General features: G+C 33.8%; 11 protein-coding genes across 18 annotated transcripts; 5 read left to right on the top strand and 6 right to left on the bottom strand.

The window, feature by feature from the left end:
• Positions 1-3,007: 3,007 nt before the first annotated feature.
• Positions 3,008-47,008, bottom strand: LOC111058841 (N-acetylglucosamine-1-phosphotransferase subunits alpha/beta). Its single transcript, XM_039433451.1, is given in 14 exon segments — positions 3,008-3,268; positions 5,986-6,247; positions 10,417-10,604; positions 13,426-13,597; positions 16,311-16,463; positions 20,712-20,921; positions 23,253-23,761; positions 23,764-24,660; positions 26,862-26,964; positions 29,009-29,208; positions 33,268-33,396; positions 42,424-42,614; positions 45,397-45,814; positions 46,711-47,008. Coding segments are annotated over 14 exon segments (3,639 nt in total). The 5' UTR covers positions 46,831-47,008; the 3' UTR covers positions 3,008-3,181.
• Positions 47,005-66,823, bottom strand: LOC111058880 (retinol dehydrogenase 12). Of its 2 annotated transcripts, XM_039433450.1 has the most exons (8): positions 66,484-66,823; positions 61,470-61,632; positions 59,638-59,742; positions 58,326-58,553; positions 55,688-55,849; positions 52,129-52,245; positions 49,341-49,548; positions 47,005-47,327 (listed from the first exon to the last, which is right to left on the bottom strand). In XM_039433450.1, exons 2-8 carry the CDS (start codon positions 61,525-61,527, stop codon positions 47,204-47,206), a joined length of 1,002 nt encoding a protein of 333 aa, XP_039289384.1. In that variant the 5' UTR covers positions 61,528-61,632; positions 66,484-66,823; the 3' UTR covers positions 47,005-47,203. The 2 variants fall into 2 exon arrangements, with proteins under 2 accessions (XP_039289384.1, XP_039289383.1); XM_039433449.1 differs by lacking the exon at positions 66,484-66,823 and having other exon boundaries at positions 61,470-62,034.
• A 3,375-nt stretch (positions 66,824-70,198) lies between these two features.
• LOC111058876 (BTB/POZ domain-containing protein 3) lies at positions 70,199-71,930 on the top strand. The gene has a single exon (XM_022346457.2). The coding sequence runs from the start codon at positions 70,505-70,507 to the stop codon at positions 71,765-71,767; it is 1,263 nt and encodes a 420-aa protein (XP_022202149.2). The 5' UTR covers positions 70,199-70,504; the 3' UTR covers positions 71,768-71,930.
• An 11,963-nt stretch (positions 71,931-83,893) lies between these two features.
• LOC111058879 (golgin-84-like) lies at positions 83,894-167,206 on the bottom strand. Its single transcript, XM_039433452.1, has 12 exons — positions 166,999-167,206; positions 165,655-165,810; positions 159,895-160,045; positions 158,102-158,306; positions 155,540-155,675; positions 152,871-152,999; positions 97,433-97,666; positions 95,776-95,968; positions 92,051-92,293; positions 89,676-89,751; positions 87,283-87,443; positions 83,894-84,078 (listed from the first exon to the last, which is right to left on the bottom strand). The coding sequence occupies exons 2-12, from the start codon at positions 165,804-165,806 to the stop codon at positions 84,007-84,009; spliced, it is 1,752 nt and encodes a 583-aa protein (XP_039289386.1). The 5' UTR covers positions 165,807-165,810; positions 166,999-167,206; the 3' UTR covers positions 83,894-84,006.
• On the top strand, positions 102,122-108,633 carry LOC111058874 (BTB/POZ domain-containing protein 3). 2 transcript variants are annotated; one of them, XM_039433459.1, is made up of 3 exons: positions 102,122-102,250; positions 105,670-106,966; positions 107,002-108,633. In XM_039433459.1, the coding sequence occupies exon 2, from the start codon at positions 105,680-105,682 to the stop codon at positions 106,931-106,933; it is 1,254 nt and encodes a 417-aa protein (XP_039289393.1). In that variant the 5' UTR covers positions 102,122-102,250; positions 105,670-105,679; the 3' UTR covers positions 106,934-106,966; positions 107,002-108,633. The 2 variants fall into 2 exon arrangements, with proteins under 2 accessions (XP_039289393.1, XP_022202147.2); XM_022346455.2 differs by having other exon boundaries at positions 105,670-108,633.
• LOC111046305 lies at positions 115,849-119,915 on the bottom strand. The gene is made up of 2 exons (XM_022331825.2): positions 118,811-119,915; positions 115,849-118,227 (listed from the first exon to the last, which is right to left on the bottom strand). The coding sequence occupies exons 1-2, from the start codon at positions 119,040-119,042 to the stop codon at positions 116,213-116,215; spliced, it is 2,247 nt and encodes a 748-aa protein (XP_022187517.2). The 5' UTR covers positions 119,043-119,915; the 3' UTR covers positions 115,849-116,212.
• LOC111058875 (BTB/POZ domain-containing protein 3-like) lies at positions 119,871-134,015 on the top strand. 2 transcript variants are annotated; one of them, XM_039433456.1, is made up of 3 exons: positions 120,100-121,028; positions 133,294-133,674; positions 133,801-134,015. In XM_039433456.1, the coding sequence occupies exons 1-3, from the start codon at positions 120,206-120,208 to the stop codon at positions 133,872-133,874; spliced, it is 1,278 nt and encodes a 425-aa protein (XP_039289390.1). In that variant the 5' UTR covers positions 120,100-120,205; the 3' UTR covers positions 133,875-134,015. The 2 variants fall into 2 exon arrangements, with proteins under 2 accessions (XP_039289391.1, XP_039289390.1); XM_039433457.1 differs by lacking the exon at positions 133,294-133,674 and having other exon boundaries at positions 119,871-121,406; positions 133,801-133,910.
• Positions 122,286-132,444, top strand: LOC111058878. 3 transcript variants are annotated; one of them, XM_039433455.1, is made up of 3 exons: positions 122,286-122,311; positions 124,071-124,149; positions 130,689-132,444. In XM_039433455.1, the coding sequence occupies exon 3, from the start codon at positions 130,699-130,701 to the stop codon at positions 131,962-131,964; it is 1,266 nt and encodes a 421-aa protein (XP_039289389.1). In that variant the 5' UTR covers positions 122,286-122,311; positions 124,071-124,149; positions 130,689-130,698; the 3' UTR covers positions 131,965-132,444. The 3 variants fall into 3 exon arrangements, with proteins under 3 accessions (XP_039289389.1, XP_039289387.1, XP_039289388.1); XM_039433453.1 differs by lacking the exon at positions 122,286-122,311 and having other exon boundaries at positions 124,023-124,295; positions 130,689-132,439; XM_039433454.1 differs by lacking the exon at positions 122,286-122,311 and having other exon boundaries at positions 124,056-124,149.
• Positions 140,490-143,325, top strand: LOC111062881 (BTB/POZ domain-containing protein 3). Its single transcript, XM_022350573.2, has 2 exons — positions 140,490-140,633; positions 141,388-143,325. Exon 2 carries the CDS (start codon positions 141,397-141,399, stop codon positions 142,684-142,686), a length of 1,290 nt encoding a protein of 429 aa, XP_022206265.2. The 5' UTR covers positions 140,490-140,633; positions 141,388-141,396; the 3' UTR covers positions 142,687-143,325.
• A 996-nt stretch (positions 167,207-168,202) lies between the features above and the next one.
• Positions 168,203-181,858, bottom strand: LOC111063598 (prostatic acid phosphatase). The gene is made up of 7 exons (XM_039433460.1): positions 181,187-181,858; positions 176,337-176,435; positions 175,259-175,501; positions 173,239-173,421; positions 170,982-171,108; positions 169,171-169,376; positions 168,203-168,397 (listed from the first exon to the last, which is right to left on the bottom strand). The coding sequence occupies exons 1-7, from the start codon at positions 181,340-181,342 to the stop codon at positions 168,272-168,274; spliced, it is 1,140 nt and encodes a 379-aa protein (XP_039289394.1). The 5' UTR covers positions 181,343-181,858; the 3' UTR covers positions 168,203-168,271.
• Positions 181,859-183,262: 1,404 nt separating this feature from the next.
• Positions 183,263-202,760, bottom strand: LOC111055954 (prostatic acid phosphatase). 3 transcript variants are annotated; one of them, XM_039433463.1, is made up of 8 exons: positions 202,688-202,760; positions 201,216-201,585; positions 199,957-200,043; positions 198,229-198,456; positions 193,437-193,613; positions 191,812-191,938; positions 188,138-188,340; positions 183,263-183,460 (listed from the first exon to the last, which is right to left on the bottom strand). In XM_039433463.1, the coding sequence occupies exons 2-8, from the start codon at positions 201,375-201,377 to the stop codon at positions 183,290-183,292; spliced, it is 1,155 nt and encodes a 384-aa protein (XP_039289397.1). In that variant the 5' UTR covers positions 201,378-201,585; positions 202,688-202,760; the 3' UTR covers positions 183,263-183,289. The 3 variants fall into 3 exon arrangements, with proteins under 3 accessions (XP_039289397.1, XP_039289395.1, XP_039289396.1); XM_039433461.1 differs by having other exon boundaries at positions 201,216-202,274; XM_039433462.1 differs by having other exon boundaries at positions 201,216-202,025; positions 202,688-202,749.
• Positions 202,761-218,153: the final 15,393 nt, after the last annotated feature.

Raw genomic sequence — 218,153 nt, forward strand, 5'->3', positions numbered from 1 at the left:
AGCTGAAATCAACAAATTTTTATTGGTGTACAAATTTATTGGTAGGCCTCCTACACCAATAAAAATTTGTTGATTTCAGCTGATCTATATCAGCTAGTGTTTTTATTGGTGTAGGAGTCCTACCTGTGCTGACGTCACAAGAATGCACTATGGCTTTCTTTACGGAGGTAGTGGCTCAGCACATATTGACCGAAGACAGTAAGTATTTCCAGCTTTCTGAACAGCGGGCGACAATGCTCCAAGTAAGGTGATTATGTTATAATTCGAACCACTTTCTTCTGTAGAAGGAGAATCCTCTGACACCAACTTGCATGGCCGCAAAGTGCAATCCCAAAGTTGATGTGGCAATGAAACAGACCATGGTATGCAGTAACCAGGTAATTCTTTGGAACATGTTCTCTCAATTTCCGCATCAGATAATATGTTACCTTGGAGAGTAAGTTATACATATCAATGTGTTGGTCCCATGTCAGTGATGAATCAAACATAAATCCAAGGAACTTAGTCTCAGGCCCACCAAAAGGTGGCAGACCATGCCTCAGGGTGCACAGAACATTCTCCGTCTTCTCTCCTTTCATACACGTATGTATGCTGTGATGACAGCAATGTATGACGACATGTGTGTACACATATGTATTTCATTTCATTTATTTATCGTCACATTACATAAATTTTTGAGTAACACTCATTTGACTGGTGATATGTCAATACTAGAACAAAATTATATTCAAAAGACTTTAAGTGGGAGAGAAATTACTTTTAACACGGCTCTTTCTCGAAGACGGAGAGGTCCGATGCTCTATCCTCCACTAATCACTCCCACTACCTAGCAGCATTCTCCTTCTTTTGTGTGAGAGAGCTTTGCAACGCGACACACCAACACTCCCCTTCCAGCGATTGCTAGCAATGTTCCAAGTCATATACTGGTCAGCAGGTATAATATTGTTATCATCACAAGAGCATGAAGCAAAATGACATGGCGCATCCAATTGTGCGCAGGTTGTCTGTCTGTGTCTACACTACAAACTGTGGAGGGAGAAATGAGTTTCTCCTCTTCATGTTAAAAGTAATATATCTCAGACTTTAGTTCTAACTTCTTAGAAGTAAAATAAATAAATACACTATGATGTATCTCATCAAATTCACATGGGAATGAAAGTCATTCAAATGAAAGTATGTTCTGTCGTTAGTAGCCATATTAAGCTTACAAACGTAAATAATTGTACCTATAAATGATTTTTTATATTATTGACATAACTCATATGTCAACCCAAGGACAAAGTCGGATCCATTTCCAGACAGTCAATCTGTAGTGAGGTCTACGTTATAATGGCAGTGGAGAAAGATAGCAGAACAACGTTGCCGATCCTCAGTCTCGTCAATGCCTTCTATAGACGGTAGCTAATACAGGTTCATTCTAGGTTAGTTCAGGTTAAGTTCATTCTAATTTAAAATAATTATATTTTATCAAGCAAGAACTTATATTTTTCAATAATTTCATAATGAATTTTCATACTTAAGATGGAATATTTTGTTAATTATACGTCGTTAGAAGACGATCTGGCAACAGAGCAAAGCGAGAAAGAGTTAGCGCTAAGTGCTTTGTTGAATAATATACAAGGATAGCAATACCATTGCTAATCAAACACTGCCATTATAACGTGGACCTCGCTATAGATATCTGGTCATGAGAGAAGTATGACCTATTAATTCTACAATTATTGTATAGATTATTACTGTCTTATTTATCTCTTTTCTGTATAGGGCTACTTGTGATATAAATATAAAGAAAAATAAAAATCTCAGTACCCTTTTTAAAATTATTTTCTATATCATTTTGTGATAAAATAATTTAAAAAGTACTTAGATTTTTATTTTTCTTTCTATTTAGATTAGTACTGTTCTGTCACGGTCTCACTAGTTGATCCATGGACCGATTTACCTCTAACACAGAATCAAGAAGACGCTACTATGCATAGTAGTAGTTAGCTAGTTGATCCATGGACCGATTTACCTCTAACACAGAATCAAGTAGACGCTACTATGCAAAATCAGTAGTCAGCTGGTTAATAGAATGGAAGATGACTAAAATATTAGCTTGTATTTTCTGAAACAATAGGGCCCAGCTGAGTTGTTGCCAGTTATTTGAGTCAACCAGCCTAGCTCGCCGTAGTTTTCTAATTAGGAATACAGCAATCAGACATGCGCATTTGAAGTCCTTAAACTTCCGCCCGCCCCTTCACCGATAAACTAGGGATCAACTTGGCAGTCCACAAATGTATGTGGACCTTTTGTATTTAAAGAACATAAACGTTTTTTGTAGTTGAGAAGTTGATATTGTGGTAATTATTCATATTGAATGAAAATAACTAAGAAATAGTCAAAAACCACAGATTTATTGAAAACCTAAGTTTATCAGAGATTGACAATGGTGTAATAACCGAAACCGGTCTTTCTAAGTATCAATAAATCTGTGGTTTTTTGACAATTTCTTACCGTAGTCTTCTTCATTCAACATAAACGTTATTATAACAGTTCTCCGTCTCGAGATGATTATTCTACTGAAGGCAATTCAATACAGATCAATAAATTTTAGAGACCGTGAGATTAGCAGTGGCCCCTTCCCCTTAATCAATGGAAGTGAAATCCTTGTAGAAATTGGGACATTTTGTAGAACATAGTTGACAACAAGTTAGGAAATCTTAGTAGAAGTGGCAACAACTTTCTCACTCGCACATATCATCAATTCTTCATCTGCACATTCACTGTCTAAAAACAAACATTGATTAGAAACATTTGGTCTTTGAGCCGAGAAGTAGACTGCTGAATTCCTCACCCAACTCTCTTCTCAAAATTTCAGTGTTTAGTCGCATATAGGAAAAGCTCAGAGGCCATAGTTCTTCACGCTGTCTCAAGTAGAATAATTTACTAACAAATATGACCTAAATTATTACAGGAAAAAGAGAGGTATGAGTTTACTTAATTAATTTGAGTTTAAAACCTGAAATATTAATTATATTATGATAATATTTATGAAAATAGTTCACACAATATTATTAAAATAACAGCTTCGACTTACACATTTATCAAGCATGACTAGTTCGTAGAAAACTCACTCAACTGGTAAAATAAATAGTAAAAAATATTCGAGTGACTGTTTTAAAACTTCGAAATGCGTTGTTCAAGTATAGAGAGCTTCACTACGTTTTCTTGAGATCATTTTTTCTCTTTTCCAAGTCTTATTCAGTTTCCTTAGCATCCAACGCAACTGAAACAGAATATCCATCAATATAAGTTAATACAATTTGTTTTACAAAATGTCAAAAAGGTTCCTATGTTATTTTATATACGGTAACTTACATTTATTAAATCTCTCAGAATCACAATAAGACAAGCTGCATAACAAATAAATCCTTCTTAGGGTACAAACATGGTGGAGGGGCGAAGGAAGCTTCAAATTTGAGTGTTGAACGTAATGCATGTATTTAAATGGTGGCGTACATAGTGGAGCTGTATAAAGCGGTCTATTTAAATACATGCAATATGAATAAATCCTTAGTGCAAACATGGCGGAGGAGCGAAGATTTCTTCAAGTCTGAGAGTGTTGAACGTAATGCATGCATTTAAATGGTGGCGTACATAGTGGAGCTGTATGAATCGGTCTATTTAAATACATGTAACACATATTCAACACTCGCAATCGTGAAGCCGACTTCACCCCTCTACCAAGTATCAACCCACAAGGGCCAAGCTACACGAAGCGTTTTCAGACGAGTCGGCACGGCAGGAAGCTCTCCGATTGGCTGATTTCCGAACGCCAACCCAATCAACCAATCGGAGAGCTTCCTCACCTGTCGACTCTTCTGAAAACGTGTAGAGAAACGCCAAGTGTGGGTTGCCCCTTAAGGTGCAAACAGAACCAGTAAGTCGTGGTCGATGCAGGATGTCACTTAACAGTTGACAATGATAAAAAAACAGTTGATATAGATATATAAAAATGTGTATAGAAGGTCGATAGCGAGCTGAAATCTACATATAATATCATTGACAAACTTTAAAACTTGATTAATTAGGGTATAGTTGACCGAGCGAAGTGAGGTCTAAGATTCAAGTCGACGGTTTGGCATTTCTCTTAATGTTTATATGTTGCGCATTTACGGCGAAACGCGGTAATAGATTTTCATGAAATTTTACAGATATGTTCCTTTTTAAATTGCGCGTCGACGTATATACAAGGTTTTTGGAAATTTTGCATTTCAAGGATATTATAAAAGGAAAAAGGAGCCTCCTTCATACGCCAATATTAGAGTAGAAATCAGACTATAGAATAATATTCATGATAAATCAGCTGTTTAGTGGACTATAATTCTACCGTTCAAAAACATCGAACATCTTGAAAATGTATCTTTCCATCAACGTTAGTAGACAGTTGACTATAATACTACCCGTTCAAAAACATCGAACATCTTGAAAATGTATCTTTCCATCAACGTTGTAGACAGTTGCAGCCAGACCTGATAACAGCGCTCACACTCACATTCCGGGACGACACGTCACGGTACGATAGGACAGAAAGCTCTATGTTTATTTAGGATTTTTTATATACGGTAACTTACATTTATTATATCTCTCAGAATCACAATAAGACAAGCTGCATAACAAATAAATCCTTCTTAGGGTACAAACATGGTGGAGGGGCGAAGGAAGCTTCAAATTTGAGTGTTGAACGTAATGCATGTATTTAAATGGTGGCGTACATAGTGGAGCTGTATAAAGCGGTCTATTTAAATACATGCAATATGAATAAATCCTTAGTGCAAACATGGCGGAGGAGCGAAGATTTCTTCAAGTCTGAGCGTGTTGAACGTAATGCATGCATTTAAATGGTGGCGTACATAGTGGTGGAGCTGTATGAATCGGTCTATTAAAATACATGCAATACATTCAACACTCGCAATCGTGAAGCTGACTTCACCCCTCCACCAAGTATCAACCCACCATTAAAGGGCCAAGCCACACGAAGCGTTTTCAGACGAGTCGGCACGGCAGGAAGCTCTCCGATTGGCTGATTTCCGAACGCCAACCCAATCAACCAATCGGAGAGCTTCCTCACCTGTCGACTCTTCTGAAAACGTGTAGAGAAACGCCAAGTGTGGGTTGCCCTTAAGGTGCAAACAGAACCAGTAAGTCGTGGTCGATGCCAGGATGTCACTAAACAGCTGACAATGATAACAGTTGATATAGATATATAAAAATGTGTATAGAAGGTCGATAGCGAGCTGAAATCTACATAATATCATTGACAAACTTTAAAACTTGATTAATTAGGGTATAGTTGACCGAGCGAAGTGAGGTCTAAGATTCAAGTCGACGGTTTGGCATTTCTCTTAATGTTTATATGTTGCGCATTTACGGCGAAACGCGGTAATAGATTTTCATGAAATTTTACAGATATGTTCCTTTTTAAATTGCGCGTCGACGTATATACAAGGTTTTTGGAAATTTTGCATTTCAAGGATATTATAAAAGGAAAAAGGAGCCTCCTTCATACGCCAATATTAGAGTAGAAATCAGACTATAGAATAATATTCATGATAAATCAGCTGTTTAGTGGACTATAATTCTACCGTTCAAAAACATCGTACATCTTGAAAATGTATCTTTCCATCAACGTTAGTAGACAGTTGACTATAATACTACCCGTTCAAAAACATCGAACATCTTGAAAATGTATCTTTCCATCAACGTTGTAGACAGTTGCAGCCAGACCTGATAACAGCGCTCACACTCACATTCCGGGACGACACGTCACGGTACGATAGGACAGAAAGCTCTATGTTTATTTAGGATTTTTTCTAGACGTTTAAAATTGATAAATTATTTATTATTTTTTGAGAAAAAATAACAACAGGTCAATGTAACTTACTGAGCGCGAGGTCCACTGTTCACAGAACTACTAATATAAGATATGATACAAACTCTTACCTCATGTTTAAAAATGACCACAAACGCCGCACCTCCTATTAGTATCAAAGTCATTGTGATACACTTCGATACGAAACTGTGATACTGTTTCCAGGCCACATAATCGTCGTAATACAGAAAGCGATTCACATATTGAGCAGGCAGTTCAAATTGAGATGGCTTTGGAAACAGGGAATGATAGAAATCAATCAAAGCTGCCCTTACTATCATATTGTCATCAGCTCGGTTTGGGTCCATATTGTCGTTCAGACAAATAAATTTCCTGAAAAAAAAAACAAATATTTCTGAATTAATGGAAATGGATTAGAGATTATATTTGTTGACAGCATTCAATTTGGATTTCTTTCAATAATAATTATTATCATCTACAGGGTGAGTCATATTGAACTTTCGGGTTTTGGAAGGGCGTTGCACGAAGAAGGGAAGGAGCAGAAGGGTGGGGATGGTGTCATTAGACGCGCCATGACATGCAGTTTAGGCAATGGCTTGGTCGGGACAACATCGTGCGTTCGTAGTTGGAAAGTTTATTAAAAATGGCGGCTCCGTGATCACAACACAGCGTGCGTTCCGTTTACATTTTGCTATTGGTCGACGTCATCCACACAGTCACTCGAGGGCTGTGGAGTGGTCGTTCGTGTAGGTTTCGTGGGTTATTCTCAGCCCAGTATCGAAAGTTCTGTTTGTTAACAGCTCCGGCGAGATGAAAATGTGCATCATCACTGAAGATCAAAACAGCAGTGCGGGGGATCTGCTGAATGTCGCGGCATGAATTTCTTCGTGTGTCCAAGTCTCTGGCCCGGTTGCACAAAAGCCGGTTAAATTTTAACCGTGATTAATTCCGCGAGAACCAATCAGAGAATCCGTTTTATCAAAAACGCATTCTCTGATTGGTTCTCGTGAAGTTGACCACGGTTAAAATTTAACCGGCTTTTGTGCAACCGGGTCTCTAACTGTTAATTCTTGCACTACCTGAATCTTGTATGGGTGAAATTTAAGGTCTCTATGCAGTATTCTGCGGAAACTACTGAAAGATAACCCTAGTGAAGCGGAATGTTTCTGAACAGAACGCCGAGGGGATCGTTGAATTGAAGCCCGCACTCTATCCACGTTCTCCGCTGACGTTGACGTCCTAATTCGGCTTTGTGGTCTTGTTTTTAATGCTGATGATGTTGCTCTACAATTTTATACCCAATTTCTAATTGTTGGTCCAATGTAAATAGCAAAATTTAAACCGAACGCACGCTGTGTTGTGATCACGGAACCGCCATTTTTAATAAACTCTTCAACTACGAACGCATGATGTTGTACCGACCAAGCCATTGCTCACACTAAAACTGCATGTCATGGCGCGACTAATGACACCATCCCCACACTTCTGCTCCTTTCCTTCTTCGTGCAACTCCCTTCCAAAACCCGAAAGTTCAATATGACTCACTCTGTATAATATAGTCAAGAATTGGCTTATACATGTGCGGTATAGGAAATTAACGAATGACGCATCATCACGTCTGAACTACTGGACTGATTAACTTGAAATTATGCATAGAGATTCTTAATTTACCGAGGATGTTTAGAGGCCTATTTGAAATTCTTCAAGATTTCAGTAGGAACACAGGTTATCTGCTATTACACAGTTATAAATATTTCGGAACTAATTTTCTTTTTGCAAGTATTCCAATTATGACAATAAACAAAAAACGTAACTAATTCAAGGTAAATTTTGTCCTATTGTGAGATTGATTTCAAACTGTCACATTTAGTTGATTGAATGCATTAATGCAATAATTTCAAGGAATGCTGATAGAAGTGAATCGCAGGTAGAAATTATCTCTTTGTCATTAAATCTATAGTGAGGTCCACGTTATAATAGTAGTGGAGAAAGATAGCACAACAACGTTGCCGATCCTCTGTCTTGTCAATGCCTTCTATAGACGGTAGCTGATACAGGTTTATTAATGTAATATTAACTGTTCATTCTCGTTTAAGATAATCAATTACATTTATTAAGCAAGAAATTATAATATTTTTCAATAATTTCATAATTAAGATGATCTATTTTGTTAATTAATTATTAATTCTACATTGTTAAAATATGATCTGGCAACAGAGAAAAGCGAGAAAGAGATAGCGCTATCCGCTTTGTTGAATGATAGACATGGATAGCAATACCATTGCTAATCAAACACTGCCATTATAACGTGGACCTCACTATAGAAACATTTGTAACGAATCTCACAATAGCAGTTCCCTTTAAACAGTCATATAGGTTTGAAAATGGTTGATATGAAATCACCAAAAGAAAAACAAATACATGTTTTGCTGAAGATGATGCCCACATTCAAATTTAATTACAGATGTTCAAAAATATAATAAACCTATGATATTGTGTCATTTATTTGGGTCCCATTGCACAGTTATATACAGTAAAGCCGCGTTTACACCAAAGTTAATAACAAAATGTTAATAACGTATTCCTTATTGATTCTATTAGATTGAACGAAACTTGACAAACATATATGTTCATCATGTGTATGATAAGTTATGTTCAATCTAATAGAATCTATAAGGATTAAGTTAACATTTTGTTATTAACTTTGGTGTAAACGCATCTCAAGTATACGATAATACTGTTTAAGATCATGTATCTGGTTAAATCTTTTAATCTATTGTTATCCATAGTAAAGCATTTCTATTTACTATTGAATATAAAGGGCTGCATAAGCTTTAAATACAAGACACAGAGTATTTACTGAGTATGTCTATTCATTTTTCTATTCACTATCTATATATATAAAAGCGAAATGGCACTCACTCACTGACTGACTGACTCACTCACTGACTGACTGACTCACTCACTTGCAGAAGTACAAATCTACCAGACCAAAAACGTTCAAATTTGGTAGGTATGTTCAGTTGGCCCTTTAGAGGCGCACTAAGAACGGATTTAGAAAAATTTCCAAAGATACGCCCAAAATCTGCGTTTTTCCAGCATTTTTTTTTGCTTTTTCTCAGATTTATCGAGAACAAATGAACAGAAATTGTTCAGATTTAGTACAGAAGCTAAGCTAGGGTGTAATAATGTTGTGTTAGAAGAAACTTGAAATAACGCCAAAGATACGCCCAAAATCTGCGCTTTTCCAGCATTTTTTTTTTGCTTTTTCTCAGATTTATCAAGAACAAATGAACAGAAATTGTTCAAATTTAGTACAGAAGCTAAGCTAGAGTGTAATAATGTTGTGTTAGAAGGAATTTGCAATAACGCCAAAGATACGCCCAAAATTAGCGGTTTTTTGCGTTTTCTCAGTTCTTTAATCAAATAATAGACAGAAAATGTTCAAATTTGGTACAGAGGTTTAGCTAGGGTCTAAAAATTTTGTGATGAGTTGACTTTAATATTTCATCAAAGATACGCTCAAAATCAGCGTTTTTCCAACGTTTTTCTCAACTTTTCTGCGTTTTCTCAGTACTTTGACTTTCTGAAGCATGCTCAAATGATAAATGCAGGCGAGCGAAGCGATCCTGCTGATCTCATTTCTGGACGATCCAGCCGGGGGTCCAGCGGGCGAATCCCCCTGGCTAGACGGATATGGCGAGCGAAGCGAGCCTGACGGCTAGTTGAATATAAAAGCTACAAGCTCTAGAAACAAGCCGTTTCAACCCTAGTATCAATAGCTGGTAAGCTGAGTTTAAAGGTTTCTCTAGTCTACGATGGAAACTATGGAAAACTATGGTTATAGTTGTGACAAGATATTTTCAAGCCGTTTTAACCCTAGTAAAATAGGGTACCAATAGCTGGTAGGCTGAGTTTAAAGGTTTCTCTAGTCTACGATGGAAACTATGGAAAACAAGATGTTGTAGTTGTGTAATAGTTATTTGTGCAACTAGTGCGCAAAGTGACAGTTTGCTGCACCGAAAGAAACGTTTACGCCCGAGCCGTAGGCAAGGCAGAATGGTTTCTTGAGTGCAGCAAACGAACTTTGCGCACGTATTTCACATTAAATTTTTCCTACAGTTAACATTGAGTATGAAAAGTGGGTAATTATGGGTAAAATTGCCTGAATAATGTATGTGTGTTTGAATGGCGGGGGGCAGCTGTGTGGTGTGTGCTGTGGTGGCACTGTGCTGTCGTTGTCCTTGGTTATAATATCTACTTAATAATTAGCGCGTTGTGCTTGGTTGCACCTCTGCTCACTATAGCAGCCACAGCAGTCACTGTTACCAACTTCATTTTGATTTTGCTGCACTGTTGCTCCATATAACCTACTAACTATTTTGCGTTGTCATGCTGCAAATCTGGAGTACGCAAAGTACTCACTTTGCGCACTAGTGCGGAAAAGTGATTCTTTGCGGCCTGCAATCAGTGCACAAATGGTCACTTTTCAAGGTATCTGTAGGAAAAGATATTTTCAATGATAAATATAACCAACTCACTTAGGTTTGCTTCGTATCGAATCCAGCGACAAGATAATGTCGCTAAGATTAGAGCCCACCATGTAGAAGCCGACTGTATCTTGGTGTTGCATCACAGCATGGGGAAATCGCTTCTTGTGCCCAAACTTCTTCTTCAGCACATGGCTTATCTCCTTGCAATCAACAACCAATGATTTGGGGATCAGGGGCTGCAAAAACCAATATCAAATCAAATTTATTGTTTCATTTCCATAAAATATACAACATGATATAAAATGAAAAAGACTGAGAAATTGTCAAAAAATCACAGATTGATTGATACTCAGAAAGACCGGTTTCGGTTATTACACCATTGTCAATCTCTGATAAACTGATAAGTTTGTACACCATAGTCAATCTCTGATGAGTTTATCAGAGATTGACAATGGTGTAATAACCGAAACCGGTCTTTCTAAGTATCAATAAATCTGTGGTTTTTTGACAATTTCTCAGTCTTTTTCATTCAATATGAATAATTACCACAATATCAACTTCTCAACTACACAAAAAGTGAACATGATATTACATAATAAACATAAACATTTACTATACAGAAATTAAACAGAATAATAATTTCAAAATAGTTACTGTTGAAGATCGATTCTCTAATTTTAAATATCCATAGAGCAGACTGGAGTTGGACGAAAGCATGATTTTCTGATTTATAAAAGTGTATGTTTAATTGCGACACATCGGCGTGTTAAGAACAAGTATTAATAATTTTGTAGTCAAATGTTTTGTTAAGGTCAATTACAGTTAAAGCTGGATAAGTGATAGATTTCTTTCGTTAAACATGAGCTTTTTCAATTCAAGTACTGTACATCGTGGTTAAGTGGTAGAGAGGACATTATTGTCCAAACTTCGCCACGTCAACATAAATAAAAAAGTCATTCTATTCTATTCTATCCAACTAGCGTTCTGAGAGATCATTTTCAAAATCGTCCAATTCAATTCGCAGAGCTTCCAGTTTGTTATACTATGTTAGAGTGGACATAGATAATAGAGCGTATTTAACGGTTTTATCTTCTTATTCTCCTTCTCTATCTATACACATTCTTCTTCTTCTTCTATATCTATACTATGTAATATGAAGGCAGGTTTATACATGTTCGGGATAGGAAATGCACGAATGACGAATCATAGCAACTGAACTACTGAACTGATTAACTTTAAATTTCGAATATAGATTCATAATTTGCCAAGGATGGTTATCTTATTTTCAGTTCTCCATTATTTTAGTACATCAAGTTTTCAGTTTGTCTAAATTCAACCTATTTGTGTTTTAAAGAGACCCTTGCGGGGCGCGGGTCACCTGCTAATCAGAAATAATTTTAAAAATTTGCAGCTTCATAATACTGTAAACTCACTTACCAATACAGATCCTAGATAGCGTTCGTACATAGGAGTTATGGGTTCAGCAACTGTAGTCTGTTTTTCAGCACAATTTATCAGAGCTTGTTCAAACCAAACAATGCTATTACGCTGCAGAGGAATCGGAAAGAGACGTGTGAGAATTGTTCGGATCTCTCTGTCTGACCAAGTACTGTAACAGATCAACATTAAAAATTAGAACTTTCTGTTCCAACTGTGAAAAATTATATCTATGTGTCAAGTATAGTGCATATCTATAGAGCAGAGTGAAATGGAGTAAAAACATGTTTTTCCGTATTTTCCTTTGCTTCCTTAAACCTAGCGCCGCAGTGCAGTATGGTTTCTCACAGCTTGGCGTTGTTGTCATTTGAGATGGGTGTCTGGCTTGCCGGAAGATCAACAGCTGGTTTTTTTTTCGTGATAGAGAAATTCTGATTGCAGATTCGTTCTCAGCGACCCCAAGTTTAGCCTGAAGGCTCAGAATGTTTTTAAATAATTAAAAATCATCATGAAAAGTCATTAATATGGTAGTACACCACGTTTCTGGAAACTTTTTACAGGTGACGAGTTATTATTGACACACAAAAATCAAAATAATCGTGAGAATGAAAACTGCAGATGAACGCGAATAAGACCGCCACTCCATTGTTCTATTGTCTCAGCTGCTTGGCTGAGCCTGGCTGGAGGGATCAAATAACCGACTGGTTTGATCTTTCGTTTGTCCGCTAGGCGGAACTACGCTGACCATTGCTGGGTGGAAGACGTTACTGCGGCCGCTCGTATTCTCACCAACGCTGCTATTATTTGCTGTCTCAGCGCCTAGTCCGATTCAGCTAAGCAACCAGCCTGCACTGCGGAGCTAGGTTAAAGGAAGCTCCCTATACACAGAGATTTTTCATGAATGATAGAGAGTTACAACGTATCACCAACAATGGAGAGCATTTTTTTATTGCGGATGATGCACACATTAGCTTTTTGCCTTGTGCGTGAGTAATGGGAAGTGCGAGGGTGATTTATGAGATGATCAAACGTCCATGCCTAATCGATGGGATTCGGCGGGATTCGAACCCGCGACCAGGTTGCACTAGCAGACTGAAGGGTGCAACGCCTTAGTCGACTCTGAGTTACCTCAGCAGTAATAAATGTGCCGGCGATTTATAACAGTGCATGTTTAATTGTTATGACACATTAGTTGTTATTAGAGGTAATTTATTATGAATAACAAGAGTTACTTTCGAAATTGTAACAATAAACAATACAATAGATAGATTAACAGAATTGGTAAAAGTTTTCAATTAGCAACAATCGGTACTGAGTTATAATAGTAACTTCATTGGTTACGATAGTTCACTGCGCAAAGTTGAATTGAATTGAATTGCAAATGAGCATACATTCAAAGGTTAAGAAAAAAAACCAATTTAATAACAAGAAGTTACTTTGAATGAAATCTCAACTAGTTTTTGCCACAAAAATCTAACTGAAATATGGATAAAATCAGTTTAGTGTGATTTGCTATAGAATTAATTAAATGCTATAGTGATGTTCACTTTGAACTATTTTAATTGGCATGGTAGCTATTTAGAAATCTTGCAGACTTTATATTACTGTAAACTCACTTACCAATACAGATCCTAGATAGCGTTCGTACATAGGAGTTATGGGTTCAGCAACTGTAGTCTGTTTTTCAGCACAATTTATCAGAGCTTGTTCAAACCAAACAATGCTATTACGCTGCAGAGGAATCGGAAAGAGACGTGTGAGAATTGTTCGGATCTCTCTGTCTGACCAAGTACTGTAACATATCAACATTAAAAATTATAACTTTCTGTTCCAACTGTGAAAAATTATATCTATGTGTCAAGTATAGTGCATATCTATAGAGCAGAGTGAAATGGAGTAAAAACATGTTTTTCCGTATTTTCCTTTGCTTCCTTAAACCTAGCGCCGCAGTGCAGGATGGTTTCTCACAGCTTGGCGTTGTTGTCATTTGAGATGGGTGTCTGGCTTGCCGGAAGATCAACAGCTGGGTTTTTTTTTCGTGATAGAGAAATTTTGATTGCAGATTCGTTCTCAGCGACCCCAAGTTTAGCCTGAAGGCTCAGAATGTTTTTAAATAATTAAAAATCATCATGAAAAGTCATTAATATGGTAGTACACCACGTTTCTGGAAACTTTTTACAGGTGACGAGTTATTATTGACACACAAAAATCATAATAATCGTGAGAAAGAAAACTGCAGATGAACGCGAATAAGACCGCCACTCCATTGTTCTATTGTCTCAGCTGCTTGGCTGAGCCTGGCTGGAGGGATCAAATAACCGACTGGTTTGATCTTTCGTTTGTCCGCTAGGCGGAACTACGCTGACCATTGCTGGGTGGAAGACGTTACTGCGGCCGCTCGTATTCTCACCAACGCTGCTATTATTTGCTGTCTCAGCGCCTAGTCCGATTCAGCTAAGCAACCAGCCTGCACTGCGGAGCTAGGTTAAAGGAAGCTCCCTATACACAGAGATTTTTCATGAATGATAGAGAGTTACAACGTATCACCAACAATGGAGAGCATTTTTTTTTTATTGCGGATGATGCACACATTAGCTTTTTGCTTGTGCGTGAGTAATGGGAAGTGCGAGGGTGATTGATGAGATGATCAAACGTCCATGCCTAATCGATGGGATTCGGCGGGATTCGAACCCGCGACCAGGTTGCACTAGCAGACTGAAGGGTGCAACGCCTTAGTCGACTCTGAGTTACCTCAGTAGTGATGAATGTGCAGGCGATTTATAACAGTGCATGTTTAATTATCATAACACATTAGTTATTATTAGAGGTAATTTATTATGAATAACAAGAGTTACTTTTGAAATTGTAACAATAAACAATACAATAGATAGATTAACAGAATTGGTAAAAGTTTTCAATTGGAAACAACCGGTACTGAGGTATAATAGTAACTTCATTGGTTATGATAGTTCACTGCGCAAAGTTGAATTGAATTGAATTACAATTGGGCATACATTCAAAGGTTAAAGATAAAAAACCAATTTAATAACAAGAAGTTTACTTTGAATAAAATCTCAACTAGTTTTTGCCACAAAAATCTAACTGAAATATGGATAAAATCAGTTTAGTGTGATTCGCTATAGAATTAATTAAATGCTATAGTGATGTTCACTTTGAACTATTTTAATTGGCATGGTAGCTATTTAGAAATCTTGCAGACAATATATGAGAGTGAATATCAATAACTATAGCATCTCATTCTATCACATTTTACACTGATTTTGTCAACACTTTCTCAACTTTTCTAAAATTCTATTCAACAAAACCTAACAGCTGTGTTGATGGCGTTCACACGGAACTCATATTAATTTTTACTTTCCTTGCCCTATTACCATAGGTAAGGAAAGTATTGCTTTCCGAAAAAAATTAAGGTACCCCAATTTCTAAATTTCTATACGTTTCAAGGTCCCTTGAGTCCAAAAAAGTGGTTTTTGGGTATTGGTCTGTGTGTGTGTGGTGTGTGTGTGTGTGTGTGTGTGTGTGTGTGTGTGTGTGTGTGTGTGTATGAGTGTATGTGCGTCTGTGTACACGATATCTCATCTCCCAATTAACGGAATGACTTGAAATTTGGAACGTAAGGCCCTTACAATATAAGGATCCGACACGAACAATTTCGATTAAATGCGATTCAAGATGGCGGCTAAAATGGCGAAAATGTTGTCAAAAACAGGGTTTTTCGCGATTTTCTCGAAAACGGCTGCAACGATTTTGATTAAAGTTATACCTGAAATAGTCATCGATAAGCTCTATCAACTGGCACCAGTCCCATATCTGTAAAAATTTCAGGAGCTCCGCCCCATCTATGCAAAGTTTAATTTTAGATTCTCAATTATCAGGCTTCAGATACAATTCAAACAAAAAATTTCGAGTGAAAAAGATTCAGCATGAGAATCTCTACAACTAATGTTCAGTAATATTTTCACCTAGAATTAAAAATAAGCTCGAAATTCGAGAAAATGTGATTATCGAATTGCGAACTGTTGATTCTATTAAATGATTCACTATGAAGAGATAGCAGACCTCGTGTGTCTCCAGCGTTATTGCCCTGTCACCAGTTGGCTCAAATCTTTGAATAGTGGACTTGAGATGCGCGGGAACACTAGCGTCAGGTGATCAATTTCCATAACGGCAAGGAAAGTTGTGTGAGTGCGCCACACCAGATTTTTCAAGATAAAAAACAATCAAATACACTTTCAACTGTCACCATTAATTGACTGGGTAGTTATTTAGAAATCTTGCAGACAATATGGAAAAATATCACTAAAGCATCACATTTTATGTAAAGCATTGTATGTAATTGTAAACTATCTAATATTTTCTGTAATTGATGTTGTACTTTTACTTTTTTGGGAAATAGACATTTATTTATTTATTTACACTGATTTTATCAACATTTTTTTTAAACTTTTTATCAAGTGTAGTAGGCCTATTGAATTCTGACTCACCCAGATTTGTCAGTATCAAAAATGTCGAATATTTGGTCCACACTCAAATGAGTTTCTTCACTCATCAAAAAGTAGAAATAGGAGAATGCGAACTGCATATCGTTGGAGCTGCGAATTTTTCGAGCCGACGTTTGCTCGAATTCTTTGAGGAATCTGAAAAAAGTTATAAACTAAATACAGTACTAGTATATCAGGCTGGCCACTAACGTAACGTTTCACATGCACGATACGACTGTACAGTTGAAAACCTGAACATTAATGCTCAATCATATGATAAGTGTTTTTAATTGTTGTATCTTTTGGATATGGTGACGTTTCCGATTGTATAATGTATATACTTGAAGGAATAAAAAAATCTAATTTCAAGCTGATTTTTTTGTTAATTCAAGCCAATTACTGACGACTACTGTCCATTATCACTGTTTTGACCGGGTGAGAGTGTGAGAACGGCACAGTATGAGAGACTACCAGCGTCACATAGCTTCACGAAAAAGAACTACTAGGACATCGGCTTGAGAGTGGTCATAGATATTATTAAATAGTGTATTCAATGGTTTTATCTTCTATCTATATCTTCTTCTTCTATTTCTTATCTACTATTTTTAGTCAATTTCAAACCGATTACTTTCGACTACTGTCTATTATTACTGTTTTGTTCGAGTGAGAGTGTAAGAACGGCACAGTATGAGAGACTACCAGCGTCACATAGCTTCACGAAAAACAACTACTAGGGCTTGAGATAACAGTGGAATTTGGAGCTGTACTATAGCATACCGTGAGCTATGTTATTATGCTATATTTTCTCTATAGTATCACATTTCCATTCAAGATACACATCTTCAGAAGATACACAACTTCGGAAGATACAGAACTTTGGATGATACACAACTTCAGAAGATACATAGCTTCAGAAGATACACAACTTCAAAAGATACACAACTTCAGATGATACACAACTTTAGAAGATTCACAACATCAGAACATACACTACTTTAGATGATACACAACTTCAGATCAGATGATGCACAACTTCAGATGATACACAACTTCACATTAGGATCGCTGCGTTTGCACAAGTTACGCCTGATATGCTGGTACGAGTGTGGCAAGAAATCTATTATCGGTGGAATGTATGTCGCATTACCAACGGCTGTCACATCTATCCAATATAACACTTTAAACTTGAAGTTTTTTGTAACAAAATGACACCTTTTTCAATTCTGTAAGTAATTTCAATAAATATTTATGAGCTTTCAAAGTTGTAAAGTCCTTTTATAATCATCATGTATTTTTATTACTTTCCTTGCCCTATTACCATAGGTAAGAAAAGTATTGCTTTCCAAAAAAATTAAGGTACCCTAATTTCAAGTTTTCTATACGTTTCAAGGTCCCCTGAGTCCAAAAACATGATTTTTGGGTGTTGGTATGTGTGTGTGAATGTGTGTGTGTTTATGTGTGTATGTCTGTGAACACGATAACTCCATTCCTAATTAACCAATCGACTTGAAATTTTAAACTTAAGGTCCTTATACCATAAGGATCCGACAATAAGAAATTCAATAAAATTCAATTCAATATGGCGGAAAAAATGGCGGATAATTACTAAAAAAACATGTTTTTCACGGTTTTCTCGAAAACGGCTTTAACGATTTTCTTCAAATTATACCATGGATAGCTATTTATAAGCCTATCAACTGACATGAGTCTTATTTCTGGGAAAATTCCAGGAGCTCCGTAATATTATTGAGAAAAATGGCGGATAATGACTGAAAAAACCATGTTTTTCACGGTTTTCTCGAAAACGGCTCTAACGATTTTCTTCAAATTTATACCATGGATAGCTATTCATAAGCCCTATCAACTGACATGAGTCTCATTTCTGGGAAAATTCCAGGAGCTCCGTAATATTATTGAGAAAAATGGCGGATAATGACTAAAAAACCATGTTTTTCACGATTTTCTCAAAAATTACTTGACCGATTTTTTTCAAATTCATATCCTGTATAGTAATTCATCAGCTCTATCAACTGGCATGAGTCTTTTTCCTGGGAAACTAATGGGGGGTCCACCCCATCCTTGAGAAATGGACTTTGTAACCTCCTTCTCGTGCATGAGGTAGGTAGGTAGGTAGAGCAGTTTATAAAAAGAACACAGTCATAGCCGAGATATTTCATCTGTAGAACAGCTGTTTTGACGACTTTTGAAAAAATCATCGAATTTCACAATTTACACAAAGGAAAAAGTACTCTGAAAACAATTATATATACACATATAAAGTAGTCTGATCGTAGTTGCAAATATTTTGCCGCCAATCGTCATTATATTATTCCCCTAAATTATTCTCATCTAAGGATGAGACTTACAGTTCAATGAGCAAGGAAAGTTGTGTGCGTGTACCACACCAGATTTTTTCTATAGAAGTAGTTTGTGTGCTCTAGCAAGTCAGGTGTTACACAACACTGATCGCTTGTCAGTCAAGATTATCTATTATAATTATAATAAAGGAAAAATCACTTAATGAATATCTATATCCTTATATTATTTTATTTTTTCATGGACAATAGGATACAATCCGGGTATAAACAACAGGCATTAACCGAAAACTGCATTCAAGCTTAATTTAAAATTAACAGTCCAGAGGTTATGTAGAGTTCATGATTTGATTTACACACGAATTCAAGTCCAAAAACATGTATCAACTAAAATTTTGAATTCCAAGCACAAAGACCGAAACATATATCAACTAAAATTTTGAATTCCAGACACAAAACCAAACAAAAAACTTCTATCACAATTAAAAAAAAAGACTTTAAAATTGAATTCCAGCACCACTCTGACTGATCTCAGTGTCCACACTCTTATATAATACTTGAGTATTATACTTTTTTAAATATCAAATTTTTGGATTTTCTTATCTTAGAATCTATATATATAAAAGCAAAATGGCACTCACTCATCACTCACTCACTCACTCACTCACTCATTCAATCGCATAACTAAAAATCTACCGGACCAAAAACGTTCAAATTTGGTAGGTATGTTCAGTTGACCCTTTAGAGGCGCACTAAGAAATATTTTGGCAATATTTTAACCTAAGGGTTCTTTTAAGGGTTTAAAGTTCGTCTTTTAGCATGTATATTCTTCTTCTCCCAATCTCTTAATTATAATGAAATTTCCATATCATATGTTACTATAGAACTATAATCTAGATAGAGTACCTCTTCGAAACAGTTGTTAACTGGCAACTAAATTAATAATTTTGTCAGGTTGGCATTAAGTTGAGTTGACTTTGTTAGGTTGGCACCAAGTTGAAGATTTAAAAAGCATTTATCGCGAAAAAATTGATTGGGCACTGCTACTTCAATCCTGGGAATATTATATTACTAGCCGTCAGGCTCGCTTCGCTCGCCACATCCGTTTAGCCAGACGTTTAGTCTGGACCCCCGACTGGATTGTCCTAACATTATAGAAATGCTAATCTCATTCTTGGACGATCCAGTCGGGGGTCCAGGGGGCGGAGCCCCCTGGCTAGACGGATATGGCGAGCGAAGCGAGCCTGACGGCTAGTACCATATAAAGTTGCGTACAGATATACGCGCTGCGAACATGAGCAATTCACTTTTAATCAGCTGATTCAATCTGTATTTTTACAGAAACGGTAAGATACAGATATAAAAAGCTTGGCATCAGCTGATTAAAAGTGATTTGCGGCGCGTAAATCTGTACGCACCTTTAGAGAAGCATACCTTATAAGAGAAGCAATGGCTATTTTCATCCGTAAGCGGCATGTCCTTTCCTGAAGTAGTCTCAATTTACAAATTAGGAAAAGATTTATAAGAAGCTGCATTGTACTGCAATCACGTTAGAGTGTTGTACTCTATGGCTCAGAAACCTGGACGATTTGTAAGGCAGAAGAAAGAGCACTAAATGCCTTTGAGGTATGGTGTTGGAGACGGATGCTCAAGCCGAGATGGACGGATGAAATTACTAATGAGGAAGTATTTCAAAGGGTTGAGGAAAAGCGATCTCTTTTGCGTATTTTAAAGGACAGACGGCATTCTTGGATTGGCCATGTATTTAGACACAACGGATTCACGTTAAGAATACTGGAAGGTATATATATATATATATATTATATATATATATATATATATATATATATATATATATATATATATATTATATATATATATATATATATATATATCTATATATATATATATATATATATATATAATTGAACAAAGGGCTCGTGGAAGACCCAGGCAACAATATCTGAAGCAAGTTACCAAAGATCTAGGGATCCAGAGCTACATCCAGCTGAAAAGTACAAGCTCTGGACAGAAAAGGATGGAAAGCTGCCTACCAATCGAAGCTAAAGAAGAAGAAAACCATACTCACGTTGCTTGAAGTTCGGTGATAATTGTTCGATCTATGAGGTGGGGCATATGGGCAGGTACTTTCCGTCTCTTGAATCCATACTTGTCATTCAGCAATGCATTGACATGCAGCAATGACTCTGCATAAGTATCCAACTTCCGTGGACGTTCCGTGTTATTATACAGTAACTGTTTGCCCAACTCTTTGACCCTTGCTTTGGCTGCGTTTTTGCTGAAAAGAACAACGATAAAAATGTTTATTAAGGATGCCAGTATAACGGGAGAATATGCATGATACACAGTCGTCATACATTGGTGTGTATTAAAATTAATAAACACAATATAAATACATGAAGTACCCTTTTATTTGAAAACATATTTTTCCTACAGTTACCTTGAAAAGTGGCCATTCGTGCACTGATTACAGAACGCAAAGAATCATTTTTCCGCTCTAGTGCGCAAAGTATTACTTTGCAAACTCCAGATTTGCAACATGGCAACACAAAATAGTTGGTGGGTTATATGGAGGATTAGTGCACGAAAACAAAAATTAAGTTGGTAACAATGACTGTGGTTAGATTTAGATAGGAATTATTTCAATGGCTACCCCACATTTATGATAAAATCCCAATCTAGAAATCCAAAACAAGAATAATGTTCATCTAAATCATAATTAAATAATCATCATTTACGAATTCTCATCATTTAATAATAAATAATAGTTCTTTTCTATTGATAATTATTAATTCAACTGCAAGCAATGAGAAAAGTAGCAATATACACTATAAAATTCGAATTTGAGGTTAAATGATTAACCTTTGATATCCATATAAATAAAAATAATAAAAAACATAAGAATACTACAATAAATATTCTCTGTTGTCTATGTTATTCTTATAATATTTTTCAGTTCACTTTGAGCATTTTTCTCGGTAATTTGAGCAAAAGTCTAAATTTCTGAATCCTGTTTCAGTACTTTTTAGCTGGATGAAACAAACTTAGGTACGATTCTTCCCGCCTACGGCTCGGGCGTAAACGTTTCTTTCGGTGCAGCAAACTGTCACTTTGCGCACTAGTTGCACAAATAACTATTTCCATCTTCTTGGATTATTTTACGCCTATGAACATTTGGATGATTACCATTTCATAGACCAATAAGGTACATAAAGCAAAGCCATCATTTCTGTGTTATTGGTTCGTTTACAGTCCCCGTATACAAGAGAAGTAATTTCATTGTTGTGTATGTCTCATGATAATGTTTCAGCTGGCATCACAGCTGTAGCATATAACAGCCGATCATCAAAAGATGATCTATCTGAGTTTGAACTTGGATGGTGCATATGGAACTACGGTTCAACTCACACTTACGCGACTCAGGTCGAGAAGAGACTCGACTCTAGTGGAGAGCATGTGTTTCCAAATGGTGACGTCGCGGAGACTAGAATCGACTGGTCTGAGTGTCACCATTAGAAGACACATGCTCTCGACTAGAGTCGAGTCTCTTCTCGACCCGAGTCGTGTAAGTGTGAGTTGAGCCTAAAGGTTGGTTTTCGTTTGTGCGGATCCGCACAAGTCAAAATAGCAACTATCCAAAACAATAGATTGAATCTATTTGTATCATATCCATTCAGTTGATATCGTATTTAGTATTAAGATCACTCTAAGGCTCAACTCACACTACCTCGACTCGAATCTTACGACTCCAGTCTCTCAACCTTACGACTTTTCTACTTATTGTCACTACTTCAGTTCCATGCTACTCAATTTTCTAACCTTACTTTATTAAGAATATAACATTTAATTCGTCATTACTTAGCATGTAACAAATTGTATTGAATATTTAGAGAATCGTTTGAAATTTAATACAGTCTCTCTTGAGAGCAGAACAATGAACAGTCAGACTGACAGCTATATAAACTATTTTAAGATCAAGCTAATCAGAAAAATATTACCTATTTATTTTTTATTGATTCATACTATAAGTACATAATCAAAATTACAGGGAGAGAAAAAAATAAGGTAACCTTGTGCTATTCCACTCCCAAATTTAGATAAGGTTAAACCTATGAATCAACTCATCTCCCATCATTATCATGCTTCCCATCACTCACGTGCACGCCTCAAGCTAATATGGGCATCACCCTCAGCAAAATAAATCAAGATATGATGAAACCGAAATGTGATACAGTTCAAGCGCCGATTTTACTTAGTTTAAATTGATATTGAGTATACGGTCCTTGACATTAAACTTCATGTTTAAATCAACGACTGCTCCTACTCAATTTAAACTTAGATTATTTAAATGGCCCTTAAAACGCCAGTCTAATGGCATAAGGGTCGTGCGCACAATCTACGTTTAACGTGAAACTAGGTTTACATTCAGCTATGATCACATTTAATTATGTCATGTCTTATATTCCGGGTTTACGGTTTAAACCGACAAATTATCTATCTCCGTTTAAACTGGGTGGGACTAAGTTTGACATAGCTCAACACAATACTTACAGTACTTACATTTACTTACACATTACTCGAGTTTGACAGAGCTTGAAAGAATACTTACATCTGGTTATTGTAGCTATGTTTATTGTTCTCCTCCTTCTCAACATGATCCAATCTTCCGCCATCTTTCTCATCATTTTTCAAAGCAGTATCGTTGTTCACATCACGGCGTATTCTTCCATGTTTTACACCACTGGTAATCTCCATTTTTAAAGCTTTTTTTCTAAAACTATTCCACAAATATTTACACCGAAGATACAGTAATAGAAAATCTACACTAGAATTTGTTACACGTCTAAAATAGTTGTATCTACATTTTTTATGTCGATAAGGAATTATATCGTTGTACAAGACTCTTGTCAATGAAGAACAGTTTAAATATAAATTTACACTTTTGTCTACAATTAGTTTTCTTAGTTTATCTTTGGTTATGTGTTTGTTTGTTTCGGCGATTTCATTAAATTTTATAGGTTGCAATTTGTTATAGATAGAACTGGTATTACACAATCGTTCAAAGATGTATGTGCCATTCGAATAGGAATCCAATTTATTACCTAGGATTTTTCTTAGCTCTTCTTGGTGAAGATTATTTTCTTACTGCTTCCAACGAATAACTGCTCCTCCTCAATTTTTCCTATTCTTGATTCTTCTCCCACTTCCATTTTCTCAACTTCATTTCCTGCATTTGATTCAATTTTCTCTTCATTTCCACCCTCTTTCGCGCTTAATACTCCTATAAAATATGTTTTAATCACTTTTTTATTTGATTCTAGTTTAGTTCTGCTGTCATGAATACTTTGTTCTTTCTCAATGTCTCCTACTCCTGATTCAATTGCCTTTCCAGCTGTTTCCTCCTCCACTTTTGCATTTGTTTCCATTTCAAATCTAGTCTCTTTTGTATTCAATTCTCCTCCTTCTACGATACTTTTTATCTTTCTCCCTGCTACAACACCAGTTCCTCTTTCCCCTTCAACTTCTTTCTCTTCTTCTCCTTCATCTCTACCTTCTCTTCTCACCAGATGCCCTCCAACTCTTCCATCTTTCTCCTCCTCTACTCTTTTTCTAACACCTCCACTACTTACTCTTACACTTACTGCTTTTAAAACATCTTCTCCTCCTCCTCCTCCTCCTTCTCCACAACCTTCAAAACCAACTTTACCATCACCTCCTCTTCCTTCACCTCCTCCTCCTCCTCCCACACCCCTCTTCCTCCTCCCCTGTCCCTCCCCAGCCACAACTTCGTACTCATCCTCATGAGCCCCACCCTGATCACCCACTGCCTCATCACCCATAAGGGCTCCACCCTGATCATGAAACACAGATCCATCACCCACCGCAGACGGGAGACAGTCACCGCCATCATGAGCGCATGCCCCACTATGGTTGCACTGGGGGTCACACACTCCATCACCCACCCATGACCATGGGCATGAGGCAACGCAGTCGGGTATCGGCCATGATAGGTACACCTGCAAGCAATCAATCAATCATCATCTATAGTGAGGCCAACGTTATAATGGCAGTATTCAATTAACATTAGTGTTGCTATCCTTGTCTATCATTCGACAAAGTAGATAACGTTATCCTATTCTAGATCCACAACGTTTCCAGGTCGTCTTTTAACAATGTAGAATGAATAATTAATTAAAAAAATATTTCATCTTAATTAAGAAAATTCATTATTAAATGATTGAAAAATATAATTTCTTGGCGAATAAAATATAATTGATTATTTTAAACGAGAATGAACAGTTAATATTATATCAATAAACCTGTACCAGCTACCGTCTATAGAAGACATTGACAAGACAGAGGATCGGCAACGTTGTTCTCCTATCTTTCTCCATCGTTCTACCATTATAACGTGGACCGCACTATAGTTAATTAATCACTTAATCAGTCATCTATCAATCAGTCAGATAGTAAATCAGACAGTCAATCGATTAATTAATCAGTCAGACAGTGAACCTTTCAATCGAGCATTAAATCAGTCAGTTAATAATAAATCGATCAATCAATCATTATCTACACTACAATCCGGTCATGGATTGATAAAGTATTGGAAAAAATGTCACGTTTTTGGGAAAAAATGTCACGTTTTTTGGAAAAAATGTCACATTGATAAGTTAAGCGCCGTGCTCTCAGTTCGACCGTTGGAAAGGTGACTGCTTGAGGACAGCTCCTGGGTAGTGAGCGCTCCCCTCACTGGCAAGAGCTTTATAATCACAAGGCTGTGGTTCAGAAAACACCTAATTATAGTGAGGTCTACGTTATAATGGCAGTATTTGATTAACATTGGTGTTGCTATACTAATCTATCATCCGAAAAGAAGACTGAACAATCCTTTTCTACCTCTGATCTGTTGCCAGATCATAACAAAGTAGAAATATAATTAATCATCAAAATATTAAATCTCAATTGTGAGAATTCATTTTATTCTGTATTTATTGATTGATGCAATAATTACATCATCAAAATGATAGGGAGAGGAAAAATAAGGTAACCTTGTGCTATTCCTCTCCCAAATTTAGATAAGGTTACATAGTTCGAAATAGGTGAGGTCTTGCAGTTGTTCACTTCACAAAATTTTCAATCCTCAATTATTTTCAAAACGTTGATTTTTAAACATACATGCTTCAAAACCAAACATAGAAGAAATATTTCACATTATTATCACTTAAATAACAAATATTCAAATATTAAAGAAATAATTTTGTAGGGCCAAAAAAAAACTTCATATTTTAAAAGCACATTATTATTTAATCATTGAAAAGTTTTAATTTCTTGACGAATAAAATATGATTGATAATTTTAACAATAATGAACAGTTAATAAGCTATTATTCTTCGAGTCTTAGTTTCGACTCGATCGGCTTTTGTCTGTTTGTTTGTTTGTACCGCAGTTATAGTCGCAGTTATTGTCCGATTTGGATAAAATTTTGTATGCAAGTTCTTTGAAACAAGGCGCAGAAACGTATGTGTAGCGATTTTTGGTAAGACCTCCGGTTTTTTTGTAATATTTAAAAAACCGTAGCAAGGGACATCATATAAACCGGAATCAGCTACAAGCCAGTGGCAGTGCAACGCTGTTTTCCTATCTTTCTTCACTGTCATTAAAACGCGGCTATCACTATAGTGACTCATTGAACGATCAGAATAATTGAAAACATAATAAATTATTAGGACTATCGGCTTGAGTCAACATTGGAAATTGGAAAATGAACGCCCTATACCATGGGATATCTTCTTATGCTATCTTTTCTCTATGGATCTACGTTATAAAGTCACTGAAAATCATAGGCCGGCATTGTTGCCAGTTATAGATAGTATTATCGACGCAGGTGTAATCACAATGCAAAATTCTAAGTAATGTGTTTGTCTTTTCGGTCTCAAAACTTTATAGTTTTTTCAAAGTTTGGAATTTTCTAATTAATATTGTGATCAATTTAATTTAATTTAGAAGTATTTTTTTAATTTCAAAATTATTTTTGGGTGTTTTGAGTTGTAAATTGAGTGTGTAATTAAAGAATGTTGAGTGACGCATAACCTCTAGCTACATTTGGACTGTTGTATAAATTAGAATTGGAACCGTTTTGGGATTATAAGCCTGTGCTACTTTTCTGTAAGTTGTGTAATTCTGAATGATTAAATAAATGAATGACAATATTTACCTTCTGTCCCTCTCGGGGTGAAATAAAATCTTCAGGTAGAATATGATCACCGAGAAGTATATCGTCATTCAGGTACAGGAACTTCTGAGATAAGCCTGGTATTCTGGAAAAAAAGGATACTTCATTAAAATCGGAAGTAGGAGAAGTAGAAAAAATGAGAAGAAGTAGATGTTGAAGAAGGGGAGAATGAAGAAGATTAAGAAAGAGAGGAAGAAGAGAAGAGAGAAGGAGATTGATTGATTGATTGATTGAGTACTTTATTTATGTAGATTACAATATATACTGGCTTATACACTTATTACAATAGCTTACAATACAGCAAAATTATAGATGAATTTACATAATATAGACTAAGAAAATAATTATTGAACTGTATATGATATGAAAAGTAATTTGTAATATAATAACTATAGATAATTATATTGTTATGCATCTACATAAATTGGCGGAGCTTTGGACATATCAATGTCCATTCTTCGGAAAGAATATTAAAAATATCCTCCCCACTAACTCTCTACCAAAAGACGGAGACGGAGAAGAATCAAGGTAGAAGAGAGAAGAAAGAAGGAAGAAGAAGAAGAAGAAGAAAGAAGGAAGAAGAAGAGAAAGAAGAAGAAGAAAGAAGGAAGAAGAAAGAAGGAAGAAGAAGGAGAAAAAGAACACTTTTTTATAGAAAACAACCTTCTATAGTGAGGCCCACATTATAATGACAGTGGAGGAAGATAGGAGAACAACGTTGCCGATCCTCTGTCTTGAATATTTTTGTTGATTAATTATTAGTTCTACAATGTTAAAAAACGATCTGGCTACAGAGCAAAGCGAGAAAGAGATAGTGCTATCAGCTTTGTTGAATGATGGACAAGGATAGCAATATCATTGCTAATCAAACACGGCAATCATGTATGTATAGCGGGAGTAGCTGATATGTTTATAAGGCATTATCAGTGATGCGTGATGTCTGTAGTCTGAACCATGTTAATGCACAGTCTAGTGCATTACTAATCAAACATTGCCATTATAACGTGGACCTCACTATAGAATATTGTGAGCCAAGGTGATGAATGATAATTGACCGAAGCGAAGCTGAGGTCTTAGTTTCGACTCGATCGGCGTTTGTCTGTTTGTTTGTACCGCAGTTACAGTCGCAGTTATTGTCCGATTTGGATGAAATTAATTGGTATGCAAGTTCTTTGAAACAAGGCGCAGAAACGTATGTGTAGCGATTTTTGGTAATACCTCCGGTTTTTTTGTAATATTTAAAAAACCGTAGAATAACCTCAAAAGTATCTTTGAAGATACAGCAACTCATGTTCCTACTTTTTCGCATTCGTGCATTTTTGTGTCGCTCTACAGTGTCAAGTCTTTTGGTATGAGATCGGAAACCGATTTTGTGAGCATTAACATTCTGCATAACAAGCCATAACATTGAATCCACTTTTCATGAAAAACATCATTAGCAACCTCCTGTCATTGTCACCAACAAACCCATCTTATTTAGAATCGTTTTCCATCTCACCATCGTCTGTGAGACGATTCATCATCTAAATTGCCTACTGCATATTCCATTTTTCCGTCAGTTGACCGATTTCTTATAATTAATTATTAGAAAAGTTGTAATATATGTTTATATTGTGAATATGGAGACGATATATAAAGGTACCTCCTTGATAAGGCCGGTGTACCTGCAAACAGTGTCTCTAGCACTTTCAATGGAGAAAATAATAGATGACATGGCTAAATCTTCACGATAATATACTGTACTCACAGGCCCTTCTCATTAGATTGAGAGTTGTATTCATGAGCGAGGTCTACTGTTCGCAGAACTACTAGTATAGACGTTTTGATAATACAATCATTTATGATAATTTCATGAATGGGTAGAACAGAGGGAGAGGATGATGAAGAAGAAGAAGAAGAAGAAGAAGAGAAGAAGAAGAAGAAGAAGAAGAAGAAGAAGAAGAAGAAGAAGAAGAAGAAGAAGAAGAAGAAGAAGAAGAAGAAGAAGAAGAAGGAGAAGGAGAAGGAGAGGAGAAGGAGAAGGAGGAGAAGAAGAAGAAGAAGAAGAAGAAGAAGAAGAAGAAGAAGAAGAAGAAGAAGAAGAAGAAGAAGAAGAAGAAGAAGAAATCTTTAAATTAATGAGAACCAACCTGTGCAGATGAGCTTCAATAGCCGGACTACTGAACGTAGGCAGATGACTTTTGTTGGGGAAAATCATGCGGTGAGTGATCACAGATAGTTTAGGATTTTCCAGCTCCAACCAATTTGGGATTTGTCCGTTGGTAACCAGGTAGACTTTTCTCACCCAGGGTGCATACATTTCTAGAGATCTCAACGAATATCTCAGTTCCTGAAAAAACATTTATTTCATTAAAAAATAAATCAAATCAAAAATTGAAAACCATGGATACAAGCATAGTGAGATTTACGTTATAAAATCGGTAGAAATGATAGGCTGGCATAGTTGGCAATTTTCTTTTTACTTTCCTTGCCCTATTACCTTAGGTAAGGAAAGTATTGCTTTCCAAAAAAATTTAAGGTACCCTAATTTCATGTTTTCTATACGTTTCAAGGTCCCCTGAGTCCAAACACATGATTTTTGGGTGTTGGTCTGTGTGTGTCTGTGAACACGATAACTCCATTCCTAATTAACCGATTGATTTGAAATTTCAAACTTAAGGTCCTTATACCATGAGTATCCGACAATAAGAAATTCAATAAAATTCAATTCAAAATGGCGGAAAAAATGGTGGATAATGACTAAAAAACCATGTTTTTCACGGTTTTCTCAAAAACGGCTCTAACGATTTTCTTCAAATTTATACCCTAGATAGCTATTTATGAGCCCTATCAACTGACATGAGTCTCATTTCTGGGAAAATTGCAGAAGCTCCGAAATATTATTGAGAAAAATGGCGAATAATCACTAAAAAACCATGTTTTTCACGGTTTTCTCGAAAACGGCTTCAACGATTTTCTTCAAATTTATACCATGGATAGCTATTTATAAACCCTATCAACTGACATGAGTCTCATTTCTGGAAAAATTGCAGGAGCTTCTTAATATTCTTGAGAAAAATGGCGGATAATCACTAAAAAACCATGTTTTTACTTTCCTTGCCCTATTACCATAGGTAAGGAAAGTATTGCTTTCCAAAAAAAATTAAGGTACCCTAATTTCATGTTTTCTATACGTTTCAAGGTCCCCTGAGTCCAAAAAAAATGATTTTTGGGTGTTGGTCTGTGTGTGTGTATGTATGTGTGTGTGTATGTGTGTGTGTGTATGTGTGTATGTCTGTGAACACGATAACTCCATTCCTAATTAACCGATTGACTTGAAATTTTAAACTTAAAGTCCTTATACCATGAGGATCCGACAATAAGAAATTCAATAAAATCCAATTCAAGATGGCGGAAAAAATGGCGGATAATTACTAAAAAACCATGTTTTTCACGGTTTTCTCGAAAACGGCTCTAACGATTTTCTTCAAATTTATACCATGGATAGCTATTCATAAGCCCTATCAACTGACATGAGTCTCATTTCTGGGAAAATTTCAGGAGCTCCGTAATATTCTTGAGAAAAATGGCGGATAATGACTAAAAATCCATGTTTTTCATGGTTTTCTCGAAAACGGCTCTAACGATTTCCTTCAAATTTATACCATGGATAGCTATTTATAAGCCCTATCAACTGGCATGAGTCTCATTTTTGGGAAAATTTCAGGAGCTCCGTAATATTCTTGAGAAAAATGGCGGATAGTGACTAAAAATCCATGTTTTTCACAGTTTTCTCGAAAACGGCTTTATCGATTTTCTTCAAATTCATACCATGGATAGATATTCATAAGCACTATCAACTGGCATGAGTCTCATTTCTGGGAAAATTCATGAGCTCCGTAATATTCTTGAGAAAAATGGCGGATAATGACTAAAAAACCATGTTTTTCACAGTTTTCTCGAAAACGGCTTTATCTATTTTCTTCAAATTCAAACCATGGATAGCTATTCATAAGCCCTATCAAATGACATGAGTTTTTTCCTGGGAAAATTGCTGGAGCTCCGTAATATTCTCGAGAAAAATGGCGGATAATTACTAAAAAACCATCTTTTTCACGATTTTCTCAAAAATAACTTGACCGATTTTTTTCAAATTCATACCCTGTATAGTTATTTATCAGCTCTATCAACTGGCATGAGTCTCCTTCCTGGGAATCCGTTGGGGGTCCACCCCATCCATGGGAAATGGACTTAGTAACCTCTTTCTCGTGCATGAGGTAGGTAGGTAGCGCAGTTCATAAAAAGAACACATAGTCCAGATATTTAATTTGTAGAACAGCTGTTTTGACGACTTTAAAAAAAATGACGACTAAAAAAATCATCGAATCTCACAATTATTCACACAAAGAAAAAGTTCTTTGAAAACAATTTTATATACACATATACAGAAGTCTGATCGCAGTTTCAAATATGAGCAAGGAAAGTTGTGTGAGTGTACCACACCAGATTTTTCATGATGTTATTCCCCTAGATTATCCTCGTTAATGAGGCTTATAGATCAATGAGCAAGGAAAGTTGTGTGAGTGTACCACACCAGATTTTTATAGTGGTTGCCGTCTTTTATAGCTGTGATTCACGTCAAAAAAGTATATCTGATATAGTATTAATTCTTTATTTAGTATAGACCGAGCGAAGTGAGGTCTGAGATCCAAGTCGACGGTTTTGCATTTCTCTTTATGTTTATATGTTTATATGCTGCGCATTTATGGCGAAACGCGGTAATAGATTTTCATGAAATTTGACATGTTCCTTTTCAAATTGCGCGTCGACGTAAGGGCCCCATACACTAGGGAACTTTGGATCGGCCTACTTGGTTCGGGGAACCAAATTCGTGAAGGATTTGTCCCACACACTGTAGTGGGGGGAGCGAACAACCGTTCGTTACTTCAGTGTCTTTCGGGGTCTAGAGATGTTTCAAAGTTTGCAGCTGCTGTGGGAAGAAAATAAATTGAATATATATAGATAGAATGAATCACCCTGGCGGACAAACCGAACAAAGTTTTTAATCCAAATTGAAGACCAAGTTCGTCAGGAATTTGGTTCGCGGTTTGCCAATTTTCCACATACACTGGGGAACTTGGTTCGCAAGAACCAGGTTCGCCGATCCAAGTTCCCTAGTGCATGGGCTCTTCAGAGTAAAAATCAGACTATAGAATTATTCATCATAAATCAGCTGTCGAGTGGATTATATATTGCATGCATTGACGCATGCAATTCAATATCTCAAGGTGACTTAATGAAAAAACAGCTGTTGTGTGGACTATTAATTGCATGCAGTGAGGCATGTTGCATGCAGTGAGGCATGCAATTGATAACTTGAAGTAGCATAGTATTTTCTCCCGACTTTTCTCTGCTTTCAACTGGGTAAGCTTTTGATGATAGTAGCATATAGCTATTTACATCAAATTATTAGCATTGTCGATACAACCCAAACAGCCATTAGTCGTTTATACATCGATATCTCGCCGACACGATAGGACAGGACCGAATTTACTCTGATGGACAGTATTAGAGGAGACTGGTTTACAACTGCGCGAGGTCTACTGTTCACAGAACTAATAGTTTATACATTGATAGATACATTATCCTTGTTAATAACGATCGATTATATTTATATCTATATCTATATATGTTATAATAGTGGAAAGAATTGGCTTATACACTGACGGGATAGGAAATTCACGAACGACGCATCATCACGTTTGAACTACTCAACTGATTAACCTGAAATTTCGCATATAGATTCTTAATTTATCAAGGATGGTTATAGGCCTATTTCAAATTCTTCAAGATTTCAGTGGATCAAGTTTTTAAGAGGTCTAGATCGCCCTAGAACACGATGGCTGCAGGATGTAGAAAAGGACTTGGCATGCTTAGGAGTGAGGCATTGGAAGAGGCAGGCATGTCAGAGAGATGATTGGAGGCGAATTGTAGAGGAGGTCAAGGTCCACGCAGTGCAGTACGCTTCGTAAGAGAGTATATCTTATCTCAAGAAATTCAAGAAATAGGTTATATTTACCAACAAAATACATATTTTATGATTTAATAATAAATTTCATGATTGAGATTAAATATTAAGGAAGTTCATTATATCTGTACAGAGCCTGGAAACAATACGACAACAGTGTGGAGCCGATTATATGCCATGAGAACCAATCACGGAAGCCTTATTTTCGAAAAAGCTTTCTCTGATTGGCTCTTGTACCATTCAATCAGCATTTAAACAGACTTTTATGCAACCGGACCTTGGCATTTTCATTCAACAATGATATTATTATTACCTATTTCATATTTCAATCTAACGGAATGATTTCAAATTTCTGATCAAATAGTTGAAATTAGAAATTACCTCTTTGTCATCATATCTAGAAGCTTGATAGTCGGTGCTTTTGAACTTAGATGGCAGTTCAAGTATCTGATGTACAGCCGTTATGTTCAAATGCATTCCATCCACATGCAGCATTAACCATGGTTTTCCCTGTTGAAACCAACAATAATACGTAGATTTGAATAGAAACACAGATTTATAATACATTCGGAACAACTATCACTTCACATTAATATTAGGTTACAGTTTTTCATTGAATGTATGAATCATTTTATTGATTGATTGAACTAAAATGATGAAAATAGCAATAAATATAGGTATTGAATGAAAAAGACTAAGAAATTGTCAAAAACCACAGATTCATTGATACTTAGAAAGACCAGTTTCGGTTATTACACCATTGTCAATCTCTGACAAATAGAAGACCGGTTATAAACCGGTCTTTCTAAGTATCAATATATCTGTGTTTTTTGACAATTTCTTAGTCTTTTTCATTCAATATGAATAATTACCACAATATCAACTTCTCAACTACACAAAAAAATAAATATAGGCCTATTCTATAAGGGTGATAATAAAAGGATTTTACAACTTTGAAAGCACATAAATATTTATTGAAATTACTTACAGAATTGAGAAAGGTGTCATTTTGTTATAAAACACTTCAAGTTTAAGGTGTGGGTGTTATGTTGGTTCGATGTGACAGCCGTTGGTAATGCGACAAACATGCCACCAATAATCGATTTCTTACCACACTCGTACCAGCTAATTTTCTAATTTCCCAAACTTTTCCGTGGAAATGATGTGGTGCACCGTCATGCTGAACAAGATGCCCTTCTACTTTCAGCATGACGGTGCACCAGCTCATTTTCACGGAAAAGTTCATGACTTTCTAGACAATTGCTTTCAAATTCGCTGTATTCACCATGCAGGGCCAATTGCATGGCCACCTCTCTCAACGGATTTAACATCGATGGATTTCTTCCTGTGGGGTTTCATTGAGGATAAGGTTTATGTTCCGCCTCTACCAGACAATCTTAATGACCTCCGAAATCGGATCACATTTGGATCGCTGCGGTTGCACAAGTTATGTTGGTTTTCCTTTTTGTGTAGTTGAGAAGTTGATATAGTGGTAATTATTCATATTGAATGAAAAAGACTAAGAAGTTGTCAAAAACCACAGATTTATTGATAATTAGAAAGACCGGTTTCGGTTATTACACCATTGTCAATCTCTGATAAACTCTTATCATTGTTTATCAGAGATTGATTGATTGATTGATTGATTTGCTGCCTTTATTAAAAAAACCTGGGAGGGCGAAGTTAGGGCGCAGCCGGCCCTCTCTTACACTTAACCCTCCAATACAATTCTAAGTAAAACTAAAACACTGTACAACAAAGATTATAAGACTATGAAAACAAACTAAATTTACAATAATAATAATACTTTCAAATATCAAGTGAAGGAAAGAGAAAAAAAATTTTTCTTTCGAATTTTAGTCAGTGGAAAAAATACAATAATAAAAAAGGGAAAAATGAAAACGGTATAAGAGTCAGTTCAAAATCCATAGACCATTTCGATAGAAAGAAGAAGAAAGGAATAGATAAGGAGGGAAGAAAAGACACACACACACACACACACACACACACACACACACACACACACACACACACACACACACACACACACACACACACACACACACACACACACACACCAACACACACTTACGTTAAGATTCAGTTAACATTCCAGCCGAGTCCACCACCTCTGATCCACCGCAAGACAGCCGCGCCGAACCGACGATGTCCCTCAACAAGCCTTAGCTCAGCAGGTAGAGAATTCCACAAACTACAGGCTGTCACAAGAAACGACTTGTTGTACATAACAGTCCTATGTGTTGGGACAGCCAGCAGATGGGATCCATGCCGCGTTCCTCCACGACCAAAATCACCCAAGTAACGGTACTCTACAGCCAGATACTTAGGGGTTTTAGTTTTCAATATCTTATAGAGGAAGCACAAAGCATGATATGATCTACTCTCACGCAGCTTCATGAGTTCAAGTCTGTTGAAGTATTCAGTTACATGGTCGTCACGTCTCAGGTTGAAGATAAAGCGAACACAGTAATTATGTGCACGCTGCATCCTCTGCAGAAGTTGAACTGTCATGTCAAGAGTCACAATGTCACAGTAGTTGAAGATCGGGAAAATCAGAGTCTTGACCAACATAACCTTCGTTGAAAAGGGAATGAAGTCAGAGATCCTCTTTAACGTCATGATCCCCCCAATGACCCTGTTACAAGTCTGAGTCACATGGCTGGTCCAGTCAAGAGTCCTTGTCATTGTCAGTCCTAAATTTTTCACGTCAGAGCTGTATTGCAATTGTATGTTATTCAATTTTATATATGGTCCGTTAGTTATGTCAAGTGTGTTTAAAAGTCTTGAGTAACCTATTACTATTGATTTTGATTTAGTCTCGTTAATTTTCAGTCCATTATTCTCAGTCCATCGTACCAAACGAGTCAAGTCAGCATTGACTTCATCAACTGTGACGTCAAAGTCATTTTTCTTACAGTGCCGGTATATTTGTAAGTCGTCGGCATACAGGTGATGTCTGGTCGTAAGTAGAGTGCTTGTCACGTCATTTATGTAGATGCTGAACAGCAGAGGACCCAATACCGAACCCTGAGGAACTCCTCTGTTCACTTCACGCCACCGTGAAGAGGCATCCCCAACTCTCACACGCTGACGCCGACCCTGAAGATAGGACCTTACCCATGCCACAGTGGAGTTGGAAAAACCTAAGTTTCTGAGTTTATATAGTAAAGTAGGATGGAAAATGCTATCGAATGCCTTGCTTAAATCTATTAGGACTAGAACTGTTAACTCTCTACTATCCATGGCTCTACGGATGTCGTCAGTGACTCTCAGGAGCGCAGAGGTGGTGCTATGACCGCCACGGAACCCTGACTGAAAGTCACCAATCAATCCAGAACCATGGATGAAAGTGCTCAATTGGGAGTGTACAATAATTTCCAGAACCTTAGACATGACGGACAGTAAGCTAATAGGCCTGTAATCAGATGGAGAGAGAGGATTAGGGATCTTGTTCAAGGGAATCACTATGGATGACTTCCAGTCATTGGGAAAAACGGACGTTAAAAGTGAGGTATTGATCAAATGAGTGAGGAAAGGAAGGATGAGAGGGAGGATAATTTTTATAAATTTGATTGGGATACCGTCTGCACCAACAGCATTACTCTTCACTCTATGAACAGCAAAAAAGACTTCCTGCTCTGTGACATTGGAGAAGTAGAAGTCTTCATTGGGATGAAAATCAGGCAGAGAATCGAAGTGGGCACGAGCTTGGTCCAAACTTACAGGGATGTCAGTGAAGAAATCATTGAGATCATCCAGCGAGTGAGCAACAGTCGGTACCTGCCTCTCCTTGCCAGCCCCAATCTCCCTTAGAGTACGCCATAGAGATGAAGTTGATGATCGTTTTGAGGAGATCAAGTTTCGGTAGAATGTAGCTTTAGCATTTCTAATTGTTTGCTTGCAAGAGTTTCTCAACCGCTTATAATGATTGAAGTCATTGGGACTTTTTGACGCTCTTGCTTTTTTGCACCAATAATCTCGATCCCTCATTAGCTGGCGTATCTCATCTGTGAGCCATGGAGCAGGATCCCTGGTTACTCTGCGATTTTTTAAAGGAGCATGCTTTTCAAAAAGAGAGATTATATTGTGATTTAGAATGTCCAACATAACATTAACATCGTTAGTATGGAATATGTGCAGCCAGTCTAGATTAATTGCATCATTGAACAAATTGTGGTAGTTGATATTCTTATAATCTCTGTAAGTGATTATTTTAGGTTTGGGTTTGGGCCTCTTAATATTATAAACTAGAAATATCAAATCATGTGCAGAAAGGCCTGGAAAGGGGATCTGCCCATGGCACACAGCTGCTCTCTTATCAGCAACTGCAATAAGATCAAGCAATGTGTCTGAAGTGGATGTATGGTGCGTAGCTTGGAGAGGCAGCAAGGTCATACCATTCGCAAAAAACATAGTGGTAAGTTGTATTTTGTCGTGAGTATCAGGTCCAAGAAGGTCAGTATTAAAGTCACCCATGATAGCCACATGTTCATAGGGCACCATCAGCTCAAGTAGTGCTTCCTCAAATTCTGACATGTACCCAATATGAGGCGGCCTGTAGCAAACTGCTATTAGCATTTTAACTCCGTTACACTTAACCTCAATAAACATGTATTCAGGTCTAGCTGCACGGGAGGTATCGGAGGAGAACTTATGAACAGGCAGCAGAGAACGCTTCACAAATGCGGCAACCCCTCCCCCATTCTTGTGCAGTCGGTCATTCCGAATGAGCACATAATCTTCGAGTGCAACAAGTCGATTAGGGATTGTTGGTTTTAGCCAGGACTCAGATATCAGAATGATGTCACAATCTTTGTCCTCAAAAGTGTGCCTAAATTCATCTATATGACAGAGAAGGGATTGCGCATTAACATGAGCGATCCTAAGTCGATCAGGGAAAGGAGAGACAGCCCGCTTAAGAGAACCGCCGACACTCAGCGCGGCCGCGCCGTCATCCTGCTGTACAGACAGTGTGGCTGCGACGAAGCAGCAAGGCAGAAGAGAGTGATGAATCGGCGTAACAACGAAACGTTACAAAAAAGACACTCTCCACAATCATTCTGACACACACACACAAAGAAAGAAATGAGAGAAGAAATAAAGAAATCATAAGAGATAAAAAGAAAATAAATGGTTAAAAAGTCGAGCGCTATCACACAATAAGATAACGCTTTATAAGATGGCCCAAGCAGTTCGGCTCCATCAATATAAACATTCTACAGCAGACAATGTTGAAATAAATCCTAGAGAAACAGCGAATGATTGATAGAAGAAAAGAAAGCAGATGACTTAATCAAGATACTGTAGTTGGTTAGAAAAAAAGAGACAAGTAAAAGGCAATGAACAGCATACTGATAAATATAGGTATGAGCGTTAACCTCTTCCATTGTGACACAGGAAAATGAGATTGATTTGAAAAATGTAGAAAAGAGAAAAAAAACGTTGTTGTTATCATGCCTTGGAGATGAACCCTACCGATTAAAATAATTTTAAAACGGGGGGAACAGATAAGAGAGACGTAGTCAAGATAATGGTATGCAAAAGATAAGCAGATCACAATCACTGAAGCACCTGAGATCCTACTCTTCATTCACACTCAGAGATAAAATTCAATGAAGACATCAAAATGATATATGGATTCGACCGAATGGAAAAGTTTGAAAGAGGAAATGTAAGACTGTCTTAGATTTGACCATCCAGCCAATCAACGATAAAGAGTAATATTTAAAAGTAAGAGGATTAAATGACTCACTAAATAAAACTGAGTGAATGAACAAATTTGATCAGTTAAATTGAATTAATAGAACTGAACTGAAATTACTGAAATAAGCAACAATTTACTGGATATATTGACTGCATTAGCTGAACCGATAATTAAGTGGAATGATTCACTGAATAATTAAATGAATAATATGTATGAAAAAAAAAATAGTTCTTCAAATCATTTTCCTCAACATTCTGTAGAGCTTTACAGTCCGTGGTTAAAATGCTTATAAGAATAATAATATCAAAAAAGAAGCTCACGGCTCACTGGAAAATACTCTGTCACCCTCGCGCCACATCACTCTGCCGTCGACCGTCCACGCATTCCGGATACCCACTCTGGCGGCCACCTCGCGGAAGTGAGCATGTCTTCGTCTGGTGAGATCCTCTCTTATGGTGACATCTGAACCCTTGAGCTGCCTCCTCGCCGATAACACCGAGCGCCGAGTCTGGTAGCTCACGAACTTGACGATAACAGCTCGTGGTCTCGCCTGAGTCACTCCAGCTCCAGGAAGACGGCCCACTCTGTGGCAGCGGTCGATCTGCGCTGCATCCACTGAAATTTTAATCTTTCACCACATAGTTTGGTGACAATTTCGGTGACATTTTCTCCATTCCTCTCCGGCAGACCAAATATTCGAACATTATTACGCCGTTGATACTGTTCTTGAGCGTCTAACTTACGCTCATACAATTCGGACCGAGATGCTGCCTTTTTAGTGATGTCATGTATTTCCGCCTCCAATGAGTCGATTCTCTTCTCCATCGCTGACAAACGCGGCTCGTACTCGCTCTGGATACGTGCTTTTATCAGTTCATCGAGAGTATCATTGAGTTTTATAACAACACGGTCGACGAGACTGTCAAGGAACTTGTTATCTGACAAGAGTTCGGCTACAATTGTTTGAGCATACCTTTATCAGCCGGCCACCCCTCCCCCTGGTCGCGACGAGGATGATGCGGACGACGGGCGATCGCTCGATGCCGAACCCTTATCGCCACCGGTTGCGACCTTGGTTAGCTTGCTCCTTAGCACTGCTGGCGAAGAATTAGGCATGTTCGAAAAATAAATTGTTGAAATCACAGCAACCACTCAAGAAAAGAATTTGAAATTTGGAGTGATTAAAGATGAGTACACACTGCACAAGTCAGCCAAAAATTAGAATTCAACTACAACTAAAACTTGCTAAACTCGAGAAAAAAACAGGAGCCGAAACAAACAACGTCAGGCCGTTAACATTCTATATCTTATCTCCTCTCTCATTATCAGAGATTGACAATGGTGTAATAACCGAAACCGGTCTTTCTAATTATCAATAAATCAGTGTTTTTTTTTTGACAATTTCTTAGTCTTTTTCATTCAATAGTTATGTTGGTACGAGTTTGGCAAGAAATCGATTATCGGTAGCAAGTATGTCGCATTACCAACGGCTGTCACATCGAACCAAAATAACACCCACACATTAAACTTGAAGTGTATTGTAACATAAATGACACCTTTCTCAATTCTGTAAGTAATTTTAATAATATTTTTGTGTTTTCAAAGTTATAAAGTCTGTATAATAAAGGAAAGACTTATACATGTACGGTATGGGAAATACACGAACGACGCATCATCACGTCTGGACTACTGGACTGATTAACTTGAAATTCTGTATATAGATTCTTAATTTACCGAGGATGGTTAGAGGCTTATTTCCAGTTGCTCAAGATTTCAGTAGGTCAAGTTTTAATTGAACACTTGTGGAGTACGGGTTACCTGCTATAGTGAGGTCCACGTTATAATGGCAGTGGAGAAAGATAGGAGAACAACGTTGCCGATCATCTGTCTTGTCAATGCCTTCTATGACGGTAGCTAATACAGTTTATTAATGTAATATCAACTGTTCATTTCGTTTAAAATAATCAACATTTTATTTGTATATTTTCTTTTTTTTTTCGATAAGGAATTTATTTTCAAATAATTATAATTTTTCATAAATTAGATGAAATATTTTGTAAATTATTAATTGTACATTTTTAAAAGATTATTTGGCAACAGAGCAAAGCGAGAAAGAGATAGCGCTATCCGCGTTCTTGGATGATAAACAAGGATAGCAATACCATTGCTAATCACACACTGCCATTATAACGTGGGCCTCACTGTAGTTATGGATAAATTTAGATCGCCTAGATGAGCGAAGAGCTGTTAATGAAGAATATTATTTTCAAGTTATTTAACAATTTATTTATTTTTTTATTTATTTAATCTGGCAAGTGGGCCTATAAATAGTTACAGTATTAATTTCATACTAATAGTATCTTGAACATGGAAGACAAAAATTAATTGCAAGTCAGAAACAGATCAATGTGGAACTGATAATTAAAGTTTTTAAGACAAAACAAGACAAGTGAAACATAGACATTCAAAAAATCAAACAAGCAAGAACTATAGTGAGGTCCACGTTATAATGGCAGTGTTTGATTGGCAATGGTATTGCTATCCTTGTCTATCATTCGACAAAGCGGATAGCGCTATCTCTTTCTCGCTTTTCTCTGCTGCCAGATCGTCTTTGAACAATGTAGAATTAATAATTAATTAACAAAATATTTCATCTTAATTATGTAAATTCATTATGAAATTATTGAAAAATATAATTTCTTTCTTAATAAAATATAATTCATTATTTTAAACGAGAATGAACCGTTAGTATTACATCAATAAACCTGTATCAGCTAGCGTCTATAGAAGGCATTGACAAGACAGAGGATCGGCAACGTTGTTCTTCTATCTTGCTTCACTGCCATTATAACGTGGACCTTTCTATAATTACATGGATCAGTTACTTGGGTGTAGTGAGATTCACTTTATCCTGTCAGCATTAATTAAACGGGGAATATTGATGTTATTCCAAAAGATGATGACAGTTTGAAGTAATAATAATATCGAGTGACCTGGCTGGCTCAGGTCTGGTGTCAGAGTTTTCAGGTCGTAGCTGATCAATTTCAGGGCATCTAACATGACCTGACGACTGCTTTTTACCAACAGTTTGAAGAGAATATCACTATTGAACACTATAGTGAGGTCCACGTTATAATGGTAGTGGAGAAATATAGGAGAACAACGTTGCCAATCCTCTGTCTTGTCAATGTCTTCTATAGACGGTAGCTGATACAGGTTTATCGATGTAATATTAACTGTTCATTCTCGTTGAAATAATCAATTATATTCTATTCAGAAATAAATTATATTTTTCAATAACTTCATAATGTATTTTATTTATTTATCACATTGTGTACAAATACTTGACATGAGGAAAGGCACAACAGGCTGATGCCCAAAACTGTCCCATTTCTAATTTATACTGCACTGTCCAAATCAAAATGTTGGTTATGCCACTTTCACTTTTCAAAATACAATTTACGCTTTTCAATACTCAGATAAACGAGCAAATTTTGAATCAAATGGATACTATTGAAGTCTAGAATCAAAAAATCTAGAACAGTAACTTAATAATTATTCAAAGAGTCTAAATTTTAGTTATTTTCATAACTAAGATGAAATATTTTGTTAATTAATTATTAATTCTACATTGTTCAAAGACGATCTGGCAACAGAGCAAAGCGAGAAAGAGATAGCGCTATCCCCGTTGATGAATGATAGACAAGGATAGCAATACCATCAAACACTGCCATTATAACGTAGACCTCACTATAACAATCTAAAATTAGTCGAATTAAACAATAATATAACATAAATTCTATGCTACTTACCTTTAAAATAAGCATTGTATCAATTTTCAATTGCACAACTACTTTGCATACTTTCTTGTAAACCCAAAATCCTTTCACACTGTCTCTGAACCAAGTCCTCAGAAGAGATCTGCTGATTTTATGCATGTGACTGCATGGCACTTGAAAAATGATTGTATTATTTGGATGGTAAATATTTGCCAAACTACTATCTGAAAAATGAATAAGAACACATTCGATTAAAGAATATTTAAACAATTTTATGAAAATCAATTGTACTTTATTGAATTCTCTCAATAATACAGTATTTAAGTAAGGGCTACTTTAATTGTTTAAATTATAGTAACTACTAGTACCCCGTCTTTCGGAGGAGACCATAAGCCGTCGGTCCCGACTACCTAAAAAGTAGTCGTCATCTCTCATCATCATCCCTCTCACTCATTACCCACGCACAAGCCTAAGAGCTTATGTGGGCATCACCACCAGTATTAGTATTATTATATACATTTATTAGAGAAAAGTTACTTTCTAGTCATTTCAATAGTCCTCAAAAATGTATGTATCTTACATCATAATTAAATACGACAGTGGTGTTAATATTATGGACTACAGTATTGTGATTCTCCAGTTATTGAATCTGTCAGTTTTTTTATTATATATAACTGTTACTAATACTAGGACTAACGATCAGTTATTTCTATCCTAAATTAATACTTCGATTAATTTTACAAGAAGAATCTTGTAATAGCTTCTCCTTGTTTTAAATTAGCTCATTCATAATCACTGCACTAAATTGCAATATTAATTTTTTCCACTTTAACTAAGCACTCCTGGAGGTTTATACCAGATCTGTTGGCTTCTTCCTTTCCAATCTCCTCGTCAATGTTGCGTTTTCCAAAAGCTGGATCGCCTCAACATTTTGGTGGTTATGTAGAGCCTCTTAATAGGTTCTTGCTGTTTTTATTTTTTTAATGATGGAATCTCCACAGCCAATGCTAATCATGAATCCATGAAGAATTGGTTATATTGATTAGTTAAGCGCCGTGCTCTCAGTTCGACCGTTGGAAAGGTGACTGATTGAGGACAGCTCCTGGGAAGTGAGTGCTCCCCTCACCGGCTAGAGCTTTAAAATCACCAGGCGGTGATTCAGAAAACACCTACTTATAGTGAGGTGCACGTTATAATGGCAGCATTTGATTAACATTGGGGTTGCTATCCTTGTCTTTCATTTGACAAATCAGATAGTGATATCATTCTCTAGTTTCACAACGTTGCCAGATAGTTTTTAACAAAGTAGAGATATAATTAATCAACAGAATATTCAATCTCGATTGTGAATATTTATTATTAAATCATTAAAAATATATCTTCTTGACGAATAAAATATAAATTGATTATTTTAAACAAGAATGAACAGGTGATATTACATGAGATATAACTGTATCAGATATCCTCTATAGATGACAGTGGCAAGGAAGAGAATCAACATCACTGTTCTCCTATCTTTCTCCAACATGCCATTATAACGTGGACCTCACTATAAAACTGAGGACCCATTTATAAGTGTTAATTTTTGGACAATTTCTATCCAAATTTGGGAAAGTTTTGGGCTTTAAGCCTGTTGTTTCTTTCCCAATCTTTCATAGTTGAGAATAATATTTTAACGATCAATGTATAAATGTATTATGATTATAGTATGTTATACAATAAATGAATGAATGAATGAAATAAATAATTCATAACTATGCACTAGCTAGGGCCTATCATCCTCAGCAGAATCAAACAATGGATTAATTTAGTTACATCCTAGTGAAACAACACTAAAAAATAAGCAATGTTTGTTGGTATGAGACATGTGATAAGATAAATGTAAATTGTTTATGTTTAGTGAATTAATGTTTTGTAATGCATAAGGTTAAGGGTATGATTACATTGGAAGCAAGTATGTGCAAGTGCATGTGGGGTCATGCATGACCAAGCGCGCAGATAAAAAACAAAATCTAGAAAGATCCACAGAAACATGTTGTGACTTGTCTGTAGCTGCTCACACTGCACATCTCCAGCAAGTCTTGAAGAGGAGACTGAGGGCTTTCCTTCAGGAGAACCCCTTTTATTCTATGAGGGAGTTCTATGATTGTGATCCTCAGACTGTAAGTAAATACTTCTTGCATTAGTCTTGCTGCTTCTTCTGCTTGCTGCTTTTTTGTGTTTGATGTGTATTTTTGTTCTTGACCTGTCTTATGACAGTTTTTTATGTTCTTGACTTGTTCACTTGTGGCCATACTTATGACCACGCCATGAACAGAAACACATTATTATTATTATTATTAAAGTGCACTCGTTCAGTGTGGACTTTGCACGCGTGCACTTGGTGGCGTTCAGTTTATGTGTTTCTATAGCTTTTTCCAGATGTTGTTTATCAATGAATAGTCTCACATGCACTATAGTGAGGTCCACGTTATAATGGCAGTGTTTGATTAGCAATGGTATTGTTATCCTTGTCTATCATTCAACAAAGCGGATGGCGCTATCTCTTTCTCGCTTTGCTCTTTTGCCAGATCTTCTTTTAACAATGTAGAATTTATCAACAAAATATTTTATCTCTATTATAAAAATTCATTATGAAATTTATTGAAAAATATAATTTCTTGCTTGATAAAATATAATTGATTATTTTAAACGAGAATGAAACGTTATATTCACATCAATAAACCAGTATCAGCTACCGTCTATAGAAGGCATTGACAAGACAGAGGATCGGCAACGTTGTTCTCCTATCTTTCTCCACTGCCATTATAACGTGGACCTCACTATAGGTGCTCACACTGCACGTCACCAGCAAGTGTACGCGATCAGTGTCGACTTAGCACGCTTGCACTTGCTGATGTCATTCAGTTTGAGTGTTTCTATGGCTTTTCCAGTTTTTGTGTCTCATTGGATAGTCTCACATGCCTGCATCTAATGTTATCATAATCTTTATTTTTATCAAGTTACCTGTAGTCCAATGAACCTGATAAATATCTCCTTCGGCATCCCTCATTCTATTAACAACCGACTCCGGGGAGTCCAAAGCAACCAGCTTCCAAATATCAGTGGACGTTTTAGAGCTTACAATTTTGAATTCACTGTAACCTTTCAAACTGTCGGCTCCTGTTGTAAGTTTGGTAGAAATGAAGTTGGAAGGCAAACAGTTGGCGAATGGACATTCATCTGATGCCTTTAGTGACAAATTTTTCTTGTAGTCAGCTAACTGGGTTCTGAACAAGGGGTCTGATCCATTGACCCAGGTATAGACCACATCGATGGGTAGGTATTGGGTCAGGTTGCTGTGAAGTTTTTGGTTGCCAATGTTGTGCATAAATTGGTTGAACCACTGTTCGTCTGTTATCGACCATGATCGTTTCAGCCATACCTGAGATTAAGAAAAGAGAAACAAATCCATAATAAAAAATGTTTATTCAACATTAATCAACATAGTTCATGTCGAAAAGATTATAAATGTTAGAAAATCAAGAAAACCAGCAACGATAGCAACTTAATTTAGTATTATGACTTACAATGTTTGAATCATCCAACAACAACAAACTGAAAGTTAGAATACTTTCAAGAAAAGGCTCAGAACTGTTATCCCAATATCGCTATTAAAATGTTCAACATGCTACTGCCATCTGTGCGTCATTTGAGTGGCAATGGGTTTAAGATGAGACTCAAGTCCTGGCTGCGTGCCAGACCATACTAAGTTACTCCTTGAGTAAATTTTTTCAGAAGTCTATAGTTGATATTTAGTGGCCATCACCGAGTTTAACCTTTCTATGCCATTATGTTTTTAATTTTTAGCGTGACAGTGTTGTCAAAAATTTATGTGTAAACTGAGTATTAAGTATAATCATAGAGAAACAATAGCGTAAGTAGATATCCCATGGTATAGGACATTTATGTCGCAACTATTACTGTTATCTCAAGTCGATTTACTGTAGATTTTTACTGTTTTGGCCGGGTGAAAGATTACCAGCGTCACACAGCTTTTTGGGAAAGAAATACGTGAACTATCGGCTTGAGATAACAGTAAAAATTACGACATAAACGCCCTATACCATGGGATATCTACTTAAGCTATTGTTTCTCTATGGTATATTGACGTGATGAACTACCCAGCGCATCTGGCTGGCTAATGGTCCTACAAATTGAAGATTGAAGATACTTAGGTAATCAACTATGAAATTTTGACTTGAAATAGCATAAAATTGTTCAACAAAACAATAAGAGTAAGAATATTTATGCAATAGACTGAGTAGACTCATCACTTACTTCGCCAATGTGAACCAGAGATAGTAGCGTTGTCAGCACTAGAAATACAAAACAAATTACGTAATACTTTCGAGAAATGATACTGTAAATTTGTTTCTGAACTGTTTTCCAAAAATTCATGGTGGATTTCGTAAATAATAGAGCATCATCCTAATATGATGTGATGCGAGTTGATTGAAGGTTTGCGAATAATATTCAAATAATTTGCAAACTGGACACAATATTCAAAGTTCATTTTGATAGTAGATAATACTTTACACAATGGATGAGAGAAAAAATGATAAATTGGTAGCATTAACAGTTTCCTACTGTATTATTTCTGTATTTTGTAAAGTTGAAAGTTAAAGCTTTTTCTCTAGAATGGCACAACATTTTCTGGACTTTCATCATTCAAATTTCATGAGTAACTCTAGAGGCGACAATTCTGTCATTCAAAACAAAACATTATATAACAAATATTGTTTTGGCACAAAATGATATTTGCTGAGAATTCTCAAGTATTTACTGCCAAAAGATTTGTATGTTCAAGATCCAGTAGATTGATGCTCAAGTCCCATAATTCTTTGGCTGTTTTTGGATCTTCACATTTTGAAGCAGCATGCTTTCGTTTGCAGTCACTGTAAAAAAAAAGTGAGATAGGAACTATAAAGTGAGCAACAAAAATATATAATTTTTAATATTATGCTTATATAGCAAATAATTCGTTATAATAGTTTCAGAACAGTTATAATATAGAGTAATCTTATAGTTATAGTCCCGGTTGCATAAAAGCCGGTTAAGTTTTAACCCTGATTAATTTCACGAGAACCAATCAGAGAAGGTCTTTTTGATAAGACGGATTCTCAGATTGGTTCTCGAGGAATTAATCACGGTTAAAATTTAACCGGCTTTTGTGTGACTGGGCCATAAATCTTAAAATTAGTTGAGCTTCCATCTGCTTGAGAATATCTGTCAGGAGAAATAAATATCTGTCTCAGGAGATGTAATATATATTCCAATAAATATGTCAGGAGAGAGGACACTCACTTCTACTTGATTCATGTTTACAATTTTTTACTTTCCTTGTCCTATTACCATAGGTAAGGAAAGTATTGCTTTCCGAAAAAGATTAAGGTACCCCAATTTCTAAATTTCTATACGTTTCAAGGTCCCCTGAGTCCAAAAAAGTGGTTTTTGGGTATTGGTCTGTATGTATGTATATGTGTGTGTGTGTGTGTGTGTGTGTGTGTGTGTATATGTGCGTCTGTGTACACGATATCTCATCTCCCAATTAACAGAATGACTTGAAATTTGGAACGTAAGGTCCTTACAATATAAGGATCCGACACGAACAATTTTGATAAAATGCGATTCAAGATGGCGGCTAAAATGGCGAAAATGTTGTCAAAAACAGGGTTTTTCGCGATTTTCTCAAAAACGGCTCCAACAATTTTGATTAAAGTTATACCTGAAATAGTCATCAATAAGCTCTATCAACTGCCATAAGTCCGATATCTGTAAAAATTTCAGGAGCTCCGCCCCATCTATGCAAAGTTTGATTTTAGATTCTCAATTATCAGGCTTCAGATACAATTTAAACAAAAAATGCCTAGTGGAAAAGATTGAGCATGAGAATCTCTACAATTAATGTCCAGTAACATTTTCACCTAAAATTAAAAATAAGCTCGAAATTCGAGAAAATGTGATTATCCAATTGCAAACTGTTGGCAACTGTTGATTCTATTGAATGATTCATTATAAAGAGATAGCAGACCTCGTGTGTCTCCAGCGTTATTGCCCTGTCACCAGCTGGCTCAAATCTTTGAATAGTAGACTTGAGATGCGCGGGAACACTAGCGTCACGTGATCAATTTTCATAACGTCAAGGAAAGTTGTGTGAGTGCGCCACACCAGATTTTTATATTATATTACATAGTTCTTTTTCAAGATTGACATTGTTATTCCAATAACAGTATTATTATTTCAGTGAAACATTAATAATTGATATATAAATATGTTGATAATAATTATTTAATATTTCACTATTTCGTCAATCTCGCATGTTATAAAAATGAAACTTTGTGAGAGCCAGAGGGTGAAATACGATAGTTTCATCAGATACTAGCCGGTAACCCATGCTCCGCAAGGGACTAATTAAAAACTAAACAAACTGAAAACCTGACCTACTGAAAGCTTGAAGAACTGATAATAGGCCTATAGCCATCCTCGGTAAATTAAGAATCAATAAGCAAAATTTCAAGTTAATCAGTCCAGTAGTTCAGACGTGATGATGCGTCATTCGTTAATTTCCTATCCTGTACGTGTATAAGCCGATTCTTTCCTTAATTAAATTATAGATGATAGAATTAGATGTCTTTCCAACGTAGACTTTTTATTAGCTTGCACTCAAGCTAAAATCAGCTTGTACTTTTTCCAGCATGGAATTATCCTCTAGGGAATACACCATCTACTTGTTACATATGATTCCAATATGTCATGCATTTCATAAGCATTTTTTTGATTTGAGAGTGATGATTCATTAATTATCAAACCAGTTTCAAAACCTACGTTAAATTACCCTTCAAGAGAAACATAATACACTTGATAGATGTTTCAATTATTTGAAAAACTTTAGAAGTTTTGTCTCTTACCAATAATAAAACCCAGACTCTGCAGCCACTCCATCGTCCAAAGCACAGTATAAAATTGTCTCGGCTGCTTCTTTTGGCGTTTTCACCACAGGTTTGGCTACAATTTTTATAACGGTTCTGATGAAAAAATTGTAGGAAGCCAGGAATTTTTCCGACATCGGGGTGTCCACTATACCTGGGTGAGTGCTGTATACAGTTACACCAGTTCCTGAAATCATTACACATTTTTTAAAAATAAATTTATTTTCATTCAATTAGAGAAGACGGCATTCATTGTTAATTAAATCTTTTAATACAATAATTATCTATATTATAATAAAGGAAACAATTGGCTTAAACATGTACGGGAAGGGAAAATCAAGAATAAAATTTACGAATGACGCATCATCATGTCTGAACTACTGAACTGATTAACTTGGAATTTTGCATATAGATTCTCAATTTACCGAGGATGGTTATGGGCTAATTCGAAATTCTTCAAGATTTCAGTGGGTCAAGTTTTCAGTTTGTCAAGTTTTAATTAGACTCTCGCGGAGCACGAGTTACCTACTAGTTTTCTACAGATGGAAATTACTGAGGAATTTCATTTATTCAAATGCTAATGAATTAATTATTATTATGAATATTATTATTATAATATTTATTTTATTTATCATCACAATTCAATGTGAGTTTTTCTCATAAAAATCGGCATATGGCAAGACTTTGATGTTATTCTGTTGCTATATTCAGGAATGCCCTAACCATTGATACAGTATTGAGCACCACTGCCTTCTGCATCAAGTAGCTAATTGAGATTCCCAGCCGACTCAGATTTGCAGTCACCTTTGTTTCCATCAATCCAACTGCTGATATTATGACTGGGACAATTTCAACTTTCTCTTGGTGCCAGATATCCTTTATTTCAGCTGATAAGGGAAGATACTTGATAATCTTCTCATTGTAGTATGATACCAAGTTGTGGCAGCATGGAATGCCCACATCTATCATTACTGTTTCTCTTATCAGCTTATTCATCACAATGACATCTGGTCTATTGTGTTTGAATTGTCCTATCAGTCAGCATTGATCTATCCCAGTATATTTTGTAGGCGTTGTTCTCATTTACTGGACTGGTAATGAGGGACCTTCTCTTCAATCAGCTCAAACCTTAAAAAGCAAGGTCCTGGTGCAGTATGCCAGCAACATTATTGTGACTCTCGAGGTACTCCGTGGCTGCCATTGCCTGACATGCAGATACAATCAATATGTTGTATTGTCTCCGATGCCAAGCCACAACGTCTGCAAAGGTACCTTCTCATGGGTACCTTCATTATATATTTCTTGTAGTTTTTGGTGGCTACCACTTGGTCTTGTACAGCGACCATGAAACCTTGTTTCAAAAAACAGTTCCCCATGCTTCAATCATGCATTTGACAACCCTCCATCGACACCAGGGTTTTCTAGTGAGAATGCATGCCTCCCATGCAATTGCTTGCTCCTCCACTGCTCCAGGACCTCACATTCATGCTGTTTACTCGTTCTTACACCTCCAAAATTCTGTGCTGATCAGTTAAGTGGGGTATACCTCTTATCTGCTTCTTTGACAGTTACATGAAGATGATCTTGCTTGGTTGTGAAAAAGGCTTTCATACTGTTCACCTGTTTCTCACACAACCACTTGTTGGTAGAGAGTTACTGGGTCGTAACTAACAGTAACTAACTGGTAGAGAGTTACATTCTTGGTAGAGAGTAACTGGGAAGGATTTTTTTAATATTCTTTCCAAAGAATGGACATTGATATGTCCAAAGCTCCGCCAATTTATGTAGATGCATTACAATATTATCTTGTATAGTTATTTCAAATTGATTTTTTTATATCATTGTACAGTTTAATAATTAATTTCTTAGTTTATGCTATGTAAATTCATCTAAAACTTTGCTGTATTGACAGCTATCGTATGAGTGTATAAGCCATTATATATTGTAAGCTACATAAATAAAGTACTCAATCAATCAATCAATCAAACACCTCAGATCCATCAGACCCCGTCCTCCCTTATGCCTGGGGAGTATTAATCTTTCAATTGAAGCCTTGGGGTGGTGTGCTCTGAACTTTGTTAGAAGAACTATTGTTGCTCTCATCAATTCTTCAATTTCAGTTTGAGTCCAAGCAAGCACTCCAAATGTGTAAGTCAGGAGAGGCACTGCATAATTATGTGTTTATATGGCTTTGATCATATTTTTCCCATTCAGATGAGATTTCAACAGGGTCTTGATCCTCTGCAGATATGCATCTCTCATTTTATTATTATTATTATTAAATGAAAATCCCAATTAAATGATGTCAATCACCTCGAAGACTCCTGCAAGGACTCGAATTTTCACCCCGTTGTCAATATTTTCAATAGCAGAAGTCTTCAAGGTGATTGACAGAATTTTATTGGGATTTTCGTTTACTAATATCTATTAGTTTTCTATAATGTTCCATTGAACATTGAAGTAGCCCCATAATAATAAATACTTTATTAGAATCACTACGAATTCCAATCAATAATCACGAGAGGAAAACAAATTCTTGCAAAAGTCATAACGAAAATTAGTAAATCGATCCCAACCAGAGATTTCAATAGAACAGCTGACAGAATATCAGCACCATTTTGAGCGAGTTCTCCAGCCCGGGGGTCTCACTAGTATATTACCGTAAAGCATCCATTGAGAGTCATTCATTGTTTTACAATTTTTAGAGTTATGTTACTATAAAGTTTATGAACTTTATTATAAATTTATGAACTAATCAATGTCTTACCTTCCAATTTTCTAGACAGCTCTTTTGTGAACGAAGCGACAGCAAATTTACTATTTGTGTAACCAGCTAGAGCCGAACTGTTCACTTTCTTAATGTAATCCGCATTTATTGGTTTGCCTGGAAATTTAATGTAAACATCTATTGATCAACACAACAAAATAATAGAAGTATTGTTGAATGGGAGAATTTGAAGAATTGAAACACTTATCGTAAATAATCCAATCAATTGAAGCCAGCCCAATCAAGATCTACAAACGATTTTATTACATATATTGTAGGTACTAAATAAAAATAGAAATCTATGTACGATATTTTTAAAATATTTACTCACAACCTGTTTCGGCTATATGATACCATTATCAAGATAAACTTATCAAGTTATCAAGATAGTGAATAATTCTTGATAGCTATCAAGATAGTAGGAACGATGCTCCTAATGTACCTGTACATGTTTATGAATAAAGATTTTTTCAATTCAATTCAAGATAATAACTTGGTAATCATGTAGCTAGCCGAAAAATGTTATGAATTAATAATTTTAAAAGTGGTACTTCTTCTAGAAGGGGATTTCGTTTTTTATTAATATTCAAGAGTAGCCCTGAAAAGAAAAAAGACAATTGTAGGTACTGTTTTGAATATTGGTTTTTACTTTAGCTATTTATTCGAGTAGTAACAAATCAACTGCAATAATATGAAAAAATGCAAGTGAAAGTACTGTTTCTTGGATAGATAATCCTCGATTAATTTGAATAAATACCGGTTCCTATTTACTAACTTATCTTTGTCTGCATAACTGTTTCTGGTTAAAAATAAATTCATATTTTTATAAACTTTTCAAATTTATTAAGGATGATAATTGAAAAGATTAATGGAATATTTGTTTACCCTAATGTAGTGTACATCAGTTATAGTGATGTCCACGTTATAATGGCAGTATTTGATTAGCAATGGTATTGCTATCCTTGTCTATCATTCAACAAAGCGGATCGCGCTATCTCTTTCTCGCTCAGTTATAGTGATGTCCACGTTATAATGGCAGTATTTGATTAGCAATGGTATTGCTATCCTTGTCTATCATTCAACAAAGCGGATCGCGCTATCTCTTTCTCGCTTTGCTCTGTTGCCAGATCGTCTTTCAACGATGTAGAATTAATAATTAACAAACGATTTCATCCAATTATGAAAAGTCATGATGAAATTCTTGAAAAATATAATTTCTTGCTTAATATAATATAATTGATTGTTTTAAACGAGAATGAACAGTTAATATTACATCAATAAACCTGTATCACCTACCGTCTATAGAAGGCATTGACAAGATCGGCAACGTTTTTCTCCTATCTTTGTCCACTGCCATTATAACGTGAACCTCGCTATAGGATAATAATTGGAATGATTATAGTTAAATTAAAAGAACTTCCTACTTGGAGGGATATGTGGAGCAGATATATGAAGGGTGATGGAAAATCAGTTCAGCCAATCAGAGTTATGGATAGAGTGATCATAGAGACAAGCGCGTTTGCCAAGTTGTCAAAACAAACTCAGTCGATTCAGTGCTTTAAGGGAGGAAACTAGATAGGCGTAGTCATGAGGTGTTTAACATTCACTAAATACTATAGAATGCCTTCCGTTCTATAGTGAGGTCCACGTTATAATGGCAGTGGAGAAAGATAGCAGAACAACGTTGCCGATTCTCTGCCTTCCATAGACCGTAGCTGATACAGGTATATTGATGTAATATTAACGGTTCATTCTTATTCAAAATAATCAATTTATTAAGCGAGAAGTTATATTTTTCGATAATTTCATAATGAATTTTCATATACTTAAGATGAAATATTTTGTTAATCCTATTATATTAAGCGAGCAATTTCTGTATTTATATATCTGGTTATTCATGTTTAACGGATCTCGAAAACGGCTCTAACGATTTTCACGAAATTCGGAACACAGTAGGTTTATGATATAAAGATTGGATTGCACTAGGTCTCAACCTTGGGAAAACTCGCTGAACGACATTAAAAGGATAATTTATTCTTGGCTGAAACAGCTGTGAATTGTAAAAATGTGAGTGAGCGAGTGAGTATGTGAAAAATCAAAATATCGCATCCCCGAAATTCATAAGATTACATACAGCCAGCTGTGAAATATGAACACGATCATTTTAGAGAATTGAGTTCTGTTTATCAATAAATAAAAATAACGAGCGAAGCTCGGTGCCCCGATATTTAATTATTAAGTCAACATTGTTAAAAGACGATCTGGCAGCAGAGGAAATTGAGAAAGAGATAGCGCTATCCGCTTTGTTGAATGATAAACAAGGACAGTAATATCATTGCTAATCAAACACTGCCATTATAACGTGGACCTCACTATAGCACGGCAACATCGCCGCCGCTGTATCCCTATACTTTTCTCTGCTCCGCAAATCCCTCCAAGTCGGAAGATCTTCTAATTCCACTATAATATAATATATATTGTTGTAAATGTGCTTCTGTTATTAACACTTTATTCATTTATATAGGCTAGGGTCACACGAGCGCACAAAGTGCGTCCGTTGCAACTTACTTTTTGACGTCCGTTGTAGAAATACATAGAAGTGAATTGGTGACAACACTCGATGTACGTGCGTACCAAGTAACGGAAGTCGTAACGGACGGTGATTTTTGAACTGCGCAGAAATGCTACAACGCACATCGAGACATGCAATAGTTATTTGTGCAACTAGTGCGCAAAGTGACAGTTTGCTGCACCGAAAGAAACGTTTACGCCCGAGCCGTAGGCGAGGGCGGAATGGTTTCTTGAGTGCAGCAGAGGAACTTTGCGCACGTATTTCACATTAAGTTTTTCCTACAGTTACCATTGAATATGAAAAGTGGGTAATTATGGGTAAAATTGCCTGAAATGCATCAAATGTTTTTCTGTGTAATTTTATTATTGATAAAAACCTTAATTTATTGTCAAATTGAATAAAAATGTTGTCCTTGGTTATAATATCTATTTAATGCTGTGCTCGTTGTGCTTCGTTGCACCTCTGCTCACTATAGCAGCCCAGTCACTGTTACCAACTTCATTTTGATTTTGCTGCACTGTTGCTCCATTTATAACCTACTAAGTATTTTGTGTTGCCATGTTGCAAATCTGGAGTGCAGAAAAATTTTTCCCGCACTAGAGCGGAAAAGTGATTCTTTGCGTTCTGTAATCAGTGCAGCAATGGCCACTTTTCAACGTAACTGTAGGAAAAAGTTATTGCTTCGTCTGTTTCAATTGCGTAAAGCCAACTGACGTTGACGTACCACACTCAACGCTCGTGTGGTGTCATTGGCGACGGCCGCAAAAAGTAAGTTGCAACGGACGCACTATGTGCGCTCGTGTGACCCTAGCCTAAAAGTTTACAATATTGAACAAGATAAAAATAAAATACATCATCTTTGAACATCTCTCATAAAAACTCTAACCTGTTATCTTTTTATAAACAGTTCGTTGCCAAAACAGTCACCTTGATAACCGTGCTCACGTGATAAGTATCCATGTTGGGCTAGCCTACATCAATATTTACCTAGATAGTGAACATCAGATGCAGTATTGAGTATTCTGGCTGGAGCGGATTTCAAAAGTAGAGGAAGCAGCAGCATCGTGAATAGAAAGTGTCCGAGATAGTTGACCGCGAAATGAATTTGGAAGCCATCTTGTGACAATGTTTGATCGCTAATGAATACACCTGGGAATCGACAAAAATATCATAGAGATTGTCACAATAATATATTGTAGTGATGACATAGATGTATGATTGAATAGTGCAGACATGTTTATCATATTTTAACATTAAATCCTCTATAATTTTCTTAAAATATATGAATTCAGGGCTACTTATATTTATTTATAAAATAGAGTTATATAGTACCCTTTTTTGAAATTTATAGATTAAAAATACAAATTAATTATAACAACTAGTTTCAATGTTCACACAATCTTCTATAATATAATTTTTTCCAATTTCTTCTCTTTGCCCTTATTAATTGATTACTCGTGGTTTTTTGTAATCAACTCAAAACAACACAGCTTTTAATAAAACATAGAAAATTGATTGTTTTAGTTCTGTTATCGGAAAGTGAAGAAACAACACCACTTCTTTAGTGGAGAATTTATTTAGTTCTGTTATCGGAAAGTGAAGGAACAACGACACTTCTTTAGTGGAGAATTTATTCAGTTCTTTTATCGGAAAGTGAAGGAACAATGACACTTCTTTAGTGGAGAATTTATTCAGTTCTTTTATCGGAAAGTGGAAGAACAACGACACTTCTTTAGTGGAGAATTTATTTAGTTCTGTTATCGGAAAGTGAAGGAACAATGACACTTCTTCAGTGGAGAATTTATTCAGTTCTTTTATCGGAAAGTGGAAGAACAACGACACTTCTTTAGTGGAGAATTTATTTAGTTCTGTTATCGGAAAGTGGAGGAACAACGACACTTCATTAGTGGAGAATTAATTGTTTCAAATACGTGTAGCCTTGATTACCTCTCTACTTTCACTTAAAAGATTCAATTGAGTTTGATCGTTCAGGCGATTCTATTTGAGATGATTGGAACTTATTATCTGATACTTATTATAAGAAGATAGATAAGTGATATATTTTACCACTCTTATGATAATTAGATAACTTTATTATCCTATTAAATTGGAGCTTTTTTTCATCAGCTTTAATTTTCGGTTTCTTAAAATACTATTACACAGAGTGAGTCATATGTATGGGAACCCTTCAATGTGTTGGAGTCGGTTGTAGATATAATACTGCAACTTTCAGTATAAGTTATTAGTCAAATACTCTACCTTTTGACTTAAAACTGATTTTAACCCCTCATGAGGGGATGTCTTAGGGGTAGTAACTCGGATATTTTAAATGTAAAGACCCATTGTGTGGTACATCATTTTAAAAACCTTTTCAAAACAAGAAAGATAACGTGACATCAATATAATTTTTGTATGATATTTGTATCCAATATGGCGACTGATCGAAGTTTCAATTAAAAACTAAAGCTTCAATCAGTCACCATTTAGGACACAAATATCATAGAACATTTTCACTAATGTAATGTCATATTTCTTGTTTTAAAAAGGCATTTATTTAAAATGATGTACCACACAATGGGTGTTTACATTTAAAATATTTGAGTTACAACCCCTCATTTGAAATAGGCATTCGTTTCCTTTGTTCCAATCACTGGGTATTTTCCCACTTCGGCATTTATTTGCGTTTGAAGTATTAAGAATTCCCTTTTTGCGTAGTGGTAATGATGGGTTTTTTGGACCCTGCTTTTCTGAAAGACGAAGAGAGGATTCTATTTCACGACTACCTAGAATAAACTTTAGTTTTTTTTTGCGAAATCATTCGTTTATCTAGGTCCAAAACTATATAAAATTATACCTAATGATGGCAGGAGGAAAACCTCCCTTCCAAATTTCACGAAAATTATGAAACCTAGATTGTTTCAACAACATGGTTCAGACAGTTTACTTCAATTGTTATCTTAATAACATGTCAGATTGTAGATTTAACCTCATTGAAATCTCTTCATGAATATATTAGTGCATTAAAAGTTTCCTGAATTGTATTTTGAACTGTTTTTATGCTTCTGAATTTATGAGTTTTGTTTTATTCGACATTCAATTTTCAACTCTAAATTTTGACTCTAAGTTTCGCTCTCTGTAAACAGTTTTATCTTATAAATTTCTTATCACTGTACCGCAATGTCCGCAGATAATAATTGTAATCTATTTAATTAAGCAACCCTTACCTCTATAAATATTATTTAATGTATACATAAAATAACTGTAAACTGGCAACGTCTATGAAAAATTTCTGCTAGTATAATTTTGAAACGATGGTTGTATTCATTTTCATTGTTTCATTTTTCAAAAAACTAAAACTTCAATCAGCCGCCATTTTGGATACAGATATCATAGTAGAACATTTATATTGATGCCATCTTTCTTGTATTCAAAATTATACATTTAAAATATTAGAGTTAAAACCCCTAAGTCACCTTCTTATGAGGGGTTGAAATTCAGTTGTATTCGACCAATAACTTATCCTGAAAGTTACAGTATTATATCTGCAACAGTCTCTAATTTCTTGAAGGGTTCCCATACATATGACTCACTCTGTATAATACTTTTATTTTTTGTGATAAATTACCAGCATTATTAATGAGGAAATGAATGGCCTCCTCTTCTTGAAGCAATAGCTGGGCGCATTGACGCACTGACTCCAAAGACGAAAGGTCCATCACTTTTATGACCAGCTCCCCTCTCTCCCCTTCTCCCACTCCTCCTCTCACACCCTCCCCTCCAACCTCCTCTTCAATGCAGGCAACAGCTGATTCGGCTTCAACACGCGACAGACATGGCAGTATAACTCGAGCGCCTACAAAATTGGAAAACAAATTTGAATTGCAAAAAAAAAAATGAAAATTTAATTAAAAACAAATTGAAGAGAACGCCTACTTGTTCAAATTTGCCACCCTGTCCTATTCAGTTCTTCATCTAGCACTTGATTACAAATATTGTTCTGTGAAAAATTGGGAGATTCGGTGTCTAAAGGAATAAGAAAGAAGATATAAAAATTAGAGCACAAATCAGAAAGCGTGAACCTGTACATCATCAAAACTTCACTCACTCTGTCAAGATTTTCCATTTCCACCCTATATATAGTGAGGTGCACCTTATAATGGCAGTGTTTGATTAGCAATGGTATTGTTATCCTTGTCTATCATTCAACAAAGCAAATAGCGATATCTCTTTCTCGCTTTGCTCTGTTGCCAGATCGTTTTTTAACAATGTAGAATTAATAATTAATCAACAAAATATTTTAACTTGATTATAAAAATTCATTATGAAATTATTGAAAAATATAATTCCTTGCTTAATAAATTAGAATTGATTATTAAAAACGAGAATGAACAGTTAATATTACATTAATAAACCTGTATCAGCTACCGTCTACAGAAGGCATATCGACAAGACAGAGGGTCGGCAACGTTTTTCTCCTATCTTTCTCTACTGCCATTATAACGTGGACCTCACTATAGTATGACTTTACAAGTTCAAGAAAGTTATCTAGTACAAGCAGTTTTATAGAAAATTGAAGATAAAGTCAATGAAACTAAAAAGAAGTTGGTATCTGGAGTGGTGATCAAAATATTTATTAAATGTAATTTTCATAGTAAAATGAAATGGAAGAGGGTTCACAAAATCTCAATCCCTAACATTATTTACTTGCATAGAGCCGAGAAAAACAACTTATTGAGAATAATATTCAATTTAAGATTTTTTAAGTATTAAGTGATTAGCAATATTAGAGAAAGATTATTGGAACTAAGTAGAAAATTCCATTTTAGATATGAATTCTGAGTTTGTGATGAAATGTATATCAATACAGGTGGATGAACATGTTATTGAAATAGAATTAACATTTTTATGAGATTTGGATAAAGTAAAAAATATGTTACCTCTCCTATATAAGTCCAAGGCAACATACTTTCCAATTCCTGAGCTTGCCCCTGTAATAACAGCCGTTTTACCATCTAGACGTTTGTCTGTTTGCCAGCCCATGTCTGAAAAATGGAATTTCATGAAAGAAATGTTTCCTATCAAAAACAAATTCTATGAGTTTAATAATTAAAATCTCTCATAAAACATATTTGATGCATTTCATGAGAAGATCATTTTGTTAATCCAAATTCAGTCCAGTTTAATTTAGACAGTTTTATCATGGATAAACAATTTCGTAAGTAGATATCCCATGGTATAGGGCATTTATGTCGCAACTTTTACTGTTATCCCAAGCCGATAGTTCACGTAGTTTTTTCCCATGCAGCTGTGTGACGCTGGTAGTCTCTCAAATTGTGCCGTACATACACTCTCACCCCAACAAAACAGTAAAAACTGACAATAATCGACAGTAATCGGCTTGAGATGACAGCAAACGTTGCGACATAAATTCCCTATACCATGTGATATCTACTTACGACGATATTGTTTCTCTATGGCTTTATTCAATCAAGAAGCCTAATTTTATCACAGCTCCCAAATTAAGATTTTGGGATCATACCGGTACCTATTGAATGTTCTTAAATTGATTGTATCCATATTTACTAAAAACGTACTTCTTCGAGTTAGGTACTTGATTTGTTAGTTGAAAAATAATACCATAGTATATAACGGTAGCCTACACTTTTTCAAAAAACTTTTTAAAATAAAATACAAGAACAACTAGTTTTGGACGTTAATCAATCGCTTCAAGTTTTCAAATCTAATTTGATTCCTATTTTGCCTTGGAGAAATTAGAAAATACTTTATTAATAGTAAGCTACAAGTTGAGCTTGGTTTCCCTATCTTAGATTATGGTATCTATTATTATAGATCATTGAAATAATTGTATTATTGATGAATAAATAATTGTATTATTGATAAATAAATAATTGATTGTATTGAGATCATTGTAATTAATTGTATTATTGATAAATAAATAATTGATTGTATTGATAGACACACCAGGCAGAAACCCCATCTTACCTCCTCCATACAATACAATAATTTTGAATACCATTGAATCAATTTTATTCAAAACAAACAGGAATAATATGTACCTTTTCATTATTATTAAATTATGGTAAAGGTTTAGAATAAATTGATATTCAACTCAAATATAAAACATCTAAATACATAAGATTTTGGAAGATTCCGTGGGAGAAACAGTTTTGACTGAACGTGTTTGCTGTTTGTAATTGAATTGGATAATTTAGATTGTTACCTATACTGGGGTCCACGTTATAATGGCAGTGTTTGATTAGCAATAATGGTACTGCTATCCTAGTCTATCATTCAACAAAGCGGATAGCACTATCTTTTTCTCGGTTTGCTTTGTTGCCAGATCGTCTTTTAACAATGTAGAATTAATAATTAATTAACAAAATATTTCATCTTGATTATGAAAATGCATTATGAAATAATTATTGAAAAATATAATTTCTTGTTTAATATAATATAATTGATTATTTTGAACGAGAATGAACAGTTAATATTACATCAATAAACCTGTATCAGCTACCGTCTATAGAAGACATTGACAAGACTGAGGATCAGCAACGTTGTCTCCTATCTTTCTATCTTTGCCATTATAACGTGAACCTCACTGTATAGGAATAATGTGTACTTTCATGTCCAATCTCTAGTGTAACTAGAGAGCTATAGATTGGCCACGACACTGTACACTTGGGTCTACGAAATTGATACAATTAACGACATTTTTCAGAAAATTTGATGAAAATATTATTCTCACCAGTTGCGTAGAGAAGTGATGTCAAACTCCGGTTGAATCGAACAGTGTAACCGTACATTTAGGACAAGTAACTAAATCTCTCTGAATTGAATCATTAGAGCTATGTTCTCTCCTCTCTCTCCTCAGCTTTCTTCTCTCTTTCTACCTTTCCACCACGATTCGTCTAAAAGAAAACAAGAAAAAATTGGAAAAAGGAAACTGGTTGAAATTGATATTGTGTAGCCTCTATTACAGTAACTATATAACCTGGTTATATAGGCTAGTTACTGTAGAGGCCTAGATTCTATAAGCCTAAAGAAGGTTCTATTTTATATTGATATTCATTTCAAACTAACAGCTTTGGTTGAATAGGAAACAACTTTTAAGTTATCTATAAGAAATACTAATAGCTTGTGATTCTTATTATAGTTTGATGGGTAGAAATGAATTTAGATGTAAAACTAATACTTGATATCTAGACGAAGTTGATGCTATTGATATCATTGGAAAATACATATTTTGATTTCACGTTGATGAGACAATGTTTCTTCAAGTATCTATATATATAAAAGCGAAATGGCACTCACTCACTGACTGACTGACTCACTCACTCACTCACTCACTCACTCACTCACTCACTCGCATAACTAAAAATCTACTGGACCAAAAACGTTCAAATTTGGTAGGTATGTTCAGTTGGCCCTTTAGAGGCGCACTAAGAAATCTTTTGGCAATATTTTAACTCTAAGGGTTGTTTTTAAGGGTTTAAAGTTCGTATTTTAGCATGTATATTCTTCTTCTCCCAATCTCTTAATTAGAATTGAAATTTCCATATCATATGTTACTATAGAACTATAATCTAGATAGAGTACCTCTTCGAAACAGTTGTTAACTGGCAATTAAATTAATAATTTTGTCAGGTTGTCATTAAGTTGAGTTGATTTTGTTAGGTTGGCACCAAGTTGAAGATTTAAATGCATTTATCGCGGAAAAATTGATTAAACACTGTTACTTCAATCCTGGGAATATTATATTACTAGCCGTCAGGCTCGCTTCGCTCGCCATATCCGTTTAGCCAGACGTTTAGTCTGGACCCCCGACTGGATTGTCCTAATATAATATGATAAAAATGGAAAATGCAGGCGAGCGAAGCGAGCCTGCTGATCTCATTCTTGGACGATCCTGTCGGGGGTCCTGGCTAGACGGATATGGCGAGCGAAGCGAGCCTGACGGCTAGTTAGTAATATTTTTGTTATTGATTACGGTATATATTATACAGAGTGTCCCACGAATAGTGTAACAGCCGAAGACCGCGTAGGTAGTTCAACATGAAATGTGCAACAAAAATGTTCATTAAATTTTCTTACATCGACCTTAGTTTTCGAGATATATAGATTTTTCGATACTTTTAAAAACGTCAATAACCGGGAAACTATCAATCGAAATCCAATTCTAAACATTTTCTTATATCAAACTTAGTTTTCGAGATACTGTATATAGATTTTTCGATATTTTTTAAACCGTCAATAACTAGAAAACTATCAATCAAAATTAAATTCTAAGGATATGGTTAGAAAGAGGAAGAGATTTCCAATAAGATTCATATAATTTGTTCCTTTGTTTGACGTTTTTGAACTTTTCATGAGCGTTCAAACTGTTTGAAATTTACCTTTGAACTCGATAAATAAACATTATCACCTTTGAGCGCTCATAAAAAGTTCAAAAACTTCAAACAAAGGAAGAAATTGAATGAATCTTATTGGAAATTTCTTGCTCTTTCTAACTATATCCTTAGAATTAGATTTTGACTGATAGTTTCCCAGTTATTGACGTTTAAAAAAAATCGAAAAATCTTGTAGTTGTTCACTTCACAAGATTTTCAGTCCTGTCGTGATTTGTTCAATACATTTGTTAGATGTATGCACTACTTTCATTTGTTTTTAGTTGTATCTTTGTTCGGTTCGTCATTTTTGAATCTGGCGCGCTTCCAGTGCCAACTTAATGTGTTTCCCCTTATTTTTTTCCCGGTCGTAAGTTCGTCACGCATTTATTGCTTTTGTGTCTTGTATTATTATCGTCTGACTCTTTAATCATTTTATGGTCATTGCGATTGTATTTTTTTAATCTCTTTCAAGACTTTCTGTGAAGTTTTGAGTCTATTGCGTTGTGTTTTTCTTGTCATTTCCTGTTAGTTCCACATCGTTCCGCATCCGCCCTTTTTGGTTGTAGGATCTTCACTCGTCGACAACATGGCCGTTCGTTAGCGTCTTTCTCCATAAGTCACAGTCACCAAAATTTCTGAGTTTCCCGTATTTTTCACATTTTACCAATGTCTGGTTTTAAATCTTGTTACGTTTATCATATTCGACGTTTTGAGTCATAAATCCTTAATTTCTCTTCGTTATTTATTGAAATAGCTCAATATTTCAATTTGTGCACCGCGTCCTCGTGGACAACTTTTACTCAAAGTGTGTTTTCTCCGCATTGGCCGTTTCCTTCGGCAAAACTCAGGCTTCCTCCTAAGCACGGCAGCTTAGGATAACTTCTACGAGGAATTCGTTCCCAGTTCAAGCTGTTCTGGATCGTCTTCTATTCTCTTGTCAGTCTTGGTCTTACCACGCTGTCACCTCTCGGGGGGCCTTCAACCTTAGAAGGTTCCGTTGATAGTACTCTGCTGCTTCAACATCTCTACTGTGCACTCACAGTATTCGTCGTAGAAGGTCGTCTGGAGTTCAACTTCATCGGGTGTTCAATCCATTTGAACACATACTTGGTGGACATCCATGTTCACAAGTCTACAAGTCGAGGCTGGTCGCACTTTGTCCTCTCCTGGGCATTCCTACTTCTTCAATTCAACATGTCTCAAGCTGAGTAATTTTATATTTTATCCTCAATTTCATTTTGTATTTTTTTTAAGCTACTTTGTCATAATCTCCCGTTTATTGTGTGTTATTATTGGATTCACAATTAATCGTTCAATATATTTGAAACATCACATTTTGAAGCTTCACTTTTGCTTCATATTTTGAACAGCAATTTTCATTGCAAATTCAATTTTTACATAACCTTACCTTGAAGCCACAGCGCTTCAGTGAACTTTTCAGTTTTTCCTAATTATGTTTATTGTATTATAAGCATTCTAAGTATTGCTTTACTAGTTCTGGTAATAGCTATTACAAATTCTCGGACTTGTCATTAAATCGCCTTTCGGCGTATATTTCATAATAACCTATATTTTGTAACCCAATTTACATAAGCATTCTAAGTATTGCTTTACTAGTTTTGATACAAGCCATTACAAATTTGGACTTGTCTTTGCATCGCTCTTCAGCGTATATTTCTTTTGTGTAATCTGTTTTGTTTACATTTCCATTTACATAACCTATTTTGTTTTACAACGTTTTATTTGCTAGCCTATGTGTAACCTTGCTACAGATCTTTTCCTATTGCAGTTATTACAATAATTAGCCCTTGCTATTATTATTATCTTTATTCAAGTCACATTTTTTACTAGTTTTGAATCTACTGACTTAGTAATTTGATTAAGTTGCTACCGCAATATAGCGTTCAAATAATTGTGCTATTGTTCTGATGTGTGTAATAATTATGTATTGATGAGCTTTCTACCAATTTTAGACAGCACTAAATAATTTCATTTTTACCAACATTTTTGTCAACTTATGTTTTCTACGATTGAGACGTTTCAAGTCTTTATCTCGATTTATTCAAGACTCAAATCGATCTAATCATTCAAGCATTTTGTTAGCATCTTGCGCATACCCTGTTTTACATATCATCCTATATTGTATTATTCTTTTTGTTGTACTAATTAACCTTTGTATTTACAGCTAATGTTCTCTGTAGATATTTTGTATACCTATTGAATTATCAGTATACCTATTGAATTATCAAATTGTTTTGTCTTTACGAATTTGGTCTAGTACCTAAATTAAATTTTTCATAAAGCAATTCACCCCTTTGAAAATTATATTTTCTTAATAATTCATGGTCAATTTGAATAGTAGGCATTAAAATAACTTTGCATTTTATCTAATTTCATACAATTATTTTAAAGTCAATTTTGTATTTAAGATACATCAAATTCTCTTTTTTCTGTTTTTGTGCTTATGTGCCCATCTGAAATCTAGTTACAGCAACTGCTGTTTTTGTTCATATAAATTTTTTACTATTTTCTGTTGTTTATTAAATTGAATATTGTTAACCAATCTTTTCATTTGGTGTCTTACCCTTTTTTCTTAGCTACTATCAGAGTTACCATTTTGCCTCCAAGCTGCAATCAGTCTTGCAAGCACAGTGGTTACTCATCTCGGATATGTGGAATTTCGTCCATGCAAGTAATAAGACTTATTTATTTCTTACTCATCATTTTTATTCATTCGGCTCATTGCCACACAAATAAGATACAGTCCACTAATTTCTCTTGGACAAATTCTTCAACATTTATTTATTTACATTGTGTACAAATACTTAACTTGAGGAAAGGCTGAGGAAATACTGTACTGTTAAAACGAATACTGTTTTATAAGCAAATATCATAGAGATTTTGAATGTTATTAATGATAAAGTAGTATTATTTTATACATTTAATTGAATTATTATAGTGAGATCCACGTTATAATGACAGTGGATTAAGATGGGAGAACAGCGTTGCCGATTTTCTCCCTTGATTAATTATCTTTCTACATTGTCAAAAACAGATTTGGCATCGTTGTGGAGCAAGAAAAGAATAGTACTACCTGCTTTGTCGAATAATAGACAAGGATAGTAACACCAAAGTTGATCAAATACTGTCATTATAAGGTGGACCTCACTATATGAAGGTGATAATATAGTAGTATATTTTATACATCTTTATCTTTATTGAATTATAGCTGATTCATAACATATATGGTGAAACGGCCGTCTTACTGACCAGTGAGTAATTTTCTTTTCTCAAGTTTCAAAAATAGTTTATTATAACATAGCTAAATAATCTAAATTCAAGTGAAAAAATTAGATAATTATATAGACTTACCTGTATAAACGCCCAGTCAATGAATGAATGATTTCAAATTTCATCAGAACCAAATCAAGTGACTTCCTTAAGTTTACATCATTGTTCAGAGGTTCTCACGAGATGCAGGATAGAAGTTGTATTTCCATGTGAAAAATATTCATTTTCTATAGGAAACTATTTTACCTTGACATTAGTTTGAGAATGAAAGAGATGAGCCGGGAAGTAAGATGCTGCGGGAATTCTAGGGTAGTATAGTTGAACAGCTTCCCTAATTTTCCTATAGTGAGCAGTTCCACGTTAAAATGTCAGAGTTTGATAAGCAATCGTATTGCTATCCTTGTCCATTATTCAACAAATAGGATAGCGCTATCTCTCTCATTTTCTCTGTTGCCAGATCGGTTTTTAACAATTTACAATTAAAAATTAATTAACAAAATATTTCATCTTAATTATGAAAATTTTGAAAGAATATAATTTCTTGCTTACTAAAATATAATTGATAATTTTGAAACAAAAATGAACAGTTAATATTACATCAATAAACCTGTATCAGCTACCGTCAAGAAGGCATTGACAAGACAGTGAGGATCGGCAACGTTGTTCTCCTATCTTTCTCCACTGCCATTATAACGTGAACCTTACTATAGTTTTAGTTCAGTAGGTACCTGTAGCTTAAAAATCTTTCACATATTTTATAATCGATTATCGTTCTGTTTATTGACAGCTGAATTATTCTGTTTATTACTTTAATCCTCTCTAGATCTGTGTTAAAATAATTTTATTCTCATTACATACTAGCACGTAACCCGTGCTCCGCAAGGGTCTAATTGGAAACTTGATAAACTGAAAACTTTACATACTGGAGCTTTTAAGAATTTAAAATAGGCCTATAACCATCCTCGGTAAATTGAGAATCGATATGCAGAATCTCAAGTTAATCAGTTGAGTAGTTCCGACAAGATGATGATTCGTCATTCGTGAATTTCCTATCCCGTACCACGTGATAGGATCTAAATCAATGAAATAAATAAAAATAAAACTATAGTCCTGTACCAAAAAATGGAAAGGATCTAAATCTTTCAATGAAGTATATAAATAGTATTAATATTTTGACAAGACAATAGCATAGAGAAACAATAGCGTAAGTAGATATCCCATGGTATAGGGCGTTTATGTCGCAACTTCTACTGTTATCTCAAGCCGATTACTGTCGATTATTGTCAATTTTTACTGTTTTGACCGGGTAAGAGTGTATGAACGGCACAATATGAGAGACTACCAGTGTCACACAGCTTCACGGGAAAGAACTACGTGGACTATCGGCTTGAGATAACAGTAAAAGTTGAGACATAATAACGCCCTATACCATGGGATATCTACTTATGCTATTGTTTCTCTATGACAATAGTAAGTACATAGCAAATATGTTTTTAGTATAGATTTAACAGGTAATTCAGGTTTTATTTCTCTCTCATTATTTATATATCAGCTACTCATTCTCAAGTTCAATTTCAGCTATTTATCTCTCTATTTTGATCCATTTAAGAAATCATCAAAAATAGTAACGTTTGTACTGTATTATCATTCAACCCCTCATCATGACCTGGACTTAAAATACTTGTGGAGAGTTGCCTTTGTAAATGAATATACGTTGTTGGTTATCCATCTTGTTTTCACTATTATATTATTACTTTACATCCCGACACATAGACTCAATAGTGGGATGCTACACGATAGAAATTAAGGTAAACTGGTAGTTCTGTGAACAGTAGACTTCACGCAGTATTCTCATCCACAAGTACCTGATTGAAACTATAGACCTTATGGAAATACAGCAATAGACTGGCTTCTCCACACATCTGTGTAATCACTTGTCAGCTGATTTGTGATGAATAATAATTCTATAGTCTGATTTTTACTCTTATATTGGCGTATGAAGGAGGCTCCTTTTTCCTTTTATATTATCCTTGAAATGCAAAATTTCCAAAAACCTTGTATATACGTCGACGCGCAATTAAAAAAGGAACATTCCTGTCAAATTTCATGAAAATCTATTACCGCGTTTCGCCGTAAATGCGCAACATATAAGCATTTAAACATTAAAAGAAATGCCAAACCGTCGACTTGAATCTGAGACCTCACTTCGCCCAGTCAATTAATCCATGTATGTAAAAGACTGATTTCCATATTGTAAATGGTTTTTTTCCATTTTTTTCCTCTGACATGGGTCATTATTATGACAGAGAAATAAATAAATATTATATTTTGATAACTTTATAGTGAGAAAACACTCACATTCTTTTGGTGAAGCATAGGCTACCTTTGGCATCTCACATCTTTGGCCACACCAAAAGAATGTGAGTGTTTTTTTCACTATCAAAATACAATAGCAAAAATAAATATAGCTTTTACACAAGAAGCTACATAAATTCATATCAAAACTAATTCTCTTCACACATTCTCTCCACTATATTTGTTTCAATAGTGTATCGTAAAATACACAAAGGAAAGGTTCGATTATGTAGAGTTCGAGTTACATTGCCCCCATTGTTAAAAAAAATGCCCCCTGTGGGTTGGGGGAGCTTTGAGTCAATCATCGTACTCAAGAATGTGTTGAAAACCAGAATTCACCCACAGTATCCATGCTTGTCGTAGGAGGCGACTAAAATGGACCTCAAGGCAACTCCAGAAGTTTCCTTGCCTTCCCACGGTTCCTTGCCTTCATCCCACGGGATCTGCCCCATCAGGGCAGTTTCGAAGGGACAAAAAGAAAACCCCAAGAGACCAGAGATGGGCGAAACTCCAGGCACAAATGTGGGTCAAGAGGCTGAGTCGAGGGTGGCCGGGCGCCCTAGAGGCAGTTTGGCGTCCCCTCTCTCAGTGGAAGGACTTACAAAAAAAGCCAGGAGTGGAACTCACGTAGGTCACGAGGACTAATCCGTCTGAAGAGACTGCCAAGCATATCACACTGGATTGCGACAAGCAACCAGGTGATGAATGGAATGTTAGTATAGGGAAAAACTCCTGGTTCTTGTAAAGGACATAGGTATTGGATTGCCTAACTAACATACTACTTGGGAACACAATAAGCTTTGGTTGACGTGTGGGGTTCTTTGAACCTTTGGTCCTTGAATCCGTCCCTTGAAAAACAATAAACAATAATACATTACAATAATTTATAGAGTTCATAGTGAAAATATATGGTATTTATAAAAAATAATGTATGTTCCGTACCATTATCTATTCACACATTATTTTACACTACCTATATTACACTATAATACCATTCTATTACACTACATATATTTGTATCAATAGTGCATTGTCAATTAATATACAAATACAAGTTAAATTATATAGAGTTTGAGTTAATTACAATTTATTGAGTTGGGAGTAAAAATATTAATAAAAAATTATGTTTGTTCCGTTCCATTATGATATGCTTGTGAGCTGACTCATCAATCAGTTCTATTCATTCTCCTCTCTATTCCCTTCTCTCTCATTTCTCCAACTCGCTGAATTTTGATAACGTGAATAAAACCGTTGATGATTCCGTTGAATCGTTGAAGATTCCATAGTTAATTTTAAATGTAGTGGCGCATTCAACTGACAGAACGATAATAATATTGAGACTACAATGACGGTTTCTGTAGTGGTTCTATTTCCTGTCCAAGTTTATCTCAGGAGATAACAATCAGTTCATCAAAAATTATCAATTTTCACTGAATATTGCTTGAACAGTACGCTCTTCTTCATTCAGTTTCAGAGTTTGTTGATGCTTGTTCACTGACGAATATAGCTAGCAATAAATTATATTTATTTACTTTCAAAGTTTGTTAATGATTGTTAATTTACGAATACGGTATAGCTAGCACTTGTTCATTTAGTTCCAAAGTTTATTGATGATTGTTTACTGACGAATACGATATAGCTAGCACTTGTTCATTCAGTTTCAGAGTTTGTTTATAACCATTCAGTTTCAAAGTTTGTTTATATTTTATTCCTATTGTTATAGTTTTCGTCAGTTTGTTATTAAACAATGAGTGCTAATGGAAATAACGATCCCAACCCGGAAAAAACGTTTTTCGAGAAACGTTTTCAACGTTTGGCCGAAAGCGACACGAACAGTGATTGTCATTTCGTAGTGGGTCCTCAAAGAACAATCATCAAAGGACATAAAGTGATTCTCAGTGCAGCCAGTGAAGTGTTCCAGGCGATGTTTTTCGGCCTCCTAAAGGAGAATAAACAGGTGAAAGTTGAAGATTTAAGTGCGGAGGGATTCGAAGGTATGAAGACATTCATTTACACTGGCGAAATAGCTTTTATATCGGCTTTACACGCTCTCTCCACCTACATAGCAGCTCGAAAATACCTGGTTCCACAGCTTAGCAATGTGTGCACTGAGTTTATCGAGCAGAAACTCGACGCGTCAGAGGTTCTCGAGTTTTGCGATATCTGTAAAATCTACAAAATCTCCGAGTTCAAAGACTTGTGCATGAAAATCATTCAGGAGAAAACTGACGAGGTGGTCGATAGTGACCATTTCATCTACGCCGAACCTGAGACGATCGAAATGATTCTGGAATCTCCAGCGCTGAAACTGAACTCTGAGATCGAGGTTTTCGATAACTTCGAACGGTGGGCTCTGGCTGAAGTGGAGCGCAGAGCTATTGGGGACTGCGATGTTGCTTCCAGCTTCAACAATCTCAAGAAACACATACGGTTCTTCACAATGAAAGGGGAGGAGTTTGTAACTAGGGTAGCCGAGTCTAGACTGCTCAGTCACGAGGAAAAGCACGCTATTGCTTTTAACCAGATCAAATTATCATCCAAGCCGGTGCCAGAAAGTATCTCATTGATAGAGCAGCCTCGTGAATTCAATCGTTCTCAATCTGATTATTTAAAAAGCACTCACAGATTTGTAGTTCCAATCGACAAAGTAGATAGTTCATCAGAATCATGTAACTTAACAAATATAATAAATTGCTATTATCCTTTGTCGGGAGTTTGGGAATACAAACATGGTTTCATTTATTTTAGATTGAGCACGTACCACTACTGTTTGAAAGCAATGTTCAATATCAAATTCAAATTCAGAATTTTAGCTCAGAATACATCTGATGACCTTGTGTTTGAGAATGAGATCAATGACTTTGTGTACTCAGCAGATTCCACTGTACAGAAATGTATTTATCCAGTAGTGATCCCCATAAGTAAACTGCAAAATGGACGTTTTATGAAAAGTGGCAATAATCAAGTCGTTATTGAGGGTACATTCATAGTCAAGAAAATTAATCTATGAGGGACCATAATTATGCTCGTTTCCTGTAAGTTATGATATGATCAGTCAATATTAGAAATATTATAATATCAAGTAGTGATCACCATAAGTAATCTGCAAAATGAACGTTTTATGTAAAAATAAACTGCAATTTATTATTATTATTATTAGAAAATCAATTTATTTTTTGTGTGTGTTGTTGGTTATCCATCTTGTTTCCACTATAATTATCACTATTAAATTTTATAAAACTCTTAAGTGAAAAAGCACTCACATTATTTGAAGCCACATCAAATAATGTGAGTGCCTTTTCACTTAAAAGTTTTATAAAATTTGATAGTGAAAATTTATTTTTATATGACAGTTCCGGCATTAAAAATAAACTCCATATCAGTTTTCAATCTAAAGCTGCGTTTACATCAAAGTTATTAACAACATGTTTATTTCTCCGTCCTTATAGATTCTATTACATTGAACATAACTTATCATACACATGATGAACATATCGTGCTAGATTCCGCAAAGTTTTATACGCTAGTATGGTTTAGGTGGATGTTAAAAATATCTTTTGGATGCATGGGTGTGGCTGTGCACATGGTTTTGGGGCGAGAGGTACGGTATTTTGTTATTATTTATATAAGTAGTTCTGATCATATTTTGATTCAATCGTTGTTTTTTTCAATTTTGCATTTATCAAGTTTTTTTCTCTTTTTCAACTAGATTACAAGTTTTTGTACTCATTGTATTTTTTTGTCATTTTCTTCTTTTTCTTATACATTAATTTTCCTATTAATATTTTTCTTATTATTAAATTATCAATAATATTACAACTATTTTTTCCTTTTTTTTAATCTCAATATTGTATTGTACAAATATGTAAAGGAGACAGATTTGGGGTGACCCCCGTTGTCTCCATTTATGAATGAATAAATAAATAAATAAATAATTATTGTGTTTGTCAAGTTCCATTCAATCTAATAGAATCTATAAGGACGGAAAAATAAAAATTTTGTTAATAACTTTGGTGTAAACGCAGCTTCAGTAATACAAAATGTCTTCTCCGATAGTTGTTGATAACACAGTCTTTCATGCATGGAATGTATTTTTTGTACTTTGCCAGAAATTTGTTTGAATTTGGAAAAATAGTTTTTATAAATAAACGTTTATAGAAGTATTCTTTTGTTTCAAGATTTATGTGTCCACATTAGAATATTTCATTAAAGGTAATTGAATTATTAAAGGTAGGTCCACTCTGAAAGTATTAAGCCAAGTTTACACTAGAGTTGTCAACTGAGATTTGAACGAATTTCGGTAATTTCTAACAATTTCTTGAAAAGTACAGCAACATTTAACTTGTTTTCTACAGAAAGAACTGACAAATATTTTGAAAAAAAAACATTTTGTTGACAACTCTGGTGTAAACATGGCGTTTACAATAAAATTATCAACAAAATGACAAATCTGGTGTAAACATGGTTTTAAGCTGCGTTCACACCAAAGTTATCAACGAAATATTGTCCACAAATAATTTTCTATAAAAAGTTCTCAATTTCTCCAGTTCTCAGTTCTACAAAACATTCTAGGCTGGGGTTAGACCGAACAATAGAGCTAGAGCACCACAAATTCTAGAGCATAAAACACATAGAAACAACCTGACATAATATACTAATAGTTCTGTGAGCAGTAGACCTCACGCAGTTTTCTCATCCACAAGTATCTGATGTCACCTGTTCTAGTTGATTCAGTTGAATCATAATTTACTATTAAAAACTGTTATTTGTTTTCATCAAGATCAAAAACTCACTTATGTTAATAAACTCAGTTCTCGTTTGAATTTGTATCCCATAAGATAATTTTTCCAGTTCCGTGATAATCTTTCCATCACATGATAATATTTCTCAACTATTTAAAAATTATTTTTTCAATCAAGAATGATAGAATTTCTTCAGCATTATTTAGTTCATATAATCATTTTTTATTTTATTTTCAATCACCTATTAGATTTGTTTTTAAAATCTGAGAATATTGATCATGATGGGCACGCATCATAAGAAATATTGAAACTCTACCTTATAGAAAAAGACACGGCCAGACATCTGTGTAATAATAATGTAATTATGAATAATTCTATAGTCTGATTAATCCTATCTTCAAAGTAGATAATATAATAGCGATATCAGAGTATGGAGGAATTCCTTTTCTTTTTATATTATCCTTAAAATGCAAAATTTCAAAAAAAAACCTTGTGTATACATTGACGCGCAGTTGAAAAACGAATATTCCTGCCAAATCTCATAGAATTCTATCAACGCGTTTGGCCGTAATAGCGTTTCATACAGACAGACAAAAGAGAATCCGAGTTGAAACATAGACCTCACTACGTTCGGTCAATAAGAAGCACGGTAAATTATGTCTCCATGAATTCAATGTTAGTTCTCATGGGTTTAGAGCGTTTAAACTGGGGTTTTCGAGATTTTTATTAATCTTTGCTCAAAAACAAGCATTCGCTATTTTGGTCTAACCACGCCTTAAAAAACAGCACTATACTACTTCAATTACTTTGCATGTGTGTATGAGAAAATTAATAAATATATTATGATTTATTAATAGAAGTGGCTGATGATTTCAATTTGAAGTAGATCTTTTGTCGGCCAAAAACTTTACGTTAAAATTATAGATAATCCAGATAATAAACCTGGTTTTGTAGGCTAGTTATCTTTATCAAATTTAACCGCCATAAAATGATGTCATCAAATACAAACGATGCTAAGATAATTTACTTTACTTAATTTAATTTACTTTTAATGCTAAAATAACCAATGAGCGAATTGTACGTCAGTGCGTTGACATCAATTTATGGCGGTTGAATTTAATAGAGGTATGTGAGACCGGAATATTATCATTTCATGTTGATTCTCTCATAGTTTAACGGCCAGATAATAAAAAATTGAAAATCCGATCACATTTGATCGCTGTAAAATGATGTCATCTAAGATCTAACGGACCAATGAAACGAGACACGATTAACGAATTCTATGTCAATGCAATGACGTCATATAACGGTGGTTAACCGTTAAGTGAATTTTCAAGCGATCGACCGTGAGAAAAGGTTTCGGTTTGTTGTATGTATTTTTCAGTTTGTAAGCTAAGATACTATTTTTAATTAACACAGCAAATTTAACGATACAAAGTTGAATAAATTTTAGTTTTAATTACAATACTGGAAAGTTCATCCAATATTGAATTTTTTTGCGCAGTATGAAGTTTTATTGTTATTTATTTAGAGTGAGGTCCACGTTATAATGACAGTATTTGATTAATATTGGTATGTCTATCCTTGTCTATTGCCGTGCTACCAATTTTTCCTTAAACGGTTGGAATAGCATTTAACACCTATCACCTAAGGAAAGTTGTCGGCTCCAATAAAATAGATTCTTGATAAACTGTGAATGGATCTATTGCCTATGAATGAGAAATCCAGTTTTCAGAGCAAATTAACTTATAATCTTCAGATGAAAATTTTGGCAAAACACAGAAATATACAAAGAACAATAACTTACAAGCTTAATGATTTCAGAGTTATTACGAACTAAAAATACTTATCTAGTTTACAGTTGAAACACAGTGGCTATTGGCTTTACTACATTAACAACTAAATCTGACCAAAACAGCATAAAATTTTATATAAAACTCAATCTACAACATTAATAAACGAAAATGATTTAGAGCAAAACTCTACGACAACAGTACTTGTAGCAAGCCATTTTTCAGAAGAAGGTCGAACAGGAAAAAACACAAATTGCCAGTCACGAAAGACAACGCCTCCAACATTACAGACACGTCACAAAAAATTATAATTTACAAGTTTAGAATTCACATTCTACATCTGTTCTCAATAAAACTTTATTTTAAAAATGTTATTTTAAATTTTTATACATATATTCTATTTAAATAAACGATTTATTCTGTTATTTGTTAACCCTGCCTCGGTGACATTATGGAACAATGCAACAAACATTTACGATAATAAATTCTCCATCAAAAAGTTTATCCGTCTATTGATAACTCTGACATTTACTATAAAGTTCCATAGATCTCGAATTGAAGATTCGATTCAAATGTGAGAAGAAAAATGTAATATTACAAATACCCCCTCTTGACATAAAAAAAATTTTACTGTTTGAAAATTTAAAGAAAAAATTTACATTGACCCTAATGAAAATTGTTGAAATTTAAATTTGAGAACAGTAACAATTTTTTCTAGAAAAACAATACATGTCATCCAAAAATATTGAAAATTATTATAAAAATTCATCAATAGCGTTTGTTATATGTTTCCAAACAATATCTCAAAATATAGAATATCAATATTACTTTTGATTTAGCTTTATAATTTAAAGAAAAATATCTCAACAGAAAGTTTAATATGTAAAGAATAGTTTTTTGAAATTGCACATAAATTTAATAGATAGAAAAATTTAATTTTTATTGCATAAAAAAAATTTAGTATGTTGAATAAAAAAAATTATTATTATTATTATTTATTTTTTAAATGAATTGATGAATTGTTACATTTAATTTTCACATAAAATTTCAATAAATCAAAAAATGTTCATTTCTTTCACTATTGCCGCGGTTGATTTTATTGATGCACATTTTGGAAAACAGTCCGTTAAGGCACTCAGTATGATTTTCAGTTAAGTGTGACTCCAATGTGATGACGTTAGTGTTGGGCTGATCTGGATGCACGTAGTGTTGGGCTGATACTTGTAGTCGACTGCTGCATACCAAACTCGATACAGGTGACATCTCAGTTAGCATTGCTTCATGTTTGTAGTAGACGGCTGCATTCCAAATTCAATACAGAGTCACATAAATTTTGTATCATATTTGTAATTATACAATGTACATTTCAGGCTTGAAATGACAATGTAATTCTTTTTTGGAAAAGAGATAGACGCTGCATACAGGATTAATTTAGGTGAGGATTAATTTAGGTAAGGTTTGGTTTTTTGATATTTTCAGCTTTCAAGGTTTAGAGTTCTGCATACAGGAATAATTTAGGAGAGGATTTTTTGAATCAATTCTTTCATGATACTGTGACTGTTCTTCTGAATTCAAAGTTGTGAATGTGAACATGGATGGCAATTACCTCCAGGTAATGCAGTAGTGTTGAAGTTTGAGATACAGAGTCAGCAATAAGCATTGGCATTGCTATTTGCGTATGCTTTGTGTCGGCTTTGGCATCGGCGTTGATATTGGCATTGGCGCAGGCATTGCATTGGCGCAGGCATTGGCGTAGCTATTGGCATTGCGCAGGCATTGATATCAGCACAGGCATCGGCGTTGATTTTGGTGTTGGCATCAGCATTGGCGCAGGCATTGGTGTAGCTATTGGCATTGATTTTTGTTGTTGGCATTGGCGCAGATTTTGGCATTGGCGTAGCTATTGGCATTGATTTTTGTTGTTGGCATTGGCGCAGATTTTGGCATTGGCGTAGCTATTGGCATTGGCGCAGGCATTGGCATTGATTTTTGTTGTTGGCATCAGCATTGGCGCAGATTTTTGGCATTGGCGTAGCTATTGGCATTCGCGCAGGCATTGGCATTGATTTTTGTTGTTGGCATCAGCATTTGCGCAGATTTTGGCATCAGCATTGGCGCAGATTTTGGCATCAGCATTGGCGCAGATATTGGCTTCGGCGCAGGCATCGGCGTAGATATTGGCGTTGACATCAGCACAGGCATCGGCGTAGATTTTGGCGTAGTTATTGGTGTTGACATTAGCGTAGTTATTGGTGTAGGCCGCAGCGTAGATTTAGGCGTAGATATTGGCGTAGTTATGTCACACTAGTTTGAAAATCACCCAAATGTTCTTAACACTCTTCATGGCGTTCACTTGTTACTGATTTCGAGATTCACATGATAACTATTTCAATGTTAATGTCTGTGCTGTACCTGTTATCTTAAAATGCTTATAAACTAAAAAGAAAAACTTGATTAGGCTATCAATACAATCTAATACACATAAAAATTATTTTAAGTATCTATGAAATTGAAATTTGTTAACATCTTATTATACAGTCAGCAATACATAAATTGTGAAATATGGACATATCAATGATAAATTAAAAAAAATTCATTTTCATCTATTCACTGTTCAAATATCAAATTTTAATCCATTCTTCAAAATAGAAATAGAATTTCATAACACCCTGTATCATTATCAAAATTGTAAAAAACAAACATCATAACAACACAACAAAAATTTAATTTCAATACATATTTCAATAATTTCAGACATTTGGTCTTCTATTCAATCATTTCATAATATATTTGCATTTCATTATTATTTAATATAACATTTCATTTATAGCATGTTCATTTCACATTTATGATTTATCATTCAGGGTTTCAAAATTATTTAGTTTTAATTTTGTTCAAAAATTGTATAAAAAGCAAATTATTTAATATTATTAATCATCGTTTGTTGGATACTATAGTTTATTTCGACTCTTCAATGTTCTAAACACAAACTACATTTCATGACAAAACTTTACTATCAATCATTAAACAAGAAACCATTCAAAACATCAATAATATTTTGCTTCAAAGGCAAACAATATTCATAAGTAATCATCATTTTGCATCTATGGCAATCAACATTATTAATCATTATTTTGCATCTATGGCAATCAACATAAGTAATCAACACAAAAAATATTATCTCATTACTGCCTCTCTAAGTCATAACCTCTGTTATTCCTTCTTTAGGCAATAATGGGTTTCCATCTCAAAAAACAATCACATACCAGCAAAATTCTAATCAACAAACCCCACTAAAAATTCTACATACACTCCAGCATCCATTTCAAACGATAATCAATCATATCAAAATTTATAGAACAAACAGTTTTAAAATTTAAAAAAAAATATCAATTACAAAACACTTTAGAAAAATTTTAGCCTTTAACTCATTTCAATTGATAATATAACACAACGTTTTAAATTAAACCAATTATTTTTTAAAATAATTTAAAATTTAAAGACTGTATAATAAGTATAAACATTTCAAGATTATGATACAAAGATGATCAAGATGAAATACTGGGTAAATAAGTTCCCTAAAAAATACAAACAAGAGAAAAAGAAAACTGGGTAAATAAATTCCCTAAAACAACACACACAAAATTGATACACTTCACATAAGTGATACATGATGAAAAAATATATCACAAGCACACAATTCTTTACACTACAATGGATAGATTTTAGAAAAGTTAAGTTTTATCAACAATTAAAGATTAGGAAAATAAGCTACTATTTCAACTTCTAATATTATTTCAGAAAAAATACAAATTTAAATGACTATGGACAAGATTGGTTAAGATATGCTTCATAGAAGAAATTTACTGAATATTACACAAAGACAGGAAAGAATCGAAAATTGAAAAGATTAAGGGCCAAGAAAATAGGCTACAGGAAAGAAAAAAGATACAATTATGGACTCTTACCATACGTAGTATTTACGGTCATTGCTATTCTGAATCCCGGCATGACACAGGATTCCTAATCATTGTGTGTTGGGGAATACCCTTTCATCATGTGATTCACTGTCATCATCTTGTAAATAAGCAACTTGAAACAACCTTTGAATACTAATACATCAATGGAAACTTTGCGTTTTGTTTTCTTCAATAGCATGATTTTATTCATGGGTTCATTAGTTTCAACCAAGCAGTTTTGCCTACAAAAGTTCGTCATGTTCACTTGAGAATGCATTGCATACACCTTTTCAATTTTCAGTTGAAAGTTGAACTCATCAACTTGACTCAAAGCAAGATTCATTTTGATTACATTTTTCCTAACCTCTACAGAAACCTGTCTCATGTAATCATTCATTTTATTTACTGTTTTCCTAACTTTCGATGTAGTAATCTGATCCATAGAAACATTTGATTTGTTTACTGTTTTCCTAACCTTCAATGTAGCAATAGTACTTTCTTGATAGTTGACTTTCAATGAAGACAACTCCCTACCTACTTCTTTACTCAATTCTACTATCTCATTTGGGTTGACTTTTTCAACAACAGTAACTAGGCCTACATTTTCAGAAACTTGAATGAGTTGATCTTGTAACTTAACACTACTATCATCCTGCTTCAATTTGTTTTCATCTTCATCTTCATCTTTCAATGTTTCATGTGCACTTTTCAATAGAAGGTTTATACTAACCTGCTCTAGTCTTATATTAGTACATTCTTGCTTCATATCATCAAACCTAGCATTAAACTTAGCATTTTGCTCATCAATCTAGCATTTTGTTCATCAAATCTAGCATTTTGCTCATCAAATCTAGCATTTTGCTCATCAAATCTAGCATTAAACTTAGCATTTTGCTCATCAAATCTAGCATCTAGCTTATCAAACCTTTGTGTTAAGAATGCTATAAGATTCAGATCATTTTTAATGTTTGCCATTTTGTAATATGCACTGATTCATTAAAACTTGATCTCTCTTGAACCGACCTCCCACTCAGCAACAAACCATTCATAACCTATCAAGATATCTATCTACTAATAATTTCTATAACCAGGGATTTCATGGTGTACCATTTGGGACATATTTATTTTGTAATTCGGTCCCACCACAGGGGTAACATTTGCCGTGCTACCAATTTTTCCTTAAACGGTTGGAATAGCATTTAACACCTATCACCTAAGGAAAGTTGTCGGCTCCAATAAAATAGATTCTTGATAAACTGTGAATGGATCTATTGCCTATGAATGAGAAATCCAGTTTTCAGAGCAAATTAACTTATAATCTTCAGATGAAAATTTTGGCAAAACACAGAAATATACAAAGAACAATAACTTACAAGCCTAATGATTTCAGAGTTATTACGAACTAAAAATACTTATCTAGTTTACAGTTGAAACACAGTGGCTATTGGCTTTACTACATTAACAACTAAATCTGACCAAAACAGCATAAAATTTTATATAAAACTCAATCTACAACATTAATAAACGAAAATGATTTAGAGCAAAACTCTACGACAACAGTACTTGTAGCAAGCCATTTTTCAGAAGAAGGTCGAACAGGAAAAAACACAAATTGCCAGTCACGAAAGACAACGCCTCCAACATTACAGACACGTCACAAAAAATTATAATTTACAAGTTTAGAATTCACATTCTACATCTGTTCTCAATAAAACTTTATTTTAAAAATGTTATTTTAAATTTTTATACATATATTCTATTTAAATAAACGATTTATTCTGTTATTTGTTAACCCTGCCTCGGTGACATTATGGAACAATGCAACAAACATTTACGATAATAAATTCTCCATCAAAAAGTTTATCCGTCTATTGATAACTCTGACATTTACTATAAAGTTCCATAGATCTCGAATTGAAGATTCGATTCAAATGTGAGAAGAAAAATGTAATATTACACTATCATTCGACAAAGTGGATAGCGCTACCATTTTCTATTCCCGCCACGTTGCCAGATCGTTTTCAACAATGTAGAAATATAATTAACAAAATATTCAAACTCTATTTTCTATTGATAATTTAATAATTGGAAAATACAGCGTGATTCAAAAAGAATACCACAACTTAAAAAATCTGTATTCAATCAAGGAAACATAATAGAAACTTGGGTTATTAATCAAAATGAAGAGTATTAAAATAAGTTTTTCCCCACTAGAAAACAAGTTGACAATTGTTCAATGTGACCCCCTCCAGACAGTCGAGTGATATAAATACGATACTCGAACTCGTTGCACACCCTCAGTAGCATATCGGGCGTAACAGTTTGTATAGCTGCTGTTATTTCTTGTTTGAGCTCCTCAATGTTAGCTGGTAGAGGCGGTCGATACACCTTATCTTTAACGTACCCCCATAGAAAAAAATCGCAGGGGGTAAGCTCAGGGCTTCTTGGAGGCCAGTGATGAAGTGCTCTGTCTCGAGCTGCTTGGCTCGAAAGATATCACTCGAGTGTCTGGAGGAGGGGGTCACATTGAACATCAACTTGTTTTCTAGTGGAGAGAAAATTATTTTAATACTCTTAATTTTGATTTAAACCCAAGTTTCTATTATGTTTCCTTGAAAAAATACAGATTTTCAAAGTTGTGGTATTCTTTTTGAATCACGGTGTATATTATCTTGACAAATAAAATATAATATATCCTCATTTGGACTATTTTTATCAAAATTGGGGAGAGGAACAGTTTTGGGTTTATCCTGTTGATTCTCTCCCAATCATTAATTTGATGTTGTGATTAAGGAATGTAATAAATGCAAATGTAATAATTGATTATTTTAAACAAGAATGAACAGTTGATAGGTATTAGGCCTACATCAGATATACCGGTATCAGCTACCGTCTATAGAAGGAATTGACAAGACAGAGAATCGGCAACGTTGTTTTCCCATCTTTCTCCACCGCCTTTATAATGTGGACATCACTAAGGTTATTCACTTATAATTGAGTTATCGTTTGATAATTTGATGTCTTGTGAGACCGGAATCAATTTATCTCACAAGTTCGCAAAGTGACTTACTAGATTAATTTCAAATTTGAAATGATCTGAATTATTATATAGCCTACTAGCAGGTCACCCGTGCTCCGTAAGGGTCTAATTAAAAACTAGATAAACTGGAAACCTGACCTACTGAAATCGTGGAGGATTTAAAATAGGCCTATAACCATCCTCGGTAAATTAAGAATCTATATGCAAGCAAAATTTCAAGTTGAACAGTCTATAGTGAGGTCTACTTTATAAAGGCAGTGTTTGATTAGAAATGGTATTACTATCCTTGTCTATTATTCAACAAAGCGGATAGCGCTATCTCTTTCTCGCTTTGCTCTGCTGCCAGATCGTCTTTTAACAATGTAGAATTAATGATTAACAAAATATTCCATCTTAATTATGAAAATTTATTATGAAAAATATAATTTCTTGCTTAATAAAATATAATTGGTTATTTCAAACGAGAATGAACCGTTAATATTACATCAATAAAACTGTATCAGCTACCGTCTATAGAAGGCATTGACAGGACAGAGGATCGGCAACGTTTTTCTCCTATCTTTCTCCACTGCCATTATAACGTGGACCTCACTATAGTAGTTCAGACGTGATGATGCGTCAATCGTGAATTTCCTATCCCTACAGGTGAAAGCCCATTCCTTCCTATACCTTATATCATATCATAGACTAGCCGTCAGGCTCGCTTCGCTCGCCATATCCGTCTAGCTAGGTGGACCCCTGACTGGATCGTCCAAAAATGAGATCAGCGGGCTCGCTTCGCTCGCCTGAATTTTTCATTTCAGCATGCTTCATTCCATCAGAAAGTCGAAGTACTGAGAAAACGCAGAAAAGCTGAGGAAAACGTTGGAAAAACGCAGATTTTGGGCGCATCTTTGGCGTTATTTCAAATTCCTTCTAACTCAACATTATTACACACTAGCTTCGCTTCTGTACTAAATTTGAACAATTTCTGTTCATTTGTTCTCGATAAATCTGAGAAAAAGCAAAAAAAAACGCTAATTTTGGGCGTATCTTTGACTTTAATGCGAATTCCTTCTAACACAACATTATTAAACCCTAGCTGAGCTTCTGTACTAAATTTGAACATTTTCTGTTCATTTGTTCTCGATAAATCTGAGAAAACGCAAAAAACCGCTGGAAAACGCAGATTTCGGGCGTATCTTTGGCGTTATTTCAAATTCCTTCTAACTCAACATTATTACACACTAGCTTCGCTTCTGTACTAAATTTGAACAATTTCTGTTCACTTGTTCTCGATAAAGCTGAGAAAACGCTAAAAAACCCTGGAGAAACGCAGATTTTGGGCGTATCTTTGGAAACTTTTCCAAATCCGTTCTTAGTGCGCCTCTAAAGGGCCAACTGAACATACCTACCAGGTTTGAACGTTTATGGTCCGGTAGATTTTTAGTTCTGCGAGTGAGTGAGTCAGTCAGTGAGTGAGTGCCATTTCGCTTTTATATATATAGATACCTTATGAACTCTCTCAATTATAAATACCTTCCGAAATTTAAATATCATATCTCAGCTCTAAGCAAAACATTTCCATATAACTGAGGAAAAGGATCAAATTAAGAAGACACATTATACTTACTTCGGTTTCTATTAAATATAATATTAATTAAATAATTTCCAGTGTCTTTGAGATTGGGTCAAACCCTTATAATTGAAGCAGCTTTAGGCCTATTGATGATATTTTACATTCCAGTTGTATTATTGTCAGGAGTATACGAGAATAGCACTAAGAATACCCATAAATGTAGTACAATCTGTGAACAAATAAATAAGAATTACAAATCTGAAATTTTTTCTCAAAACATAAACATTGATCGATATAATGAAGTCCACGTTATAATGGCAGAATTTTATTTACATTGGTGTTGCTACCCTTGTCTATAGTGAGGCCTACATTATAATGGCAGTGAGGAATAGCACAACAACGTTGCCGATCCTCTGTCTTGACAATGCCTTCTATAGACGGTAGCTGACACAGGTGTATTGATGTAATAATATTACATCAAACAGATTTACAATAGTTATTTGTGCAACTAGTGCGCAAAGTGACAGTTTGCTGCACCAAAAGAAACGTTTACGCCCGAGCCGTAGGCGAGGGCGGAATGGTTTCTTGAGTGCAGCAGAGGAACTTTGCGCACGTATTTCACATTTAGTTTTTCCTACAGTTACCATTGAATATGAAAAGTGGGTAATTATGGGTAAAATTGCCTGAAATGCATCAAATGTTTTTCTGTGTAATTTTATTATTGATAAAAACCTTAATCCTAAAATCCTAAAGTCCTCGTTGTCCTTGGTTATAATATATAATGAATAATAATTAGCGCGTTGTGCTTGGTTGCACCTCTGCTCACTATAGCAGCCACAGCAGTCACTGTTACCAACTTCATTTTGATTTTGCTGCACTGTTGCTCCATATAACCTACTAAGTATTTTGCGTTGCCATGTTGCAAATCTGGAGTGCAGAAAAATTTTTCCCGCACTAGAGCGGAAAAGTGATTCTTTGCGTTCTGTAATCAGTGCAGCAATGGCCACTTTTCAACGTAACTGTAGGAAAAGATATACAGAGTGAGTCATATTGTATGGGAACCCTTTAATAAGTTGAAGACTAAGTCACATGGAAAAAAACATCTGAACTATTTGAAACAGAAACTCATGAAATACATAAGAGTATTCTATCTCTTAAGATCAGTGTGTAACTCCATTCTATTAAAGTCTGTATACTATGTTTTGATAAATTCTAAACTCGAATATGGCCTGGCGTTGTGGGGAGGAGCATACACTGTAACCCTGAGGCCGATAGTTGTTTTACAGAAATATTTCATTCGCATTATCTCCTTCAAGGCAAAGTTGGAACACACACCACCTCTCTTTACAAAATTAGCTATACTTCCATTGAAAAATTTATAAGTCTACAAAGTGCTCAGGAACTTCTTTGATAGAAGCATTAATGGCAATGAGTATTTTAATTTGAAAAACAATAATTTGAGAAATAAATACGAAGCTTGTATACCTAAGCCAAATAAAAGTCACTTCATGAAATTTTTTCTTATTTGGCTCCAAAGTTCTACAACCTGCTGCCCTTGGAGATAAGGCAGTGCAAGATACGATCAAGGTTTTTGAGATATGTCAAGAGATTTGTAATGGAATGTGAGAATATAGATACTTTTTTTAGAATTCTCATGTAGACTTGTATATAATAATATTGTACAATATACTTCGAAGCTAAAATTGATAAATCATCGATACTGTTATGTAATATGTGTCACTTCATATGCGACTGTCGGCCTCAGTAACTACATTTTAGCGCTATAGTTTTGTAATCAATTTTATATCACCATCTCAAACAGGTTTAGTACCTCGAGATGCAAATACTCAATTGGCATTGCATTTTATTTTGTAATAGTATTTACTCATGTTACAACATGTTACAAATTTGTATTGCTTTTATTATGTATTTTTTAAGATGTTGTAATTTTATATTTCTGCCAATAAAACATTTTCATTTTTTCTATTGTAGATAAATTAGCGATAAATATGTAGATTAATCAAAATAGCGAGGAGACTAGTTGTCGGGGAGACAGGTTGGCGGCTACCCGATCTATCATGACAGTGACTGTTATATATTATGTCTATCATATTAACTGTTCATTCTCGTTTAAAATAATCAATTATATTTTATTGAACAAGAAATTATATTTTTCAATTATTTAATAATGAATTTTTATAATTAAGATGAAATATTTTGTTAATTCTACATTGTTGAAAGAGGATCTGGCAACAGAGCAAAGCGAGAAAGAGATAGCGCTATCCGGTCTGTTGAATGATAGACAAGGATAGCAATACCATTGCTAATCAAACACTGCCATTATAACGTGGACCTCAATGTATCATTTGACAAAGCAGATATAGAGCTATCCTTTTCTAGCTGTGTAATGTTGCCAGATTGTTTTTTAACAATGTAAAAATATAATTAACAGAATTTGTTTTTCAACAATTTAGAAATATAACTAACAGAACTTTTATCCCCAATCATGAGAATTTATTATCCAATCATTGAAAAATTAATATATTCTCTTGACAAATGAAATATAATTAATTATTTTAAACAAGAATAAACAATCAATATTACAACAGGTATACCGCTAGCCTTTATAGAAGGCAGTGGCAAGATAGAGAATTTGCAACTCTGTACTATCTTTCTCCACTGCCATCTCCACTACGTCTTGATTAGCAATGGTATTGCTATCCTTGTCTATCATCCAACAAAGCGGATAGCGTTATCTCTTTCTCACTTTGCTCTGTTGCCAGAACGTCTTTCAACAATGTAGAATTAATAATAAATTAACAAAATAGTCCATCTTAATTATGAAAATTCATTATGTAATTATTGAAAAACATAATGTCTTGCTTAATAAAATATAATTGATTAATTTCAACGAGGATGAACAGTTAATATTACATCAATGAACCTGTATCAGCTACCGTCTATAGAAGGCATTGACAAAATAGAGGATCGGCAACGTTGTTCTCCTATCTTTTGGTAGAGAGTTAGTGGGGAGGATATTTTTAATATTCTTTCCGAAGAATGGACATTGATATGTCCAAAGCTCCGCCAATTTATGTGGATGCATAACAATATGATTATTATCTATAGTTATTATATTACAAATTGCTTTTTCATATCATATACAGTTCAATAATTATTTTCTTAGTCTATATTATGTAAATTCATCTATAATTTTGCTGTATTGTAATCTATTGTATATAAGTGTATAAGCCAGTATATATTGTAATCTACATAAATAAAGTACTCAATCAATCAATCATTCAATCTTTCTCCACTGTCATTATAACGTGGACCTCTCTATAGTAAGTTTGGTTTGTAGTAAAGTAAGTTTGTAGAAATAAATAAAAAAGTTGGAAATATTTGTTTTTAAAAGCAATTTTGACCAACTCACCACATAAAACAGTACAATAATCCTTGCAAGTGGATACCGTCGCAGAAAAATACTTGTGCGGATTCCGACAGCATCCAACGAGGAGTAGGCTCGCTTCACTCGCCTTGTCACACTCGTATCAAATGGACTTTCCATCAGAAATGTCGGGACTTGTGCTTTAGCTGTGAAAAATGTCAAATTCATCTTAGATTTTAATTTATAAATTCAAACACTACAATCTAGGAATTTGGATGTGAACATTCAATTTTATATTTCATTTTTAAATTTACCTCGTTAAATAATAAAATTCATGATTCAAGGCAACTCAGACATTCCCTAGTGTATTGTCTCATATAGGGCCGGTTTCCGAACCCGGGATTTAGCTAAGTTCTAGACTTTAAACAGCTGGAGTCAGAAAATTGGCTTTCCGAGACGGAGGAGCATAGTCGCAGTTTTTATGATAATCTTTATTTTCTCATTTCTATAATAATTGGAAACGTTTTTCACTTGACGAAATGAGACATTCCTAGATAACTCAAAATAGCTGAAAATTTACACTATTTTATCTTCATTTTATTTTGTGTTAAATTTTCTAGTTTTTCAAAATTTAATATAAACGTGGACTATGACTACGCCCTGTTTCGGAAAACTAATTTTCTGACTCCAGCTGTTTAAAGCAATGGTCGCCAAACTTAAGAGCCTGTGAGCTAGAATAGCATTTATAAATGTTCTAGTGAGCTACCAAGGAGTATTAGACTGAAGAAAGTACGGTATGAAAAATGAAATTTCCACACTTTTATTGCCTCTAAAGATACATTTTTAGTGTTGTAATCTACTTATCCTATAGCAAAAAGTATAACAGAAGTTGAAATGTACATTTCAATGAGAGCAGTGGAACTCTTTTTGGTCATCAAGTATTTTCTTGATGTTTGGAGTGTACGTTGTAGCCACCATTTTGAAGCAGTTGTCCAAATGTTCATCAGTCAGTCTGTTCCTATATCAATTTTTTATGAATTTCATACCTACTTGAAAATCCTTCGCACAAGTAAATAGAGCTGAACATGGCTTTCAACCTCAATGCAACTTGAATAATATTTGGATATTTTTTCTTTGGGGACTTGAGGGCAAATATTTCCAGTTTAAGAAAGTGATCTGAGAGATAGATCATTTTGAAAATCTACAAATTCCATTTCTCAAGCCTGATCTCCACCAAAGTGTTTTACAACAGAAGATGCAAAATATTCTGCATAGATGTCTACGAAAGAGAGTTGATGAATTGTACCATATTTGATTATGCTTTTAAAATCTTGAAATCGTTTATCAAACTGTTCTCTCAAATCTGAAAGAATCGTAACGTATTCTTTGTTATTGCTGCGGTGCTGTGGAGGATTTTTCTCGTCATTGATTTTCTTCAGACTGAGAAAGTGTTTATATTCAAACTGTACGACATTCTTTTGCACGAGCATTTCTATGAGCTACCAAAAACTGCCCCACGAGCTACCGGTAGCTCGCGATCGACTGTTTGGCGACCACCGGTTTAAAGTCTAGAACTTAGCTAAATCCCGAGCTCGGAAACCGGCCCTTAGAAATTTAATCATTTTTTGCAATCTACAAGAATAATTTGTCATTGGGGATCCCTCTCATTACCAAAAGTTTTTAACCAGATCACTCCCGTGTTATCGTATGGGCACGTTAAACTGTCGGTCCCGGCTGAAGTATGACAGTCGTAAGGCCCATTGATGGCTTAAATGATATATTCAGGCGGTGGGACCTTCCCGCAAGGGTCTCCCCACCAACAAAAGCCAAACAAAATTTTTTTTGGGGGATCTATCTCTTTTTACTCTTCAAAAATTACTCTATCGCTTCAACATCTTTGTCTCTCATATGAATTCAAATTATTTTTTTAAATGAGAAGGTGGTCATGAGATACATGATGTCAATACCAAGATAAAATGAATGGCGGAAACCGCACATTGATATCTCAACCCGTATCAGTTCAATGATGCAAAAGTTGTAAAAATTATGTTGCAAATTAACCAGCATGGTTGATGCAAGGTCTGCCTGTGTGATAGCTTCCAAATAACCTCAGCTGATATTATGAATGAATGAAAAAACTGTGAATTGCATGCAATGAATACTCCAGATGAATAATGATAAATCACCACAACAATTTTTTCTTATGCACTTTCAATATGTTATTTGTTATATCCTGAAAAAGGACGAAGGAGTGAATGAATTTTGTTGTCCAAAGAACTTGACCTGTAATAAGGTTAGAAGAAAACGTGTTCAATATTTGAAGCTGATTGATCAATTCTTTCTAAAGTTATTGTAGAACATACACACAGACGGACAACGACTTTGGCTTTCAGTAAGTCAAAAGTAGGAACTCGCTAGCGCTCGTTCAATTAACTTACCATCATCTGTGTCATTCACATTAATCATCCTGCCCTGTACATGATTCAACATGCTGATTGCCTCTCTGTATTTGTGCTGCAAAATAAATCAATAAACAAACATTATTTATTTATCATTTACAATCAACTTCAAGGACAAAGAAACAGACTACTGTCCAAAACTTCTTTTCATCCCAATTTCATAAAATAAATTGTCCAAATAAAGATTATGTGCGATTTAAAGTGTGATCAAAGGTATTATGCCTTTAGAGTTCTGTAGGAACCACTTTAAAGAATTAGGCATACTAACCGTTCCCTCCATTTATATCTATGAGGTGATTATGCATGAAATGGTGATTCGCGTGGATACAATACTAGAAATAGAGGAGACTATGCTTCACTGTATCACAGAACAGCTCTTTTTGAAAATACCTACATATATGGGCCTTAAATTTATTAGCAAGCTTCCTACTCACTTGAAAAATTGTGAAGATGTCGCTGTTTTTGAGAAGGAGTTAAAAAGTTTTTTGATGCTTGGAGTATTCTATACCACAGAAGAGTTTGTGTGTAGAGAGGGTTCCTTTGTGTGATTTTTTTCTTCTTTTTTTGTAATACTGTTTTTTTTTCTATAGCTGTACAGCCCATTGTGGGCTTTGGCCTCCTCCACAACATTCCTCCAAACGTTTCTATCCATTATAAATCCTCTATAACCCATCCTTATCAAATCATCCCTTATCTCATTTTGTAATACTGTATGTATTATAAATTTTTGACAATACCTATACTCTGATTAGAGTCTCTGGGAAGCTTTAAAAACAAACAAACAAACAAACTTTCCAATTCTTCACTAATTTCCACATTCGGAACGGACAGACTTACAAACATAACAAGATATTGAACTACAACAGTATTCCAAACAATGCAATGTGAATATCATAGCCGAAGATGATAAAATTAATTACATTATCTCTCAATTGATTTAATGAATCTATAATATAATAAAGGAAATAGTTGGCTTATACATGTAGAGGATTGGAAATATACGAATGACGCATCATCACGTCTAAACGTGAAGTTTTTAATTGAACCCTTATGGAGCACGGTTTACCAGCCAGTCTACAATATAATAAAGGAGAATATTGGCTTATACACGTACAGCAGTGGTTCTCAAAGTGTGGGGCGCGACCCCCAAGGGGGGCGCGATGAATGCTCAGGGGGCGCAAAGCTTGGTTGGAAAATTATTCAAATTTACTTCTAAAATAATTACTATAAGCAATCTTTCTACTTTTAAAATTCTACTTAAAAATAGTTTTATGAGAACTTGAATGGTTTGGCATGAATTCAAAACACATTCAAATTCTCAATCAATGAGTATAATGCACAACATGATAGAAAATTAAAACCTCATTGATCTCCAAGGTGACTATGCGCTTAGAATGGAGTTTGAAGAATATTCTCTCACATACTTCTGGATTGGTGTGCAGAAGGAACACCCAATTTTGAGTGAAAAGGCATTGAAAATATTGACTCCATTTGCGACAACTTATTCGTGTGAAACTGGGTTTTCTTTTTCTAGCTGCCATGGAAAGTAAATTTACATCAAGACTGGATGTGACCCAGGAACTTAGAGTAGCGTAATCAGAGCTGACACCTATTTTCAACAAACTCTGTGCGAAAAAACAAGCTCATCCTTCACACTGGAGCTCTTTTTATTGTTGATTGCTATGATAAAACAAAAGTAACAACTATGTACTATAGTATGAAGCTAAAGTACCTGAATAAATTATAATTGTTTGTATAGAATTTGTTGTTATATGTAGGGGGGCCCGGCTTAAGGTGCTTACAGACTTTCGCTCTGCTCCGCAACCGAACGTCACTCCAGCAGAGCGATTGATGATCGACCGGCGAGCAACAGTGGTTCGACCGGGGAACGCGAGAAGATCTAACATCTTCCGTAACGTTCATGATGGGTGCGTGGGCGGAGCGACTGCGGTACGATGGAGGAACGAGGGCGGAGCGTGCTCGGTGCGGGTTGGAAGCGCGTATATATGTACGCAGCTTTACAGCTGAATTATGCAGGGGGGCTCGAAGTGAAAAGTTTGAGAACCACTGACGTACAGGATAGGAAATCCACGCATGACGCATCATCATGTCTGAACTACTGGACTGATCAACTTGAAATTTTAGATTCTCAATTTACCGTGGATGGTAGTGGGTCTATTCTCAATTATTGAAGATTTCATTACATCAAGTTTTCAGTTTTTCAAGTTTCTAATTACACCCTTGCTTAGCACGGGTTACCTGCTAGTCTCAGTTAATATCAGATCAATCTTGAAGATTGAGGTATCAATCAATTTGTAATAAATGAATTATTCCTCTTAAAAAACTATATATACCTCGATTTCCTCCAACTGCAGCCGGAGCGCATTTCTCTCACTGCCGACGACCTCTAGGCTGGTCTGCTTCTGCACGAGGGTGGCAGTCAATGCCTTGAGTCGCGCCTCCACCTCGCCGTCCGCCCTGGGCGTCGATGCGCCAAGCTGCATGCGCAGACGGCTCAGTTCTGCGTCGCGTTCGCGCAGCCGCGACTGTAGCTGAACGCGTTGGCGGTTCAGCTCTTCGCGGATCGACTGCAGCTCCTGACAAAATAATCGATATTCGAAGGTAAAACTAGAAAAAAGGTGAAAATACACAGAAAAAATCCAATTTGAGGTTAAGAAATATCTGCTGGATAAGAGCTTTTATTCTGTTGATGAGTGCATGAATGTGTGAAATGTCCTCTTTTGTATCTATGTTGTATTTTGTTGAATTGTAGTATTGACTAAACTTTTGTGTTATGTGTAATCTGATATCTAGTAATCTATGAATGACTGTTTTTACAATTTAATTGACTGTATCTAATTATTTATTTATACAATATGACAATTTCCACTAAGTCTAACAAGACTCATAGTGGTACAAAACAAAATAGCACTGTACATGAATAAACTATCCTATTATATTAAGCGAACGATTTCTGTTTATATTTTTATATCTGATTATTTATGTTCAACGGATCTCGAAAATGGCTCCAACGATTTTCACGAAATTTGGAACATAGTAGGTTTATGATATAAAAATTCGATTGCACTAGGTCTCATCCTTGGGAAAACTCGCTGAACGACTTTAAGAGGATAATTCATCCTTGGCTGAAACAGCTGAGACTTTTGTCGTCTGTTGATAGTAAGAAGTGAGCGAGTGATTCTGTGGAAAATCAAAATATTACATCCCCGAAATTCATAAGCTGACGTATAGCCAGCTGTAAAATATAAACACGATCATTTTAGAGAATTGTGTTCTGTGTTTATCAATAAATAAAAGTAACGAGCGAAGCTCGGTGCCCCGTTATTAACAAGAAATATAGGCCTAATCTATAGTATAAGCTCGGTGCCCCGATCTTTTATTGATAAACAGAACACAATTCTCTAAATTGATCGTATTTATATTTCACAGCTGGCTATATGCCATCTTATGAATTTCGGGGATGCTATATTTTGATTTTTCACATACTCACTCGCTCACTCACTTTTTACTATCCACAGCTGTTTCAGCCAAGGATTAATTATCCTTTTAATGTCGTTCAGCGAGTTTTCCCAGGGATGAGACCTAGTGCAATCGAATTTTTATATCATAAACCTACTATGTTCCAAATTTCGTGAAAATCGTTAGAGCAGTTTTCGAGATCCGTTGAACATAAATAACCAGATATTATAAAAAAATATATATATAAACAGACATACAGAAATTGCTCGCTTAATATAATAGGATAACTGTAGGCTAATACAATTTATTGACCTATTGAGACTTGATAAAGCTGGTTGTCATTCGATCTCTTTTGCTGATGACACGGCATTGGTCTTTAGCGATTGGTCTAAGCGCTTGGCAGAGTCTGGTCTCACACGTGTTAAATCATGGCTTAACCAACACATTCTTACACTGAATGCCAATAAGAGTGTATAATGGTATTCTCACCAACAGTGAGCTCTCTCCCCAGAGATATTCTGAATACTGGTATCAGAATACACTCTTCAATCTGTCTTGAACGGGAAAGATTGCGGACTGGTGATGGAGATTGTGATTGTCACTCATTAAAAAACGTGAAAGAAACTAAATATCTAGGAGTCTTTGTAGACTCTCATCTTAAATGGAATGCACATATAAATAACATGTGTAAGAAAATAAAACACATAATTCACAAATTCCATAGATTGAATGAGCTCAATGACCCAACTATAATAAAGATGGCTTATTCAGCATATGCCCAGTCCATATTGCAATATGGTATTAGGGTATGGGGTGGAGCATTGGACATCCATTTTAATAAAATCTCCGTAATTCAAAGATACATTTTAAAAGCTGCACTTGGAAGACCAAGACGATATCCCAGCCATAGCCTTTTTGCAGAGTTCCCAGTTTTAACAGTGAGACAACTTTACGTGAAAAACTTAATTCTAGCCGTTCATAAGTATAAAAATCTCTTTGAAACTAACACTCCGTCGTATAATTTCCGTTCATCATCTCATTACCGCATTCCTAGAGCAAATTTAACAGTATGCCGCAGGCAGTTTATATACATGAGTAATAGATTGATGAATATTTTGCCAGACCAATTAATCTCAGATAGATTTAATAAATCAGCCATTAAAAATATAGAGAGATGGATCAGAAGTAACAATTTTTTTCGCCTCATGTACAGTTAGAATCTACTTTATTAATTTTTTTTTTATATATTATTTTCACTAAGTTATATTTTTTTCAGATATTATATTACTACAATTATTATTATTTGACTTATTTATTATTACTACCATTCAAATAAAATGTTTAATCATCTTTTATGTTTATGTTAAATTAAATGAAATCTTTTGGTACTCGTTGCTAGCACACAAACTTAGGTTTTGCTGGCAACGCCAATTAAATTTTAAGTTAAAATTTTATTTTTATTCTGTATAAGTATGAAGTATTTGTTTTATTCATTATTGTTATCTTTATAATATTGGCAAATAAATGATTTTGATTTTTTTTTATTTGACTGTATCTATATATGACTGTAATAATTATCTAGGTCTAATATCCATAATTATGTAATAATTTCCATAGTTATGTAATAATTATCTAATATCCATATGACAGTGATTGTTTTGTGAGATATTTGCTCTTATGTACCTGACGATGTCCATGTATTTGTGTAAAATGCTCATGACAATAAAGAGAGATTTGAATTGAATTGAAACATGAGTTATGTTAGAATAGGTTAATCTAATAATTAAATGAGGCTTGTATAACAGTATGCTGTGTTGAATTCAATCAATCAATTTATTAAAACACACAAAACAAAACAAAACAAAATGACAAAGAATTACAAAAACTTTATCTATCCATGTATTCGAAGATAAAGTCCTAACTCCACCCTTAATGAAGGCAATTATCCAATTCAATTATGGATAAAACATTAATTGGTTTAGGTTGGGTTAACCTAAAGGTGCGTACATATATACGCGCCGCGAACATGAGCAATTCACTTTTAATCAGCTGACTATATCTGTATTTTTACAGAAACGGTAAGATATAGTTATAAAAAGCTTGGCATCAGCTGATTAAAAGTGAATTGCTTATTTTACTCAATTTTTTCTGACCAGTAGTTTTTGTAGGGTATGTGTACCATCTGCCTCAAAAAAGTGACTTTTGAAGCCCTATTGTTAGCTAACAGAAGCTGATAAAAATATTTCAATTGCATAAATTATGTCCTAAGAACGTGTCCAATAGATTAGAAAAAGAAAAAAAATTGAATGCACAACCTTAATGTCGGTTAAAGTCTAGGGCCCGGTTGCACAGCAGTCGTTTAAATTTTAACCGTGATTAATTCCACGAGAACCAATCAGAGAAGCATATTTTTCAAAAAAGCCTTCCAATCAGAAGAAGGCTAAAAATCTTCAGAAAAAGGCTAGAAATCAGAACCGGCTATTTCGGAAAATAGGCTTCTCTGATTGGTTATCATGAAATTAATCACGATTAAAATTTAACCAGCTTTTGTGCAACCGGCACTAAAACTCAAAATACCGGTTCTTAGTGTTTCGTTTACCTCGGCCTGTGCGCGACAATCATCCTCAGCCGCTTGCCGCTTCCGCGTCTCCTCAAGTGCCGCCTCCCGCAGCCGCTGCTGCCCCTCGGCTGCCGCCTCCAGCCGGGCTTCCACCGCCGTCACCGCCCCTCGAGCCGCCTCCAGCCGCCCCGCCAGCTGCTGGTTCTCTTCGGCAAGGGCGGCGCGTTCTTCTCTGCATAACACAACACATCAGTCTTACTAACAAAAATTTACGAGATAATTATTAAGAACATAAAAAATTCCCTCTACCATGGGAGGGAACGCGACTAGGTGCCTCCCCGACTACTTGTCCCCTTTTAAAACCGGTTTTTAGGGGACAAGTTGTCGTGAGCCATCCCTGTCTCCTTTCTAAGGAGGTGACAACTAGTCGTGGGGGGGGGACCCTGATGCTAGGTGTCAAGTTGTCGTTTACGGTCATGACTAGTTGGCACCTCCGACCCAGTAGGTGACAAGTAGTCGGGGTGACAACTTGACGGCAATGGTATATTTTTACAAGGGTACAGGTAGTCGTCTACGGTCACGACAACCTATTACCTCGATTCCACTCCACAAGACATCACCATTCCGGCTGGCTCTTAATTTGAAAGTTGGAAAATGAAGCCTAACTATTTAGTTTTATATGAAAAGGCATTAAGATTCCTAATTTTGTATTTTCAACATCATGTCTTTGTGAGTGAGCCTTTTCAACCATGGTTCAATCAATAATAAGTATAGAAACATACTGGATGTTGAAAGGGTCGTCAATAAATTATCTTGAATATTTAAAAAAAAAATTTCTTGTCTCATTTTTATTGCCTCAATTTCTATCTCATATACTCTCATTGCCACTTATTTACTATAATATGCCCAGGAATTCGAGAAATAATTTCTTTCCTTCGATATTTGCAGTGATAGATATGGCAACACGCTACTCTTCTTAATAATCATACTTATAAAATTTGTTTGAACAGTGTCTGTGAGTTTAGAAGACACAGACACAACTTGGAGATTCTCATTGGCCTTCTTATGGTCTGATTGCAATCTGAGCGCAAGTGCATATAAATAATTATTTATCCTCATACTAATTACCAGACTTCATGTAATACCTCAGTTGATAACCAGACTGATAGCTTCATCTACCATATTATCATTGATGGATGAAAATTTGACTGTCCTAGCGTTAGGCTCAATTTACTCGTAAACGGTTCATCTGACGGGAAGATATAACTAAACAAAATGTGTTTAGAATTGTGTTCTACATCTGGTTCAGTCATCAAAGAGCTTATTCTTTTTTCTGTTTTCAACCAACTCGAAAAAATTTGTCCTAAAAATAGCAAAGACGGCGAATAGGCCTATCTCCCGGACCGTGCGTTTGACGGGGAAATGTTACTGAACCAAAAGTGCTTAAAATTCAATTCTACATTATAACCATTAATAAAAATTGATGGACTCCTCCTCCCTATGCCGCGGGGGTGTAAGTTGTGCCTGGGGTTGTAAGTTGCGGGGGTGTAACTTGACGGCAATGGTATATTTTTACGAGGGTACAAGTAGTCGCCTATGGCCAAAATGACCAGGTGTCAAGTAGTCGGGGTGACACCTAGACGGCTACCCCGTGAGATATCTACTTATGCTATTTTTGCTCTGTGGTGCTACCAACCTAATCTGCTGCAACTCAATTTCGAGCAGCGAGTCGGCCGACGAATCAGTTGGCGATTTGCGCAGTTCGGCGATCAGCTGTTCCTTGTTGGCGAGTGTGCGCTGTGCGCGCGTGCGATACGCGTCGTATTCGGCGCACAGTTCGGCCACACGTTGCGTCACACACGTCAGCTCCGTCTGGGCTGCCTCACGCGCCTCCACCGCGCACAACTTTTCTTCTTCAACTAGCTGCAATCTGAAAAGAATGAAAAAAAAAATGTTGAAAAATCCACTCTTCAAAAAGAAACATTCTCCAGAAGTTCTCCATTTTATGAACTATAGTAAGGTCCACGTTATAATGAAGTGAAGAAAGATAGCAGAACAATGTTGTCGATCCTCTGTATTGTCAATGCTTTCTATAGATGGTAGCTGATACAGGTTTATTGATGTAATATTAACTTTTCATTCTTGTTTGAAAAAATCAATTATATTTTATTAAACAAGAAATTTTATTTTAAAATAATTTCATAATGAATTTATAAAATTAGGATAAAATATGATGTTAACTAATTTCTACATTGTTAAAAGACGATCTGGCAACAGGAGCAAAGTGAGAAGAGATAGCACTATCCGCTTTGCTGAATGAAAGACAAGGATAGCAATACCATTGCTAATCAAGTACTGCCATTATAACGTGGACCTCACTATAGCAGGTGTAACCGATACATTTAGACATTTAAAATAAAATCAAATAATATGCAGAATATTATAAAATATATATTATCAAATATGGAGGTATAGTGCATGGGACGCTGACAGTATCTGGTTGGGGTGTGCTTCTATGATAAAGTGAGGTCCACGCTATAATGGCAGTGGAGAAAGAAAGAAAAACAGCATTGCCGATTCTCTGTTTTGCCACTGCCTTCCATAGAGTATAGCTGATACCAGTATATCTGGAGTAATATAAAGTAGTGTTCATTCTTGTTAAAAATTATCAATTATATTTAGTACTCTTCAAGAAAATATATTTTAACAGAGAAAAAAAAGGGCAGACGACATAACAGCAAACACCACGCAATTGCTGACAAGAGAGTAGATGGTATACTACTAAAATACTTCATATAACGGTATCAGCTATCCTCTCTAGAAGGCAGTGGCAAGGCAGAGAGTCGGCAACGCTGATATACAGACAAGGATAGCAACGTTAATGTTAATCACATAGTATATTATAGGCTATTTCATCATAGCCTACACATTATTTGGCAGTGTTGAGGAGTTAAAGAAGGATAGAGCTATCTGCTTTGTCCAATGACAGACAAGGAATGAAACACCAAATTTTATCAAGAGCTGATTTTCCTGACTATAGTGAGGTCCACGTTATAATGGCATGGTTTGATAAGCAATTTCTATTGCTATCATTGTCTATCATTCAACAAAGTGAATAGTGCTATCTCTTTCTTGCTTTGCTCTGTTGCCAGATCGTTTTTTAACAATGTGGAGATATAATTAATTAACAAAATATTCAATCTTGATTATGATAAAATTCATTACCTATCAGATCATTTAAAAATATAATTTCTTACTTATATAACTGATTATTTTAAACAAAAATGAACAGTTGATATTACATCAATAAACCAGTATCAGCTACCGTCTATAGAAGGCATTGACAAGACGTAGGATCGGCAACGTTGTTCTCCTATCTTCCTCCACTGCCATTATAACGTGGACCTCACTATAGGGTTACAGGTTAGCTTTGTAGTAGCAACCATTGAAATAATATTTATAATATTTAGTTTTAGAGCTAATTTTAGTAATCCGATAAATAATCGATCTACAAAAAAATCAGATAATTCACACTATTGAAGTGCACTTTCATACAACTGATGAAACGTCTACTCTCTAATCCAGAGAATTTGACTTTTCTAAAGAGCGAAGGCGAGTGGTCAGCCGAGCAACCAAAATATATCCCATCCACACTCTTCCCAACAATTGCGTGCTATTTGCTATTATTTCGTCTGCTCTGTTTTTTCCCTGTTAAAGGTAGTTACAAATAATTGAGTTACAAATATTGTTATTAAGTTACTTTTTAATTGTTTTAGCTTGAGTTTTTATTGTGTACCAAACTCAAAGTTTGATCAGATAAAAGGGTTTTAGTAGGTTGATATTCGAGTGGCCAGAGACTTGGCGAGAGTGTGGCGCTGACATAAAGGTACATTTTCGTTTGTGCGTAAACTTCCACAGTCGAGCAAGCATTGTTGACATTCATATCGTCCAAATTTCAAGTATGCTAAACAGCTGATCAAATAACTTTTCATATTTGTATTCATTATTGAAGAGTTAAACATTTCTAATAATATCAACATATTGCCATTTGAAAGTATAAAAAAGTATAAGCTCAACCTGCCCCATTAAAACATAATTGAACATAATCTTCTAGGTTATGTAGACAAATTGAAATCTACCGAATCTGAGATCATCACCCTGTCATAGTATACATATTCTGTGACCCTGTCCCAGTGAACTCTAAACTAACTGGAATGGACTAGCAACACAAAAAAAGTGAGGCAGCTGGTAAAGATAGGCAACCCGCATTGCTGTGGGATTCGTTCATTTTGTTACGCATTGGCTCTTATGGGAGAATGCATTGCACAGTCTCAATTTCTATTTTTATCTCTATATTGTATGTCTTATTCCACGGAAGCGTTATTTTTCCTTTATTAAGCAGTTCATTGTTAACTTTTTGAGAGCAAAAATAATGAAATAGGTTGAATATTAATAAAGAAAAGAATTTTTTATTTGTGACTGCAGTAGTTTTAGTATTGTCAACTTTTCACAAGCATGGGAATAACTTTGGGCCAGATTTAAGAGAAGCGTATTATTTATTTATTTTTATTTATTTAACAAGGACAAATATAAACTGTCATGAAATGATTGGGAATAAAAAAACAGGCTCATAGTCCAATCTCATATTTTTCACAATAAACGTAGGTAAATAAAATAAATTATGATGATTCAATAACACAGGATTATTAAATTATGTAATGATAGCAATATACTAGGTATTCTGATAACATTTCAAATCAGTGCGGGAGTTTCAGAAATGATGCAAAGAAATCTATGGAGAAACATTATATCAATTGTATTATAATTATGACCATATGATAAGCAAACAGTAAAATATGCTAAATAATAATTATTTTATAATTATAAATTATATAAACAATAATACACATATAATTATACACATAAAATTATGTTATAATTGTAAATTGAACGATTATTAAATTTATTTGAAATGGGAAGATTTCAAAAATTAATTACAATTCAGCTGATAGCAATATCATATTTTACAAAATAAAAGTAGGTACCTAAAATAAATTATGTCATCTCATGATGATAACACAGAATTATTAATCATTATTGTAAAGCTGTGTTCACACAAAATTCATTAAATGTTTATTTTTCGTACTTATAGATTCTATTAGATTATAGTATTATATGCTGCTACTTACACTAAATTTATATTATACATTATACATAAAATGTATGATACGCCTACTGTACCTACATAATATACCGTATACAAATATTATGATAAATATACTATATTTATTATATGCTGATGCTTAACAACAAATTTATATCCATAAATTACATCATACATAGAATGTGTGATAGAATGAATGATAGTCTTTGTAGGGAAACATTCACAATTTCTGCATCAGATATTATTTATTCTTTTTTGAATAAGGATTAATTTGTTCTTCAACTATGTTTTTTATTTTAGATGCTATAATGTAGGCCGAAATTTTCAATAAACATAGAAACTATCATAGTACGGTATAACTTACTAGGAATATAACCAAATTTGTTGTTTTATTTTTGGTCAAATAAACTGATCAATATAGAAAGAAGTATTGGAAATGTATGTAAAACAAAAAGATTTCTTCAAATTAATTAACAGATTAAAAATGTTTGACTTACCTGTGAAATGGTATTTCATTTCCTTTAACATGACCATTCTTGCATCCAAATGCAACACAATACATCACCATTTTTAGGTTGTATTTTTATTCAATTCTACGCATTTCACTACAAATACATCACAATATTTAAGAGAAAAGGTTGTGATCTAATACTAATAGCCCTAATACTCATTCAAATCCGTTTTTAAACTTTAAAAATGAAAAATCGTACTCAAGAGCTGCAACAGCCTGCTTGAATGTATGAGTACGAGAGAGAAGGGAATCCCACACGGTATGCCTGTCTCACTCACTCCGCCTTACACACTTTTGGTTGTAGCTAAGCATTGGACAGCCCGTTCCAGTTAGTTTAGAGTTCACTGCCCTGTCCTGGTCGACGACGGCATTTACGCACAAACGAAAACCCAGCTTAACTTGATTTGAGATCAGTTTTTCCAAAAAGCTGGTAATTTCCCGAAAAGCAGGTAATGCTCTGGGTAAGGGCAAATGGAGGTTTAAAAAACCGGGTAATTGGAAATGAAAATATCAATTTGTTTTATTATTGTTACCTTTATAATCTTCCACAAGAAAATTATTTATCATATTTTCTCATGTTTTTTGACAGGTGGAGTGGAAATTATGTAGGGAATTCTTGGTTGAATAGGGAATTTTTAGTTTGTTGAGGGTAATTTTGACAAAATGCGGGTAATTTTTTGCTCTGGCGGGGGTAATTGGGAAATGTTGGACTGGTAACACTGTTTGAGAGACAATAATGACACTAATGATGCATGCTGCTTGCAAAAAAAGTTGCAACTTTGTAATTTATCGTATGATCAATTGTTTTATTCAAAAGAAAAAGCCTCCAGTAAATCCAGGTTAGCACTTAAAATCGAATAAAAAATGTTAATAATAATTTCTTTAAAATGTTATTACCTAATTCTAATAAATTGATATATTCTTTGATGTAAACTTTTTCATGGTTAGTTGCTTAGGCCAGAGAGGCACTTACGCTATCTTTTTTCTATTATTAGGCCTAGCCTACCCACTACTAATTATTTTAGCTGCAAATTTCAGTTTTCCAGCATATATAAAGCATTTAATTCAACTTCAAACCCAAGTTTGATCTTTTTTCTATGACATGTTAAATGTTACCGTATGAAATTCACCTGAACAATAATAGTTTTATTATATAAAATAGTTTTATTTTGTTTGAGGGTTGAGTTATAATATTAACTTATATGGATTCAGATTTATTTTAAAATAAGATGCAGATTACAACATAAACTGGTATTTTTATTCCTACTGAGATTAGTTCTATATTTTATCCAATATTAGAGACTATATACCTGTATAACCTATAATGTATGTTGTATGGCAATTGTATTATCTGTGGTAATTTTGTATAAACGATAAATTGGGTCATTGTTATTAAGCCAGACTCTATGTTATGCACAAACAGGGACAATTTCTGCCTCTTTTGCCTAGTTTCATTAGGCTGGCCACTAACAACAAGTCTTGCTTGATAAACATGTCCTGCACACACACCTACATGTCTATCATGCATGTTTTGTCACCAGTGAGAGGCTTTCAACTTCAAATAAACAACTAATAACAATAAATAAAGCACTGGAAAATCTCAAATTAAGCTTATAATAATATTTATCATAATATTTGAACCTCAAATTGAATAGTGAAGAAAAAAGTAAATAAAAATCAAAGATGCAAAAACCTAACCTCTAACATATTTTGCTGTGATGACACAATGTATGATGACAGCATTTACATCATGCATGTCCTGTTGCTATTGGCTTGTCTTAAGCTGCATTTAAATCAAAGTTATTAACAAAATATTAATAACCTAATCCTTATAGATTCTATTAGATTGAACGGAACTTGACAAACACATATGTTCATCATGTGTATGATAAGTTATGTTTAATCTTAAAACATATGTGTTTGTCAAGTTCTGTTCAATCTAATAGAATCTTTAAGGATAAGGTTATTTGTTAATAAATTTGGTGTGAACGCAGCTTTAGATAATGTTCTAAAACATTTCGACCAATCTCCAGGTACTTTTTGCTGGAAGGAACTCCAGTTGGGGTTTCTTTGCAATGATTTAATACAAAAATTTGACCTTCTAGCCCTGGAATTTTTTAAAGGGTGGCCCAAAAACAAACCTCGGGTTTTTGTTTCCTTTTCCAGCTTTCTGTAATTTTTTGGTAAATTGAGCCATCGTACAGGAAACATCACTCCTCCTTTTTAGATAATAAAATGAAATCATTCGGAGCTTTCTATCTTTAATAAGTTCTAAAAATCAAGGCAAATTAAAAAAAAATTAATTTCAAGTTTGGTACATTTGATAACAAATGTCTTTGCATTTGACAGGTTGGTTTCCATGAAACTATCTGTTAGTGGCAGGTACTATTAGTTGAATGTTCATCAAGTAGGGAAAACAGTAGGGCCTACATCGAGTAGACTAACTAAAAAACTAAGATTATAGGACATAGAAAGAATATACATTAAAATAGGCTCTACCATCTTGCATGTTTTGAAAAAAATATTTCAATTTTTCGACAAAATAAGAAATTATGAGGTAGAAATTTCACCATTCTGTATAGGAATAGCTCCTTAAGGCTGTGCAAAAACTAAAAATAAACTTTTTACTCGAGATATTTTTCAAAGTTTTTTGATTTGTATAATATCATCAAGCTATCAAAATGAAAAAAAGTTTTCTCAGGAAAACATTTTTTTTTCTGATCATTAATTTTTGAGATATGAGCGCCTAAAGTTTAAATTTTTGGAACAACATTTCAAATTCGGTAAGAGATAAATCCATGAGATTTAGAGGATAGATTCTTCAGGGTATTGTTGATCTAGTAAAACAAAAATTTTCTGAAAATATAAATCTTTAAGATAGTTATTCAATAATTTACTAAAAATAACCAAAAATAACTTTTAGTTGTTATTTTTGGTAAATTGAATAACTTTTCCAAAAATTGATATTTTCAGAAAATTTTTGTTTTACTAGTTCAACAATACCATGAAGAATTTATCCTCTAAATCTCATGGATTTATATCGTACCGAATTTGAAATGTTCTGTCCTAAAAATTCAAACTTCAGTCGCTCATATCTCAAAAAGTAATGATCGAAAAAAAATGTTTTCCCGAGAAAACTTTTTAATTTAGATAGCTTGATGATAAATCAAGCTTGGAAAAACTTGGAAAAATATCACGAGTTTAAAGTTTATTTTTAGCCTTTGCACAGCCTTAATCAATAGATATCTGATAAAATGTTGAAATTATAATAGCTGCTACTAATAATATCTGACAGAATACATCCAGCAAAAATACTGGTCATGGATTGAGAATTCTAAAGCACTTCTTAAAAAAAAATGAAAACCTATCTGATAAACCATAATGTAACAAATAGCCAGTGATTCCATGTCACTCAGTATTGACGAAAGTGTAAGAATACAAATTATTCATAGTTATTGGATAAATAATTTTGTTTCATTATTATAACTGTATTCTTTTTTTTGAACGATTGAGACATCTTCAACTTTTCCAGCCAAGAATAATAATGTATATGTTTCATGTTCTGGAAACTGTGGATGTTCCTAGTTATCAAACTAGGAGAGTAACATCTGATTTACTGATACTTCCTGAATCGTATACCACTTGTTTCCAGAAATAGTTTGTATTTCTTGGCCCCAAGTATTTCAACAATATTCCTCTTGAAATTAGGAGAACACAAAATCGACTTGTTTTTAAAACGAAAGATCTTGGATGGCTTAGAGGTCTTATGCCTGACTATCTAGAGACCTTATTCAATGTGGTTTCATAGTTAAAATACTCTGATAATGGTGGTTATGTATTGGCTAAATGAGCTGGAATTGGAAAGTGAGCATGTTTAGTGTGAATGTGTGAGTGATTGGTTGTTAATTTTTCTTTCCTTCTTCATTTTCTTCTTCTCTATAAATTCATAAATAATGAGATATTCATTCCTGCTCGCAGACATAGAGTTTTGTACTCTCAGCAAGCAGTATTTTTCTATCAAAATTCACAAATTAGTCCTGCTTTAGCATGTTCGAATTCTTGTTTGAAGTTATTGTTTAATAATTAGACTTTTATCCTTTTATGTACTTCATAATTATTAACTTATTACTTAATATTGTTAAGCTGTACGAATTTTGTCTCATAATTTGTAAATATTTGAAATTCGAAAAAAATTATTAGTAATTACAGATTGATAATTGTTTCTCTGACGAGTTTAACTTGTTTGTCCATTGCACAGGTACTGGAAAATGAGTTCTAACGTGGATGAGAGGATTAATGATAATGCATTTCTAAAGAAGCGTTTTCATCATTTGGTAGAAGGTGACATCCACAGCGATTGCGAATTCATAGTTGGACCAGAAAGAAAAATCATAAAAGGACATAAATTAATATTCAGTGCAGCTAGTGACGTTTTCGATGCTATGTTCTACGGTCCACTAAAGGAAGACAGCACAGTGAACATTGAAGATTTGAGTGCAGACGGATTTGAAGGTATGAAAACATTCATTTATACAGGCGAAATTAGTTTCAGTTCAGTGTCACATGCTCTTTTCACCTACATTTCTGCTCAAAAATATCTGGTTACACAACTTGAAAATGTCTGCATCAAATTCATCGAAGAGAATCTCAAACCATCACAAGTGTTAGAGTTCTATGAACTTTGCCAATTCAATTGCATCACAAAATTCAAAGAGTTATGCACAAAAATAATTCAAGAAAATACCAATGAAATAGTTCATAGTGATTATTTCATTACAGTCAAACCTGAGACAATCGAGTTGATTTTGGAACTGCCAGCTCTGAAATTAAGTTCGGAAATAAAGGTTTTTGAACACTTTGAGCGATGGGCTTTGGCTGAAGCAGAACGCAAGGCTATCAGTGACAATGACATAGCTTCAAGTTTCAACAATCTTAAAAAGCTCATCCGCTTTCTCACTATCACCGGGGAGGAATTTGTGTCAAGGGTTGGGGACTCTAAATTATTAACTCCTGACGAAAAGCATGCAATCGCTTGCAATAAATTGAAATCATCTTCAAAACCAATGCCAGATAGTATTTCATTGTTAGAGCAGCCTCGTATGTTCAATCTTGCTGCTTCTGTGTATTATCATGGTTATCATGTATTCGCAATTCGAGTTGATAACGCAAATAGTTCCAAAACTGGATATGCATTACCAGGTCTTACATCAAACAATCAATACACTTTTACATTTCATATTGATTTTCACTCAGGATTCATTTTTTTTAGGGTTAATACTTCCTATTATAATGAAAAATCATTGTACATTATTAAATACAAATTCAGAGTTTCAGCAAAAAATGAATGTGATGACCTTGTATTCGAAAATGAATATAGTGACTACATACACCAGAATGCTCAAATCGGTAACAGGACAATTTTTCTGGAGGTGATTCCTATCTTCAAACTTCGAAATGAACGTTTCAATGATAAATTATTATCTATCGAGGGAACATTCAAAGTCGAAAAAATCAATTTATAGGACTCCTAAGAGAACCTGAGAACATGTATCATTTTTCACTCAATCAGTCTTATTTTTCCACGATATATTTTCACTCTCATTCAGTTTTATTTTTCTATATGATTTTATTTTTCTATATATTTTTCCATATGAGTTTTTATCCATGTATTACTCACGAACATTTAGTTTCATAATTACTTGTGTGTAGTGAATGTGACCCCATCTGATTTAAGTATATTTTAGCATTCCTGATATAATTTTCTTTCCAAATCAGTTTATAGAATGAAATCATAACACTTTTAAATAAGATTCTATACTTTTATTATTGTAATAATATTATTCCATTCCAATGCAGAATAAATGTATCACAAATACATTGAGAATCATCACAGTTAGGCCTATCTACTGTGATGTACTTGTATAAATAAGACTAATAACAAATTATTGTTATGTGATCAATTGAAATTTTTATATTGATTTGATTTCAATATCTATTAAAGTGCATTAAATATGACTACAGTCCAAAAAATGATTTATCACAAAATACCATTACAGACAGTAGAGTTCACAGTATATGTTTGTCAAAAATACAGTGAAACAAAATGCTACTGAGACATCATAGTCAGTAGCGTCTAAAATGATGATTTATTCACTTATTATTCTCATTTTTTTGTAAGTTAAGACAGTATGTTCTCAATGATTTCTAATGCGACAGTTTTATCTAAAATACCACATATTTAACATAAAAAACATTTTTCCTCCAGTACAGCAGACTGTAAGCATATTTCCATCTTGTGTTCCACATGTAGGCAATTATAATCTAGTTGAAAGTGGAAATAGTTTTTAAATTGTTTGTATAATTTTTCCTGATCCTGAATTTTTGTTAACTTAATCTATTGTATGATGAGTACTAGTTTTCATCGTACTTAATTTCAACATCATGGATGATATGGTGATTTTTTCTACTTTATATCATTCAATGTAGTATCAAATGTTATACCAAACAATGTAGTTTGTTCAGGAGAAGTAGGACAAATATCTTGTTTTAAAATTGTCAGCAAACTAGCATAGTAACCAATATAGAAGGAATATTGAAATAAGAAATAAATTTATCTGAAAGATTTTCAAATGTGTTAAGAATATTCATGATAAGCTAACATTAGTTACTCCATTCTACTGTCTAAACTTTGTTCTATACAATATAAGTCATGATTATAATTAGTTTATTATGTAATCTTTCATTTATACCATTTTCTCAATAATATTTTGTATCTTTTATTGTTAATTACTTGATTTATCTATTGCATGAAAAACTAATCCAATGAAAGAGTTACTGTTTGTTTATAAGTTCTAATAATATTAATTATTAGCAAATTATATCATATCTCATTTATTCCATTTTATACTTTACAAGACAGAAAGAAAAAAGAAAAATCTAAGTCCCATTTAAAAAAAAATTGTTTATGACATGTTTCGGCCATGATGTCATTATCAAGTAATGGCTTGAAGAATTCTTGCTTATCAAGTAGTTCTTGATAATGACATCATAGCCGAAACCTGTCGTAAATAAACAATTTAAAAAAAAAGTACTTGGATTTTCATTTTTTCTTCCTATTCAAGAGTAGAACTAATGAAGAGATAGTTTTACAAGACAGCTCTGTCAATTATAATTTTTTAGTGAATTCTTGATCACTCAATCTAATGTGGAATGAAATGTAATATTTTTCCTACAGTTACGTTGAAAAGTGGCCATTGCTGCACTGATTACAGAACGCAAAGAATCACTTTTCCGCTCTAGTGCGGGAAAAAATTTTCTGCATTCCAGATTTGCAACATGGCAACGCAAAATACTTAGTAGGTTATATGGAGCAACAGTGCAGCAAAATCAAAATGAAGTTGGTAACAGTGACTGCTGTGGCTGCTATAGTGAGCAGAGGTGCAACCAAGCACAACGCGCTAATTATTATTCATTATATATTATAACCAAGGACAACGATGACTTTAGGATTTTAGGATTAAGGTTTTTATCAATAATAAAATTACACAGAAAAACATTTGATGCATTTCAGGCAATTTTACCCATAATTACCCACTTTTCATATTCAATGGTAACTGTAGGAAAAACTTAATGTGAAATACGTGCGCAAAGTTCCTCTGCTGCACTCAACAAACCATTCCGCCCTCGCCTACGGCTCGGGCGTAAACGTTTCTTTCGGTGCAGCAAACTGTCACTTTGCGCACTAGTTGCACAAATAACTATTTCAGGTCAATCTTGAATGAAACTTTGTAAAAGTATCACAAATAAACAATCTTAGAAGCTATACTATTTGTTTGCAAATTTATTTGTTCACCACAAGATATTTCTGTTATCAATAATATACTGTTACTTTAAGGGAGTTTAAAGACTGTACAAATTTAACGCATTTTTTGACCAACTATGATCTATATCAGATCAACAAGTATCTGGAGTGGAGCTTTACTTCCTGAATCTTTGATATCACAGTAAGCTACAAACACAAGCTTTATTCTTATCAAATTACAATCACAATGAAAGATTGCAAGAGTGTAATTTCAGATTGATGTCTTTTTTAGTACAACATGCAATGGAAAATCCGTTTCAAGAAAAACCTCATCGAGTGAATGGAAAAATCAACAAAATTTTTTCATACACAGGATAAGATTTTCCATGAAGAGATAAGTCTGTGACCATATTCGACATCTTTATTTGTATTAATTTATTTTTGGTGGTTTCTTTTTACTTTCCTTGCCCTATTACCATAGGAGGAAAGTATTGCTTTCCAAAAAAATGAAGGTGCCCTAATTTCAAGTTTTCTATACGTTTCAAGGTCCCCTGAGTCCAAAAACACAAAAACATGATTTTTGGGTGTTGGTCTGTGTGTGTGTATGTGTGTATGTCTGTGAACACGATAACTCCATTCCTAGTCAACCGATTGACTTGAAATTTTAAACTTAAGGTTCTTATATCATGAGGATCCGACAATAAGAAATTCAATAAAATTCATTTCAAGATGACGGATAATTACTGAAAAAAACATGTTTTTCACGGTTTTCTTGAAAACGGCTCTAACGATTTTCTTCAAATTTATACCATGGATAGCTATTTATAAGCCCTATTAACTGACATGAGTCTCATTACTGGGAAAATTGCAGGAGCTCCGAAATATCCTTAAGAAAAATGGCGGATGATTACTAAAAAAAACCATCTTTTTCACAATTTTCTCAAAAATGACTTGATAGATTTTTTTCAAACTCATATCCTGTATTTATCAGCTCTATCAACTGGCATGAGTCTTTTACCTGGGAAACTAATGGGGGGTCTACCCCATCCTTGAGAAATTGACTTTGTAACCTCCTTTTCGTGCATGAGGTAGGTAGAGTAGTTTATTAAAAGAACACATAGTCGAGATATTTCATCTGTAGAACAGCTGTTTTGACGACTTTTAAAAAATCATCAAATTTCACAATAATTTACACAAAGGAAAAAAGTACTCTGAAAACAATAATGCACATATATACAGTAGTGTGATCGTAGTTTCAAATATGTTGCCGCCAATAGACATTATGTTATTCCCCTAAATTATTCTCGTTTAAGAATGAGGCTTACAGTTCGATGAGCAAGGAAAGTTGTTTGAGTGTACCACACCAGATTTTTTAGTATTATAATTATTTTTGCATTTCACTGTACAGTGTTGTCTTATCAGTGTGGGTGTACTTCATCCATCCAAATTGACAGACAATTCTTTCAAAATATAATAAATTTATATCCGATACTAGTGTGTACCCCAGGGCCGAATAAATTCCTGGCATCACTCATATTACCAATTTATTTTCAATAAGCAATACAGATTGAAAAAAATAGAGGATATTAGTATTATCAAATCAATCAAATCAAAATTTCTATTCACAATACAAACAATTGAGGGTCCTGCCAAACCCGAAGGTTTTTCGGCGGGTGCCCAGTTACAAAGATAAATAAACTTGGAAAAAATAAATATTACACTTTAAAGATTTAAAAAGTATAAGATGAAAGAAAAAAAAATCAAATTGCAAAAATCTGGTGTGGCGCACTCACACAAATTTCCTTGCCGTTATGAAAATTGATCACCTGACGCTAGTGTACATGCGCATCTCAAGTCTACTTATAAACAAAGATCTGAGCCAGCAGGTGACAGGACAATAACGCTGGAGACATGCGAAGTCTGCTATCTCTTCATAGTGAATCATTTAATAACAGTTGCCAACAGTTTGCAATTGGATAATTACATTTTCTCGAACTTCGAGCTTATTTTCAATTTTAGGTGAAAATGTTACTGGAAATAAATTGTAGAGATTCTCATGCTCAATCTATTCCACTCGAAATTTTTCGTTTAAATTGTATCTGAAGCCTGATAATTGGGAATCTAAAATCAAACTTTGCATAGATGGGGCGGAGCTCCTGAAATTTTTACAGATATGAGACTTGTGGCAGTTGATCGAGCTTATCAATGACTATTTTAGGTATAAATTTAATTAAAATCGTTGGAGCCGTTTTCGAGAAAATCGCGAAAAACCCGGTTTTGACAATATTTTCTCCATTTTAGCCGCCATCTTGAATTGCATTTGATCGAAATTGTTCGTGTCGGATCCTTATAGTGTAAGGACCTTAAGTTCCAAATTTCAAGTCATTCCGTTGAATGGGAGATGAGATATCGTGTACACATACACTCATATACACACACATACAGACCAATACCCAAAAACCACTTTTTTGGACTCAGGGGACCTTGAAACGTATAGAAATTGGGGTACTTTAATTTTTTTCGGAAAGCAATACTTTCCTTACCTATGGTAATAGGGCAAGGAAAGTAAAAAATAATAAACATTCTGAACAATAGTGCATCCTTGGCTAAAGTGTCTTGGCTAACTTTATATGAAAATTATTATTTATAGAGATCATCAAAAACTGGCCATTGTTTTCAAGCTATACTGTTTCTTTCTTTAAAATACTATGTGTGAAAGTGCAAATTTTTAGTGAGAAAACATGAAGAACCCAAGACATAACCTATAAACTTGAGTGTTGATAGGAAATGACATTGGGTAATACGGCAAGGCAGAACATCCAAAAGGATCTCTCTGCCGATAAAAGCCATATGAATAAATAAATAAAATACTATGTATCAACTGAATATTTTTCATGGTCATTTTGTGGAAATATGCATGTCGACAATAGTAATTAATGCAACAAATAAGGATTTTGTCAACTAGAAATGTAACGGGGTGACTTAGGGGTTGTAACTATAGTGAGGTCCACGTTATAGTGGCAGTGAAGAAAGATAGGAGAAAAACGTTGCCAAGTCTCTCCATTTTGCCACTGACTGAACACAGCTGTTACTCAATTCATCCCATTAAATTTGATCTAATAATAATTATAATTTCCTTGATAAAATAATCAATTTAATGTCAAATCATTCAAGAATATATATTTTTTCATAATTTGATTCAAAAATTTGCTTCCATAACTGAGATCAGATTTTATTTTTATACAAACCTGAAATGGCGGTTATTTTAAAAAGTTGTGATACACTAATCTGAATCTCAAAACAACAGAAATTAAGTTATTTGGTAGGTATTCTATTCCAATTTCTTTTAAAAATAAGAGAAAAATAGAAATCCTATTAAAAATAAGTAATTTCAATGGAAATAATTCTGAAATAGCCTTTCAATATTATTTATACCTGTACGAGTAGGTCTAACCTATACGTGTAGGCTAACTGAAGCATGCATGGATGAAGTCTAGGATGGTTAGTTATCTACTTTTAAAATGTCATTTCAGGTATTTTGCTGGTGATGACCGTAACGTAAAATAGCGTTGTTGTCATTTTTGAGTATCGGTGACAAACATTCTTGGGACAATTTAAGTAGTGGTGGGGATTTGAATTTGATTTGAGATGTGTGCAAATAGGAATTGGAGCACTGTAGACGACGAAATTTTGTAAAAAGTAGTTGATAATTGTTTATGTGAAGAATAAAAATTACAGGTTTAGTGCTGGTTAAATTTTAACTGTGATTAATTTCACGAGAACCGATCAGAGAAGCCATCTTTTCTAAAAGACCTTTTCTGATAGGTTCTCATAAAATTAATCACGGTTACAATATAAACGACACAAAAGCCTTCTTTTCTAAAAAAAGACATTTGAGAAAAGATTGCTTCTCTGATTGGTTCTCGTGAAATTAATCACGATTAAAATTTAACTGGCATTTATGCAACCAAGCCATAATAAAAAAAAAATGCCGGTGTTAAATGTAAGCATTTCCTAAACCTTTCATTGTTGCAATACTGATGATTGCAAACCAAAATTTAAAACGCACCCTCTCATCAGCAAGGTTTTCAAATAGTTGTGTTCTTTTTCAGATGACTCTTTATCTTCCAATATTATTTGCTCGCAAAGGGACAGGCAAAGGTTTTTAGAAGTTTTTAAACACTTAAAAGTGGGGAATCCTATTTGATTGAAAAAGAACTACTTTTCTGATCCTTGAAAATTTCTCTTCATCATCTTGGATCCTCTATATTGGGGAAAAACTATAATGAAATCTATAATGAAAAACTTCATTTTTTAATTGGAAGGAGGTTATGTGATTTCAATATATTTTTTTGCAAAAATTGAATGTCAAGAATAGAACATCCATATCTCAAACCGTTTTAAAGTTTTCACATTTAAAGATACTTCTTATAAATCATTCAAAAATGATATAAATGTTTCACTCTTATTTCAAGGGCTTCTACAAAATATTCTATTAAAGAATGATGAAACGTGAATTACCATATTTAGAACTAAAATAAGCAACTGCAATAGTATGAGCAAAGTTAGGCCTATGGTAACTAGTGAACGTCATTAACAAACTATTCATACTGTACCAGTATTGTGTCTCCATTTGGAAACCCCCGCATTTGACGAGCACCAATGAATTTTGCCTGGATTTTTACAAGAGAGGTGCGGGTGGTATGAATTATTATCTTATTAATCTAGAACGTTTTTACTATGATAATAGAAAGCTATATTAAAAACAGCAATAACTCCCTTGTTTTCGAAAATGGGACTTATGCTTTAGAATTTGGGGTCGCCAAATGTAAATCTTAAATCAAAATTCCTCTATCTCCATTAATGGACGATTCAGATTTCGGTGGAGAGGATGGACTTGAAAAGTTCGACAGACGGGACCCATTGCTCACAAAAAGTATGTAGTGATTTTGCACCAAGCCGTTCAAGGACACAGGCAAAAAGGTAGGTCCCTTTAAGGTCCCTACACACTTACGGAATTGGCTGTGGCGGCCTGCGGATTTGGCCTGTGTCTTTGAACGGCTCCGAGCAAAATCACTACACACTAGTTGTGAGCAACGCGAGTCAGGCCTGCCGTACTTTTCAAGGCTATCCTCTCCACCAAAATCTAAATCGTCCATTAATGGAGATAGAGAAATTTCGATTTCAGATTTGAATTCAGCGACCCCAAATTCTTAAAGGCATAAGTCCCATTTTCGAAAATACCCGAAAACAAGGGAGGTATGACTGTTTTTAATATAGCTTTCTATCATCATAGTAAAAACGTACTAGTTTAATAAGATATTAATTTTTTTGGTCACAAAGGGACAGGCGAAGGTTTTGGTAGTGTTTAAACGGTTAAAAGTTTAGGTCTGAACATAAACATTTTAAAACTTGAAACTTTTTTAATTTTAAAGTTTGAAAAGATGAATCCGAATATGAAATCAGAAATAAGAAAACTTCTCCCATTACCACCTAATGAAATAAAATAAAACAAATTTTAAATGTAAAAATTTTTGTGAGTGTGTTTGAGAAGTCATTCTAGGTTACTGAATAGGTTTCCCCTTCACGTTGTCATTGACCAGAACTTGTCTTTTCACAAATTAATGGTCGTTCACTATTCTATTTATGGTAGGGTGAGTTCATAACAATATTGCTGTTTTGCAAACAAAAAAAGTTTTTTCTTAAGAATAGAACTACCTTGGGTCATTGACACACACATACTTGTTGTCAACTGGTAGTCTTTCTCAACCAGCTCCCAATAAGGACAGTATAGAACTATTTACATCTTGTGTAAGATAGTATTTAAAATACTATGACAATTTATCAATTGAAAAAGGTTGTCGTACTCAATATTATCCAATAAAAATAGAGACAAAAAAATTGTGATTCGATTTCAGCTTCCTCAAATTAATAAAAGTTGACAAAAATAATACAACATTTTTATTGAATAAAAAATGAAATATGTTTATTCTACAGCTGATAAAAATTTTGGGGAAACACTGGTATTATTATTGTACAGTACTAGTACTTTCTTGCTGTAGGTCCTAACAAATCATTATTGGAATAGAATTCTTCATTAAAGTGCTCACAGAGTTTTTATTTTCGACTATTTCAGAGCTCCCATGAATAAGAATTTTATTATTAATTCAAGGGTGCTGAATCCGAATCTGAAATCATTTTTTTGTATCCCGATTTTTAGGCGATTTAGACTTTTGGTACACGCGCCCGGCCGGAAGAGCCTACACACTCACAGATTTCGCCCGAGCCGAGCCAGAAGCCCTGGACGGATTTGACCTGGCTCGGATCGGAAGAAAATCGCCTACACACTTACGGATTTTGCCCGAGCCGAGCCAAGACAGGCCAAATCCGAAGGTGTGTAGGGCCCTTTAGACACAGTTGCACAAAAGCCGGTTAAACCGGCACTTTTCGAACAACTGATGATGGCTTCTCTTTATACAAGCAATTCGAACTTTTCAAAGTGTTCCACGTTCCACCATTCATACAGGTTGCAGTCAGAAGCAGCTTGTTAGATATAAAATTTGGCTATCGAGATGGCAGTTCGATTTACGCACATTGTATGTATTTGTATAATAAAAGAGGTTATCGATGGTGCAGAATGAAAACCTTCTAAGTCAAAAACCTCCTTTTTTCAGGAGGAAGAAATAACTCTCTAAAATAGCTTCTAAGCCAATTCCTTTGCAGATATTGATTTCTGAGTACAATTAGAAATTTATATTACAAATAAAAGTAACTTTGTAGAAAAATTTATATTAACTTCAGGGGAATTTGACATAGACGGTTTGGCATCAAAAATATTGCTGAAAATATGGACATAGGAGGTTTCCATTTGGGTAGTAATGAAATAAATTGAATGTGGATGAATTTGGTATGAAAAACATTTTTATTGAAACTGAATTGATTAGTATTGAGTATAAAAAATAAAAAAGATCATTAATGTTCAAAATGTTTTAACAGGCTGTCAATGAGGAAGTAAATCATAAAATGAATGGACATCCTTGGGTATGACTGCCTTCAATTGCTGTAGATGCTCCCATTTTGAGTCAGCAATTTTTATCCTTGTCTTGTATGAATCAGGATAGACAAAATTACCCAACAGAGTTGATTTTGGGCGACGTGGTAGTACCTGGAATTCTTCATCAAAATGCAATTTGTATTTTATTTCTCCAGTTGGGAGATATAAATATTCGCAAACATCATTCACTGTGGGGTCGGATACCTTTTTTCCAGGTCTGATAGAAGGGTACAACTCATTGGTGGTGTAGTCCTTGAAGAAATCAAATGTTACAGAGTGAGCTCTGTATGGAAATGGTTTCAACCTAGCTTCTCTTGTTACTGACACATAGTCTGATGGCAAGTATACTTCTCTGTTGGCAAGACGTCTTTCTATGGTGGCATGTACAGAGTCTACCTCCATTTGCGTGTGACCGACATGCAGATATTTCTGGTGGATGGTGAAATTTGTCTCAACTGCTAGATTTAACAAAGCATTTGATAAAACTTTATTCCTGTTTTGATATCCACAACCATCACTCCATATTTTTATGATTCTAGAAATTGATGGATTCCAGTTACTTATCAACTCCTTCAAATGTGCAATCAACAAACTTGTAAAGTTTGATGATTTTAGTTCCCCTTCAACCTCGCTCCACCAGTAACAGTCTACTTCAGAATTGTTCAAATTGTACACAGTATAATTATGGTTGCATAGTTTCGTTTTGAAATAAACTGCAGAAGCTTTCAAAAATGGGCATAACTTGACTGCTTGAACATCAACACACAATGCAATAAATTTATTTTCAGCAGCCTGGCGTTTGTCATTTTCTTTTTCTTTACGTGCTTGATCCTTGGCTTCAACATGCTTTCCATACAGCTCTTCTGACAAATTACCGACTTTGTATTGACAACACTTATCACATTGATCTTTTCGTGGCTGGAACAATGCAACATTCATCTCACACAGAATTTTATTAAATGTAAACCTGCTTAAAGATTCATTGCCAGATTCATCACATTTAGCCTTGTACAGTCTGTACAACTCCATTTCTGAGTGGAAACTATTTTCCAAATACAATTTCCCTGTGTCTTTCCGACAGTAGTGTGAAGGAGTTTTTGGGATTGAATTAACAAAGGAAACAACAAAGTCTCTTTTAGAATCATTGTTTCCAATACGAACCTGCCTGCCAGGGTTGTTACATGTAAGCTTTTGGTTCATACCATGAACAACATTTTTTGCCCAGTTTTTTACGCTCCAAACTCCTAAAGCAAAAGTATTGCAGAACATTTCTCGACAAACTTCTTTCCTTTCAGTCCCAACTTTCAAAAAGTAATGGAATGTGGCACCTCTACGATCTCCAGACTCAATTCGACGTTTTTGCTTTGGTGGAATACAGTCAACTAAAGATGCAACACAAGCTCTCCTTTGATCCCAATTTAGTACAGACCAAAAGTGAGTGAAAATTTCCTTACGTGTTTCATCACTTATTTCAGGACAGAATCTCTTCTTACAGGTTTTACAAAATGATGATTTGCACCTTGGTCCCATTTTTCGTTCTTTCTTTTCTACTTCTTCTTCTTTCTTGTTCTTTCTTCTGACTCTGCCTATGTAACTTTTGCCTTTCTCCCGAAGTGCTTGCATTTTATAACGTTTCCATTCATTCCTATTACATATCCCTTTTCGTTTTTTAGTAACTGGATCAACAGTATTTTCATTCTCTGTAGTTGTGCCATCTTCTGTCTTGCTATCAGAATTTTCATTATTTTCTAAAACATAATCTGATTCATCAAAATCATCATCATCATTATTTTCTAAAACATAATCGGGATCATCAATATCACATTCTTCATCATCACATTGGGGTATCTGAATTTCAGTAGAGATAGTAGAACAACCTACATCCATCATCATGTTTTCCTCATCAAGCTCAAAATGATTTTCTGTGGTGTCATTATCAACTTCTGTTGTTATGTTCTCACCTGGAACACAATTACAAAAAAAGTATAATTATATAGAAATTAAAATGATTTTATTCATTCAAGTATAGACAATTATAGGCTACATTTGAAAAGATCAATATAAATGAATACACTATACAATAAAAACCTTGTTTAGTGGGTCAAAAATGAAAACATTCAGAACAATAAATAATTCTTATTCACATAATACAGTATCACAATTCTATTTCTCTATAATACGCTAAAAATCAATGATTAAGACAACATTTTGAGTTGTTTCATTATTTAACAACCGAAATGTATCTTAGAGAAATAAAATTCCAAAATGTAATTAACTGTATTATATAAAATGCTATTAGATTTTTTTATTGTGGCTAATTAATAGCCTAACACTCTTATATTAGAAACAATTTTCCATTGATAAGAAGTCTGTGAGGGAGTACAGAGGGTCATTCCAAATTATGTTTGAATTTTGATTCATGCAGAAATCTTGCCAAATGTGGCATTGCATTGAACAGCTTCAATGATATTCTTTGATAAGAATAGTCTATCATTAGGCGCTCAAAATTCAAGTATGGTAACTAGGTGTAAATATAATACTCACTTATGATAGTATAGACTGGTTCATCTTGAATAATGATGTCCTCCAAATTGCACACTGGTAGATCTACAACACTCTCTTCTGGTAAATCAAGTGTTGATGAACAGTAATCCAATGAGGTAGATGTAATTTGTAACTGATCAGTATCTGGAATTAATGGAGTGTGGTCTTCACCTGAAAAAACAAATAGATTGTTGCATATTGATAGAGGTTTCTGGATAAGATGAAAAAGCATTGAGTAGGTTTTTGTTGTCAAAAATGTAGCCTACATGAGTCTTCACTTCGATAATAGGGCTACTATCACCGATAAAAAATATATCACCGATTGTGAAGATATTTGTATGATGAGTTTTGTCAGTAGAGCTGGGTCGTTTCTTAGTGTATTTTATTTAGCCTACATGAGTCCTATACTTGTGTGTGGGTAATGAAGTAGGTGGTTATAGGCCTATTTATGTGACAGCAAAGTATTACCACTAATTTCCAAGTGATACAACTGAAATGAACAATGTAAATAAATAATATAAGTAATAAATAATTTTATAGTACGGGATTGTTGTTGTCTATCGTAATATTGTTCTTAACCTGGCTTAACTATCTTGTACTATTAAAATTACAGCTCAATATGTTTGTTTATTGATAATTCTGTTCTAATAGAACACACATGGCACCTAATTACTTTGTAAATTGAGTGTAGAAAATAATTTGCATGAAAAATATTGTTCTGATACTGATAGCCTATAATGATGTGAATTGCTTACCTGTATTTTCAATGCTTGGGAGAACCATTCTTAAAATTTTCTCCGTTATTGAAGTAAACATTATGCATCACTTTCTTGGTAGAACTTCAACTTTGGTAGAAAATGCTAAAATTTAACCTCACTTTAAATACTGCTTAACTAACAACAATCAAATAACTGAGAAGCAAAAACACGATAGAATCTGTATACCAGCTGTTGACTATAGAAGTTTGTTGCAGCAGTACATTGACATGGAAGGTTTTCACAATACCATAATTGGTGAACATAGAAGGATTCCGCAGCAGAAATTTAGTAAATGACTTGGGAGTTTTCCGTATATTTAATTGCTTTTGAACATAGAAGGTTTCCACAGCAGGATTTTAGCAATTGACATAGAAGGTTATTATAGTTTTCATTTTACAGCTGTTATTTGATGTTGTATTGCCATAGGAGTTTTGTCAAGCATGCACAGCAATATTTTGTAGAGATATTCAACAAAAACACAATTTTGATATTTTTTGATATAGAAGGTTTCCATCCTACACCATCGTTATGTTAGTTTATGTATTAGAGTTACTTCCAGTTTAGATTCTTGATACATCAAGAATATTATTATATAAAATTATAACTGATTTTTTTTCTCTAAATAATTATTTTAAACATGAGTTCTGAAGAAAACAATGGAGTCACTGCCGAGGAAAATATAAAATCTGAGGAAATCTTTTTCACAAAACGTTTTCATAGATTGGCAGACAGTGATGTTCACAGTGATTGTGAATTTGTAGTTGGTTCCGAAAAGAAAATTATCAAGGGACATAAATTGATATTCAGTGCAGCTAGTGACGTTTTTGATGCTATGTTCTTCGGCCCGTTTAGGGAAGACAATAGTGTAAACATTGTAGATTTGAGGCCAGAGGGATTTGAAGGTATGAAGACATTCATTTATACAAACGAAATTTGTTTCAATTCAGTGTCACATGCTCTTTTCACCTACACTGCTGCTCAAAAATATCTAGTTACACAACTTGAAAATGTGTGCATCAAATTCATCGAAGATAATCTCAAACCGTCACAAGTGTTAGAGTTCTATGAACTATGCAAACTCAATTGCATAACAAAATTCAAAAAGTTATGCACCAGAATAATTCAAGATGAAACTGATGAGGTGATTGCTAGTGATTATTTCGTCTCTGTAAAACCCAAGACAATGAAATTGATTTTGAAATCGCCAACCCTAAAATTGAACTCAGAAATAGATGTTTTTGACAATTTTGAACGGTGGGCCCTGGCTGAAGCAGAACGCAGGGCTATCAACGATAATGACATTGCTTCAAGCTTCGACGATCTCAAGGAACACATACGCTTCCTCACTATCAAAGGGGACGAGTTGGCTCCAAGAATTATCCGTTCCAAACTGTTAACTGAGGAAGAGAAGTACTCTCTTGCTTTCAATAAATTGAAAACTCATTCGATTCCATTGACTGGTGGCCTCTCACTCTTTCAGCATAGACCTCGTAAATTTCTTCTTCCACCGAATGATTGCATTCGAACCTCTCATTCATTTTATGTTCCAATTAATGACCCTGAAATGGACGTATTAGAATATGTATTTGGCACCTATAAAATTCATGCTGGCTATCACTCAGGGTTCATCTTCATCTGGATCACTTGTCACTCTCGCTGTGTAAAAAAAGTACTGCACTCAATTAAATACACATTCAGAATTCAAGCAAAATATGGATGGAATGACATTGTCTATGAAAATGAGTACAGTCACTTGGAAATGTTACAAAACATGAGTAAATGTTTACTAGCAGCAATCCCTGTAAACAAACTGCAACATTTTCCCAAAAGTGATGAAAATAAAGTCGAAGTTCAAGCAATATTCAATTTCACCAAAATAAATTTAAAAGAGTATTTTTGAAAAAGCTACTTGATTTAATCTGTTCAGTATTCTTTGAATGTATTGAGTTGGAAATAACCACTTACTGTATTTACTTATCAACTCAATATTTTGTTAGTCAAAAGAATAAATAAGAATTCCTGAAAAATAATATTATTTCTATCTGATTTCCCACTTTCAATTTAGTTGTAAGTTGCAGTTGGTAAGAATTAGCCAATGATAGGACAAAAAATTACAATGATTGTGTCAATAAAATGTCATCTGAAAATTTATTGGTAAGTCATTAATGAATTATAGTCTAGTATTTAGTAGTTAGTATGTTTCAAAAAGAGCTCCCCTTCTAAGGCTATAGTGAGGTCCACATTATAATGGCAGTGGATAAAGATAAAAGAATAGCAATGCCAATTCTCTTCATTAATTAATTATATTTCTACACTGTCAAAAACATAATTGGCATCGTTGTGGACCTAGAAAAGGATAGTACCACCGGCTTTGTCGAATGATAGACAAGGATAGCAAAACCAAAGTTGATCAAATACTGTCACTATAACGTGGACCTCACTATAGGGCCACACGAGCGATCTTAGTGCGTCCGTTGCAAATTACTTTCTGCGGCAGTCGCCAATGTGCCAATTAAACTCACTATAGTATTTCTATATTTTCATTATTTCCATCCATATTATCCATAGCTCTATATGCAATAATTTTCAAGTTACGCTTCGGTTACATCTAGTTTCCATCAATATATTGACGGAAAATCGCCTCCATACTTTGAGTGATCGTTTGTGCTGAATCGCATTATATATAGATGGCAGTTTGAAATTTTAATTTTTAGGTTATGACCAAATGTGCTAATTTGCTAAACTAGCAGCTTCTCTTTGTCTCAGTAACAGAGTAACGGCCAGCAACAGTCACAGTTATAACATAGTTATTCAAAAGTATTCTTTGAGTATCTATAGTGAGGTCCACGTTATAATGATAGTGTACGATTTGCAATGGTGTTGCTATCCTTGTCTATCGTTCAACAAATGTGAAAGAGTTAGGGGTTAGTTTTTATTCAGGTTATATTTAATAATGTTTTATTAGGATAGGTTAGGTTTTTGCTTTAAAATTGCAATATGCTAGAAGGGGCTGGGGTCTAGGTGGAGTTATGTTTTTTGATGTTTCAAAGGTAAAAGGATAGGTTAGGGGGTTAGGATTTTGCATTGAACAACATGTTTGTGAACATGTTCATGAAATGAACCACATGTTCATGTTTTGTTTTAAAGATGACGAATAAATCTAAAGTATCAAATGTGAAAGGGTTAGAGGTTAGGTTTTATTTAGGCTATATTTAATAATGTGTTATTAGGATAGGTTGGGTTTTTGCTTTGAAATTGCAATATGCTAGAAGGGGCTGGGGTGCAGTTGGAGTTATGTTTTTTAAAGTTTCAAATGTGAAAGGATAGGTTAGGGGGTTAGGATTTTGCTTTGAAATCTAAATTATCAAATGTAAAGGGGTTAGGGGTTGAGTTTTTTTTATTATATTCAATAATGTTCCATAAGGTTAGGTTAGGTTTTTGCTTTAAAATTGCAATATGCTAGAAAGGGCTAGGGTACAGGTAGAATTATGCTTTTTGATATTTCAAATGTGGCAAGATAGGTTAGGATTTTGCTTTGAAATTGAAGAGCTCGATTCCAAACGGGCCTAAGTCCATGTTTGTAGAAATTGAGATATCAGCTGGTTATTGAACCTTATACATAGACCTTCATTCCTAGCATACTAACTACTCCAAACTATCCTTAGTCACTACAAAATAAATATCACAATATCACGTTTTTTTCCAAAGTGTATCTAAGTCCATTGCTGTTCCTTTCCATTCCAACCTTAGTCCTTTGCGCATGCGCAGAGCATCTTTTTCTGTCTGTCTGTCTACAGATTGAAGCCTAACTACCATTTTTACTTCGAGATCAGCGCGTTTTCAAGGGAAGAGAACAGTCCATGGCCTTTGTGACATTTTGGAAAAAAAACAAGGAAATTAACCTATTACACAGGAATTACTTCAAAATATGCAAAATTATTGTATGGAATTCAAAATACACACTTTATACATTGGATTATAAACATTTTCCAACATTTAAGTGATGACTATCAAAAAATAGATTTCCTGAGAAAAACACTTGTGTGACTTGGGCCCGTTTGGACAAGAGCTCTTCAATTGCAATATGCTGGAAGGGATTAGAAGTTTTCAAATAGTTATGTTTATTGATGTTTTAAATGTAAAAGGGAGGTTGAGGATTCGGTTTTTGTATTAAAATGACAATATGCTGACTTAGTTATAGTGTTTTTTAACATCAGTTAAATAACAACTGTTATATTTTATTAATTATATTTTTCAAAAGTACTCTTTCTTTTATTAAATAAAATGATAATATATTGAATTTAATGATAAATCATCATTGGATAATAATATCTTCATCAAATAGAATGACGATTGGCTCCAGTTACAGTGCTCGGTAACCATCATCACAAAGAGCGTTACATTCAAAGATCTGACTGAATGGAACGGGAAAAACCCATTGCTAACGCATGCGTGATACGGTGCTGTCTGAGACAGAGAGTGGTTTGTGCTAAACTGTCACGCTTAGAAAACTTATAAAATTAACTATCATCCAGTCACTGATTTTTCAAAAATATACACCTAGAACTCTAGGGATTTTAGATAAGAAAAGTACTATGCTTTTTAAAAACTCATGCAAAAAGTAAATGAATAATATTTGCAACTTTTTTTGAAATTTTTCTTCGGAAAGAACAGGGTTTATCTGTGATCACGGTCACGAAAATGGAAGATCTAGGCCTAGAAAAACTGTAAGTCTTTTCAAATTCTTAATGTACTTGTTTTATAAATTCCCTATATTATTTTTTTTCCGGTAAATTTATAAAATGTATTTCCTTTTATAACAATTTTTATTTGAGTTTCTGGTTTCAATTATTGTTTTTTTTAGAACTGTCAATGGTCAAAATGTAATAGGCCTACTCATTTTATGGTCTTGGTTATTATTCAGAGTTATTTTTCAGACTTATTGTTATTCAGAGTTCAAAGTAAATTTTAATAATAATTCTGTTCATATTCATAGTCACTTCAGAATTGCGTATTTGAATTGTGTGTTTCAAGGAATATATTAGTCGAATTGGTTAAGAGTAAAATAATAAGAACTAAATTTAATACTCATATCCGATTCTAGTCAGTGTTTAGTATTTTTAAATCAGAATATTAGAAGTCTTAGACAGAACTTTGATTTGTTTTTGAGTGAGCTGAATAATATGAAAGTGTCTCCGGACTTTATCATCTTGACTGAAGTTTGGGCTAAAGTGCACGTCCAGTGTCAACATACCTGTCATCAAATTTTTGGTTGGGATCGATTTAGTATGTTATTTTGAGCACAAAATCACAAAAATTAAACGGCGCTCACTATTGTTTTTTAAATAAACTAAGTTCAAAGTAGCAGAACTTTACATGCATTTAACCTATAAGTAGCAACGATAAGTAGCTAAGGTTAGGAAAAGCTGTAGGTTAGGAAAAGCTTTATGATAGAAAAGCTTAGGTTAGGAAAAGCTTTGGGTTAGGAAAACTCAGATTAGGAATATCATAATTTGATGATTTCAACAATCAAAATGGCTGCTACTCATAGGTTGAATGCATGTAAAATTGTGCTACTTTCAACTTAGTTTATTTAAAAAACAATAGTGAGCGCCGTTTAATTTTTGTGATTTTGTGCTCAAAATAACATACTAAATCGATCCCAACCAAAAGTTTGATAATAGGTATGTTGGCACTGGACGTGCACTTACACCAAAGTTTGGATATCTACAGATGAGATAAATCTGTTTTGCATCGATGGGTATAATTCATTTGGTTTCTGTAATGATAATTATCGAGTAGGAGGCGTTGTTGTTTATGCCAAGTCCCGATATAGATGTAGCGTAGTGAGAGGTGTAGATATACAGTCAGCCGATTGTTTGCAGCTTTCCTGCTCTGTTGATAGCATTGAATTCATTATTTTAGCAGTTTACAGATTACACAGTATTCCGTTAGCACAATTTATCGAAGATATCGGTAGCTTGATAACTCCTTTCAAAGGAAAGAATTTAATTTTCACTGGAGATATCAATTGTAATATTTTGCTTGATGACAGATTATCTGATTCTTATCTCAGCCAGATGGCTAGTCACGGATTAAACTGTCTTATTGATAAACCAACTAGAATAGTAGGTGATACCCAAAGTTGTTTAGATCACTGTTTTATCCGATTTAGCCAATTGAAATTTACAGTTAAATACAATGCACATATATTACACCTTGGAATAACTGATCATTCAATGATAATTCTAGAACTGGAAATAGGAAGGAGTTGTAATATAAAAGATTCAAGTAATAAAAGTAACTTGGTGATAAACTTCAATGAATTGGAAGCCGAATTACAGAGGCTGCAATGGGAGAGCGTTTTAGATAAGAGTTCTGTTTCAGTTGCTTTCGATTTATTCATCAGCCAGTTATCAGACCTGATAGAAAAATGTAAATATAGTAAATCTAGAAATAGTACCAATGCACTACCTGATAAATTAACTCCATGGATTTCAGATTATTTATTTAGAGGTATTGATAGGAGAAAAAAATTGTACAAATTGATGATTTCAAGACCATATGATGTAAATCTTAAAGAGTATTACAAATCATTCAGAAACAGGTTGAAATCTGATTTGAGGAAAGCTAAGGAAGAGTACAACATGAATGAATTTGATAATTGTTCTGGTAATGTGAGGAATCAATGGAGAATAGTGAATAGATTGATAGGAGAACGAGAACCCAAGGTAGAAGTTACTAGCTTAGTAGTAAATTCGCATACTGTCTCTGACAAAGAACGTATTGCTAAAGAATTCAATTCATTTTTTATTAACATTTCTCAACAGTTACGAAATTCAGTTATTTTTACAGAAGATCACGAAGAAATAGATTCCCGCTTCACTTGTAAAGATATGCCACATTCATTATTCTTATTTCCGACTGACAAAGCAGAAGTTTTAAAAATAATAGCTGATCTAAAAAGCAATAAATCCCCTGGAATTGACAACATTAATAGTTATATTGTAGAAAAAATTGCCATTCATATTGCTGGAGTTCTGAGTGAACTTTTCAATTGGAGCATGAAGACTGGTGAATTTCCTGAATGTTTGAAGATTGCAATTGTGATCCCAATCTTCAAGCATGGTAACAGAGAAGAATTGAATTGTTACCGCCCAATATCGCTGTTGCCTGTTTTTGCCAAGATTTTCGAAAAGATAATAAAAATACGATTAATAAGTTTTCTCAAAAGATTTGATTATTTTAGTAAAAATCAATTTGGTTTTAGAGAGGGCTTGAGTACCGAAGATGGTCTGGTTACATTTCTTGAGGATATTTATAATAGTATTAATGAAGGTAAAAAATGTTCAGCCCTGTATGTAGATATCACTAAAGCATTTGATACAGTAGACCACTCAATATTATTGAAAAAGTTGTATGCAGCAGGAGTACGAGGTTTACCTTATAAATGGTTTGAAAGTTATCTCACAAACAGAAAGCAGTGTGTAAGAATTGGTGGATGTTATAGTAATTTTGGAGACATTGTATATGGAGTGCCCCAGGGTTGTGTATTAGGGCCTATTCTATTTCTTGTGTATATCAATGACCTATGTAATGCTAAACTAGATGGGAAATTGACTGCTTTTGCAGATGATACAGCACTTACATATTCAGGAATTGATTGCGATGCATTATATGTGAAAATGAGTGCCGACTTGAGAGTCTTAAACTACTGGTTTAGTAAGAATTACATGGTAATGAGTGAAAAAACTAAATATATGATTTTCAACCTAAGAGGAAATCTATTCTTTAATACACCATTGTCGTATCACCGTTACTCATGCGCTGCTTTAGATAACTGCAACTGCCTGACAATTGAGACTGTGAGCAATATTAAATACCTTGGTCTAGTTATTGACTCAAATCTATCTTGGAAGAAACATGTAGCTAAATTAAAAAAAGAGTTCTGTAGAGGGATTAGGAGTTTTTACATGTTGAGAGAGCTGTGCCCCACTGGTGTGATGATAAATGCTTATCATGCTCTCATTAGTTCCAAGATGAGTTATGGGCTCGTATTATGGGGTGGGACTTATGTCTCAACACTTTATCCCATCATAATTTTCCAAAAGTCCTTCATTCGTATTATAACCAGAACACCTAGAACTGATCATTCATGGCCGATATTTGTTCATCTCAAGATACTTCCAATAAGAAATCTTCATGTTTATAAAGTATTGAAGCTTTTTTTTCTTAGGAGTTTGAATGAAAATCTCATTAGAGATGTGAGATATAACTTTAGACGGTTTATGGTTCAGGTTCCACATTCGAATTTAACGATATTCCAACATTCATATTATTTTAATGGTCCTAGATTGTTCAATCTAGTGTCGCAATATCTAAATTGCCAGGAACTTTCACATTCATTTCTGAAATGTTTGAAAAACTACCTGCTCAGTGTTAATGACTGTGAATCATTTCTGAAAATTGTAAGATGATATTCTCATAGAAGAAATTCCATTATTTATTATTATTAAATCCTAAATAATAATCTAACATATCCTTTCTTAGAGTATGCATTTTGCATTGTAAATGTTCTATTTTTTGTTTTTATCTCTGTATGCCTTTTATTTTTCATAATGTAATTACTTCATCCTTGTTCTCATGTGATGGGCTACCGTAGCAGAAAAAAATGTATTTTCTTTCAAGTTATAATTTATTATGCCAAGTTTATTTATAGAGCGGAGCGGCCTACTCCTCTGAGTATTTTTAGTTGTTTTATTAGGAGTAGTACACCCCAATCGGGCTTATGCCTAGGGGTGTCCACTTTTATTTCACATTTTTTTATATCTATCTTTTCTATTCTGTATTATGTTTGTTTGTGAAATAAATGAATTGATTGATTGATTTGTGTTTAATTTATGGTAGCCTGTTAGCCTACTTTGTTGAGTTGAAATTTAGCCGACGATTGTTGATAAGTTGTTTAGTGTAACTCTTGATAATTTTGGGCTTACAACAGAACGATAAATCACGAATTAAAAAATTAATTTACTTTTTTCCACAGGTTTTCTATTTATAAAAGAATTTATATTTTATTTACAACTTACAACAACAAATCATGACTACAAAAGAATATTTTTTAGATTTATAATTTTGATTCATAAATAAATTATGAGTAGCCCTAAACAAAAAGATCATTTTTGGTTCTTATGGGAGTGTTTACACCCGAAAGAACAAGAGATTGTTTCACATTTAAACAAAACTTACCATGATATATTATAGTTTTTCAAAACCAAATATGGGGTGTGCAAAACAAACGGCGAGCAATGACATCTTTTTTGTATTATAGGGGTTTTCTGAATTGGGGTGTGTCAAGATTCGTTGAACTATTGGGCTTTAAGGGTTGGGGGGGGGGTTACACATAGAAGATATTATCAAAATTAAAATAAGGCTTCAAGTTTCCTTAATCACTACTTATTTATGAGAAGAATGATAAATTATTTCTAATTATGGACAAATTCCACAACATCAATTCCTATTCAACAGATTTTATCAATGATAAGTTAATTCGTTTCTTAAATTTCTTTATTACAGAACAATTTTCAGGAGAATGATTGATGTACAAACAAAAATTTGGTTTCTATCTTCATGGATAAATGATTTGACAACTTTAATTATTTTTATCCAATGTAAAGGTATGTCCACACAAGCCGAACCGAACCTCAAACAGCGCAGCAAACCACACCACACAGCAAATTTAAACAATGAAATGCAGTCACCTAGTAGTGGATATTTTCCAATTTCAATATGGAACATCTGTTCTGTAAATTTTTATTCTACTCATTTCCACTTCAAATCAGCAGTATATTATTATCAGTGAGTGCCAGTGATATCTGAGAACAGCATGTCAAAGACATAATTTACCTCACTTACTCGGGTTTGATCAGGTTCATCCTATTATATTAAGCGAGCAATTTCTGTATATTTATATCTAGTTATTTTTATATCGGGTTATTTTAATATCTGGCTATTTTTATATCTGGTTATTTATGTTCAACGGATCTCCAAGACGGCTCTAACGATTTTCACGAAATTTGGAACATAGTAGGTTTATGATATAAAAATTCGATTGCACTAGGTCTCATCCTTTGGAAAACTCGCTGAACGACATTAAAAGAATAATATTCATCCTTGGCTGAACCAGCTGAGTCTTTCGTCATCTGTGGATAGTAAAAAGTGAGCGAGTGATTCTGTGGAAAATCAAAATATTGCATCCCCAAAACTCATAAGCTGACGTATAGCCAGCAGTAAAATATAAACACGATCATTTTAGAGAATTGTGTTCTGTTTATCAATAAATAAAAATAACGAGCGAAGCTCGGTGCCTCGATGTTTTCAATAAACTGAGAAAAAAGCTTGATGATTTATTTTTAAATATGTACCCTCTTGGAGAATTCAATAAATAAATAAGAGTATGGAATTTACCGAATCCATTCCAGTCAATTTATTATTGATAAATTAAATTAATCAAAAGTATATATCTTGATTCTTCTTCTTGAAGTGAGATGTTAATGGAATAATTAAATTGAATTAATTGTTGTGGTACTGAGCTCTTGGTCAAAAATATTTTAATATTGGAATTTAGACCATTCACTAATTTTCCAGAAGTTATTCTATTTGGATTAAGAATCAATTTATCAGTTCTTAACAATTTATTATTCATGATAATGAATGGTTCAAACATGAATTCAATAAATTAAGAAGAGACCTATACTTCTGTATTCATGTTCGCATGTTTTCCACTTGTAATGGATAGCCAAAATTAGACAGTGTACGGCATGGCAAATTGTAAACAAGGGCTCTGATTGACTGAAAAGTTCAGCGTTCGGCGAGCGGTACGGCGAATGGCTGAAAGAGCAGCACGATGAACGGTGCGACGATTGGTTTATAGCTGATTTTTAACATTATATGAAACATTTGCTTATGTTTGCTGTACGGCGCGATGTATGCCGGATTGCGCGGTTCATTGTGCTGTTTGAGGTTCGGTTTGGTATGTGTGGACATACCTTTAAAAAGTTACTTGTTTATTGCTGAGCAAATTTAAACCGAGGAATTGTTTTGTTTTGTTTGTTAACGTACAGGTTTACAACCATGAGCACTAAAGCAAATGATGGAGATATCGAGCGAGATTCCTTTGAAAAACGTCTTCATCGTTTAGCAGAAAGTGATGAACACAGTGATTGTGAATTTATAGTTGGTTCCGAAAAGAAAATTATCAAGGGACATAAATTGTTATTTAGTGCAGCCAGTGAGGTATTTGATGCTATGTTTTACGGGCTCCTTAAGGAAGACAAGCCAGTGGCTATTGAAGATTTGACTGCAGAGGGATTTGAAGGTATGAAGACATTCATTTACACGGGTAAAGTTAGTTTCAAATCAGCAAAACATGCGCTCTTGACCTACATTGCAGCTCGAAAATACTTGGTGACACTACTTGGCAAAGTGTGCACAGATTTTATTGTAAATAATATGAAATCTTCAGAAGTGTTGGAGTTCTGTGATATTTGCAAACTCAATTGTATCTCAGAATTCGAAGAGGATTGCACAAGAATCATTCAAGAGAGAACTGATGAGGTGGTTGATAGTAAGTATTTCATTCATTCTAAGCCCGAGACAATCGAATTGATTTTGAAATCACCTGCCCTGAAATTAAAATCGGAAATCGAGGTTTTTGAACATTTTGAAAGATGGGCACTGGCTGAAGTCGAACGCAAGAGGATAAACGAAAATGAAATTGCATGCAGCTTTGACAATCTTAAAAAGCACATTCGTTTTTTTTCAATTAAGGGAGATGAGTTCGCATCAAGAGTTGGGGAGTCTAAATTGTTGACTCACGAAGAAAAGTATGCAATTGCTTTTAATAAATTGAAATTATCATCAAAACCAATGCCAGATAGTATTTCATATATTGAAATGCCTCGTAATTTCAATGTTTTACCGACTTCCATTTATCATACTACTCACGTATTCAGATTGTCATTAATAAAAACTAATTCTATTGCTGGACCTCCTATAGTCGGGACTTGTCCAAAATATGGTACAAGTATATTAACGGTCAGTTGTGATTATGCATGTGGATTTATTTTTTTCAAATTGACCACGAACTACTATGCTATTAAAGCAATTTTTGTCATTAAATCCATAATCAGAATTCTAGCAGTGAATAAATGTGATGATCTTGTAATTGAGAGTGAGATCAAAGATTTTGTGAACACCTCACAATCTTCACAAATACAGAAAACAATTTATCTGGCAATGATTCCAGTAAACAAAGTGAATGATGACCGTTTTCTAAAAAGTAATAAAGTAATCGATATTAAAGGAACGTTCAAAGTCGAGAGGATCAATCCAGCCTGAAATGATCGAATGAAACACACACTATATTTCAGAGTTGCAAACAGTTTTACTACATTATTATTGATTTGATTTTCATTTTCTTTTGTAAGTTATCTTAATAATATTTTCCTACTTCAACTCTTCCAATTAATTTTTAACGAGATGTATGTTTTTTATTTTCCAAGTGTTTTTAAGTGACTTCTGTAATATTAAGTATCATTGAAAGGATCAAATACGAGTGAACTATTTAAAAAAGATGACATTTATTATTATATCCCAATTTGTCAAGTTATGTTTTTATTCAAGTTCTAATAATATTTCGTTAATCAAACAATTCTCATTTATCCTACATTTTTATTTTTCTCATTTTGTCAATAATTATTAATTTGATCTTCAATTGTGGATAACTTTATCTTATCACCTTATCTACTCTTGTCAATTATGAATAATATTTTGTGAAAGTATCACAAATAAACGACCTCAAAAGCAGCTATATTTTTTTCTTTCAAAATTTATTGTCTCCACTAAAAGATACAACTTTTACTGTTTTAATTATTATATTCAAGGGTTCGACTGAGTCATTGTCAATATTGTAGAACCGTTCCATAATTAAATAAAAACACAAATATGTTGTCAAATTCTACACTGTTTTATTTGGTACACGACCATGGTATCGTGACCACACCAGTCACATTTTCAAGTTGACTAAAGCTAAAAGATTTACAACATATTTGTGTTTTTGTTTAAATATGGTCACAAATATATAACATTTCCTCTTCATCCAGGTTGTAGAAGAGGCAGTTTTAAATGAATCTTACTAGAATTGAACAAACATGGTGATAGATGAGCGATTTCATAATTTATTTATTCAACTAGTAGTTCTGTGAACAGTAGACCTCGCGCAGTTATAAACCACAGCCTCCTCTTACTCTGTCCATCAGAGTAAATCCTGTCTGTATGTCGTGTCGGCGAGATATCGGTGTGAAAACGGCTAATGGCTGTTGGGGTTGGTGTATCAAAAATGCTAACATCAAAAGCTGATCTCCTTCAAGACATACTGGCACACATACTACGCACACTGTAGACTGTATGTATTTGTATAATAAAAGAGGTTATGTTAGTTTATGTATTAGAGTTCCTTCCAGTTTAGATTCTTGATACATCAAGAATATTATTATATAAAATTATAACTGATTTTTTTTCTCTAAATAATTATTTTAAACATGAGTTCTGAAGAAAACAATGGAGTCACTGCTGAGGAAAATATAAAATCGGAGGAAATCTTTTTCACAAAACGTTTTCATAGATTGGCAGACAGTAAATTGAAATCTCATTCGATTCCATTGACTGGTGGCCTCTCACTCTGTCAGCATAGACCTCGTAAATTTCTTCTTCCACCGACTGATTGCATTCGAACCTTTCATTCATTTTATGTTCCAATCAATGACCCTGAAATGGATGTATTAGAATATGTATTTGACACCTATAAAATTCATGCTGTCTATCACTCAGGGTTCATCTTCATCTGGATCACTTGTCACTCTCGCTGTGTAAAAGTACTGCACTCAATTAAATACACATTCAGAATTCAAGCAAAATATGGATGGAATGATATTGTCTATGAAAATGAGTACAGTCACTTGACAACGTTACAAAACATGAGTATAAAAAAATGTTTACTAGCAGCAATCCCTGTAAACAAACTGCAACATTTTCCCAAAAGTGATGAAAATAAAGTCAAAGTTCAAGCAATATTCAATTTCACCAAAATAAATTTAAAGAGTACTTTTGAAAGTGATGAAAATAAAAAGTGATGAAAATCAAAAAGCGATCCAAACTAATCCAAAAGTGATGAAAATAAAGTCAAAGTTCAAGCAATATTCAATTTCACCAAAATAAATTTAAAGAGTATTTTTGAAAAAGCTACTTGATTTAATCTGTTCAGTATTCTTTGAATGTATTGAGTTGAAAATAACCACTTACTGTATTTACTTATCAACTCAATATTTTGTTAGTCAAAAGAATAAATAAGAATTCCTGAAAAATAATATTATTTCTATCTGATTTCCCACTTTCAATTTAGTTGTAAGTTGCAGTTGGTAAGAATTAGCCAATGATAGGACAAAAAATTACAATTATTGTGTCAATAAAATGTCATCTGAAAATTTATTGGTAAGTCATTAATGAATTATAGTCTAGTATTTAGTAGTTAGTATGTTTCAAAAAGAGCTTTGCTTCTTAAGCTGCGTACACATAAACGCGCCACCAACCCGCACCGAGCACGCTCCGCCCTCGTACCGCCCTCGTTCCTCCATCGAACCACAGTCGCTCCGCCCCCGCACCCATCATGAACGTTACGGAAGATGTTCCTGGTGTCGGTGTGGTGAGATTCTTTCCTCAAGGTATTCTTGTAAACTATAATATGGTCTTGTTGTGAGGATTTTTTTTAGTTCATTTTTAAATTGACTCAAGTTTTCCAAGGTCTTCAATTCATTTGGCAAGCAGTTGTATATCCTAGCGCAGATATATTTTGGTCCATATTGGGTCAGTCTGGATCGTACCATGGTCACATGAGTGTCGTAGTGTCTGGTGTTGTAGTGGTGATATTGCTGATTGCTCAAAAAAATTTCTGGCTTCCTTCTAGTCATCAAACATGCCTCCAAAACAAACAGTGCAGGGAGTGTTAGAATGCCAGCATCCATAAACAAGGGTCTACAGTGGGCGAGGTATGGTTGCCTGAAGAAAGTCCTTAGAATTCGTTTCTGCAGAAGTAAAATTCTTTCCATGTGTGGACTGTTTCCCCAGAATAGTATACCGTAATTTATTATACTATGAAAACAGCCGTAGTAAACATTTATAAGTACTTCTCGATCTAGGAGTGGTTGAAGACGGCGCTTCGTATAGCAAACAGCTGTCAGTCTTGTTGATAGGTTCTCAATGTGTAGAACTATGTGTAAATCTATGCACAGCTGTTCATTCTAAAGCCTGTCTCAAGGAAGACCTCAGCATTTGTATGCAAAAGACTTTTCCCATACACATGACAAAATTTCCCTTGAGCTGGGTCTTGATTAATATTGATTTTCTATCCTTGTAAGTTATTGACCAAAACAGATAGCTCTATCCTTTTCTAGCTCTGCACCATTTTCAAACTGTATTTTAAACTATGGCTCGGTTTTATAAAAGCCTAATAAATTGTGATTATAATTGTGATCATGATTATATGCAACAAATAATGAATGAAAAAGTGTTTATTCTCAAAAAGTAACATGTTTCAAAAATGTGAAATGTTAATCTTACAATAATTTGGAGGAATAGTACTCCTCAACTAGAACAAGTCTGTGTGAGGATGAGGGTCTTTTATAATACTGTATAAATCAATTTGCAATGTACTTACCGTAACACCTATTGAGAAAAATGTCTGCATATAAATTATAACTACTTAAAAATAATCGGCTATAATCACACTATAGAGTAGGCCTACTGTACATCAAGTTATGTAAAAACTTATTGGTTAATGAATTATGTTGTGAGCAGATAAAAAAAATAATACCCTATTAGAACCTATCATATATACAGAGTGTTTCAGAAGTAGTGTCGAACATTTTAGGGTATTTTTCCTGGATGATAGGAGATTTGAAGTGTCCAAAACTCAGCGGTTATCCTAAATGCTGCCATTTTGTTTTTTCACTTATTAATTTTTATCTCATAAACGAAATGTTGTATTGATCTAAAATTTGGAATGAATATTTATGTTATGAAGACTCAACTTTAAAAAAATAGAAGTAGAAATTTTTTATGTAAATTTTCAAAATGGCGGCCATTTTAAATTTTTGATGGCAAATTTCACAAGAACCGTTCACTTTACAGATAATATACAAGAGACAAATAAACAGTTCGCAAATGTTATCAAGATTTCAAGGATACCTTATTTATTGATATTGGTGAAAGAATAACAGAGAAATTAATTCTTTTCGTACTGCATCATAGCCACCTCTAATACAAGGCCGCAGCCAAAGACCTTAAAGAGATAATGCATCTTTAAGGTCTCTGGCTGCAGCCTACAATACTGTATTGCAACATCGCAGTGTAGGCCTAGAATCTAAGACACGATTGGTGAAAAAGATAAGCTGGTATTTTTTTAAATCTTTTTCACCAATCATGTATTAGACTCTAGACCTACACTGCGACATTGCAATATCGTAGACCGTGGCCTTGTATTAGAGGTGGCTATGACTGCATGCATGACCACTTTTCACCATTTGGACATCAATATTATTTTTTTAATTCCAATTGTATTTAGGATTAAGCTTTGAAATTCGGTATGGCTCCATAAATGGCAACTGATTTTACAATGTTTTTCAGATGATCATGTTTGTCTTTCAAAAGTATGATTGTATGAAAAAATTAATTTCTCTGTTATTATTTGACTAATCTTAATCAATAAGGTATCATTGTGTAATGGAAGCAATTGAAAGTAGTGTTATTGAAATTAGTGAAAATAGAATGTAATATTTTATTTGCTGGCTGCCTAGCATAGGCTACGGAAAGCTTGCATTTTTTCAACCGATGGACGAGGTGAGGATCTTTCTCAGGGTTGGGAACTGCCTATCTTGCATCCCAGCCTAGGAAAGATAGTTTCCATCCACTCGTCCCATCAACAGTTTCCGGCTCTTCTTCCCCCCTGCCGTAGTCTAGTTTTCCACGTGTAGGCCTAGGAAGAGTCGGACCTGAGACAAAAATTGCATTCTTTCCGTGCACTCTTGTTTTAACCGTTGAAGTGAACACAGCGCGCTCAGACATCAATTCTTTTCGGGAGTGTGGATCACCAAAATCATCGTTTAATGGATTTCTTCAGCGTCTTCATTATGGGTGAGTCCCGAATATTAATCCTACTCAAATGACAAGGGGAGATCGAACTTTATTTGCATAACGATAGGGTTTTTCTTGTTTATTTGTACCATTCCAAATCTCTTTCAATGTTTTTTTTTTTGTATTAGGCTAGGCAGCAAGAGTAGAGTCAAAATTGATGTAAAAATTTGGTAGAGAAACTGTTTAAATACAACAAATTTTCATAGAGTAAAAATTAGCTTTCTTCAACCACGTCTACCCTTTGGCAAAAACAGTTCATTAGTATCTAATCTACCCGAGAAATTACAATTGAAATCTTGATAAAATTTGCTAACTTTTTTGTCTCTTGTAAATTTTATGTAAGTGAACAGTTTTCGTGAAATTTGCCAACAAAAATTTAAAATGGCCGCCATTTTGAAAATTTGAATAGAAAATTTTTCATTTTATTTTTTTAAGCTGAGTCTTTATAACATAAATATTCACGCCAAATTTCAGATTAATACAATATTTCGTTCTTGAGATAAAACATCCTAAGTGAAATAAACAAAAATGGCAGCTGTAAGGATAACCGCTCAGTTTTGGACACTACAAAAACAACATTTTTAGTCTCCAATCATCTAGGAACAATACCCTAACAAGTTCGACACTACTTCTGAAACACCCTGTATGTTATCCAACAGTATTGGAGAAGAAAGTAAGAGGGGAGTTTTGAAAATTTCAGATTAAGGTAAAGAAGAAACAAAGATTGACACTAAATGTATGGTGAACTAATCTATTGTTCGCTGGCAGCCACCTCCCCAACCCGCGTTCAAAGACAGCAATCCGGGCCCCTCGGAGTGCAACATATCCCAGAGAAGGTTACAGTAGAGGCAATGAGCCATGTAAAATGAGTTGGATGAATCTAGGTGATGGAAGAGTCTGGGAATCTGAATACCCATATGTAATTGACCGAGCGAAGTAAGGTCTAAGATTCAAGTCGACGGTTCGGCATTTCTCTTAATGATTATATTTTGCGCATTTACGATGGAACGCGGTAATAGATTTCCATGAATTTTGTCAGGTATGTTCCTTTTTTAATTGCGCGTCGACGTATATACAAGGTTTTTTTGAAATTTTGCATTTCAAGGATAATATAAAAGGAAAAAGAAGCCTCCTTCATATGCCAATATTAGAGTAAAAATCAGACTAGAATTATTCATCATAAATCAGCTGACAAGTGAATACACAGATGTGTGGAGAAGCCAGTCTATTGCTGTATTCCCATAAGGTCTATAGTTTCAATCAGGGATTGATAGTTTCAATGAGAATACTGCGTGAGGTCTGATGTTCACAAACTACTACTACTACCTATTTCTAGTCGGATAGTTATGTTCAATGTTTGTGAATAAATTCCTGTTTTTTATATATAAACTGCAAGACTTTTTATGTAGAGCTGCTTCATATTAAAAATCTGGTGTGGCGCACTCACACAACTTTCCTTGCCGTTATGAAAATTTATCACCTGATGCTAGTGTACACGCGAATCTCAAGTCTACTATTCAAAGATCCAAGCCAGCTGGTGACAGGAAAATAACGCTGGAGACACACGAAGTCTGCTATCTCTTCATAGTGAATGATTCAATAGAATCAAAAGTTGCCAACAGTTTGCAATTGAAATAATAACATTTTCTCGAATTTCGAGCTTATTTTAAATTTTAGGTGAAAATGTTATTGAACATTAATTGTAGAGATTTTCATACTCAATCTTTTCCACTTAAAGTTTTGTGTTTAAATTGTATCTGAAGCCTGATAATTGGAAATCTAAAATCAAACTTTGCATAGATGGGGCGGAGCTCCTGGAATTTTTACAGATATTATACTTGTGGCAGTTGATAGAGCTTATCAATGATTATTCCAGGTATAAATTTGATCAAAATCGTTGGAGCCATTCTCGAGAAAATCGCGAAAAACCCTGTTTTTGACATTTTCGCCATTTTAGCCGCCATCTTGAATCGCATTAGATCGAAATTGTTCGTGTTGGATCCTTATATTGTAAGGACCTTAAGTTCCAAATTTCAAGTAATTCCGTTAATTGGGAGATGAGATATCGCGTACACAGACGCACATACACTCATACACACACACATACACACACATACACACACACAAACACACATACATACCAATACCCAAAAAACACTTTTTTGGACTCAGGGGACCTTGAAACTTATAGAAATCTAGAAATTGGGGTACCTTAATTTTTTCGGAAAGCAATACTAGTAAAAACGGGGAAATCTTGAAAAAGTGAGTATGTGGGATATGATATCTTGCACTCTTTTTTTATAACAGCCTTCTATGAGACGGAAAGATGTTTCAAAACAGCTGAAGATGAACCACCCCATGCTAGGTTATCATATTCCAGGAGGTAACAGGAACAATAGATTTTTGTTTAAATGAGTCAATGTAGATATATAAATAATCACCAAAATATTAATTCTCATTAATAAGAATTCATTATTGAATCACGAAATAGTTATTTGTGCAACTAGTGCGCAAAGTGACAGTTTGCTGCACCGAAAGAAACGTTTACGCACGAGCTGTAGGCAAGTGCGGAATGATGGTTTCTTGAGTGCAGCAAACAAACTTAGCGCATGTATTTCACATTAAATTTTTCCTACAGTTACCATTAAATATGAAAAGTGGGTAATTATGGGTAAAATTCCCTGAAATCCATCAAATGTTTTTCTTTGTAATTTTATTATTAATGAAAACCTTAATTTATTTAAAATTGAATAATAATAATAATTGAATTATAATGATTAGTAATTCAATTAAAAATTTATCTGACTGCTTAAGGGAGTTTATCTTATGTAAGCATTGAAATGACTATAATCAAGGCACATAATGACAAGGCAACACTGTTCTCCACTGCCATTATAACGTGGGCCTCACTATGAGTATTACCAACTTAATTTTGATTTTCCTGCACTGGTGCTCCATATAACCTACTAATTATTTTGCGTTGTCATGCTGCAAATCTGGAGTACGCAAAGTACTCACTTCGCGCACTAGAGCGGAAAAGTGATTCTTTGCGTTCTGTAATCAGTGCAGAAATGGTCACTTTTCAATATATCTGTAGGAAAAATATATTTTCCTTACGAATGAAATAAATTCGATCATTATTAACAAGAATAAATAACTCAATAATGCTATCTACTATAAAAGGTGGTTAAAATACATGGATGTTGGGAACTCCAGTTCTATAATTCCCAATGAAGTTAGCATGAAACTTACTATAGTTTGTAGTATTCCTATATTTTCATTATTTCCATTCAAATTATCCATAGTTCTATAGTGTGGTCCATGTTATAATAATGGCAGTGGATAAAGATAGAAGAATAGCGATGCTGATTCTCTGCATTTATTAATTATATTTCTACACTGTCAAAAACATAATATTGTCATCGTTGTGAACCTAGAAAAGGATAGTACCACCGGCTTTATCGAATGATAGACAAGGATAGCAAAACCAAAGTTCATCAAATACTGACATTATAACGTGGACCTCACTATATATGCAATAATATAAGTTACGCTTCGGTTACATCTAAATTTCCATCAATATATTGACGGAAAATCGGCTCGCTACTTTGAGTGATCGTCTGTACGGGGGCAATCTGTAAGCTGCCTCGCGTGCCATGGTAGAATCGCATTATATAGATGGCAGTATGAAATTTTAATTTTTTAGGTTATGACCAATGTGCTAAACTGTTGAAACTTACGCTTAGAAAACTTATAAAAATTAACTATCATCCAGCCACTGATTTTTCAAAAATATACGCCTAGGACTCTAGGGATTTTAGGTAAGAAAAGTACTATGCTTTTTAAAAACTCATGCAAAAAGTAAATGAATAATATTTGTGTTTAATTTCTGGTAGCCTGATAGCCTACTTTGTTGAGTTGAAATTTAGCCGACGATTGTTGATAAGTTGTTTAGTGTAACTCTTGATAATTTTGGGCTTACAGCATAACAATAAATCAAGAATTAAAAATTAAGTATTCACAGGTTTTCAAATTATAAGAGGGTAACTGCGAAAAAAATAGCTATCAGTTGTTAGCTTAGCTATCAGTTGTTTCAGCTTTTAAACAAAAACAAACCATAAAATATTTTAGTTTTTTAAAAGCAAATTTGTAGGTACTAGACAAACGGCGAGCAGTGTTGAAAATTGACAACTGAAACTGACGACCTTTGTGAGTTTTTTTGAATTTGGTGGGTGAGTCATCATGCTAATTGTGTTGGGGGTGGAGGAGTTCACCACTGTAGAACATATCAACATTAAAATGAAGCTTCAAGTTGCCTCAATCACTATTTTTTATGAGAAGAATGATAACTTGTTTCTAATTAAGTTATGAAAAATTTTCACAATATAAATATAATTACTATTCAACAAATTTTATTAAAGAAAGACTTAGGCTATTTGGTTTTCATCTTCATAAATAGGCCTACATAATAATTTAAAAACTTCAAATATTTGAATTAAATGTTAGAAAGTTACTAGTTTATTGTTGAGCAGCGATTTTAAACAGAGGAAATTGTTTTGTTTGTTCAACCAACAGGTTTTAACCATGAGCACTAAAGCAAATGATGGAGAAATCGGGCGAGATCCTAATCCAGAAAAAACGTTTTTTGAAAACCGATTTCATCGATTGGGTGAAAGCAACATAAACAGCGATTGTGAATTCATAGTTGGTCCCAACAAAATAATCATCAATGGACATAAATTGATATTTAGTGCAGCCAGTGAGGTGTTCAACGCTATGTTCTATGGCCTGTTGAAGGAAGACAAACCAGTAAGAGTAGAAGATTTGACTGCAGAGGGATTTGAAGGTATGAAGACATTCATTTACGCGGGTAAAATTAGTTTCAAATCGGCAAAACAAGCTCTCTTGACCTATATTGCAGCTCGAAAATACTTGGTGCCACTACTTAGCAACGTGTGCACAGATTTTATTGAAAACAATCTCAAACCTTCAGAAGTGTTGGAGTTTTGTGATATTTGCAAACTCAATTGCATCTCAGAATTTAACAGAACGTGTAGAAAAATAATTCAAGAAAACACTGATGAGGTTGTTGACAGTGAGTATTTCATTCATTCCGAACCTGAGACAGTCGAATTGATTTTGAAATCACCTGCCCTAAAATTGAGATCAGAAATCGAGGTTTTTGAACATTTTGAAAGATGGGCACTGGCTGAAATTGAACGCAAGGAGATCAGCGCTAATGAAGTTGCATCAAGTTTCAACAATCTTAAGAAACACATTCGATTTTTTTCAATGAATGGAGATGAATTTGTATCTAGGGTTGCGGAATCTGCTCTGCTGACTCATGAAGAAAAGCACGCAATTGCTTTTAATAAATTGAAATTATCCTCGAAACCGATGCCAGGTAGTATCACATTGATTGAAGAACCTCGCAAGTTCAATGTGCCTCCATCAGTGTATCATCAACACTCTCACAGATTTCTAATTTCTATTAAAGTCGCCAATAGTCCAAATCAGGGACTATCGATAGCAGGACTTAATCCAAACAATAATACTAGCATAATGACAGTTTTTTGTGAATATCATAATGAATTCATTTATTTTAAATTGTGTAGTTGCTATTACAATGTAAAAGCAATGTTTATTGTCAAATCTAAATTTAGAGTTTTTGCTATCAATGAATGTGATGATCTTGTAATTGATAATGAGATCCAAGATTTTGTGAACTCACAATCTTCACAGATGAACAAAACAATTTATCTGGCAATGATTCCTGTAAACAAAGTACATAATGAACGTTTTCTGAAAAGTGTCAGTAGTAAAGTAATTAATATTGAAGGAACGTTCAAGGTCGAGAGGATCAATCTAGCTTGAAACTATATTTGGAAACTGCAAATTATTACATATAATTATTAATTTTATGTTATTTTTTTATGAGTTATGAAACATGTTTTCAAGTCTTAGAATTTTTTCCACATCAACACTTTTAATGTAGATTTCAATGAAAAGCACGCGTGTTTTTTATTTTTGAAGTGTTGACAACATACTGCCTACCTACTGTAATACTAAGTGCCGGTTGCACAAAAGCCGGTTAAATTTTTATTCTACAAGAACCAATAAGAGAAGCCGTCTTTTCAGAAACGTCTTCTCTGATTGGTTCTCGTGAGATTAATCACGGTTAAAATTTAACCGGCTTTTGTGCAACCGGGCCTAAGAAACATTGAAAGGCTAGAGAATCAGTTCATGAAAGGATCAAATACGAGTGGACCAATTAAAAAAGATGACATTTATTATTATATTCCAATATGTCAAGTTATGTTTTTAAGTTCTAATAATATTTCGTTAATAAAACAATTTTAATTTATCCTATATTTTGTATTTTTCTCGTTTTGTCAATAATAATTATTAATTTGATCTTCAATTGTGGATAACTTTATCTTATCACCTTATCTACTCTTGTCAATTATGAATAATATTTTGTGAAAGTATCACAAATAAACGACCTCAAAAGCAGCTATACTTTTTTCTTTCAAAATTTATTGTCTCCACTAAAAGATACTACTTTTACTGTTTTAATTATTATATTCAAGGGTTCGACTGAGTCATTGTCAATATTGTAGAACCGTTCCATAATTAAATAAAAACACAAATATGTTGTCAAATTCTACACTGTTTTATTTGGTACACGACCACACCGGTCACATTTTCAAGTTGACTAAAGCTAAAAGATTTACAAAGGTCAACTTGAAAATGTGACCGGTGTGGTCACGAAACCATGGTCGTGTACCGAATAAAACAGTGTAGAATTTGACAACATATTTGTGTTTTTGTTTAAATATTGAAGGGTGTTGAATGACCGTTCAAGTTTCACTCAAATCATTCAAGTCTTGAAATTGATGTTATTTTCCATGACGAAACACTATAATAATAACTTTGTTGCAATTTAGACACTGTGTATCTTTGTAAATATTAAAAAAAAAAAAACACTTTTTGTGGTGAGATGAGGTATGCGATTCACTCCTGAGGAGGAGCTTCATCAGCCTGAGGCCTCAATGAGGCCTTCTCCTCAGGAGTGAAATGCAAACCTTGTCTCATCACAAAAAGTAAGTGTTTTTTTTAACATTTACAAAGATTCACAGTCTCTAAATTACAATGAAGTTGATTGTTCAAGGAGTGTTTGGAGTAAAGCTTCGCTTCCAGTTCTATACTGTGGTTCACTCAAGGCCTACTTACTTTTCTGAGTTGTGTACTTTGAGGCCCGGTTCCCAAGCTTGAAATTTTGCTTAGTTCTAGACTTTAAACAGCAGTAGTCAGAAAATTGGCTTTCCGAAACGGGGCGTAGTCGCAGATTTTATGATAATCTTTATTTTCTCATTTCTATAATTGGAAACATTTTTCCTTGACGAAATTAAACATTCCTAAATAATTCAAAATAGCTGAAAATTCACACTATTTTCTCTTTATTTTATTTCGTGTTCAATTTTCTAGTTTTTAGAAATTTAATTTAAACGCGGACTGTGACTACGCCCCGTTTCGGAAAGCCAATTTTCTGACTCCAGCTGTTTAAATTCTAGAACTTGGCTAAATCCCGAGCTCGGAAACCGACCCTAAGTTTCGTAATACTGAATAATTGACGGAGCGAAGTGAGGTCTAAGATTCAAGTCTACGGTTTTTGCATTTCTCTTTATGTTTATATGTTGCGCATTTACGGCAAAACGCAGCAATAGATTTTCATGAAATTTGACTGGTATGATCCTTCTTAAATTGCTAGTCGACATAATATACAAGGTTTTTGGAAATTTTGAATTTCAATGATAATATAAAAGGAAAAGGAGCCTCCTTCATACCCCAATATTAGAGTAAAAATCAGACTATAGAATTATTCATCATAAATCAGCTGACAAGTGATTACACAGATGTGTGGAGAAGCCAGTCTATTGCTGTATTTGTATATAAGGTTATTTGTATATAAGTTTCAATCAAATGCCTGAAGACTATAGAATTATTCATCATAAATCAGCTGTCGAGTGGATTATAAATTGCATGCCATGACGCATGCGATTCAATATTTCAATGTAACTTAATGAAAAATCAGCTGCTGTGTGGAATATTAATTGCATGCCTCATTGAATGCAATTTTTATGCACTTTTAAATGAACTATCGATTGCATATCCAAAATAACATAGTATTGTTTCTCGACCTTTCTCTGCTGTGAACTCGGGCTGTCCTGTTTTGCCAGGATGTCCTGAAGGAGATCAGCTTTTGATGTTAGCATTTTTGATACACCAACCCCAACAGCCATTAGCCGTTTTCACACCGATATCTCGCCGACACGACATACAGACAGGATTTACTCTGATGGACAGTGTAAGAGGAGGCTGTGGTTTATAACTGCGCGAGGTCTACTGTTCACAGAACTACTAGTTGAATAAATAAATTATGAAATCGCTCATCTATCACCATGTTTGTACAATTCTAGTAAGATTCATTTTTTGTGTAGTTGAGAAGTTGATATTGTGGTAATTATTCATATTGAATGTCATAGTCTTGACAATTTCTTAGTATTTTTCATTCAATAAGATTCATTTAAAACTGCCTCTTCTACTCCCTGGATGAAGAGAAAATACTAAGTTTTTTGAGATCTATGACTGACCTCCCATCTTGATAGTAGTTTTTACTTTCCTTGCCCTATTACCATAGGTAAGGAAAGTATTGCTTTCCGAAAAAAATTAAGGTACCCCAATTTCTAAATTTCTATACGTTTCAAGGTCCCCTGGGTCCAAAAAAGTGGTTTTTGCGTATTGGTCTGTATGTGTGTGTATGAGTGTATGTGCGTCTGTGTACACGATATCTCATCTCTCAATTAACGGAATGACTTGAAATCTGGAACTTAAGGTCCTTACACTATAAGGATCCGACACGAACATTTTCGATCAAATGCAATTCAAGATGGCGGCTAAAATGACGAAAATGTTGTCAAAAACAGGGTTTTTTTGCGATTTTCTCGAAAACGGCTCCAACGATTTTGATCAAATTTATACCTAAAATAGTCATTAATAAGCTCTATCAACTGCCACAAGTCTCATATCTGTAAAAATTTCAGGAGCACTGCACCATCTATGCAAAGTTTGATTTTAGATTCTCAATTATCAGGCTTCAGATACAATTTAATAGAAAAATTTCAAGTGGAAAAGATTGAGCATATAAATCTCTACAATTAATGTTCAGTAACATTTTTACCTAAAATTTGAAATAAGCTCGAAATTCGAGAAAAAAGATTATTCAATTGCAAACTGTTGCCAACTGTTGATTCTATTAAATCATTCACTATGAAGAGATAGCAGACTTCGTGTGTCTGCAGCGCTATTGTCCTGTCACCAGCTGGCTCAGATCTTAGAAAAGTAGATTTGAGATGCGCGGGAACTAGCGTCAATTGATCAATTTTCATAACGACAAGGAAAGTTGTGTGAGTGCACCACACCAGATTTTTGTTATTAAGATCTACATTTTTGACGCAATCTATCCAGCATTGATAAAGATTACAGAATCATTAGTTAAATGAGAAGCATTTAGGTAATTATTAGGGATACTAATACTGGCAGTTCCAGGTGAAGCCATGTAACAGCGTAGTGAAATTCAGTTGGCCTGATTTGGATGAGAAGCATCATCATCATCATGCCTATAGGGAATGCTGAGTGCCGGTTGCACAAACGCCGGTTAAATTTCAACCGAGATTAATTCCGCGAGAACCAATCAGTGAAGTCGTCTTTTCAAAAAAGCCTTCTCTGATTCGAAATATCACGTGATATGGGATTAAATGAGCTCTATATCATTTTATTGTACCTGACCTACATGAGAAGATCCATGTACAAGTATATAATAAGAGAGAATAGGGTTGTGTCTGTTCGCATCAAAACATGTCAACTTGTGGATTGCATACCGGAAAAAGGGAATTATTTAGATCTCCAAATTTTGCACATATATTCTAAAAATATCAATCTCGTGCACCTCGAAGCCCAAATTTAAATTTTCCTTCTAGATTTTTCAGAATTGATGTTCAAATTTCATTCATGGGACATGAAATAATATTGAAATGTCCATAACATGTTCAAAGAACTATAATCTACTAGCTGGCCCGGCGAACTTCGTACCACCAAATAGTCGATGCATTAGCTAGATGCACACCTCAAAATCTATAACCCATACTAACAATCCTCAAATCCAGACCATCCTATTTTTTTTTTATTGACCAAATAATCAGTCCAGTATACTCTTCCATGTGCGTGTACGATATCGCACAAATCATAACTGACAAATTAATTGATCACGCATATAAATTAATCGACATGTAGTTCAAGCTATGCTATCTTTTTGCATAAATCACAATCATGTGCTCCCCCGTTCACTCCTTTCACTTACTTAAAACAAGCAGGGAATTTAAAACTTTTATAAAAAAATCTAATGCGTGACCTTGGAAAATAGCTGGAAAATTAATTGTTTCACAAACTTTTTAAATAATAGGTGAGTGACGATGAACCCTTATGTCGGAATAATAATTGGAGAATCGAGGGTTTCGATAAAAATGAATGGTACGAAATTGATTACTTTTATCAGTAATAACTTCAAATACCAACTTTTATTAAAAACTTGCAGATAACTCGTGCTCCGCTAGGGTCCAAATAAAAACTTGACCTACTGAAATCTTGAAGAATTGAAAATAGGCCTATAACCATCCTCGGTAAATCAAGTATTGAAAAAGATCGATTAATAATAAGTAACTGAATATATGTGACTAATAACTAAAATATTTTATAACTGTAACTAATATAAATGTAACTGAATGAGTAACTGATATTTGAATAAGTAACTGGCTTCGAGGGATTTTAATGGATTTCATTTTATACCTATAGATAATTATCCAACTCGAAAATAAATTAATTCTAAACACCGAAGACAGCACAATCATTCGAAACAAAGCAATGTCTTTAACCTGAGGCCGTACTGCTGGATGGTTACACAAAGAACAGTCATTTTGTTTTCCTACAGTTACGTTGAAAAGTGGCCATTGCTGCACTGATTACAGAACGCAAAGAATCACTTTTCCGCTCTAGTGCGGGAAAAATTTTTCTGCACTCCAGATTTGCAACATGGCAACGCAAAATAGTTAGTAGGTTATATGGAGCAACAGTGCAGCAAAATCAAAATGAAGTTGGTAACAGTGACTGGGCTGCTATAGTGAGCAGAGGTGCAACGAAGCACAACGAGCAAATTATTAAGTATAATATATTATAACCAAGGACAACATTTTTATTCAATTTGACAATAAATTAAGGTTTTTATATATAATAAAATTACACAGAAAAACATTTGATGGATTTCAGGCAATTTTACCCATAATTACCCACTTTTCATATTCAATGGTAACTGTAGGAAAAACTTAATGTGAAATACGTGCGCAAAGCTCCTCTGCTGCACTCAAGAAACCATTCCGCCCTCGCCTACGGCTCGGGCGTAAACGTTTCTTTCGGTGCAGCAGACTGTCACTTTGCGCACTAGTTGCACAAATAACTATTCTAGTCGGGGCGTTTGGAATAAAATACATGAGTGGTTATGGAGCAGCACATACTCTTGTCTACTATCTATCGACGGCTGTTGGATGACGCAATTATTATAACAGCTGATTTTTATTTCTGTGTGTGGCCAGCTCACAAATCTTCTCCCTTAAGGATTACATGTAAACTTTGTAGGACCGTAGGAAAGAGTCCTGAAGTCGGATTACAAATTTGATAGGCCATAAACCTGGTCCTGAACATAACGAACACAACTAAAAAAATCATCAAATTCGGTGCACACATAAGAAAGTTATTGAACGTCAAAATTTGAGGCTCGATTTTTATTTATATAGATAGATAGAGTACCTTTTCGGAACAGTTGTTACGGTTGATATTGGCAAGAAAATTGATTAATAGTCTAATTTAGTCAGGTTGGCAGTAAGTTTAGGATGTACCTAAAATACATTAAAAAACCCTTATTAAAATGGGCTGCTTTTAAATTAATAAAACAAAATAAATCTTATAGCACCCTTTATTCTTTAAAAAACCTTTAAAATAGTTGAACAACTAGTTTCGGTTTACACCATCTTCAGGTTCTAAAATAAAAATTAAAAAAAAATTTTCGGTGTTTTATTTTAGAACCTGAAGATGGTGTAAACCGAAACTAGTTGTTCAACTATTTTAAAGGTTTTTCAAAGAATAAAGGGTGCTATTAGATTTATTTTGTTTTACTAAAATACATTGTATTCTAGGTACCTTGGTTAGCACTAATAACTTATTTGAAATACATTTAATTTGATTGAGCACTGCTGCTCTAATCAGATCTATACTCGGGAATATAAATAATAATATCTTAATGTTTCAGAAACAAAATTTTATGACGGGAATTATGTTTTCATTCACGTAGCGAAGCACGGGTGACCTGCTAGTGTTAAATATTTGTTTATCTATTCTATTGTAAACATAATACATTCCTAAGCAACAAGAAATACACTAAAAAAATTGTATGATTGTTCTCATTACAAGAATAATAAATTCTTCTTTTTCATACCCTTTTGGCGTTAAGCGTCGGGTTCCTTCAACCATTCTATAATTTAAGTCTTAAATTCTAATTTAAGTCTGTCAAAAGGAATTTTTCCAAAAGCTATGAAAGAGACATGTGTTAGACCATTACATAAAGGAGGCGACAAAACAAATGCCACCAATTACAGGCCTATTTCACTTATAAGCAATATTTCTAAGATTTTGGAAAAACTGGTAAAGAAACGTCTTGTGAATTACATGGAAAAAAACAACCTACTATCTAGGAATCAATTTGGTTTTCGTGAGGGGAGGAGTACAGAAGATGCGGTATTAGAATTGTCAAATTTTGTCACAGATAAGCTAGAAAATAACAAAAAATGTGCAGCAGTGTTCCTGGACCTAGCAAAAGCTTTTGACACTGTTAATCACAGTTTGCTGCTGAAGAAATTAGAAGCCATGGGAATTAGAGGAGTTCCTCTAGCATGGTTTAGATCATACCTCTGTGACCGGCGTCAAAAAGTCAAAGTTGAAGAACATCTCAGTTCAGAGGAAACGATGAAGTTTGGGATTCCCCAAGGAACAGTTCTTGGGCCAATTCTGTATTTGGCATATGCAAATGAGCTATGTTCAATTAAGATAAGAGGAAGAGTAATAGCTTTTGCTGATGATACGTGTATACTATTTGAAGGAAACACCTGGGAGGAAGTTTTTAATCTGGCACAGGAAGAATTGATCAAAGTCGATAAATGGTTGAGAGAAAATTTGCTTACAGTGAATGCAACAAAAACGAAATTTTTAGCCTTTTCTCTGACAGAACGGACGAGACCACCGGATTCTTCAATAATCCTGCATCACTGTGGAAGCACCAACAACCCGTGTGATTGCCCTTCAATCCAACAAGTCAATGAAATAAAATATTTAGGAACAATAGTGGACAACAAATTCAAATGGGACAAGCACATTAATCTATCAATTACCCGGATCAGGAAGCTTCTCTACAAATTCTATCAACTCCGTAAAATCCTCAACTATGAGACATTAAAAACTGTTTATTTTTCTTTAGTGCATGTTGAACCTCTCTATAAACTTCAAAAACGAATACTAAAAATAATAGGCTTCAAGGAGAATCAATTCCCCACGAACATTCTTTTCAAGGACAGTAAAGTACTGAGTGTAAGACAACTCTACATCCAGGCTATCATCACGCGAATGAGGAGAAACAACGAACACATAAGACTGGCAGATCATAACCATCAAACAAGGCAGAGAAACACGTATTCAATAGTACCAAGGATGAACACTACATTTGGGCAAAAAAACTACACATATTGGGACCAAAAATTTATAATTCAATACCAAGTTACATTAGGGAAGAATTCAATAGACACAGGTTCAAGAAAAGTTTATTTTCCTGGTTGGTTGATATTGGAGTGGAAAATTGTGAAAATTTAGTTAGACTGTAAATATTGAAACTATTTATTCTTCATTCCACTCTTTACTGTTTTTCATTTTTCTAAAAATAACCTTTCTTATTATTATCCTTAATAGAACATTAATATTTATTTACTAATTCCATAATTTTGTTTGTTTGTATTATACATTTTTACTAATTTTATTAAAAAAAATTTAATCCCATATCAGTGAATGAAGTTTGTAAATAGTAATTATTACACGCAATAAGCAACTAATTACTTATACCCCACACATATAATATATAGTGGGGTGTATATTTATTCATTGAAATTATCATTTATTCATTGTTGAAACACCGCTGATTTATGTAGTTATATTGCAATACTATATTATCAATATTCTAATGTTGCATTCAATCTTCATTGTAATTAATAAGTTTTCATAATATGTGAAATTTGCTGCATAATTGGCTGTTGTACTGTAATTTATTGTAGATTCGTGTATGAACCAGAATGTATTGTAACTTACTTGAATAAATAAAATTTGAATTTGAATTCTCTAAACTTCATTCGACCCTGTGCCATTCTTTTTACTTCATTAATTGTCTTTCCTCTTCCAGCAACTATACTCTCTCTAGGACAGGTTGACGTGAGCCGTCCCCGTCCACTTGTCTCCTTTCTGAGGACGCTCCTTTTTCCTTTTATATTATCCTTGAAATGCAACATTTCCAAAAACCTTGTATATACGTCGACGCGCAAGTAAGTTGTGCCAACTGATGCTCTGTACGTGACAAGTAGTCAGGGTGACACCAGCGTGCAAGGTGTCATGTTGACGTGAGCCATCCCCGTCTACTTGTCTCCTTTCTGAGGAGGTGACAACTAGTCGGGCGGACACTCTGACGCGAGGGTGCAAGGTGTCAGGATGTCGTTTACGGTTGTGACTAGTTGGCACCTCCGGTCCAGTAGGTGACAAGTAGATGGGGTGACAGCTTGACGGCAATGGTATATTTTTACGAGGGTACAGGTTGTCGTCTACTGTTACGACAACCTATCACCTCGATTCCACACCAAAAGAAATCATCATTCCGGCTGGCTCGTCATTTGAAAGTTGGAAAATGAAGCCAAACTGTAAAGTTTTATATGAAGAGGCATTGAGATTCCTAATTTTGTATTTTCAACATCATGTCTTTGTGAGTGAGCCTTTTCAACCATGGTGCAATCAAGAATAAGTATAGAAACAGGCTGGATGTGGAAAGAGCCTCAAAATATTTTTCTAATTAGTGACAAGTTATTTGTTTGACAAGTTATAAAATTTGTTTGAACAGTGTCTGTGAGTGTAGAAGACAGACACAACTTGAAGATTCTCATTGGCCTTCTTATGGTCTGATTGCCATCTGAGCGCAAGTGTGTATAAATAATAATTATTCATCCTCATATTAATTACCAGACTTCATGTAATACCTCAGTTGATAACCAGACTGATAGCTTCATCTACCGTATCATTGATGGATGAAAGTTTGACTGTCCTAGCATTAGGCTCAATTTACTCGTAAACGGTGCGTCTGACGGGAAGATATAACTAAACAAAATGTGTTTAGAATTGTGTTCTACATCTGGTTCAGTCATCAAAAGGGCTTATTATTATTTTTTTCCCTGTTTTCAACCAACTCGAATAAAATTCTCCTAAAAATAGCAAGAATGTCGAATATCTCCCGAACCGTGCGTTTGACGGGAAAATGCTGCTGAACCAAAAGTGCTTAGAATTCAATTCTACATCATAACCAGTAGTCGGGGTAACACTCTGACGTGTGTGTGTGTGCGAGGTGTCACGCTGTCGTTTACGGTCATGACAAGTTGGCACCTTCGGTCCAGTAGGTGACAAGTAGATGGGGTTACAGGTTGACGGCAATGGTATATTTTTACGGGGGTACATGTTGTCGCCTATGGCCAAAATGACCAGGTGTCAGGTAGTCGGGGTGACACCTAGACGGCGACCCCACTACACCATTCTGTTACAGCATTTTGTAGATCTCTTACTCTCGAATAATAAATGAAATGAATAAAACTAACCTGTTTTGAAGAGCGGCCAATTCAGAGATAGTCGCAGCTCGCTTGGCTTCAGCTTCTTGAAGTTTTTGTTGAAATTCCTCGATTGCCTCTGTTTGTTTACCAGTGGAGTCGGAAGTTTGTTGGGTCAGCCTTCAATAAAAAAATAACTTTAATATTTATTTTCCACAGCTCAACTATCAAATGGGAATTTGTATAAATGAGGGAATGAATGGTGAATTATTGCAGTGGTTTGTATAAATGAGGAAATGAATGGTGAATTATTGCAGTGTGAACATATAGTTTCACTATCACTGTACCACTTTATACAGTGAGTAAGTGTAATACAGTGACTATTAAGACTGACAGACAATGGATTTGTAAGATCTATATAGACTATAGATAATAGATCTATAATATAGAAGATGGTGAGTCTATTAGATCTTATTATTTACAATTATAACCGACGCTATAAAAATTCCTGTGATACTCTAAGAGCCGTTTGCACAGTCAAAGCTTAAATTGAATTAAATCAACTGGTGGCTTAAACTCAAAATGATTCACATTATAACAAACGAGACAAAGCCTTAGTGCATTCGTGTGACGTCAGCACAGGTAGGGCTTCTACACCAATAAAAATTCGTTGATTCTAGCTGATCTATATCAGCTAGTGTTTTTATTAGTGTAGGAGCCCACTGAGTCACTGTAAACAGTGAGTCAGAGTAATACTATGAGTCACTGTACAATAAATGGGAATTTTCAGTTCAATATTAACATCAAAATTTTTATAGTTTTTGCTTTTTAAATGAGATTTTGTGTTTGAAAATAGTTTTCTTGATTTTAAAATTTATAAAATAGAAATTCAGGAAGTGGAAGTGCAAATTTTTAGTGAGAAAATATGAAGAACCATAGCATACTATAGATAGAAGAATCTAAAGTAAGCCATGGAAGAACCCAAGACATAACCTATAAACTTGAGTGATGATAGGAAATGACATTGGGTAATACGGCAAGGCAGAACATCCAAAAGGATATCTCTTCGATAAAAGCCATAAGAACAAATAAATAACTGTACAATAGAAGCCATTTTTAAAATGGGTCATTCACTTTGAAACAGTGGTAAACTACTGAAAGCTGTTACACTGTAAGGTTTTACATTGTAATGTTTATGCCTAGTCCACATGTTCGCCCAGTAAGCTGGTCCAGCCTGAAATGTGACCAGTGTCCAATGAAGGCCAGTGTTGGCAAACCACCCATCTACACACTGGCGCTGGTCGTCATTGGCCCTCATTGGGCCAACATGTGGATGTGGCCAAAATTACACTACTGTAATGTTTTGTTAAATTCAAATTTTAATACAATAGTGACCTTTCGTACAGTGCCAGTCTAAACGCAATCTGAGCTTAAACTGGATCAAATCAGTGTCAAAATTTTGTTTGCTATAATGGGATTCATTTAGAAATTAAACCACCAGCTGATTCAATCCTATACTATTAAACGAGCAATTTCTGTTTATATGTTTAAATGTTTGGATGTTTAGATGTTTATATGTTTGTATTTCACCGGATCTCGAAAACGGCTCTAACGATTCTAACGAAATTTAGAACATAGTAGGGTTTATAATATAAAAACTCGATTGCAATAGGTCTCATCCCTGGGAAAACTCGCTGAAGTACATTAAAAGGATAATTATTATTCATCCTTGGAAAAGCAGCTGATATTATTTCGTCATCTGTTGATGATGGAAGGAAGTGAGCGAGCGAGTTCATGTGTGTGGGACTGTGTCAAAATTATGACTCAGCTGTTGAACTTTTGTAATAATTCAACCAGGTACTTAGTGCCGGTTGCAAAAAAGCCGGGTTATTTTCAATCCTGATTAATTCCAGTAGATCCATCTTTTTGAAATGGTCTTCTCTGATTTGGTTCACGTGAAATTAAACAGGATTAAAATTTAACCGGCTTTTGTGCAACCGGGCCTTTGTGAGGGAAATTTTTGCATTCCTCTAGGAATTAATATCAATTTACTGTGATTAGATAAAACATTTCTGTATGAACTATGAATGTTATTATAATTTCTTCTTTTGTATTAATTTTTTTTATGCTTTTGTACTCAAGAGCGAAGCTCGGCCCCCGATATTGAATCTGAAATCGGGTCATTCAGACTGAAACATCTTGTATTAAACATCTTGTAATACTATTGTAATTTTTTGTTTGATTTGAATGTTTATAAATTGAATACAACTCACAATTCATTTGCAGTCTGTAGACAACCTACAGTGAGGTCCAAGTTATAATGGCAGTGGAGAAAGATAGGAGCCCAACGTTGCCGATCCTCTGTATTGCAATGCCTTCTATAGACGGTAGCTGATACAGGTTTATTGATGTTATATTAACTGTTCATTCTCGTTTAAAATAATCAATTACATTTTATTGAGCAAGAAATTATATTTTTCAATAATTTCATAATCAAGATGAAATATTTTGTTAAATAATTATCAATTCTACATTGTTAAAAGACGATCTGGCAACAGAGCAAAGCGAGAAAGAGATAGCGCTATCCGCTTTGTTGAATGATAGACAAGGATAGCAATACCATTGCTAATCAAACACTGCCATTACAACGTGGACCTCACTATATAAGCTTGATTCAAAGCTTGTTTTATTCAGATGTTTATAGTTTGAATTCAACTCACAATTCATTAGCAGTCTGTAGAGAACGTATAAGCTCCGCATCGGAAATAGACTGCAGTCTGGAGCCCTGTAGATCAGCCTGTAGTCTAGATATGCGACCCTCAGCCTCCGAAAGTTCGTTTTTCAACTTTTCTGTTTCTGAAATTATAGAAAAAATTGTTGGAATTGATCATGGTGTACAGGTTTTACCATAGAGAAACAATAGATATCCCATGGTATTGGGCGTTTACGTCGCAACTTTTACTGTTATCTGAAGCCGATAGTCCATGTATTTTCTTTCCCGTGAAGCTGTGTGAAGCAGGTAGTCTCTCATATTGTGCCGTTCATACACTCTCACCCAAACAAAACAGTAAAAATCTACAATAATCGATAGTAATCGACTTGAGATAACAGTAAAAGTTGCGACATAAACGACCTATACCGTGGGATATCTACTTAATACTTAAGCTATAGTTTCTCTATGGTTTTACTGACCGACATTTAAAATTTAATTTAATTTAACTAGACACTGAGAGGTGTCTAGTAGGAGTACATGTATACAGTGAAATTCCCATTAAGTTTATAATATAAATAAGAATAAAAATTGTTCGTAAATTTAGTGTAAATTGTTTATTAAATAAAAAAAATCATCTTTTATAAATAAATAAAGAGATAAAAGAAGTTTATCTCTTTTATGATACATTTTTTTAGAATTCATTTAATGAACTATCTTTTGTTCCAGTAGAGGTCACAACACATAACATGAGGTTCATCCCCTCAAACGGTGAAAGAGTGACTGGCGTGGTAGAGATGTAGGGTTGGGAATGTCTCTCTCTTACACATCTTCCCCTCTCAAGCCCTGCACACACATATCGATTTTTGTTCGTACGATATTTTGAATTCTATCAGATTAAACGGAACTTGACATACATCATCTGTTCTATGTAGTAAGAATACTTTTATTCCATTAAAGCAATAACAATGCAATAGGAAACGTCATTAAAACTGTTACAAAAAAACAAAATAATGAACATTACAAAAAATGAAAAAGGCACTATGAAAATTTATAAAAACAGACCTAATACATAATAATAATCTTATGTCATATGAGAATTAATAGAAGCAGACGTAACACAAGAGAAATGACATAACAAACAAACTTTAGTCTCAAAATAATCTGAAATAGGAAGATGAAGAAACTCATAAAAAGAATAGAATGAGATTCTCCAATATTTTTCTGAATGAAACAATTGGTAGTTCCCTAACTGTAATAGGGAGGATATTGAAAAGTTTTAAAGTGGCCAGGACTAGTCTAAATCTCACTTGGTCTTGCAGAGGGCGGGTAGGTCTATTCTGATCCTATTCCTTGTATTGTAGCTGTGAATGTCCTCTCTGTCAATGTTCTCCCTTACATTCATTAAGATTTTGAAAGCCTCCATTCCATGAATAGTCATAGTATTTTCATTCATGAATAGTTACTTCCAGTGCACCAACATTTCAGTCTTAAGTAGAGCGTGCACTAGGTCGGTGAAGCGACGCGACGAGGCGCGGTGCAGAGAATTTCCGATCTGTAATTGAATACCTCCGTGCACTAGGTCGGGAGCGCGGCGCGACGCGGATTTCGAAAAGTCTCTGGACCATTCGGGGTCGGAACCTATACTTCACAAAGTAGATTTTTAAATTTAGATGCTTCAACACCAAACATAAAAGAAATATTTCGGATGGAAATTACTGAGATATTGCAATTATTCAAAAGCTAATGAATTAATTATTATTAAACGAAAATCCAAATTAAATGCTGTAATTCACCCCGAAGACTTTTTAATGAGAAATATTTCAAATTATTGTCACTGAAATAGGAAATATTCACGTATTGTGTAATATAATTTAAGTGAAGATTCAAAAACGTCTAAATGAATTATGGAGAAACCTTGAAAATGTTCATCTTTTTCAGCTACCTTGGTTCTCTCTTTCTCTTTCTTTATTGATTCTTTATCACAAATGACAATGTATTGCCAGGTCTTGCAAGACCCATTGCATACTAACACTACATTATAATGGAAAAAAATGAACAATTAACATATTCAGAACAGAAAATAAATATGTAGATGAGTAGATAATTTCTAGAAACATAGAGTAGAACCTATTTGTTATACAGAATAGAAATGAGAGTACATCTGAAATTCTATCAATACTAAGTAAATAAAATGACTCAAATTTTCTTAACAGATACACATACACTCACACACACGCTCAACGAAAACCCAACTAAAATAAATTGCCTAAATTGACAGAATAGAAATGAGAGTACATCTGAAATTCTATCAATACTAAGTAAATAAAATGACTCAAATTTTCTTAACAGATACACATACACTCACACACACGCTCAACGAAAACCGAACTAAAAAAAATTGCCTGAAATAATATGATGTAGATAGAATAGTAAAGACATCTCATTAATCAAACTAATAATTTGTTGCCAGATTAAATTGAAAATTCAAGTGCGAGATTCAAAAACGTCCAAACTAATTATGGAGAAACGTCGAAACTAATTATGGAGAAACGTCGAAAATGTTTGTCACCTTTTTCAGCTGCCTTAGTACGATGCAACAGCAGCGACATCTCATTATTCAAACTCCTCACTTCGTTTTTGAGCAACTGGCACTCCTTTTCGGAGGATGAAATCTGCGCATCTGTGCCAATCATGTCGATGTTGGTCTGTTTTGAGCTGCCTTCTGTCTCCTTCTCGGTTACTAGGATTCCTCCATTCTCCTTATTCGTGGTCACCTGGAAAGTGGAGAGAGAGAGATTGATTGATTGATTGAGTACTTTATTTATGTAGATTACAATATATACTGGCTTTTACACTTATATACAATACAGCAAAATTTTAGATGAATTTACATAATATAGACTAAGAAAATAATTATTGAACTGTATATGATATGAAAAAAGCAATTGGTAATAGCTATAGATAATATTGTTATGCATCTACATAAATTGGCGGAGCTTTGGACATATCAATGTCCATTCTTTGGAAAGAATATTCAAAATATCCTTCCCACTAACTCTCTACCAAAAAAGAAAGTGGAGAGAGAAATAGATGAATCGAGGGGAGATAGGAGAATCAAATTAGAAATCTACAGATGGAAATTACTGAGATATTGCAATTATTCAAATGCTAATGAATTAATAATTATTATTAAACGAAAATCCAAATTATGTGTTGTAATTCACCCTGAAGACTTCTGCTACTGGAAATATTGAAAACATGGTAAACAGCTATAGTGAGGTCCACGTTATAATGGCAGTGTACGATTGACAATACTGTTGCTGTCCTTTTCTATCATACAACAAAACAGATAGCACTATCTCTCTCTCGCTTTGCAATGTTGTCTATTTGCCAGAATATTTCATTTTTACTTTTGACAGTAACTGTACAAAACTGAACAAACAATTCTCAGCCGCCATTTTTTTTCTTTATTCTATTAAAATACTTGAGTGCACAAGTCGTATAATTGATTTAAAATGTATTTTTGAAACAACGAAATAATTTTTAAACATTACCGTATGAGAAAACACATATTAAAATACCTGAAATGACATTTTAAAAATTGATAACTAATCATCCTAGACTTCATCCAGGCTTCAGTTAGCCCACCCGTATAGGTTAGACCTACTCGTACCGGTATAGAGATTTTTGAAACAAAATAAAAGTTTTTTTTTGCTTCAATAGAACAGTAATTTATTTTTAACACAATACAAAAAAACTAGTTGTGTTGTGATGAAATAAAGAGTGCTTAACCACTTCTATTGTGTTTTCGAATCTTTATTGCTATGAAGCTTTTTTGTATTTTTAAAAACCGTGCATTCGGCCCTAAACTTCTATAATTTTTTTCCAGAGACGGTTGAATGTTAATTGTGAATAATTCCACGAGAACCAATTAGAGAAGCCATCTTATCAAAAAAGCCTGCTCTGATGTGTTCTCCTGGAATGAATCACATTTAACCGTGCAAGCTTTTTTCTGGACCGAAAATCAAGTGACGAAGCAGTGCGTGATTACATAACCTTAACTTTTGGACGACATTAACATTTTATCGAAATTTTTGGAAAGAAATAGTACAGGCTCAGCCTAGTTTTTTCTCCAATGTCATAATTGTGTCATGATTATAGTGTTTCATACAATAAATGTATAAAGAAATAAATAGATGAATAGATAAATAAATAAATAAATGAATGAATAAATGAATTTAAATAAATAAATAAATAAATAGCTTTTGTGCAACCGGGCCCAAGTAGTTTTATAATGTTTTAGCGGTATTCTTTGTGAATCTGAAATTAGTGATTTTAATGCTCAATTATCGGTCAACCAACCTCAATATCAACACTGGTTGGAGTATTGAGAAACTGCATTAAATGATCCTCGTCTGGAACTTTAGCTGAGCTAAGATTGGGCGAAGACTTGACCAATGGAATCGCTGCTTTCAACGGACTTGATTTCGGAGGTGGCGGAGTATACCTCTTCCTGCAATTCACAAAAAATATGATACAATGGAGTAGTAAGTAGTAGTACTTATAAATGATAATAAATTTCAAATATGATAGAATAAAGTATGAATAATAACAAATTACAAATATGATCGATTAAAGTATGAAATAAGAGAATGAAGAGTTTTTTGTGTAGTTGAGAAGTTGATATTGTGGTAATTATTCATATTGAATGAAAAAGACTAAGAAATTGTCAAAAACCACAGATTTATTGATACTTGGAAACTTTATAAGTATCATGATACTTCCTAAGTATCAATAAATCTGTGGTTTTTGACAATTTCCTAGTCTTTTTCATTCAAAGATTAAAATAATATTAATCTAATATACTTTCTAGGTAGGATTGGAGAATGAAGCCATCATATCAATAACCGGTTTCGGTTATTACACCATTTTCAATCTCAGATGAACAATTTCTTAGTCTTTTTCATTCAGAATGAAGAGTATGAAATTGAAATGAAACCTCTAAAAATAAATTGAATCTAGTATAGAACTGAATAGTGTGAAGGCAAACCTATACAGTCACAAACCAGGACCTCCTAAATATTTAGGTATTTAGATGGTCCTGGACAGACGGACGTATGCGGACAGACGGAGGCAAAATCCCTCCTTAGGTGTTGGAATGTTGCAACGCACACAAACGATCGTCTGTCTGCATTGTGCCTCCTCACATCTGCATGCAGACGTTTGATTTTTCTGATAATTATTAAACGAAAATCCAAATAAAATGCTGTAAATCACCCCGAAGACTTCTGCTACTGCAAATATTGACAACAAAGTAAACAGCTGGATGGAATCAAATCAAATCAAAATCCATTTATTGCCAAAGACAAATTAAAATTTTTATAGACCACGTCATAAAAAATTACATATATTCATACCACATAAAAAAACTAGAAATGATCTCACCAATGCCTTAGAAATTCTCCATATTGAAGGCAAAATATTCATCATTAGTATGACAAAACAGTTTCTTATTAGAAAATCTTTAATTTTAAGTTTATATTCACTCACTAGTAAGCCTCTTATAATATGTAACGGTAACTGATTATAAAACCTAATTGCACAAGCCCTAAAACTAATATGACTAAATTTGTACCGACAATATTCGTTTCTAAAGGTGCGTTCATATATACGCGCCGCGAACATGAGCAATTCACTTTTAATCAGCTGATTATATCTGTATATTTACAGAAACGGTAAGATACAGATATGAAAAGCTTGGCATCAGCTGATTAAAAGTGAATTGCTCACGTTCGCGGCACGTAAATCTGTACGCACCTTAAGGTTCAACCTATTTCTTGTGTTGTGTAAATGAACATCAAAATGACTAGAAAATGAGAGAAAATTAGTCTTTACAAGTAATAAACATTGAAAAATAAAAATACAGGCAATGATTCAGCAACACATGATTCTCAATCTAACATTTTCGAAGAGTGCTACTATAGGGAGGTCCACGTTATAATGGCAGTGTTTGATTAGCAATGGTATTGATATCCTTGTCTATCATTCAACAAAGCGGATAGCGCTATCTCTTTCTCGCTTTGCTGCTCTGTTACCAGATCGTCTTTCAACAATGTAGAATTAATAATTAATAAACAAAACATTTCATCTTAATTATGAAAATTCATTATGAAATTGTTGAAAAATATAATTTCTTGCTCAATGAAATATAATTGATTATTTTAAACGAGAATGAACAGTTAATATTACATCAACAAACCTGTATCAGCTACCGTCTATAGAAGGCATTGACAAGACAGAGGATCGGCAACGTTTTTCTCCGATCTTTCTTCACTGCCATTATAACGTGGACCTCACTATACGTCTCTTGGTTACTCATATTATAGTGAGATTCACTTCATCGTGTCAGCCTTGTTTGAACGAGATTTTAAAAAAATACCAGCTGATCTTTTCCACCAATCATGTATTAGATTCTAGGCCTGCATTGGACGTTGCAATACCGTAGGCCATAGGACCTTGTATGATGGCTTCGATGAAGGCATTGACAAGACAGAGGATCAGCAACGTTGTTCTCCCATATTTCTACACTGTCATTATTACGTGGACCTCACTATAGCAGAATACGGTATCATTTTTGTTGTGTATGTTGTCTATAGATTGCTGAAGTAGGGTTTTGAACAGTTAATATTACATCAATAAACCTGTATCAGCCACCGTGTATAGAAGGCATTGACAAGACAGAGGATCAGCAACGTTGTTCTCCCATATTTCTACACTGTCATTATTACGTGGACCTCACTATAGCAGAATACGGTATCATTTTTGTTGTGTATGTTGTCTATAGATTGCTGGAGTAGGGTTTTGAACAGTAAATATTACATCAATAAACCTGTATCAGCCACCGTGTATAGAAGGCATTGACAAGACAGAGGATCAGCAACGTTGTTCTCCCATATTTCTACACTGTCATTATTACGTGGACCTCACTATAGCAGAATACGGTATCATTTTTGTTGTGTATGTTGTCTATAGATTGCTGGAGTAGGGTTTTGAACAGTTAATATTACATCAATAAACCTGTATCAGCCACCGTGTATAGAAGGCATTGACAAGACATAGGATCGGCAACGTTTTTCTCCCATATTTCTACACTGTCATTACTTTATCTACTCCTATCTTTCTCCACTGACATTATAACGTGGACCTCACTATAGCTGTTTACCCTGTTGTCAATATTTGCAGTAGCAAAAGTCTTTGGGGTGATTTACAGCATTTCATTTGGATTTTAGTTTAATAATAATCATTAATTCATTAGCATTTGAATAAAAATACAATATCTCAGTAATTTTCATGTGATTTTTCGCTTGAAAAAACACGTTTTCAGAGCGCTGATGTATGAAGTCGCTTCGCGATTTGAGCCGCGGTAGTGTGAGTAGTGTCCAAGATGGGGAGTCCCACAAGGTGTCAAATTATCATAATCTTATACGATAACTGAAAACACTTTAACTTCAATATCTGTATTCTCTCAATGAATTCTGGTAGCAGATTTCTCTCTGTATCGCCAGGGTTGAACATTAATAAGATTCACGTTATTAAGTCAGCAAATGATTAGCATTGGTGTTGCTATCCTTGTCAGTCATTAGACACAGCAGATAGCTCTATCCTTTTCTATCTTTATACCTGAATCTGCATCCTTTACCCATAATATAGGATAGATGGCGCCAAAACCCATACCACCGCACTATTGCTAAATCATTTGTTGACAATGAAGAAACATTATGAACTACCAAAATATTCTATTTCAATTATGAAAATTCATTATTGTATCATGAGAAAATGTATTTTTTTGACAAATATAATATTATACAGAATGACACATAAGTCAGTTGACGCTATAGTGAGATCCACGTTATAATGGCAGTGTGTGATTTGCAATGGTGTTGCTATCCTTGTCCATCATTCAACAAAGCAGATGGCGCTATCTCTTTCACGCTTTACGATGTTGCCACATCGTTTATCAACAATGTAGAAATTCAAATAATTGACAAAATATTTAATCTCAATCATGAAAATTTATTATTACATCTTAAAAAATATATTTTCTTGACAAATAAAATATGATTAACTATTTTCAACAATAATGAACAGTAAAATTCATCAGATATACCAGTACCAGCTGTTTGGGTGGCAAGGCTGAGATCTGGCAACCCTTTTCTCCTATCTTCCTACACTGTCACTATAACGTGGACCTCACTATAGCAATTTTTAAGGTCTATTTTAATTTAATATTATGAAAGGGATAGGCCTATTAATTATTAAATCATGAGAAAATGTATTTTCTTGACAGATAATAATAAACTGAGTGGCCCATAAGTCAGTTGACGCTAGCAATTTTTAAGATCAGCTGTTGTTACAAACCAAACCACAGTTGTTTAGGTCTTAGACCATTTATAGAGTAGACACGGCCAATTGTATATTCATACTAAAAGTCGTTGAAGCCAACATCTCTACTGCCAAATTCGCCCACGTTGACGTCACAACAGTTTGTTGTGTAAGTGTTTGTGGTGTTTAACCAAGGAGGATATAGTATTTGTATATGTGTATAACTTACATTGTTGTTGAACAATGCATTGTTGTTAGCTTGGTTGTGACGTCAAGATGGGCGGATTTGGCAGTAGATGTTGGCTACAGAGGCTAGACTTCCCAGCGTGTCTACTCTATAATAATAATAATGTGTTCATTGTTATTCGATTAACAATGAATATGAAGATAACAACAGAACAGCCTGTCAACTGACTTATGGGCCATCCTGTATTATATTTAGTTGATCATTACCAACAAAAATTAATATTAAATCAGATATACCGGGAAAACTTGAATTATAATATAGAAGGAGGTGGTAACAGAGAATCGACAGCTCTGTAGTCCTATCATTTCCATTGACTATAACGTGAAACTAGGACGTGGATTAGTGATTTTGGTGTTTGGTTTTGTAGTTTTGAAGATTGAGAAAAGCTTTTTCAAAATAAAATTTATGAGAAAATGAAGCATAATTATCACAGTTTTCCGTCATGGGAGATTATGGTTATGCTGGCAAAGTGGAACTTCCTAAGGGACTTCCCTCAATCCAAGCCATACGCTAATAATAGTCTAATAATAAAGTGAAAGGGCAGTTTAGTTAGTACCTTTTAAGGTATTACCATAGAGAAACAATAGCGTAAGTGGATATCCCATGGTATAGGGCGTTTATGTCGCAACTTCTACTGTTATCTCAAGCCGATTACTGTCGATTTTTACTGTTTTGACCGGGTAAGGGTGTATGAACGGCACAATGTGAGAGACTACCCATGGCGTTTATGTCGCAACTTCTACTGTTATCTCAAGCCGATTACTGTCGATTTTTACTGTTTTGACCGGGTAAGGGTGTATGAACGGCACAATATGAGAGACTACCAGCGTCATAAAGCTTCACGGGAAAGAAGTTCGTGGACTATAGGCTTGAGATAACAGTAAAAGTTGCGACATAAACGCCATATACTATGGGATATCTACTTAGACTATTGTTTCTCTAAGGTATTACCCTTTTTAGGTCAGTTTAGTGGGTTTACATCCAGTGTTGAGAGTGTGACTATGCCCCCTACATGGCTAGGTTCTCAACACCGGAATAGACAGTCCCACACAAGGTGGGCTTAGCTTGCTGTAGGTCCACGTTATAATGTCAGTGAAGAGAGATAGTAGAACAACGTTGCCGATCCTCTGTCTTGTCAATGCCTTCTATAGACGTTAGCTAATACAGGTTTATTGATGTAATATTAACTGTTCATTCTAGTTTTAAATAATGAATTATATTTTATTCGTCAAGAAATTATATTTTTCAATAATTTTATAAAACATGAAATATTTTGTTAATTTATTATTAATTCTACATTGTTAAATGACGATCTGGCAACAGAGCAAAGCGTGAAAGAGATAGCGCTATCTGCTTTGTTGAATGATAGACAAGGATAGCAGTACCATTGCTAATCAAACACACTGCCATTATAACGTGGACCTCACTATAGACTCATAACAGGGCGTAAATGCATTTGGCCGTCTTTGGAGAGAAAAAGTTAGGTTACTTACTGTAAATTTTCCGACGATGTAGTAACTTCTACTAGTTGCTCGTTGCTAAATTTTTTAACCGATTTTTCTTTCTGGAGTACAACCGCAGCATTTTGGTCCAATTTATTCAGAAATTCTTCGGCCTTGCCCGTTATTCCAGTCAGCCAAGCCATGTTTCTGAAAAAATAAATTCTATAGTCATTCATTACCGTAAATTTATACGTTATTCCAGTCAACCAAACCATATTTCTGAAGAAAATAATGAAATAAAAAAGATTTATTCATCCAAAAAACAGTATAATAACAGGAAAACCTGTTTCTTATCATCGAAACATTAAAATGTACAGTAATATAATGATGTAACATAATGATAAAGTTTTTTTATAAGAATGAATAAAACAAAAAAACGCCCCGAGGCCTAGCCTGTGTGGGATAGTATGCATAAATTTTAAAACTAGATCTTAGAACTACGTAGATGGGTGATTTGATGCGACCGACTGGTCTCTAAATATTACAAATATGCTGCTAGAATGACATAAATTAGAAGAAACAAAGTGGACTTCACATAAATAAGCTATTATAATAGGATACACAATTCATTAAATAGCCTACACTGTCTACCAAATTTTAGTATATTAAATTAACCTCTAACTCTATAAAGGGTATGATGATGAAATCTATTTCACATAAAGCAATTCCACGAAAAAGCAGAAAGATACAAACACAAAGTATAAGCACTAAATTCATATTCATTCATTACCGTATAATTTATTTACAATCTAAAACAGCTTTCTCCCTACACAATTTGATAAATCAGGCCTGTCAATAATTTATTGAAGTTCGGTAGAAGGACACATTTTCAAAAATCTATATATTGTTATGTTTCAGTACTTAAAATAACACAAGTTTCATGAAATCTGAATGTAGAATTGTTTGCTCAGATTGTTCAATTCAGGTTGGATAGTTATACAGAAAATATAGACTACTGTACATAGGCCTATTCCAACATCGCTAATGTAAGCTTACACAAGTATTGTGTTGAAAATCAAGTTTGAATAAAGTTACTTGAATGAAGTTGATGTCATTTATCTATTTCCAAGATAAATGGGTAGTGTCATATAGAAATAATTCATTTCTTGAATATATTTTTGAAATTTTTTAAAAGGTTTAAAATTTGGTGGTTAGTCGAGAAGATATCAACTGAGTATTTTGAACTCACGAGTAATAATAAAATGAACACAAACTCTTCTCTCAGCCAATATATTTATTGACTAGTCAAGTTTGTTACAATGCAAATCAATACAAAATGCAAATTATATTCAAGGTTTTAAAATGGCACAGTAGCCTATAGTTATGACTACTTACCCAACTCATTTACAATGAAGGTTTCATTTATTTACAAGCAATAAAATTAAGAATTAATTTAGAGCACACATTTTACAAACTCTGGATCCGGGTTAAAAGGAAAACTGAATTAAAAACAAACATTGAAATGTAGTTAATGTCGTCTACAGTCTACGTCAGTTGTCAAATTACAATAGAATTTTCAACAGCTGATTGCAATAATTCTATAATTGTATAAGTATCGATACCTTTGATACTCGACTTACTGATATGTTAGTATCGACTTGATCGAACGGGAGAGGAGATCTCGATGCTACAGCCAAGAAAAGGCGGCAAAATTCAAATTTAAGTGCAATCACATTTACAATATTTAAAAATTCTAAACAAAATGGTGACAAGATGAGAATAATAAGTTAACAACCATTGACTAGGCTGACTAATAATTATCGAACAATAATTTTAGATAAAATCTTCGAATATATTAGGGTACGTAAATTATTAGAACTAATGAATAATACATGCTGAGAGTTCAATACTCTGCGTCTGTACGTATGAATGAATATCTATTTTATTAATTCATGGAGAATTGTAAAATAGAAAAAGATTAGAGGGAGAAAAATAATTACCACCCAATCACTCACCTAGTTTGATAACTAGGAACATCCCTGAACAATGCATGACAAACATAACATAGAAATACAATACCTTGAAAACAAAAATATATGGTATCTCAGATGCAAGCATCTGAGACTCAGAAAAAAGAAAAAGAATGTTAATATCCACCCTTCTATTTTTGTATAGGAGTCTTTTGGATTTTTGTAAAGTTATCAAGGGTTTCAAATGTAAGTGGAGCCCCAACAATATTTATATACCATAACTGATCTTTGAATCGAGAAGAGTAGGTAGTGCAAACCATAGCTGCCTTTAATAGTTTTCCATTATATTGAATTATTCATAGCCAATTTCAAATTAATATTTTCATTGAAGCTTTTTGAATTATGACGCATATAAAATACTTATCACTGATACAACTGTCTCAAGCAAACATTTACAACAATTATTTTGATTTTATCACAAAGAATATTTCTTTCTCTGTAGGATTTTTTTGAAAAACATCTTTTTTGATGTCCCTAGTTACAACTATCTTTTTACAACAGTTCCGCTCTCTTTATACTACAAAAGTAAATACAAATGAAGGTAATAATGAAGAAACGAATTATTATGATTTGTGCAAAAGTATACTTTTTATTTTACTGACGATAAAAAAGTCACATTTTACATGCTTCTTCCCACTTTATTCCTTCTTCAATTTCCATTGTTGAATAACTTCCATAAAGCTGCTGACTGGACAAGGGTTCGGACATCTAGGCATATTTAGATTTGAAGGCTCCTCTGTGTTACTATTGTTGTAGTAGAGCATCTGGAAAAAATAGGAATAATAAGAATAAAATGGTCAATATGTGGAACTATCTCATTTCAAAAATCTTAATTTCGTTTTTTGACGACACTACAGTCAAGTTTTTGAATGAAAGTTATTAAAAACTAGTTCTCACGTGTGGTGCGCTCTAAGATTTTTAAATCCATTATATATTTATTTATTTATTGACAATCACAAATAATTATTACCGTACAATATAGGTAATATGACTTTCAACACTCGAAAACTTCACTGTAAAGTGTCGTCAAGAATAGAGTTCAAAAAACAAATTATTAACTATAGTGAGGCCACGTTATAATGACAGTGGAGAAAGATAGGAAAACAACGTTGCCAATCCTCTGTCTTGTCAATTCCTTCTATAGACGGTAGCTGATACAGGTTTGTTGACAATATTAACAGTTCATTCTCAATATTCAATTATATTTTATTAAGCGAAAAAATAATATTTTAAAATAATTTCATACGGTAATGAATTTTCGTAATTAAGATGAAATATTTTGGTTATTAATTATTAATTCTACATTGATAAAAGACGATCTGGCAACAGAGCAAAGCGAGAATGAGATAGCGCTATCCGCTTTGTTGAATGATAGACAAGGATAGCATAATACCTTTGCTAATCAAACACTGCCATTAAACGTAGACCTCACTATATGAGAATGTATTTAACAGGGTGATACTCCCTCGTATGTCTCAACAAATTACCACTTCAAACCCTCGATAATTTATAATCAATTATTGCTGATTACACTTACTCTAACTTCATGTCCATGAATTTCGGATCTATGCAGTTCTATGACTAACGTGGCAGCCGGGTCTACAAAAGGAATATCCTCGAAACCCACGGCAGCCAAAATGCCGACTATTGTGACGTCATGAGCTCCATGTATCAGCATTTTCTCTCTCACTCTACCGTCCATCTTGCTCGAAATCCATTGATCGAAATCCTTCAGCAGAGGTCCTGTGTTGGTACAGCAGCAATAATTATAAGAAGATCTAAAATTATAGGCTTGAAACACAAAATATTCAGGCATTTTTCGATGGGTTTCAAATCCAGCAATTCGACCATGCGTCATATGCGACCATTCTTTTGAATTCATAGATGAATTCAGGGTTGAAAATAAAAATAGGAATCAATTAAGAATAATTTTCAATTTTACAAGTCCTACATGTTTAAATATAAGCTCATTCAAGTCCATAATATCTCAAGTTTTGTATTTTTTTTCTATAGGGCTACTTATAAATATAAATAAGAATATAAACCTGAGTACCCTTTTTTAAAATTATTTATAATTTTAAGCCAAATTATAAATTAATATTTTTATATAAACAGCCAAAAAATTATTTATAATTATTTTGAAAAGGGTAACTTACTCAGATTTATATATTTTTTCATATCTCAAGTTTTGTCTTATTTTTACTCTCCCAATATTCACATTCGAGATCACTTGAACGAATAAATAAATTATAATTATTCAGATAAATTAAAACAATAGTTTCAAAATTGAGTGAAGTGTTCCTTCAATTTGATTTTCTGGTATGGTTGATATGTGTGTTTTATCAAACCACCAAATTAAATATAGCATTCATTTTTGAATAGTCAATCAAAATTCTCATAAAAACTGGAAAAAATATTTCAAATAAAGTGAGGTTTTGTTTCCTTTTCTCGATACAAAAATATTGATCTAAGAATCTCTTTTTCCATTATTAGACCATTTCCCAGCTTTTATGATAATTATCACGGAATGCGAGAGATTTTTTAAATAATGCTGGACTCAAAGATCAATTGATTTTATTTTGTATAACCATGTTGTAATATTTGTGAAGTACTGATGATTATGTTATTATTCTGCAAGTTGACCACGGATAGCCTACTGGTTAGTGTGGTCAACGTAGTTCCTATTTTTCAAATTTTAATTAGGCTATCTATGCTTTTGTAAAAAGGAATAGAATTTCATGTTATTTCATATCAGTTAAAAATTGAATTGAATGCTGGGAATTTGAATAGATATGTATATACATGTAGATATATCTGCAGGTAATATTCGTCCATAGATTTATTTGAGTAAGAATTGAATTTGGTTGGAAGAGGTACATCAGTCATCATGCTTAATCTAAAATACTGTATTGTTCCCTCAAATAATTAGTAAGAATAAAATAATGAATTGATTGAACTTTGAAGTGAAAATGCACTTACTTTTGTAGTGACGATCGATCGACCTGTTGTTGGTCATCATCAGACTCTGCTGATGACCTGACTCTGATGTCTGATGATGACCAACAACAGGTCGAAACGATCGTCACTACAAAATAAGTAAGTGTATTTTCACTTCAAAAAAGTTTTTTTAAATTCAAGTTTAATTTTAACAGTGAAAAAGTATGGATATACAACAGAGGAATTGATTGAATTATATTGTTAAAATAATAGCATGCAAATAAAACATAGACCTACATTACAGGATTATAACAATAATCTTGTCTTATCTGTTCCATCATATTAGCTTGGATGATGTAATAAAACTAATAATATCTCATAATTGTGATTTTCATCTGGGGTGGGACTCACCTGAGAAAAGCTTATTCATAAGTGGAGTTGCCACTAATGTCAATCTGTAAATATCAGCAGCAACTTTACCCATTTTCTCTGGATATATTGGCTTGGTCCAGCTTGGTAGAGGATATCCATGGATATCCTGAGAAAATATTTGAATTACGTCACTTGTAGCATGGGTACACACTTTTGTAGTAAAATTACAATTTTTTCAAATGGCGATATGTGACTGCGGAAGTTCAACTGTATAATAAGCGCCATTTCAAATTAATATTTCAGAAACACAAAAATGAACTTGAATCCCTATAGTGAGGTCCACGTTATAATGGCAGTGGAGAAAGATAGGAAATCAACGTTGCCGATCCTCTGTCTTGACAATGCATTCTATATAGACGATAGCTGATACTTCTTTTTTAATGTAATATTAATTGTTCATTCTCGTTTAAAATGATCAATCATATTTTATTAACCAAGAAATAATATTTTTCAATAATTTCATAATGAATTTCTATAATTAAGATGAGATATTTTCTTAATTAATTATTAATTCTACATTGTTGAAAGCGAGAAAGAGATAGTGCTATCCGCTTTGTTGAATGATGAACAAGGATAGCAATACCATTGCTAATTAAACACTGCCATTATAACGTGGTCCTCACTTCAGCATAATCAGTAGAGATGTGATTGTGGATTGTTAATCTCCATAAGAACAATAATTTTAGTAAGAAGAATGAAGGTGTGAACCCATTTGTGTCCTGCAATAATATTGTTATTTTGCATTATTCAACAAGTGGGTAGATTAAATTTTTTCCCATTGACAGTGAATGCTCTTATAATTTTTTTAACCAGAATCCATTCTCACTGAAAGTGAATTTAAATTATTAGAATTTTAGGAAGTATTATCGTTATTTTGAATTTTCCAACAAATAGCTCAATTTTTCCTATTGACAGTGCTATTTTGAATGCTCCAATCAGAATTTATTATTCCCACTAAAAGTGGGTTCAAAGTTTTAGAATACACTCAATGAAATCACTTAACTACTTTATTGGGCTACTCTATTAAAATTAATAAAAACAATATAAAACATGAGGTACCCTTTCATTTTAAACATTTCAAAACTAGTTGTTTGAAATGTTTCAAATAAAAGGATACTCCATGTTTTATATTGTTAGTATTAACTCAATTATGTTATGGTTATATAATATAGAATGATATAGTAGATAAATTTCATAAGTATAGATAGGAACAATCTCTTTAATAATATAAGAGATATTGAATGAAAAAGACTAAGAAATTCTGAGTTTATCAGAGATTGACAATGGTGTGATAACCGAAACCGGTCTTTCTAATCTGTGGTTTTTGACAATTTCTTAGTCTTTTTCATTCAATATGAATAATTACCACAATATCAACTTCTCAACTACACAAAAAATATAAGAGATAATTTATACAAACATAGGTAGCCTACACTCATTAGATATATCAAACCGTTCCATGCAAACTATATACAAAAAAGAGATACTATTTTCATGATTAGTAGGATTAATTTTAACAAAAACTCTATCATCATCATCATCATCATCATCATCATCATCATCTCCATTATCATTTCAATTTTACTCATATACGGTACACTATGAATAAAAATAGAAATCATAGCACCCTTTTAAAATTGTTTATTAAAAAGTCACAAACGTACAGTACCGTACTTAGATTTTTGTGATAAACGTACGTATCACAAAAGGGGACTTTGATTTCTATTTTGATTTATATTCAAGAGTATCCCCAAAGACAAAAAGACGGTACAGTGTATATCTCTTGATGAAGATCAAGAAAAATAGTACAATAGAAAAATATTCATTAATTTTCCCAACCAAAATTATTGTCAATGTAAAAGCAATGAATCTGTTCATTTTTATATTGTTGTTTCTGAGTGAAAATGGACTAAATCTCAGTAAAGTGAAATCGTAACCTTATTTCGAACTTCAAAAACGCTATCTAAATTTGGGTGAGAAATAGTACAAGGAGTATCCTTAGTTTTTTCTCTCCCGATCAGTGATTTCTTGTAAGAATAATAATAATAATGCTGGAAATTTGAATATAAAATGTATCTGCAGACAATATTCATTTATCGATTTAATTGAGTAAGAAAAGGTTTAAACCCACAAATGAGTTAAGCGTCTTCAACTTGAGCAGAAATTAAAAATTATCTGTCTATAGCCTATTGATTAGAATTAATTATAATAAATTAATACGGTATAGACTACTCACACCATTTATTAAAGGATCGTGTATACTGATGTAGTCGAAACCACTGGTGATATTCATTCCACTATGCTTTTCTATGTAGTGGAAAAATTCTCGATCCTTCTCAAAATAATTTTTAAAATATTCATTTGTCATTTTATTTTTCTCATCTGTGAACTTTGGACACAACTTCGTGTCTGTGATAAGCTGTAAAAGTAAGACAACAATTAAATAAAATCAAATAATAAAATTGAATAGAATAGAGTGAATTCAATAAATTAGGTACCTAATGTACTTCAATAAATACTAGTGATAGAAAAAATATGGAAAAATCCAGAAAAGGTCAAGAGGTATTCAAAAGAGATTGAAGTGGATATTCATTTTCTCAAAGTTATCAATAAAATTTTGCTTATTCATAGTTTGTATCACTATGCTTGAGAAAAGAAATTTTATCAATTAGTATTATTTACAGAGCGGTCTTTTGTGAATTTATTTGTATGTCGATAAATATTTCTCAATATACGATTCATTTTACACTGACTTATCGATTATTGTTGAGAAAAATATCTTACACCCTGTCAAAAATGTTTTAATTTTGGATTTTATTAAATCAAAAAGTTACCTATTAATTCAAAGCTATTGTTCCTCTCATTTTGGTTTAGTCATCTTATTAAATTATAAATCCATACTCCTTAGAGTTTTGGGCATTCAGACTTAGAAACAATTATTGAAGATATGTTGAAGTATTGATGAAAACCAGATAGGCCTAGGTCTATCAGAAACCTCAGTATTTTTTCATATTATAAATAAAATTCTTTTGCAGTTTATAACATAAATCTGTGATATTATCTAACATTAATCATCAAAAAACTACTCAAAAATCGATATTCTATAATATACTAACTATTACCTTAAATAAACTATAGTTTCTCCATGTACTTCTATAGTTTTTCAACTTGTACTCTTTTGTTCTTGTGCATGTACATCATATTATATAATTATTCAAGAAATTATACAAGAAATCATCACATATAATTATTACTTTAATTGAACTCACTACTGGCGCTCAAGTGTTACTTTTGCCAGTAGAGCCAAAATTTTATTATTATTATTAATAGTTCCCTAATTTTTATGTATGTATTTTAGTTAAGTGCAGTAGCATATATTTATTTTTTGTAAAGCTTTTTTGTATTTTGTTTTTGGCAAATGAATTCATTCATTCATTCATTCATTCATAGTTCTTCATCTATAATAGAAAAAGTTAGAAAAACAGTGTTACCGATTCTCTGCCTTGCCACTGCCTTCTATAGAGGGTAGCTGATGCCAGTATATCTGAGGTAATATAAACTGCTCATTCTTGCTCAATCTTGAAATAATCGATTGTATTCTATTTCTCAAGAGAATATTTATTTTCAACGATTGAATAATCAACTCTTCTGAATATGACTCATGAGTTGTAGAATCGTTTTCAGGTGGTTCGGAAACAACCTATAACAACCTACAACATGGTTGTCCATTCATCCCTCATTATCATCCGCCCTCATTACCCATGTACAAGCCTAGAGCTCAGCAAAAAAATCATAATTGAGAATCAATATTTTGTTACTAATATTATATTTCTACATTGTTAAAAACAATCTGGCAACGTTGCGGAGCTAGGAAAGGATAGCGCTATCCGCTTTGTTGAATGATAAATAATGACAGAGATAGCACAACAACGTTGCCGATCCTCTGTCTTGTTAATAATGCCTTCTATAGAAGGTAGCTCAAACAGGTTTATTGATACAATATTAACTGTTCATTCTCGTTTAAAGTAATCAATTATATTTTATCAAGCAATAAATTATATTTTTCAATACTTTCATAATGAATTTCCACAATTAAGATGAAATATTTTGTCAACCAATTATCAATTTTTCATTGTTAAAAGACGATCTGGCAATAGAGCAAAGCGAGAAAGAGATAGCGCTATCCGCTTTGTTGAATGATAGACAAGGATAGCAATACCATTATAACGTGGACCTTACTATAGTTGGATACTCACTTCAGTTTTATCAAGATGATACTCGGTGAAAATTGGTATGGGCTGCCAATGGAGAGTTGGATGCCAGAGGTTGGCACCCCTTGGCGGAAACATTGCTGCCAACAGAACAGCCACACTCATCATGGTTCTGGCTATCGGTGTGCTCCTCACTTTCAAATCTGACGGTTGGTAGCCATGTTTGAACAAATCACTGTACCGTTTGCCTAGATTCTGTCCCATCTTGTACATTTGTTGTTTACCTATCTGCAATAATTTAAATATAAAAAATCAGGTTAGACAGTGAACACTTCTGAATTTAAACATCAACAGTCATACCTGAATAAATGAGTAAACCGTTTGCCTAAAATCTAAACACCTTGCAAGATGGGATTCTTGTGAAATTGTTGTTTTTTCTTTTTCTTCGATGGCCCTACAGCCCAAATCGAACCCTGGCCGCCTCAATCCTGCCTCTCCAAACATCTCGATCCCTTGCCTTTTACCTTCAATTTCTCACATGAAGTACCTATATCTCTTGCATCCTTTGAGACTTCATCCATCCATCTCAGCCTTGGTTTTTCCACTGGTCTCTGTCCACCTGGTTGTCCTACAAACATTTTTTGGGGGGTCCTCATGCCCTCTACATGACCTGCCCATTGCAAGCGCTTCAAACTAATGTACATGAATAGGGGTAGCTCCTTATAGAGTTGCGCCAACTCATCATTATTCCTTATCCGCCAAACTCCTTCCTCACATACAGCTCCATATATTCTCCGTCACATTCTTCTTTTCCAACGATCCAGAGTGATTGCAGCCCTACATGTTAGTGCCCACACCTCACTTCCATAAGTTACTATTGTGCGGACTATTTATTTTTATTTTTAAAGATTTTATTTGTGCGGACGGTTTATTTTTATAAAGTCTGACCTTGGTTTTTCTGTGGACATTTCTAGATTTAAATATTTCCAGCAGAGAGAAGAAAGTGCGGTTTGCCATGCAATCTTTTTGTTGTTCACCTATCTGTAATAATTTAAATTTGAAAAATCATATTTTGATGATTGTCTTAATAATTTCAAAGTCGAAAGAAATTTTACAAACTTACCTTTGTGAGAGATCCTTTCCCCTCTGGCCAAAACTCTGACCCTTTGTATGGATCAGTTGGATAGGTCAGTAGAGGAGCCCTAGCTCCATGACGAGGGACCTAAATTTAAAAATATAATAATTAAAATAATCTCCCATTAATACTTCGTACCGGTATGCGGCACTGAATTGCTATTTAAATGATTTTTGTAAAGAAAATTGAGTCATTACTGAAATTGAAATTTATCAGATATTGTGATTTATTTCTGAAGAAAATAATATAGGTAGTCTACTTACAGTGATAATTAAAAAAGTAACCATATTATTGTAATGAAATTACAATTGTTTTTAGAATAATAATGAATTCGATTTCAATTTGAATTGAAATAATGTAATAACATTGAAATAAAATAATATTGAAATTGATGTTGTTTTCCATGACGAAACACTATATAATAAAGCTTTGTTGTGTAGTTTTGACACCGTTAATTTGTAAATATTTTAAACCCGCTTAAATACTGGCTCAATGAGGGATGTATTTATTTCTGAGGATTAGCTTCATCACCCTGAAGCTCCTCCTTAAGAGTGAAATACATTCCTCAATTCATCATAAAAAGTAAGTGTTTTTTTTTAATATTCACAAAGTAACATAGTGTCAAAAGTACAACAAAGTTTACAGATGGAAATTACAGAGATATTGCATTTACTCAAATGCTAATGAATTAATACGATGCAAATTAAATACTGTAAACCACCCCGAAGACTTTTGCAGCTGCAAATTAACATTGACAACAGTGTAAACAGCTAGATCATTCAAATGCTAATGAATTAATACGATTCAAATTAAATACTGTAAATCACCCGAATACTTCTGCAACTGCAAATATTGACAACAGTGTAAACAGCTAGATGGAGCTTTTTGGAGCTATTGGAATTTTTGAATAGTAGCGCTCATCGAATTTCCATCTAGCTGTTTATCCTGTTGCAATATTCGCAGTTGCAGAACTCTTCGGGGTGATTTACAACATTTAATTTGGATTTTTGTTTAGTAAGTATTATTACAGCAAAGTAAATAGAATTATTTCCTGTACTCAAACTAAGATAATATTTTATATTAATACTTTTTATACAGTACTATGGGAAAAATAAAATATTATCAGCAAAATATATTATTGTCGAGCAATAGGCCTATTAGGATTTAGAGATTCTGTATGGTAACATAAAATATTGCGCTAGGTTACTAAGCTTTAGAGATAATGATGATGTAACGGCATTTACACTGATCTATTACAAAGATGCACTTCAAACTATCAGCATATCTTCTCAATGTTTCCTATCTAACCAATGCTGCCATTATAAAGTGAATCGCACTATAGGCAGATTTAGTTATTTAGAATATAGTAGGACCACCTTATAATGGCAGTGGAGAAAGATAGGAGAAAAACGTTGCCGATCATGTTTTAATTAATAATGACGATTGTCTCAACATATTGGTTGTATGTTTTATGGCAATAAACGATGATTAATTTGATCCTCTGCCTTCTATAGACGGTAGCTGATACAGCTTTATTGGTGTAATATTAACTGTTCATTCTCGTTTGAAATGATCAATTATATTTTTCATTAAGCATGAAATCATATTTTTCAATAATTTCATAATGAATTTTCATAATTGAGATGAAAATATTTTGTTAGTTAATGAATAATTCTACATTGTTGAAAGACGATCTGACAACAGAGCAAAGCGAGAAAGAGATAGCGCTATCCGCTTTGTTGAATGAAAGAGAAGGATAGCAATACCATTGCTAAAATTAAACACTGTCATTATAACGTGGACCTCACTATAGGAGACTATTAATAAATTGCTGATAATATTCAATTCAATTTCAATTTATTCATTCTTTGCACATTTTACATAGTTTAAATACACAAAAATACAAAATAAATAAAGAGTACAAAAGAATGTGTAGCTCGCAAGACTTTCGTCTGTTCGCGAGCATGAGTAAGAGAATATAAAGATTGAGAAACGTAGAAAAGAAAAAATATTTATAAAATAGAATATAATAAATGACTAAGAATAGCCTAATGGTAAAATAAATTTGAAATACAGAGTGAAATGAAGAACAGTTTTTTTTTACAATATAAGAGGGAAAACCTGAGAAAGAGAAGAAGCACAGTGAATGCACAAGTCAACTGGTGATGAGAAGAGGTGAGTGGAGAAACGTAAATTTAGAATTTGTTATAAGCTACTGCCTTTGATTACTGAAAACGTCAGGTGATGTTTTGATCCATGATAAGATTTCTTTTCTCTTATAGCAATTTTGATTGTCTGATATGAAGTCTTGTGGTATAATATTTACTAGTTTGTCACATCTATACGGAAATTGCATTCTACATACTGTTAGATTAGTTTCAGGTAAGTCAGATCTCCTGTAAGTTTGGCGCGTGTTATATGGAGTAATTCGGGTATTGAAAAGATTTTTGTTTTTTAATAAATATGAAATTAAATTTTTCAAGTAGAGTTGTTTGATTGTAAGTATGTTAGATTCCTGGAAGAGAATTCTAGTAGGATACAGCCTTGGTTTGCTTAGTGCCACTTTTATTATATGTTTTTGAACATTGAAGATCTTGTTTATATGACATTCAGCAGTACCCCCCCATACCCTAATTCCATATTGCAACACAGATTGTGCGTAAGCAAAGTAGGCCATTCTAGTAATTTGTTGCATTTTCAACTGGCTCATTTTGTAAAATTTATTTGTTAGATACTTGACCTTGTGACATAGAGATTGGATCTGGGAATCCCATCTCAGATGACGGTCAACAATTATTCCCAGGTATTTAACGGTTTTAGAGTCCTCTAGTTTAGGACAGTCACAATCATTCAAACCTATTTTATTACATGTGATATTATGAATTTTCAAGTTTATTCGGTTTACAGGTTGAGTAGCAGCATTTGGTGTGAAGGTCATGAATGAAGATTTTTTATGATTCAGAGTCAGGGTATGATAGTCAAGCCAGTTCTTGACCCTGGAAATACCCTTCTCAGCTGATATTTTAGTACTCTCCCAGTTATCACCCGAAAAAACTAAAGTGGTGTCGTCGGCAAATGAGATTGTTTGACCATTTTGCAAGTCGAGATTCAGGAGGTCATTAATGTATAGTATGAATAAAATTGGTGAGAGTACAGTCCCCTGCGGTAAGCCGTAATCTAAAAGATTTTCAGTACTGGATTTATTTTCAATTGATAATATTTGAGAGCGACCTTCAAGGTAGCTTGTAAAAAGTTTCAGGGGCAAACCTCGAATTCCAATTCTATTGAGCTTTTCCAACAGTTTGGTGTGTGGGACAGTATCGAATGCTTTTTTCAAGTCAATAAAAATTGCAATAGATTTTTTATTATTACTAAAATTTTCAGTTAAAGTTTTTACTAATAACGAAATAGCGTCTTCTGTGTTTTTTCCTTCTTGAAATCCAAACTGGTTAGGGTGAATCACCTTACTCACAACCATGTATTGTACTAGCCGCTTTTTAATAAGCTTTTCCATGATCTTTGAAAATCCACTTAGCAAGCTTATTGGGCGGTAGTTATTGGGATCGTCAACATCTCCCGATTTATGTAAAGGTATGACTTTAGCCACCTTGAACTCCTCCGGAAAGAAACCTTCTTCAAAGCATTTATTAATTATAATTTTTAAAGGTTTAGCAATATAGTGGGCAATGATTTTTAGACAGCTATTATTTATGTTATCAATTCCTGGTGCTGAGCTGGATTTGAGGTCTTTAATTGTTTTGATAATTTCTTCCTCATTTGTCGGGAAAAGGAAAAAGGAATTTGGGAAACCTATTCGTGAAAAACGGGAATTTTGACTAGTTGGAGGAGGGATGTTTTTATTTTCTTTATTCAGTTCTTCTGCGAGTACTCTCCCGATAGACGAAAAATGTTTATTTAAAATTTCAGGATCAATATCAGTCTTTGAATTTTTCTTTTCTACATCAAGTATTTCATTTATGGTATTCCATGTTTTCCTGGAGTTACCTCTACTTTGCTCCAATTTATTTCTGTAATACCTAATCTTGGTTTCTTTCAGTAATTTGTTTAGGACGTTTCTATAGCGAGTGTAGCATTGTTTCATTTCGTTATTATGTGGTTGCTTCTGTAGTTTTTTGTGCATTTTATTTCTGGTTTGAATAGCTCTTATTAGTCCGGTGGTGATCCAGTTCTTTAGTGGTTTATTTCTGTGTGATGTCTTTATTTTGATAGTTGCATTTTCAATATGGGTTGAAAGTTTTTGTTCAAAAGAGTGTACTAGTGTATGGATGTTATTATTATTTATTACCTCCTCCCAATCTTCATTTTCAAGATTTGAAATTAATTTATTGAAAACAATTTTTTCAGTAATAGTGTTTGCTAAATTTATAGTTTATAAATTTGCAGTTTATATTATAGTGAATACTTGATTAATGTGAACAAAATATATAAAAAATGATTGCACAGTTTATTACGATACTGATTAGCCTACAGTTATAGTTCTGAGGTAACCAAACACCTACCTATTTAAAAAGAAAACTTTATTTTCAAACACATAATTATAAAATATATAGGGAATAAGAGAGAAGTGCTCTAGGTAAAGTTTGGCAGTAGACTGACTAAAAGTACTATGATCGAGCATTACAATGGAATACAGCTTCAGCAATAATATTAGGTGTTACCAGTTGTAATTTACGACATAGAATGGGTTTACTATTATAAAAACCCTCAAACAGCCAATAGCTAGAGGGATTAAAATAAATGTTTACTGTTTATATTGAAACTGTATTTTAAAATAGATAGGCTTAATTGAAAATATTGTTTTTCAAAGATTTACTTACCACTATAACAAACTCCAAAGATGTATCCGCCGTTGCATCTGTTAACACTGAACTCAACAAAACTAATACGGCAAAACCAAAAACACCTAAAATTAACGTGAAAATACTTCCACAAAATATCATTTTTGTGTTGGAAGCTTTCCAAAATGTTGTCATTTCACGCTAACTTCCTGTATAGGGGAGGATGAATATTTATGGAAATATTTATACTATCAATAAACGTACAGAGCTATAATGTTTTACACAATGGAATGAAAGTTTTATCGCTGTATAAGTTACAAAATGAGAGATGAAAATGTAAAGCTTTCTATTAACGGTATAGGCTCATAGGCTCACTATACAGTTACATTCAAATAGTAAGATTCATAAAAAACAATAAAATAAGTGGGATTACGGATATTCAAACAGCAAGATTCATGAAAAAAAAATGAAATAAGTAGGATTAAATATCAAATAACAATGTATAATAACTTTAACAGATATTAAACAATATAATTCAGGATGAAATTGGAACTAGAGTCATCTCCTCAGCAACTCTATCACAACTGAAATTGATAAGTTAGATTCATCTAATTTCTGTTCATAGTTCTAATTACTCTTCGAATTATATAATAATGAACGCTTGGAAAGTTTAAGATAAGTAATGAAGTGGGTAATAGAGGTATAGAAGTTAGATAATGTCACTATAAATAGTTTACATAATTAGTTGACTAAAAATATCCTGCAATACAATGTAGATAATATACTGAAGCTGTTGGATATTGAGGTAGGTAATAATAGAAGAGCTGTAATTTATCTATTTCTGGAATATTTTGTGGTACCGGTATTTCTGAAAGTACAGATAAGGGGAATCAATGACTGATAAAGGAGAAAATAATATAGATAAAACTCAGATGGAGAATTAGAACACTGCATGATATATTGAGGTCCACATTATAATGACAGTGTTTGATTAGAAATGGTATTGCTATCCTTGTCTATCATTCAACAAAGCGGATAGCGCTATCTCTTTCTCGCTTTGCTCTGTTGCCAGATCGTCTTTTAATAATGTAGAATTGATGATTAATTGGCAAAATACTTTATCTTAATTCATTATAAAATTATTGAAAAATATAATTTCATGCTTGATAAAATATAATTCATTATTTTAAACTAGAATGAAGAGTTGATATTACATCAATAAACCTGTATCAGCTACCGTCTATTGATAAGACTGAGGATCAGAGGATTGATTGATTGATTGAGTAAAAAGTGATACTTTAGTATTATGTTTCAGGGAGTAAAGTAAGTACTTGAGACAGTAGGTGAAGGAAAACACTATTTTTAATTAATTTGAAACTTTTTGCTATCATATAAACACTTTCAATTTCTATTAATATTGTGTTCATTTGAAACTGTTTTCTATAATATGAACATAGATTATCAATTATTAGATGTAAATGACTTGAATCTCTGATATATTATAGTCCACTACAATTTATACTGAGATTATAAGTAGGCTACAGAAGTAGAGAGAGAGATTGATTGATTGATTGATATTTGCCTTTTCAAGACAGAGTTAGGACTCCTGGTTCTCTCTGTCACAGAAAGCGGGAGAGGGAGCGAGAGAGATTAACAGAATGAGATTGATTGATTGAGTACTTTATTTATGTAGATTACAATATATACTGGCTTACACACTTATATACATTAGCTTATAATACAGAAAAATTATAGATGAATTTACATAATATAGACTAAGAAAATAATTATGAACTGTATATGATATGAAAAAGCAGTTTGTAAATAATAACTATAGATAATAATTATATGTTATTCATCTACATAAATTGGCGGAGCTTTGGACATATCAATGTCCATTCTTCGGAAAGAATATTAAAAATATCCTCCCCACTAACTCTCTACCAAAACCAAAGGATAAAGATAAATCCAAAAGGATAAGAGATAATATGAATAAAATCATCCCAAAAACTTTTATATGCATACAAAAATATACTAAATTTCAACAAGGATACTTGAGAAATAGATCAACTGTATTAATAAGGTGACCTAAACTTGAGAAATAAACAAACACAGTTAAGAAAAATGTAGAAATTATTGTTTTTATTGCTCAAAACATCTTTCAATCCAAGCATTTTCGTCGATTTCATACTCTTTCAAAATCGATTGAAATTTCTCCAAAGTGCATTTTCCGCTACACCTCGGCATATCGACACTGATTGGTTCAGCTATTTCTTCACTGTTCTCAAATGATGTGGAGTTGTAGAGAACCAACTGTAAGTGAAAAAATGTACAATAAGTTAGTCCTCCTAGTTAATTGCCAAATACAATAAATATTTTCACAAATAAAAATAATCATTAAAATGCAATAGTTTTTGGCGTGACTGGAAAAAGAAGCCTTGAGCTCCTGCCACGAGTTCTAAAAATGAGAAATAATTTTTTTAATCTTATAACAGCAGTACAAATGAAACAATTCTGTTGATTGATAATTGATTACCGTAGGTAATTAAAAAGAGACATTGAAGCGAGAAGCGACATAACTGAAGTTGCAAAAACTCACTAATATTTATATATATTATATATATATATATACATTGAAGCTTCTGGAAAGTGAATGAAAATTGAGAACCGTAAGACATTAAAGCCTTAAATGATTCAAGAATTAAATAATAATGGAGATTCATTACCAGAATTATTACAATATCAGTAGTCCATTATAATTTCGATTTCAATGTATTGCCATATACTATAAAAATTATTGATTGATAATTGAATAATTAAGAGACATTGAAGATTCAATGACATAGCTTCATTAGAGCTTAAGAGACATCGTATTATTATTGAATAATTTTTATTCAATGAAAATTATTATCTAATTCATATTCTCAATATATGCAGCTCAATATAACATCTTGTGTCTTCGAAGACACATTATGTGAAGCGAAAATTGAATAGTATAGCCTATGGTTATACCATGTTTTGAATTTAAAATAAGGCTTTTTATAGAGTTGGATCTATAAACTGTATGATTTTTCTCATACCAATTAAAAATCACAATAAAATAATTGATATATTGCATTTATTCAAATGCCAATGAATGAATAATTATTGTTTAACGAAAATCCAAATTAAATGCTGTAAATCACCCCGTAAACTACTTATTGAAAACTAGCAGCCTACGTGTAGAGCGCTTTCGGATATTTGAATCCATTTTTAATACTCAGTGCTCAAAACGTGTGTAAATTACTAGTTTTTGATAACTTTTATTTGAAAACTTGACTGTAGTGTCATCAAAAATAGTTCAGGAACGAGTATACATATGAATGAATTTTATATGAATAGGTAATAAAATAAAAATGTACATTAGTTAAGGAATTTTGTTTTTGATCAATGATGCAGGTGGAGGAGGATGAGGAGGGAAAGCAGAAGGATATCCTCAACAACTACTGAATAGTGAGGTCCACGTTATAATGGCAGTGGAGAAAGATAGCAGAACAACGTTGCCGATCATCTGTCTTGTCAATACCTTCTATAGACAGTAGCTGAAACAGGTTTATTGATGTAATATTAACTGTTCATTCTCGTTCAAAATAAACAATTATATTTTATTAAGCAAGAAATTATACTTTTTAATAATTTCATAATGTTGAATGAAAAAGACTAACAAATTGTCAAAAAACCACAGATATATTGATACTTAGAAAGACCAGGTTCGGTTATTATTACACCATTGTCAATCTCTGATAAATTGAGAATCTCTGAGTTTATCAGAGATTGACAATGGTGTAATAACCGAAACCGGTCTTTCTAAGTATCATTAAATCTGTAGTTTTTTTGACAATTTCTCAGTCTTTTCCATTCAATATGAATAATTACCACAATATCAACTTTTCAACTACACAGAAAATTTCATAATGAATTTTAATGATTAGGATGGAATATTTTGTTGATTAGTTAATTATTCTACATTGTTAAAAGACGATCTGGCAACAGAGCAAAGCGAGAAAGAGATAACGCTATCTGCTTTGTTGAATGATAGACAAGGATAGCAATTAATACCCTTCCCCTGCCTGTATTCCTCAGACATTTAAGAAAATGGCTCATAGAAAATCCATTCTACTCTTTAGAGGAATTCAGGACAGGGGTAGGTAGAATAAATTACTAATGTCAACTATCACATGAAATAGTTAATTATAACGTAGCCCTATTTTGGGTGAACTATTGGAATGCTATTAATTGATATTGTTGTCTTTACTCATTTTAAGGATTTTTTATTATTGATTTCATTATGTATTTTGACCTAATTATGATTTTATCATGTATCGTAATTTCATAAAATATTTTTCCTACAGTTACCTTGAAAAGTGGCCATTCCTGCACTGATTACAGAACACAAAGAATCACTTTTCCGCTCTAGTGCAGGAAAAATTTTTCCTGCACTCCAGATTTGCAACATGGCAACACAAAATAGTTGGTGGGTTATATGGAGGATTAGTGCACGAAAACAAAAATTATGTTGGTAACAATGACTGTGGTTAGATTTAGATAAGAATCATTTCAATGGCTACCCTACATTTATGATAAGATCCCAATCTAGAAATCCAAAACAAGAATAATGTTTATCTAAATCATAATTAAATAATAACTTATCATCATTTAATAATAAATAATGTTTATTTTCTATTGACAGTGATAATTATTTCAACTATAAGCAATGAGAAATGTAGCAAACACACATTATGAAATTCGAATTTTCAGGTTAAATAATTATCGTTCAAAATCCATGTCAATAAAATTAATAAAATAACATTAGAATATACTACAATAAAATATTTCCTGTTGTCTATGTTATTTTATAAATATTTTTTAGTTTACTTATATTATTCTTCGGTAATTTAGTAAGTTAACCATGTCTAAATATCTGAATACTGTTTTTAGTTGGATGAAACAAAGTTAGGTACGATTCTTCCCGCTAGGTCGCGCGCTTGTCGGTTCAGCCATTCTGCAGTCATCCCAACCGGCTGTTGGTGTGTATTTTGAATGCGAATTTTTTGTTTTATCTGTATTTTTTCTGATTCTTGAATGAATAAAGATGAGAGCTTTCGCTGAGAATTTCCAACTTCAATTGGATTATTAATTTTTAAATGAATTAAGGTTGTTATTAATAACAGCATCACACACACAAACATTTGATGGATTTCAGCCATCATTTTATCCATAATTGCCCACTTCTCATATTCAATGGTAACTGTAGGAAAAATTAAATGTGAAATACGTGCGCAAAGTTCCTCTGCTGCACTCAAGAAACCATCCCGCCCTCGCCTACGGCTCGGGCATAAACGTTTCTTTCGGTGCAGCAAACTGTCACTTTGCGCATTTGTTGCACAAATAACTATTGTGACATAGCCTTATGTACTACTGTATCGCCAGGCTAAATAAATTGATTGATTAATAGATAACATTGCTAAACAAATACTGCCATTATAACGTGGACCTCACTATAGTTTTTAATAAAATTTATTCAAAAACTTGACTGTAGTGTCAAAAATGGTGCAGGAACAAATTATAGATATCATTGAATTCTGTGGAAATGGGTAATAAAAATCTATATTAGTTGAGGAATTTTGTTTTTGATCAATAATATGCAGGTGGATGATGATGATGAGGAAAAACAGAAGGATGTTCTCAACAACTAATAATTAATTGAAACTTTTTGTGTAGTTGAGAAGTTGATATTGTGGTAATTATTCATATTGCATGAGCGCGCAATGAATGATATGTTAAAACGTATCAATCACTGTTGTGAAGAGTAAGGGATGAGAGTGAATGTGAAGAAAACAAAAAGTATGGTGATCAGCAAGACTCCAAAGAAAGCAACAATCAACCTAGGATTGCATCACATTGAACAGGTGTCATCATTCAGGTACCTTTTGGGTGTATGATTAAAGAGGATATGCGATGTTATTTAGGAGTAAAAGTGAGAATTGCAAGAGCAAAGGAGGCATTCAGCAATATAAGAAGATTGGTGAGTAGCAAAATGCAAATAGAACTGCGGAAGAAGATGGCCAAGTGTTTTGTGTGGAGCGTGGCTCTCTATGGAGCGGAAACCTGGACTCTCAGAAAGCAGGAAGAGAAGAGATTGGAGGCCTTTGAAATGAGGGTGATTGATTGATTGAGTACTTTATTTATGTAGATTGCAATATATACTGTCTTATACACTTATATACAATAGCTTACAATACAGCAAAATTATAGATGAATTTACATGATATAGACTAAGAAAATAATTATTGAACTGTATATGATATGAAAAAGCAATTTGTAATATAATAACTATAGATAATAATTATATTGTTATGCATCTACATAAATTGGCGGAGCTTTGGACATTTGGAGCAGCTTTGGAGGTGTGGAGGAGGATGGAGAGGATCAGGTGGATGGATAAAGTGAGGAATGAGGAGGTACTGCGTAGAGTAGGAGAGGAAAGGAATATTACGGCAGTGATAAGGAGACGAAAGCGGAACTGGCTGGGACACTTGCTGAGGCATGGCGGACTACTTGTGGAGACAATGGAAGGGACTGTGCAAGGAGGGAGGGTGCTGGGACGAAAAAGAGTGAAGTTGGTGGATGATATCAGGGAGGAGGGAAAGTACTCCAAGATGAAGAGAATTGCACAGGACAGAGAGGAATGGAGAAGGAGGAATCATGTTTAGACCTGCCCTAGGGCAGAACACCAGTAATAATATTCATATTGAATGACAATTTCAATAAGAATTTGACAATTTCTTAGTCTGTTTCATTCAATTAATTAAAACTATATTTTAATTGATAATGACAATGTCAATAAGAATTTGACAATTTCTTAGTCTTTTTCATTCAATTAATTGAAACTATATTTTAAATTGATAAATAATTCATTAAACTGATAATTAAAACAACTAATAACAATACCTTGACTTCATGCGATCTGTGAGCTTTATGGACTTCGAAAATAAGCACCGTTGCTGGAGGAATGATGTCAACGTGCTTGAAACCGACCACTGTGAGTAGACTGAGCAAAGTGTAGTCATGTCCACTATGTATCAGGAACTTCTCCGAAGCATTGCCTGATGATCTCTGAGTCAGCCAGTTGTTGAAATAGTGGATCAACAGACCTGTAATTCCAAATCGCACCGTACAACAAATCAATCTCCTTCCATACCTTCTTCAAATATGTATGAACTAGTAGTTCTGTGAACAGTAGACCTCGCGCAGTTATAACGACGTCCCAAACCATAAGCTCATCCACACTGATACACTATTTATTTGATCAGATCATGCTTACACAAGATTTAATTATCATATATAAGGCTTTCCGGAATCTAGTGCGAGAAAACCAGAAGACATCTATTATAGGCACCCAGACGAGCTGTTATAAGTTCTTTGCATCCTATTTAATGGTGCATAAAAATTGCATTCAATGAGGCATGCGTCATGGCATGCAATTTATAGTCAACTCGACAGCTGATTTATGATGAATAAATATATAGTCTGATTTTTACTTTCCTTGCCCTACTACCATAGGTAAGGAAAGTATTGCTTTCCAAAAAAATTAAGGTACCCTAATTTCAAGTTTTCTATACGTTTCAAGGTCCCCTGAGTCCAAAAACATGATTTTTGGGTGTTGGTCTGTGTGTGTGTGTGTGTGTGTGTGTGTGTGTGTGGTGTGTGTGGTGTGTGTGTGGTGTTGGGTGTGTGTATGTGTGTATGTGTGTATGTCTGTGAACACGATAACTCCATTCCTAATTAACCGATTGACTTGAATTTTAAACTTAAGGTCCTTATACCATGAGGTCCGACAATAAGAAATTCAATAAAATTCAATTCAAGATGGCGGAAAAAATGGCGGATAATTACTAAAAAACCATGTTTTTCACGGTTTTCTCGAGAACGGCTCTAACGATTTTCTTCAAATTTATACCATAGATAGCTATCCATAAGCCCTATCAACTGGCATGAGTCTCATTTCTGGGAGAATTTCAGGAGCTCCGTAATATTCATGAGAAAAATGGCGGATAATGACCAAAAAACCATGTTTTTCACGGTTTTCTCGAAAACGGCTCTAACGATTTTCTTCAAATTTATACCATTGATAGCTATTCATAAGCCCTATCAACTGGCATGAGTCTCATTTCTGAGAAAATTTCAGGAGCTCCGTAATATTCATGAGAAAAATGGCGGATAATGACTAAAAAACCATGTTTTTGACGGTTTTCTCGAAAACGGCTCTAACGATATTCTTCAAATTTTTACCATGGATAGCTATTCATAAGCCCTATCAACTGGCATGAGTCTTTTTCCTGGGAAACTAATGGGTGGTCCACCCCATCCTTGAGAAATGGACTTTGTGACCTCCTTCTCGTGCATGAGGTAGGTGGGTAGAGCAGTTTATAAAAAGAACACAGTCATAGTCAAGATATTTCATCTGTAGAACAGCTGTTTTGACGACTTTTAAAAAAATCATCGAATTTCACAATTTACACAAAGGAAAAAGTACTCTGAAAACAATTATAATATACCCACATACAAATAGTATAAATAGTATAAATCGTAGTTGCAAATATGTTGCCTCCAATTGTCATTGTTATTCCCCTAAATTATTCTCGTTTGAGGATGAGGCTTGCAGTTCAATGAGCAAGGTAAGTTGTGTGAGTGTACCACACCAGATTTTTACTCTTATATTGGCGTATGAAGCAAGCCTTACTGCTGACTGGGAAGGAGGCTCCTTTTTCCTTTCATATTATCCTTGAAATGCAAAATTTCCAAAAACCTTGTATATACGTCGACGCGCAATTAAAAAAGGAACATACCTGTCAAATTTCATGAAAATCTATTACCGCGTTTCGCCGTAAATGCGCAACATATAAACATTTTAAACATTAAGAGAAATGCCAAACCGTCGACTTGAATCTTAGACATCACTTCGCTCGGTCAAATATCATATATTGAAAAACATGAAAAAAACATTTGAAAAATTACAAATACAATATAAAAGGTACAGAGATAATAAGAAAACATGAACAAAGATTATAATTGAAGTTGCTTTCCATGACGAACACTATATAATAACTTTGTTGAAGTTCTGACACTGCGTTAACTATTTACTAGTAACACAGTGTCAGAACTTCAACAAAGTTAAAAGATTATAATAAAATGTAGGCTAATAAATATGAGAGTTTAATATCGAAAAAATAAAGGGCTTTTCAAATATATTTTCAATACACTCTCTTATATCAATTTATATTTTTGATAAATGAATATTTCATATTTTAGTTATAATAATGTCAAATATTACTTCTATGTTTAGTTTTGTAGCATCTCAATTTGAAAATCTACTTTGTGAAAATATTTGAGGACTGAAAATTCTGTATATTGAAGAACTACAAGACTCAACCTATTCCGGACTATGTGTTATCTAAATTTGGGAGAGGAATAGCACAAATAAGGTTACCTTATTTTTCCTCTCCATATCATTTTGATAATGTATTTATTGTATAAATGGATAAAGAATGAATAAAACTGAAGATGGTAAATAATATTTGAAGACAAACGAAGAAGACGTTTTTGATTCTGTTTGAATTATCTGAATTTGTTTAAATTATTAAAACTATAATAAATTGATCGATATAAATGAAAAATGATAGCCCTTCAAGCTATCAAAATGAAAAAGTTTTCTTAGGAAAACATTTTTTCCGATCATTACTTTTTGAGATATTGAGCGCCTGAAGTTTGAATTTTTGGGACAGAACATTTCAAATTCGGTACGGTAAGAGATAAATCAATGAGATTTTAAGGATGGATTCTTCATGGTATTGTTGTTCTAGTAAAACAAAAATCTTCTGAAAATATCAATTTTTGAAAAAGGTATTCAATTTACCAAAAGTAACCAAAAAACTAAACTAAAAGTCATTTTTGGTTATTTTTAGTAAATTGAATAACTATCTTGAAAATTGATATTTTCAGAAAATTTTTGTTCCACTATATCAACAATACCATGAAGAATCTATCCTCTAAATCTTACGGATTTATCTCTTACCGAATTTGAAATGTTCTGTCCCAAAAATTTAAACTTTAGGCGCTCTTATCTCAAAAAGTAGGTACACCTAATAATCAGAAAAAAATGATTTTCTGAGAAAACTTTTTAATTTTGATAGCTTGATGATATACAAATCGAAAAACTTTGAAAAATATCACGAGTAAAAAGTTTATTTTTAGCCTTTGCACAGTCTTAAGAATCTTATTATGCCAAATTCCAAAAGTTGATCAGTTCAGTAGTTCAGATGTGATGATGCGTCAAACATGAATTCATTACATTTTTATAAGCCATTTGAACTTGTTTGAATTATTGAAATTATAATAAATTGATCAATAGAAATGAAAAGTAGGCCTTCAACCATCCTCGGTAAATTAAGAATTCAGTACAGACAGGATTTACTCTGATGTACAGTATAAGAGGAGCTGTGGTTTATAACTGCGCGAGGTCTACTGTTCACAGAACTATTAGTAAATAGTCCTTATATCAATAAACTCCAGCTTACTTCCTCATATAACCTACACAATGGAAGTTATTTTTAGAAAAAACATACCTTCAATGAAAGTTGTAGCTCTTGGGGATGAAGCGACAACTGAATGCATGATGTTCTCAATTTCGTTGTTCAATTTATTTGTCACATTTTTTGTCGCCCAATCTGGTAACGATAGACCTTCCTCCGCCTGAAATATAGAATTTATCAATAAAACTTAATACTTAGCAGCTTAAATCATTCATGAAAATACAAATACATTCCTAAAAGAAAAGCACTCTCATCCGATTTTTGTAGTAAAGAATCTCCAAGTGTGCAGAATTTTTCTGTGATCTATCCTATATTATATTAAGCGAGCAATTTCTTTATATTTATATGGTTATGTGGTTATATGGTTATAGCTGTGCCTAGTGGAAAGTTGTGTGTATGTTTTTGGCTTCAAAATTTTCTGAAATAATTTAATTTATTCAAAGTGCGGTGATATTTAGTGCAATATTCGATATAATTTGGTATTTTGATCATTCTCAATATTCAAAAATTTTAGCTCATATATATTTTTGGACAGAACTTTGAACTTAACTTTCCTCAGTAGGAACATAACCGATTTTTTCGGACATTTTATCATTTATCAAAATTTGGGAACAGAAAAGTTTTGGGCTATGCCTGTTGTTCTATCCCGATCATATTTATATGATTTGTAATCGTATCAAAAATTGAATAAATAAAATAAGGGTATATATTTATTTATGTTCAACGGATCTCGAAAACGGCTCTAACGATTTTCAAGAAATTTGGAACAAAGTAGGTTTTTGATATGAAGATTCGATTGCACTAGGTCTCAACCCTTGGATAACTCGCTGAAGGACATTAAAAGGATAAATACGTCCTTGGAAAAAAAGGCTGGAAATTTTGTCGTCTAGCTGTCGATACCGTAAAGGAAGAGAGTGAACGAATGCATGTGTGTAGGATCACGAGAAGAAAAATTCTGCAAGGGAAAATTATTTTCGTTTATATTTCTTTTTTTTAGAAACTAGATGCTGTTAGTGATACATAGCCTATTAACAAAATATTGTAGCAAACATAGTATATCATTCTAAATAGAATTCATAGTATATCTACTTGTAATTAATGATGTGTTTGTTTATTGAAGTGTGAATAAATTGTTATTTTGATGAGTGATAGTAGCTTAACCTTGATTTGTATTTGGACAGTATTATAAATCTGAAAAGGGACAGCTTGGACATAAGCCTGTTTTGCCTCCTCATATAACTGTTAAAATAATTGTACGACTGATTAGATGAATAAATAGTTATTACCTACAAATTCAATTTTTCGTTACAAATTTTCTATGCTTTTACACTCCAGAGCAAAGCTCGGTCCCCCGATATTGATAATATAAAGAAGGGCACAGGGGAAAAACAAACTATATTCTTAACTTAGTAGTAGGAGAAAGAGAAGGAAAAGGAGAAGGAGAAGGAGAAAGAGAAGAAGAAATAGAAGTAGAAGGAGATGGAGATGGGGATGGAGAAGTAGAAGGAGAAGCAGAAGCAGAAGGAGAAGCAGAAGGAGTAGCAGAAGGAAAATGAGAAGAAGAAGAAGAGGAAGAAGAAGAAGAAGAAGAAGAAGAAGAAGAAGAAGAAGAAGAAGAAGAGAAGAAAGAAGAAGAAGAAGAAGAAGAATCTACTTACAGAGCACTTTAGGACATCCCAAATAATCAGCATATCATGTGGATCATGAATGACTAGTCCAGTTCTATCATACAGAAACTTAACAAAGTCCTTTTCCCTCTGAAGATAGGCGTCGAATTGGAGATCAGTGAACTGTTCCGAACTATATTTCGGGCATATTTTTTCATCAGCCGCTATCTGAAAAATAATTAATAAATTATTAATAATAAAAGAGAAGAAATTATTATTTAAACCCTAGGATTTGAAATACTATTAGTATCTATATCGTCTATATATATATATATATATATATATATATATAATATATATATAATATATATATAATATATATATATATACAAAAGCGAAATGGCACTCATTCACTGACTGACTCACTCACTCACTCACTCGCAGAACTAAAAATCTACTGGACCAAAAACGTTCAAATTTGGTAGGTATGTTCAGTTGGCCCTTTAGAAGCGCACTAAGAAATCTTTTGGCGATATTTTAACTCTAAGGGTGGTTTTTAAGGGTTTAAAGTTCTTTTAGCATGTATATTCTTCTTATTCCAATATCTTAAAATTATAATTGAAATGTCCATACCATATGTTAATATAGAACTATAATCTAGAGAGAGTACCTCTTCGAAACAGTTGTACTGGTAACTAAATCAATAATTTTGTCAGGTTGGCATTAAGTTGAGTTGACTTTGTTAGGTTGGCACCAAGTTGAAGATTGAAATGCATTCATCCAGGACCTCCTGAATACCAATTTATCCAATTTAGCCAAAATTAACGTTTTCTCAGCTTTTCTGCGTTTCCTCAAGTTTTTCAATAATTTATTGATGGAAATATATTAAAAAAATTCAGTACACAGGTTTAGCTGAGGTGGAAGAATTTTGTTCGCCTAAGATACACCGATATAGTGTTACAAGTGTTACAAATTGACATAATACGTTCAAATTCGGTACAGAGATTCCGCTGAGGTCTACATGCAGGCGAGCGAAGCGAGCCCGCTGATCTAATTTTTGGACGATCCAGTCGGGGGTCCAGGGGGGCGGAGCCCCCTGGCTACACGGATGTGGCGAGCGAAGCGATTCTGACCGCTAGTCTTATATCAAATCAATATAATACGATACGGTATCATAGAGGAAAGAAACCGCAAGCTTATGCATGCATACACCATTTAAAGATATGCATAGAACACTCTTTAATGCTTTTTCCCATCACGGAGTGTTTCTATTGAATATTTTTTTATGAAATAGAACTACTACAGAGAGGTCCACGTTATAATGGCAGTAGTGTTTGATTAGCAATGGTATTCCTATCTTTGTCTATCATTCAACAAAGCGGATAGCACTATCTCTTTCTCGCTTTGCTCTGTTGCCAGATCGTCTTTTAACAATGTAGAATAAATAATTAACAAAATATTTCATCTCAATTATGAGAATTCATTATGAAATAATTGAAAAATATCATTTCTTGCTTAACACTCTAACCGAAACATGCGATCAGAACTGACCTAAACCGAAACATCCGGTCTCACAGACCGGGTCTTGCTTAAAGTGTTATATTTGATATATTTTCTACTAAATATGAATTTCAATATTTTTCATTGGTAAATTTCAATTATAGTAAAGTATAATGTATATTATTCAGTTGCAAATTAAGTGATGGAATAGAAAAAAAATTTGAAACATTGATATGTAAAAAATGTATAATGTTCGATGTAAGAAAACACACAATACAAAAATCCGTGTAAGATATATACTATCAGTTACTACTCAGAACAATAATCATGGAGAAATATTTCATCAATATAGGCTTAATAGCAAAACTGAAAGGTAATCATTGAAAATAATAATGTTTTCCATTGTTATCAAGAAACTTGTTTGAGCGAACGTTTTAAGCCTCCAGTTATTTTATTAGCAAGAAAAGTTCATAAATAACATAGTGGTCGGAATCATCTATTTCGTCAAGTGGATTTTTATTTTGTGACACTTGATTGTGAAGCATCCTATTGATACAACTTCCAAAGGCTGGGGCTTGTATGGTTGGTAACTCATCCATTGTCATCAATTTTCCTAAACCAACGTTTTCTAAATTACAAAAATTAGTTTTTCAAATAAAACATGTCAATAAAATACCGAAATAATGAAGAGAAAAACATTAAAAAAAATGAATGCTAAAAATATCTGCTAGTCGAAACATCCGGTATTCTAGACCGGTAAAAAATAAACGTTATCCGAAAGATCCGGTAGCTGAGACCGGTACGTTTCCAATAGATTGATGTTTACTTGATAACCTTGAGTTGGGGACTGATGAGCATTGTTGGAGAATGTTGAGGAATAGTGGGGGAGGAGGTATTAGAGCGGGCAGCAATTGATTCACAATTTTACCACTATAATTATAGAAAAAATAATTTTGCCTCTGGTCTCACAGACCGGTGTTTCGGTTTAAGTGTTAATAAAATATATTTGATTATTTTAAACGAGAATGAACCGTTAATATTATATCAATAGCCTGTATCAGCTACCGTCAAGAAGGCATTGACAAGACAGTGAGGATCGGCAACGTTGTTCTCCTATCTTTCTCCACTGCCATTTTAACATGGACCTCTCTATAGCAATCAAATTTCTTCAATAGGAATTATTTAATGAGAATTGAAGAAATTCGACTGCTTGGTTTCGCCAATCATTTTCTTTTGGGGTTCTGTATCGAAATCATATGTATCAAATGACAAGTTCTCATTTGAAAAACTGAAGTTGATTCAAAATGGAGCCGGACTCGAAATGATCCATATGACGGATTCAATATGGTGGACAAAAGTTTTGAAGCGGCAGAAAGTGTTTTTTTTTCAATTGAGATAGGATCCCCATGGAACCTATAACTCACTGTCATATCATACATGTGAAATATTTAGCTGTTTCCGTAATAATTCTCACCAACTCTGTATAATATTTTAAGTTGCGGATTTCAGAGATCAATAGGCTACTACAACAGTTCATGAGCGAGTTCTTCAACCCAGGGGGTCACTAGTTATACTAGTAGTTCTGTGAACAGTAGACCTCACGCAGTTTTCTCATCCACAAGGATCTCGTGTCACCTGTTCACTGGCTTCTCCAGACATCTGTGTGATGCATGCAATGAATAATCCACTTGTCAGCTGATTGATTATAAATAATTCTATAGTCTGATTAATCCTATCCTCAGAGTATAATGATATAAATACAGTATAGTGATATCGGAGTATGGAGGAAATTCCTTTTCCTTTCATACTATCTGTGGCGATTCATCTGATTGCCACCTGTGATGTTTTCAACTAAAGTGCGAGATAAATTACTTTTAACCACGGCTCTTTCTCGAAGACGGAGAGGTCCGATGCTCTATCCTCCACTAATCACTCCCAGTACCTAGCAGCATTCTCCTTCTTTTGTGTCTGAGTGAGAGAGCTTTGTAACGCGACGCGGCAACACTCCCCTCCATCAATTTCTGGCAATGTTCCAAGTAGTGTACTGGTCAGCAGGTATATTGGTCTGTGTATGTTACAGAGGTGTGTTCATCACAAGAACATGAAGCAAAATGACATGGCGCATCCAATTGTGCGCAGGATGTCCGTCTGTGTCTATGCTACAAACTGTGGAGGGAGAAATGGGTTTCTCCTCTTCATGTTAAAAGTAATTTATCTCGCACTTTAGCATAGTTTGTTTATCACTTGTAACAGTTTTATTTTCATATTTGTCAAAAGTTCAATTCTGTCATTCAACATTAAAATTAATTCATCATTCATTTAGTTCCATTTAATCAATTTCAACATATAGGAATCATATTAAATTCCTATATTGGTGACCCCGACGTGATTGAGAAGCGACTTGCTTTTGTAAGTCGGCAATCGCCTTTAGTAACTCATTTTCCGCACTTTTTCCATGAAATGCTGCATTTGACTGAAAAATTAGATGTGTAGGTATAATCCCACTAACCTTGTCAGCCAGTTCGGCTTGTTTATCAAGCGCCAAGTCCGGTTGCGATGCGAGAATAGTTTGAACATTTGGCAGAAGGCGAGGAAGCCATAATTGACGCAACAAATTGTCTTGTATGCCGGTCGCATTCGCCAGAGAGCGGAGATGGCGAAGAAATTGTGACGGTTTGCGGTCGCCGAGCTCCTCCGTACTGATGAGCTGTCGAATGCGTTGCTCCTCGGACGCAGATAAACGTTCAATAATCTTGCCGCGCAAGAACGTATATGGGTTGAGCGGCGGAGGGTTCGCAATAACGTCCTCAACTTCGGCTGCCGTGCGTTGGTCCAATTGAGACACAACAAGATGGAATTTGGTTATCTCATTTACGATGTTGGCCAGTGTGAACTGGGATTCTGCCTGAAGGAACCATAAACGAGGTTTGTCCAACCAAAATGGTGGCAACTTTATAGATACCCGATGTACTTCGTAGTTTTGAATGGGTTGCTGCAACTGTGCATCACGTTCACGCAGATCCGCAATTTGTTCAATCCATCATGACTCAAGAATATTTGTGAAAATTCTTGTTTTTCAATCGTCGGGGTCACCAATATAGGAATTTTATATATCCTTAAAATGTTGAATTTTAAAAAACCTTGTGTATACATCGACGCGCAGTTAAAAAACGAATATATCTGCGAAATCTCATAGAATTCTATCAACGCGTTTGACCGTAAATGCGTTAGCCTACATACATACCGACAGACGAAAGAAAATCTGAGATAAATAGACCTCACTTCGTTTGGTTAACAACTATAGATGAATAAGATTTTGTAATCGATAACGTAATATTCTTACATGAGTTTTATCAAAGTTGTCAGTCAATATGTTGACCGGTTGCCAGTTGCCAGGTTGACTCAGATCGGGAGGGAACATTCCGCTCAGGAGTATCTCCAAACTCATTCGGGTCCGAGATCTGTTCGTGGTTCGAATCAAGAAGTCTTGCTGGCGGAATGTGTTGTTGAAAAAGTTCCCATAACGCTCTCGAAGTGCCTGTCCTCGTTTCAACATCTGCGATTTGCCTCTCTGTAACAAGATTGAAAATTGAAAATTATTATAATTAATTATTCTAATAATACAAGATTAAAATAAAAGGCTTCTTATACAGAGTGTCCCACAAAAGTAGTAACAGCCGAAGCTAGCCCATAGATTCTACATGAAATTTGTAACAGAAAATGTTTTTGCTTTGAGAAAAAACGACTAGCAGTCAGATATTTTACAATAAATGAATTAATCACTCACTGAGACAACGAGATCTTGGTAGACAACCAAGAAGATGGCGGACCTGCCGAAAGATCTCGTCACAGTGAGTGATTAATTCATTTTTTGTAAAATATCTGACTGCTAGTCTTTTTTCTAAAAGCAAAAAGTGATTTAATAATAAGCAGTTCGTGATGGAAAACAACATTGAAGAAGAAAATGTTTATAGACTACAGATGGAATTAAATTAGAGATTGCATTTGTTCAAATGCTAATTAATGTATAATTATTATTCAACGAAAATCCTAATTGAATGCTGTAAATCACCCTGAAGACGTCTTCTAGTGCAAATATTGACAACAGGGTTAACAGCTAGATAGAACTTCGATGAGAGCTACTATCCAAAAATTATATTTGCCAGCCGGGAATCGAACCCGGTACCTCCTAATTGCTAGTCAGGAATGTTTACTCTTACACCAAACTGATAATCTCTGGATAGCAGCGCTCATTTCATATGAAGCCATAGCGATCAACTAGTCTAAAAAATGCAATCTCTTATTTAATTACATCTGTAGACTGGTTGGCCGCTATGGCTTTGTATAAAATGAGCGCTGTTATCCAGAGATTGTCAGTTTGGTGTAAGGGAAGCATTCCTGACTAGCAAGGTACCCGGTTCGATTCCTGGGCTGGCAAATAATTTTTGGATAGTAGCTCTCATCGAATTTCCATCTAGCTGTTAAACCCTGTTGTCAATATTTGCAATAGCAGAATTCTTTGGGGTGATTTACAGCATTTAATTAGGATTTTCGTTGAATAATAATGTTTATAGTCTGTACAAAATTACTTCTGACTTGGGAGGAATATGCGGCGGAGAGAAATGGAGGGAGATCAGCCAATTACAGTGATAAATAGAGTCATAGGTAGAAGCGCAGTTGCCAATTTGTCGATTAGAGTCAGTCAGACAGAACTTCGCATGATCACATGAACAGTCACTAGAAGTTGGAGATCGCTGGCCGCTTCAAAACGGCAACATCGCGCCTCTGTATCCCTCCCGCTGTATGCTTTCTCTGCTGCGCATGTCCATCTCAAGTAAGAAGTAATTTTGTACAGAGTATAGTAAAATTTTCTTATTAGTTCTCATGTGATCACGATTTGAATAATTGAATTTGATAACGATTAAAATTTAATAGGCTTTTGTGCGACCGGGGAGCTTGGTGTGTTTTTGGCTCGCTTTTGCCACTTGAGTTGATTATGGAGAAATAATGTCATGTTGACTTGGTTTTTCTTTGAATTCAAGAATGATTTATTTTTATTAAATAACCTCACCGATGTTAGCACTTTCCGTCCGTCGGGCCATTGAGATGTGTCGGTTGGAAAAGTCGAGACTGGAGACCGTGAACCATGTCGAAATGCCTGCATAACAAATTAATATGAATAAATACCCAAAATAAACCAGTATAATTATTTTTTAATATATGAATAAATTCAGGGATACTTTCTTGTATTTATAAAATATAATTATAGTACCCTTTAAAATTGATAAAATAATAAAACAAGAATACGAATTGTAACGTAACTACTAGTTTCACTATAATTATGTTAATAATACAATTGAATCAATGAAAAAAGGTAGGCCTAAAATAATGAGATGATATTACAACTTGAGGTTTTTTAGTCAAATTCTACTTTGATTTTTCTAAGTCTTGTAGATTTTGACTGTTTTTGAATTTTAAAAAGATTAAGTATAAGTAGTGATGATTTTAATATTGTAAAATGTATACTATACATGAAGAGTAGACTATACTTTTATAATAATTGATAATTTAACACTTTTATCAGAGATATTGTGGAACTTCTCCATATTAAGATAAAGAAAGGAAAAAAAAAGAAAAAAAAGATGTTGTCGAATTCCACTATAACATTTTTATTCACCAAAACTAGTTTTCGTTGCCTATGGCAACATCTTCAGTGGCAACTGAAGCTGATATTTAAAATATGGTTGCCATAGGCAACGAAAACTAGTTTTGGTGAATAAAAATGTTATAGTGGAATTCGACAACATCTTTTTTTTCCTTTCTTTATCTTAATAATTGAAAATTTCAATTTATAGTATATTCTCTAACTTCTTTACAACTTGTAGATCTAGTAAATTCTATGCAACTATTAATAAAGCTAACAAGAATAGAGCTTACGGTCTTCTGGAAGCTTGAAGCAGATGCTATAAGGAGCTATTCATTATTATTTTAGTAGGGTATTCAAAATAAGCAGTCTCTGTCTTTAAAAATCATGTATCATTTCATTTATCAATAATGAATATAAATATATTAGTTGACTTGTATCACGATAAACTAAATACTTGACCAACTATACTGTGGTATTGTGATATAAGTGATTATACTATTTCTATTATAACATTATAGGCTACTGCTTTGTGACTATTAATAAATGAGCATAATAGTTTTCTTCAAATTACCAGAAAGTATTCATCTAATTTCAAACTGTACAATTTATAATTTCTGAATGGATAATATTGACTCACGTATTCTCTAATGAACTGAATGCTAATAAGAGCCTATTCAACTTACAATGATTGCGAACTCCAAAGATCTGGGAGCTTCATAGCTCTTCAGGGCATCTGCAGAATCATGAACGCAAATAATGTAGATAATCACAATACTAGCTGTGATTGTGAAAAAGTTGAGAAATATGTACAGCTTGCTGTGAGGTACCTTTCCCTCTTCTTCCATTGTAATTAATGGAAAAATATATATTTTTTCAAGTAATTCAGTGAATCTTCAAGTTGACAAGTCTTGACTATACCCACATAAATTAGTTTGAAAACCAAATATTAACATAAATATCGCAATAACTGAGGCAATATAATATTAGGTATTTTAAAACAAAAAATCACTACTGTTTAATAGAGCACTCTCGTTCACAACACACTGATAAAAACTACACCACGAAATGTTCAAGAAGTTAATAATAACAATATTATATTCGATGCCGGATCTTATATAACACTTTCTCTACATCAACTTATCTTGTATTGGAATAAAAACTTTGAAAAAATACTAAGAAATCAGTTTTTTAGTTGTTGACAATAATTATAATAGTATTTTGAACAGAAATATCACTGTTCAATAGAGCACTCTCATCCACAACACTCTAATTAAAACTGAAACCAGAAATGTTCAAGAAATAAATAATAAAAATTATTTTCGATGCCGGATCTTATGTAACACTTCCTCTACATCAATATTTATCTTGAATTGGAATAAAAAACTTTAAAAATTTACTAAGAAATCAGTTTTTTAGTTCTTGACGACGATAATTATAATAATATTTTGAAGAGAAATATCACTGTTTAATAGAGCACTCTCGTTCACAACACACTGATAGAAAATACAGCACGAAATGTTCAAGAAGTTATAATAATAAAAATTATATAACTTAACACTTATATAAAAAATAAATTATAACACTTCCTCTACATCAATATTTATCTTGAATTGGAATAAAAAACTTAAAAATTTACGAAGAAATCCGTTTTTTTAGTTGATATATAATGATTGTTCACACACTTAAACAGATTTCTATTTGGCATCGACTAATGCTGTTATTTGAATTGAAAGATTGTAAAGCTGCGTTTACACCAAAGTTATTAACAAAATGTTAAGCTGCGTTTGTTAAGATCTAACAAAATGTTAATAACTTAATCCTTATAGATTCTATTAGATTGAACGGAGCTTGACAAATACACATATGTTCATCATGTGTATGATAAGTTATGTTCAATCTAATAGAATCTATAAGGATTAAGTTATTAACATTTTGTTAATAACTTTGGTGTAAACGCAGCCTAACAATATAGTTTTTTCAAGAGAATTATCATTATTGTAACTCCTCTATAACACAGTTTCCAAACTTTTATCTAAAACCCAAAATCATATAATTATCACTGTCGTTGTAAGTACTGAAGCAACTGAATCAATACTATTAAGAATAGTATAAAGAAATCAACAAACTCAAGTGAAAACACTATTAAATTTGTCACCAGTTTTGCTGGAAGAAAACCCACTAATGATGCGGACTACACTACACACTATTATTCAACTGGTATTTCTATTAATGTGATTCAAGTGAGCTTGATTGTTCTGATATCTTTTCCATTCAGAGAAATAAGATGATAAATATTGAGAATGAGGTCAGAGGTCATGTTAATTTGAGTTACGGTTTGAATTCAAAGGAATCATTAGGCTACTGATAGTAATAATAATTATAGTCCATAGAATAAGTGGTTGTATATATTAATTGACGTTTTATTCTATAGTGAGGTCCACGCTATATTGGCAGTGGAGAAAGATAGGAGATGATCGTTGCCGATCCTCTGTCTTGCCAATGCCTTCTATAGACGGTAGCTGATACAGGTTTATTGATGTAGTAATATTAATTGTCCATTCTCGTTTAAAATAATCAATTATATTTTATTCGTCAAGAAATAATATTTTTCAATAAATTCATAATTAAGATGAAATATTTTGTTAATTAAATTAATTCTACATTGTTAAAATACGATCTGTCAACAGAGCAAAGCGAAAAAGAGATAGCGCTATCCGCTTTGTTGAATGATAGACAAGGATACCAATAACATTGCTAATCAAACACTGCCATTATAACGTGGACCTCATTGAAAATCTTAAATAGAAAAGTATTTTAAATGAAAAATAATAAGGTTATTACACTCAACAATATTAATTTGATATAAAGAGAGACTTTTAACATTTATAAGTAATTTGTTCATTCTACAGGTAAATGATATTCCAAAATTAAATTTCAGCACTAATAGTAAAAAGTATACTTCCCGAAAGATGGGTTATATTTTCACTCCCAAAATAAGTGGGGAAGTCTCACGAAGTAGTGCATAGATAGTGCCATGTCTGTAGGCTGCTATGGTAACCCCTACCTGTAGATAAAGTTTAAAGTGCAATATGAATTAGTAAAGTTTTAGTACACCCTTAAAAAAGGTAGCAATACCATTGTTAATCGAACACTGCCATTATAATGTAAATCTCATTATAGGAATAGAATTTATCATAGTAAATGATCCTGATAAACTGATAATACATATTTTTGGAATGATTTGCCTACCGTACTGTAATCTATCTATCTATATATATAAAAGCGAAATGGCACTCACTCACTGATTGACTGACTCACTCACTCACTCACTCGCAGAACTAAAAATCTACCGGACCAAAAATGTTCAAATTTGGTAGGTATGTTCAGTTGGCCCCTTTAGAGGCGCACTAAGAAATCTTTTGGCAATATTTCAACTCTAAGGGTGGTTTTTAAGGGTTTAAAGTTCGTCTTTTAGCATGTATATTCTTCCTATTCTCTTAATTATAATTGAAATAAGGCCATACCATATGTTAATATAGAGCTATAATCTAGAGAGAGTACCTCTTCGAAACAGCTGGTAACTAAATTAATAATTTTGTCAGGTTGGCATTAAGTTGAGTTGACTTTGTTAGGTTGGCACCAAGTTGAAGATTGAAATGCATTTATCGCGGAAAAATTGATTGGGCACTGCTACTTCAATCTTATCTTGTCTTATAATAAAATGAAGGGTGAAATAAAAACGATATATTGTCAGTTCCACATAATTTATTTAAATTTTTCATTGTGAAAATTTTAAAATGAAGGGAACTTGATAATTCTTATTGTAATTTGATTGTATAGTAGGTATTGCACGGTTCTGCTGAAAATGTGGCAGGTGTTACCATGAAACCTGGTTCTGTAATGTGAATTAATTTTTCAACAAATATACTGGTATTGTCAACATTAACATCTCATTCTTTCAAGTCTTATTGTGTTGCAATAATCATAGTAGCCCTGAAAAACAATTTTGTTTCTGCATATAAGAATACAGTAGCTGAGATAGTATGGTGAACTTTAAACTTATTACCTTGAAAGCGTTATGTACTAACATGATTAGAAACTTTTTGATTTTTGCGTTCATGAATAGATGGTATGATAATCACATAATCAATAACAACTATAAAAAAGACGATGCTGTAGCTGTAATATTGTTGTTTTAAGTTTAATTTATAATTGTGTATCGTACAAAAAAGGAATTTGATATCATCTTAATCACTAAGTTTTCTCTTATATTATTTGTTACTATATTTCAATTAGTTATAATATTATTTGTTAATTTATGGTAGGTAGGCTAACATAATTTGTCACCATACTTCTACCGGTACCGTACTTCAATTTCCTAAGCAAAACATGAGAAAACATCTCTTTGAAACAAGTGATAGGATGAGTGGAGACTGTAGGAATTTTTTTAAAAACTTAATTAAATTTTCCCCAACATACCGGTAACTCTATTTCATGATTATTTCCTATATTCATGTGTTTTAGGAGATGCTGAATCAATTTGAAACTTTTTCTGACAAAAAATGGAATTTAGTTTTGTAGACGAATGCATTTTTTTGTTCCGCCTTTCCCCCAATTTTATTAGATGAGAATAAGCTCCTCTTCAGGAGTGAAATGCATTCCTCAATACTCCAACAAAAGTACATAAGTGTTTTTTTCAAATATTTACAAGTAACACAGTGTCAGAACTTCAACAAAGTGAGAATATTCTCTTCAAAACATATGAGAATCTAATAAATCTACCATACAAGCTATCTATTTCTCTCCTTCTAGAATAGATAGATTTGATAAAATGAGAAATAAAGTGGCCTATTGTATACCAAGTCCCATATTTGAAAAAAGCGCCCCTTCTAAAAACCAAGCACACAAGTCGACAAGACACTCCCTCACACGATAAATCGAGAGTTTGAAAAGTCGATAGTTCCAGAAGTCGATATTTTCATCCCCCAATCAAAAACAAAACAGTTCTCTTGAAAGGGCGAAGTAGCTATCACAATCTCAGTCACGTAGCTAGGTATTTTCCCTAAATTCAGCTATTAAATTTCCCTTGCTACTAGAAAAGAAGAAAAGCGATAGTAGAGTGATTGGCAGGTTAGTACTAATAAAGAAATTTTAGCTGTAATTTTCTTTTTTTACAAGTTTGCTTGTTTATGAGTTGAAGGGTCTTTGAACCTGTAGCTATAATGTCGTTTTAGGTTTCTTCTTATATATATTTTTAATTCATTGTAATTTTATGAAAGAATCTCAACAGTGAGGAATAGTTTATGAATTATTGTATGACTATTAAATTCTTATTTTTAAAATTAGATTGAGCAGTAGAATTCAGTGTCTTTAGGTACCAAGATATAACCTGTAGCTTCTAAAATTATAACCTGCAAAATAAATACAGCTTGGATTCTTTTAATATTTCTTATTAATAAATTTCCAATAGAATTTTCATGAAATGTTGTCTAGATTTTTTAAAATTCTACAAAACACTTGCACCTTTAATTCTTTTTGAAGGAGTAACATACCATGTACCTATTTGACCGGTTATATATGATTCAAAAATGATAAAATAAAATTTCTCCTGCATCAAGAATTAGAAAATCTTGACCAATTTTAATTTATAGTACCGGTATATTTTCTAACTTATTTACTATTTGAGGATCTAGTAGATTCTATGCAATTATTAATGCTAACAGGAATAGACCTACTGCAATTGCTGGCTATCAATTATTAGGGTACAGTAATTATAGTTATTATCAATTAAAGCCCTAGTAACTACTACAGTATTGTAGTTTGTAGAAGTCAATTACAATTATTATTAATAGGTCTAATTAACATGTTATTTCTTTCAGAGTAATGAGAGTTCAATTTTTATTAATTCTACAAAGTAGCTAGGTATTAATAGATAGGCTAAATTTTTTTGATTATGGATGGATATATTCCCTCATGAAGATATTAAACAATAGAGAACTGATGAAAAAATATTATAAAGAATAATTCTAATACAAATAGAGATATAAAGCTCTCTTTACATACAAGATCATCATATATTATAGTTTACAGTACTTCATACAGTAGGCTCCTTTTAATATTTTAGTAATTTATACATTGCTGTGTTGAGAGATTGGAAACTTATTCACTTGAATTTTCAGTTTTAATAATGACTGATTTTAACTAATCGATTGATTGACTTGTTCTTGTTGTTGTGTTTTTGTTGTTCATATTTATTAAAAATGTATTGTTTTTATTGTTGTTAGTTTTTATATTATGAAAAATTGCCAAACATTGTAAAAAATTTACTTGCAAAGAATAGTTGATTAAATTAACCTTCCGGTAGTTGCGCCCTACTCAATCACACGAGCAGTCGCGTGTTTTATTTTTTACAACATCCAATTTTCCAAGTGTTATGTATTTTGTTTACTGTCAAAACATATTAATTAATTGTAGGCTATAATTACTTTTTCCATCTTCTTTGATTATTTTACGCCTATGGACATTTGGATGATTAGGCCTACCATTTCATAGCCCAATAAGCTACATCAAGCAAAACCATCAATTCTGTGTTATTGGTTCGTTTACAGTCCCCATATACAGTCTTTCCCCATATGCACAGTGCGACTCATGCACTGTCGCCACTAAATGGCACCTAGAGACCGAACCATTGCTCGGTTGATACTGCAACTCAGTGGAGTGATGGGGGAAAGTTTTGAAATGCATAGGTGACTCATTCACTGACACCACCCCATTCAATAGTTTTGTGCAGCAAAAAACTGACACTGTTGTACTTTTTTACAACAGCGCGACTGCCAGAAGCTTAAATTAAATGATTATTAAATGCCTTCTTTTTAATCCTATAAACTGTCAGTAGACTTTGTGACTCATTGATATTACAGTACCGTTTTTATTTATAAATAAATTTTTTATAATTTTTTTCTATACTTCATCAATTCTCATGAAACTCCTTATCTTGACTCCTTGTTTGTGCTTTGTGAAGCATCTGAGTTGAAATAAATATTATTATTTTTGTAACATTTGAATTACAAAGTTTGAATTGAAGTTCACTTTTTATATTCCAGAATTATGGCTTCTACCAGTGCCAAAGACAAGGACCTGACAGATATTGAAGGAGGCTATGATCTAATGTCAGGAGTTAATACGGCACCTCGTGAGTAATTCTACAATTTTCTATATTTTATAAAATAATCATTCACCAAAAATAACCTACTGTAATTCTTTTAGTAGAATATATTCCCTCAAATAAGTCCACTAATTTTCTACATTTCATAAAGTAATCATTTACTAGAAATAAACTTACTGTAATTCTCTTTTCCTACAGTTACGTTGAAAAGTGGCCATTGCTGCACTGATTACAGAACGCAAAGAATCACTTTTCCGCTCTAGTGCGGGAAAAATTTTTCTGCACTCCAGATTTGCAACATGGCAACGCAAAATACTTAGTAGGTTATATGGAGCAACAGTGCAGCAAAATCAAAATGAAGTTGGTAACAGTGACTGCTGTGGCTGCTATAGTGAGCAGAGGTGCAACCAAGCACAACGCGCTAATTATTACTATTATATATTATAACCAAGGACAACGAGGACTTTAGGATTTTAGGATTAAGGTTTTTATCAATAATAAAATTACACAGAAAAACATTTGATGCATTTCAGGCAATTTTACCCATAATTACCCACTTTTCATATTCAATGGTAACTGTAGGAAAAACTTAATGTGAAATACGTGCGCAAAGTTCCTCTGCTGCACTCAAGAAACCATTCCGTTTCTTTCGGTGCAGCAAACTGTCACTTTGCGCACTAGTTGCACAAATAACTATAGTAGACTATATTTCCATTAATTTTCTTTAATTTAATAAAGTAATAATTTACTAGAAATAAACTTACTGCAATTCTTTTAGTAGACTATAATTTTCCACAAATAAGTCCACTGTAATATTAGAGTGTGATTCTATAAAATTATTGTATTTCTATTTCAATTTAAGAGTACGCTTTATAATAATTGTACTGTGATTTTTGTATAGTGAGGTACACGACGTTATAATAGCAGTGGAGTAAGATGGGATAACAATGTTGCCGATCCTCTATCTTGTCAATACCTTTTATAGACGGTAGCTGATACAGGTTTATTGATGTAATATTAACTGTTCATTCTCGTAAAAAATTTACGTAAAAAAATTTATAAAAATCATATTTTATTAAGCAAAAAATTATATTTTATTGAACAAGGAAATTATTTTTTTTAATAATTCCATAATGAATTTACATAATTAAGATTAAATATTTTGTTAATTATTAATTCTCCATTGTTAAAAGACGATCTGGCAACAGAGCAAAGCGAGAAAGAGATAGCACTATCAGCTTTGTTGAATGATAGACAAGGATAGCGATACCATCGCTAATCAAACACTGCCGTTATAGCGTGGACCTCACTATAGTGGCTTAGATTTCGTTGGAGTTTTTCTCAAATTGGTACTATATAGCTTACTGTATTATAGGTGATATTATTTATTTATTTATTTATACATTGATAGATACAATATCATTCTCAACTATGAATGATTGGAAAAGGTTATGCTCTGAATATAATAATCCCAGAATCAATAATATATTACTTTTTGTGTAGTTGAGAAGTTGATTGACCGAGCGAAGTGAGGTCTAAGATTCAAGTCGACGGTTTGGCATTTCTCTTAATGTTTAAATGTTTATATGTTGCGCATTTACGGCGAAACGCGGTAATAGATTTCCATGAAATTTGACAGGTATGTTCCTTTTTTAATTGCGTGTCGACGTATATACAAGGTTTTTTGAAAATTTTGCATTTCAAGGATAATATAGAAGGAAAAAGGAGTCTCCTTCATACGCCAATATTAGAGTAAAAATCAGACTATAGAATTATTCATCATAAATCAGATGACAAGTGATTACACAGATATGTGGAGATGCCAGTCTACTACTAGTAGTACTAGTACTAGTAGTTCTGTGAACAGTAGACCTCACACAGTATAATTCTCATCCACAAGTACCTGATTGAAACTATAGACCTTATGGAAATACAGCAATAGACTGGCTTCTCCACACATCTGTGTAATCACTTGTCAGCTGATTTATGATGAATAATAATTCTATAGTCTGATTTTTACTCTAATATTGGCGTATGAAGGAGGCTCCTTTTTCCTTTTATATTATCCTTGAAATACAAAATTTCCAAAAACCTTGTATATACGTCGACGCGCAATTAAAAAAGGAACATACCTGTCAAATTTCATGGAAATCTATTACCGCGTTTCGCCGTAAATGCGCAACCTATAAACATTTAAACATTTAAAAATTTAAACATTTAAACATTAAGAGAAATGTCAAACCGTCGACTTGAATCTTAGACCTGACTTTGCTCGGTCAATAATCCCAGAATAAATTTACTAATCCGCCAATTATCTGCGTTGGATTGATATCGTTCAGATTAGATGATAAGTGACGTACTCCCTGTGGCCTACTTACTTATGCCTTTGGAGGGGTATGGATTCCAGACCAGCTCCACTATCTAATATTATTAGCTTCAAAATTAGGCTACTGCAAGGTGAATGGGGTAATTGAAGTAGGAAATATTGAAACAGGAAACTTTGTGAATAAGTTGATAACTTCTCAAATAAACTAAGTTTGACAGTAGATTAATTTTGACATGATTTTGATAAAAATAAAAATAGTTCTTTTTTCTAATAGCCAGGTGACGTGCATTGGGTACCTTGTGGAGTAATGAAGATAGATTGGTAGCCCGCAAAAATTAAACTGAGTTCGACAGTAGATTAATATTGACACAGTTTTGATAAAAATGGGAATAGTTAATTTTTGTAATAGCTAGGTGACGTACATTGGGTATCTTGTGGAATAATGATGATAGATTAGTAACACGCAAATGTTTCGAAAAAGGAGAAACTGAAGAAAATTATTATTAAAAAAAAATATTAAGAATTATAAATTGCAATGACGTGCGGTGTCAGACATTATGACAAAGTCATACAAAGATATGGATTCAATATTCTCAAGATATACTGGTTGTTTCAGAAGTAGTGTCGAAAATTCTAGGGTATTGTTCCTGGATGATAAGAGGCTACAAATGTCGTATTTGAAGTGTCCAAAACTCAGCGGTTATCCTTATAGCTGCCATTTTGTTTTTTTTCACTTGGGAATTTTTATCTCAAGAACGAAATGTTGTATTGATATGAAATTTGGCATGAATATTTATGCTATAAAAGACTCAACTTTAAAAAATGAAATAAAAAAATTTCTATGTAAATTTCAAAATTGCGGCCATTTCAAATTTTTGATTGTAAAGTGAACGGTTTTCGTGAAGTTTTCAATAAAAAATTTAGAATGGTCGCCATTTTGAAAATTTACATTGAAAATTTTTTATTCAATTTTTTAAAGTTGAGTCTTCATAGCATAAATATTTATGCCAAATTTCATATCAATATAACATCTCGTTCTTGAGATAAGAATTCCCAAGTGAAAAAACAAAATGGCAGCTATAAGGATAACCGCTGAGTTTTGGACACTTCAAAAATACGACATTTGTAGTCTCCTATCATCCAGGAACAATACCCTAAAATGTTCGACACTACTTCTGAAACACTCTGTATAATAATTCAAGTAGCCTAATAATTCAGACTTTGATGGGACAAAAGCTTTGAGTACTGCAAAGTAAGCACAATACATTTTTTGTAAATAGGTTATCCTGTTTTCTAAGTAAAAAGCTGTCAGCCATAAAATATATACACAACAGTCATAGAGAAATCATCTTGCTTATGCTGTCTTTTTGACTATATATTTATAGTGAGGTCCATGTTATAATGGCAGAGATGTAGCACAACAATGTTGCCGATCCTCTGTCTTGTCAATGCCCACTATAGACGGTAGCTGATACAGGTCTATGGATGTAATATTTACTGTTAATACTAATCAATAATTATATTTTATTAAGCAGGAAATTATATTTTTCAATAATTTCATAATGAATTTTAATGATTAAGGTAAAATATTTTGTTAATATTCTACATTGTTAAAAGACGATCTGGCAAGAGAGCAAAGCGAGAAAGAGATAGGGCTATCAGCTTTGTTGAATGATAGACAAGGATAACAATACAATTGCTAATCAAACACTGCCATTATAACGTGGTCTTCACGATAGTTGGAGGGGTTGACTCTCTCCAAGCCCTTGGTCGCACACTCCTATATATTTAGGAAATATTTAGAGCTTCCACTCCTCCCCCCATTATAAATTAAATACCCAGGCAATGGACACTTTAAGCACTACCGGCCTTTTTTGGGCCCTCCACCCAAGATGTATGTATACAAATTGAAAATGATACAAAAATTATACGAAGATGATACAAGGATGATAGACAAGGATAGCAACACCAATGCTGATCAAATACTGCTATTATAACGTGGACCTCACTATAGGAAGATGATACAAAGATGATACGAATATGATACAAAAATGATACGAGGATGATACAAAGATGATACGAAGATGATACAAGGATGATAGATAAGGATAGCAATACTGATGTTAATCAAATACTGCCATTATAACGTGGACCTCACTACAGGAAGATGATACAAAGATGATACAAAAATTATACGAGGATGATACAAAGATGATACGAAGATGATACAAGGATGATAGACAAGGATAGCAACAACAATGTTAACCAAATACTGTCATTATAACATGGACCTCACTATATAACTAGTAGTTCTGTGAACAGTAGACCTCACGCAGTATTCTCATCCACAAGTACCCGATTGAAACTATAGACCTTATGGAAATAAAGCAATAGACTGGCTTCTCCACACATCTGTGTAATCACTTGTCAGCTGATTTATGATGAATAATTCTATAGTCTGATTTTTACTCTAATTTTGGCGTATGAAGGAGGCTCCTTTTCCCTTTTATATTATCCTTGAAATGCAAAATTTCCAAAAACCTTGTATATACGTCGACGTGCAATTAAAAAAGGAACATACCTGTCAAATTTCATGAAAATCTATCACCGCGTTTCGCCGTAAATGCGCAACATATAAACATTTAAACATTAAGAGAAATGCCAAACCATCGACTTGAATCTTAAACCTCACTTCGCTCGGTCAACAAGAACACCCACAACATAATATATAATACAGCATCAAGACTGATGATACAGTATCAAATCAATATAATACACTATCACCACACATGATACAGTATCAAATCAATATGATACAGTATCATATTAACTTGATACACAACACTATGATTGGATACATTCGCTACCTGCTTTGTCGAATGATGATACAAGGATGATAGACAAGGATAGCAACACCAATGTTAATCAAATACTGCCATTATAACGTGGACCTCAGTATGGAACAAGAACAACCACAACAAACAGTATCAACACAATATGATACACTATCACCACACATGATACAGTATCAAATCAATATGATACAGTATCATATTAACTTGATACACAACACTATGATTTGATACATTCGCTACCTGTTTGTCGAATGATAGACAAGGATAGCAACACCAATGTTTATCAAAACTGCCATTATAACGTGGATCCCGCTATAGGGCTTTGCAAAATTCATCCTTTGAAACCAGAGTACGAAGTTAGTCTCATAGGTTGTTGAAAACGGGTGTCTACGCTATGAAAACTAAAGTAGTTTTATCAAATTTACTATTCCACTTTAAACTGTCACAATTCTCCATAAGGAACATCAATTCCTCCCATTTAACCAATGCTGACTGTTTGACGTGCATTTTATATTATATAGTGAGGTCCACGTTATAATGACAGTATTTTTTCAACTTTGGTTTTGCTATCCTTGTCTATCATTCGACAAAGCCGGTGGTACTACCCTTTCCTAGGTCCACAACGATGCCAATTATGTTTTTGACGGTGTAGAAATATAATTAATTAATGGAGAGAATCGGCATCGCTATTCTCCTATCTTTATCCACTGCCATTATAAAGTGGACCTCACTATAGCATCTCTACCATGCTTTGGTGCCCCTTATGGGATGTGAATAATTAGGACTAGCTTCCTGATGAAATTAATACAGAGTGGCTAATTTTCAGATTGACACCTTGAAAATAGTCGAGTGTTTGTGAGCCAAACCTCGCTAAAGTTCATAAGTTGTCAAGTTTGGGCCGGTTTCCGAGCTCGGGATTTAGCTAAGTTCGAGACTTTAAACAGCTGGAGTCAGAAAATTGGCTTTTCCGAAACGGGGCGTAGTCGTATAGTCATAGTCAACTTTAAATTAAATTTCGAAAAACTAGAAAATTGAACACAAAATAAAAAAATCTGGTGTAGCGCACTCACACAACTTTCCTTGCCGTTATGAAAATTGATCACTGACGCTAGTGTTCCCGCGCATCTCAAATTCTAGTATTCAAATATTTGAGCCAGCTGGTGACAGGGCAATAACGCTGGAGACACACATGAGGTCTGCTATCTCTTCATAGTGAATGATTTAATAGAATCAACAATAATTTGCAATTGAATAATCACATTTTCTCGAATTTAAAGCTTATTTTCAATTTTAGGTGAAAATTTTACTGAACATTAATTGTAGAGATTTTCATGCTCAATCTACTCCACTTGATTTTCTTTGTTTCAATTGTATCTGAAGCCTGATAATTGGGAATCTATCTGCATTGATGGGGCGGAGCTCCTGAAATTTTTACAGATATGGGACTTGTGGCAGTTGATAGAGCTTATAGATGACTTTTTTAGGTATGAATTTGATCAAAATCGTTGGAGCCGTTTCCGAGAAAATCACGAAAAACCCTGTTTTTGACAACATTTTTGCCATTTTAGCCGCCATCTTGAATTGCATTTGATCGAAATTGTTCGTGTCGGATCCTTATAGTGAAAGGACCTTAAGTTCCAAATTTCAAGTCATTCCGTTAATTGGAAGATGAGATATCGTGTACACAGACGCAAATACACTCATACACACACACACACACACACACACACACACACACACACACACATACAGACCAATACCAAAAAAACACTTTTTCGGACTCAGGGGACCTTGAAACGTATAGAAATTTAGAAATTGGGGTACCTTAATTTTTTTCGGAAAGCAATACTTTCCTTACCTATGGTAATAGGACAAGGAAAGTAAAAATCTGGTGTGGTACACTCACACAACTTTTCTTGCTCATATTTGAAACTACGATCAGACTTCTGTATATGTGTATATATAATATTGTTTTCAGAGTACTTTTTCCTCTGTGTAAATTGTGAAATTCGATGATTTCTTTTAGTCGTCAAAACAGCTGTTCAACAGATGAAATCACGGTATTTAGATGAAAAATACCGTGGTTTAGAAGAAGAAGAAGTTCTTCTTATACCGTGAGAAAAGTTCTTCTTCTATATACCGTGGATGAAATATCTCGACTATATGTTCTTTTTATGTACTGCGCTACCTATACCTATCTCATGCACGAGATGGAGGTTACTAAGTCCATTTGACAAGGATGGGGTGGACCCCCCCATTAGTTTCCCAGAAAGGAGACTCATGCCAGTTGATAAAGCTGATAAATAACTATACAGGGTATGAATTTGAAATAAATCGGTAATTTTTGAGAAAATCGTGAAAAACATGGTTTTTAGTAACTATCCGCCATTTTTATCAAGAATATTACGGAGCTCCTGCAATTTTCCTAGAAATGAGAATCATGTCAGTTGATAGGGCTTATAAATAGCTATCCATGGTATAAATTTGGAGAAAATCATTAGAGCCGTTTTCGAGAAAACCGTGAATGACATGGTTTTCTAGTAATTATCCGCCATTTTGAATTCAATTTTATTGAATTTCTTATTGTCGGATCCTCATGGTATAAGGTCCTTAAGTTTAAAATTTCAAGTCAATCGGCTGATTAGGAATGAAGTTATCGTGTTAACAGACATACACACATACACACACACATACCAACAGCCAGAAATCATGTTTTTGGACTCAGGGGACCTTGAAACGTATAGAAAACTTGAAATTAGGGTACCTTAATTTTTTGGAAAGCAATACTTTCCTTACCTATGGTAATAGAGCAAGGAAAGTAATAAAGAGAAAATCTGCCCTTCAATTCATATGCTCTGTTAACCAGCTTTAGGGCCATATCTATAAACGATTTAAAGAACTACTGCCTTGGCAAATCACGCTCTGGATAACTATAACATATTTTAATTATAATTATGTTTTTTTCTATTCTTATTTAGAATTTGTATTTCAAACTGTTTGTGTTCTTGTGACAAATAAAGTTTCTATCTATCCATCTATAGAGAGGTCCATGCTATATGGTAGTATTTGATTAACATTGGTGCTGCTATCCTTGTCCATCATTCGACAAAGCAGATAGCGCTATCCTTTTCTGCCTTCTATAGAAGATAGCTGATACTGATTATGCGATGTAATATTGACTGTTAATTCTTGTTAAAATGAATTCCTCAGATTCATGTATTACAAGAAGTATGGACATTCATGCCCATATGATTTTTCTATGAGGTGTCTGAGAGTCAGTTTTCAAATTATGTCGTTGAAGAACAGTTGGGATTTCGTATCATTAATTGTTCTATTTAAAATATTGAATAATCATTTAGACATTCCGAATATTATCGAACTCTTTAGTATCTTTGTTCCGTTAAATAGACCTAGATTAAATATGTTTTTTGCTTTGGATAGAATATACACTGTACATCATGCAAATTGCTTCTTGTATTCTAGATATATTCGCTGATAATTTGCGCAATTTTAGTGAACAATGTTATCAAGCTCTTAAATTATAAATGCTTAATCAATTTTCAGACCATAAAATTTAAATTTCAAATTTTCTTCTTAAATAAGCTTGCTACCTATTCTCTTTTTTCAATTAGCCTTTTTTCTTCAGTCTTTTTTCTATTTTCTATTGTGTCTTGTGTTATTTCCTATTTATAATCTTTCTACCAAACTATTTTTATTGCTATTTTTCGTTTTTTTTCTTTCTTACTAATTTAGTTCAGTTTGTGTAAACAATTGATTTTCAATGAGGCTTGTTTTGGCATAAAGCTGTAAGCCTCTATATGTTGTTGTAATTTTTCTATTGATGTAAATAAATAAATAAACATAAATCAAAATTGATCAATAATTTTTTATTAGTCAAGAAAATAAATTTGACCGAGCGAAGTGATGTCTAAGATTCAAGTCGACGGTTTGGCATTTCTCTTAATGTTTAAATGTTTATATGTTTTTATGTTGCGCATTTACGGCGAAACGCGGTAATAGATTTTCATGAAATTTGTCAGGTATGTTCCTTTTTTAATTGCGCGTCGACGTATTTACAAGGTTTTTGGAGATTTTGCATTTCAAGGATAATATAAAAGGAAAAAGGAGCCTCCTACATACGCCAATATTAGAGTAAAAATCAGACTATAGAATATTATTAATCATAAGTCAGCTGACAAGTGATTGCACAGATGTGTGGAGAAACCAGTCTATTGCTGTATTTCCATAAGGTCTATAGTTTCAATCAGGTACTTGTGGATGAGAATACTGCGTGAGGTCTACTGTTCACAGAACTACTAGTTCTCAATGATTAAATAATCAATTTCATTTTTGGGTTAGAATGTTTTGTTATTTAATTATATTTTTACATTGTTGGAACACGATCTGGCAACGTTGCATAGCTAAAGAAAATAGCGCTAACTGATTTGTCGAATGATAGACAAGGATAGTAATACCAATGTTAATCAAATACTGTCATTATAACGTGGACCCCATCACGTTATGGATAGAGAAATAGATGAGATAGATATCTATAGTGTGGTCCACGTTATAATGGCAGTGGATAAAGATAGAAGAATAGCAATGCCGATTCTCTGCATTAATTAATCATATTTCTACACTGTCATGAACATAATTGTCATCGTTGTGGACCTAGAAAAGGATAGTACAACCGGCTTTGTCGAATGATAGACAAGGGTAGCAAAGCCAAAGTTGATCAAATACTGTCATTATAACGTGGACCTCACTTTATAACTTGAGCTGTACAATTTATTAGTTAGGCTAGGCGCACAACAGTTAGTCAAGACAAGACTAGTCACGTTTAGTCACGTTTACTTCACATTGTTGCTTATGATGCAACTCACACTGATTAGTCATTGCAATAAGACATGTCTTCATAAGCAACTATGTGTAGTATTGTGACTAAACGTGTCTGATCATGTCTTGCCTTGTCTTGACTAACTGCTGTGTGCCTAGCCTAAGGGTTGTAAGGCTATAGTGAGGCCCACGTTATAATGGCAGTGTTTGATTAGCAATCGCATTGCTATCCTTGTCTATCATTCAACAAAGCGGATAGCGCTATCTCTTTCTCACTTTGCTCTGTTTCCAGATGGTCTCTTAATAATGTAGAATTGATAATTAATTAATGAAATATTTCATTTTAATTATGAAATTATTGAGAAATATAATTTTTTGCTTAATAAAATATAAGTGATTATCTTAAACGAGAATGAACCGTTATTACTACATCAATAAC

The sequence above is a fragment of the Nilaparvata lugens genome, chromosome 7 (assembly GCF_014356525.2).
Source record: "Nilaparvata lugens isolate BPH chromosome 7, ASM1435652v1, whole genome shotgun sequence".
NCBI classification, from domain to species: domain Eukaryota; kingdom Metazoa; phylum Arthropoda; class Insecta; order Hemiptera; family Delphacidae; genus Nilaparvata; species Nilaparvata lugens.

Excerpts from the sequence above, each read along its gene's own strand:
- LOC111055954 (XM_039433463.1), bottom strand. The coding sequence starts at position 201,377 with ATGGAAGAAGAGGGAAAGGTACCTCACAGCAAGCTGTACATATTTCTC. Across the intron at positions 191,939-193,436 it reads GGGATGTCCTAAAGTGCTCT|GCGGAGGAAGGTCTATCGTT; the intron begins GTAAGTAGATTC and ends TCTATATTTCAG. Across the intron at positions 188,341-191,811 it reads AGCTACAACTTTCATTGAAG|GTCTGTTGATCCACTATTTC; the intron begins GTATGTTTTTTC and ends TTGGAATTACAG.
- LOC111058874 (XM_022346455.2), top strand. The coding sequence starts at position 105,680 with ATGAGTTCTAACGTGGATGAGAGGATTAATGATAATGCATTTCTAAAG.
- LOC111058876 (XM_022346457.2), top strand. The coding sequence starts at position 70,505 with ATGAGTGCTAATGGAAATAACGATCCCAACCCGGAAAAAACGTTTTTC.
- LOC111063598 (XM_039433460.1), bottom strand. The coding sequence starts at position 181,342 with ATGACAACATTTTGGAAAGCTTCCAACACAAAAATGATATTTTGTGGA. Across the intron at positions 175,502-176,336 it reads GGAAAGGATCTCTCACAAAG|ATAGGTAAACAACAAATGTA; the intron begins GTAAGTTTGTAA and ends AAATTATTGCAG. Across the intron at positions 169,377-170,981 it reads TATGAATAAGCTTTTCTCAG|GACCTCTGCTGAAGGATTTC; the intron begins GTGAGTCCCACC and ends GTACCAACACAG.
- LOC111062881 (XM_022350573.2), top strand. The coding sequence starts at position 141,397 with ATGAGCACTAAAGCAAATGATGGAGAAATCGGGCGAGATCCTAATCCA.
- LOC111058879 (XM_039433452.1), bottom strand. The coding sequence starts at position 165,806 with ATGGCTTGGCTGACTGGAATAACGGGCAAGGCCGAAGAATTTCTGAAT. Across the intron at positions 153,000-155,539 it reads CTACAGACTGCTAATGAATT|GCTGACCCAACAAACTTCCG; the intron begins GTGAGTTGAATT and ends TTTTTATTGAAG. Across the intron at positions 87,444-89,675 it reads TGTGAATGACACAGATGATG|CTAAAGCACAAGTCCCGACA; the intron begins GTAAGTTAATTG and ends CATTTTTCACAG.
- LOC111058878 (XM_039433453.1), top strand. The coding sequence starts at position 124,270 with ATGGAAGATCTAGGCCTAGAAAAACT. Across the intron at positions 124,296-130,688 it reads GATCTAGGCCTAGAAAAACT|GTTTACAACCATGAGCACTA; the intron begins GTAAGTCTTTTC and ends GTTAACGTACAG.
- LOC111058880 (XM_039433450.1), bottom strand. The coding sequence starts at position 61,527 with ATGTACGGTTACACTGTTCGATTCAACCGGAGTTTGACATCACTTCTC. Across the intron at positions 58,554-59,637 it reads CTTGGACTTATATAGGAGAG|GCGCTCGAGTTATACTGCCA; the intron begins GTAACATATTTT and ends CCAATTTTGTAG. Across the intron at positions 49,549-52,128 it reads GCTGTCTAGAAAATTGGAAG|GAACTGGTGTAACTGTATAC; the intron begins GTAAGACATTGA and ends TAATGATTTCAG.
- LOC111046305 (XM_022331825.2), bottom strand. The coding sequence starts at position 119,042 with ATGCTTTTTCATCTTATCCAGAAACCTCTATCAATATGCAACAATCTA. Across the intron at positions 118,228-118,810 it reads ACCAGTCTATACTATCATAA|GTGAGAACATAACAACAGAA; the intron begins GTGAGTATTATA and ends ATTGTGTTCCAG.
- LOC111058875 (XM_039433456.1), top strand. The coding sequence starts at position 120,206 with ATGAGTTCTGAAGAAAACAATGGAGTCACTGCCGAGGAAAATATAAAA. Across the intron at positions 121,029-133,293 it reads TCATTCGATTCCATTGACTG|GTGGCCTCTCACTCTGTCAG; the intron begins GTGGCCTCTCAC and ends TTCCATTGACTG. Across the intron at positions 133,675-133,800 it reads TTTTCCCAAAAGTGATGAAA|ATAAAGTCAAAGTTCAAGCA; the intron begins ATAAAGTCAAAG and ends AAAGTGATGAAA.